The sequence below is a fragment of the Podarcis erhardii genome, assembly GCF_964252035.2.
Source record: "Podarcis erhardii genome assembly, chromosome: 4".
Classification (NCBI taxonomy): Eukaryota; Metazoa; Chordata; class Lepidosauria; order Squamata; family Lacertidae; genus Podarcis; species Podarcis erhardii.
This window is the reverse complement of record NC_138508.1, coordinates 71,568,359-71,856,716: the sequence shown is the minus strand read 5'-3', so window position 1 is coordinate 71,856,716 and position 288,358 is coordinate 71,568,359. Positions and strand designations below refer to the sequence as shown.

General features: G+C 40.9%; 1 protein-coding gene across 6 annotated transcripts; it reads right to left on the bottom strand.

Annotated features, from left to right (window-relative positions):
• Positions 1–115,383: 115,383 nt before the first annotated feature.
• Positions 115,384–275,399, bottom strand: NLGN4X (neuroligin 4 X-linked). Of its 6 annotated transcripts, none has more exons than XM_081858679.1 (8): positions 274,640–275,399; positions 252,569–252,653; positions 237,826–238,702; positions 202,410–202,469; positions 198,802–198,954; positions 137,667–137,852; positions 133,457–134,246; positions 115,384–119,063 (listed from the first exon to the last, which is right to left on the bottom strand). In XM_081858679.1, exons 3-8 carry the CDS (start codon positions 238,295–238,297, stop codon positions 118,217–118,219), a joined length of 2,508 nt encoding a protein of 835 aa, XP_081714805.1. In that variant the 5' UTR covers positions 238,298–238,702; positions 252,569–252,653; positions 274,640–275,399; the 3' UTR covers positions 115,384–118,216. The 6 variants fall into 6 exon arrangements, with proteins under 6 accessions (XP_081714805.1, XP_081714806.1, XP_081714804.1 ...); XM_081858680.1 differs by lacking the exon at positions 274,640–275,399 and adding an exon at positions 274,419–274,436; XM_081858678.1 differs by lacking the exon at positions 252,569–252,653.
• Positions 275,400–288,358: the final 12,959 nt, after the last annotated feature.

Below are 288,358 nucleotides of genomic sequence, written 5' to 3'. Positions count from 1 at the left end.
CTTTTTAAGGTTTAATATTTTACTATATTTTTATATATGGGGGAGGCCGCCCAGAGTGGCTGGGGCAACCCAGTCAGATGAGCGGGGTATAAATAATAAATTATTATAAGAGGCAGTCCAATGTTAAAAAAGTTCAGTTAGGCCAGAACTGACAAATTCTATGTATAAATCTGTTTAAAACAGAGTCCTCATCCAACCTTAGTCTTGATGGATAAGATGTGGCCAGCAACAACAACAACAACAAAGACACCTCCATGAAAATAGAAGAATCTGAAGCCTCAGAAGCGAAGAGGAGCAAAGAGCATTTTACGTGCTCTTCAAAACCTACATTATCTAGCTGAGAATATAATGATAATAATTAATATTGTGCAATTGCAGCCCTGTAGTGCTTTTCTTTCAAGTAATCCAAATTCCTCCCCAGTCCTTAATGGTTTTTCATTATAGCACCATATGAATAGATCAGTGAGAGAGAGAGCTTTTAATATTAACCTGCCCACCCCTGGAAGCTGGATCTGTAGAAGAAAAAAACATGCCATTACTTTGTTAGACCAGTAAGAGAATAGCTCTGTGGCAGTGCCACAGAAGAACCTTCCAGTTCGGTCACGAGACTCCTTTGTCTCTGGCATTTACAAGAAGGTCTGGTGATGAGGCCACCCAGAAGCTGCATCACAAACTCAGAAGTAAAGAAATGAGGTGGAATGGCAATGAGGTCAGAACAGCTCAGGAGCACCAATGGAGCCAAACCAGTGCTCCCACCTGTGACTTCACCACCACGTTGACAGGATGGTGCTGCCAGGAGGTCAAATGCGCAGTATTGGCCCTCCCTGTCAGCTGTGCCTTTTGCAATGGTGAAGCATTTGGAAGGGGGGCTAAGATGTTCCATTTCTGAGGCTCCATGTGGTGCTCTTCAGGTCCTAGGTCTTTTATTTAAACATCTATCCCCCCTGTTGTGCGAGCATCTCAAGTTTGTGTATAATGAAGATGCATAAAATGAAATACGGGGTACTTTGAAAAGAATTGGATGAAGAATAGTAGGTATTGAGCTATGCTGTATTCAAGGAAATTACAATATCTGTGTCCATGTGTATGCAAAATTTGGGGCCTTGAGTGGGGGGAAAGGAAGATAAGGTTCCATTTTGTGAATGGAAGTCAATTCCACACATGTATGGCCCGTAGTAGATGTCACCTATGATAAATTTATGTGGGAACAGGTGGTGTTTTAATCTAGATAGAGTTCTCTTCAACCCCATCAAAACAGGATGCAAGCAGCGCAGCCTCAACCAAAGACTGAATAGCGTAACTATCATGATTTCACTTATTTTCCATTTGTGATGGGAATTTTGTTACCCTTTCCTTGAAGGTAGCATGATGCTTAAGTAACTTTGACAATGAGGAGGTCCAAGTTGAAATGAGGGCAAGAGTCAATGATAGGGAATCCCATGTGAATTTTGAGAAAAATACAATTTATTAGATGGTTGAAGGTTACTCTTTGACTTGTTGTATCTGGTTGTGAAATGAAAATTTGACTACTTTCCCTTCCCTTTCTCCTTGCCATTCTTTTTAATCTCTCCATCCAAAATATCTCCCTCTTCCAGCTCTAATGGGGATCTTGAGAGAAGGTTTATCAAAATACTTCCAGGTATTTGACAAATTAACAAATTAAGAATGAGCATGGCAAGCATCCTGGCAAATATTTTCATGTTTGATCCATCCTCTAAATATATAGGACTTATTACTAGTCATTCCTATTAATTTTTTGTTAGGTGTTCTATTCTGAGACAGAAAAAAATATGATTCCTCTTTATTAATTGAATGTCAATCTGTGACAAGCAATGAATTATTCTGGTTATCAAAATGCATTAATATTCATGTTATATAAAGTAGCAGAAACAGCTGGGTTGAAGTTTAGTGTATTCTCACCCACAGTGCAGAAATTACTGTATCTTGATTTACTCAAATTAGTAATTAAGAAAGCGTATAATTGCTCCAAATTACCAGACTTGCAATTTGCACACTTTCTTAGAAATGAGGATTGACACTTCTAGATCATAAGTTAAGTACTTGGAAACCAGAGAAACTGCCTTTAAGTGTTTCAATAAGAAAAAAGAAATCCATATCAGCATTAGGGGAAAAAAGAACAGACTAAAACTTTTCCATATATATGAATACTATGATCGTTTAAACTCCTGGTGCAATATTGCAATCCTTTAAAGAAGGAAGGTATCATATTGCACTATCGCGATATCGTTACACACCCAAGAAACTTTCTGATCAGAAGTGGCTCAGGAGGAAAGGGAACAGAGACAGTGGAATCTCCCTGGCAGTGGTGCTATTCTTGTTGGGGTGAGGTGTGGCATGGTAGCAGCAGCAAGGTCAGGGAATCCCAGGACAACAGCCCTGAAGATGCAGGTTCACCTGCAAGGCCACAAACAACCTGGAACTCTCCTGATCTCATCACTACCACCAGTGATGGCTTCTACTAGGGGAGCAAACTGGGCAATCGCCCAAGGCCCCACATTTTAAAGGACACCAAAATCTAGTAAAGAAATCCTGCTTACCTTTATAGTCAGTCTGTCTCAGTCTGCCTTATCTGCCTTATGCATTTCAGGCAAACAAGTGCATCCCTACAAAACAGCAGACCTGGAGCTTTCCCCATTAAGCCAGGTCCATCCAGTCTAGTAGTGGATATCAGTAGAGAGAACATTCCCAGAGCAGTGTGTGATAAAGAAACATTGGCTTTCCCTAGATGAAACATCAGATGGCCCCATTCTTGATCCAAAAGACAAATTTCACAAATAATTCTTTAATGTTATGGCAGATAGAACAATTGCTCGCCTAAGATGTCAGATTTAACGAAATGGTGCAGTTTAGGAATGAGCATGGATTCATATCTGATGTTAAGTCTTTGATTAACATGGGAGGTGATCATCTTGAAAAGGGCTGCAAAGATGAATCTTTGCACTTTGAAGGGGATATTGATTTAACTGACTTTCTGACTGAAATCTACAGTTGGTTGTTGGTTGATTTGTTTTTAGGTTTCATACTCAAAGTCAATAACAATACATAGCATTGGCTGCCCTTCTATTCATTCATAAACATAATATTCAAGATATTAACCACAATTTATGTGTTGTGCTTCACTTTATTCTCACTCTGCCTGTAGCTTTTGTGTCTGATGAGAGGTGATTTTCAAAGTTGAAAGTGATGAAAAATGTTATCTGCTCTCATCTATTTCACAAGAAGGCTTGGTAGTATTGGCACTGATTTTGAATGAACATAAAATTGGGAGAGGTTGAAAGGTTCCTTTCATTAAATAGGGTACCACGTAATTTACTCTTAATGTACCACTGCACCATCATTCATCAGTGATCTGGCTATCACCAGTTCACCATAGGTTTCTCCTAGAAGGTTATCATACAACATGCTTTTTAGGGAGTTTTTTTATTCCTTTTCTGTTTCTGTTAGATCATCACATTTGGAGGTCATGGCTTGTTTCTGATTTGTATTAACTACGTAGTGTTGATATAATGTATTAAGTCATATTCTTCACTCCAGCTGTTGTAAGAATTGACCACCGTGAATGTGTTATGATACATTTATTCGTACTTCCATTATGGCTTTATTATTATTATTATTATTATTATTATTATTATTATTATTATTATTAATATATTTTTATTTATATCCTGCCCTCCCCAGCCGAAGCCGGGCTCAGGGCGGCTAACAACACGGCTAAACAGAAATAAGTGAAATTGTATGCTTTAAGAGGGCCTCAAATGGGTATCTTAAACAGCCCCTCAAAATACTGGGGCAACCCAACCTCAGCCCACCCAACCACTGTCCGGACAAGTGCAGCACCACTGCTGGAATGATGTCACTGCCTCTTCCCCTCCCCCACACAAGCCACTGCTGAATCCAAGCAAACTTTTTGCAGTGTTATAGTTATGCACTTGATTAACTCTTTGCCGCCAAGATCTTTACAAGTCCTTAACTTCAGCCAATTCACACTCAGATCCACATGGATAATAACCAGAGTTAGTCAAGACCTATTGAAATTAATGGATATGGCCAATTTAGGTACATATAATTTCAATGGGTGTGTGCTGAGTAACACTTGGTTGGATACAATCCCATGATTCAGTCATATTGATTTCAATATGAGAGTTAAGCAAATGCTTGAATATATCCCATTAATTCTGGATGAACCCTGCCAATTTTAAATAAAGCTCTTGCCCACTTCTAGTAGTGCCTACAATCTGCAATTGTAGCTGGAAAAAAAGGTCTAGCAAAGGTAATGGAACTTCTTTATAGTCCATTGTGCCTTCCAACAGACATCATGTTCTTGACTGGACCATTAGTGCTCTAATTTCTTACAATATAAACAGTGATCCAAATGCTTTTGTTAAGTGAGAGGAAAGTGTTTCTGCTCACAGGGAAAGTGGAGAGGCACTGTCAATTTTCCTTTCCTTTTCAACTACAGCCTTGCCCTTTCCACTGCATGGAATCTACACTGGTCATTTATAACATTAAAATGTATTATAGAAATGTGACACCAGAGGGCGCTGTAGAGCAACAACCTGTCATCTATGGAAAATTGCATTGAGAGCTATATTGCATGGGTTTTTTTGGCGTTTTTACACATCAGTGTAGATCCAGCCCCGTTCTGGATAGTCTCCTGATCTTGAGGAGCAGCTATTTAGGAGGTGGAGTGTAAGGAAGGCAGAAGTAAATGACTTTGTACATGCAGAACTTGTCACATGAATGTTTCAATCCACGGAGATAGGGAAAGTGTTCATACATCCTACCTTACAGAGGGAAGTTTTCTATCTGACAATCTTTTATTTGAAGAAATCCTCTATTTGAAGGGTTGGCCAGTCTAAGTCCAGCTAAAGAAAAAGTAAGTGTGCTTTATCAAAGTTATTTCCTTACAACAACTACAGTCAGAATTCAAGAGACCCTCTGGTAAAGCCACAACAACTATCAATCCATCTCTATTAAAATAAAAGAAGGGCTTATTCATCAATTTCCCCCCATGCCACTAATGTTTCATGGGAGGATAAATAAAGTGAATGCTTAATGCCTGATCTGAAGTAGCCTGGTAATTTTTACCTGCCACATTGTTTCATGATAAGCAGCTGCATAACTTTATCATGTTTTGTAAAGAGGCCAATCTATAATGCCAAATATATCATATTTCCAGCAAAAACCTTCAAAGGAATCCGTTTGTGTAACGGACTGATTCATAATGCAAACTGGAGCAGGGACTCTTCCATGGCAAATGGTGGTGGTTCTGAAAAAATAAGATCAGTATAGAAAAGAAAGGAAGCCAGACCAACTCTTAGACTTCAGAGCATCTTCAACATACTATGTCTATGACATAGTGTTGCTTAGGGACATTGTGGGGAATTAAGATGGTGACTGTACTTACCTGAACAGAGTGGGGCTTCTGAATAAAAAATGCATAGGATTTTTTGCTAAAAAATTCTCAAGCCAAGGAAGCTGTCTCAGTTGTAGTGTCTGTCACCACTAATGGAGTGGATGAGGCTGAACAAATTGAAACTTAATCCATAAAAGTTAGAGGTGCTCTCGGTCAGTCGGAAGGCAAAACAAAGAATTGGAATTCAGCTTAAAGGGCTCTAACACTCCCCCTGAAGACTGAGGTTTGCAGTTCGACCTAGACTCAGTCCTGAGAATGGATGCCCAGGTCTCTGTGGAAGCCAGGAGTGCCTTTGCGTGGTTAAAGCTAGTGCACCAGTTGCACCCATTCCTTGAGGTGTCAAATTTCACCACAGTGAAATTTAAAGAAAACATCATTAGATCCCTTAGATCTATCCAATTACCGCCCGGTCTCGAATCTTCCATTCCTGGGTAAGGTGATTGAGAGAGCGGTTGCTGAACATCTTGGTAGGTTTCTGGATGGAACATCTGCTCTGGATCCATTCCAGTCTGGCTTCCGCGCTGGTCATGGGACTGAGACGGCTCTGGTCGCCCTAACAGATGATCTCCGCAGGCAGCTGGATCGAGGTGGGTCGGGGCTGCTGATTCTTCTAGATCTGTCAGCAGCCTTCGACATGGTCGATCACGAACTCCTGGACCACCGCCTTGCCGACGTAGGGATCCAGGGAACAGTCCTTCAATGGCTGCGTTCGTTTCTCTCTGGTCGGGGACAGAGGGTGGTGCTTGGGGGGGAATTGTCATCGCGCCACTCCTTGGTGTGTGGAGTGCCTCAGGGTGCGATTCTCTCCCCGAAGCTTTTTAACATCTTTATGCACCCCCTCGCCCAGCTTGTCCGGATTTTTGGGCTGGGTTGCCATCAGTATGCTGATGACACCCAACTCTATCTGTTGATGGATGGCCACCCTGACTCGGCCCCAGACACACTGGCGAGATGTCTGGAGGCTGTGGCTGGATGGTTACGTGGGAGCCGGTTGAAGTTAAATCCTTCGAAGACAGAGGTCCTCTGGCTGGGGCAGGACGATATGGGATTGAGGGGGCAACTCCCATCTCTTGCGGGGGTGCAATTAGTGCCAGCACCGTCCGTTAAGAGTTTGGGTGTAATCTTCGATACCTCCCTCTCTATGGAGGCGCAGATTACAGCTATAACAAAGGCGGCATTTTTTCATCTCCGCCAAGCTAAGCAGTTGGCCCCTTATCTCTCTCGCCTTGACCTAGCCACTGTGATCCATGCGATGGTCACCTCCAGACTGGATTATTGTAACTCGCTCTACGTGGGGCTGCCCTTGAGACTGACCCAGAAACTCCAGCGGGTGCAGAATGCCGCGGCGAGACTCCTTATGGGGTCTTTGCTGCGAGATCACATTCATCCGGTACTATACCAGCTGCACTGGCTCCCGGTGGAGTAGAGGATCAGGTTTAAGGTGCTGGTTTTAACCTTTAAAGCCCTATACGGCCTAGGACTCTCGTACCTACGGGACCGCCTCTCCTGGTATGCCCCACAGAGAAATCTACGGTCTGCAAATAATAACATCCTCAAGGTCCCAGGCCTCAGAGAGGTTAGGCTGGCCTTAACTAGAGCCAGGGCCTTCTCGGCTGCGGCTCCAATCTGGTGGAACGCTCTGTCACAAGAGACTAGGGCCCTGCGGGACCTGACATCTTTTGCCTTTTCTTTGTCTGCTCCCCGACTTTTGGACTCCTTCCCTAGTAAAGCTAGACTAGGTCCCTCTTTGCTGTCCTTCCACTGGCAGGTGAATGTTGTTGTTGGTTTTTTGAATAGGATTTTGGGAATTGACTGCTTTAATTAAAGGGCTAGTGCTGCGCTGATTTTATTGAAATTGGTGGTATGTTTAAAATACATTTTATATATGTATTTAGTTCTATTAATTGTAATCGTATTTTGATATATGGTTTTTCTATGTTTTTAGAGGTTATTATTTTCATCTGTAAGCTGCCTTGAGTCCTGCCAGGCAACAAAGCAGGCAATAAATAAATTAATAAGAATAATAATCAGTGCTATTTTTCTAGAAAAAGAGGTGCTGCAAATCACCATGAACACCTCCCTTGTTCTCTCAGAATGGCAATGGTGCTCATCAAAGAGGTGCTGGAACTGAGTTCTGGTCAGTTCCGGCTGAAAAAGCTATAATAATAATAATAATAATAATAATAATAATAGGATTGCATTGTTAAAGAGCAAAACAATTAAAGTTTTGCTACCTACTGTTCTCTTTAATTGCCACTGACCCTAATTTAAATTCTTCACTCTGTAGCAAAGAAGGAACTTACATTTTATTAAAGATTATGTTACACCTTTAATAAGCTCCTGCTTTTATTCTTCTAAAGTAAAGAGGTTTGTTTTGTCTCACTTTCTTTCAGAATGCTTTCCAAAGTGGGTAGAAAGTCAAGGAAAGGATAATTATGCAGAACGATGTTGAAGGAGACAGCACTGAATAGATTGCTTTAAGGATAACACAAAGGACAAAAGCAACACTGAGCAAATATTCCAGCATTTTCTCCTCTGCTCTGTCACTTCCTCCAGAAGGTGGTATGTGATTTTTATTCATTTATTTATTTTAGGTTCTGCGAGGTGAAGAATAAAAAGCTAGAATTGTATTATAGCAGGTGTTCAAAGCATACAATAGAAACAGAACTCTTTAAAATCATGTAAGAAGTATAATCTGCTACCTTATATCGGGAACACCACACTTAGTGAGATGTGAATCAATGATTGGAGGTGGGAAATTGTTGTGCTGCAACCAGAAAAAATAACAGTATTAAAACCCTCAGCAGGTTTTAATAATTTAAAAAAGGGAATTCAAGGCAATAGAAAACTGGGTAAATTCTACCACCATGCACATTCTAGTTTTTCCATGAAATGACAAATGGAGTGGTAGTCAAACGACACATTTTCTTTGGAGATCGTGATTGAAAAGGGAATTCATTCATGCCTGCCTCTCATTTTTATTTTGCTATATACATCTCAAATATGATTTCGCCATAGGCACTCTGTCATCACCGCAAGAACAAAAGAACAATAGTTTAAGCGGTGGCAATAGCAGCTTTTGCTAACCTGGTACCCTTCCAATAGTTTGGACTACAACTATTGGACTACAATTCCCATTAGCTCAAACCAGCATAGCCATGTTGGTTGGGGCTGATGAGAGTTGTTTAAATTGTATTTTAACCTGTATTTTAAAATGGTTTTTTTCTTTTCTTCTATTATGTTTTTATTGTAATTTTACTGGTGTTAGCCGCCCTAAGCCCGACTCTGGCTGGGGAGGGCGGGGTATAAATGCATCATCATCATCATCATCATCATCATCATCATCATTATTAAAAACATCCGGAAGGCACCAGGTTGGCAAAGACTAGGCTAGAGTCTCGTGAAGGTTGATAGTGCAATTATGAAGACAGGTCAGTTCCACAGTACCAGCTAAACTTTTTAATAAAAGAAATTAGTTTAACACCAGGAAAAAAGAAAAATGGGGAATGCTCAGTGTTTAGATTTCCCCCTATTCCTAGGAATGTTTCCAGTTCTGCTTGTTTAACCCTGTGATCACCTTTTTAAAACAAAACAATAATAAAAACTAAATCAAATCATTTCCATAGGATTTTCAGTATAATAGGGTGTCATCCTCATCAAAATTTCATCTCATATTCTCCCACCGATATTTGGCAAAGTTGTTTCCCGGATATGTCCAGAAAATACAGACCGTATGGCAACCTTAGTTTCCTTAGGTGTTTGTTTGTTTGTTTGTTTGTTTGCTTCTTCTTTTATTTATAGGATTTTCTGTGGAAATGGTAAATCCAGATTAAATGGGGAAATAATATGAGGCAGCATTTTGATGAGGACATCATTGTTTGGATGCGGAACAAAACTTGCGTGCATGAGCAGCATTCAACTCGCTGTCAACTGCTGTGCAGAAATGTCCAAGGTTTGATTTCCATAAGCAGAGCAGAAACCAAAGTTCACCATGTCGGCAATACAAGGAGTACATCTCAAGTGATACAAAAAGCAGTGATCCTGCATGCTAAAGGAGTGACACCTCCAGCAGCCAACCTAATCTACAGGAAAATTAGTTTCCAATCATAGCAATTTAATTTTATTCGCAAAAGGTGGGCTGTCAGGTCTTGCAATCTAGAAGGTTTGGAGACTATTACTCACACAAACCCATGAGTCTACGGCAGGGTACTTGAATACAACCTAATCCAGATCAGATACAGAATGAAAAGGACAGGGAGACATAGTCAAAACCCAGAGGCACACGTACACTTGTGTGTGTTTCTGAGTACGTTTCCAAGCACAAATCAAAGTGTTCTTACATAAGTGTTCTTACATAAGCTAGATGAGTGGGGTGTAAATAATGTATTATTATTATTGTTATTGTTGTTGTTATTGTTGTTATTTGCATCCATGCAGAAGCACACATGCACACTCTTTCTCTCACACAGTCCATACACATGTCGAGGCATGCTTAGTTTATTGAAGTACGTTCCCCACTTTCTTTTTGGAAGCAAACAAGCTTACTATAGTGCTACTTGCATTGAAAGAGACAGCAGTTCAAAGAGACTCTTTACTTCTTGTCCATGAAAGCCTCACAAAATTGCTGGCTGGTATATTCTGAGCTACAGCTATGCACTGCTGCAGTTTTGGAATTATGCCAGTGTTTTATGACTTCGCTTATCGTTTTGTATCCTTATTACAGATAGATTTTAGTGGGGACCAAAATTGGCTTTTCCCCATCTGAGAGTTATTCCTTCTTTGGCAGCTGGCCCAGATACCTGAAAACCAGGCAGGGTTAGTTTAGGGGAGGTAAACTGCTAGTTGGCAAACATTCCCCATGCAGTTGGCAGCTTTTGCAAGACCCAGACTCATGCCCAAAGTGTCCTAGGTCAAGTGGCACTATGGGAAATGTAGTTCCAATATCAAGCCCAACCCAGAATGCACCTCTGTAAATGCTGTACAGAAGGCTACTGACCTTAGGTCACTGGCTGACATTAGAAGGTGCAGGGGAGATGTCTAGATTGCACTTAGTGGTGGCATCAGCAGGTGACAGTTGCTAGAAAGCTCTGTCAGGGTTTAGTGAGTTCTCCAGGGGGCAGTAAGATCCCCTGAAAATTTGTTTTGGTTATTCTGCCAGGCCAAATATCTATCCTGAGCCCTGTTCCCAGATTATGCTGGAACTAGGTTTTAGACCATCAATAATTAAGACGAAGTCTAGCAAAAGAAATACAGCGATGGGATTGCAACATGACAAGGGCATCCGCATAGGTTTATTGCTCTAAAATAAAAATGCTTTCAGGTGCACAAAAAAGATGAGTAGTGCCCTTTTGCAGCTAATTAGATACCAACACCATAGACTTTCTCTATAATCAGCAGATATGCAGAGTGCAGGTGTTCCTTTTTAGCAATAAGGGTATTTTGCAATCTTTATGTCTTTTTCTTGGGTACCCATTGTGCATAGTGGTTGCACAAGGCTCTGAAACAGAGGAGGATTTCAGAGTTTTTTCTTCTAAAAAAAGCTTTAACCAAGGCAGTTTCATGAAACATGATGCAGAATTTTTCAGTTGCATCACTTGTGCTCCCACAGTTGACATAACAAATGACAAAAAGTGGAGGAAAAGAAAAACCTGTGTGTGTGTGTGTGTGTGTGTGTGTGTGTGACTGTTAGTCTCAGAGCCAGATTTAGGTTTGATGAGGCCCTAAGCTACTCAAGGTAATGGGGCCCTTTATATGTCCAGCTGTCCTTTGTCAACAACAATTTGTCGCTGTTTATTGTTGTTGAATATATGATATATGGTAATTTATGGACCTAATAGTTTTCTAAAGCCATTTGCACATTACAAAATACGTATTTTATCAAAGTAATTGTTGAACTGAAAAACAATTAAGAAGAAGTATATTAATAGTGATAGTGATATTTTAGGGAGCAGGCTAGCAGGCGGGACCCATTACTTACATCATAGGAGCCTACACAACACAAACCACTGTTGCTGTATGTAGGTTTTATTTTATTTTATTTTTATCTTATATTTTGGAAATGTACATCCAGTGGTTTTTTCCCCCTTCAAATTTATTGGGGGCACCAAGAGAGTGGGGCCCTAAGCTATAGCTTGTTTAGCTTATATGTAAACCCGGCACTGGTTGGTCTCTGTGTTTATTCAAACCGATGCCGATTTTCAAAGGTTTGTTAAACTACGTTAAACGAGGACCACAGTGAGGTGCCCAAGAGTCACACACTCGCCAGGAAAGCAGCAAGTGAGCACAAAAGTTAATTATGCCTGAAAAGAAAAGACTGCTTTACTATTTAGTTCCTGAAATAATGATGCAGCACACAGGCACCAATGTGATGAAGACCAGTGGAACGCGATTGCTGGCTGTAATCGCAGTAAGCTCTAATTGAGGGAGAATTTACAGTGCAGTCCTATACATAGGTACAATACAGGTCCAATCCTGTTTAAAGGTTCAGTGGGACCTTCTCACAGGTGATTGTGTGTATAGGATAGCAACCTCGGTTAGCAGACATCAGTGGGAGAGTCTGCGACAGAGGAGCTGCAGATATCAAACTAGCCAGAGCAGAAGTCTCTTCCACAAAACTTCTTTCTTTCTTTCTTTCTTTCTTTCTTTCTTTCTTTCTTTCTTTTCCCTCCCTCTAGTTCCTAATGGAGGAAAAATACCTCTCCCCAGCACAGTTTGTCTCCCTTGTCAAGGTATATAGAGTGAACTGGATGTATGTGGGTCTTGCAGATCCAGGGCCTACCCAGATCTGCACTAATAATTAGGGATGGGAGGAGAAAATTGACTCAGTTCACATTTAAAGACAAACTTACCTAATTCATACTTTCTGAAAAAAATACACATACCAACACATAGTAGTTTTTTCAACATTTGCAGGTCTCCGAATATTGCAGTACAGGTCTTCAGCCAAGTTAAGTGTGCAAAAATGCATATAATAGGGCAAAAAATCAATTTAATGTTTTTAATGTTAGTGAAAATAGCATACATCATTCTAAGTCTTAAGGCAGGCACAGTCACTACTCATTATGGTGCCTGCTTGAAACATTTTTGTTTAGGCAAGCCTATCCGGACACATAGATGTGTTTTAATCTCTTTGTAGTTTTTGTAATTGCTGTAATTGCTTTTAATTACTTGTTTTTAACTATTTTGATTGATAATTTCTTGTAAACAATGAGAGGTTTGTTACAATCATGTTACAATCATATACATTTTGTTAAATAAATGTATTAAATTATATTATATGGGGAAACGGCTTTGGGGAAATATGTGTATATTAGACAGAAATGTGTACATTAGGAAAAATTGCCCTAAAACATAGATTATGTCTTGTGAGGACGTTGAAAGAAAATTCACAAATTGCTGTGGAAATGTGGAAAACTGAACTTGAGTGGAATAATAATAATAATAATAATAATAATAATAATAATAATGTATTTATACCCACCCATCTGGCTGGGTTTCCCCAGCCACTCTGGGTGGCTCCCAATAGAACATTAAAAACATGATAAAAGATCAAACATTTAAAACTTCCCTAAACAGGGCTGTTGAGTATCTGGGAAAAACTAAAATTGACTATCCCTAGCCTGTCCCTAGCCCCAGCACATTTTCATTTCCTACCAACATCAACGCACCACTGAAGTAAGGGAGGAGTGGACCTCCCTGTTCAAGAGTTAACTTCCTTCCCTGTCTATAGAGAGGAAAATCCACAATATTCTGGATCCCTCCTAGGGATCATAACATTGCATCCTCAGTCTGTAAAGAAGAGTGACAGGCTCCTGGAACTTGTACAGATCAGCATATAGCATCCTTAAAGGAACTTTTCCAGCTTGAATTTGACAGGTGTCGGTAGGGAGGTTTCCTGAAAGAGCATAACTCTCATTCAACATTTTTGCTGCTTCTACTGCCTATTCCTGCTTCTGCTAGGCACCAAAACTTTCAAAGACAGACTGAAAACATGACTGCATGGCTTTGTTGCAAAGCCAAATCGGAGGGAGGGCAGGAGTGGAAAGCATAGTTTACATTCACCATACCTTAAGTGCTTGATAAGTGACCGTCAATGGGTTACACACAGAGGAGTTTCCTTCATTTGAGGAACCTCTTCCAGATGTAACCCAGTGTTCCTGTTTGTTCTGCTGTGCTGGCGGTTCCTTGGAACTGGGGCGGCCCCTCTGTGTCACACTACAGCAGTTAGCTTGCGAAATGCTTTCTCTGAACAGTGCACTCCATTTGAGAAGTGTTGAATCAAGCTTCTTGTATTAGAGTACTTCAATATACTCTTTGACATTTAATTGTGGTTTGAGGATACCGAGTTTAAAATGTGAGCATTAACAAGATTAAATTAAAAAGGGAAATATGAAAGCACAGTGAAGTAGAAAATGTGTGCCAGTCACAGACAGAGTGAATGTACCTATACTGCAGTTTGACTGCAGGCTTATTATCTACTGTTAAGGCTACTAAAGAATCGGAGTTTTTCTACTGGTTCTTTCTAGTACCAGTAGAGTGACTGATAATGTAGGATGTACTTCTCATGCGGAACTGAAAGGGAAACCCAGCATAATTAAGACATCCTTTTAGGTATCTTCTAAAGTGTGCTGTTAAGGATGCGGGTGGCGCTGTGGTCTAAACCACTGAGCTTCTTGGGCTTGCCAATCAGAAGGCTGGCAGTTGAAATCCCCATGATGGGTGAGCTCCCATTGCTCGGTCCCTGCTCCTGCCAACCAAGAAGTTCAAAAGCACGCCAAAAATGCAAGTAGATAAATAGGTACCACTCCGGCGGGAAGGTAAACGGTGTTTCTGTGCACTGCTCTAATTTTGCCAGAAGTGGCTTAGTCATGCTGGCCACATGACCCGGAAAAACTGTCTGTGGACAAACACTGGTTCCCTCAGCCTGTAAAGCGAGATGAGCGCTGCAACCCCAGAGTCGTCTGCGACTGGACTTAACTGTCAGGGGTCCTTTACCTTTACCTAAAGTGTGCTCTTACCAATATATTTAATGATATTGTCCAATTTTTCCAGAGCCCATGGGGGGCACTGATCATACAAGTAGAATGTGGCACCACATACAACTCTAGAGCTTATTGATAACTGACCCCCAATTCAGGGGCCTAATCTGCCCCTCTCACTCTGGTCATCAGAATGAACATTTGATCCATTGATCCACTGAAGAGCTCTTACTGTGTGTTCGATTCATGTGAGAGTGTGGGGTTTGTGTTGTTGTTTAGTCATTTAGTCGTGTCCAACTCTTCATGACCCCATGGACCAGAGCACGCCAGGCACTTCTGTCTTCCACTGCCTCCCGCAGTTTGGTCAAACTCATGCTGGTAGCTTCGAGAACACTATCCAACCATATCGTCCTCTGTCGTCCCCTTCTCCTTGTGCCCTCCATCTTTCCCAACATCAGGGTCTTTTCCAGGGAGTCTTCTCTTCTCATGAGGTGGCCAAAGTACTGGAGCCTCAGCTTCAGGATCTGTCCTTCCAGTGAGCACTCAGGGCTGATTTCCTTAAGAATGGATATGTTTGATCTTCTTGCAGTCCATGGGACTCTCAAGAGTCTCCTCTAGCACCCTAATTCAAAAGCATCAGTTCTTCGGCGATCAGCCTTCTTTATGGTCCAGCTCTCACTTCCATACATCACTACTGGGAAAACCATGGCTTTAACTATACTTTAAAGCACATAGCACCCTGCAAAGAATTATAATTTGTTATCAGTACTGGGAACTGTAACTTTGTTGGGAGTGATCTATAATTCCCATGATTCTTTGAAGTAAGCTTTTAATATGTTTTAAATGCATGGTGTGGATGTGACCTGTGTTGTGCATTGCAGGAGGAAAGAGCATGCTTGCAATGTGTTTATGCAAAACTGAAGGAATCCCATACCTGGTCTAAGGAAGGACAGCCAGGGTCTTTACAGGCCTGCATTGTGCAGACTTTTTTTTTTAGCATTCTATTTTTAATTGTCATTAGGAATACCTTGGAGATGCCTGCTCTCAAAGAAATAACTCTCAAATGTAGTGACTAAGCCCTGGAGCACAGTTCAGTTGACCTTGACTCTGTCTCTCTCTGTGTGTGTGCAATCTCAACAGTAATGCCCCACAATTTCAATTCTGCATTAAAAAACCCAAAAAGCCTTGTTTACATTGTATATTGCCAGAGTAATGTGTTTCAGCCCAGGTGGAATTCCACTGTAAAATGGAACACAGAGAACAATCCCAGTAACTAAGCAATTAAAACCAGCTATTCAGATTCAGAGGCTCCAGAGATTCTTTAACGCAGTAGCAAACTACATTTGAATTCAAGTGTGTGTGTGTGAGAGAGAGAGACAGAGACAGATACAAAGAGAGAGACATGGAGAAAGAGAGAGAGAGATCTGTGACATAAAAATAATTAAATCCCTGGGTGTGTGTCATTTACTTGCAGAATATACAAAATCTTCTCCCCCCCCTTTTTTTTTTAAGAAAGGACATTTTGGCAGGTCCAGTGGATAAGAGGGTGGTGGTGAGGAAGTATTTGGATAATGACGAGCACTCCCTTCCCCCAAAAGAGGAAGAATCATTTGATCTATTAATAATGAGAAGCCCCCTTTTGATCTTTCCTGCTACTGTTCTATCAGTCAAAATCCTCTTGAGACACAATATCTTGTTATGAAGCGTGCAAGGAAGCTTGAAGTGCAACACACAGAGTGTGATCAAAAACAGAGCAAGAAAATCATGGAGGAGTAATCATTCGGATTTTAAAATAGAGAGCCAGTCTCTGCCCTTATTTGGAATTGTTTGGGTTTTTTACCAATCCATAGTCTCTCTGTGTGTATGTTAAATTAATTTCAAGTATAAGGAATATTGACCTGGGGCAGTATTCAACTAAAGTATTGGGCTAGGACAAGGATTAGCACTAACATAATGGGATTGTGCTTTGGGCCATTGGGAGAAAACTCAGAACAGATTTAGGGGGAAGGGGACAGAGAAAATGTTTTGCTGTACAAGAATAAATCATTGCACTGATGGAACATTTGCTTTAACACTGTGATGAATATAACCCATACTTTATTCTATATTCATTCTGACGATTCTGGGGAGTTAGTGTACTGTTTTAGTAAAAGTGGGGTGGAGGGCAGCTTAGTCTCAGGGGCCCAGTGTGGCTCTTCAAGCTTTTCTGTCTTACCCTTGGAGACATAGGAGCCAACTCCTAGTGGCTGAGGTCCCAATAAAATATTTCAGGGCAGTCACCCACCACCCACCCCAGTTGATGAGCATTGTCATTCAGAATGTGTGTGTTTACCATGTAATGTGATCGATTAACTGGCCCCCTCCAATATTTTATTCAAGTGCCTGGTTCCTGGCTAGAATGTATCCTTGAAGTCTGTCTTACATGAGAAAAGAGCCAGAAAGTGCAAAATTCAAATCTCATTTCAAGCATAATCTTACTGGGAAGCTGCTCTCTATCAGTCTAAATTTCTTAGATGATAATAATAATCCTGGCCTTCTTGGCTCTTAGATGGATAGATTCACAGAATTGTAGAGCTGGAAGGGGCCATCTAGTCCAAACCCCCTGCAATGCAGGAATCTTTTGCTCAACGTGGGGGCTCAAACCCATGACCCTTAGTTTAAGAGTCTCATGCGCTACCAACTGAGCTATCTGTGCCTGTACCATGGTACCTCGGGTTACATACACTTCAGGTTGCAGATGCTTCAGGTAACAGACTCCGCTAACCCAGAAATAGTGCTTTGGGTTAATAACTTTGCTTCAGGATGAGAACAGAAATTGTGCTCTGGCAGCACGGCAGCAGCAGGAGGCCCCATTAGCTAAAGTGGTGCTTCAGGTTAAGAACAGTTTCAGGTTAAGAACGGACCTCTGGAATGAATTAAGTACTTAACCCGAGGTACCACTGTATTGATATTCTGGTTTGACGCTGATTATTATTAGTGTAAGCTAAATTGCAATTCAGTCACCAAATATAATCGTGCTACGTGGGCCATTTTTTGTATTTTCCTTCTTCATACAATGTGGGAATATTGGACCACTTATTGGAGCTCAACACAGCTAAAATAAACCATTCCCAAGGCCCTCCTCCAAATGAAATTTCATGAGAAATTTGCCCGCCTCTTCTTGCCTTTGGAGATGTGAAGTCCCTCTGATGCATTGCATTCGTGTTTATTGCTAAATTCTCCACATGTGTATTCTTGCTTTGGAGAAGTGCACTAATAGAATCAGTTACTCCATGAGAAGCAGCAAACAGAAACATGTTACAATCTATGATTACTTTCTGCTGCCACCTTTTGAAGTCCCTGAGATTGCTCTCAGCCCCCCCCCAAAAAACCCTACTCTTTTGACCAACATAACAGAAGTTGTTGTTTTAGCACAACCTACAACTCAGAAAAACTGCATCAAGACTATCTTATTCCCTTCTCTCTTTCTGCCACTTCACATTTACACACTGCAAGCTCTTCTAAGCTCCACTACTTGGGCTTTTTGAAGGCACAAAATGTTGGAGGTGGAAAGAGAACAGCTGACTGTAAATACGTCTGTGACGATAAAAATGGAGGGAATGTTTTACATTATGGAGTGGGATCCTTCTCTAGTTTGGAATGGAGTATCAAATGCGGTCAAATATTTCAGCCTCTGTGGTGGGCCACTGGGGAAATGGATCATTTATTTATAAACCACTTGATCAAGGAGGTCTCTGAGTGGCGTACAAATAACACTGAATATAAACAAAATAAAAAAAAATCCTTCCAGTAGTACCTTAGAGACCAACTAAGTTTGTTATTGGTATGAGCTTTGCACATTTCTTCAGATACCTTCAGATTCTTCAGATGCACACGAAAGCTCATACCAATAACAAACTTAGTTAGTCTCTAAGGTGCTACTGGAAGGATTTTTTTTTTATTTTGTTTCGACTAAGGCAGACCAACATGGCTACCTACCTGTAACTGAATATAAAATACAGCTAAAAAAACAAATATACACAAAACCACCATCATAAAAACAATTAAAAACAAGAACACTCTAAAAACAGATATAGGTAACAAAATGTTTGGACTGTTGTTTTGACTGGGGGGGGGCGCATATCTCTAAGGTTACTGTTGTTCAGATTGTGGGGAATATATCAAAAGCCAGCCCTACCATTGTCATCTTTAAACCTGGGGGATATGGATTCTGGTGACAGCCCACATTGCTAGCCAGAAATTGCTGTTGTAGTATAGCATGAATACCCCCCCCCATACACACAACAATAATGCACAACACTGCACATATAAGTACTTGAAGTTTTTAATGTACAAATGTGGTTGATTCTAGCGCCTGGCTCACACCTTTGATGCAGACCCTAAGAACCCATTTTATGCAGTTTCCGTCACCATTCACCTTCCTGAGTGTGTTCCATCAAAGAGAAACCGATTTACTGCATGCAGATGGCATGCAGCTGCTGAGAGCTGTCCATGACCTGCCCTCTTATTTCTCCCTGACAGATGTATTTCTTCATGAAGATTATTATCTTTTCTCATTTTCCTTCACGATTACCCTCTCTATGTGATGCTCTGTAGAGCAAAATCATATTTCTTCTGGCAATCACTTTGCTTTCTTTCATGTAATAGTTTTCTAACCAGGAGGAGGTATATCAAAAGGTTCGGGCTTTTTTTGCATATTCAAAGGAAGAATACATCAGGGCTTTTCAGAGTTGTCACCATCAGCCACTCATCAGCAGATGGGAAGAACTGCTCAGGAATTCCCAGTTATACTAAGGACCTATTCATGTCTGATCATGTTCCTACCTAGACAGAAATGCATGTACACCACCACAGAGGACTGTTGATCTATTAAAAATATGTAACTTGTTCCTAAGATCAGTCCCAGTGCCTGGAGACTAGAAAGTGACTGATTTTACACCATTTTTAAGGGATCCAGAGTGGACTCAGGAAATTACAGGTCCTTTGGCTTTACGTCTGCTCTAGGAAAACCTGTGGAAAGCCATTAGGACATCAGTTGATTGATAGACTTCCTACCTTTTAAAAATTGGCACATGGAGTGTGGGGAGATAATTATCTGGTTCACCAGGCCAAAAATTTTCCACACTCCGGCCATAAGTATTTGGTTAAAGATAAAGGTAAAGGGAGCCCTGACCATTAGGTCCAGTCGTGACCGACTCTGGGGTTGCAGTGCTCATCTCGCTTTATTGGCCAAGGGAGCCAGCGTACAGCTTCCGGGTCATGTGGCCAGCATGACTAAGCCGCTTCTGGTGAACCAAAGCAGCGCACGGAAATACCATTTACCTTCCCACCACAGTGGTCCCTATTTATCTACTTGCACTTTGATGTGCTTTTGAACTGCTAGGTTGGCAGGAGCAGGGACTGAGCAATGGGAGCTCACCTTGTCACGGGGATTTGAACCTCCGACCTTCTGATTGGCAAGTCCTAGGCTCTGTGGTTTAACCCACAGTGCCACCCGCAGCTGTGAAAACATGATTCTTATCTAGATGTGCCTTTTGTCTGATTCAACAGGGTTTTTAAGGATATATTGTTAAGTACAATCCCAATCGCTGAGCAGTGAGAGACTTCAGGGATTCTTGTGTTTATCCCAGGGTTGAGTTTCATTGGAATAAAGGTGCATGGAGACTGTGTTGTCTTTTGGACATATGGTTTTATTTACAGATATATGCAAGTTGTGCATAGGATGGAGGGGCTCACAGCATTAACACCGCAACATATCTTGCTTCCTCTTTAAGATTTCAATGAAGTCTAGCTTTGAAGCCAGCACAGAGCAGACATTCCTGTGTCTTCAGCTTCCAGCATCAGTACCACTGGGGGGGGGGGGGAACTCTCATGCACAGCCTATTGTTCTCTATCCAAGAATGATGTGCCACCCAACCAGGTGAAGTTGGAAAAGGCCCACCCATTTGTCTCTATGGCAATAGAGCTTGTTATTTGAGATGCAGATTATGGGTACGCATCTAGTCAGCCAAAGACATTACCTTAACAAAGAAACTGATTGGGCTGGTTCCACAGCCTCTTTTACTAGATTCTGACCAGGCCTGGGAGGGACCCAGGGTGCTGTTTAGGCTGCCCCCCCAACTCATAACACTATGAACATAGGAATAGCCTGCTGAATTAGGCCAATGACCCCATTAGTCCATCATCCTATTCTCACAGTGGCCAACCAAATACCTGTGAGATGCCCACAAGTAAGATGTGAGTACAACAGTATTCTGCACCGCTGTGATTCTCAGAAACCAGTATTCAGAGGTATATTGGCTCTGACAGTGGAAGTGGAACATGGCTAGTATCCATTGAAGGCCTTTTTCTCTGTAATAAAGCTTACTTCTGAGTAGGCATGTATAAGATTGCATTGTTAAAAAAAATATACTTTTAACTGTTAATTTGCATGGAGATTAAAAAGAATAAGACACAGATTAATGCAGAAGTAGGATGCACCATATTTATGAGAAAGCATGAGTGAACGTGTCATGCCTCTCAATTAGATAGATATCTGCATCCCTCTTTGTGTCTTGTAATTGCCGTATCAGAGGGCTAGCCAATGTCTTACCCTCCAAATGGTGGACTCTATCTCCCATCACATGTGACCATTCTGTGTGCTGTCTTTCAGTGTCTGGTGGGCTCCACGTTGACTACCCCCACTACTACATTTGTCTCTATTTCTTACTGGAATTCTTCAGGGTGATGTTAACTCCCAGAATTTGCTAGATTAATGGTTCTCAATTGTTAAGGGGCAGGGATGAAGTTATGGAATTCCACTGTCAATATACCTGAGCCCATTTACTGCTTCTGAAGATGACTGGAATTATAGCAAGTATCTAAATTGCCTTGTTGGGTTAAACTGGCTTTGATTTTCTTTAGATAAAACAAGTCCTTATCAAGGCAGTACTTGAGAAGTACAGATTAACATCTTTGTTTCTGCCTTTACCCAACAAAATGAGGAACCGTTCTGATTGGGGTGTCTAGATAAATTAAGAAGAATCTTATTTGTTGCCACTCCAAATTCTCCTGCATCTTCTTTGCTTCACTAGTAATACCAATCTCACCCCCCTTTTTTGTCAGCTTCTAACAGCTTTCTCTGAATCGTCTTCCACCTGAAAACAGCATTTCGAATTCTAATGAAGGAAAAATTAATTGAATGAAGGCAGAGTGTGACTGACAGAAAGGTAAAATAACAACAGAGAATTGCAAGATACAGAGGACTGGGGGGGGGATGTGTACAGCATGGCAACTCTGGTGACTTTGTAAAGCGGAGAAATGAAAATAAAATAACAAAAATCTAGTTTTTTCCCTAACGTCTGAATTTTTTTTTCAGAGCTGAAGAGTCTACTACCCTGTGGAAAACCACCCTAGCTTGGCTCCATCACATTCAAGTGAGTTATGAGAACATAGGATTTCCAGCTCCCAATATTAGGGGGCATTGGGTATGTGGGATCTGATGTGCATGCCCCACCCCTCCTAGCCCTGGCCTCAATAGCACCAGATTAAGCAGAAGTTAAACAGAGCCCTCTTTGAACATTTACACATCTCTGAATTTTGAAATGCAGCTTTCCAATCAAATAATATGTACAAAATTGCATATAAATGGCTAAAGTTTGTATAACAATGCAATTGTTGGTGAAAATAATATGCAAAAATGAATTAAATAAAGGAATGTTGATTTCCAAAAATGTGCGTATTAGGGGAAATTGCACACAAAATTGTGTAAGCAGAAATTTGCACTAAAATGCCGATGTGTAAATGTGGAGTGCTGTGCTTAAGATTGGAAAAAAGTGAGAAATTTAGAGGAACCAAAACAGATAGATTCTTTCATACCGAATATTGCATTGCCAAGGATGCTGTAATTGTGTCCTGTACTGCAGATCCTGTACTGAGCAGAGGACTGATGACTTCCCTGTTAACACTATGGTTTTCTGATTCTATGTCACTTGTTGTATAAAACAAACTTTCATGCAGGATTACACATGGCTAATAGCACTTCTGCATTGACTTACTGATGCCCAAACATATATCATTAGCATATCAGAAATCTGGATGCACAGTGTTGTTGTTTTTTGCAGTTTGACTATCCAGGTAAAATATGACTCTATTTACATGCCCAGCAACATATCCGTTGTCCAATACAGTGGTACCTCAGGTTACATACGCTTCAGGTTACAGACTCCGCTAACCCAGAAATAGTGCTTCAGGTTAAGAACTTTGCTTCAGGATGAGAACAGAAATCGTGCTCCAGCGGCATGGCAGCAGCAGGAGGCCCCATTAGCTAAAGTGGTGCTTCAGGTTAAGAACAGTTTCAGGTTAAGTATGGACCTCCGAAATGAATTAAGTACTTAACCTGAGGTACCACTGTAATTGTTCAATTACTGCCCAGCTTGAAAGTGGAACATTCCCACCTGCCAAATGTTATTGGCACTACCAAAGTCCATTGACTCCACCAATTTACCGGGTTTCTATTAAAGAAAAAGAATTCAAAAATAGCCTCTCTTTCTCTGCTTATTGTGAAGTTTTAAATGCACTTCCATGCTCTGTGCAACCCTTGAACCAGCCGTTTGTTGAAATAATGTTGAATAGTTGACATTATTCAAAAGCCAGGGTTACATTATGGTATCTAATGCCATAGGTGTAATACTTCAAAAGGTCATCCTGCACAATATTGCCCTGATTAAGAACAATTAATATTGGATTACCCAGCATTCAATGCTATTAAATCAAAGGCTGGCACTTTTACCACAAATATTTCAGCGTATCTTATTCCACAGTAATATAATTAATGGGGCTGAAGTGAATGTTATCTAGTGAATTCAATGTGAAAAAGAAGATTTAGGGGAAGTGGATTTCCCCCTTTCTTAGAAAAGACCCTATAACCTTGCATATCAATAGGAGAAAAGCCTTGCTGGGTCACAGATCAAAGACCTATCTAGTCCAACATGCTGTCTCTCTCAGTGCCTGACCTGATGCATCTGTACAGCCCATAAGTAGTGACTGTCACTATTTCTCCTGCAAGCAGATTTTGTAAGTAAACTCTGTGATTGCAAACCCATTGACTGTAGCTTCTGCATGTTATTTTCAAAAATCTGCATAGTAACACTAATATCATGAAGCGAAATAGATTTTTTCATGGGATAGACAGTAAAATGGAGCCTGTTCAGAGTGAGCGCCATCCTTCCTGAGTAGGCAATACCCTGACTCTGAACTGGCTTTGTTTGTCCTCAATGACATCATCATCTAACCAACAAGAGTAACTGTGTGATAATGTTACTGCTACCCAGTAAAAAACACATTTCCCCGCAAAACAAAAATGATGCCAGAGCCACAACCAATATGGGCTGCTGCCTGAATGCTAAGGATTTCTCATATTAAAGTGTGTCAGAGGATGCCAACATATGCTTCACAGAACCCCCTTCTTCTTGGGGGGTTGGGGTGATACTCCCCCTTGAAATTTCAGCAAGTGAGGTGCATTTTATAGGGGGAGAAATGTTCATAAACTGCCCCCAGCATTTCAACATTGCACTAACTCTGAGCAAATATCACCACACACACACACACCCCTGCAAAAAAAAAACCTTGAGAATCACTAATTCATACACTTTTGAATGGCAAACTACATAGGACATTTCAAGATTGAGATGAAGCACCTCTATAATGAACTACATTTATAATGTTTGTGGGGTGAGGTCTTAAAAATGAAGCTTTATGTTAGAGATTCACCACCCATCATTGCCTTGATTGATGGATTGGCTACCCCTATGGAAATCATTGCATCGAGAGCTCCCTGCCCATTCAGCAAGAACCTGCTCCAAAGCTCCATCCATCATTATTTAGCTGTTATTAGACTTCTCCACCTACACACCTGCAACTAAGATGGAGGCAGCACAAGGAACATGTAGTAGCTGCAGTTTCTCTCACATTAATCCCCCTGCCCCCTGCCCACATCCTGCAATGCTTCACTCTCCAGCATTAGGATATCTTCTTTGGAGAAATGGCTCAGCAGCCGTTGCACAGGATGTAGTAACACTTGAAGCAGATTGTGACACTACGTAACAGAGGCTCACAAAGGCTCCACAGCAGATTTGGATCATCACACAGAGCAAAAAACTAAATATTGCAAAAAATCTGCTTGCTTCACTTAGGTAAGCAGCTTAGTTTGTAACCCAGCAGTAAATTCTGTAAAGAGGTCAGTAGTAATCAGCATGGAATCTCAGCAAAATATCACCTTCAATTCACGTCACCAGCACTACTTCCATGCAACAAATCCCAACAGTCAGTGTTTTTATGTTGGATTATGCTATATTCCTGTGACTGTATCATTGTTTTTCAGATTGGGGCAAGCTGTTATTTCCAAACATACAATAGCAACAAAATTAACAGTGCTAAATGCAAGCAAAAATATGGATATACACTTCTGTAGTCCGCAGTAAGGAAATAAGGATTAGATATTGGCTTTTGCTCACTTTCCTAAAGAGATCATCTATCTTTGATCATTACTTTGTTGTTGTTGTCAGAGTCTAAGAAACCAGTTCAATTAATCGCATTAGCAAGTGAACAAATTATACATCGTTTTGGCTAACCAGTGGCATTAAAAACAGCATTTATCATTTCCTTCAACTATTTATTTAAATTCCAATTTGTGTTGTATGTGCATGAATTAAACAGATTGAATTTTCAAGTGGCAGCCCCTCCACAGTCAATTTTCATTGCGCCTTCTCCACATATATCGAGTCACATCAAAGGTAGAAGATAGCAGAAGGGAAACCCTGATCTGATTCAAAAGAAGCCAATTAACAAATCTCATCTGGTGGTAATTGCAACTGCAGTCCTCATCTTAGTTTAATCAACACCTCAGTCAAGTAATCTAAAAAGTCTGAGAGATAGACATCGATTTCATTCACAGCAAGAGCTGCACTGGCAAGTTTCATCCTATAAGCATCTTCCATTTCCAACAGGCTAACTTGTTTCCATTCCATTCAAAGCAATACCATAACATTTGGAGTGCTGTAGCAACTGGGAAGGGAAAACAAGGCCCAGACTCACACTTCTTACCAGGTCTTCATGTGGTGACATGCTTCCCTCCCCTCCATCTTACAGATGGCATAATGGATGCAACAGATGCCCCATGTCAATGTTCAATTGGCAGGTGGGACAAAGCAGCCATGCTAGCTTCTAGCAGGTGGGTTGCTATTGCTTACTGGGAGGGAGATGGGGAGGAAGCAGGGAGTTTGGTATGGTGAAGATGCAGCTGCCTGTCAAGAAGCCACTGTTGTCCAGCCTCACCTGGTGAGTTTGCTTCTTCAATCATGTAGATGCTCACATTCTCTGATTCCCTTACTTTCAGGTATTGGCAAGGTGTGTGTGTATTTAGAAATCACCTGAAGAGCATCTTAATATAATGGAATGTCCAGCTTATGCACAGTTCATTTACATCAGTGTTGGCCAAACTTGGGTCTCTAGCTGTTTTTGGACTACAACTCCCATAATCTCTTGCTTGTAGGACCAAGGGTCAGTGATGAAGGGAGCTGTAGTCCAAAAATAGCTGGCGACCCAAGTTTGGCCAACACTGCTTTACACAGATGTGGTGATGGTCCCATTCCATGTAAGAGAATTTTAATGCATGAATTTGTCCAGTTATGCATCCTAAATAAGTGCAGTGAAGTCATCAGAACCTGAAATAGGCTTTTAGAAGTCTTCTTTGCTTAAGTTCTCACTCCTTCACATGCTTACAAGCACATTCCAGGTGTCTCTATCCTATGTTCCTAAGCATCTCAGCTAGAACCATCACATGTAAATTGGGTCTTAGATACATATGTCTGCCTTTTCAGTTTCAAATAGAGGAGTGAGGAATTAGGGGAATTCTGCCAATGTGCTGGTTAGATAGATGATGGTCAGCACCATGGAGAGTTCTCTGTGGGAGATTCAGGATGGGACTGGATCATAGATTAATAGAGTTCTTAGGTAGTAGGGAGCTAACTGTGTTGTTCCAGCACTGACTGATACTTTCTAGGGTCTTACAAAGAGGGGTGTGGGTGAAGCTGCCCTGGAGGAAGCTTGCTTGGAAATTATGGAGAAACATTCTATTATGTAAAATGTAATGGGTCTCCTGTACTTGGTGAGTAGAGAAGAAGTTTCCATTGGGGCTGGAGGACTCTGAGGGGAGGAGTCTGAGTCAAAGGAGCAGGGTGCAATCTACCTCCTCTGAAACCAGTGGCAGAGGCTTCACTGTCTTCTGGGACCCCTCTGGGATGAAATCCTCTAGTGATGTCACACTTCAAAAACATCACTGAGGGTTTGCATTGTGACATGATGCGAGTGCAACCCCAAAGATTGCCTCACACCATGGGCAGGCAGACCATTTAATATCAGACCCTGGGATCGCAATGTGCTGACTTCTGAGCCTTTCTTCAAACACCCCCTTATGCAGTCAGGTGATCACAGCCCTTGATGTTAAAAAGCCCTCTAGCTTTCATTCATTCATTTTATGCTCAAAGCAGCTTACAACAAAGAGACAGAGATGCATTTCAAACACCACAAAAACCATTACATAACATGGCAAAACAATAAAATAGCAACAATTTCATAACACAGCAAAGCAATAGCAAATTCGTAAGAACATAGCAAATCAATAGCAATTTTCACAGAATACATAAAACACACGCCAGTACCATAAATATAACAACATGCAGCATTCAAAAGCAAAATAACAAGAGAGTTGGTCCTAGATATCCCCTCCCATGATGTCACTCAGCATCATCCCCACGGCCATCCATTCTGCAGAAGTGTGAAAGACGGCCTATACATATTCAAATGTATGTGTGCCCATTTCCTCCATTTGATCATTTGAACCCCCATTGGCCCTCTTTTTTTCTTCTCATGTGAAGGGGCTCTATGTATGTACACATGTACACCCCTTTTCAATTACCACTAGGTCAGTGGGCTAATGGATCTCAGAAGAAGGCATAGCTGATGCAATTCTTTTCTTCCCTCATATTTTCATTAAATGTGGGACTGGGTAGAGTGTAAAGAAGACTTAGAGCAGTAGTCTTCAACTTTTTCCAGACCCAGGACCCTCCTTTAACCCAAACATCCCTATGGAGACCCATTTTGTAGTATGATGGTAGTGCTGCTGTTGTGACCCACTTTAGAGCAGGTCAAAACCTGGTTGTGGGTCCCAAACCCCTAGTTGAAAACCAGTAGGCTAGAGTACCAGGCTTTTGGACAAATTAAAATCCCAAGAATACTGAGGGAGAAAGAAATGATAATTTTACAAGGTTTCAAAGACTGAGAAGGAGGAGGCTTCAGAAAGAAAGCACAAGTGTTCATTAAAGGAGAAAAATTAAACCTGTGCATCATAATAGGGACCGAAAGTAAAGGTCAGATTGCATTTGTTGTGACATAGTCTTACAGGCTAGATCTTTGCCCATGGGAGATGTTCTGCTCAGCCTCATAACAGCAAGAGCTGGCACTCAGGAGAAGACACAACTTCTTTTGGCACATAACGAAAATCTAGAGAGAAATAACCATGGGTGGTGGGGAGTTTTAAATAATAAATAAGTCTCTGCATGTTAAATAATTAAGAAGTGCTAAATAATAATAAAGACAAATAAACTTAAAATCACGATGAAGGATGAAAATAATTATCCGGCGAGTCGAGGCCTTTTGTGCATCTTTCACACTGCAGAGAGGAGAGGAAATATGTACACTTACAAGGCTTTAATCTTTCATTAGAGTGGAAGGTCAGGGTCCAGCGCCAGAGAATGAATATCACAATAAGGCTATCAAAAAGGAAAATGCATAATAGGAGGCGAGAGAAAAATAGCACAACACAACCGCTTCCACAGCAGTTAAAGTTTTCTTCAATTTTTAAACAGGCAGAACAAACAGCATAAGATGCTGAGCAATGAACCTACAGCGCTCACAACAACCTTCACTATTAAAATAATCATAAGGCAAATTCAAAATGATTAAAACAGCAATTTGTATTGTCAATCCCATTGCCCACTGTGCTGGCAAATAATGGTGCAGTCTTGTGACTAATGGCTGATGCAGAAGGCCTGCAGAAGTGAATAGGATTTAGGACTGAACAGCCTATGGTGCTCATCACCAGTCTGAGTTCTTCTGCTTAATGTGGAGGATTTTTCATGCTCTGCTATCATCACATTGTACATTTCCTCATTTACACTCCACATCTTTGGCTGATCCTGGAGGCAGCGAACTGTACAAGATGCTATGGTCATGGTTTGTTATGTGACCCTACACAATACAACAGAGAACTAGAGGATTTGACATAGGGTATAGTGTTTTGTGTAGTCTCAGGTTACACATTACATATAAGGAATTAGTGGAGAAGAGCCTAACTCACACTGAGCAGGTTGTGGTCTATAATTCAGTGGTGTAGTGGACCTAATATGAGGGAGAGACAGCACCATTCTGGAACACTTTCCAGAGCAAGAGTGACATCATTATTGCCAGAATGAACAATGGACAAGTCTTCCTTGCTTTGGCAGGTGAATGAAGTGGTTGTGAGCATTTCAAGCTTTCTTATTGTTTGAGGCATGTGGGATCATCTTAATAGATGTTCCTGGTTGCGGGCAGGCCCTCAACCCGGTTCCCCACCCTGGCATGGGTGGAGCCATTACCCTCAAGCCAGGGTGGCACCACGATTACCCAGGACTATTGCCCAATCAATTTGAGTGGGGTGATTGTGGGGGGGGGTATTAAAACAGCAGTGTGACGTGTGCCAAGCACCTGCTTTGCGCTGCCGAACACCCACCCACCCTCCCTTTAATTTAGGTGTCCTCTGGCCTTGCTTGGACTTTGGTTGGTCGCCTGTCTTGGGAATTTTTCCATTCGGCAGATTGGCACTAGCCTTTTGGTTTTCGCCTACTTCTTAACAATCATCACAACTTTGTAAGGTTTGGTGATTAGGCATTGGCTTATTGATGAGTGGGGGAGGGGAGGTCGGCCATCGCCTGCCTCTCCATTGTCCAAGGGTATTCTGTTAAAGGAATCCAGGGCCTGGATCTTGTCCAAAGTCCGCTTGAGGGGCTAAGGCCATGCCAGGCCTCTGGGAACACCGGGGGAGATGCAGGTGGGTTTCCCCAAAGCAGCTCCCTCTTTTAGTGGTTTACTCTTACTGACTTCCTGCAAAGGGGGCAGGAGTCCGGTATAGTCTTTTGCCAATGCCTACGCCAATACCACTTACATTTCCTGTAATCAATAAAGTTGTGGCCCAAATTTGCCCAATAACCTTAAACAAAAAATCTCTGTGTGAATTTCTTTATTCTAATGGGGTATTGGCTTGAGGGTCTTGACATGCAATAAGAAATATTTCAAGCTTTCTTATTGTTTGAGTCAGAGAATGAGGACAATAAGTAGAGGCAAGATACTCTCCCCCCTTTGATGAGTACTCACTTCATGGTAACACTTCTTTGCAAGTTTGATAGTTCTTTTTTTATTGAAAGCTGAAGGCTACATTACATGTATGTAGCACTGAGTTAAAGAGAGCTTACTTCCAGATAACTATATATAACAGGGATGGGGGAATCTGAGGCTCTGCAGTTGTGGATTCCAACTCCCATCGGTCCCTACCAGCCTGGCTTTGATTCTATGCAGTCCAAGAACATCTGGAAGGTTCTTCCTCTCTGGATTGTAGTGACTGATCAAAACTGAAGACTCGAGTCTCTTCTGACAAATCCCAGCATGTTAACCGCCAGAGCACCCTCCACCAGTTCACTGCTTCTCATTGGGAAGGTATGAATTAGATCAAGACTCCTGGATGTATTCTGCAAGGTCCTTCAGGGTGTTGCTATGGTCTCAGCAGAGGATAAAGAGACTAAATCAGCCACTTGGAAATACTTGATAGTGAAAGGGGCTAACTAACTGCACACTTTTCTGATTTGAGAACACTGGATGCAGTTAGAAGTTCAATGTAAGGGTCAATTTATATCATTTCAGAAGAATGGCACTGTATTTCAACCCAAACTATGCAATAAAAGGTAATTATTGATAGGATTTTCTTTGGAGGTTAGTAGAGTGTCTCACAAGGGGGAAAATAATAAGATTGTGCAGTACACTCCTCAGTTCAAGTGTTGATGTCAAGTTCCATATTTGTTACTTTGATGGGTAGAAGTCTGATCTGTTGCTGTGAACACTTGCTTCAGTTCAGTTTGTAACAAACACTTGAAATTGTGATCTTTCCATAACATGACACTGGAGAAAGGCTATTGTCAGGTGAAGATTTCCTCCAGGTGAATTTCTGCTTTCGTGTTTGTTTGAGAGCTGCAGGCGTCAGACACGGAACAAGTACAGCTCTGGCAGGACTAGTCACTCTGGAAGAAAAAAAGTCACAAATCATTAGTGATTTGTGTGTGTGTGTGTGTATTATATATAATCCCTTTTGACCTGCAGTATTGTATTGAAGTAACTGCATCTCTTTCGTTCTATCTATACAGTATCTAAAATGTGGGTAGTATATCAGAGCATTTATTTTCCTGCTTTCTTCTTCCTTTGTCAGTGCTGAACTTTTGAAAAAGTAGATATTAAATGTTTATTAAAATGGCACACTGGTTCTTTGGCTATTCAGAGTGTAAGCCTTGATTCTGTGAAGGAAATAATAAAAAAATGAACCTAAAGTTTGCAGTTGACGCATCATGAGAAAAATAAATAGAAACAATTCTAAACTGAAAATGGATGGTTGTGTGAAAAATCCTGTATAATTTTTTAAAATCTGTTTCTAAGGACATTTCAATGAATTAAAGGAACTAAGACGAGGTGGCTGCCATGTCACATGATCAAACCATTCACATCCTCATGCAGGTAATAATAATAATAATAATAATAATAATAATAATAATAATAATGACAAACCACTTTGAGATTGAAGGGTCTCCCCCAAGCAGCTCATGATGGACATGAGAATTTTCTGCTAAATGAGAAAAAAGGTCACATATTTCATAAGTCATGCCCACAACACTGAGTGTACCTCCAGATCCCAGTCCTTATTGTTGCCTTTGCAGAAATGTAAAAATAGGTTTCATTGTAAACTAGTACCTTCAGTCTACAAATCCACTGGCCTGAGAATAAGCCCCATTAAACTTAATGGGACTTTTTCCTGAGTGAGATGCCTGTAGGAGCGCACGATATCACGTTTTGTTTTGTAAGAAGCTACAGACCTTTTTTTTGCCTTTTAAAAGAGGGAATGGGATAAATAAATAAATGTTTGTCTCCATTTTTAAAAAGCAACACAGTCATGCTATGACTTCCTTTGCACAAGCCCCCTTGAAATGAATGAGAAGGGAACAAGAGCAGCTGCAGGAAAGGTCCTTTCCCGCTGGGCTGTGGCTTTAAAAAGAATCATAATTCCAATGGCAGCTCCAGCATCAAGAGCAGATGAAAATGATTTTCCGATCAATATACCAGTAGTTTAATTTGAGGTTTGGTGTAATCTTTATTATAAGCCAGCCTTTGTCGGCAGGTTAGCTGGTGATCAATACATTTCCCCAAAAAGAGATGAACATTTTTAAAGGGCACTGAAATCCACTTGCTGTGTGTGCTACTGGACTGAGATTTATATATAGTTTGATGAAGAAAAGGCAGTCACATGTTTAATGGGTTCCCCAAGATAGAGCTTATGGATATATGGGACTAAATGTCACTTTAATTATTATATTATATTACACACGCACACATGAAATCAGATGTTGTTATTTCCATTCAATGCCTCATGAAAGGTCACAGACACGAAGTTTCCCAGGCTATCACTTCTCAAGTCCCTGAGAGGGTGAGGAGTTTGAAAAGCAAAACAGAGACCACTGCAGTCTAACAGCTACTATAGGCCACTGGCTACGAGCATGAACTATGAATCTAGATGTGCTTGGTTCAGATATCACTATGAACTCATTCAAAAGCTTGAGAAGCTGCTACTGTATGTCTCAGGTCGAAGCTAGATGCCACATTGATTGTTTGAATGCAGCTCAATTGCATGCATAACCAGGAGGATTGCCCTGCTCAGCGCCTGAGGGCCCCAGTCCTGCCACTCTCCACCTGGCCTAGGGTGGGGGCTGATGGGCTCTACAAAGGACTGCTGCTGCTGCTGCTGAACAGAGAGGGATCCGTTTTGTTTTGTTTTGTTTTTGCTTTTTGTTTAAATTTCTGTTATTTTTTACCTATGTCATTTTAAACTGTGATATTAATGCTGTATTCTCAGTTTTAGATTTTGATTTATGTGGAAATTGTTTCCCATTTGGTTGTGTATTTTTTTGATGTGGTTTATTTATTGTTTATGACTTTTGTAATTATGTAAAGCTTGTTATGCTGTAAGCCACCTTGAGTATTGTTTTTTTAACTGTGGAAAGGCGGCATACAAATAAAAAATGATGATGATGATGCTTTTGTTACACATAAAATAAAACAAATAGCCAGGAGGGGGGGGGGACAGTAGCATCACTAGGGTCATACTATGGGGCTGAGGTATGGATCTCCCACCATCGCTCATTGCTTATAGTGCCCTGATAGTCCCAAAGTTGCATCTCACTGGTCTTGCTCAGTACCACTAGAGACTTTCATTTTCTGGGGGGGAAAAGCCTTCTTCTCAACAGCTTCATTGATTCTGCTCATTCACCCCACTCACATAATCTTCACCTTGATAGTATCATTCGTGATCTGAGGTATATATTCTAGCACAGCTTCTATTACTGTGGTTTTTAATAACCTCCAAACTTTCTGGGAATATTAGACTTTCTTGATTTTCCCTTTCAACTTCATTTTCATCCATCCCTCTTTTTGTGTGTGTGTGTGTGTGTGTGTGTGTGTGTGTGTGTGTGTGTGGAGAAAGTCAACTTTGCTTGTGCTGGATTTTCTTACAACTATATTGAATTTGGTAGCATTGTAAGCAATTGTGACAACAATAATTGCATCTCCCTCCAAGTTGTGGGCATCACTTAAGTCCTGGGTTGCTGCCCCTCTGATTAGTTTGATAACCAAGTGTTCCATGGAAAAGTCAATTAGGACATCTAGAAATGTTACCTCTTTGTTATGATTGGAATACAGAGGTACCTCAGGTTAAGTACTTAATTCGTTCTGGAGGTCCGTTCTTAACCTGAAACTGTTCTTAACCTGAAGAACCACTTTAGCTAATGGGGCCTCCTGCTGCCGCCATGCCGCCGGGGCCCGATTTCTGTTGTTATCCTGAAGCAAAGTTCTTAACCTGAAGCACTATTTCTGGGTTAGCGGAGTGTGTAACCTGAAGCGTATGTAACCTGAAGCGTATGTAACCCGATGTACCACTGTACACATCTGCCTAGAGATAACTGAAGTCACTCATTACTACATATTTCCTCCTTGGATGTCTACAACCTATGCTTAAAAGAGGTTGGACAACTGTGTCCCACTGGTTCTCTCCATTCCACCAGGTTTCTGTTGTGTCCTCTGTATCTAATCCCACTATGCACTTCTTGAAAATTCTAGCTCACCCATCATGGCTCAGAAACTTCTAGCATTAGCATTATAAACACATATATATGGTGTCTTTCTCCAAAGGTGCTTTTCTTGTCAAAAAGTAGTTTAGCCCTCCTGCTCACTTGCTCTTTATTCCAGTCAGCCATATAACCCAGAAATGGGTATAAGAATGATTAAGCTCATTGCTGTGCAATATTATTATAATTTACTATTGTTAGTTACCTTATACGGTACACATAGCAACCATCAACAATTAAACATCATAACAATATAAAAACAGTGCCATTCTTCAACAAACAAACAAACAAAAATGTCACGAGGAACTCAACAACAGCATGTGAGCCAACTAGATGTAACAACCAGGTCATCATATTAGATCAAAAAGTCTTCGTCTGCAACTGAAAAGATAACAATGTCGGCACCAGGCAAGCTTTATTGGGAAGAGTATTTCCCAGGACTACTGCACATTAAAAAGCCTTTCAGTCCTTGATGCTTTGCACTAGTGTACATAGAAACTAGGAATTTTAATTTTTCATCAAGAAAATCCATAAATCCAATACAAACATCCATAAGCAGAGGTCAAAACAAAATAAAAAAATTCCTTCCAGTAGCACCTTAAAGACCAACTGAGTTAGTTCTAGGTATGAGCTTTCGTGTGCATGCACACTTCTTCAGATACCCTGCCATGGTCACACTTCTATCTGAAGAAGTGTGCATGCACACGAAAGCTCATACCTAGAACTAACTCAGTTGGTCTTTAAGGTGCTACTGGAAGGAATTTTTTTATTTTGTTTTGACCATGGCAGACCAACACGGCTACCTATCTGTAATAAGCAGAGGTGATTGTGAACTCCAAACGAGTCCCAGTATCTCCAAAGATCCATCACTAGAAATTTAGCTTAAAAACGAAGCATTATTATTATTTTATTAATTTATAATACCACTTACATGCCCAAATGGCTTTTAGGCAGTTGGGTGAAGTTACTTTCCTAGAAGATCTATTTGCAACAACATCCTGCTTTGATGAGTCACTGGGTCCCCCTCCACACACACTCTTTATGTCAGTGAGTAATGAATTTTTATAATGTAGGAAATTCTCAGTGTTGCATAGAATTTATGGGTTTCCTGTTTTGCGAAGAATTCAAATGTCTTCTTAAAATCTGATGGCAGCCTGGTGTGTGTGTGTGTGTGTGTGTGTGTGTGTGTGTGTTAAGATGACTATAGTGATTCATTAAAATCCCCATTATGTAACCTTGCAACAAGTAAATGGTGAACTAAGGCGACAGATTGAGGTCAAGAATTTGCCCTTCTCTTTTAGTGTCATCATATCCTATAATCACCCTTGATAATAATAACTGTCTCATTTCTAGAAAACAGACATCGTTGCCTCGGTGAGATATTTTTGGGGAGGTGACATCTTTATGCTGCGGTGAGTTGACATAATCTCAGGTGATGCTGACAGAGCAGTGCAATGCATTCTATCTTTGCAGCACTTTTATCGTTCTCACTTTGAATTAATGAGCAAAAAATATATATGATAAGCAAACAAATGATCCTATGCTGGTTTCAACTGAAATCAATGCAAGTTTAAAACTTTAAGAGAAGGATGTAATGTGCTATGTGTATTTCCAGCAGAATGAAGCTTTACACAGAGAGAGACATACCATGAGAATATCATCAAATTCTCCCTTCCCTTTAATAATTTTTTTGGATATAATTTTCTTTCTTCCTTTTGGGAGACTTCAGTTAGGTACCAGAGTTTGAGCTGGAAGCATTTGCAAAATTTTTCTATCACTTTTTGCTGGTGCTTGGAGCTTGGTCACTTCTGATTCATCAGAACAAAGGAGGTAATAGTTGAAACAACCTTTATTGTACAGTGGTACCTCTGGTTACTAACTTAATTCATTCCGGAGGTCCATTCATAGCCCAAAAACGTTCTTAACATGAGGCGCGCTTTCACTAATGGGGTCTCCCGCTGCTGCCGTGCCGCTGGCATGCGACTTCCGTTTGCATCCGCTCACAACAAGGAGCATCTACTTCTGGATTAGCAGAGCTCGTAACCCGAAGCATTCATAAGGAGGACGGTACGTAACCCGAGGTTCCACTGTAATCACAAGACACATTCACACAACTTCAAGCAAACATTTAAAAGAATAAAGCCACACAAGAAAGAAGAGGCTTTTCTTACATAGGGATGATTAAACATCACCCAAGATTCCAAAATCTCTGGATCATAGCTTAAGGGTTTGGTAGTCCAGCTCCAAAAGAATCATATGCACCCTCAAGATCCTTTTTCTTACACAGTTCATCAGATTTGGATTCTATATAAGATGTGTACACCAAATGAAGTACTTCAATTGACCCTTCATCCCAGAATTCAGGCACATGTACTGTCTATGAGTTGAAAGTTCCTAGATATTTACATCACCTTCCTGTTATTTTCTAAGTCTGTTTAGATACGAAGCATGCACCAAGTGCCTCTGGTCTTTGCCCCGTATTCCCCATCCTTGAATAAGCTTAACTGCAAATGTGACCACACTGGATGTTTGAGATACAAATAGGACAGAAGTCCCAGTGTCATGGAAGAGAAACGAAAAGGAATACATTTGTAGATCTTATTTTCTCCTTCACTTATTGACACAGAATGATAACGAGAGATATATACAATGTGTCACAGTATCTTACTAAACTGCACATTTAAGGGGAGGCATAATGATTGCAGATTGTTTATCAGATATCAGATATTGTGAAAATGTTGTGCTGGTTTGGGTAGATTTCCCAATGATGCTGTTTTGGAGAAGGACTGCTTTGAAACCCCTGGAGAAAACTTGATGCCATTGTATCAGGGAAAGGATGTCCCTTTCTAAACAAAGGCACTCCTTACTAGGAGAAGAGGAGTTGCTGCTCTCCTCAGTCAAAACCCCATCTAAGTGTAGCCACAGTTAATTACATCCTGTTGACAAGAGAAGTCTAAAACACCTTACATTTTGTCATCATGTGGTGGCAGAGAAATGACAAGTGTTGACAAGCATCTATTTGTTGTTTCCAGAATTTGCATTGAATATGACAAGTGTACTTGAAGCTATTATGCCTTGATGCCGTTTAATCAATCATCCCTTAGTTTCCAAGTTAATTCTAGTTCAGCTCTTTTAAAAAAAGAATCCTCAGAGATCTGCCATTAATGGGGGTTTCAGATAGAACATTAATGCACAGTGGCCATGCCCACAACCATCATACCCTTGATTAATGCTTTTAATGCCACAATGAAGATTTGGGCTTATGTTGCTGTTATAGTTACAATTGCCCTTGATCATATCTGCCTAGGACATGAATAAGATGCAATAAAGATGATTAACCAAAAGCAACAGGTCCCCTGTTGACATAATGTATAATTAGCAACCACCAATCCCATTTTAGGGCAAGTTTATACTTTCAATTTAGGCAGCAGCTGACATTGGATATTTGACAACAGATTCATATACTTTAATTAATCCCATCATATTCCATCATGGCTGCCATTTCTGGGTAATTGCTTCATGTGATGAGAAGCAATGATCCATAATACTTTTTCACATGAGAATTGATGTTGCCAGGCTAACATGTTAAACTTATCAGAAGATGACAGTAAATACTGGGTGACAGTAAATACAAAGTCAGCTCTGACTTTAGGAGGAGATCTATACTTCTGCAATGGCAGTTAGATAATACTTTGTTTTAAAATTAAATAACACATTGCTCCCACTTTTGAGCTGCCAATATAATATAAAAAACTGTGCCACTTTTTAAAAGCAAATTATTTCAATATTGATTTTTAGATCCATTATTTTAGACCATTGATGGGGTTGGGGACCTGTGACCCTTCAGATGTTATACTCCAGCTCCCATCACATCACACTTGATAGTTCACCAGTTGGCTGGGGTGATGGGAGTTGGGAGCCCAACAATTTCTGGAGGTCCATATATTCAGCTTCCACATTTTAGACCCTTGGAGGAAACCTAACCAGTCTATTATTATTCTTTTTTGCAAACACCAGTTTTATAAATGCTGGAGATCTCCCAGTTTTGCATGGCTTTGCTTTGGAAACTTTCTGTGCAGATTATAATCTAATTCTAAATGCTTACTTGGAAGTTACTTGAAATAGGTGCAAACAGGTTTGCCAACATGCAGCCAGAATCATATGCATACTAACTTGGAATAAGTCTCACTATGTTTAATGAGGCTTGTTTGCAAATAAGTACACATACTAGGATTATAGCCTAACTTCATGTCACACCCAATGTATAATGTGCAACTATGGTTCTGGATTTTAATTAATTAATTACAGTTATTAGGGCAGAAATCCAGACCAGTACATGAGAAGAAACTTTCCAAATTGCAGACAGATAGGTCCAGAGGCTTTCCTCCTGGGCACCTTTAAGGTTATTTTTAGGCTGGATCACACCTCTTTACCCTGGCCATTGAAACTCTGATGTATCTTTCTAGAACACACCTTCTTTTTGTACTTTGTTCTAAATTGGCTTTAAGGTTGAATTCTAAATTGTTGTGATCTTACCTGGACCATTAGCATGATTGGCAGGTAATATATCAAAGTACTATTATTAATAATAATTTAATAAATTGAAAGGAGATGTCCTTCCCATCTCCTGATCCTTGACCTTCCTTATGCTCATAGAAATCATGTGTTACATGGCTGACACAGGCCTTCTGACTCAGACTCCAGGAAATGCAACTGTATGCTGCTGTAGGTCTATGGGAAGAGACTGGGGCTCCCATCTTTGATTATGGCCCATGCTAAATTTGCAAAGTAAAAGTAGCTTTAGTAAATCTTGAGATCATAATTACACTGGATATGCATATGTTACAAATGAAGATTCAGCTCAATGCAAATCAAAGTTGATCTGGCTGCATGGTAGCTAGCCATGATGGCTAAACTCTGCCTCCATGGTCAGAGGTAGTACCCTTCTGAATACAAGTTGGTGGGAGCCACAGGAAGAGAGAGTGCTCTTTGCAGGTTTTCTGCAGGCATCTGGTTGGCCACTGTGAGAATAGTATGCTGGACTATCTAGACAGCTTAAAACACACAGAGAAGAACAAGTACAAAATGGGCCTGATCTAGGAGACTTTTCTTATGTTCATCATGAGCACATAACTTATTAAGACACCCATTATACTGGCTGCATGGCAAAGTAATCATTTGTGTGTTGTGCCATGCAGCCAGATCTGTTGTAAGCATCCAATTATTAAAATATGCAAATAACTGATAAAAATGGCATTTGCCTAACACATGCAACCAACAGCTGGAAATAACTTCTGGGTATTTTCAGTCTTATCATTGGTTTTCAATTATCTTTGGTTTTAATTTATCTATTCCCACCCCTAATTCATTGGTCTGCTATTGTAATTGTTGTTAATTTCATGGAAACCATCTCTGACACATTTATTGCGAAAGTTACATATGGTAATATTGGGCTATTCAGTGTGTGGACCCTTAAGAATAAGTTTCTATGCCCATTTCAAAAGCACTCTGAATAGGAGGAATCTCAAGCACAATTTTAAATCATATTAGCAAGATTTTACAAGATGAGCTCTGTTTTCTGCTTACTCACAATGTGGTTTCCAAGGAAACGAAAAAGAAAAGTGCAGTGTGCATCTAGCAGATCAAGGAAGCCTTGCCTCTCATTTGCTGACTTTCCAGACTTGTCCCCACTTTTACAGCTAAGATGTGTGCTGTATCTAAAAAGTATGTAACACCACACACACACACACACACAGAGAGAGAGAGAGAGAGAGAGAGAGAGAGAGAGAGAGAGAGAGAGATTAAGACAATCACATAGCTTAGGCAAGATACCTTGGCAGGATTTTAGACTTGTCGGATATAGAGCAGGATCTGTACAAGGCAGCACAGGCTGAGGCAGGAACCCATAAAATTATTCCTGGTGCCTTGGTGATCTAGGCATAAACAAGAAAAGAAAAAGTCTGGGCAAGCATGTAGCAAAAGTGATGGGTGACAAAGAGAAGGTGGAACTGTTCAACATCTACTTTGCCTTCTACCCAAAAGGAAAGCTGTGCCCAACCTGGTGATAACACAATAAACAGTGCAAGGAGGGAGATGCAGCCCAAGATAGGAAAGGAGATGGCAATGGAACACCTAGCTCCTTTAATGAATTCAAATCTCTAGGGTCTGATGAGCTGTATCCAATGGTACTAAAGGAGCTTGGAGAAGTAATCTCAGAGTCTCTGTCTGTAATCTTTGACAATTTTTGTAGATTAGGTGAGGTCTCTGTAGACTGGAGACAGGCAAATGTTGTCCCAGTCTTCAAAAGGGGAAAAAGAAGAAGATCTAGGTAACTACTGACCAGTAAGCTTGGTATTGATACCAGGAAATGTCCTGAACAGATAATTAAACAGTCTGTGAGCACTCAGAAAAGGATGCTGTGATTACTAAGACCCAGCATGAGTTTCTCAAAAACAAGTCATGTCAAACATATCTCATTTCTTTTTTTAGAAAGAGTCACAAGCTTGGTGGATCATAGGAATGTTGTGGACACTGAGATGCAGCACTGAGGATGTTCTGGTGTCCCTCACTGTGAGAAGTGAAGCGACAGGCAACCAGGCAGAGAGCCTTCTTGGTAGTAGTGCCCACCCTATGGAACACCCTCCCATCAGATGTCAAGGAGATGAGTAACTATATTGCCTTTAGAAGACATCCCTGAAGGCAGCCCTGTATAGGGAAGCTTTCTAATGTGTAATGTTTTATTATGTTTTTATATATGTTGGAAGCTGACCAGAGTGGCTGAGGCAACCCGGTCAGATGGACAGGGTACAAATACTAAAGTTATAATTATTATTAGCAGTAGTACTTTCCTGACAACTTGCAAAAACAGTATCATGTGGTTAGATGCACAGTACAGCAAGTTACCAGTTAGGCAAATTGTAGCTCTTCCCACCCCTGCCCCCATACTGGATGCAGAAGATGGCAGTCAAAGGGACTGTCAATCAGGCTGTATCAAGCCATTTCTGTTTTCATCAATGTTGCCAAGTCCTACAGCAAATATTGTCTATATTTGGTGGCAAAATGTTTCCTTTTCAAGCACTTCATGCTTCCATTGATTTCAACAAGCATTTGACTGATTAAATACTGTGTCAGGAGCGTGTTGAGATATTTTGCTACAAATCAGTGTTGCCATGCATAATCAAGCAGTATTCCCGTGGAGACCAATGGCAGTTTTTGCTCAAATAAAAACCCTTGAATTTGCCTCTTGGTAATTAAAAATGATCCATTAATTATATTTCATTTCTCACAGTTGTGTGTTATGTCCTCTCATACAAAATGTCTCATAAGGAAGAAGATTACACACATACACAAAATACAAATGGCAAAATTATATGATCTGAGCTGCTGTCTGCTATTACAATAATGTGTCAGAATGAATGTTTAGATAATTAAACAGCAATGGCTTTAAAAAATGGGCTCCTGTGCAGCACAATTGCATAGCTCTTTGTGTGTGTTTTGTAAAATACATCACATAAGTACTACAACAAGTCACTCCAACATACTTTCTAGGAACATAGGAAGCTGCCTTATATCAAATTAGGCAATTGGCCCATCTAACTTAGTATTGTTCACAGTGACTGGCAATGGCTGTCCAGGGTTCCAGAGAAGGGGACATTCCCAGTCCTACTTGGAGATACTAGGGTTTGACCCTGTGGGCAAAGCATTTGCTCTGCCACCAAACCACAACCCTTCCCAACATTTTTAAAGCTCATGTTCCTGTATCTGTACCAATAAATACTTTAATTCAAAAAACTTAGAGACAACACAGCCTTTAAAAAATATAATATCCCTCTGTCAAGTTACAAATGAATTCATTAAACATGAAATACAACTCTCTTTGCCTCCAAAGCTTTGACATAATTCATTTTGGTTTTGAATTATCTACAAGATTTTACTCACCCTGTATTTCCTATTAAATGGAGTGGTTCCACAGAGGAACTCTTTTCTTGTGTGTAATATTTCCTGAGCTCACACATAAGAGACTATGTTACAACCAGACCTGTTCTGCTGCTGTTTTATGTTAAACATGAATCATGAGAGAACAGTACAAGGAGGACTTGAATCTAGATCTCAAAGGTGACAAGAAAAAGTAAAGGTAAAGTAAAGGCAAAGGGTCCCTGGATGGTTAAGTCCAGTCAAAGGTGACTATGGGACGTGGCACTCATCTCGCTTTTCAGGCCAAGGGAGACAGCGTTTGTCCACAGACAGCTTTCCAAGTCATGTGGCCAGCATGACTAAACTACTTCTGGCACAATGGGACACCGTGATGGAAACCAGAGTGCACGGAAAAGCTGTTTACCTCCTGGCCACAGGGGTACCTATTTATCTACTTGCACAGGTATGCTTTCAAACTGCTAGGTTGGCAGAAGCTGGGATTCAAACCACCAACTTTCCAATAGGTAAATCAAAGAGGCTTAGTGGTTTATACCACAGTGCCACCTGCACCCCACAGTAAAAAGTACTCTGATTTTGTCTCTCAGCCACACTATAATTTTGTTTTACAAATACTGTACCCATTTATCTTCAGTGGTCATTAAATATTGTCTAGTCATGTGAGAGCTCTCTCATAGCTAGAATATGTTTTAAGTTACCTAATCCATGAGTGTCCCTGTGGAATCAGTGCCAATCCCTCCTGGTGGAGTGTTTGGTGGGAATGACCCATGTGATTAGCTATTGTTGTTGTGGTTGGTCACTTAAACTTTTTTCCTAATTTTCTCCTAACTATGTAGGCACATCTCACAGATAAATGGGAAATATCTCACAGATACATTTTTTTAGCTGTGTGCCAGTATCCATAGAGGCACATGGGCATTTTACAAATATTAGGGACCTAGCAGTATGTAGCTATTTCTGTGCAGAGCTAGGACACACTATGGGTAATAACCAACGTTGCCCATAACCTGAAGAAGCCTCAAAGAGTAGATTTCTGAGACAAGGAAGGCTGTAAGGTAAGGGGAAGGAAGTCCTACTGTGAAAAGGATGTCTGATTGCATAATTTTAGATTCCATCCTATTATCTTCCAGACAGTTTAAAACACATACAGATGAATGAGTATAAAATGTTGTACGAGGTTCCCTTGAGAATACACTGACTTATATGGGTTATGGCATGTGGGTGATCTCTGTACCATTGTTGTGATTCAAAGGACAGACAATTTCTAAAGCCATCCTACTGGAGTCCTATAGTCTTCATACCATAAGTCATCAAACTTGGATATACAAAATCCAAAAGAATGTGAACAGCTCATCCTTAGTTCAGTCACATTAAATTTTCATACCAGTTTTGTAAGACTATGCTTTGTGTGAAATGCACACATCCCCCCTGCTATTTTACACTTACTTTATAAATATTCATATACCTCCAGCAATATAGTATATGAAAAACCTGTGACATGTGTAAAATGGAACAAACGTTACTTAGCTTTATTTGCCACCATGCTATTTTTGTATTAGGATTACTGTTGAAAGTTTGGGTAAAACTTGGTTTTTTTTTAAAAAAAAAAAAACCCTACATTTCTACCAGTTCAAAATAGTATTCTGAAAGTTTGGGAAGCCTTATATGAAATTTCCACCTATAAATCCACTCCACATAAGTAATGGACACTTTATATTCTATTCTCCAAGCTACCGCAAAAAAATATTTTGCTCTACTGTGACATTCGAATTCTTGATGCATTTCATTTTTTCCATTGAACATTATATATATATATATATATATATATATATATATATATGTATATGTCCAATGTTTGTTTGTTTGCTACTAGTTTGTTCAATTCTGTTGCCACCCACAAAATCTTATGAGGGAGTAAACCCATGAAAATCAATGAGTTTCCTCTTGAGTATGGCTGGCATTGAATATTGCTTATTACCACTCCTACTACAAAAACTTGAAAGAAATGAGAGAGATGATAACTGGCAGCAACCAGAGTTGATCTTCTCTTCAATTGAGTGGGACAAAAATCCTGAGTCACTTCAATATCCAATTTGCCAAGTCCATTGCAGAAATTCCTGGTGGCTGTTACAACTACAAGGCTTTTGGGGATAGGTGAGCTTAAGATTTGGCCAGTCTGCAGCAGGATGGTGGCTTGTATCCAATGTAGTGCTAAGTAACCATCCTGTCAGTGCAATGATTTCTGCTCTCCTCCCCCTGTACACCCCACAAATCTGTTCTGGGTTCCCTCCCTACTTTGGAGTAGAGGGCACAGGGTGCATGCAGAGAGGTGGGGAGAAAGGCCCATGGTGTTAGGTCTTTCGTGCTACTTTAGAAACAAGCCAATATATTTGCTGGACAGTTTTTAGTGATGGCTATTGGTTTGTAATTTTAACATCAATGTTGTCTTTTACTGGAATATTTGTTCACTACCAACTTTTTTATTGCTGTCTATTGCTGTTTAATTTTTTATTTTACCAATTGTCAGAAGCCACTAGAAAGCTTCAACAGAAAAGTGTGTGTATGGACCAGAAGCAGATTCATCCACAAATACAAGCAGCCAAGTGATAATGTTGACCTACATTAATGTTATTGTTTATCTGATGGCGCCAAAAGGTATTCCTACTGTGAAAACATTAAATTTGATAGAGGTAATGTTTTTGTTTCATGAAATATGGGTGTGCCATGTCCTCAACTAAAGGGAAAAAAACCCCAAACAGGGTCAGGTCCCTCAGAACATGCATGCTTGAAGCAAACGAGTTGTGACATAATTTCCTCCCTTTTTTTCCACTTCAGTTAATTCATTGCCTTTCCATGGATGAATCCAGCTACATTGACTACAAGAGATAAGAAACCTACAGTCATCCTTAGAGCAAGACATCTAGAGTCCTTTGTGAGATAGGCAGTTCTGGAAATGGGCAGTGGTTTATTTGAGACTAGGAGCACTGTCAGTTTGGTCAAAGACCAAAATAAAGAGGGTTAGGGTTGGGGTGTATGTGTGAGTGTATATTTTAAAAATTTGCATTACATCATACATAATAGAACTCAGTCTCTTTCCTCAGTCAGTCCCTCTAGGGCAGGGATGGAGAATATTTTTCAGCTCAATGGGCAACCTTCTGGGCAACCTTCCATGGGCTGCATGGTAGTGGTGGGTGTAGCAAGAGGCAAAATTTCTCAAGTGCTGAGAGTGGTTAGGGGGGTAAAGGGGACCCCTGACCATTATGTCCAGTCGTGACTGATTCAGGGGTTGTGGCGCTCATCTTGCTTTATTGGCCGAGGGAGCCGGCGTACAGCTTCCGGGTCATGTGGCCAGCATGACTAAGCTGCTTCTGGTGAACCAGAGCAGCGTATGGAAATGCCGTTTACCTTCCCGTTGGAGCGGTTCCTATTTATCTACTTGCACTTTGATGTGCTTTTGAACTGCTAGGTTGGCAGGAGCAGGGACCGAGCAACGGGAGCTCACCCCATCGCAGGGATTTGAATCACTGACCTTCTGATCGGCAAGTCCTAGGCTCTGTGGTTTAAACCACAGCACCACCCGTGTCCCTGCTGAGAGTGGTTAGGAGGCCCCTATTTCACCCACAGAGTGAAAGTTGATTGTTAAACCACTCTGGGGATTATAGCCCTGTAAAGGGAATAGGGGCCTCCTAACACAGCTACCTTAACAAACTACAGTTTCCAGATTCTTCTGAGGAAGATGTGACCATTTAAAATAGCATAATACTCCTTTAAACCTATAGTGTAAATGGGGCCTATGTCTGGAGCCAGCCCCCTTGCTTTTTTGAGGGCCTTGGAGAAGTGTTTTTTTCATCAGAATGGCACTTAATTACTAGCTATGCCTCTTTTAGGAAGTTCACCTCAAGCTTTAATTTTATCATTTGTCATTGGAGGAGCCAAAGGTCTCAGGCAAACAGAAAAGAAGAAGAGGGTATGCAATTGGTAATCAATGAAATCCCCATTTTGTTCTGGTTAGAATTTTCCCAGTGAAAGGGATGCTAGCCAGAAGTTTGACGAAGGAAGTTTACCCCCACCCCACCCACAGAAATGTGCTCCAGGATAGGAAGCTATAAATTCCATGGATTTTTTATCATTACCTTTCCCGTTCTTAGGTGTTTTTTAAATGTCACCCTGACTCATGGGCAGCATGTGCAAATGTGCCATTTTTCATCATTAGATGTTTGTGCCTTCTATTGATTTAAATGGGAATTCATGGTGCAGCCTGAGAAGAGCTGTCTGGCTTGGCAGGAACAAAGTACAGTAAAGCCAATTGGACTGAAAGAGCTATTTCAAAGAGGGAAAGGTTGCAAAGAGCTGTGCTGATGCATAGATAATAGGCAACGGTAGGCAAGTTGTCAGAGCAAACTGACCTCTCACCAATACTTTGAAAGACACCTGAATGGGACAGAAATAAACGCAGGCTTAACTGATTATTAAAAAGTATAAGCCTTGCATGTAGGCAATGATTATCAGTAATTTTGGGAATAGAGTTATACTTTGGGAAAAACAAGTGCATATAATTGCTATATTTATTACAACTGTCAACAAAGTGATGAATACATGCAATTTGGAAATGCTATTTAACCACAGCCAGTATTTTGTTTTTACTCATTAGTGAGCCATGGTTTCATGTTTAGAAAAATATGTTGACTTGCTGTTGCAGATTTTGTAGAAGACTTCAATTTTGGGAATGTTAATATTTGATTACTGTATTAAAAGACGGCTGGTGGTATTTTAATATACAGCATTATATCTCAAGTCATTATATACCTACTTTCTGATTCTCTCTCACTCTGCTTTGTGTGGGTGAAGTGTGGAGGGAAAATGTGCTGTGTAGCAGTAGGGAGCTGAACTAGATGTAATTTTTAGTCTCTTCTCCTGCTATGACAAGTTTTTAAAAAAGGTGCTGAACTCACTATGAATGCCTCCCTTGTTTTCTTACAGTGACAATGGTGCCCACCTGAGATGTGCCAGAACTGAGTTACTACTGGAAAAAAGGCCCTGGCTATGTCCATTTGCCATACAGGACAATTTCCTGTAGCTCAGGAGTGGGTAACCTTTGGCCCACCAGATGTTGCTGAACTCCAGTGACAAAGGATTATTAAAGTTGTAGTTGAGAAACATCTGGAGGGGCATAGGTTCCTGAAATCTGCTGTAGTCTCAATGACCACACCACGAAACTGAATTTAAAACAAAAGAAAAGGAACATGATTTGTTACAAATGAAACCAACACTGACAACAATGTTACCTTTCATTCATTCAAGACTCACACCCTAATTCAGCAAGGAAGATATACATACAGAAGATATGATCCACAGGAACAGCTAGTATGAACACAATTTTCTATATGGCAGTATTGCAAAGTTTCTCTAGGCCCTCTTAGATTAGTTCAGTGTGATACAGATACAGATGGGGATATGAATCCTCAGCATGGGCCAATGGATGCTGAACAAGATTAGTTATACAAAACAGCAGTTGGGGTGGAACAATACATTTGGGTACACACCTTTGAAACTACAACTAATCCAGAATGCCCCAGCTAGACTGGTGACTGGGAGCGGCTGCCAAGACCACATAACACCTGTCTTGAAAAACCTACACTGGCTCCCAGTACGTTTCTGAGCACAATTCAAAGTGTTGGTGCTCACCTTTAAAGCCCTAAACAGCCTCGGCCCAGTATACCTGAAGGAGAGAAGTTACAGGGAACCAGGCAGAGGGCCTTCTTGGTAGTGGCGCCCGCCCTGTGGAATGTTCTCCAATCAGATGTCAAGGAAATAAACAACTACGTGACTTTTAGAAGGCACTTGAAGTGCCCCCACCCCATGTATGTGCATTTTGATTTTTTCAAAAGGAAAATGTTCTTGCATATGTTCCCATGTACTCAGGAACCTTGTGTGATCAAGGTTCCAAATTATACGGAAGTCTCTACACATATAATTTTGTGTGTGGAAGCTTCCCATTTGCAGGCATCCTAACTGAATGTGTGGATGCCCTTGTCTCGAGCCATAGCAATATCAGCTGCTGAGAAGAGTTTAGTGCTCAAATAAGGTGGTTCATGACAAACCAGTAGGATTGAGGTCAGGACCCTGGACAGCAGCAAGAGTGAGGACCACAGCTAGCAATCCTGCAGCCATAAGCAGAAGGAAGTGGAAAGAGGAACCAGGAAGAAAAAACAACAGTGAAAGGACAAAGGAAAATCCCTTCCAAAGTGGCATTCCCAACTTTTCTCTTTTGCTGTACCTGGAGCAGCTAGCTACCTGCAGTAGATCTGGCAGGAAGCTGAACTGAAAGGTGGTTGTTCCAGCCACCAGGTGTTCTCTCATGAAAGTTTTTTTTTTTACTTCCTGTCAGTGGTGAGGTGGGCGGAGGCAACCTAAGCAGGATCCCCTTCCTCCCTACAGAGAAGGAACCTATTGTGGTAAGTACCAACTTTTGCTTTTGTATGTCACACCATAACATAAATTAAATGAGTATGCAGACAATTTTGCACAAAAACTTAAATGAAATCAACATTATTGCAACAAAACCAGAACTCACTGAGCACCAGCCTCAAGGTGAAACACAGCTCTATAGGCTTTGCTGGAGGATCAACACTAAAGCCCCAGTTCCTGCGTGCTGCGAACTGCCAGGTAAATGACCAGTGTCCTTGGCTGCAACTATTGACTGCAGGGTTTAGTGTTGTGGGGATTTGGTTAGTGGAAGTTCTGCAGGGCTTTTTTGATTCCCAGTGTTCATTTCTGTGTCCTTAGGGCACATCCTTAAGGTTGGGAGACTGACTGGCTGCTGAAATCTCATGCTGGTAGCTCTACTCACAATGAGCTGTGGAGTGTGCCTGTTTTGTCCTCAGATCTAGTACTGCTCAGAAGTTCTGAGCCTGAGGACTGAGTGTATGGAGCCATGGCAGCAGAGAAGACCAAAACAGTAAGCAGGGAAGTGGAAGGGTTTGGTTTTGCTGTTTTCCAAAGAAGAACACTGTTGTATTTCTCTTTAACCTTTTTAGATATGAATCAGTAACTTTTCCAACCACCTTCTTGCATTATTTAAAAATTATAGCTTGCTCAAAAGTCAAGCTTTGCAATGGACAATTTGTGCTTCACAACTGTTTTTAGAACATCTGGAAAGGGGAGAATTCTAAACATGTTTATGCATGCTTCGACACAGCAACTATTTTAGAATACTTTGCCTCATTTTCACTTTCAAATCATGCACCCTATCAGCAGTAGTCAGTTTTAATTGCTTACCCTATTCATATGCTTATGTGCAGTGTTTTTAAAGTACATTTAAGGGGGTCATTTCAATTAGTGGGGAACAGTCAAAGTGTTGAATAGAAGCAGAGCAGGCTCCAACATAAGAAGATAATGATGCTTTTGAGTTGTGCTGCGGGCGATACCTTTAGTGCAAAGTAATTCATATGTACAAAGTAATGCAAAATACTTTGATGGTTACTACTGGCAAGACTAAAGGAAATTTCACATCTTTTATTGTAGGAAACATGTAGAGTTTTCAATCATTCAAGTTAAAGTACTGTCTCATTTCTGGAGGACATTATAGGAACTATAATCATTGCTCTGATTAAAAGCAACACCAAGGTGGAATCTGCACACATATAAAAATGCTGTGAAAAATACATTGGAATTGCCATTGCTCAAAATTTTGAAATTTTGCTTTGGATGTCCAGAAACACTCTGACAAATTTCTTTAGTATTATCTGAATGATTTTGGTTTCCTTCAAAATTTATTAGACATTTTATCCAAACAGGAAACCTCTGCTTTATCTCAAAATATTGCTTTAGGTCAAAGATGGAGTGCCTGTGACCTTCTAGCTGTGGTTGGACTCCAACATCCATAAACCCCAGCCAGCATGACCAATGGTCAAGTATGATGAGAGCTGAAATTTAAGACTTTCTTGAGGATCACAGGCTTCCCATCCTTGCTTTAGATGTTGGTTGAAATTCTAATTTCTAGCATAAAATAGCCATTACTTCTTGAAGGGGGGTTGGCCAACACCAGCAAGAGCAATCCTATTCTATCCCTGAAGACAGTCATTCACTAGTAATGTAGAAATGTTGCTGCGTGTCAAAATGAAGAACAGGAACGCCAAAAGGGCTGACTTGCCCAACTATGCAGCAACAATAATGGTTGACCTCAAGCATTCACAACCCATAGGTTGCTTCAAGCATTTTCTTTCCTAAGTCTAAGTAATCTCTGACAATAAACTGATGACAAGCATAAAGGCAGAGTAAATTGCCTGCCCTATATTGTATGTCCCTCCACCCTTTTTTCTGCTTAGATCTAAGAGGTTTTATAAATTATATACCAAGAAATTCACCCCATGCAGAGGCTCAGCACCAAGTGAGAAGTGATTAAGACCTTAATATAATGCACAAGAGGTACTTAAGTGCTGCAAAGGTCTTATGCACAGAGGGGAAGAATTTCACCCATAATGAGCTCAGTAATAAGAGGTTTATCCTGCTAATTAATGATTTGAAGATTAGCAGACTGACTGCTGGCCACTGATCACCCAGCTGTGAAGTGTATGGAGCTAGAATAGTTCAATCCAGATAAACTTGCTGGGTGAAATCTATCATGCGCTGCCACCGCACACGCTTAATTCATTTCAGTGAATGAGCATTTGATATATGTGCCAAGAGCCCGTGATGAATGGAACTTCAGGGCTACTTCACATATTGCACAATGACAAAAGTGCATTTTGTACCAAGTGTACACCCAGCAGGGAGCCACGGCCAATCCCAGCCCCCCTGCCTCGTGTACTTTTGAGGTACACATATGAAAGAAACACACACATTTCCTCGGTGTGCAATTTACAGTTGTATAGAGGATACATGTGGAATGCTTGGCACCTACCCATTTAATGTGAAATGGCTCTTGGGCATCGTGCTTTGTGTTTCAAGAGAGCCATCATTTGCATCGATTGGGTTCAGGCAAACAGAAACCATTCCCAGCATCATTTGCTGACAAACGATCCAGCTGACATCACACATCAACAGGGCAGAGGCCAAGGCACAGTTAAAGGTAGACTCGTGCATTTTCTGATAAAAAGCATGAAACTCAGAATATGCAAAGCTCAAATTAAGAATACACACATACACACACACACACACACACACACACACGGTTGCACCCAATGTTTTTCTGTTCAGAGCAGACTCATTAAATTAATCGACATGACAAACTTAGGTCCATTAATTTTAACTAGGGAAACCTTTGAGGGGGCAGAGGGGAGGAGGAAAGTAATTTTCTGTTTACCTTCTTCCAAAACTGGATCTCTAGATCTAACCCAATAAATCCAAAATACTTTTCTGTACATTAAGGTGTCCATTGCTGAGATAAAATACTTTCCCTACACCTGTGGATTATGGCTGGTCACCAACAGATAACCATTAAATATTAAATATTAAATAATCTGCTAAAACCATCCTTGCTGATATATTTGATACAGGTAAAGGTGTGTGTGACTTCCAAACAATTTAGAATGAGAGCAGATAAAAAACATACAGTTAAATAAATCATAGAGTTGCAACGCACCCAAGGGTCATCTAGTCCAACACTCTGCAATGCAGGAATCTCAAATAAAGCATCCATGACAGATGGCCATCCAACCTCTGCTTAAAAATCTCCAAGGAAGGAGAGTTCACAACCTCTCTAAGGAGACCATTCCACTGTTGAACAGCTCTTACTGTCAGAAAGTTTTTCTGGATGTTAAATCAATAAACTTGTTTTTTTTTTAATTTTGCAATCCTATTAAGCTAATCTGTCACATTGGACATGCAATGGCACTCTGTATTTTTCAGCAGACATGCAGTGGTATTATCCATTTGATAATGGTGGGTTTGGGGAGTGACTGCACAAATGACAAAAATGACAAGCATAAAGCCATAGAAGTTCAAATTCTGATCTCAAATTCTGGATAATAATAATTAAAAGAAATCCCTTTCAGCTTGATTTCTACCCTTCTGAGAAATTCCTCTGTCATATTCTGAGCTTTGGATAAACGACTGTCAGTTGCTCCACTTTCTGCAACTGCTCACCTCCTACTGTGCTCCAAGAGTACAAGACCAATTCCCAGAGAAAAAAATATTGACAAGTACCTCACCTGGCAGATTCTTGCAGATTAGGGATCACTCGCTTTATGGCTTCATTCTGAGTTTTCTGACAGGGTGCCACGCAGGGCTGCATAGATGTTACAATTTAGATTTAAACTGCTTTCTTTCTGCTGTCCATAGTTATAAGGAACCCCACCAAGAGACTCTGAAGTCAGAAATAAAGCACAGTTTCTTCCACTTCATAACATCTGGATTGAAGTTTCCAGATAAGCCCTATGATTAAGGGAAGAAGTCAGCCATTCTACCATTACTGCCGTTTTAGTTCATCACCTCTGAATCACAGCATACCCCCTGTTGGATCTCCTTTGTGACACATCACTCTCATGCCTAAAGACTGCCTAATAAGCTACCCACCACTAGACACTTTAATTGGCTGGGCTTCAAATGGGAAGACGGGAGTAGGGAAGTACTGCTGAACTGTCACTCATCTCTGAGATTTAGGGTGCAATCCTATACACACTTAGGAGTAAGCCCCACTGAATGTTCATTTTACCTTTCTAGTTGTTGTTATTTAGTTGTTTAGTCATGTCCGATGCTTCGTGACCCTATGGACCAGAGCACGCCAGGCCCTCCTGTCTTCCACTGCCTCCCGCAGTTTGGTCAAGCTCATGTTAGTAGCTTCAAGAACACTGTCCAACCATCTTGTCCTTGTGCTCTCAATCTTTCCCAAAATTTTACCTTTCTACTGCAGGGTAATCTCCACAGCAGTCTTACAAAGCAGTCTATCCTCCATTCCAGAAGCAAGAGGCCTTATCAGAATTCAAGGACAAATTTGAGCCAAGCCAAAACATTCAAGGAGGGCATAAATATTTGGAGATGGGATGTAGACAGATAGAGAGGCCTGGAGGCCCACATGCATGTGTGTGAATATGTGTATATGTTATGAGCTACATATATGTATATAAACATGTTATATATATATGTAAAATGTAATGGTTAAGGACCCCGGACGGTTAAGTCCAGTCAAAGGCGACTATGGAGTGTGGTGCTCATCTTGCTTCAGGCTGAGGTTTTGTCCACATACAGCTTTCCAAGTCATGTGGCCAGCATGACTATACCGCTTCTGGCACAACAGAACACCGTGACAGAAGCCAGAGTGCACAGAAATGCTGTTTACCTTCCTGTCACAGCGGTACCTATTTATCTACTTGCAATGTTGTGCTTTCGAACTGCTGGGTTGGCAGAAGCTAGGACAGAGCAACGGGAGCTAACCACCGCCATGTGGATTTGAACCACTGACCTTCCAATTGGCAAGCCCAAGAGGCTCAGTGGTTTAGTCCACAGTGCTGCCCGCATCCTGCTAAACATATGTGAGTGGGTAGGTGGTCATTTATACTTTAGGGAGGGGATGAAGTGTGTCTGGTGCCTTCAATATTTGTAGAATTCTATGTGTGCCCAAACACACACACCCACAACCCGAATTGGCAACCTCTGATCTAGTGGAGCATATTTTCATCATACTGATGTAAGATGGCAGCTTTCAGCAAAATATCCACCCCATGTATTAAAGGAGGGGTCATAACCCTACACTCATTTATTTGGGATGAAGTCCCATTGATGTCAATGAGGCTTCCTTCAGAGTAAACACTATTAGATACTGATTGCCTTATTTAGTATATATAAGTAAGTAGAAGAAGCATCTTCTATTTCAATATTAGGACAAACTACCACCTCTCATTTAAAAATGGCTAGTAAAAGTTTGGGAAAACTAGAAACACATAGGCTCAAAGAATTGGTTCAATCGTGTGATGGAAGACAAAGAAAAGAGGGGAAATCAGATGTGGATAGCTCCTGTTGATTTACTATGTGAAAAGACAGGTATGATATGGGTATTGACAAACATAATAGGTTCTCCATATGCTAAGTGTATATTACCAAAATAATATTGATTCGCTAATATGGAAGGATATTTATTAATTGCAGAAAATTTACATAGCACTTGATTGTAAAAAAAAACCTCTACACTTAGAAAACGATAAAAATTATCTGTGAAAACAGTTAGAAACAATGATTTAAAGCATTAAAAATAATTAAAATGAAAAATAAGCAAAAACCAGCTTAAAACACATGTCAACATTCTGCATAGCTGGATGGGTAAGCCTAAACAAAAATATTTTTTTACCAGGCACCAAAAAGTGTACAGTGAAGACACATGAGGGAGTTCTGAAGTGTGTGGATGCTGACTACACACACACACACACACACACACACACACACACACACAGTGGTACCTTGGGTTATGAACTTAATTCATTCCAGAGGTCTGTTCTTAACCCGAAACCATTCTTAAACTGAGGCGTGCTTTCAGTAATGGGGTCTTGCGCCGCTGGCGCACGATTTCTGTTCTCATCCTGGGGCAAAGTTCTTAACCCAAGGTACTACTTCCAGGTTAGTGGAGTTTGTAACCCGAAGTGTTTGTAACCTGAGGTACCTCTCTCTCTCTCTCTCTCTCTCTCTCTCTCTCTGTGTGTGTGTGTGTGTGTGAGAGAGAGAGAGAGAGAGAGAGAGAGAGAATGAATTTTGGTTTTAAAATTTATTTAATTGTTTACTCAGTGTTATCTAATATTACATTATTTAAAGAAAGCTAAGCAAAAATCCCACCAGTAATCCCACCCAACCACCACTAATTCTAACTGCTGTGAAAAGCTTGCCCTGTTGAATCTCCAACTACCAGGCAGTTGCTAAAGACATAGGAGATCTCCCAACAGATAAAAGGCATAAACCACAGCTTGGCCAGTATGCAAGTGCAGAAACAGTGAACAACGAGACTGAAGCAAAATGGAAATCTTGCTATTGTAGCACATGCCCTCTGAGTCATAAACTATGACAAAAGGACACTGCAGTCTGTGTGCCGTCCCCTCCTCTCCCCCTGGCCAATAACTTTGCCTGCTTCATGCTCTCCTTTCCTAATTAGTGGAGTGTGTGGACATGAGTGAACGTCTTCCCCCAGCTTCAAAAATAGCAGGAGCTCACCGAGAAAGAACAAGCCTGTGCCATTTTCACAGATAGTGTTTAAGATGTAATCAAGCGGGAATCGCTACAGGGACACCTGCAAAGAATCTTGCCCCACTTCCCCTCCCCTTTCCTTGTTCTTTCCTGGCAAGGAGCCTTTGCCTTGTTTGCCAGCTCTTTTCACCAAGGAGGGCAGCTGCAAATGAGAGTCATCTTCATCAGAACACACTTCGAAGCTCTAATGTAGAAGAGGTTTTCTCCCCCTCCCATTTCCTCCTTCCTAAATCAACTGTTTAACGCTTTAATAGAAGAACACTTTGTTAAATGGCCTGGTTTTTTTCCTCCTCCCCAGAACAGCTCACAAAGACATTTGCAAGAAGCTCCTAAAAATGTTCTGGCAGCATGGGATGGTTGGAAATACTATGGGAAGAATAAACACAATAATGGAAAACATATTTTCACAGCAACGCCTACAATGAGAAGCCCCATTGAACTCCTAGGATTGTTGGCATAATTTCCTATCTTAACTACAGATGAATCGCACTGCAACATCACTGCCTTCATATCTTCAGCAGGAAGGGGGGAGGGGGGAGTTCATGTCATAATACTAGAATCTATGTACACAATTTGCATACCATCCAACTTTTGGAGACCCCAAATCAGTATGTGTGTCTCCTGGGACATGCTCCTAGGCAAGTCACATTACCCGTGGCTTGCTCTCACCCTGAAAAAAGTGGGGGTTTTTTGGGGGGGGGGTTGATAGTGCAGACCAAGAGCAAGCAAGATCATGGCACCCAAAATGGCCACTGCAATCTCATAAGAAGAAACGTGATATCTCATTTTTTTCTGGGGCACTTGGCAGGAATGACTGTGTGCTTGATGAAAGATGGCTTAGGTGTCACAAGAGCTTTCCCCCCAGGTTTGAGCACAGGGGAAGCCACAGAAATGCAAACTACAGACCCCTAAATACTATGGTTCCAGTCCAGCTCTACTTATGTGTGTAATATGTTATGTACCTGGATAGGAATGCACACTTCAGAATCAGCACCAGGTTTAAGGAGATGCCTTGCAAAATCTTGTGTTCAGATGAATAGCTAAGCCTGGCCAAGACCCTTGGAACTCTCCCCAGGCCAAACCCCTCACCAGCCCTGCCTTGTAGCACGTCAATGGGTGCTTTTGCCTGGCTAGAACATATCCTTGAACTCTGCTAATGTCTCTTGCTTGCCTGGATGGAGACAAGCAACATGTGTCACTCAACCTACTTCTGCTTCTCACTTCACCCACTCCTGGCATATGCTCTATTCCCAGATGGATGCCCAAAAGGAACTGAATAAAGGTCACCAGCCCAAATGTACTTCATGGATGGCTGTAGGAAGGGGACCCAGAATACTTCCTCAGGATCTGGAACCCTGAATAGCTGAGATTCCAGGGAAATCTTCATGTTCCTTCTGCCCTTAAGGACATCTTTCTATTTGCTATTTCAAAACCAGGGTATGCATAAAGGAACTTGCAAAAAAAAACCTCTCCGTAGATTTTGCTCTTAGCCTTTTTACCTAGTTCATCCAAAAAACACCTGTAAAAAATATTTTTTAAGCTGGCACAGGATCCTTAAAATAAACCCACCAGCCCCTCCACCCAAAGATCAGTGCACATTTTCAGGCTTCCATGTCACTGAAACAAATGTTAACTCCATCGACAGGCATTCTGCTGACAAATAGCAAATTTCTGAGTCACAGAGAGAAATACCACAGCCCACACAAGCCTAAATAGAATGCCAAGTGTCAAGGATGACTTATCTTATTTATAGCTGCAGCCCACTTTTGATAATAAAAAAAGCAAAAGGAAGTCCTGATACTCTGTGAATTACAAGGCTCAGAGAAATAGCTTGTTTGCTTGATGCGTAGGTCTTTTAAAATGTATTTCAAAACAGGTATACATCAGATTCCACTTTGCGTTCCCGAAGTGCCAGATAAATTATATTCCAGCAAGAAGATTCCATTTATATAATTGCAGATTCAAAAATAACTGGTGGCTCAGTATTATACAGCCCTAATCTAATATCCATCACCATCATTACATGTATCAGGAGAACCTTTCTCAAGCTGAGGACCACATTCTCTCATGGACAATCTTCTGAGGACCACACCCAAGTGGTGGATGGAGACAAAAGGGAGTGCAGCACAGTAACTTTTGAAAAGTAACCACACAACAGAGGTTTACACACACACACACACACACACACACACACACACACACCAGGAAAGCAATAGATATTATCACAGTTCAGTAGCATATGGCAGCCAAACAAACAAACCCAAGGAGGATGTGGAGCACGGCAGGTAACGATTGTGGCTAGGAGGAAACCCAAGGCCCAGATGCAGAGGGCTGTAGAGTTACATTCACCAGCTGGCCTGGCTGCCTTCACACTATACCTGTAAAGCACATTCAAAGCATGGTGTTAAAGATTTAAGTGGGGGACACCCCCCCTAAACTCTAGAGATTAATAAATGCTAGGATTTTGGTTATTTGTGATATGAAGGGAGAATGCAACCTGCAAAGTAGTCCCTGGGCTAGTTTACACAGAACAAGCTGAGCTACGGCTATCAAAAGAATGATTGAGGAGCCCAATACTAAGAACTTGTCTAGAATGTATAATTTGCTGCTAAAATGGAATACACAGGATGAAACGGTTAAATCAGCAATGATTAAGTGGGCACAAGACATTGGACATGATATTATGTTTGCTGATTGGGAGCAGTTATGGACCACAGGCATTAAGTTTACGGCATGTACTGCCCTAAAAGAGAATATAATGAAAATGATCTATAGGTGGTACATGACCCCAGTCAAGCTTGCAAAGATATATCATTTGCCCAACAACAAGTGCTGGAAATGTAATGAATGTGAAGGAACTTTTTATCATCTTTGGTGGACCTGCCCTAAGATTAAGGCTTACTGGGAAATGATCTATAATGAAATTAAGAAAATCCTTAAATGGACTTTTGTAAAGAAACCGGAGGCCTTTCTCTTGGGCATGGTTGGCCAAACAATTCCAAAGAAAGATAGAACCTTTTTTATGTATGCAACTACAGCAGCAAGAATCCTCCTGGCAAAGTATTGGAAAACGCAAGAACTACCTACTCTGGAAGAATGGCAGACCAAGGTGACTGAATTTATGGGGTTGGCGGAGATGACCGGCAGAATTCGAGACCAGAGGAGAAAGTCGGTGGAAGAGGACTGGGAAAAATTTAAAATTTATCTTAAGGACGTTTGTAATATTATGGAATGCTAAGATGTCAAGGGATTAGACACAAGGAATTACAGTTGTAAAATTGGAGTTTGATAAACTTTAATAAGAATTATATTTAAGAATTGGATGAAAGAATGCTTAAAAAACTGATAAAATAAGGATGCAGCGAAGGGGAGGTTTGGGGAAGTCAGGTTATATTTTTTGTTTGTATTTTTGTTTGTTGAAAATTAATAAAAATTATTTTTTTTAAAAAAAAAAGAATGATTGAGGGACGTTAACAATACAAGAGAACTCCTTCCCCCTTGTCCCAGGTGTGACCAGAGATTGGGGATTTGGAAAGTTGCCAGGGTAACTGCTCTCGGTTGGGTGGGCAAGGGTTGCTGGCAGGGAGAAGCAGGAAGAAGAGCTGAGATCCACCTTGGGTGTGCAGGCAGGCAGAAGGTTGCCTGCACTGCTGTGGGGTACCAGCACCTCTGAAAAGGGCTATGCTGCAAGATCTGGACTCCCTCTGGGAGTAAATAGGTGAATAAACCATATTTCTTAAAGTCATGACAGTCTCCACTGTGTCTTCAATTCTCCAAAGGAGCACAGACGCTGTTTGAGTGCCTGGGACCCCACGGATTATTGCCACCGCTCAGCAGAGAGAGGGGCAGGCACCCAGCTTTTGTAATATTTTCTCCCTTAAAGAATTCTGGTCACTGTTGTTTGCTAAGGGTTTCTGGGAATTGTAACTCTGTGAGGGGTAAATTACAGTGTCCAGGATTCCAAGACTGTGAGGGAGTTGACTTGAGGGGGCCCCACATTTGTGTCTCACACAAAACCCCTTTCCTTTCTTTTCCTTAATGGCCTACTACCTCAATACAGGAAGCTAGCTTGGCTCATATTTTAACACTTGTCGGATTCTGTGTTTAGAAGGATCTTGCATACAACCTTCTTCCTTCCCCACAAATTTGTAACATTACTATTTGATCCAAATGAATTCAGCAGGAAGGGCTCATTTGTGTTTAATGATAATATCATTAGAAGGGACAATAAAAAAAAGAAGCCAATGGGAATGAATAACCCACATTATCAGAGTCTCTTTTCTGTAGAAATATGCTTTGCTGGAGCACGATAAATTACCTGCAAAGCCTTATGCAATGATGTTTTATTGCATTTGAAGGTAAAAATGGCATTGCGATCATTTCCCCCCTATAGAGTTCTGACAAATGATGAATATAAAAAGAATAAAATATGCAATGTGATAATGTCACCACATTTGACTTATCTTGCATGAAAAGGTCAGAACCAGAGCACCTTAAAAGATTCAAATGAAGTCCCAATGTATATAATTCATTGGTGACTTGGTCATACTAAAAGGTTACTGGTTCATGGAGACGAAGTGGGGTGGGGTGGAGGTGAAAACAGTCTTTGCCTCTTTGACAGAAAAGGGCATATTTATCACAAAGGATACTCCTCTAGCAGCATTCTCAGAATACTCCATTCCCAGAAAATGTGAATAAGAAATAATTTCACAGCCACAAGAAAAGCTCAGTAAAACCTCCACGTGCCCCTTCTGCACGGTGATGATTCCAAGTTCAGCATATCTAAGAAAGGTCTGGAACTGTTAAGAGTCATCTAAATGGCAACCCTGGTGGTGATGCTGAGAGGGTTTTCTTCTTTTTTTAAGGAGGGGGATAATAGTTAAAACATGCATAGTATAAATCCAGACATCATGGTTCCCCTGTTATAAGCAAGGTGCCCCCTTTGTGCCTCCCATATGACAGTTCAGAGAGGGAGCCAATCTCTCAGCATAGGGAAGCCCAGCAAACTGACTTCAGCTAGTTATGTCCTGGCCTTAGCTGGTTTCACCCCAGGATCCCATCAGCTCTTAGAGTTGAGGGAGGACCTGAGAGAGAACATACCCCCTTTGGTTCACTCCCGGATTACAATGGGCAACAATTTTTTACTTTTTGAATGTTGTCTAGATTTCTACAACTGATTTAGGGTATTTTTGCACTGCTGAATCAGGAAATGGCATCCATTTCTCTCCATTAGGTCTGTAAACTGAATGGTGGGCATTGATAAAGGTAAGTACACGTAAATTGCATGTTGCTTCACCATTTTTCAAACTTCAGGGCTTGAACTTCCCTTTCTTGGAACTCCTAGAATGCTCCGTGGCAGGGAGGTCTCTCTTCAGAGTCCAACAGTAGTCAGCCATCATGACTGCGTCCCAGCGACCCTGATACCTGGTCTCCATCTCTTTCATGTCCTGATGGAATCTCTCCCCCTGCTCGTCACTCATTGAACCCAGGTTCTCAGGAAACCGGTCTATATGTGAAAATAGGTAGTGCATCTTGACGCTCCTGTTGCAGCCCAGGTTTCTGAAAGCAGTCAGCATGTTGTTGACAAGTTCTGCGTAGTTTCTGGCCTTATTGTTGCCAAGGAAGTTCTTCACTACCAGAACAAATGCCTTCCACGCTTCCAGTTCCACTTTGTTCATTGAGTTTCCGAACTCTGGATCTCTGATGAGCTGACGGATCTGAGGACCGTCAAAGATTCCAGCTTTCAACTTCTCCACGGTCAATCCTGGAAAAGCCTGGCACAAGTAAGTGAAGCAGTCACCATCCTTGTCCAGAGCCTTGGTGAACTGCTTGATTAAGCCAAGCTTGATGTGCAGCGGTGGGAAGAGTATTCTGTCTCTGTCCACCAGAGGGTCGTTGATGACGTTCCTTTCTTTGCAAGGAACCAATTCCTCCCACACAGGCCAGTCCTTCTTCGTGTAATGCTGAGCACGGTCCCTACTATCCCACATGCACAGAAAACATGGGTACTTGGTGAAGCCAGACTGTTGTCCCAACAAAAAGTTCACCATCTTCAGGTCAACACAAATAAACCACTTATGCTGATCATAACCAATTTTCTCCAGCATATACTTCACCGCTTCATAGTTCTCCTTCAGTGTACTCGAGTGAGCCAGGGGTATAGAGGCAAACTGGTTGCCGTTGTGTAGCAGAACACATTTCAGTGATCGCTTGCTGCTGTCAATGAACAGTCTCCAATCTTTGGGTTCCTACTGCGGCACTCCAAGCTTGAGCAGAAGCTGCGCAATATCTGCAGAGTACACCAAATCCTTCTCTTCCGAGAAACAACGGAGGTACTCTTGATGCCTGTTGCGGAAGAAGCTGATGCGAGCACTGTCAGAGAGGAGGGTTTTTCCCTTCAATCTGGATGCCAACAGTTCGGCAGAGTCCTTTGACAAGTTGAGGTCATGAACTAGATCATTCAACTCCTTGCGTGTCGAGGTCCCCAAGCCACCCCCCCAAATAACTCACAACGCACACTTAATTTTTGTTTAAGGTTTTCAGCATAATTTTGGCCACAACTTTATTTAAATAGAAAACCGTGAGTGGTTGTTTAGGCATTGGTTAAGACTATCTGTCCCCCCGCCTGGGGACAGAACTGACTTCTGGGCACCACCGAAAGACAGTGCAGGGGAAAGCAACTCGGGGAGAAATGGAGCTGAGTCACAGACCCTCAATTCTCATCCGCATGCTCCCCGAAGGCTTGCCGGCCCTAGTCCCATTCCAGGGATTGGACGAAAAGATGGCAAGCCCCAGGATTCCTTTAACGGAATTCCCTTTCCGCAGCAACCATGGAGGGGCAGGCCCAGCCTATCCTAATCCCTCCTCCACCAATTTATAACCAATGCCTAACTGCAACCTTACAAGTTGTGACGATTTGCTATGCAGTAGGCAAAAACCAAATGGCCCAGCCAATCAGCCAGATGGACAAAATTCCTACCAGGCCCCTGCCCCAACGGCAGATGACCCCATGACAGGCATAGCAAGGTAAATGCAACAACCCCTTACTCAAGGGCGGGTGGGCGGGTGATCCATTGCACACAGCAAAGAGAAAGCTCGAGGCTGCGTGCAGAGTATTTAAACATTTTACCCCTCCCACCAAAATTGCAACATAACTTTGACCCCAGCAACCCAGTGACCCAATCACTGTCCCAGGCCATCTTTAGAGACCCTGCCTGGTAACAGAGGGGTGGCTCAGCAGACCCCACCGCAACACGTGCTCTCCATGAAGGAGAACATGCTTTTTGGGGAAATGGATGTGGAGCATCATCTTCAAGAACCACTTCTTCTTCTTCATATCCTTCAACACTGGAGGCATCTTCGTCACTAATGTCAGGAAGTTCTCCAAAGTTAGGCACTGGAATTTCATCACAATGAGCTACAGGATGAAGTGCTGACTGAAGATCAGGATACTTCGTGGGGCGGCTGCCCCATTAACTTAGTTTTGATCACCCAACTTTATGCTTTGCTGCACCAATTTAGGGAAGATTTCGAGATTTTATGACTTCAAACTGATCCGTTTTCGACATAATCACCCAGAACTATCGGACCTGAATACTTCTTGTCATTAAAATAATCATTTCCAATCAAAACAATTATTCGACATGGCATTTTACCCCCACCAACTTCTTCTAAAATGCTCCACACAAGCGTACATGTGAACAAAAACGTAAAAAAATGACATGTGGCCATAGCTCAAAAACTTGACCTGACTGAGCAAAACCAATGTGATTTTTGGATTCAGCACATCAGATTCGTCCTAAATCAACTGAAAAAACACAGACAACAAATTTGTTGTTGACCAGTGTTATAAATCCAGGTGTAGACTATGGCTTTGGCATTGCCATCACCAACATCCCCACCCTGGATGGAGTATGACTGGCATTCTGCTGTGAGGTTTTCAATACACCAGTAGCAGTGGTTGTATGTGAACAGTAATAGAGCTTCAGTTTATCACAATTTTGGCTGTGGCTCGAGAAAAGAACAGGGCAGGATCCATAGACCACTGTTGAATTCCCATAAAGGAATGGCACTATAGCCTTAGCCCCATATGCTTTGGGGGGCTAGAACTGGCTCACACACACACATTTTGCTGGGGTGGGGAGCAAAGGAACAATTCCTAGAATGATGGCTCTAAAAATCAGGCCAAATCTTTAAGGTTGTCCCAGTATGCAGGCTCAAAGGAGACATCGATCAGCAGGCTGGCTGCTAGAAGATTGTATCCTTGCACTATGTCACATCCAACTCTAATAAACTCTAGTCCAGAAACGTTGTGGCCATTTTTAACCCACACCAGTCTCTTTGTGTTGTTTAGTTCTGCCAATTATCTTGAGCTGTATTCATTTTAAGCAGAGCCTGTCAAAGTGTGTATCTAGAACACAATGCATTCCGTCTTGTTTTCCTGAAGTTGCATTGTTTATCACATCCTTCCCCCAAAAAGGAAGGATTTATATTTTGTAACTGTCAAATTATTACCAGCTATCCTAACAATACCCAAACAAAATGTCTCAAGGCTCTCTGATGGAGAAGCAACTAAATGCTTAGATCTAAACATTTTTCTTTTATGAAAATTGGGGGGGGGGGAGGATGTTTGTTGCTGCTGGCAATTGAAATCTGCAGACTGGTAATCACATTGCTTCCTGGTGAGGAATATATACATAACGCACACACATGCACATTGTCAATAAAATCCAACATGTCAAATTAGGGTGACAAAATACACAAGCACATTAATGAGCATCAGCTTGTCGGCATGGCTTGAGATTTGGGATGAGTAAATCACTACAACTGGTGAGGACAGCTTTTAAAAATATTTTATGGTAGTGGTAACCCATGACTGCCATTAAATCTGGTGAGAGCAGGAAAGGAATTTATGAATACCAAAATGTAGTACAGTTTCACACCACCAATAATAATGCAAAGGTTAATGTGGTTTAAAAGGTTAAAACAGACATTAAAAACAGGGATATAAAGGTATTCTGTAACATTCACTAACATTCAAATCCATGCAGGTATAACTGGAAATTCTGTGTCAAAAGGTTAGAGCTAACACTTCTTCATTAAATTAAGCAGAAGATTGAAACACTGGGGGGGGGGAGGTGTGTTATCTATGTTCGCCTTAAAGAGAAAACAGGCATTGATGAAGTGGCTAAGGCAATGGATATTGCTATGTCACTATCAAAGGACTGGATTTGCCTCTTCTCCTTAATATGGTTGCCCACCACCCCAATCTCCAAGTGGTGTGAGATTGCAGGAGTTCCAGTCACTCACTTTAGGGTCTGTGTTTCCTTTTGGAAATGAGGCACAATGGAGACTATTGTGTCTTTATGATATATGGTTTATTTAAACATATATACAACCTCAGCCTGTGTTGGCGGGGTTCACCACATTAACACCCCTATAAGGTCCTTGATTCAAAGCAGACATCAGCTATGGCCTTTTCTCTACCTTTCCAACCTACAGGTTCTTCCTTTCAGTCACATCACAGCCAACTCTAACCTCAATACAGTGGTGCCCCACAAGACGAAATTAATTCGTTCCGCAATTTTTGTCGTCTAGCGAATTTTTCGTCTTGCGAAGCACGAAATCCCATAGGAATGCATTGAAAATCAATTAATGCGTTCCTATGGTCAAAAAAAGTCCAAACAAAGCCAAATTTGGTACAACAACAGTTTATTAACTGCTCTTTAAAGTCACACATACTGTAAAGAGCAGTTCAAAAATTGAAGGGAAAATAAATTAACTTTATAAACATGACAGAAAAACATTTAAAAATCAACAAAGTGTACAGTACATTTTCTAAGACTCTGGGGGACCACTCGAAGAAGGCTCCTCTTCCACTCTTTGCTTCTTGGTCAAGAACCTGTCCATAGTCTGCTGCTTTATCCGCCTTTTCAGCAGCTCCCTGAAAGACGACATGACCCTCGTATCATAAAAGTTCCCAGCGTCATGTGCCACGTGCTTCTCATGGTGGTGTAGATCTGCAAAAGTCTGCACCTCCTTCCACTTCTGGCAAATGTCCCTCAGTCTTTCGGAGGACAGCCGTTCCTCAGTTGCTTCCTCCTCTTCCAGTGAGGCCTGCTCCTGCGCAGCCTCTGCCTGCAGAACGTAGCCCTCCGTCGTCACAACCTCCAGGAACTCCGCTGCAAAGTCTTCAGCCGCAGGAACATCAGAACTGGCAGCCTCTCCATGCCTGACCACACTGTGGATGCCAGATCTTGTCTTGAACCGGTCAAACCAACCTCTGCTAGCCTTGAAGACTTCTGGCTCGGCTGAGGTTCCTGGCTGTTCCCGGATGAGGTCAGCGTGCAAGGCCTTGGCCTTCTCACAAATGACGGCCTCAGACACTGTGTCCCCTGCACGCTGCTTCTCTTCTATCCAGATGAGCAGCAACTTCTCGACCTCCTCCAGGACAGCTGGGCGGTTCTTCACGATCCTGGTGACTCCCTTGGCTGCATCAGTCGCCAGGATCTTCTCCCTCATCTTCAGGATGGTCCCGATGGTTGATGGGTTCCTGCCGTACTCCCTGGCGATGTCCGTCACACGCATTCCGCCGTCGTGCTTCCAGATGATCTCCTTCTTCATTTCCAGCGTCACCTTCTCCTTCTTCCTCTCGCCGGCCACCGCAGCAGCAGTCTTCTTGGGTCCCATGGCAGCACAGCTCCTACCTTCGTAAACTCAGAAACAGAAAAAAAAATCAGTGATGTGCTTCAAACCCAAAAAATACAAAAGCAGCCAGCCACCCACCACACAGAAATTAAAACCCAGAACCAAGGCCTTGAATCCCAAGCACCCCAACCCCAAATCCAAAATCCAAAAACCCCCAAAAAAGTTTTAAAAGTTTAGCTTACCAAATGGATGAAAGAGAAGTTCTGGAAAAGCTTCAACAATCAACCACCGACGTCCTCAGAAACCTCAAATGGCTGAAAAATAAGTTTAGGAAAAGCTTCAAAAATCACCAATGTCTTCAAAAACCTCAACTGCTCCCACAGACACGCACCAACCCACCCACAACACAGAAATTGCAAACCCCTCCCCAACTGCTCCCCCAGCCCCTCCCCAACTGCTGCAAACCCCTCCCCAACTGCTTCCCCACCCAGACAAAAAAAAATTTCAAAAAATAACAACATGGCCAGCACTCAGAAATTCAAACTCAGAAAATTTTTCAAAAAAAATCAACCTGGCCCAGTGGTCACAGAAAATCATAAAAATTCCCAAAAAAGGCCCACAAGCCCCCAGATTATCGCAAACCCCTTCCCAACACCAAGTCCTTGAATCCCAAACACCCCAACCCAAAATCCAAAACCCCCCAAAAAAGTTTTAAAAGTTTAACTTACCAAATGGATGAAAGAGAAGTTCTGGAAAAGTTCTGGAAAAGTTTTGGAAAATCTTCAAAAGTGAGCAAAGTCTGAGAAAAGGCTACCAAACCACGTGCTAACAGTTGCTCCTCGAAGTCAAGTCGCAACTGCAGCTGCTCAAGCTAAGCACCCTTGGTTTTAACGGTTTTTACACAAAGGAAACAAAGTCGCGAGACGTTTTCGTTTTGCGAAGCAAGCCCATAGGGGAATTCGTCTTGCGAGGCAAATCGCGGGCGAAAAAACCTTTCGTCTAGCGAGTTTTTTGTCTTGCGAGGCATTCGTCTTGCGGGGCACTACTGTATTCCTGTTTTGTCCTACTAGCAATCTAAGAGAGAGAAGAGGAGCCCCACCTATTTGCCCTATGGCACAGAGCCTCTTCTCCACTGCTTTCATAATGGCTCCTTGCCTTCCCTTTGTTATCTTAATGGTCCATTACCCAGGCAATTACCTCAAGAGGAAGCTAGCCTGCCTTATATTTTAACCCTTGCTGAAATTCAGGAGGCTTGATTAAATTTTAACACTTACTGGGTCCAGGAATTTAGGCACCCTCAAACTCATAACAATATTAAGTTTTGCATGATCTGTGGTTCATGATCTATGGATCTATGAATCATACAGATAGCTCAACTGGTAGAGCATAAGGCCCCTTAATCTCAGGGTCGTAGGTTCAAGATCCATGTTGGGTGAAAGATTCCTGCCTTCTAGGACCTTTCCTGCAAGATGGCTCTTGTGGCCTTTTCCAACTCTGCAGTTTTATGATTCTACAGACCATCTTAGATGTGAGTCCTGGAAGAACTGCTCCCTGAAACAGGGTGTTTTGATGCTAGAAGAGGATGGGACTGAGCTGGACCAAAATCTACAGGAACCTAAGCCAGTCTGTTAGCTATCATATACCAGCATTGGACCCAAACTGGAGCTGATTCTGCCTGAAATGGCCTTTGGTGGCAAGCAAGCAATAGCAAGAATACAAAATTCTGTCCTACAGAATCCAGAAACTCCAACATTCTTAGAAGATGAAATATGTGTGTTATAAGCTGCTACTCCTGCAGTTCAAACTGTGCAGCAGATTCTTTTCTGACTTTGAATTCAGGTGAGCGTATCTCTGAATAACATAATGGATTATATGGGGAACATTTGAAGGCTGCTAGGAATGCTTTATCTGGAAAAGCCTTTAAACTATTGTTGAAGAACATGGATCTACACAAGCACTTTTTCTTCACTATATTTAACCTCTATAAAGCCAGCACATAATGGAAATCGCAAAGCATTTATCTCTGTTTTTAAGCACTTTTAGACTGTGGGCTAGAAGACTGTAGGGCTTGTTCTGACATGCCAATGGATTTCTCTTAACTGCAAAGGATCTTGCAGATTTTTCGCTGTTGGAATTTCTCTGTAATTCAGAAGGGCCAAATTGCCAGACTCAGCATTTAACTTGTCCACCAAAAGATAATGCTAATCAGGTCCTAGCCTCTGGCAGGCAATGCTGCAAGGAAAGTGCTGCTCACAAAATGGAGTAATTTGTGTCTGTATATCTCGACTAGTTCAAATGCACCATTCTACAGTATCCCAGCACTCAGCACAGAAGGTCACATTGAACTAACAGGCTTGTCTCTCTTCTTTTCATCCAATATAGCTTCAAGAACTAAATAAAGTATTTGTACTCTTCACCCCATATATATATATATATATATATATATATATATATATATATATAAAACACCACTATCTCATTGTAAGGCTAATATGACTGTGATTGCTGTTGTTATGTAGGCTGGGGAAGAGGTAAATTTGGGCTATAGTTCTAGAAATAGCCAAATGAAATAATTTGCATGTTACAAATATACTACTGAATCTTAACAATAATTTAATTACTTCTATCATATTTTTTACAGTGCTTTCAATAAAGTGTGTTTAATTCTTCTGTGGTAGATGAGATTTTTATCAAATTCAGCAAAAGTCCCCACTTAAATGTCTGGGAATCTTGAAGATATTTCACGGGAAGGACTTCATGCCATTTACAATGTACCAGAATGTGAAGGATTAATACTAAAAGGGCATCACAGAATGAGCCAAGCAGACCTAAACCCTAATATATCCACAGATATATATATCCAACTATAACTACTCTTACTTTGTTGCCAAAAATATCATTCAGAAACCAAAATATTTCATTTATCCATATAAAATGAGAAATGTAAGCATCATGTCATAAACTCCAATACAAATAGTCAATTAAGGTCTCAAGAACATTATGAAATGTACTTATTAGGTATTGTTGGTTATTTTATTTATAAGAAGTTTGTGTAAGCAAGAGAGAAAAATATAAGCTTGAACTTTGTTAACTATTGGAATTTAAAATCTCAAGCAGGCTCATTTTTAATAGAATTTGGTGCACAGCCTTCAAAATCTCTTTTGTAATAAGTGAGTTTTGTTGACATGTATCCCACACTATTTTATACCATTGCAAAATGTTAACTGGTTGGTCTGATTTCCAAATCATTCTTATATTGAATCAGGCTGCAATGATCATAGCTGTTTCAGGTTGTAAATCATGGGTAGGAAAACTAAGGCCCAAGGGCCGGATCTGGCCCAATTGCCTTCTAAATCCGGCCCGTGGACAGTCGAGGAACCAGCATGTTTTTACATGAATAGAATGCGTGCTTGTATTTAAAATGCATCTCTGGGTTATTTGTGGGGCATAAGAATTTGTTCATTCCCTCCCCCCAAAAAATATAGTCCGCCCCCCCCCCCCCAGGTCTGAGGGACAGTGGACCGGCCCCCTGCTGAAAAAGTTTGCTGACGCCTGTTAAATTCTCATTTACTCTGCCTGTACCTTGTTTCTAACCACTGCCATAGTTTCAGTGATGCAAAAGCTGAAGAGCCTGCAACATTGGCTTGGCCCGCTGACTCACTCCCATGCAAGGGATTGCTTAAATCCTCTTTCCCAGTACAAACAGCAACAGAAGCTTTGGCAGAGCCCTTGAATTTATGCACCTCAGCTGTTCCCTACTCTGTGTGTTTCTTTGCTTGTGCATGAGTGCCGCTGAGGTGCATAATAAGACGAGAGCTCTGCTGAAACAACTCTTGCTGCTCAGACTGAAGGGAAAGGGTGTTTTAAGAGTAGCTGGACTGTGTCACAGAGCTTTGGAATAAGTGGCTAAGATGCATGATAGTTGGGCCAAGTGGGAGCCATCTTAGCTCTTGACAGGCATCTGTCAAAGGTGTTACATCGATGACAACAAAATGTCACTCTGTGTTAGCATTTGTACTTCATTTGCTAGAAAACATATTTTACAAAGAATAAATTGTATTGGGGGAAAAGAAAACATATACAGCAGCTGCAAAGCAGGTGACTCCAATCAAGGTCACAGAAACGCTGAATCATTGCCTTGCTAATTTGTTTTTTAAAAGTGTGTCTCTCTTAGAGAGTGGGGGGGGGGATTGGAAATTGGCTGGTTGTTTTGCCATTGTTTTGTTGACAGAGAATATGGGAGCGTGAAGACTTCAAGCAGACACTGTCCAGATGAGTTTGTGAGGGCAGGCAAGCGATTAAACTTATGCACTGCTATGAAAAAGTTTTGAAAGAAAAAGGAATAAACCCTCTCTTGGGCTCAAGGGAGAGACACACATTGCATTGGACTTAATACCGCACTGGCCCGAATAGAAGGTGCAGCTTATATTCATGTGTAGCTTATATTCGGGCCAACACGGTATATATGAATAATACAAATTGCTCAATTGTTGCCATCCTGACAAGTAAAGGTTCGTCTTCAAGTCTTGTGTGTGCAAGACTTCATCACTGAAGTTTGAGGGTGCTTCATCACTGAAGTTTGAGGGTGAAACCACTGCCATCACTCTAAATAACTAAAAAAAAAAATACCTAACACACTGGACATAAAGGTAAAGGGACCCCTGAGGGGACGACTCTGGGGATGTGGCGCTCATCTCACTTTAATGGCCAAGGGAGCCGGCATATAGCTTCCGGGTCATGTGGCCAGCAAGACTAAGCCGCTTCTGGTGAACCAGAGCAGCACACAGAAACGCTGTTTACCTTCCTGCCAGAACGGTTCCTATTTATCTACTTGCACTGACGTGCTTTCGAACTGCTAGGTTGGCAGGAGCAGGGACTGAGCAATGGGAGCTCACCCTATCGCGGAGATTCAAAACACCGACCTTCTGATTGGCAAGCCCTCAGCTCTGTGGTTTAGACCACAGCGCCACCCATGTCCCACTCTGGACAGAGGTTGCTATTTACCAGTTAGTAAATACTTAGACCATTAGTATTGTCTATTCTGACTGGCAGCAGCTCTCTGGGATTGCAGGCAGAAGCCTCTTCCGACCCTACCTAGAGAAGCCAGGAAATGAACCTGAGACCTTTTGCATACTTTACCACAGAGCCATGGCCCTCTGCAGCTTGTGAGGTAGAAGGTGGCAGCTGCTGAGAACCAAGAGAAGCCCACAAAAAGTCACCCAGCTTCTAATAACAGCAGACTAATGTTGTTCATTTATTTTAATACACACCTCTATAATCAAGCAGCCATTTATCCAGAACAGAAATAACAGCCAGGATCCCCGACTCCCCGCTTCTGCTTCTGGGTGGCCCTTCCTACAGCTATTAACTCTTTGCATTCTCCCTACTGTTGCATGCAGTTCACCACAAAGCACTGTTTGCTGTCAGTACCAAGAGCATTGCTGCTACTGGTATCTGTTGCACTACAAGAAGAATATTATATCCAAAAAAAAAAAAAAAATTGGGGGGGGGGGGAATCAACACTGCCCACAATGGGGGGGAGGGGCCGAGCACAAATTTTTGGGAACAAATGTTGCTCACCTCCCACAATCATTGAATTGCCCCTCCCCAAATACACCATCTATACATCATGCATCAGGTTTGGGAGAGCCACATTTGCTCAGCTCTAAATGTGTGCATGGTGGTGGCATCCTTGGGGTACAGAGTTATAAAAGGGAAAGATGGAAAGCTTTTGGGTGCTGTGTTTGGCTCTCAGATCCCCTGTCCTTTGTCCTTATTATACAGTCAATATTGCTTGTGGAGCAGTACATTAAAATGTACTTCTACTTATTTCATCTTGATTCCAAGTGCAGTATTTTGCTCTTGTGCATCTGCTGTGAATTCCAGAAGCAACGTAGCTGCTGGCTGCCTTCAGTGTTCTAACATCACATTACATAATGTACTTTATTTAGCTGACAGTTGGCTGAGCTGATAAAAATATCTGCACTGATTTGGAAGCATTTGCCTAACAGAAATCAGAAAGAATTGTATTGGCACTTCTGCATAGCAAGCACCATAGAAAAGCCTTATTTTATAATACCAGACAAGAGGATTCACCACCATTCTCACCTTGACTTAATGGATTCATGATCACTATCCTACTCAACCATTATTGTCTTATCTGCACATCTCACAATAATTTGTAAGGTCATCCTGCTTCTCCCAAACCATAACTACACGGAAGAAGAAAGAAGACAGCCATGCTGAGAATAGGCTACATGGCAAGTAGTCAATGTGGTGCTGTCTAAATGTTGATGGACTCCTTCTCCCATCTGCCTCCCAAAACATGGCAAATAGCCAGGGATGTCCAGCAACATCTGATGGGGACTATACTCCTTGCTTCTGGATTACACATTATAAGAGACACGGGTTTCTACCAGAAACAGCAGTCTGAATCATGTTCTCCCCTTTCCTCCACTAACAACTAATGAAGTAGAATCTGTGATGTGATGCCTTTATGCCCCAAGATCCTTTGCACTTACTCTGGGCAATGAATTAGAGCATGAACGGGAAAAACTAAAGTTTGCTGGTACTTCAAATGTATAGTGTATATGCAGCAAAAGTTCACCATTCATCCACAGCTTTATCTTTTTGTTTAAAATAGGAACTTATAGATCTCTCTCCACATACATTTCTTAGAAGCACACAGCAAACACAAATATTTGTATATGCATATGCAAATATGTGTATATGTAGCTGTTGTGTTTTTTAAAAATTTCAAATAGTCATCAACTGCCTTGAAAAAAACTAGCTTTTGGCTCATCTGTAGTGCTGTCCTAGGATGCCCTTGAAAAAAGATTAAGGGATTTTCTGTACAAGATATGAATATAAACACACACACACATACACACAGAGGGAAGAGTTTCTGAAAAGCAAGGGGGAATTTGTTCTGAATGAAATATGGATAGAGCGTATCTATTTGGATCTTTAAAAGTACAACATAAATAGCTCAGGAAGAGATGAAAAGCTTAACCTTTATTGTGATGTGATAAGGATCAGAAGGGAAAATCAGCCTGAATAGTGTTCATAACATTTGTGTCTTGCCCCTTGCCTTGCTTTGTTTCATTGAGAGGTGGGGGGGGGAGTAGCTTTCTGCCTTGGGAACATGCTTTTCTTGTCTGTGCATGAAGTCAAGGTATCAAATTTAAAAGCAGAAACAACAAAAGCTCTGTTCATTCAGATAACTGAGATTTTCTTCTTCTGAGGCTTTAGAACGAAGCGGTAGCAGACATTATTGCCAGGGACTGAATTTTATCTGATGTACATACTCTGAAAGAAATGAAACTTTCCCCAGTCGAAGCTTCACCAGGAGGACAGCTCAGAGGGGGTGGAAGACAGAAAGGGAAACTTCTCTGTGTTATTTCCCTCTTTTTTAACACTCATTTTTGCCTCTGAGGCAGTTCCCAATATGATTAACAAACAGGAGCCACAGGCAGCTGGACGTGATATTATCAGGGAATGAAAAGAAAGCAGAAAAGCAACTGTAGGAGTGAAATAAGGCCTTTTGGAATCGTTTTTTCCTACCTGCCGTAATCTTTGTGATCTCTATTGACACTTTGTGGTCTAATATGTGGCATGTCCATTGTTTCCTTCCTGCAGTCTTCCTGCATATGTTTATCCCTTGTATTATCTTAAAATTTTACATGCAACGTAACAATTTGTTGCTAGAAGGATTCATCAAAGAATGGAAATCAGAAGCCTGCTGAGAGCCAGTGTGGTGTAGTGGTTAAGAGCGGTAGTCTCGTAATCTGGGGAACCGGGTTCGCGTCTTCGCTCCTCCACATGCAGCTGCTGGGTGACCTTGGGTCAGTCACACTTCTCTGAAGTCTCTCAGCCCCACTCACCTCACAGAGTGTTTGTTGTGGGGGAGGAAGGGAAAGGAGAATGTTAGCCGCTTTGAGACTCCTGAAGGGGAGTGAAAGGCGGGATATCAAATCCAAACTCTTCTTCTTCTTCTGCTTCTGCTTCTGCTTCTGCTTCTGCTTCTGCTTCTTCTGCTTCAGTCTGCTTGAACTGGGGATGGACAAATTTGTCAATTCCCCAGTTTCCATCCCCCCCCCCCAATCTTAAGTTCAGCTCACCACATTTCTACATCATAGCATATGGCTATGCTGGTTGCAAGAGAATCCAACATCTGAAAGGCCATCACATCCCTGATCCTGCAGTATTCCTACTTAATACTAGGACTTGTTTACTGGTCCCCATTTTCTCAGGTTCATAGATTGGTTCCCATTGCATACTTGTGAGTCTCTGCTGTTCTCTGACTCACATTACCGTCCTTTCCACTTGAGAATCCTAATACAGATGACCCTTCCCCACTTTCATAACTTCCCTTAATAGTCTCCCATCACAGTGGAGCCTCCTGAATCCCAAACCCAGGGATGGTCAACTTCTTTGTCAACTTAGACTGCTGGCCAAAGAAAGAAAATGCAGGAAGACCAGAATGGCAGGCTATAATAAATAAACAACAACAATAACCACCACCAAAAAAGGAATCAGGTGCTACTCCCCGGCCCCTATGTAGGCGATTAGGTTAGGTTTTCTTGCTAGATTGAACACCTTCAGGCATCCTCTACTGATGGTTATTGAAACACCTTTTCTGCTTTTCCTTTTTTGTTTGTTCATGTTTGAGGAAACAAGCACAGAAGTGGAATGTTTTAATGCAGCATTAACACAGATCAGAGGATCAGGGTAAAATATATTATGCTAATTTGCATTAGTGGGTTCCTGGAGAAAAGGACATTTTAGTGAAGATGTGTAAAGGTTTTCATGCTGAAAGAATCTAGAAGTAAGCCTATTAGTGTCCCCAGAAACTCTTGGCACCCATTCATATGCATGTTTAGTGCTGTGATGTTTGGTTTGAGGTTATCCTGGAAACAAATTTCATTGTGCTTTATGAGGTACACTTGCGAGAAAGACTGCAGAGATTGCACCTGGAATATAACAGAAACCAGCTCTGAGTTGGAAGATCTAGGAACAGCACTTCCCTTCCCTGCTCTTCACAGTGAAAATGCCAGGCTTGTGTCTCACTGAAGCAAGACCTAAGCAGTGCACAGACTTTCTGCTGACCCATTGAAGAAGGCTGAACATTACTGTTTTAGGGTTGCAGTCAAAGCCAAAGCCCTTGAGGATCAAGCCAAGTGCAGGAAACCAGAAGGGTTAGCTGTTGTCAGACAACCTTGGGAATAGTTCCAAACTATTTCCAGCCTTCTCCCTTGACCTATATTTCTCTGCTCATGCTGCCTCGTTGAAAGAAACTGAGTCATTTTTAAATTTCCTTCGGGGAAATTCTTGCCCTTATCAGCTTCAAAGACAAATCTTGACTATGCGGCATAGTAAATACCCTTGGCATAATGACTCTCCGGTTAAACTGTATGCTTTGAAATACACAGAGTATTTTTAAAATTAAAATTAATTTATTATTTATACCCCACCCATCTGGCTGGGTTTCCCCAGCCTCTCGGGGCGGCTTCCAACAAAATATTAAAATACAATGATCAATCAAATATTAAAAGCTTCCCTAAACAGGGCTGCCTTCAGAAGTCTTCTAAAAGTCAGATAGTTGTTTATTTCTTTGACATCTGATGGGAGGGCATTCCACAGGGCGGGTACCACTACCGAATAAAGAGAGAGATTTTCCAAACATATTAAAGCAAACAAACCATACCTTCTTCCCCTTGCCAGTTGATCTACCAGGCATCTGAAAATATCTGTCCATCACTCCTTGCCCCAGTGCCACACAATTTGACTATAGGTCAAGTAAGCTGGAGTGATGATGGGAGTTACATATTTTAAACTGTGGGACTCTTGAATGATCTATGGAGCCTTCTTCCTCTAGAAGATCTGGTTAATATTTTCCTTAAGTATGTTTAGATTACAGGTAAAAACAGTTTTATTCCATCATCCTTAAACTACAATAATATAATATTATTATTAATAATAATTATAATCCATCTAGCCTTTTGTAAATCCATCTTACTTGCTTTAGCACTGGTGTTTCCCCCCCCCCAAATATGGATTATTGTTTTACATTGTAGAATGTATGCAACACTAGTGCTATTCAGTTCATTAATCTCAATGGCTCTACTCTGAGTAAGACTAACATCAGCTACATCTTTTCTCTTTTATCTTCCAAAAGCCAGAGTATGATAAAGAAAACTATGTTTTATAGATTTTATCTTATGTAACACATATTGATTCAAGATAAATTATCTCAAGGACAGCCGCTCCCCATGCTATCTCATTTCACTTGTTTTCTTGTTTTGGATTCCCTGAAATGTCTGAGAAACACATGATTGAAAGAGTTCCAGATATAATCTAGTCTGATATCCTTCCCAAAGGCAAGATCTTGCATGCATTGACTGAACTACGTCCATGTTTTATATCAATCCCCTACAAAGTACCGGTAATCCAGCTCATCCATATTCTAATGTGCCAAGGAGAGATCAGGAATGAGCAAGCTGCCCCCATGCCAGCGATGCCTGTTTGATTTGCTACCACCAATTCAGAATATCAGATGATGCTTTCCCATGTCTGAAATGCATCCAATGCAGGGCTACTGCCAAGCCAATTTCATTAGCCACCTAACTAACAAGTGCCAAAATAGCAGTCAGGCTATGGTAAGATACAGGCTAGGTTTCCAGATTGTTGCTTATCTGGAACCCATTTTGGCAAGGAAAAGTGTAAGGAATCTACCCAAAGGTTTTTATGTGGAATACTAGGGAATATTGGTGAGATAGATACATGGCATTTCCTTGTGTCTTTGACTGCTTTCGCTGCCCCTTTTCCTGGCATCCTGTTCATTACCCGCATCTCACAATAATGCAGCAAAGCTGCCCAGCAAGAAAACGCAGAAGTAGTCTTGAATGCAGCAATACAAATACCCAGTTGAAGATTTCGCTCACATTTGGTGTTTTGCAAGTTACTTGAACTGCATATAAGAAAGACCTGTGGCATTTGAAAGCTCAGCATTCCTGCTCCACAGTTCGGGTAAAGAAGTGTTTGGATTCCACCCAGTTCTAGATTTTATTTAATTGAGCATCTATGAAGCTGCTTTATAATAAACCAGTTCGTTGGTCAATCAATGCACTTCAGTAGTGCAGATAGGCAATTTTAGGCTCTGTGCTTAAAGGGGGGAGAGAAGTCCCTTATATTGTAATGTGTGGTAAGTGGGATCCTCCATAACGAGGGTCCTGGTTGCGCTTGGGCCCCTGGGACACCCCTGCAGGGTGGGTAGTAGCTAGGTGTGGCCCAAGCCAATCCGTTAGGCCCTGTGATCATGCCAGGCTGTTTTGGCCAATCAGAGCGAGCAGCGTGATTCCCAGGGACTATAAAAGCGGCAGCGTGATGTGATTGGGGGCACTTGCTTTGCGCTGCTGAACAGGACATTGCTGGACTGTCTCGTGGTGCCGCAAGTTGCTTGCCTTCTGAGTAGTGTCTATTGCCTTGTTGCCTTGGAACTTCCTTCCCTCCCTGCCTTCCTCTTATTCCGCTCTTATTTCTAGCCTTACGTTCTGCCATCTGACCCACGTTCCTGAACTTTCCTTCAGTCAACTACCCCTCCCACTCACCTTGATCATTCCTCCCCATCCCCCCTCTTCTGCTTGGAGAGTTCATTTATTCTTCTAGAGACTTTCTTTATTATATTTCAGCTCTGTTACGTTGGTTTGTTGTTTTTATTTGGTTATTTTGGCTTTAGGTGTGGGAGGAGGGTGGTTGCTCTAGGAACAGCTCTCTGTGGGGCCAGGCATCTTTCTCAGACCATCAACCCAAGGGGCTTTAATGAAAGATGCCAAGAATCAAAGCTGAAACTTTCTGCAGGTAAATCAGGCCATCTACTACTGATCTACAGCTTCACCCCATTTGCTGCCTCACCTCCACCACTTTCACCTTACGTCAGATCATGAAACATGCCCAGCATTACTGAAATATTGGCATGTGAAATATCTATTTATCTACTGCTCAGTATTTTGTCTGCATTAGGTACACACACGGTTTGTATCCAGCTACATAATAAAGAAGCAGAGTCTCACAGCAATAGAAATTGTTCTGGAGCAGATCTCAATGGATGGTTAAACTGCTGTGATGGTATGTATAAAAAAACCCCTGATGTAATATAACCTTAAAAAGTTATTTCATAGTTCACTTGATCCAGTGCAAACACAGCTACAAACTCCACTGTAAATTAACTTGATACAATTGGTTCCAGTAGCATAAATATTATCTTTTTAATTAAAGAACATGAATACACACTGGTTGCATTAACAGTGCTCCTGTATGTTTTAACAATATCAGGACAAAAGTATCAGTGACAGATATGGATGGCTGAGGAAATCAAATTCACTTCACATTGAAAGTTGGAACTATCTTTCTTGCACTTTCCAAAACAATGCACAAACCAGTGGTGTGTGGTGAGTAGACCAGGGGGACTAAGCTAGTCCCTTAAATGTTCCCCTGGTGTCTCCTTCCCAAAGCCCATGAAGCTTGTGGAGGACGAAAGGTTCCCCACACCTGTCCTAATGCTTTCCACTTCTGGGAGTCTTAAACTCAGTGCTTAAACTCAAGATGAAATAAAAACTGAAAAGCTTCTGAGTGCTTCAAGTTTACGAATGGATATTGTGCCATCATTCACATATCTAATGACAGATCTACTAACAGTCTTCCTCTTTTGTGATGATTGGATTTTCTTCCCTGTGATTTTTACAGTGCCGCATGAACTATAGTTGAACTCAACTAAAGTACTACTGTGTGGGCATCAAGTAAGCAGACATAATGAAAATGTAGCCCCTGCTGCCTTACTATATGTCTCTAATGTCATATTTCACCACCAAATCAAATAATGTTTCCTTTGATCTCATGTCATCCCCCTTTAGGAAATCCACCCCCTCCCCGCATGAAGCTGGTGATTTGTAGTATTTTTTGCTGAATTTACTTTGCTGGCTCTACGTAGTCGCTAGATTACCCCGATTACTAATCTTGGTTCTGTTTCACCAGCCTAGTACGCTGTGCTGCTCTTTCTTCCTACAAGTGTTTGATATGCTATTTTTTTTTAATGCGCACACCCAAATACATTTTACTAACTGCTAATCAACTTAACCATATCTCATATTTACCATGATGTTTCCCTGGGGATGGGGTCATAGCTCACTGATTGAGCATCTCCTTTGCATGCAGAAGTATCCCAGGTATGGCTGGGAGAGAACTTGGTCTGAAATCCTGCCAAGCCACTGCCAGTTAGCAGAGATAACACTGAACTTGATGGACCAGTATATAAGGACTTGGTATAAGACAGATTTCAATAGCTCAGGTTCAGTTAAGTTTTGCTCAGAGTAGATTCAGTGGAATAAATTAACCTAAGTTGGGTCCATCAATTTAAGTGGGTCTACTCTGAATAACTACCTGCCAACCTAGCAGTTCAAAAGCTTAGAATGGTGTCCAGGGCGGCTGTCTACCAGCTCCATCTAGTATGCAGGCTGAGACCCTATCTGCCCACAGACAGTCTTGCTAGAGTGGTGCTCTGGATATCTCCCACTTGGACTACTGCAACGTGCTCTATGTGGGGCCACCTTTGAAGCTGCAATTTATCCAGAATGCGGTAGCTAGACTGGTGACTGGGAGTGGCTGCTGGGACCATATAACACCAGTCCTGAGAGATCTGCATTGGCTCCCAGTACATTTCCGAGCACAATTCAAAGTGTTGGTAGTGACCTTTAAAGCCCTAAATGGCCTCGGTCCTGTATACCTGAATGTGATGGCTTGTGAATGCTCTTTGCAGTAAGTACCTCTGCTCATTCAGATATATATATATATATATATATATACAGTCTTTATTTTACATATGTACAGACAGTGCATTACAATCATGCATCTGAATCCTCCGGTTCAGATTCTGGGAGTGGCCTACACCGGCTTCTCCTCCAACAGAAAAGGCGGGGAAGTTTCATGTGATGCCTCTCCCCCCTCCTCTTTAACTCTCTCCTTTCCCTGGCAGACAGAATAGGCATTGTCTCACTATCTGTGCCAGAACTTCCTGTGTGGTGCTGAGGCTCTGGTTCAACATCTGAGAGTGTTCCCGCCACCTGGCTTTCCCCTCTTTCCTCAATCGCCACTTCCTGCCCACTTCCCTCTGCCTGTTCCTACTCTTCCCCTGCATTCTCTGGCAGTACCATGACACTGAAGGAGTGTCTCCACCCCCATCATTCAGCCCAGACACTGAGGTCCAGCGCCGAGGTCCTTCTGGCAGTTCCCTCATTGCGAGAAGTGAGGTTACAGGGAACCAGACAGAGGGCCTTCTCGGTAATGGCGCCCACTCTGTGGAATGCCTTCCCATCAGATGTCAAGGAAATAAGCATCTATCCTATTCTTAAAAGACATCTGAAGGCAGCCCTGTTTGGGTAAGTTTTTAATATTTAATAATGTATTGTTTTTAATGCTCGATTGGGAGCCGCCCAGAGTGGCTGGGGAAACTCAGTCAGATGGGCGGGGTATAAATAATAAATTATTATTATTATTATTATTAAAGTAGTATTCAACTATGCTACAATGAGGACAAAGTCAAACAGTTCTGATAGAACATTACCCTGTTCTTTAAGTAGGCAAAAATGATACTGTAGATAGGCTTTTAAAAAACCCCAAACAAAACACCCTAATACACCAATCCATTTTAATCTTCATTTTAACTGCAGCAAAATTACTTAATTTGCTTTTTGCTATGCATCAAAAGAAAATGTTAGCATTAGGAGAGCTAGGAAGATCCATGTTTTGTTATATGGGATCAATTATTATTAATGCAAAAAGGTTCCATTTATTGATCAATGCTTTCTTTCTTTGATTAAAATAATAAATCTACCCAATAATGCAACATTCAAATGTCAGAGCTCAGCAAACATGGAAGGGGTTGCTGGTAGAAATAGCTTTTAAAATACACGTCCCTTAAATACACTTGACTATAGGATGTTTTGACCTGTTGGGCATACATACGGTAGTTTTTCCTTAAATTGTTCAGTAATGCTAATATGAAATCTGCATCTGTAGAAATGATTGCAGATATTATTTCTCTTCCAAACTCTAAATTGTCTTTTTTGTTAGCCCTGTTCAAGTCATTTGGCGCCTATTCATCACTAATGACTGACTCCAATTTTGTGCCTAATACTCAAACCATTGAATGGAAGAACTAATGTAATGGCCTTCAATAATCAAAGCATTGACTGTGGTTATTTGCATCAGATAGTGCTGTCTAATATTTCTTCTGCATTTCCCCCCCTTTCCATTACCCATCAGTTAACACAAAAAGAAATCACATTTAAAATATCTGAGAAGAGACAATGTCTGTGAAGTTCTTATGAGTGGGTGTAAAGGGGATTTTTGTGGGGGGGGGGTGCTTACCTTTCTTAAGAGGTGGCTAAGAGTCTGGAGGTACATCTTATTTTTACAAACCACCCCTTCAATTGTCTTCATTTTACAGCCCTCCCTCATGACCATGTTTCCTTCTGAACTTCTCTTCAAGCTTGGGAAGTACAGGCTCATTTGCTACATTCCTAGCAGCTGGAAATTAGCATTTAAGAAATGGTGAAGTCTTCTTTTACTTTTAAAGAAATAAATGCAGAGAAATATACTTTTCCAAGAAGTTAAAAGGGAGAAATTTCCTTAAAAAAAAAAAAAAACCAGTGAGCACACAGATCTCAGGTAGCTTCTTTAAATTAAGAGAAGATATCAGGAGGCAAGTCCTCTGGTGGAGCTTTTTATTAGTTCAGGAAGTGCAAGCACCTGAGGAGGCTGCAGCATTTTGTAAAAATGCTGAACCGAAAGAAAAGTGTTGTAAAAAAATCTTTCTTCTTCTTCTTTATTTTTTTAAAACAATATTTAGGCCACCTTAGACCATGGATAGGCAAACTAAGGCCCGGGGGCTAGATCTGGCCAAATCTCCTTCTAAATCCGGCCCACAGACAGTCCAGGAATCAGCATGTTTTTACATGAGTGGAAGATGTGCTTTTATTAAAAATGCATCTCTGGGTTATTTGTGGGGCACAGGAATTTGTTCATTATTTTTTTTTTCAAAATATAGTCCGGCCCCCCACAAGGTCTGAGGGACAGTGGACCGGACCCCTGCTGAAAAATTTTACGGACCCCTGCCTTAGACTATTTAGGTCCAGGACATAGTGCTCTCAATGCAGCTTACAACAAATATGAAACACAACACAACAATTTCAATAATGCAACATGACTTAAAATCATTTTTTAAACAGTCAAACAACTGACTACAGCTATTTATTTTTTAAAGAAAACAGTTCAAGCCAAGAGAATTAAAAGTCTAAAAGCCAATAATCCAGTAGCCTAATGCTTAAGGTGATTCATTTGAATGGTATTCAGAAGAGACTTGTCTTCAACACTCTTTTGAAGTCCAAAATGGATGGGATCAACTGTGCACCCCTTGGAAGGGATTTCCACAGATTAAGAGCAACCAGTGAGAAGAGCCCCTCTGTGGTGTCTGCTAATCTTGGAGAACTTCATTGCCAATGAGTGAGAAAGGTCCTTGATGCTGACCTCAGTGCTTGGGAAGATTCATATGGATGTAGGCAAGCAGAGGGGAAATCTTTTCAGTTAAGAGCCACATTGCCTTGGAACTAATCTCTAAGGAGCTACATGTTGCTGGTGGGTGGAGCCAAAAGTGATGAGAGCCACCCTTCTGTCTCTCGCTCTGTCTCTCTGCCACCCCTTTTCCTTTCCCCTTCCAGAATGCTGGTAAAAGGGCAGATTTCTCTTGTCAGAGGTCTTATCATTAGCGAAGTGTCAGGCATTACTGTGCCAGCTTCCATAAGCCATGCTTAGCAATAAGCCAAACTACATCCAACCCCCCCAGAAAGAATCACTTATTTTCCAGCCCATCCAAGTTCATCCCCTTGAGTCCCCACTGCCTCCTACCCACTTAACAACTACACTTCCCTTACATCTCACTTACTAGGCTAAGTGGTAAGCAAGCAAGCCAGCCAGAGGGTGAACAAAGAAAGGAATGTTTTTTCCCCCTAATGTACGACATGCTGGAGTTTTCCTAAGGGCTTCAGAGAAGGGGATGGGGGGGGGCTTATATTTGTCTGCTCAGTTGCTCCAATCAATTATGTAATAATATATTATTTATTTGTAGCAATCCTTGAGCCTGTCTTCTATTTTGTAAATCGTTTTGCATAGATTGAAGTGGTTTGCTTTTAGGTTTTATGATTTTCTTCAACATTGATTTTTTTTCTTTTAAAAAATCCTTTTAGATTTGTACTGCTAAATGTGTGTAGTCCTGATTAGACCACTAGTTACAATGCTATAGATGATACCTCTTAAGGAAGCATCACTGAATTCATCTAGTTAATGCAGTCCCAAGCTGGAACCACTTCAGTTAACTGAGAATGCACAGAATGTTGTCAGTGCTGTATTAAAACCCTATCGATCCTTATGTAAAATTAAACTGATATTATGGTGCTTTTTTGTATAGGGACTGTATTGGCTCAATGAATATAAAAAGGAGGTGAATCATATCTGGCTTTCAGCACAGATCATCTATAAAAGAAAACGGCTTTTAGACTATTGAATTATGCAAATATAAATCATTTTCCACACAGCTGATTTTCAAGTTTATCACTAGAAGAGCAATTTATTTATCAGCATTAGTATCCAGGATGGGACAAAAGTGACACCTTCCTATCTATAACTCAGCATTAGCACCTTCTGAAACTGCTTCCTGTTTTGCAGTGAAACTACTGATTCGAGCAACATAGCACAATGGCCCACTCACTTAAAGCAAAGAGCACTTCTAATTTCAGAAGTGATGATCATGTGTAGCAGAGTGCCATTATCTTATCTAAATCTGAAGAGTTTGAGACAAGGCGTGAAGTTTGAATTATTCATATATTTCATGGGCTGCTGCAAATTTCAAGACATTGATTATTCAAATTATTTTGGGATGCTTTGCACTTCACTAATTATGATTATTCTAATCATTTGCTATAAAAGAAAGGATTGTAGAAAGGTTAATAAATTATATCTTTTGGAGTTGTATTTGTACAGTCCTTGGGGTGGGAGCGGGAAAGGCATTGATGCAAACTGTAGCATTTTAAAGTCTATCGACTAGAATGAGTATAGTCAGTGCAGTACTCTCCGGATCTTGCTGGACTCCAGCTCCCATCAGCCCCAGACAGGAAGGCCATTGGTCTGTGGTGATGGGAACTGTATTCCAGCAATAACTGGTGAACTCATATTCAGACAATCCTCTAGGACAACTGTTGGCACCAGTCAAACCTACATGAACTATGGCAAAATTAACATATCTTTGATTAGAAACCCTGAACAGAGAGGATCAGTTTTTAGGTAGGGGAGAGGAAAGTTAATAATGAACCAAGACTTCTCTCTGTATTAGCTGAACGGCACTGATCAGAGACTCTCACTGCGGCTGCATGAGAAACGCCTTGGCTGGTAGATTCCATTACGGAATAGTACCGTTAGCATCACACCCCCTAGCTGGATTGAGATAAATGTGTCAATTATGATGAATAGTCTTTAGAATATGAAAGATTAAAACACAGAATGAGAATGTCAACTCTAAGAAATCGTCCAAAATATAGCTAAACAGGTGCGCTGAAAAATGACTGTAAATCGCTGTAATTTTCAGGTGTTGGCAAAGTAGAAAGGAACAGTAGGAGGAGGTAGTTCTTGAGAGGTTATCCTTGCTTTATGGAAGATCTAGTACAATAGTTATAAAAGCTTCCCTTTCTAGGCAATTCTTTCACAGTTTTACCTGGGATAAAGTCAGCGAAGTTCTATAGACTGTGAACAGGAATTGCTTACATAATTTAACAGAGAAGGATGACTATTCTATAGAAAGAAGCTTAGAGCCATCCTGAGGACTTTAACAATAAAGAGATTACACAGGAAGTTCACCATTACATTTGGTAAGAATTTCCTGACATAGTTTCCTCAGAAGAAATACTATCTTCCATGCAAGCCAGCATTGCATAAAGGGTTGTTGATACTCTTCTTTTTTAAAAAAGCAACACACAAATCAGTCCCCTGACCATAAATCCAAAAATGACAGAAAATGAATACATGGAGCACACTTACAGCACTATCCATGCCTAAGGTAAAGTAAAGGTAAAGGTACCCCTGCCCGTACGGGCCAGTCGTGTCCGACTCTAGGGTTGTGCGCTCATCTCACTTAAGAGGACAAGAGCCAGCACTGTCCGAAGACACTTCCGGGTCACGTGGCCAGTGTGACGAAGCTGCTCTGGCGAGCCAGCACCAGCGCAGCACACGGAAACGCCGTTTACCTTCCCGCTATAAAGCAGTACCTATTTATCTACTTGCACTTAGGGGTGCTTTCGAACTGCTAGGTGGGCAGGAGCTGGGATCGAAAGACGGGAGCTCACCCCGCCGCAGGGATTCGAACCGCCGACCATACGATCGGCAAGTCCTAGGCACTAAGGTTTTTACCCACAGCGCCTACTAATAAGTAAATCCCAGTAGGGTTTATTCCATAGTAGGTAGGAGTAGTATTGCAGATTTAGGCTGCTATCGTAAACACACTTATCAGAGAATTAAACCCTATTTAAATCAGTATGACTAGGACTTCTGAGTAGACATGGATTGCACTGTTGATGTCCCTGTTTCTGGACCACAGATTCTTATTTTTAAAAAACAAACAAACAAACCTAGGATTGATTTGTCACAATTTCAGTACAAATCCATAATCTGAGGCATTAAGGACTATAGTGGTACTCCTATAGTTGGTTTTCGAACGTAATCTGTTCTGGAAATTTTGAAACATTTTGAAAAGTTCGAGTTTTGAAACGTTTGAAAACCAAGGTGCAAAGGGTGGTATGCAAATTTAATTGAGAAAATTGAGAAAAATAACATATACTCTCAGCGGAAGTCAATTGACTTTTGAGGCGTGTTTGAAAACAGCAGCATTTACTTCTGGGTTTACAGCGTTCAAGTTCCAAAATGTTCATCAACGGAGATGTTTGAAAACCAAGGTAGCACTGTATTTAACCCTGTTCCCTGCATTCATTGCCTGCCCTGTGAGAAAGGGCATAAATTTGTGATTGGATCTTCTACCTCTTCACTTTTTAAGAAGTAACTGCCATGGGGGCCCCCTGATTCAGATCAAGATAATGGCATTGCCCCCAATAAAAATTGTGTCCCTCCTGAAAGCTGGTATTTGCCTCTTTACGGGAAAATTGCACAGGAGGCATGCAATTATCTATCTTTTCGTTTGCAGAGAAAATAGAAGGGCAGCCACTCTTCAGTGGGGAAAAAATTGTGCTGGGGAAAGGGGTCAACCCTTTCACTCCTAGCAATCCGAATCTGTCTGCCTTAGAACTGAACCGAAACAGCCTCCCCATTTTGCTTTAGGCAAAGCTCTGGAGGAAGGGCTGTCCTATCATTAGAGCTAGGTGGACATATCAGGGAGTATGTATACACTGGGGGAGGTGAGAACAGCTGCACCAGCCCCTCCTTCTACCCACCCCCCCAACCCACAGCCATTCTTATTATCCTAAATCAGTGCACATCTGTAGTGCTGCTTCTTGATGACCTGTGCTGGTGAAATGGATGGCCAGCTGTCTTATCTAGTTGCCTGCTCTCCCAATGCGTCATCATAGCATCACTGGGAAAGGACCTTCACCAAGCAAAGCATTCCAGCAGACATAGTCACAGTAGACATAGGCTGGATCTATACAGATTTTAAAAACACTATAGCAGGGGTTGTCAACCTGGTTCCTACCACCCACTAGTGGGCATTTCAGGATTCTTGGTGGGTGGTAGGGGGTACTATGGTACAAGCTGAATCCTTCTTCCATTGAGTACTGCTGGGCGGTAAGGAAATTTTGCCATCAAGAAAGATGCATTAGTGGGCGGTAGGTATAAAAAGGTTGACTACCCCTGGACTATAGAAAAAATATGCTCTTAATGGGAAAACCCCATTGGCGACGGATCACTGCTCTACATGTTTATAACACAGTTATAACAATATAATTGACGAGTGTAGCGGAGTCCATAGTTTATGTATATGCCCCATCTTTCTACAAATACATTTCTGTACAAAGCTTGGTGTCTGTGTTGCTCTGCTCCTGTAAGCAGCTACAGTTTCAGCAAACTTGCTACTTATTGGTGGTGTGAAGAAGACAGCCTTCCATTGGCTTCTGTACATAGAAGGGGGCGGGAGGCTACCTCATCCTCTGCCTCAGGCAGCAAAATGTCTTGGGCCAGCCTCGATAGCAACAATGTGCCCCACTTTATTCTTGCACACAGTTACACAGCCTGAATTGGGATGAAAATATCCATAAAGAATACTGTAGCATTTAGGTGGACTTTCACAGCTGTATTGGGACAGAGTCATCATGTGTACAGCACCTCAGAAAATCCAAACATTGACATTTCCCATGTGCCATACTTCCAGGGTAAACAAAATGTGCCAAGTAGCTCTTCAAGCATAGTAATGGTTTTGCTTGCTGACAGAGAGACACCCTCCTCTAAACTGGGGTGGAGGACTCATAGTCCCATTAGCCCCAATCAGTATGACAAGTGAGCAGGGATGGTGAGAATTGTAGTCTAAGAAATTCTGGAGGGCTACAGGTCCCCACCTTACTGCCCTAAATACTCACAGATGGTATAATCGTGGCTCATGATATCAACATTTATGAGAGAGAGCTATTCTTACTTTAATTTGGGGGTGGAGGGCAGAGAAGGAATTCCATAGACCACCCTACCTTTTTGAAAGGCACGTGTCTGCTTTTTTGGCAGCATATTGTTATCCAGTTCTGCATCAAGAAAATCTACTTCAGTATTTGCCATTAGGTTTCAGACCTCCTTATTTCCACAGCCGTAACACTGTCAAAGCTTGTCTGTGTGGAAATGTTGATTGACACCTGGGATCTGATGTTTTCACATCCAGAACTACCCACTCACCCATGTCCTTTGATATTACACAAGAAGCACCAGTATTCTATTTTTGAAAGGCTGCTCTTTGCTTATCTCAAGGAAGACTGCTCTGCTTAGGAATTAATGACAGTCGTGGGGAATAATTGCAAGTCTCCCCACCACCACCTTCCATAATGACCTTGTTGCATGTGCTTTTGATGCTTCCAGATAAATAAGAACACAAATGCACACATACACTGGGGCTCAATCTCTTGACTAAAAATGACTGACGGGGAGCAGGGAGGCAGGGAAATATTATTCATCTTTCCAATGATTTGGGTTTTCTTTAATCTTTAAAGTAGATAAAAATACTTTTTGCAATAAACCATACATTATATATATAACCTTTCCCTTTATTAGTTACTGCTATTTAAGAATGTGCTATTGGTTTTGTGTGTTTATTTGGAAAATAAATTAATCACTACGACTTTAACTCTATGTTACATTGGTAAGCATTATTACACAACAAATGAAACATGTACAAACAGTTTTTCAAAACTGGACTAGGTGGTGGACTAGGCCCCGGGATTAAAAACCCATGGGGTGGACCAGAATGAAGTCTGATCTGCCCTGGGGGAGGGGAGCAGTGCCATAGTCCACCTGCCATTGGTCAAATAAGCAGGCAAGCTGTGATCTACTTCCTGGCTCTGGGGAAAGTCAAAAAGTGTTAACTCCAGACACTGAGGTCCAGCCTCAAGGGAACCAGGCAGAGGGCCTTCTTGGTAGTCGTGCCTGCCCTGTGGAACTCCCTCCCACCAGATGTCAAGGAAATCAACAACCATCTGACTTTTAGAAGATATCTGAAGGCAGCCCTGTTTAGGGAAGTTTTTAATGTTTGGTGTTTTATTGTGTTTTTAATATCCTGTTGGAAGCTGCCCAGAGTGGCTGGGGAGGCCCGGCCAGACAGGTGGGGTATAAATAAATTATTATTATTATTATTATTATTATTATTATTATTATTATTATTATCCCAAGCCCAGGAAAACCCCTCACCTCCAGCACAACTGCCAGAGCTATGGGAGGCATTGTCGTTGTTGGAGCATCTGAAATTAGACTGACATCTAAGGTTGTCCACATCATTTATAAGCTAAGGATTCCTTCCCAAGCTGAAAAGTACGAAGCCCATGGGGCATGTGTATCATACCAGCATTGCTTCAGTTTCTAGGCAGGATAAAGCTGGTGTAGGAATGAGCCACAGTGTGGGCTCTTCCAACGTGCTCCAGGTCTTCTGAAATTACCTTCAGCACAAAGGAAAGAACTGGTCTCCCAGGCTGCAAGCCCACAAGGGCAAGCCAGAAGGCTGAGATTATAAGATATTGTTGCATGCCACCCCAATATTTGAGCAGTGTGAGATTTCAGGAGATCCAGCCTTGCCAGGAGTTCAACTTTCCTTCAGAATGAGGCATAGTGGTATCTTTATGATATATGGTTTGTTTACAGATATATATGTAACCTTAGCCTATGATGGAGGGGTTCACAGTATTAACTCCCCAAGAGGGCCTTGCTTCCTCCATAGACACAGCCTTGGATTCAAACAGAAATTAATCATTGCTCTGTCTCTCTCAGTTCCCAGTTTCCTGCTTTGCTTGCCACTCACATCACTTCAAACTCCCTGGTCTCAATTCTGGCTTTGCCCTTCTACATAACTATCCACAAGTTGGGGGAGGGGACCCTACACATTTGCAGTCTCACACAGATCTACACGCTTTGTTCTCTTTAATGGCCCATCACCCAGGTGATCTCCTCATTAGGAAGTCAGCCTGGCTTAGCACCTGTTGGATCCAGGGGTTGGAAGGGTTCTGGCATACAGCTTTCCCCCACCCCAAATTCATAAGAATATGTTAACTTCAAATGACACGTATTGTAAATACTGAACTATGGAAGATCCACTTTTGTTTGACATGGAGATCAAAGGGATGCTTAGGGCGTATATAATGAAAACAACTATAGTTGTGAGTTGTGATCATCCTTGGAGATCAATAGAAAAAAAGAGAAGAAAGAGTGGATCATGTTGCTTTGCTTGTTTACACAGTGTGAAATGTAAAACTATGAGCTGGGAATTGGTCTGAAAGCGTGGAGTCATGCTTATTAAATATGGTAAATCCAAAATCACTGTGACCAAGATTTTGAAAGAGAGATGCTGGGCAGAACACTCTGAAAATCATCTTGAAACAGCTAGATATGCTTCATACAATCATTTTTTGGAATTGCTAAATATCCCCACTGGTCCACCTAGAAATGTTGGACTTGTCTTATTTAAATTGTGTAGCTATTCAAGAGAGATAAAGGGAGCCAAGAGCAGATGGAAATCCCCTCTGAAACAGATTTCACTTCACAATGTTTCAAGTGTATGTCTGCAATGGCCGCCAAAGCAGTGAAGTTTCCTCTCCTCCAGCATTTCAAGCAGCTTTTTCAGCCAAAAGAGGAAGAAGCACTACATCTGCTTCTGTGTCTCGAATGTAGTCTGATCCTTGCTTATAAGAAAGACCACATCATGTGCTATCCATGTGAAGGGGTCTCCATGCACAGAAAAGGCAACAGGCCCTGACCCTTAAATCACTTAACCCTACAGATTCACCCATTCCCGTGTCCCTGAGCTAGGTGTGGACATCTGAATTGGGAGAGTCTCTTAGTTTTTTGGCTGGAATCTCTGTTTTCCCTGAAATCCTAATATCCTCCTGTTTTCACAGAACCACATCTTGACACTCACTCCCGTCACTGTAGGTGTACACAACAGGTTATTCCCCTTCCCCCCAGCAACAAATAGATTTGTAATCTAGTACCTGTGCTTTCTTTCCAACTAGGTGCCAGATCATCATCTATGGCCAAACATATTTGTCTTCTTCTTCTTCTTCTTCTTCTTCTTCTTCTTCTTCTTCTTCTTCTTCTTCTTCTCTCTCTCTCTCCCTCTCTCTCTCTCTCTCATCTATTTGCATTCTTGGCCGGGATTATTTGTTACCAATTCCTGCCAAATAATGATAGCAGGATCAGATATAAAAAGTTGGAAAAAAGGAGGACACCAATTAGAGAAAATGAAGATGAAATGGGGACTTCCGGTGCAGTCACCATGGCGAACTGCTGATCCCATGGTAGTGGATGCCATCCGTGCAGTTAATTTGGGAGTAATTATCCTTGCAAGCCCCCCACCCCTGGGTTGGGGGGAGCTTTCTCTCACGGATCATAACTGCTTCTCGCTCTGATGGAATGCGGGGGCAGAGACGCAGAGGGCATAGCACTGCATGTATTGGAAACTCCCAGTGTGGTCGCCATGAACAGAGGTATCTCTGTTTCTTTTAAGATGTATCTGAATATGGACATCAGAAACAGACATGTTTTGGAAGAAGAAGAAAGATAACCTGTGAAATGAATCAGCCACTGAGTGCCAAGGTTTTGATCTGGAGAGGACCCTCGTCATCGTAATCGAAATGCTACGTAAGTGAGGGAGCCTTTGTTCTCTTTATACATTATTTTTGCTATGAATCTCGGCAAGCCTTCACTGAAAAAGAATCAATTATTAATGGAAGGAAATTACTAATGGATTACAACTATATAAGGAATGCAAGAAGGACTTATAATTTTCTTTACGGAGTGCTTGAAAGAATAGACTGTGTGAAATACTGTGATTATTTGTAGAGAGCTCTGGTTCTGATTTATGATGGTTTTGGTGAGACGTCAGCTCATTAGAAGAAACAAGGAGATGAACACTGAAAGTAAGCCAGAAGTTGCAGCTGGACTTCTTTCTGCTTTCAGTTTCAGATAGGCAAAATGGACTTGTGACACACCTAGTAAAGAGCTTTCGAAGGAGGGGCAATGCTGAAGAAAAATTGACTGGTTACAACATGAAGGAAGTGAAGAAGGTAAACAAATATTCCACACAGCTACAGGATATAAATCCCCTATGCAAGTTAATGGATTTGGATTTATTAAACACAGCGGCTGCTAGAACAAAGGATTAAGATCGGAATTGTGGAACTTGGATTAATTAAGAAAATTGGCGCAGGATCAAGCAATAACATCAACTCCTGGTAGCCAGAACCAGGGAAGTCATCCAAAAATGTTTAATTCGGAACTGTTTAATTGGCTCTTTTGATTGTATTGTGATTTGGCATTGTATTAATGTGGCCTCCATTGGATTGTTATTAATGAAAAATTAATAAAAAATGAATTTAAAAAAAGAAAATGAAGATGAAATGGGCATGAAAAAGGCAATGAAATAACAGTAGAGTAAAGGCAATATGAAAATTGTTAACTGGCAATATTGAGATGATATAATATGCAATTTATAGCAGCATCTAGTGCATCGTGATAAATTGCCAGTAAATAAATGCAACGGAATGAAAGCAGATTAACTTAAAGAAATTAAAGAATTAAAGAAATGGAAACAAGCAAATAAAGCAACTGGAGGGTATATAGTTATTAGTGCTATTTTCTTGTAAACACAGAGCTCATTATCCAACCACAATGCAAATGTTGGAAATCATTTGTTATGCAAGCGTCCATATAACGAGTCAGTGATTTCCATTGACTCCGGGGAAATTTCTAATGTGTTTCTAATGTGACCTCCCCTCCCCCCCCCAAAAAAAATGACCAAAAGCCCTGGGAAACCCCAGGAAACCCCTCTGGTACCTTGCAAAAGGGCAGACAAGGAAGGGAAAAAAATGCTCTCTTATTTGTCCAATCTCTCTTGCTTCCTCCCACCATAGTTTCTGATAAAATGGCTGCCGTGGACCAGCAAAAAAGTAAGGCTTTTTAAAGGCTGCTTATCTGTTTACAGTACCTCATGCAGGTCCATCCAGCTGTTTGGATGTCTATTATTATTATTATTATTATTATTATTATTATTATTATTAATTAAATTTTTATATCGTCCAAGGATCAAGGGGCAGTTTACAGTATAAAAACACAAAAATACATACCAAACTAACAAACAACAACAATACCCCATCCCAATTTAAAAGGCTGTTTATTGTTAAATTAGCTAAAGGCCTAGGAGAAGAGTAATGTTTTGCCTGGTGCACAAAAATATGTAATGAAGGCACCAGGCAGGCCTCCCTGGGAAGAGCATTTCTCAAATGAGGAGCCTCCACAGAAAAGGCCTGTTCTTGTGTTGCTGCCCTCCAGACATCTCACAGTGCAGGCATATTAAGAAGGACCTCAGATGATGATTGCAGGGTCTATGGAGAGAGGTGGTCCTTGAGGTATTATGGTCCTGGGCTGTTTAATGCTTTATAGCACTTTGAATTTGGCCTAGAAACTAATTGGTAGCCAGTACAGTCAACATGAATGTAATGTGCATATAGTAATGTTCAGTTACTAATTCTTCATGATTGGATAGTGGGACCTGAGTGCATTGTTATTTGTAGTATGAGATGACAGGGGTGAAACCTGGCTGGATGTGATGGCCTGGGATTCAGACTCAGAAGCTGAACCTGAGGAATCCCAGCCTGCACAGGATTCCCATCCTCCAGAACCAGCTGAGCTGGGGCTGGGGCTTGAGCCTGAAGGGTCCTCAGCACTGGATCCTCAGGTGCAGGCACCAGCTGAGTCTGCTCTGGCTCCTGAGGTGATGAAGGACCCATTGCCTGCAGGTGCTCCACTCTCAGCCCTGTCAGGGGAGGCTGAGGTTGCCTCAGGGTCCGGTAACCCTCCAGCCTCTCCTGAGCTGCAGAGGCTCAGGGCAGAGAGGCGGAGGGAACTAAGTTCCCGCAGGAGGAGTGCTCGCCTCCAGGCCAGGAAAGGAGAGTCACCTGTGGACTGCCCTATGCTGCCCTATGCCTCGGGGCAGATAAAAGCCAGCCAGCCCCAGTCCCAAGTTGCGGGAGCAACGTTGTTAGTAGCCAGTTCCTGCCTGCATCCTTTCCTGCCGGATCTCTTGACCTCACCCAACTCCCTGCCTTGGACCCAGCTTCAGCTTTGACGGACAGCCTCTATATTGCACCCTCGACCTCGGACTGGACTCGGACCTTGCCTCATGGAAACCCACGGGACTAGCACACTGGAATTTAGCACCTTGGTCCTGGAAGGAGGCCCATATCCCTTATTACAGATAAAGAGAGAGGAGCTGTGGGTGCTTTGTCAGAGATAAAAGGCACTCTGCACAATCTCCAAAGTACTTCATTATTTCTTGCCATGTTCCAGAAACGAGCAATACATCCCAAGGCCAATCCCTTCTGCTCTTCGGCTCAAATTAGTCTCTGGAGCTCCAGCACAATAAACCTTAGGGATGATCTAGCCTATTTCTTTATTCCTTTTAAGCCATGGAAGTTATTAGAAAACATGAGTCATGTTGAAATGGGAAGCAGTCCAAGCAATTCATTCATTGGAAGAGAGAGAGAGGGCGAGGGAGGGAGGGAGAAAGATGCTGTGAAATTTTTATGACAACATTTTGAAAAAAGGCAGTTTTGTTGCACTAAGAAGTGGGCCTTGCTTTTGTGTGATGCTGCCGAAAGGTCATAAAAGTAATTACTGAAAAAGCCATACACAGGAAGGGGGAAATATATTTACATTTAGCCAAGTGCTGCTTAATTTTCTAGTCTCCCCCTCCTCAAACCCCTAGGATTTCAAAGGCCTGTCCTTTGGAACCCGTCAGCTAATATTTACATAAGCCTCTCTCTCTTTTGCATAAAGTCTGCTCACAGGCTGGTTTGAATGTATGTTTGCATCTTTCCACGTGATCTTTAAAGTGGGTAAAATTGGAAAAGATTGAGAGATCAAACATTTACATAAAATTAATAAATTCCAGAAGTAAATTAAATGGGAGAATGGCAATAATGAAAGGAAAATATAACTTTGGCCAAAGCACTACCAGATTTGGCTGGAAAACCCCCTCTTTAATATAATCCACCAATTACTGCTATACAGCTGAGCCATGCCCTTTGCAAGGTGGAGAAACCATGTGTTGAACTACACACCTATAATGGCCCATACCTTAAAAATTAAGAGAACAACCTAGCTAAAATAATAGAGGAGGAAGAAGAAACTTTATTGAACCTGATGCATTTAAGAAATTCAGCTTTGATTTTTTGGCCTGGTAAAGACCTAAGGTTTCTAGCATTCTAAACACAGTTAGAGTTGATACTGGTGCAGATAGGATGTTGTATGATGGTTTCACCAAAAAGAGAAGCAGGAGAACATTTGTACTTGAGAGGAGAAGGGAAAGAAATATATAGCCAGAAATTGACTTATTCTTCCAGAGACGCTTGTCGGCACCCTTTGTACAATCTTTTCAGCATCAGGCAAATATATTTCTCCAAGCTTTTTAATACATTTTAGCAGTTTCATTACTTTTAACAATGGTACCATTGGTGTTAGAGTCAACATCTTCTTCCTGCTGAGGATTTCTAATGTTGCTTGTTGTGGTTACCATTTCACTTATTTTGGACAGGGACACTTTTTATATATAGTTTTGTATAATAGAAAGGTGGGTTGCTGGTGTTCTTCTGTGATAGTATTTATTGAATTTCAACTGGATTCTTTTATTTTGTATGTTGGAAATTGACTAGAAGCATTGATATAGGTCACCCACATGAAGAAGAAGAAGAAATTTCTCCAGATTCGCACACAATAAACTTGGAAAAATCTATATGTGAAGTGACTATTAGATAGAATGAAGCAACCACGTCAGGTGGCAGATTCTGGATGAGGTGGCAACAGCCCTATGGCCATTACCTGCTATTGTACAATGTGCCATGCTGCTAGTCTTGTACCCCCTACACTAGCCTGCTGCCTTCAGATATGGTGGAGTATACCATGAGAACATTACAAGAACCCTACTGGATCAACCCAAAAGCCCATCCAGCCTAGCATCCCATTTCCACAATTACCAAACACTGTGATAAGTCTAGCAGATTCTCACCCAGGAGTCACCCATAGTTCATGAGCTACAACCCAGCCACTCTTCCCGTACAACTACAAACTCAAAGTGAATCCAAGCATCTTATAAAATAAGAACAATAAAAGGCTAATTGATTCAGTATTCTGAACAACACAGTATGAAAAGCATACCCTGTTTATCTCAAGAGCACTATAGAGTCTTGTGCTAACCCAGGTGGTTAGGAAGGCCCAACAGAGGCTCCATTTCCTCAGGGTCTTGCGAAAGAACAATGTCAAACAAAAATTGATGATCTCCTTCTACCAGTCCACAATAGAAAGTGTCCTCTCGTACTGTATTACAGTGTGGTATGCTAGTTTGACAGCCACGGACAGGAAGTCCCTACAGAGGGTGGCGAATACAGCACATGACATCATGGGCTGTCCCCAGAGTTTACTAGATGACATTGTGGGAGACTGCTGCCTGAGGAGAGCAAGGAAAATTCTTAGGGACGACTCACACCCTGGCCAGCACTTCTTTAATCTCCTACCTTCGGGCAGGAAATACAGAAGTATAGTCAGCCACATCAACAAGTTAAAGAACAGTTTTTATCCATGGGCTGTTGGGCTTCTGAATGGAAAAAAATAGTGGTGTAATTGACTTCTGACAAGCACACAGAGAGTGAACAAGGCTGAGTGAATGGGGGGAGCTCGTTTAATTTCACTGCACACAGTTGGTATAGTGACAATATAGTGACAATAAAGGTTTATTATTATTATTATTATATTGTAAAGTTTATTTCATAAAAAAGGCCAACTGAACACCTGGTAAATGAATGCCTCTTGGGAAATTGGCATTTTGAAGCAATTTGGGGGATCCTGATGCATCAGGAGAATTGTGTGTTTTTCACATAGCTTCAGTAGTAGACAACATTCTATTTATTTGTGTTTATTGCTCTAGTAAGGAACCAATTGGCCCATTTATGTTGACATCAATCTTGGCATGCATCTTCACGCCATTGGCTGCATTTTGCACCATCGTATCTATTAATTAAAAGTATATGACATGGCAGAAATTACCTACAAAATCGGAATGAAACACAGGTATAACGTAAAGAACCAAGTCTTGTAGCATCTTAAAGTTTTGACAGATTTATTGTGGCATACATTTTCATGGACTAAAGCCACTTCATGGAATCATAGTATTGTTGAGTTGGCAGGGACCACAAGGACCAGCTAGTTCAATTCCTTGCAATTCAGAAATCTTTCACCCAACATGGGGTTCAAACCCAGGAACCTGAGTCTTATGCTGTACCACCTGGGCAATCCCTTGGGGGTTCCTTGGTCTGATACATGAAGATTTATCCTCATTTGGCAGATAAACACACACACACAGTAGGGGTGAACTCACCTTAGTCATTAGAGCATTGGGCTCTAAGAACCTAAACTGCCTCCCTCAAGTCTGCAAAATATTGCTGTTCTTGCAAACCCAATTGTGAGAAGTTGCTGTTTGATTAGCAACTGTTAACTGAAACAATATTAGCAAACCAACAATGATTTGAAGCTGACTTGTCTTGAGTTTTTGTACAGACATCCCCCCCCCCTTTACATGAGGGTTACATTCCAAGGCACTGCACATGTCAGTGAAATCATGTATAACTGAAACCCACTTAAAAGTCTGCTGTCAGGCTTGGGAAATGCTATCCCTCCCCCGGTGGCAGCGCAAAGCAGGAAAAAACAAAGAGAGTTCTTATTAATGAGTTTATTCAAACATCATGGTAAGAGACAAAGAAATCCGGTCACTCTCCCATAACTGTGTTGCTCCAGCTGAGCTCCTCACTCCTCGCTCCTCCCTTTTTAGCAACAGCACTTCCCCTTACGGTGGCTGCCAGGGCCTAATAGTCTCTGAATCCTTTGCTCTTGCACCCTCAATGAACGATGAGTTCTAGGAGAAGGGGTGTCAGAAATACTCTCCAGTGATAACGTGTCAGCTGGCTCTCCTCTCTTCTCCCAACATCTCCCAACTTTTCTGTTCATCTGTCTCTGCGCTTTGACCTTCCTCAAACCACTGCTGATCTCCACCCTTCCTCCTCCCCTTCAACCCTGCAAACACCCAATTCCGCCCTTTTAGTGACATTTCAGTGACGTCTTTATGACATTTCTGGATCACTTCTGGGTTCTGAGTGATGCATGTAAACACACATTGAACGTGCATAAATGGGGGTGGGTGGGTTTGCTTGTATTTTGCTCGCTGTGATAATTTGTTGTGATAACTGCTGCAGTGGTGAGCGGAACTAGGAAGGGAAAGACTGGGGTTAAAATCCCAGCTCAAGCCATGAAGCTCACTGGATGACCTCAGCCCAATCTAGTTAGGTTGTTGTCAGGATAAAAGAGAAAATTTGGTCTGAGGCTTCTTGTCATCCAGCGATGAGAATCTTCCTCTTCTATTAAAGGACCCATTGGAGGTGCCCAAGGTTGGGCAGATACAAAGGAAAACAGACTGTCTTTCCTTTGGTTGTGTAGGAAGTGGGAATTTTTCAGAAGACTTTTATCCCAATGCCTCTGTGAAGTTATGAAGAGAAAAGGCTTGAAAGAAAGCAAGAAAAACAAAGAAAATGCAACCTGTAATTTGTTATACAGATTAGATTAAACATCTGACAAGGTTCTTCCCCCAAGGTATGAAATGGGTGCTGCTATGCTTATGAATTGCCTCCAAAGAGCCATGCAGAGTAGTTCTTCTTTTGTCAAACTAAGATGCTGATAGATAGCTATGATTTCAGAGTGTATTAGATGAAAAGACACTGCCTTTAGGGAGCTGTCGCACATTAGCAGTACACAAAGCTGGAACTAAAGTACATAAATACATGAGTTACCTCTTTCTTTTAATGCATCTCATAACAGCCCAACAAACAATTGGGTATTAAAAGATTTTCAATACTTCTGAGCTCTAATCTTCAGATATCTTCAGATGGAATTTTAAAAGGTTAAAGACCGCTCACTATGTATGAGCTTCTGTGTAATAGCAAATTAACTACTTAAGCAATTAAGCAATCTGCTCAAAATGTGCACTGGTTTTTTTCTTCTTCTCCTCCCCCCCTTTGAAGTCTTCATGGGACTAAATTACTGAAATCCAGGAAATAAATTAAGAGATGTGAAATGTTAATTAGAAGCAGAAGGGGGAAAAAATGTGTGTGTGTGTTGGAGGGGGGAACTTGAGAGATTAAACAATAGAAAATAAATATTGCCACTGAGAACAAATTAATATATATATAAATTGATCTTCCAGGAACAATGTGGTGAAAATAGTAACTGATTCTTCTTACTAGAATTTACAAAGATGACTCTGTGGATAAGTTAACACTGCCATTTAGCTGCTGCTCCACCAACCATTGCCCTGATTAGTAGAATTTTAATTTAATTTCAAAAAGTTTTAGACTCATGAAGTCCTATCCATCTGGCTTGGTGGTCTACTTTTCAGGAGAGGGTATACAAGGAATCAAAACACATTGCCCATTCAACAGTTGCAGTCACTGCTGTATGTACATGTCAAGAGAAGGCATGTCCAAAGTCTAGCCTGGGGGCCTAATCCGGTCCACCAGTTAGTTTAATCCGGCCCTTGTGGCAGTTTACTTCCTTTAAAAAGTTCAACAACCTCAGTGCTAAAGAAAGCTCAACTTTGGTCAGCCCTCATGCATGTTCACTTCATCAAATCTAGCCCACTTTAAAAAAAATGTGGACACCTCTGATCAAGAGCGTGATGGCTGTCCATCAGTGCTGAAAACTTTATGAAAAGTAAAGTAATGTGAGAGAAGGAGGGAGCGGGAGGGAGGGAGGGACTGAGAGACTTTGAAGGGAACTGCATTATTATTATTATTATTATTATTATTATTATTATTATTATTATTATTTACTGCCCTGTACTCACTGGTAGGTTTACAAAATACATTCTACTTCTCTTATAATATGAAATGAGGCTCTATATAGAGAAGTGAAGTCTGACTTTCTGGAAATCAGCATTCAAGCATTCACAAATTCTGCACCTGAAGGTGATGTTCAGGGGAACATGACTCCCTCACCATAACCTTCCTGCTTTGAACAGGATTACTATCCTCTCATGAGCAGGAACCCGGAGCATGGGGAAGACTGTGATTTCAGCCAAACACACAGGCCTTCAGACCTTTCCCAGTGCCATATATCACTTATGGCTACTGAGATGGGAAGACGTGACAGTGAGGAGCTCGGCATGGTGCGGGTACAGGATCAGCAGCATTTGACTGACTCTGCCACTGCGCATGCACCATGCTGAGCTCCCTGACGCTCCTCTGCCTCTCATAACCAGCAGTGTTGCATGGTGCTCTGAAGTCAGGCTGGCAATGCAGCCCCACCTGCTCTGCCTGTCAATCCCTACTGATTATAGCACAGCCAGAGTCTTTTATATGGTATGGCCAGTGCTCTTTTCCTGGGAGGCTGCACATACCCCTTAACATTTTGTGAATCTTTGTACTTTTGTCCATTTATTGTATTTATTTTTCCCAATTTGAACTATAAAAATTGTGATTTTCTTGAGTCAAAATGAGAGTACCCCTAAACAATTTTTTTAGAAACAAGCATGGGTATGGCCTAGCCTTCTGCCTAATCCCCACACAAGGCCTGGCCTTGCATCATAACAAACACACCACTTGGGATCATAGGCATAGGCATAATCATGTATATGATTATGTCCAATGATTTTTGGTTGCCACCCACACCCAGATGGCAGCATCCACAAGCACCTCTCCAAATGGTTCTCACAAACCACAGCTTTTGATTCTGAGCCTGGAAATAAACCTCATTTTTACAGAGGTCATCAACCATCATTTACAACATTTACACACCAAAGAAACTTTTGTGGGTACCACACACACACACACACACACACAACGCACACCGCAAGTAACCACAGATTGTAAACTATGGTACTGGCTACAACAGACTGCTTCTTTCAGGCCTAATTTCAGGAGGAAGAGAGCAGCCAGTAGTTACATGTGTCTGCAGGAAGACACATGTTGGCACCTCTTGAATTATTATACAAACTGAGGCTGCAGCTATAAATTCACACTTATCTGGGAGCAGGCTCCATTGAACACAGCTGGACTTACTCCTGAGCAAACATGCTGAGGACTGCTGAAAATATTGGCATTCCTCCTCCTCCTCCTCCTGTTGTTGTTGCTGTTTTGTTTCAGTTCTTAACAGCTGCATTCCACAGGGCAAGAAAGACAGGGCTGTTTAAACCAATGTATGTGTGTGTGTGCGTATTCAGTGACTGACATTGCACTAATACCTCAAATGACTAGGATAGGTCCTTAATGATTTCTAGCATATTATATAGCTTCATCCATTATTCAAAGGTGTTTAAAAAAAAAAAAGATTGGCCAATTATAAAAGAAACCTTGCTGTATTTCTTTAAAATCATACACTGTCTATAATATTTTGTGTGTGTGTGTGTGTGTGTGTGTGTGTTCATCATCCAAGCTGCCAGAATAAACAACCTTCTTTGGAATGATAGTCCTTAATACCAAGTAAAATTCATAAGGTATTTTACATAAATGGGCAATATAGGTAAAAAGAGAAATGAGGTCCTACTGAGCCTCTCCAATGATCATTAATTCAGGGAAGCTTCTCTCTCCCTCCCTTTCTCCAATGCACTTTAATTCTAATTCTGCATGGCCAGTTACAGACGGTTATAGGATCTTGTCATGCCGTATATCTCTCTTTAGCTGGAGATGCATAAGTATGAGATAAATCTTCCTATATTTCACTTTTCAAATCACAGCTTCTTTTTTTAGCCAGCTGTCACTGGAGCAATCAATCTCCTGCTTAGGGCTCAATTTAGATGTATAGTACTTGTCTGCAGATCCGTAATATCATTGCACTCTTTTGAGAGCACAGTGGCTCCCAATATAGCCTCTTACAATTCTGCTTTGACCTTTCAGCGGTACTGGAAGTATGATCTCTCTCTCTCTCTCTCTCTCTCTCGGATTGATCAGCTACTTTGTTCTCAGGAAAAAATGAAATTATCATAACAATGAGACGTGTGAACGCCTAATGAAATAAAATATTGCTGATGGCTTTGCTTGCTAAAAAAGAAGAGAAGTGAAAATATATTAAACATTTATTTACACCCACCCACTCATCCCCTAGCTCCATAGAATGCCAAGTGTGCTTTCCTCTGCAGATCTGTAGCCTTTCACAGTCTGCGTCTTCCTTCAGCTGTGAGAACATCAGCCATTTCGCCTCATCACCTACTTGGCATTATTCCTGATCCAAAGCCCTCTCAGGCCTAGCCTCCCAAACAACAGCAAAGGAATAATATAGCAAAGGAACACTCAACCCCAAGCTTAGAAAGACTCCAGAACGGCACTGGCAAAATGAAGAAGAAGAAGAAGAAGAAGAAGAAGAAGAAGAGGAGGAGGAGGAGTTTGGATTTGATATCCCGCCTTTCACTCCCTTTAAGGAGTCTCAAAGCGGCTAACATTCTCCTTTCCCTTCCTCCCCCACAACAAACACTCTGTGAGGTGAGTGGGGCTGAGAAAATTCAAAGAAGTGTGACTGGCCCAAGGTCACCCAGCAGCTGCATGTGGAGGAGCGGAGACGCGAACCCGGTTACCCAGATTATGAGACTACCGCTCTTAACCACTACACCACACTGGCTCTAACAACCCTTTATCACAGGGGTGTGGACTTGAAGGTTTGGAAGCCAAACACAATTCTCCAGACCTCATCATTTGGCCTTCAGGACTCTACTTAGCCACTCTTTCTCTCCAGACCACACACTCCTGCAAGTCTATGGGAAATAACATAAAGTGTCAGGAAACTTTCCATGGGCAGCATTAAATTACGCATAACATTAATCACACTTTTTGCCCTTGAGGGCAAAATTTTTCATTCACAAATTTATGTATTTATTTCATTCCTTTATATTCTACCCTTCAACCAGTTAGGATGGCAGGGCCATTTGGAATTCGATAGCTGAATAATTAAAATGCTCGCTATAAAACAATTTGCAAATGAATATTAGATAAAATCAAGAGATGGCCAAAGCAGTAGAGATGCTTCCACCAAAATATAAATATTGATATCACCCAGGAGCCTTGGTGATGAAACTTAGGTAATGAGACTGACTGACCTGCGGCACCTCTGAGAAGAGGGAATTGCATAAATGAGACACCACAACAGAAAAGGCTCTGTTTCGAGTCATAGCCACCAGTGGGACCACAAGAAGGCCCTGGTGCTGGAAACAGCAAGGTCTGGGCCAGTATATATAGGGAGTGGTGCTCCTACAAGTAAAAGGGAGGGCCATTCAGATTGGAAACTTGATATGTGGGTAGAGAGACTGTAGTCTAGAAGCTTCACAACTTCTTTTTCAATTATAAATTAGCTCAGTAATCTCAAAAGGTATTAAAGTGATTTTTCTACACTGTTCATGCCAACTTGATAACGTGGTATGAAATATGATAATTACTGTGGGCTCTATTCAAACTAAGTTTTACTCAGAGTAGGTCCACTGAAATTGAGTAAGCCATAGCTAAATACCACCCTGTGTTTTTATGTTGTAATGAATAATGGGTTGGTTTAGGAATATATGGCAATGATCGCTTTCACCAAAGAAATTATGCAGACTTTACCACCAGAATTGTTTTCGCTTCCCTTCGCCTGAATAATAATTTCAAAATCCATTTGGATTTTCACATTAAGTGAAATTAGCTTCATTCTATGGATAAGAGGACCACAACTCTTGAGTAATTTTACTATCTTTTAAAGCTCCCACCACAATTCCTAATTTTGACAGACCAGAAACCTACAAGTCTGCTTTGCATTTTGCTGTAGATGGAAACGGCAACTGTTCATCTTTTCAAAGTCTCAAAACTATTTTTTTCCCTATTATGCAATTTGTTTGCATAAACTGGCCTAGATATTACTTTGATTCTGTGATAAACCAATGTTTCAAGGGTAAACAATATTTCTCCTGGCAAATCCTAAACATTTGACAACAACAGAAACTTCCAAATGCAGCATGGTAGGGTACAGCTTTCTACCTTCCAGATTTGTGTGTGTACAAATGCATTTTAGCAAACAGATGTTTTGTTGAGTGTTTATCTTCTTGCTCTCCTCCTCTACCATGGAGGGCTAAATCCAGAATAAAAGCATGAGCAGAATTCTACTTGTGCCATAGGTTCCAACTCCCTGGGGCCCTGGGTGCCTGAGCCCCCACAAAATTCTCCACGAATGGGCTGGGCACCCACAATTTTTGGTGCCAGGGCCATGCATGCTGCTTGGCACGCAGGACCCTGGGCACCCACAGTCACAGAACCAAGTTGGCATTCCTGGCTTGTACAACAAGCTTTCTTGCCTCCCATTGAAAAGCCAGTCCTGATGCTTGGGGAGGTGGAATCCTCCAGACTAGTATAGGATGTTGCACAAGGGGAAGAGAATCAGTGGAAATTGGGAGGGAAAACTTTGAGGAAGTGGAAGCTCCTTCTCCTCATACAAGAGAACCTTCTGGATTCCAGCCACAATCCTAGGAGACTGACCTTCATTGGTTTGTTTGTTTTTTCAAAAAATAATAATCTGGGGATGACACAACCGTCATATAGCTAATGGAGGCTCTGTCCTCCTACTAAAGATTCACCCTTTAGAGAATTTCAAAACCCACCAGTCTCCTTGTTCTGACTGGCTGCCCTTTAAATGAAAGTTCTCCTGATGCAGAGGCACTAAAGATTTCATGCTATACCTTTCCTTAGAGAGGACACCATAATTTGAACTTTACAGCTCTTTCTATGGCTAGAGCTTAGAGGAGGTGAAACAAAAATGCCAGCTCCTTTGCCTAATTACTAACAAAAGATGGAGAGGAAGGGGGATGAAGAAGAAGCAGGGAATAGGTTTTCTAGGTCATTTAGGGGGGAATCAATCTGTGTCAGAACCTGAGTGCCATTTCTTGCCTTTGAACAACTCTCTCTATGGCACTGTGCTGGAGCTCTGACATTTGTCGGCACACTTTAATACGTCTGATCAAAGAGTGTAACTACTGGTATTTCCAAGGAAGAGCAAGATAGCACTACTTTATTATGCTCTCTTGATTTGTGGTACTTCTGGTTATACTATACAGTACTACAACTGTGTGACTGATGTCAACTATCCACTATGTACACACCTTACCTTTTTGAAATTGAATACGAGTTTGGAAGCAACTCACCTGTTTTAGTGGGGGGAAAGACGACAGCCAATGTGTCTTGTCAGGTTTTGTACCGTGTCCTGGTAGTTCTCTTGGGAGAAAGTTTGTTCTGTCTATTTTTCTTCTTTGGCAAAGGGAAGAGAAGCTGTGTACAAAGGGGCTTCCTTGGACTTGCTAAGGTTCTCCCCCCTTTCTCTGAAGAACATCAGTTCACCTAAACTCTTCCTTGTTATGAAAGACAGGAAGTGAACTCTCCTAATGGTTAGGGCTTTTTCCTGTAGAGAAGGGAATGTAATAGCTGATAATATTGTTGCACATCACCTCAATCTCCATGCGGTATGAGATTCCAGAAGTTCCAGATATTTACCCAGGGTTTGGTTTCCTTGGAATGAAGGACAGTGGAGACTATGGTGGCTTTCTAATATATGATTTATCTATGCATATATACAACCTGAGCCTATGATGTGGGAGCTCTCAGCATTAACACCCCAGAAGGCTTTGCTTCTACCATAGTCATAGCCTTGAATTCAAGCAGAAATCTATCCTGGCTATCACTCTCAGGCTTCTGCTTGCTTCCAAGCCCAGCTCTATCACACACTATTGTCTGTCTCACTACCAGCCAAGTGAGGGAGGGGGACCAACAATTTCCCTTCTGGCACACAGCAGCTTCCTTTCTTATACTAACAACCCATACTTGGGCCCTTGTGGCCCTGGCCCAGCTACTTGAACAATGGGATCTTCCATTAGATTCCAACACACACACGCCCCTCCAATCCAACTAACAACAAAATAATTTGTCCCCCTCCAGAAAACAGAACATAATAAAATAAAGTAGAGTCTGCTGGGTCAGGCCAATGGTCCAGAATCCTGTTCCCATAATAAACAGATATCTATGGCAAGCATGACCGGAGCACAAAACCAGTATGACTTCACCTGTTGCTCCAGAGCAAAGAGCTGAAAGCACTCAAGTCTTCCTTTTGCCATCTTTTTTCTCACCTAAACACTGCCTTATATTGAGTCAGGTCTGGCCCAGTACTGCTGCCTACTCCAATCAGCTGTAGCATTGCAAAGGGAGCTGCATCTTGGAGAGCCATTTTAATATATTAAGCATCAAACCAAGTGATTTGGCATCTAACTATGTTCCCTCCCCATAGTAATAAATGCAGACTGAAGGCCAGGAAGGTGGTGATTCTACTCCATTGCTCTTGGAAGTCAAACCATCAACAATGCAAGCAAAAACATCCATCTCAAATGCAACTGAGGTTTGAATGATGGATTTAAAAATCAAACAGTCAAAAACTCCATTGGTCACATTCTATAATTTCACATACACCAGATATGCCTCTGCACAGTCCTCAAACTTCTAATTTAATTGGGATGGAGGAAAATACAGGTGCATCTTCACGTTTGATTGAGTTACATTCTGTTTTTTCCTGTCCTTGCTGGATCACAACCATGATACGGAAATGAATTTTCTGTCTCTATAGAAATCACTTTGATTTACTACAGTATCCTTGTTGCTGCCCCCACCCCTCATCCCCACCCCCTTTCAGGATTATCCAGCTTCAGGAGATACTTCAGCATCTATATTCTGTCTGGTTTATGTAACAATTAGCTGTTAAAACATTTAAAACATTTGCATCACTTGTTTCCAAAAGTAGCACAAGGTGCTATGTATATGAAAGCAAAACCACCAAAACAACAGCAGAAAGTATAAGAAAAGAACACAGCAGAGCAAATCAACAACAGCAGCGCAATGTAGGTTCTTCCCTCCACCTATCAAAAAACCAGATGAGGCCACATTTGACAGAACTGGTGCATGCAGTTGGAATGTGTTCATAGCATTGGGGATAAGACTGAAAGAATAACACCCTTTAGGCAAGTGTCATATGGAGGTGCATCATGTGTAGAAAAAAGCTTACTCCTTAATTACATCCCTTTGCTCCTTGTAAATTCAGAACCACATTAATAAGTTCTAAGCAATTCAGATATAAAGCTTCTCTGTACCCTTTGATCCTATCCCCTTGACAGGTTTTCATCATATTTTCAGTGTCTGTTTCATGCAGTGTCAAACAAAGTTCTCCGTGATGCATCACTTCATATTTTAAGAGGAGGACCCTGAGGTTGCACAGGTCTTCAACCCTGGCCCCAGTGTTCATGGGCTTTCCATACCTTCTGGAACACTAACACAAATGGATTCCAAGAACACAAAAGCCTATCCATATAGTTACCCTGTGAAGTACTACAATGGGAAATTCTTTCCTAGGTTCCATTGCCACAATGTGTTTGTCAATTTTTGTGGTGTCAATTTTTGTCTGTTCTTGTTGTTGTTTTAATACTATTTTTTTACTTGCAAATTTGCATGTGGTAGTCCAAATGGGTGGCTTAACCTTTCTTGTCCTAACCTGAATAGGTGTTTGTTTGTTTGTTTGTTTGTTTGTTTGTTTGTTTGTTAGGACTTGTTTACTGAGATTTCTTTCAGCTTCTGCAAAACGACTGCATAGGGCTATGCATTCTGCATATAAGATTGCTTCTTTCTTTCTTTCTTTCTTTCTTTCTTTCTTTCTTTCTTTCTTTTTCTTTTTCTCTCCTATTGTATAAGTAATTCCAAAGTAGGCTGAGATTATTTTTTTCAGATTCAACATTTCACAACATTATATATAGCTAGATGTGACAGTACAGTGGGGTATGTGTGTGAACCAAACATTTGGTGTCATATATTTTGGGCTCGTAATCTAATTAGCAGCAGTGGTTCTTATTGTACCTGAAATCAATGCCCCTAATTATTGTGTTTCTTTGTATCTTCTATCAGCTGTCCCTTCCTTCTGTCTCTGAACATGGATCTATGGGACAGGTAGTTCTCACTACTACTACTACTAAAATTCCATGCATCTGACCAGCAAGCCATATAAAAAAGCACAAATATCTGCTTCTGAAACTTAAAAGTTAAAGCTGAATGCATGAACATCCTCTTTCTGCTCTAGAGACAGGCCTGGGCCAGGAATTCAATGTTCATAATGCTTGTTTTGATCTAACACTGCTTCTGAATGGCCCCATTCGCAAGATCTGGACAATAGCTACATAAATACAAATATATTTCTATAAATTTCATCACACATGGTTTATAATTTAGACTCAACGCCTCACCCCCGAAATGGGATTGTAACTTGGTCTCCCTCCCACCTCAGATATCCGGATATATGTCTTTTCTCCCATGCTTGGGCCCTGCTTTTTGATATTGATAAGATTATCTCCCTTTTTAAAGGTAAGAGGGATTTTGCTTTGAAAGTGGAGAAACTCATAAGCAGGGGTGCCAACTTGAGTAAAATATGGGGGGGGTAAGTCCCACACTGCATAATCAATCACATGACATGGCACACACACACCATTTGAATGGCAATGCCCATCAACTTTGGGGGGCCCAGCACTCTCAAATATTTTAGGCGGGGTGAAGGGACCTCGACCCCCAGGAGTTGGCTCCTATGCTCACAAGTTGTGAGAAAAGGCCTGCAAAATATGCATATGGGTTTTTAGAAATCTTCTGTCAAACATTTATAATTCTCCTCTCTGAGGTTTTCCAAGTATTCGGCAGGAATGAAAAAGAATGTCAAGGACAATGAAGGCTTGATCACACAACAACACTCAGTACTACTTTTAAACTTAAGACTTAATGACAACAGAAGGTCACAGCTTGAGACACCAGACTGCCACAGAAGTTATTCTACAGGATCCTTAACTCTTAAGTGTTTATGCAGCAGTTTGCAGTAGTACACCACACACACTTTACTTCCTTATGTAGATGTTTGATTTATTTCTTTGATCTAGGATTGCCATGGACATGAGTCTTAAAGCAAAATTTGTAGTGAATGTAGAGATTGCTCTTCAGGTGGAAAGATCAGAGAAATATCAAAGGAGCCCATTAAAATGTTGATAATGTGTGGACTTTATCAGAAGTCAGGGTGGGAAAGGCATTCTGTACACTCCTACGTTTCACTTCCATGGATGCAAAGACGGTTGCATCTGCTCAGGCAAATCATGAAGAGAAGTTCAAGGTAGGATGAATGAATTTTGATAAGACATGCAAAATTATCTCAGGCGTTCCTCATACCTACCTTTTTGAAACCTTCAACTTCTTATCCTTCCACGATCATTTATATCAGAAGTCCCATGTAAATCTGTTGGGAGTGTCACTGGTTGCCCCCAAAGTAGTTGAGGCTCATTTGATGTTGACACAAAACTGGGGCCAACCCATTTTGACACCCGAGACGAACCAAAAAATAATGGCCTTCGCATATTTTTCAAATGTCCACAACATTTAGCAGGGATATTTGAATTTGACCACATGACTACTACATATCACCATAATGAGGATGGTGGCAATACCAACCAAAATCAGCCTACACATAGCCTACACCCTAAACACAGATATTTCTGATATTGAAACTTAAGGTTTAGAAGCTGAACAATATTACCTTCTCCAGGAGTTGCACTGACACTATCATGACTACCAGTATGAAGCAATTGATTTCCACTAATACTGTCTAGGACAAATAGATGTCCAGTTCACCTTGTGTTGATGAGCAGCGTCAGTAGCACCAGCTCTTGTTTTATCCAGGACTGAATCCACTAAATATTGGAGACATTCAGCAAGAAGTAACACAGATCAGATGGTCAAAAGCATAAGATAAGGAGATAAGGTTGAGTAGGCTAGATACTAGGGAGTGTGTAGGGGCATCTGGGGGTTAAATACACCTGCACTCACCAAACACAGCAAACACTGAACGGGGCAGAGATTATAGCTAATAAGTTTTGGTAGTTGGCAGGATAAAAGGAGAAAAGTCAGGTAGATCAATGCCTGTCACTGCTGCCCTTGGGGAGAAAAAGATAAAGGGCAAAAATAGAGGAACTAGACATGAAGGACATGAAACCTCCACAGATGAATATCCACTGTATGGCAGACCTCAGTCACTCAAAACCTGTCATGCTGAGAGACTAGACAGAGCCAAGAAATGCAGCAGAAGATGAAAAATGTACTCAGTGACTAGGAGTGATTACTTCGACTTTCCAGATTGCAGCTCTGGAGAAGAGGAATGCATTTCAGCATCTTCTGTGCCATTGGTCTGGGCCCTAATTTCTGCTGGTCTGGCTGTTGTAAGAACAGAGGAAGAGAGTAGCAGGAGAAAAGAAAGACCAAATAACTCTTGGAACACTCATCTGTGGACATAAAACCTTCTGAACATCTTCCTTAAAAGCATAGATCCCACCTCTAGGAGATGGTAGCATTACTATGACCACCCAGGCTTCTGCATAGTTTGTCTGAGGCCTGGGTTGGGAGTCTTGTTAGGATAAAGTTCTTGTCATAACCACTTAAGTCCAACAGGCCCCTGGAAGGGCACCCCAGCCAACCTAGCCCTCTGAAGCCCAGGGCAAGTGTGTCTGGCTGTCCTCCACTCTGCATGGGGCTGCTTGGAGCTATACCCTTTGCATTAAACCCTTCCATCTTGTGTCCCTCCCCTCTCCCTCCCTAATTCAAATTTCTGAAACTCTCTGCTTGAGGTCAGTGTGACTGAATTAGGCCAAATTCTTCTACCACACACTATAAACCAGTGGAGTCTTGTGGATGTGCCATAATCATTGTCAGTGGTAGGTGACAAGCAAATAATCCCAGATCAAGTGAGAAAAGCAAAATGTAGAACCTTTGCAGGGGCAAACAGGATTACATTAGAGATACCAGAGAACTCCAGCTAATAAAATAGTGTGAGTCAACTAACCTAGTCACATCCCACACAGCAATCAGAATGTCTTTGCACATGGTCAGTGAACATCACTGAGTATGTCATGCTCAAGAGAATTGGTCCTCTATAATGTTATCCAGTTCATATGCACTCTTTCTGTAAATTTGTCAAAAATAATTTGCTATGTACAATACTCGATGGCATAAAACAAAAAAACACAAGTGGCACTTAGCCCTTTAGATACATTTTGTATGACTTAAGGGCTCTTGTTAGAACACTGTTAGCAGCAAAAGTTTCAACTCAGTCTGATAATTTCTGAAAAGAACAGAATGGTTTAAAATGTTTGTAGCATGTGGTCCATGTGCGCTTTATTCTAACAGACCAAAAGAGCTACCTATTTAGAGCTATAATGGTCAGTTAAAAATATAAAAGAAAGGGGACACATATCTCTATACTACAAAGCAGCATAATTCAGACCTTGAATTATTACTTGAAGCTTGCATAAGGAGTTAAAAATATTTTGTTTATGGTTGACTTTTTAGAAAGGATCCATGTCTGGCAGGTGGACTTCTGGGTGATATCCAAAAAACCGTTGCTGCTGTGTTCCCATGTACTTGCCTCTACTGTCTTATTTAATCTGCATGAACAGCGAGATATTCACTTTGTATACAGAAAAATATATATGGATGACTACACATTAACTAGCTGACTACAAATATAATCAGCTGCAGTTCCCTTGATGTTACAGGCTAAGCAAAATGCTGTCACACAATTAGACACACTGTGGCTGACTGTATCCATGATGTACCAGTTAACAGTAGTCTTTCACACATTAGTGCATAATTAGAGAAGTATAAGGTGACTGGGGAAATCTTGATATAGAACCAGGCCCCAGAACTTTAGCATCCCTACTCCCATAACTGATTTCTGCAAAAACTCTTGCAGATAGAGCTGTGTTCCCCAAAGGTACCACTCGGGCTACAATATGAACTGTGCCACCTAACTGAACATTCAGGCAGCTGATTCCAAAGACTTAAGTTCCCATCACAGACCAGATTCTTCAGTTTGGATGTGGACATTTTCTGAAGTCGTGTGAGAGACTTGACTAAAACTGAATCTGAGAACTGTGTGCAAGATTTTAATTGGAGTCGAAGGGATGGACACATATTATTAGAGTGGAAGTAGAGATGTTTCTGTTTCATGACCACTTTGCATGCACTTAATGATAGGTCGTTTCTCTTCTATACCCTTCTGTAGATTTTTTTAAAAAGTGAAAAATTCACATTTCAACTTTTCCCTCTAATGAAGGGGGCAGGTCCACTGTCTCTCAGACCTTGTGGGGGGGCCAGACTATATTTTGAAGATGGGGAAGAATGAATTCCTATGCCCCACAAATAACACAGAGATGCATTTTAAATAAAAGAGCACATTCTACTCATGTAAAAACACGCTGATTCCCAGACCGTCCACAGGCCAGATTTAGAAGGCGATTGGGCCGGATCTGGCCCCCGGGCCTTAGTTTGCCTACCCATGCTCTAATGCATACTTGATACACATTATTCCTTTAAAATGCACATTTTGTATACTTTTCAATGCATACCTCAAATGCATTTCCCTCATAAAATACACATCCTTGTGTGCATTTCCCCCCCTAATTGAAATGGTGTCACAAAATTCAAAGAAGTGCATTCCTACCTGCATGCACATCCAGGACTGGAAAATTAGGTCAGTTTGCATCAAAATGCAAACCGAATAATTTCCCCCCCATCCCTTAGTAGATTTTGTGAACAAAATTATGGCTATACAGTATAACCTCTTTTCACAGAAATGATCTGGGGAGCATAACGGGCCAATGGCCATAATAAAGATCAATCCAATCCAATCTGGGGAGCATCCCAAATGTTCAGATATGCAAATGTGTGATTAAATATTCAGCACATACAGTTGTATCAATGGTTAAATGGCTAACATTTAAATAGCTGAAGTTTAGACAAGCTGGACTCTTTTATAATTCTAGGGATGAGTAGATTATAATTATAGGGGTGAGTAGATTCCTTCAGTTCCACTCATAATTACTCCGCAGTTCTCTTATGCCTTCGATTCTGCTCAAGTAGCCTGTTGGCAAGATACAAGAAATTTGGAATGTTAATAATGGATTTTGTGCAGGAAAAAGTATTTATTTCTTTGAGATTTATAGTTTTTAAAAAGGGGGATCTGTATCCCAAAAGAAAATTTAAAAAGTAGCCTTCTCACATGAATGTACTAGTTCCTGCTCAGGATGAAGCAAAGCCCCCAATAATTCAAAGAGCAACCTCCAAAACAACTTCACAGTATCTGCTTTTATGTATATATCTATTTTCTTCCCACAGGAGTGCATAAGTGTACCTGTTCTATATGCAAACACGGAAGCAGATCCTCCAAGAAAATCTACTTTTGTTCCAAAGAGCACTTATTTGGGGATGGATCAAAGCTTCCCCTTTGGCAAACGGAAGTGCACCTTCTGATCACAGATATATCATGGATTATGCAGCAGGGAGGAAGTTGGGAGAGCAAGGAATCAGCAAAAGCAATTGTGTCCTCATCTACCAAAGGAATCTTTCTGTTGAATCGAAAGCCTTCTGTGGATAGAAGTTGCCATCTGACCACAATGGCTGTGTTCTACCTCCATTCTCAGAGGGAGCATACCTCTGTATGTCAGTTGCTAGGAATCACAATTGGGGGGAACAGCATTGTTGTTTTAAGGTCCTATTGGTGGGTTTCATGTAAGCATCTGGTTGGCCACTGTGAGAACAAAATGCTGGAGTAGGTGGACCATTGGCCTGATCCAGTTGGACTTTTCTTACATTCTTCTGTTCGCAAAAGTTGAAGTACGGACTGGAATCCGGTATGTAAATTGCACTGAAACCAAATTTGATGAAGGTATTTTAAGAAAATGCATAAATCTTTAAAATAATTTCAAATATTAAGTGCTTTAAATAAAAAGCCATACAGTGGTACCTTGGGTTACAGACGCTTCAGGTTACAGACTCCGCTAACCCAGAAATAGCACCTCGGGTTAAGAACTTTGCTTCAGGATGAGAACAGAAATCGTGTGGCGGCGGTGTGGCGGCAGTGGGAGGCCCCATTAGCTAAAGTAGTACCTCAGGTTAAAAACAATTTCAGGTTAAGAACAGACCTCCAGAACGAATTAAGTTTTTAACCCGAAGTACCACTGTATCTGTAAAATGAAAATCACACACAAACACACATTGTTTTTACCATCTTGAGCCTTGAGGGAGAAGGGGACAATACATTAAAATAAATCAACTGGAACTTACTTACCCGGAGAGACAAGCTTCTCCCATTTTATCTTTTCTCTCAACCTGAACCACTATCTTTTGAGTGTTTGTCGTAGTGAATAGATTCCCAGGTCTTGCATTTGGCTTGCATGAATGCTTCCCTGCACTTGAAATCTATGCTTGACGGTGCTAACTGTAGGCCAAAAGAAGTGATCTAAGTATTTGTTCTCAACATGTTTGTTGGGACTGGACAAACTTCCTGGTCACACCAGGAAGGCTGCAATTCTTAGGGATGCATTCAAGGTTTCCATATGCTGTAGTTATCAATAATAGCTGTTTCAATATTTTAGAGAAATAGTGAGCTTTAATTGAAAGTCTAGCCTTTTAGCCTAATAGTACAGGCGACAGACAGCTAATTCCTGATCTGCAAGAAGACGTGGTCTAATATAACATTTCCTCTTTATCTCTGTTTCTCATCTTTCCAGTATTAAATTCAGTTATCCATATTTTCATAACATTTTGTGATCCCCTTTGGTTTAAAGTTTTCATGAAAATGTCTCCTAATGCATACATTTTTGTATGCATTTTTGCCTAATATGCACATATCCCCTGATATAATGCATTTTGTAAGCGATTTTCACTGATATATGTCATTAGATGCACTTTGTGCTAGAATATGACTTTAAAAACAAACACACGATGCTTGCTTAGAAAGCTGCATTGCAAAAACCAGAGAAATGTGGATTTTGAAGGAAGGCTGTGTTTCAGTTTCTGTATGGTTTTGAAAAGATCTAATTAGCTAAGATTGCCTTAACATCTGAACTGAATTGAATTTATCCCACATCCCTATCTGCAGGACACCCAGTTTGAGTCTCACCAAAGCCCATGCAGATGTTCCCAGGTTAAATCTGTGGCATTTCCAGATAGGGCCAGGACTGTAGCAGGCTGTGTGGTGGCGTAGGTGGGGCATCACTGCTCTCCTAGCTTCTGAACACAACATTTCACTGGTGCTTACCAGTAGGATATGGGGCAGGGCAAGGTGCAGGGAGCTCAGTGCTGTGTGGGACAGCACCCAACTCCCCACCTCTTGCCCCCCCTCAGGTAAGCACCAATGCCATGGTCTGTTTGGAACGTCCCAATGACACTGTCATATGGGCTGCTAATGGGCTAGGAAAAGACCCCAGCCTGAAACTCTGGAGATACTATTGAGATGTAGTTTAAATGATATTGAGCTAGATACCAACAGTCTAATACAATATAAGGCACCTTCATATGTTCTTAAATTTGAGTTGCAGACTGTACAGGTCAACTTCAGAAACAAAACTAGACAAGACATCACTCCAACCTCATTGGACTGATTGCTAATTATGAAAATTTGGGCACATGTTGCTGTTCAAGCATTTCATTTCCATTTGGCACCGACAACAGCTTCAGAAAAGTGATGGAATTCATATGCAGTAGTACTTGCTGTTTGGTACTTCATCATCAGGCATGGATTTCCCTTGGCAATAGGCTTACAGCAATGCTAATTATAATATGAACCCAAATCCAACCTACCAGTTGAACCCGCTGCCATACATGACAAGCCTCTATGGAGATCGGAGAGCTTAAGTACAGGTGTCAGGTTTTTAAAATGATTGTTTTCTTTACAAAAAGGATAAACACATAATTCTTTGCACAAAGCATTAGAAAATACTGTGATATTTTATTATTAAAAATGCTGCTGAAAAGTTTATACATATGTGTCCAGCCATATATATCTTCTATCCTTACTTAAGGCAGAACCAAAAAAGAAAAGAAAAATGCAGAAACAATAATAAAAAGAAACCCTGCGTGCCTCTTAAGGTCAAGAAGAAAAGCCTGGGAAAGTTCTTTTTTCTTTCCTTTTATAGTTTTTTTTTAAAGTATACTTTGTTGTTATTATTATAGAATCCTATGAAGAGCCTAAAAATTTCCATTTATAAATCATACATCTGTCCAGACGTATTAGATTATTAAAGTGACGTCATTGTCATTGTTTTTAAAAGCTAAAATCATTCACTTACAGAAACGGTTTTACCCAAATGTCACAAGCCTGACACAGTACTGTACATGTTGCTAGCAGAAGACAACTGGATATACTAAACAAATACCATAATTCACATAACAAACATACCCAACTAAGATGCCATCACATCCCTTTCTCTTTAATCCCACAAGTCGTGAAGAACTGTTGTGTCTTAGTGGAGGCAATGCATCAATTGTGAGAATGGCATAGAATAGGCCCAGCTTTAATTAAGATTACAGTAAAGATCATGGAAGGCAATTGTTTTTTTCCTGCATCCCCATTTAATACTGGGTGACAAACCGAGCTCTAAGCTCATGTAAACCCTCACCAAGAAGCAGAAAGCATATACAAGTTTTCAATTTCCAACAAGACTTCAGTATGGGCCACAGTAGTCAATTTGCTGGATTGCCAATCCACTTTTTGCGATTCTCAATGTCAGGACCTGCTTTCTTTGCCAGAAACAGTATGGAGCTGCGCCTATAACACAGCTAGATGAGAAGATGTCAAAGTAGCTGTAAGTTAGTATGTTGCAAGCTGTCTAGTCTAAAGGCAGAAGGCATCTTGTGTCAGATATGATTATCTGGGGATGATAATACAGCGTTGTGCCCTTTTTAACACAGGGAAATAAAAAATACAATATACATCCTGGGAAAGATATGATCATGTGCAGAGCAACTCTGTTCAAATATCTTTGGTTACCAACTTTAACTTCAGTTTTCTAAAGACAAAATATAAACCATTCTTCACTTATTAATAACTCAATTCTACCTTTATAACAGTTGATATTTTTTAAAAACTTTATACAGAGGTGCCAAGTATCTTGTTGGAACAGCTGCCTTTCATACCAAACTCCCCTGTTAACGGAAATAGAGCGAGGAATTAAGAAAAAGGTTTGATGCTTTTCCACAGTAAAATGATCCAGCTTCTTCAAGGCGACTCACCTACTGTACATTTGATATGGTTTTCTTCTAGCTCTCCAGGCCATCCATCCTTTCTGTGGTGCAACAAAAGACTGTGGGCTTGGTTACAAATTACTACTGGGCCAAAAGCTCTTTATAGACTGTTCCGTCCAGATCTTCCCTCATACTTTATTAAACGAACAGTAAATAGAAACTATTTCTTCCCCATCTTCCACTTCATGTGTTTCCCTTGTTCAAAATAGCAGAGCAGTTGCTTCTCAGATCAACCTCTTCTGCAGACTGCTGGTGCAGGCAGAACTAATCTTCCTCAGAAAAAGACTGGCCAGAGAGGCAGGCCTTCTTAATACGCATCAGGGCACTCACAATTTGGAAAGCAACGATTCGTGGCATAGCGGATACCCAAAAGAAATAAAAACAAAACAAAAAATATGGACTCATAGCTCAATTTTAACAAGCTTTTTTGTAATTCTTCAAACCTGTTTCTCTGTGTTGTGGTATATGAAGGCTAACACAAAAATAGGAAAGGAAAGGAAAAAAAGGATTTATATATTTATATATTTATATATTTTTAGGAAAACAAACCCAACTGTTTCCTATCTATGAACGCCTTAACATGCATGTGTGTAACCTGTAAAAGAAAATCTGGCAGGCCACACAGTCGTCTGTATCCTTGGCATGACATCATGTTCTCCTAGAAATGAAACATTAGGGAGAAAAAAAGAAACCCTTATGTGTTGGTTTACCACTAGTAATTAAGAAGAAAACCCTCCTTTTGGTCTGGGAGGAAACAGAGGTGGTATGATTAATGTTTATACACATAGATCACAACTGAAAGCACAATCTTTCTAAAAGCTCTTTTCAAACTGAAAACACCAATAAAAGCTTCTTCTTTTTAAAACTCACAGCTATGTACATTTTTTTTTTTTTACAAAGTTTCTTAAATATAGTTCAGGCTGGCAAGTCATCTCTTTGCACAGAACTATACGTATTTACTGCATAGTCAGTCCTATTTTTTTTTTAATAATAAAATCTTATTTCCCCATTCTGGATTACAGCTTCTTATGATGGGTAAAAGCCCATGGTGATGTCTTTTGTATAACAAGGGCCATTCATGGTATGGCACATATAGAACATTTTTTTAAAATTTTATTTATTAAAAAACTGTACAGTCACTGGCTCTGTGTTTCCAGAAGTTTCTGCTTCTGTTTGTTACACTCAATACATATCCTTTCTAAGTCATTCTCTTCAGGCCTCAACTCTTAACTTTCAATCAGAGTGGTTGAGATATTAAAGCAGTATCCTAATAGCAATGTACACATTTCACATTTCACAGGGTTTGAGAAGGTGATCTTTTTTTTTTAATAGAATATCAGAGTTCCTATGAAAAGGATCTGTAAGAAAATTGTGTCTGCCTTTCTCTCTTTCTCTATATCTTTTTGTTTTGTTTAGACAAGTTGCTTGATGGAGAGTATGATTTATTTTCTTTGCTTTCCCCCTTTTTTTCCTTATTTTTAATCTTCCGGGTGGCATGGGGTGGGGTGAATAACAGAGCTATACCCTAGTGGTGGAATGTCCATGGGGCAAATTAGTACTGTTTTGTCCTCCGCTGAAAGTGTTGAAAGTATGCAAAGGCTGCATTCCTGTTAATGTGTTTGGAATCATGGTTATGGTGTTGGGCGTCATGAGTGGAATGTCATCTGGAGATCTTCTAAGAGTGAGGGTATAATCAGGTGGACAGGTGAGTCTCAGGGTGTCGTGTGCCTGTAGTGACTCACACTCGTGATCGTGCTCCAGCTGCTTCATCTGCAATGACATTATCTCTTCATTCTGTATGTGGGCAATATCGTTGGTGGTGTTCCGCTGTGGACTGGGGCGTCTGTGCGTCTCATGACGTCGCTTATCTTTTTTATAGTACAACGCGGCAAATGCTAATATGTTGAGGAATAACAGAGATGCCCCTACGGCAATGGTAACACTCAGCTCTGTGGAATAATCTCTCTTGTTTTCTATCAGAACACTTGCATCATCTGGAGACGTTTTCTGTGTGTCTTTCGAATGCTTCGGATTGTTGCTCGGTGTCATCAGTGGGCGCTTGGTGGTGAACTTCCCGCCAGGAGAACGCCTAGTGACGTAAGGGAATGATGTCATATCAGGAGGCGGCACCTTTGTTGTTGTGGAGACATACTGGAATATTTCATTCAGGTTGTGTAAATGTGGAACAAGTTCTAGCCAGAAAGCAACTTTTGTTGCTCGGTAGTGATCCCGGACTCTGGGTTTCAAGCCAATGTGTAAATAAAGTTGGTCCTTTGGATTATATTTAGACCAGGCTACTTCTTCAAAACGATTGGGTTTCGTATGGATAAACTTTGTATCCTGGGGAACAGGTTGGTTCGGATCCCTGTAAATATACAAACAAAACAATATTACTGTTATGTACTGAAGTTCTCACCCTGGGCCAGCAGGGGGATACTGTAGATAATTATGCAAATAAGAGATCAAAAGTGACGTTCAGTGATTGGATAGTTTTAGAAAATTGTTACAGCTACATTGTACTGGAGCTCTATATAAGCCGGCTTACTGAACCCTTCAGTTCTGTTCTGTTCTGGCCTGTGAATAAACAAGAGCTGTTTGAAGAATCGCTGTGTCGTCTGATATGTTCACCCACAACTTAACAATTACAAAGCAGTCCCAAACCTGGAAAATAATTACATGCTCGGATATACTACTACAAGCTTTAACAATGTTTATTTCAGGATATTGATGCCAGGTTTTGGTTCTTCAAGTTCATATATATAATCAGAGCTAGTTTTCTGTATTATGTTTAGATCAGACTGTTTCTTCAAAAGGGGTGATTTGGACAAACACTATAAACTGGCAAATTGGCTTATATAGGTGCTCTTCTGATTTCACTTCTCACAAACGGGATAGCAAAATTGTGATCTGATTTGTTTTACTCCTAAGCCTTTGTACTGAATTCCCTTCCCAATGCACTTCTAACTAGAACTATGCAGAAAGTACTGCCCCCACCAGCCTGAACAGGTTCCTCCTTTTCAAATCAGATCCAACCCCATGCTTCTGTTTCTCCCTTATCCTCCTAAAACACTACCACCTCCCACAAGTAATAGGTGTTACCATGGAGAAAATGTGGAGAGGGTAAAACAGCAGAGATCACTCCCTTCAAATGCATTATCAGCTGAAAATTACATGCAGAACATCATTCCTTGCTAGGAATTATGAAACTTGACTAAGAATTTCAGAAGGAAAACTACCTTCTGTGAGGCATGTGCAACCAAGGGGAGACCCCATGAAGATTTTTCTTTCCACAATATAAGAGGCTGCCTTATTGTGGGCCAGACCACTGGTCCCTGTGGCTCATATTGCAAATACTGGATACCACTGGTTCTCCAGCAGGAGTCTTTCTCAGCCCTACCTGGAGATACCAGGGATTAAACCTAGGGCCTGAGCTACATCCTTTCCTCCAAAGGAGACTTCTGCCATTTTTTACTCCCCACATACCTACATAGTAAGAGGAGAAAGTGGCATGGAGGGCAAGTGAGTGGCAGGAAATTGTGGTTTTTGAGTGTTCAAGTTACAGTATATGCTTAAAAAGTCCCTACAGCTTTTTTCCCTGTTGTTAAATATTAAGTGTGGACACTAGAAAAGTCTGAATAATGTTCTGGATGAGTTGGAAGGGACTCATCCATAACCATGAACAAACAACATTACAGAAATGTGGGTAATTGAAATAGTGAAGAAAATCTAAGGGAGCATTTATTTATTTATTTATGCATTCATATTGTACTTTTTTTTCTCTAAGAAGCTCAAGGTGGTATACATTTAATTCCCACAACATCCCTGTGAGGTAGGTTAGGCTGAGATGCTGTGACTGGCCTAAGGTCACCCATTGAGCTTCGTGACAGAGTGGGGATTTGAACCCTGGTCTGCCAGGTCTTAGTCCAGTACCTTAACCACTACACCACATGGGCTCTTGAAAGTTCTGCTAACAGCCTAATCAGTGGCAAAGACAGCTGGGAGAATGCAGCAGGTTCCCAGTGTTTTGCTGCACATGCCCAGTGCATATCAAGGAACTGCAAACACAGGAAGGCATGCTGCAGTGAGCAATCTCTATTTCACCCAGATAGCCATTGCTGTCAGCTTTGATCATCAGTTGCACCAGGGGGATGGGAAAGCACTGCCTGCTCACCCATGGGCAATCAATGCCCATTTCTTGCCAGTAGCCTTTTTATGCATACAGAAGGAAAGGTCCATGGGTGGAAATCTGTTTCCACACTGAGAGATCGTCTTGTTGCATCAGAGTGATTATCATTACTCTGATTATTAGGCATCCTTATTAGACACTGCAACAAAGGACTCACATTGCTTTCAAAACAGAAATGGTGGGGGGATAATATTTATGAGATACGGAGCCTTGCTTCATGCTTCAACAGCAGTTATGTATTCTTTCCCCAAAATAAGACAAATATGTGAATATCTTTGTTGCACTGCAATGGCTAAGCTCAGCATTCTGTCTTTTGTTACAAGCTACATTTTTTCCTCAGGTTCTGTTTGACGAATTAGTGCTTTTTCAATATTGCTCCAGAGTGCAGAATGCATTACACCAAGGTTTCTCATTTTTATTTCCAAACATGTTACATTCATTTATTTTAGAAACGAGCATTACAGTATTGCTTTTCGCAGAATGCTACAACTTTTCAAAATATATTCAAAATATCCATAAGCACAATTAAATGCTCCAAAGGTTCCTTCATTGTTCAAACAGAGCTGCTGGTTATTACAGCAGGCAAAAGTATTATTTAAGCTTAATAATATCCTTCTGTTCCTTTGACAGAATTAGCCTTTCATTATTACTATTTTTAACGAAAGGGAAATTCTCTTGCCATTCAATGCAGCATTAAAACTTCTGAATAGCCCAATGTGGGGAGAACATTAGCTTATATAATTTATGAATTTTGCATATTGTGTGCTTAGTTCTAAGGAAATAATTTGATACTGCATTATTATTTTTAATATTATTAGCAAACCTTATGTTGCAATAGCCATGTTTAAAACACTATTGTTTCCATTCTGCAGGACTTCAACATCTTCGGCAAAACCTATTAATTTTGTTTGTAAAGAATGCCACAGTATTAGTTGTTTTACAAATAAGGAAAGGGAAGGGAAGGGAAGGGAAGGGAAGATCTGGTAAATCCTGAAGAGTAAGCAGTGGGATAATATGATCCCAATTCAGCTAAGGTAGACTTCACTTCACTTCAAAGTAGACTTGCTAGATCAGGAGCTGCACAGAACCAGCTGTAGACCTAAATAACTATGATTTTGACAATATGGTACTTGACCAGGAACTCATGTCAAAACATGAGATGCCAATATTCACTAGTCCAAAAATGATGACGACAACGCATTTTGCATCTTGAAAGGTATGCTGGTTGTTTAAACCATTAATCTATGTACTACAATACCAATCCCACCTCTCAAATGATGATGATGATGATAATAATAATAATAATAATAATAATAATAATAATAATAATAATAATAATAAATTTTATTTATATCCCTCCCTCCCCAGCCGAAGCCGGGCTCAGGGCGGCTAACAACACTAAAACAGTACAACATTATAAAAACATTATAAAAATTAATTAAAATCAAAATTGATGGCAACCATAAACTAAAGTTTTGTAAAGATTGCCAAAGGAGGGAGTCAGGCTGCGCCCTGACCAAAGGCCAGGTGGAACAGCTCTGTCTTGCAGGCCCTGCGGAAAGATGTCAAGTCCTGCAGGGCCCTTGTCTCTTGTGACAGAGCATTCCACCAGGTTGGAGCCGCAGCCGAAAAAGCCCTGGCTCTAGTTGAGGCCAGCCTAACCTCTCTGTGGCCTGGGACCTTCAAGGTGTTTTTATTTGAAGACCATAAGTTCCTCTGTGGGGCATACCAGGAGAGGCGGTCCCGTAGGTACGAGGGTCCTAGGCCGTATAGGGCTTTGAAGGTTAAAACCAGCACCTTAAACCTGATCCTGTACTCCACCGGGAGCCAGTGCAGCTGGTATAGTACCGGATGAATGTGATCTCTAAGAGAAGACCCCGTAAGGAGTCTCGCTGCGGCACTCTGCACCCGCTGGAGTTTCTGGGTCAGTCTCAAGGGCAGCCCCACGTGGAGCGAGTTACAATAATCCAGTCTGGAGGTGACCGTCGTGTGGATCACAGTGGCTAGGTCAGGGCGAGAGAGGTAAGGAGCCAACTGCTTAGCTTGGCGGAGATGAAAAAATGCCGCCTTTGTTATAGCTGCAATCTGCGCCTCCATGGAGAGGGAGGTATATAATACTGTCAAAACCTGTTTTAATTCATTTTGATGCTCATATTCTGCAGAAGCTAAGACCTAAGAAGCTGGAGTTTGTTGATTCTTATTCCACCTGAAATTTGAAATGAAATGGAGAGATAAAATGTGCTCCTAAGGTACAGGATGGGGCGAAGTGCCATCCTCAAGTACCATCCTCAATTTTTACTTTTTCTGACAAGTATACCCCCACATAAGGGATGCCGTCTTAAGAAATGCATCAAATTAAATAGCTTGCAGTGTATTTCTGGTGGTTATAGTTCAGTATCATCCATGTGGGAAAATATTCAAGCAATCTTTGGAGAATAACAGGAAAATGTAGCCTTCTGGTAAGGGGGGGGGATATGTTTCTATAATATAGAAACATTACAAAAGTTTGATATCACTTAGCTCGGAATGTGAGCTTTTGCAGCTAGTAATCCTTGGCTGCATTAGAAGTCAAATGCTATCCCCCCCCCCCAATTCTTCTCTGGTTCAAAATGTCAGCAAGATTCAGTACATGTACAACATTTCTTTAAAATTAACTGCCTGCTCTCACTACAGCTTTTGTTGATTGCCATGGAACTGTGCATTAGTATGCAAAGGCTTCCTTTAATGTTTAATCCCTGTTTTTGCAGAATGCTGTGAAGTTTGTACTACATGACCTGCTGCATACTAGAAGCTGCCCTTTACTAAGTCAGACTAAGTTTGTTAAGCTAGCACAGTACTGTCTACACTAAACTTGAAGCAACTTTCCAGCACCATGGACAGACGTCTTTTCCAACTCTAACTAGAGTACTCAGGGATTGTACCTGGGGCCACCTCCATACAAAGCAAGTACAGTCATACCTTGGGTTATGAACACTGTGGGTTGCGAGTTTTCAGGTTGCAGACCGGGCCAAACCCAGAAGTACCAAAACGGGTTATTTCCAGGTTTCGGTGCTCGCACATGCGCAGAAGCACCAGATTGCATCACGCGTGTGCGCAGACACAGCGCTGTGGGTTGCGAACGTGCCTTCCACACTGATCACGTTCGCAACCCGAAGGTATGACTGTACTCTATCACTGGGCAACAGCCCCTCTCGGACCATCCAAACAAATAGGCTCAAATGTGGGGTATATCTTCTGTGTTTGAGCTGATTCTTTTATCATTTCCTATGCTTGTTTCCTCTGCATCCAGGTCTAAAGTGAATGCCTTTGTACTTTTGGCTGTGTATGTCGGTGGGAGACTTCTCAAGCAGTTCTCCACTACAGACACATGGGAAGCTGTCAAGTTATACTGAGTCAGATGACTGGAGCATCTAGCTCAGTATTATATTCACTGACTGTTAATAGCTGCCCAGTTTCACACCTGGGATATTTTCCAGCTCTGAGACCTTTTGCATGCTATGCAGATGCTCTACCAATGAGGTATATGATAATAATGTGTGTGCATGCACTTGCCAATGGTACAAGTGGGAATAAAACTCTTGGAAAGAAGAGTAGTGGTACGCCCTCCTATGAGAAAGCTTGCAATTACCAATTTGCTTCCAAACAGAAGCAAAAGGAGTTAACCCATCATGTACAAAGCCATCTGAGATTTAGTGATGAGGGTAGCACATCAAAGTGTATGCTGCAAACATTTATACAGTGCCTTTTCTGCTCACTTAATGGCATTTTAAACAGTACTGTTTGGAGGGGATTGCACGCAAGCATTTCAGTCTCATTTCTGTGAGCACACTGAGGAATAAAGCTGGCGGAACTGGAAATACCGCATCAGTAAATAGCTGCTTTTGATTCCTAATGTTCTCCCGCTTTCAACAGCCACTACCCTTTGTCACATTTCATATGCTAGCTCCAGTTACAGGCTGGAACACAAAATGCCTTTTGCTGTCATATCTTTTGACATTTAGTGGTTTTGCAGCACTGCCCTCTCCTCAAAACCTAGTTCTTGTAGTGGGCCCATCAAACAGTGTGCAGTTTGTAAGCATAGGAGGTCTGAGGTCTGTGCCAATTAGAGGAATAGTGCAGAACCTCCAAATGATGCACTAAGTATTAATTGTACAGTAAGATTCTGGATGTTGCTGTTAGGATATTTCCGTTCCACCTTAAAAGGGAGCAGGCTTTGTGAGTCACAGAGTCTGCGTATTTCCTGTTCACAGGAAGTTTATGTTGTGTCTATGCTTTCGTTTTCTCTCTGTGCCTGAGACATCAATGCAGGCAGTCTTGTTTTCTTTGTTCTGACCAACGCTGAATAAAATTGTAAATAATGCTCTCCTGCATGCATCTTTCGCTGTGCATTATCTGCTGATAGAGTGTGCATCAGCTCTGGAATGTGGCAAGCTATTTCTGGAGTTCGTGTCGCTAATTGAATGATACTGTGTGTCTATGGGAGATCGATGGATTGTCCGGAATCGACGTGGGGTCATGATGGCCTTTGTCTCCCTGGCAGTATCCCAACAGTTGCTTCCTTATTTAGGAATTGAAAACATGTCAGATTGTGTGTGTGTGTGTGTGTGTGTGTGTGTACAACATGAGGGGCTAGGTATTCCTGATTTTACTGGAAGGCTAGTCAGCCACACCAGTTATTTCTTACAAACATAAACAGTACAAATATATATTGAGACCCCGTGGAATACTTGCTTAAACATTCCAGGTTGCAAGCTCATTAAGTTTTCAAGACTCTGCGTGAAAGAAAGTGACCATATTTCAGTCTCATAGCAGACAATGACCACTATGTTAGAGACAGCACACCAGAGAAAGCTAAATATACTATGGGGGGGGGGGGGACAACAGGAACTATGATGAGGAAGGGATCCTTTCAATACCAGGAGCACAACTTCCAGTACAGCTAAAGAGACACATATACAGGAACAGACTTCTGCACACATATTCTGTATATGGAAATATGCACTCGATTAAACCGGTATGCTGTTCTTATCTGACACCCCTAAAAGGGCTGTACTAGCAGTAGTGATGGTCAAAAGCTGATTGGTGCTATCACTCATTATCTGACCCTGAGAAATGCAAGCACATAGCCCTCCACTTGGTGTGCAGTCAGATCAATGCTTGCTATGAACTTCCTCCTTCAGGGAGAGTGTGATCCCATCCCGGGCACACAACATACTGACTTCTGAGATCCAGGAAGCACTCACCCACTAGGATTCAGACAGTTGATTAGCCCTCACCTAGCCCATTAGTGCATTCAGACCCATTCCCAATTCAGATGTTACAGAGAAATTGAGTTGGATATCATCAGCTGGCAGGACTTGCTGGTGTGTGTGGCTGAGGCTGTGGGGCTGGAAGCTGATCCAGGGGAAAGGGAGAGTGATATATGGAGTTTTGTGCCTACTGTGAAGCTGGAGCCAGGGCTGCAGGAAGGAGAAGGGTCTGTGCAGTTGGATATGAGGGAGGAGGTGCAGGATGTGGGGCTGGAGCTGGGACCAGAGGAAGGGCAGAATGAACTAAGAGCAGAGGAAGAAGCAGAGGAAGAGACAGTGTCTGAGAGTGGGGCAGTAGAATCTGCTCCATTACCTTCCTCGTTGTACTCCAGGACCAGGATGGGCTTGGAGAGACAGGCACAGCGATAAAAGAAATTTCAGGTTGTTTGTGTGCCTGCATCAAATGAGGGTGGAAGCATGGCCATGCCATTGCTCCAGCAGTCCAGCCGAGAGCACAAGCCTGGGGAAGGGATGCCATCTACTTAGTCATGTTCATGTTCTGAGCTACCGTAATGTGTGTGGTTTCTCAGTAAAGAATATAAACTATCAACCATTTGTCCTTTTTGGGCTGGGCATGCTCAGGATATCGGCATACTTATGACATCTGGCTCCAAAACTCCCAATAATGACTCCCAACAACATAATCTAGATATTAAAATAGGTCTGAAAACAATATAGTGCCCTGCAGCAACCAATAGCTGAAGTGTTCCAGGGGGCCAAGGAGCACTTATCCAATGCTACCTTTTGGAACCATTCCTGGAGAGAAGATTGGAACCACTGCAAAACAGTACCCCAAATACTTATCTCCTGTAGAGGGGTCTAAGAGGATGGTATTAAAAGCTGTATAGTAAGACTAACAGGTTTGCATTCACACACCCCTCTCCTGACAGAGGTGACTATGGCAGTTTCAGTCCCCAAACTAGTTATGAACCCAGATTGGAATGGGTCTAGATAAGCGTTAGCTAGGGGTCAGGGATGATGGGAATTGTAGTCCAAAAACAGCTGGAGACCCAAGTTTGGGAAACACTGGTCTAGATATTCAGTCTCCTTTAGGAGGAACCTGCAGTGGTGTTGCCACTTGTATCTGCCTCTCATGTACCTTGCCCCCAAAGAGAGTATTTGTGACAAGGCAGCAGTTGTTAATTACCATGGGGTATAGGTTGGGCTTTTTCAGAAGTGGCACACTATCCCCTCCTTCAATTCTACATTTAGTGTTATCAGTGCGGGGTGCTGCATTACTCTTTATAAGAATCTAGTTTAACCTCTACCCAGAGTGTTATTGCTTTGCCAGAAATGTTGCAACATGGCAAGCATTCACCAAGGCTCTTGCGTTCCTCACAGTCTGAAAAATCTGAAGGCCAAGTGGTTGGGAAAATCTCTTTTAAGGAACTGGACTGCAGTGTGTTCAGTAAGACAAGTTAAACTGGAGTTTTGCATTTCTTCATCTTTGCTTGTGAATGGTGTAGAACTGTGACCATCATTTTTGTAAGAAGATGTATTTTTTAAAAATACAGGTAGTTTGGTTTTTAGTAAAAAAAGAAAAGAACACAAAATATACAGTGCAATTGCAGAACACCCTCTTTAGATTCTATTCATTCTCTCTTATTGATTCCATATTTTGTGATTTTCTCCAATGACTATGATATTATTATGAGTACTAAAAGGTTAGCAAAACTGAAAATACTTCACTTTTCAACAAAGCAGGTGGGATTTCAAGGTCACAGAGTTCCAAAAGCTTATTGTCAATTTAGAGCAAATCCAAATAGGGAATATTTGTTATAGTCAGTCTCATTTCGACCTAGTAATCATATTAACAGTTGGGTGCATGGTAAAATGATTAATGGCCCTTCCTAAAGATTTTTGCTGTCTTTAGGAAGTATGGTATAAATCCAGACCCAGGAGAGTTTACAATTTTATGTACACCCTGCTGAAATTAGCTCTTGAGCAGGCGGCCTGTGCAAAACTGCTTGAAATTATGAGTAATACTGACAGATGGGATCATGAGGGAGCTTTTGTAATCCTTAGATAAATGCTGAAGCCTAACTTGTTAACACCCTGCAGGAATAATAATAACAGTAATATAAATAATAAGCAGATACAGAAGGTTGTGACATCCTGGGAATTGTTCTCTATATATTTCAAACACCTACACGTTTGATTCTACAAGCACTGTTTATTAACAATAATATATCATTATTGTTGGGAAGAGAGGAACCCAGTTTAAGCAATATCTGTTAAAAAACTAAATATGAGAGGTGATTGGGCAACCTATAAAGAGCTGCTAACAGAAGTGGAAGATCAATTAAAATTGAAAAGGTCGAAGACACCAGAGAGCTATTAAAATACTGGTTACAGTATAATCAATTAAATGATATCTTCAAATTGGATAAATAGAAGGGTTTTGGTAAAGAGATATCAAGGTTTGAAAAAGATCTGTTGCAAAATAATGTGAAATTACTTTTGAAAATGTATCAATTAGTTTTAGAATGGTTTACTAAAGATGGAGAAGTTAAATCTGTAATAATACACTGGGCAAGAGATTTTGGTTATAATACACAGTTTAGGAAAAGCTATGGAAAGAGGATTTGAAATTTACAGCTTGCTGTTCGCTGAAAGAAAATTATATGAAAATGATGTACCGTTGGTATTTGACACCTAGTAAAATAGCAAAAATGTGTGCTGGAAATGTAAAAGGAAAGAAGGTACCTTTTATCATATGTGGTGGCCATGTGGGGTTTTAACAACATTCTGGGAAATGATATATAATGAATTGAAAAAAAAAATGTTTAAGATAACCTTTGTTTAAAAAACAGAGGCTTTTATGTTAGGAATTATAGGTGTGGAACTACCAAAAGAAAGTAAAGGACTGTTTATGTATGCAACGGCAGCAGCAGCAAAGATGCTCTTAGCCCAGACATGGAAAAAAGAAAAAGTACTGACCAGAGAAGAGTGGCAGATCAAGCTGATGGAATATGCCAAAATGGCAAGACTGAGGGGAAGGATCAGAAAGCAGGAAGACCAAATATTTGTGAAAGACTGGAATATCTGAGAGACCACTGTAAACAGTTGAAATCATTGGCAGGAATACAATGACACTTGTAAAATAACATAAACATTGGATGCAGGAATAAAATTTAGAAACGGAATGCATGAAAGGAAGGAGGGAGTTCAGAAGGATTGAGAGAACCTTTTTTATATAAAAATAATTACTGGTAAATTGTTATGTTTGTTGTGTACAATCTCTATTTAAAATTAATTTAATTTTATTAAAAAAAACAAGAACACTCAAGTCTCTTGTCTCCTGACCTGTTTAGCCTTTCCAGTGCAGAGCCATTTCCCACTTTCGAAGAAACCTTTAAGTTTAATTCCTCCATGCAATTCCATGGGAATGGCCCCATTGGACTGAACAGATATGGGTAAAAATTGGGTGAGATCCAATTGTAGCATGAACAGGCATTGGCTCACACAAGGCTCCCCCCTCCCCTCTGAAGCAGGTGTGTGTGTGTGTGTGTGTGTGTGTGTGTGTGTGTGGCTAGAAGGAGAAGAAGAGAAACTGGAAGTCCAGATGCACAAATGTTCATCATTGGTTGAACAGTTCACTCATTCCCTACTTGATCTCACCGCCATAGTGTACACGGATGACATACAGCAATGCTTATCTGCAGTCAAAGTTATGAGCAGCAATTTAATTACATTCTAATCTTCAGAAAGGATAATGTCATTGCACCAAGCATCGACCATGGCAAATATCAATTGGAAAGGAAATCTGAAAGAGCATTGTTTGCCCCATTCAGACTTTGACACCACACTCCCTTTATGCGGGGCTCCATCATGATGCAAATTCCATTCAAGAGCCTTGATTGAGAAGACCTCTTCTGGGTTGGACAGTTTTGGTCCCTCCTGTGTGGCCTGCAGAGGGGTTGTTCTTATCATGGTGACAATTTAGAGGTGACAATTTAGTTTAGGATTTGGGGCTCCCCTATGCAATTCCAGAGAAAGCAGTGGCACAATTCAGAGAAGGATGTATTTGCTCCCAGTTTCTTTGATTTATACAATTAATTGCTTGGGTTTGGGGGGGCTAGTGACTGCAGAAAATACATCACACAATGTGATCCTGGCTTTCTTAAGTACTAAAAGATCTGCTTACTCCTGAAATGTGTCAGGAGGATGCTACACATTTCTTTGAATTCTCCGATATTGCTGCATACTGTTCTCTGCACTGCAGTCAAGCTGCAGTTCTAAAAGCCCAGTTCTGCCATTAAATGTTCATTGGAAAGATTTATGGGCCTTTAGTGTGCCACAAGGACATTTATTTTAATTCAATACCGAGGCAAGAAAAAAGAGGGGGGGGGAGCAAATTTCAAAAGCAAAAATCAGAACAACAAACTCTGCTTGCTTTTTGGAGGGGAAAACGTTGCAACGTTCCTTAAGAAATAGTACTTCCTCAGCTTTATTAATGAGCATTTTATGTCTACCTTCACTGTTATGTTTCCTTATTTGCCTTTGCAAAACATATACAAGAAGTTTCTTCTTTGTCTTAAGGGGCTACACATTAATATAATTCATTGGATGAGGAAAGGAAACACTGTTCTTTCGAGAGATCTCTTTTCCCCATGTTCCCTTGATATCTTTTGAAAGGCAGCTAGGTAATTCTGTGGAGGAGGCACAATGAGCTTGTTTGATCTATACCATACTTTCCTTTTCCTTCAGTGTATTTTATAATCTTAACCTGAGGACTATGGCTTTCAAGAACATTCATGCCTTAATAACAGCATTGTTTTTATGTGAAACTGCAATGCATCATTTTTCACACCAGGTAGTGAGAGAAGGCAATGGAGAGAAAGAACTGTTTCCAACAGCCAAAAAAAGGGGTTGTTTTTTTAGGAAACTAAACAATCATTACTTATGAAGCAAAGGTGGATTATCTAGGAGGCTTTGCACAGCACAGAGTTTGTACTGGGGGCATTAGTGCAGTGCCTGAGGGAAGCAATGTGCCCAGCATTCCTATGGTGCCTGTGAAATGTCTCAGCAAGTATCCTGCAAAAAGCCACAATGTATGAGAACTTGTTTGCCCTTTCTGCTCTGTTCATGGCTTGGCCTCTCCTCTGTCACAAGAGACTAGGGCCCTGTGGGACTTGATGTCTTTCTGCAGGGCCTGAAAGACAGAGCTGTTCCACCAGGCCTTTGGCCAAGGCACAGTGTGACCCCCTCCTTTGGTAATCCTCATAGAACTCTAGCAAAATGGTTGCCATTAATTTGATTCTGAATTGATTTTAGAATGAATTGATTTTAGAATGTATTTCTATTAATTGACTGTGATTTTATGTAAACTGTGTTACTTTTACTGTTGTTAGCCGCTCTGAGCCCGGCTTCGGCTCGGGAGGGCAGGATATAAATAAAATATTGTTGTTGTTGTTGTTGTTGTTGTTGTTGTTGTTGTTGTTGTTGTTGTTATTATTACACTGAACACACTCTCTTAAACATGCCCACATTTCATTGCATGCCAGGACTGGACACCCACCCTCCTTTCTGAATAGAGAAGAGGTGCAAAGAGGTTTTCTTCATGAGTGATGTGGTGTTGGCTAATGTGGGTGACTTTTCTCTCTTGGTTGAGGGGAGAGGCATTCCCACACCATTTTGGTTTCCTGTCTTTTTCTGTTCTTTTAGATGTAACAGCTACTTTGTGCTATGACACACATCCCCACAAAAAGCTGTTTTGTGCTATGCCATGCTCCACAGCAGATACTTTGTGTTATGCCACATCCTCACAACGCTTTCTGAAAATTCCAAATATGCCCATTGGCTCAAAAGAGAAGGGCATATCTACACTACAAACACACACACACACACACACACACACACACACACACTTGTGCTTTGTTTACTCACAACAGAATTACTGAGAATCCACTTTAAAACTTTACCATTTCCCCACCAAAGAGCTATGGTTTACCTACAGCTTCCTTAAAAGGAATGACGATTAAAGCTGTTTTAGAGTACTTTATATCAGCAAGTGCCTCTGTATGGTGAGTGACTCTGTCTTTCTGAATCTCATTTATAATTCTGCACAGTGAATAAAGAAGACTTTTTTTCTCTCTCGCAAGACAGGGAGACAGTGGCAGGCCTGGAGTTGAAACATGTCATGGCCAGGAATTTGCCAGGGCACTTAAAGGCCAGCCATGGAATTCCTTTGTTTTTTAAAAAACTAGAACCTGACGCTAAGAAGAAAAGTGCTGAGTCAAGTGACTAAAAACACTGTCATCTTCATTACCTTAGTGCCCTTGGGACTAGTTTACAGAGTGTACTGCACTGGGTCACAGAGTCATTTTGGGGGAATTGATTGTGGTGGCTGCACTTGCATGGTCTGGTCTTTCTCTCTCAGCACTTGAAAGAAGGACTACCAGGCTACCAAAACTGGGCTACTGATCCTTTCCATGCTGCAGCTGATCCCTGGTAAGGTTGCTTTGGGAGTGCACATGGAGTGCATAGCTTGCTCAGGGTCCCTTCAAACCTGGCACTGGGCAAGTTCACACTACTGCCAAAAACCATCTGCACAGCACAATAAAAATGTACAAGAATGCTATACCAGAGAGAGTTTTCAGGATCAGAGAAGGATGTCTGTGTGGCTAGGGTGGCTGTTTGTCCTACTTTGCAGAGGGCTGTCCTCTATTTGCAGGTGTCCTCTATGTGAGGGGCTGTCCAAATCCAAATCCACTTCGATTATAATGGGAGAGTAGGGGCCTAGAAGTTGCATATCAACAGATAGCACCCGGATAGTATATAGACTGAACAAACACACAGGTCAGCCACATTTTGGTGAGATGTACTATATTTCTATTTAAATTATAGTAACTAGTTGTTGTTATTATTATTATTTATTAAATTTATATACCACCATCATTTGAAGATCACATGACATTTTACAGTATAATAGTTCTAAATTCGCACGTTCCCATATAAAATCAGAATACCCTAATTACTGTATACGCAAATGTTTGTTTTTTGGACTCTTCTTTTCTGCACTGCCTAAAAGATCATCCCACTGCCTCCCTGTGCTTTTGGGTGTACAGGCAACACCTCCAAAGCCCTTTAATTTAGCCTTGCCTGCCAGCATTCTGAAAATATTGCTTTAATTCTCTTGCAAAGAAGCACTCTGTGAAACAGCAGCTGTCAAAAGCTGCAGCACTTAATTAGACCCAATACTCATGGCTAGAATTTAGGAAAGATAGCACAGGGGAAAAGCCAGGAAGTGGCAAAACCTACCCAGTTTTGGCGAAGTTTGTCCAGTACGTCATAACTACCGCACTGAGCATGACATCGTTCTTTGAAAAGTTGCAGTTGAACAGTTCCGTAGGGCCAATCATAGGAATACCGAAGACATAAGGGACTTCATCGCCGTGTGCTGAGTCAGCCCAGCTGGGTTTCATTTCACTCTGGCAGTGGTGATAAAATGCATAGAAGTACGTTGGGGAGCCATATTGGGCATGCAGGTCAGCTGTGGCGACAGCTGGAGCAACCCACTGGTGGTCAGTAAACAAAGCCACCAGGGTCTTTCTTCGCGTTTCGGGATTCTCCTTATCTGCCCAGTCTGTGTACATGAACTTAATGGTCTCTCGTAGTGTGTCTTTCCCTTCTGGATAGCCATACAAATTGTCCACAAAATTGGATACGGAGAAATCAAAATCATTTGGAGAAACGCCCTCTTCATTATCTACAATTCCATCTACAAATTTTAAGCCTTCCCCTTGGTTTACGCCTAGCATTATGTCATAGTTGAGAAATTCTCCCTGCTCCATCAGGATCTGAGGATCATCTGGAATTACATCCCCATCAATCACAGGCCCAAAGGCAATGTGGTATGTAGCTGGTGTGATAGTTTGCTGAATGAGTTCTTTGTAGTTCTTATTCCGAAAGCATTCAACTAAGTCTGTAGTGTCCAGCGTGTTGCAGCCTACTTTTTCTGCCAAAATTGCAGTGTACTTGGCAGGCTGGTAGTTCACTGCCCAGCTGGACAGGGCTGTTCCACTTTGTATGATTGCCTTTTGGAACAGACCTGCAGGTGCAGAAGTTAAAAATTAAAATACATGAACAAGCAGCATTGACCACCAAGCAAAAGAACCTTTTGTGCATCACTTACAGGAAGTACATTCTAGTGAAGAGCAAGTTTCATTCCATTTCCATTCCATGAAGAAGAAAAAACCACAAGAAATTATTGCTCTTAATTTAGCTCTTCCCCCTCTGTCACTAATCTATGGCTAGCTAAATTATTCCTAGTACTTAATATTCATACATATGAATACAATGAATCCAGTGCAAATGTCTAGGGATGAAATGCTCCACAAATATCCATAAATATTCAGTACAATGTAGTAAACATACACGTATTTTCATATGGATGAGAGCCACAATCTGGAGAATAGCCTGCGTCATATCCATGTAGCCAAACGTTGCGTCCTTACAGTTTGCCCCTTTCACTGTACACGTCTCTCAATGCATACAGAAGCACAAAGAACATACCAAAATGCAAATTAAAATTTAAACTAGTTTGGTGGCTGTGTGTGATTTTTGGGTTTTTTTTTTGTTTTTTTAAAAACCATCTCTCTTACAGGAACGTCAAAAAATAGTTCTGTAATTAGGAGGAGGAGGAGGAGAACAGCATCAGCTGGGGGTATTTCTAATATAGTGACATACTACTATAATATCAAATGTAGTAAGCCTAAATTAATAATTTAAAATAGTGGGGAATGAATACTAATTCTTCTGTTTATTGTCTAAAATGATATCAATAGGTATAACATCAGAGCTGTCTTTAAGATGATTCCTAGCTGATTGCCATTGACAATTTCAACTTGTTCCTAAGTGACTGGGTCACAGCCGCAATCTGTTGCATATTTTCCAGCAAAAGCCCATGCCTTGGGCGGGGGGCGGGCAACACATCCACTGGCCATGCTCAGTTCGGCCATCTTCAATGATGCTGAATGAATTCCTTTTCCAATCCTACTTGAAGAGCAGTTGTTCCGGCTTCGCCTTTTTCAGTCCTGATCTTGCATTTTACATTCTCCCAACTCTGGCTGTCAAATGACTTATTTGGGGCTGCTAAGAAAATCTCTTCCAGCCCTGCAAAGCATCTGAGGTAAAACCTGCTAGAACTGCTAGGGTGTGGGTGTCTACCCTCTGCAGAGTGTCCTTCTGCAGGGGCAGGATTTCACCCCACCCCTAATTGCAGGTACAGTCTGTTTGCAATCCTGATTTCAATTTAACAGGGACACATCCATCCATTGGATGAAACAGAGGCATAAGGAGCATAGCTGTCAACCTTTCCCTTTTCTTGCGAGGAATCCTATTCGGAATAAGGGAATTTCCCTTTAAAAAAGGGAAACGTTGAACCACATCCATGAAAACCTCTGTTGAAGTTGAATCCTCCCCATAGACAACCTTCTTCTCCCAAGAATCTTTTGGCAAGAGGTGGACTTTCCCCATCTAATGGTTCTATGTGGGTTCAAGTCTCCCTGCTCTCTTGGTGTCATGACCCTGGATTCCAGCAATTTCAGAGACTGGGGGACTTGTGGTGTCAGCAAAGGAAGGACCCTCTCTGCGCATCACCCCTGAAGCTTGGGGGCACCCAAGGCTCAGATGTCAGAGACATCTGAGAATGAAATGGCTGAAACCCCTGAGTCAGGTCTAGAGACTGCAGCCCATGAGCACAGTTCCAGTAAGGTGCCAATGGTATGGACTTGCCTCCACAGAGGCGATGCACTGACACAGGCAGCATGCTTGCTACAAATTCCTGGAGAAATGATAGACTGCTGGGTTCCAGTCAAGAGGCCTGATCCTTTAAGGCATTCCACTTCTCAATGAAGAAGCAGGGTTGTGGATGTCAAGGCATGCAAGATTTCAACCTGGTCCCAGTAGTTGTTAACTATGATCACTCATGCCTACTCTGTTGGCTCCTTCTTGGGACTAGAACAGGTCATTTTGTTGGGTTTGTGTAGATTGGAGAGGGCCCAGTGGCTATGTGAGGTTCTCATTCTGTATGTGGCACATGGTGCCAATAGGAGTAAGCCAGGAGTCCTGCTGCTGCCTCTCTTTGAGAGCTCATATCTGTCTGGGTCTGAACCTGTGCCTATGTGAGCTTTGCTGGCCTCTCTATGTATCAGTTACTTCCCTGAACTGAATGGTGCCCAAGGACTTTACAGGAATGACAGCCGCCAGCAATCATTTCCATTTTTTGTGAATGACTTGCACAAATAAGTGCTTCACCAGCAGAAAGGTCAGAGGAAAATCATACGTTTTCTTCCGTCTCACAGAAGCTATACATCATGTAATTTGAAGAAGAAGAAATGTGAGGCTAAAATCAATGAAATAGGTATGAATTCCAAGAGTTTAATTCTGAAAACATAATCCTCGGTTTTTTGAATGGACATCTCTTCATTTAAACACTAGCCACATCAATAACTTAAAATGTATCTGCATTCCCCTCCCCTAAAAGATTGGGAATTTGGGGTCAGATTCAATGGCCCAGTATGACTTTTTTTTTTTGCTATGCTCCAGTGATGTGAAGCAACTCGAAGCTGACCTAAAGCTGCTCTGCTTCGCTTGAGCATAGCCTAGCAGCTGGATAAAAAATGTCTTTCCCAGGTGAATTTCAGGTGAGAAAACTATATCCTCTAAAAAACAACAACCAACACAATACAGGCATGACGCCTTGTTTTGGGAATGCTCCAGAAATAATTGCTCCAGAAAAAAAATCAGAATGTGATCAATCTTTTTTAAAACAACAACTACCCATCAAATTGTAACATAATTAGCAATGAATTCTGTTTGACTATGATCTGCAAAGTATGTATTAACTTCTCAAATAAGGGGGAAAGCTAGCTAGTTACACAGCAAGCTAGGTCTTTATCAGCGAGGGGATGTGGATACATTTGGCATTAATAATAATAATAATAATAATAATAATAATAATAATAATAATAAACCTTTATTGTCACTACAACACCTGTGTGCTGTGAAATTAAATGAGCCCCCCCCATACGCCCAGTCTTGTTCGTGCTCTGTGTGTTTCTGTGGAAATCAATTACACCACTATTTTTTCCCATTTAGCAACCCACCCCCCATTTTATCCAAACGTAACAAAAATAATACATGCTTTAACAGTGCCACCCCCTAAAAAAAACACCCCTGTTATATTTTTACATAAAAACTGATTTAGCAGGGTAACTTTTTACATGACAAAATACTATTTATGCTTCTGGAAGAATGCTTGTATTTTCTGCAAAATGTTTGCTCTCCCTGATCGGCTCCTTGGGTTGCATGCCACATGAAAATAATCTAGTTATCTCCCCCCCCCAAAAAAAAAAAGGAAAAAAAGAATGGAATACTGGGATATTATCTGAGGCTCCAAATGACCTTTGCAACTCACATTAAATTATCCCGTTTAAAATTTCTGGTATTTAGCTAGGTGAATTGTTACCTTCTGAATAGTGAGACAATGTCAACAGACTGACACAGGAGGCTCCTGCCCCAGATCCAAAAATAGTAACTCTTTTTGGGTCTCCTCCAAACGATCCAATATTTTCTTCAATCCATCGTAAAGCTTGGATTTGGTCAAGCAATCCATAATTGCCTTTTGCAGCTTGGTCTCCAGTGCTTAGAAAACCTATAAGGCAAAAAAAGAAAAAGAAAGGGGGGGGGGATAATTTTAGCTCACCAGTCACAGAATTTGCTATAGGCCATGCACATATTCACAACACATATTTCCTTCTTTCTTCCAGTTTTTGAAAGGCCACAGATGTAGTTAAATATATTTAACACAAACTTTGAGAACACAGTGATCCCCTCCCAGGTGCAGAGGATTGCATAGATATCATCTCTTCTTTTTTCATAACCTCCAATAGTAATAATAAAAAGTACCGGTAATACAGATTTTTCCCCCCCTTTTAGTCTTAGAAATCTGCTAAATCTGATTAAAGGTCAGTAACATTTTAAAATGCCCCATAGAAGCCTGGAAGTCAAGATAATAATGGGATTTTCTGCTGCCCCTAGATTGTATAGGGTGGGGGGGGTGAGGTAATCCAAATTCCTTTTATCTCAATATAAAAAAATGTCTTTCTGCTAGTTTGTGTGTCAGGTGCTGGTGTGGTTGCTCGAGAGCAAACAGGCAAGACTCCGACCTGTCTTTCCCAGGCTTTATTATTAGTGCAAACTATTTACAGTGAAGAGCGTCGCAAGTTCATGTCTGGCTCACTCGCTAGCAGAATCTGGGAGTGGGTGGTCCTTATACCTCCTCCAGCATAACAGTAGTGTGACCCCCAACCTTCTCCTCCCTTCCCTGCGCCTAAACCTACTGCGCAGCATGGGTGCTGGAAAAGGGGTACTTCCCTCCCCTCTGGTTTGCTCAGGCTCGGTGTTGAGGCTCTCCCTAGCACCCCCTGCTCCCACCACTTCCTCTCCACTGAGGTGGGGCTTCCCTCCTCGCCAGACGAGGAACTCCTTCGCAAGATTTTCAGAGGTTCCCTATAACACAACTGCCCTTCCACCTCTCAGCTCTGAGCTGATGGCAGTTCCCTGACATTGTACACTACATTTTCTTAGGTGTACTCATGGTTTTCAGTGCATACTTAACATGTAGTGTGTGGAGGAGGTGAGGCTAGCAAATGTTTGTGAATAGTGAGTGTATCATACTTGTACGCTAATCCATATGCCAAGACTGGCTGCAGATCACTGTAGAATATTAAGTAAATGTGGCTGCAAATCCAAGTTTGTTGCCACATAGGTACAGAACTAAATTGAGAACAAATAAATTGTCAATTGACAAAGCAAGCATAATGGCAGTAATGCATGAAAACAATAAGAATTCATATACATAATTATGAAATAATGCACAAAATGCAATATAGTACAACAGATTTTATGAGAAAAGTGAATATTAGCTATTTTGCTGTTGGCATCAAGATAAGTACAAAATGTTATACTGCTTCCCCCCTCTCCTCCATGGCCTCTTTTATCTGGTTATCAGATTTTAGAAACGAAATGTGCCATGTTTGCAGGTGGTCTTGCAACTCAGAATGCCATCAATTACCTGAGTGTGTATGATTTGCTTTGTTCCGCTGAAATCAGCACACCTGAAACATTACATTAGTTCACATTGACTGGAGCAATTCTGCACAGCTCACAATGTCCAAATTTGCCGTTTTGAGCCTCCAATCTTCAAGCTTGATTTTAACTGCACAGACCTTGCCTCAGCAAATTATTTAAGAATGTGGCACTTGTACAAAGATCCATAATATATCAAACTCCCACTTGAGAGATTTATAAACACAGCATAGTTCTACATTGAAAGGGGTTTGCCATTAGCATTTGCAAATGATCAGCAAGGCAAGTGCAGAACACATTGTCTGCCAATAGCTACTTATAGGGTTTTGGGGGCTAGTGAGGAGGTATTCTTGTTTCTCAGGATACTGGAGAGCAAAGCTGCTTGCATTTGGAATCATGATCAAGGACCCCAAAACTATGGGATTTAGTTAAAATCTTAATTTATTTATTTTGTAAGAATCTATGTATGCCAATTATTTTGAAGATTATCTCTTAGCAATCTCATTCTAGTCGTTAACAGCAATATTAATAAAAGAGGCAGACCTCTGTAATGAGATTCAAAGCTTTATTTTATTTTATTTTATAAAATGTAGCAGAGAAATCCAATCTCCAGATTCCTACAAGCAGTGCCATTAATCTAATGTCATATGGTATTAACCTAGCAACAATTGTCATCCCTGCTAATCCTGCTGTCACTGTTGGCTGACATTTTGTTTGAGCTGGTCCGTTGCAAAGATTTCCTCCTCTTTACATCAAGCCACCTGAAGCAGGGTGCTTCAGTCTGGGGAACGGCTTGGACCAGCCTTGTCTGCTGTCATTATTCTATAATGCACCATCTACATACTGCCTCCAATGTGTCCTTTGCCCATAGGATGGCCAATTGCACAGTGCCAAAAAAAGAGAGAAATGCATCGCAAAACAAGAGGACAAAAGAGGAATGCAGATTTGCAAGAAAAAATGCATATGCAAACGGTCATATATAGATGTAAATTAGGGGAGGGCGTCTCACTTCGGTGGCAAAGAGTATGGTCAGGTGAGCTGTGTGCCTGCTTATTGTGCTGTCCATGCAGTTACTGTGAGTGGGTAAATTCAAGGTCCCTGCTTTCCCTTCTTATGACGCATTATCTTTAAACTGGATTTGGACCAGGCAGCCTTTCAAATAGAAGACAGCTTCAAACAGAAGATTGTCCTCTGTAAGACCACCCTACTTGCCCAACATTCCCACTTCTCAAGTGCAACCAGAAAAAAATAGAAGAAAAGAGCTCTCCCCATTTTTTCAGCATTAAATATATTAAAACTGAGGTATACCAGCTGTAAAACAAAAACAACAACAACAACAATATATCAAGACTTCATCAGTTGCTTTTCTTAAGTAAGTGTCTGCATGTAACACATGCAATACTTTCACACACTGAAACACAAAGAAATAGCTGAATTATGGACATTGTCCTGGTAATTAAAACAGACTTAATAAGATTTATCCAGTAGCACAATTTAAATGATGAAAGTGTAAAATATCTAATGAGAACCTTCTGCACATGTATAGTGGGGTTGTCAGGTAGCTTGCAACTTTTGTAGGTGAGTTATAAAGCAGGCAAGTGAACACTATTTCCCCTCAAAAGCAGCCATTTCTCCTTCTCCCCCCCCCCCATTAAATATGTCAAAAATGAGCTGTACCAACAAAAGCTGTTTTTACAAACTTTCTTGGTAGTAACCTTAAGTGGCTGCACTCAGTACTCAAATGTTTTAATAAACAGAAATACAAATAAGTTGTAGATATTGTCTTGAGAATTAAAATGTGGTAGCGAGAAGACTGGCACTGGCGACAAACTTAAATGCACTTAAGCCTATTTTTTAATTTGCTGGACTTTGACCATGATATTTTCCTTAGATATATATATATCTAAACACATGCAAAGGCCTTGAGATTTCCAGTACAGTGGTGCCTCAGGTTAAGAACTTAATTCATTCTGGAGGTCCATTCTTAACCTGAAACTGTTCTTAACCTGAGGTACTACTTTAGCTAATGGGGCCTCCTGCTGCCGCTGCACTGCCGCTGCATGATTTCTGTTCTCACCCTGAAGCAAAGTTCTTAACCCGAGGTACTATTTCTGGGTTAATGGAGTCTGTAACCTGAAGCATCTGTAACCCGAGGTACAACTGTATGTGTGCTATGATGGATAGTCTTTTCTCATCAGAGAATGGATTCACTCTGTTCCATTTCATATGAGCACTTCTCCCTCCCATTGTTGCATACTGCCTTCACATGCTGCAGGTGTGTGCATGCAGAGAAAACAGACAGAAAACAACTGCAAGGATGATATTGAAACCAGGGTTTTGTGAATACATATTGAGAGTCAACCTTCGTGTGATAAAGTTTTGCATTTTATTTTTAAATTTATTTTTACAACCCAAACCTATCATTAACAGATCAGATGAATCCGACCTTTATTAATTCAAAAAATGAAAGGTTCTTTGTATAAAGGAACTTCTCTTTGTTACATGAATCCATTTCAAGTAAGGGAGGAGCTGATCCAATCTGGCTGCCAAATCTGTTACAACAATGTATTCTGAGAACCCAGAAACCATGTGAGAAATGGGAACAATGTCTGCACTGGAAGAGATTGACCCAAGATAACTTTAGCATAGTGTTATAATTAGCGCTGGGAGCAGGAAGACGTTTCGATCCCTGAATTTTTAATCTTGTGATTTTCAATTCCTATCAAATACACTGAAAGGTGACAGAGATCACCATCAATGACTATCTCATGTTTAAGAAATAAAGGTTTCTCTTTTTCGTCTTCCATAGTTCTCTGCTGATCCTCATTAACTGCAAGAGCAAGTTTTCTTAATTTAAAAACTAATCATCAAGGCAAAAGCAGTCAGTCTCACCTGACATCAAATGAATGAACAAATATTTCTCCTCTTGATTAGAATATGTATCCTTTCATGCTTTGAATACTAGATCATAATATTGGCCAAAAACCATTTTAGAGTCACGACAAGGATTCTCTTTTCAAACTTAAACATACAGAACTGGAAGGCCTCCTACTTGTATTAAGAAATGTGAAGATTTATAAATACTTAGAGACTGCAACATACTATGGATGATTTCCTTTTTTTAAAAGAAAGTCGTTCTGTTGGACGATGTTTTATTTCCTATTTCATATCTTTTAAACATTCATTAAGAAATAAGTGGGACCTACAACAAAATATCACAGTGCATGCTCACTTCCTAACAGAAATGCTTTCGTTCAGGGTTCATGTCAAACCCTGAATACAGCCCCTTCTTTTCTAACAGACACTCAATTTTCTGTAGCAACAGAATGTGTTTAATCTTCATTGGTCTGATTTGAGTGTGCCTTTCCCCTTTATGTTTCTGTTTTAAAACATTTGTATTTAAATAATAATAATTTCTGCAACCTCAGGGTTTTCCCCAGCACTCACCATCTCAGTTTGCTTTTAGAGGGTTGAGTTGTACTTCTGGCCTTGATCAGCAAACTAAGCTATCAAGTTAATATTTACTGTGGTCTCGAAATAACACAGGGGTTCCATAACTGTATTGCGGGGCTCACCAACTTACTGTGTGCAAGTCCACATGCGCCTGCAGAGCAGAAGCTTTCCCTGGCGCTCACAGAGTTCCTTTTCCCTACTGGAGGAGAAATTTAGTTGCAGCTATAGTAGTATGATAGGTTGTGGGGTGCATTTCTCCGGGTCACAAATGACCCCATGGGCCCCAAGGCGTTAACTAGTCCTGCCTACTGTACAGGGCCAGATTTAGGTTTGATGAGGCCCTAAGCTACTGAAGGTAATAGGGCCCTTTATATGTCCAGCTGCCCTTTGTCAACAACAAATTGTTGCTGTTTTTTGTGTTGAATATATGCTATATGGTAATTTATGGACCTAAAGCCATTTGCACATGCAGAATGTAGGCACCCGATATATAGAAATGAGCAAACCAGTGATATTTTAGGGAGCAGGATAGCAGGCGAGGCCCATTACTTACATCATAGGAGCCTACACAATACAAAACACTTGCTGTATGTAGGTTTTATTTTATTTGCTTTTTATCTTATATTTTGGAAATGTACATCCAGTTTTTTCCTTTAAATTCTTTTGGGGGGCCCAAGAGAGTGGGACCCTAAGCTATAGCTTGTTTAACTTATATGTAAATCCAGCGCTGCTACCGTACCCTGGAAGACCATATAACAGCCCCCTGCCACAGTCTGACTTGATGAAAGTGACCTCAGGTTCAAAGGGATTACCATTTTCTGTTGGTACATTGCTTTCCCCCCCCCTGCCTGTGGCAATAGTGGCAGCAGTCCTCTCAGTAGCCACCAGAACAACATGGGTGCTGGAAGAACTAGCGGGTTCTGGCAGGTGTGCCACTGTCAGTACAATAGGTGGCAGAGTTAAAGGATTTTTTTTAAAAAAGAGAGAGCGAGAGGAAGAAAAAGAATAACACATGCTGCAACAATAAAGACTAGGCACCCTTGAACCTCTGGGATACCCCTCCTTCTTTGCTCAAAAATATATAAATGGCCCTTCCCAATTTTACTTTATGCTAACATTATAGTGAATTTGAGGCTCGTACCATTTTTGTTCAGCCCTGTTTTCAACTATGTGTTCTGCACCAGGCAGGAAGATGAGCTATGGATGAGGGAATTTGATGGAATTCTCTTGCTATGGATTGTTCATTACCTGGTTAAAGTTTGACTCAGAATTCTGCAGGGACCTTTTAAATTGGTATATGCAATCTGATGGCTCCAGATAGCTTTCTAATGAGTTTTCTTTACTGTGACTAGTGGTTCTGATGATGTTTGCAGTCAGGTGATGAATCCAAACACAAGTTCACAGCTGTTCTTTCTTTATTAGTGCAGCCCAGTTGGCACCACAGTTTACTGCTGAAATATTTGTGATGAAATGGCTAGAGTGATTGTCTGTGCAGAAAATCTCATGGCACATCCAGTCAAAGATGGGCTAGAGCCCATCTTAGAACATATTCTGAGGCACTGTTAATGGCAAATAAGTCTTATGCCTTGCCACCATCAAATCTCTGCAGTGTCATCCAGATAAGCTTTTCCAAAAGGTGAGGGGACTTCTATAGTTTAGCCCTTGAGGGAAGTTAGAAGAAGGCCAGTGTGATCAGTCTGCACAAGGTTTTGTGGATAAAATCAATTATATTTATTCTGATTTGAACTACTTGTATACAGAGTCAGTGCTGGATGTATCTACAGCTCCCTCTTAGCAGGTTTCCATGGATACCTTTCAGTTTGTGAAGCCTGAGGATACGGAGAAATCTTGGAAATGTGAGACCTATCATTTGCATATTCAACCTTTGCTCCTTCTGGCTCATTTGAGCAGTCAGATGGAAGCTAGTCTGTTGGGCAGTCAAAGTAATTAATGCTTCACTGAGGGAGGATATTTTTATAACTGTGTTGAAGTAGGCTGGAGTATGTCTCTTAGTAAAGCAATTTTTGTTTGAACCCTCAAATTAAACAACTCCAGCCCATTTTGAATATTCTAATCATGGGTAAGAAGTTTGAGCATGCAATAAAACCTCAAGCCCAGCATTTCCTGATTAAATTAGTTCAATTTTTGTCTGGTGTCCAGCCTGGTTTTGAGACTGAAGCCACTTTTGCTTGCTCGAGTCACTGGCTGATGTGCTTCAAAAGATATATGGGTGTATACAACAATCTTGGTTCTCCTGGACTTCACATGGCGATATGGCATCATTGACCATGGTACCCTTCTATGTCACATTGGTAGTATCAGGCTGGGAGGTACCAAGCTCAATTGGTTTTAACATTTCCTGACGTTTAGCTTTCAGAAGGTGGTTGGGGCTTAAAGAGTGCATCAGGGTTCCATCTGCTTTCAATGCTTTTTAAAATATACATGAAGCCACCAAATCAAGTCATTCAAATGTTTGGGCTGAGGTACCATTAGTATGCCGGTGGCACCCAGCTCTAGCTTTCTTGTTCTTCATATCCTATAAAGGCAGTGGAGATTCTAGAACAGTGTCTGGTGTCAGCAATGGATTGAATTGGATGGAAATACAACCTTCTGATCCATTCAGCCTGGGCTGGGGTTGAAGTATCCTTTAACAATCAGACAGAGTATATATCCTAGGCCCAATGTTACTCTCTAGCACCCATCTAAACAACCATGTGGCAACTGTGCCCAGAACAGCTGCTTCTACTTCTTCTTCTTCTTCTTCCTGTGTCCACTTCCTGGATAGGGCAGATCTTACCACAGTGAGTTAGGTCTTTGTAACAGCCAGATTAAACTACTGTCGTGCACTTTACCAACTTGGGACTCCCTTTGAAGAGTGTTGAGAAACTTTTGTTAGCCCTAAATATGGCTGCCAGAACTTTGACTTGAGTCAGATGGAGCAAACATATAGCTCTATTTTTGCACTGGCTACCTATTAATTGTAATGATCATACACACAATGTATACAATCACAATATTGAATGCAGAACTGCCTTGTGGTTATCTGCAGAGCAGCAGAGAGGGAGGCCTGCAGTGGTGTTGGTAGCTGTGAACCCTCAACAGCTGCCTGTGGGTGCCACTTGGTGTCAATAGGCCTGCTTTTTCACTGTGCAAGCAATAAATTATCAAATCTATAGTTTCATTTTATCTCACTTAGTAATGCAAACTCCAGTTCATGGTATAATCTGTGAAAATTCCTGGGGAAAGGGTAACTAAAGGCTGTTGGCAGTGTAGCCTTTGTCTAAGAAGAAAACATATTTTTTTGAAAGTTGAAACCTATAATTCTGGAACATTTTTTGCATGTATTTTAATCCTCATTCTTTCAAAATGATTTATTTCAGGAACAAAGAACTGCAACAATCCCTACTATCCATTTCCAAAACAAAATTATCTAGAATTACATCACGGCGGAAGAACCTATTGTTTTTCTTCACACTATAGCTCAAGGGCTGACTCCATATCAAATCCATTTTCAGTCTGGCAGAAATTCCGTTGCAGATATCACTCTTGTGCTTCTGCTTTTTGAGTATGAAAAATTCACATTGTGTGTGTGTTTTCTCCTTCATTTCCGCCAAACAAATCATGTACCCCAAACTACATAGTAGCTGAAGGCTACTTGGTGTTCCAAATTCACTCTTTTTATTACTAATACCAAATAGTTCAAATTGGAACAGCAATAAATATATTAAATAGAAGTTTCTGAAAAATCTTAAACTAGTGTTGCTGTTTAAGTTTCAGAACCATTGCAAAGGAAACAAACAGTGTACCATTACAACAGCCCTCTTAAGGCACCAGTCACTCCACATGCACACAAGCACATGGATAGCATCATGTAGGGAACAGCTGGGATGAGTGAGCTAAGCTCCTCTCCATCACTTGGAGCTTCTGAGGTTGGGAACTTTGTGTACTGGAGTTCTATATTACTCAGGAACTTTCCTAAGTACAGGTGACTCCCCATTTTGGATGGGATGGAGCTTAGCACATTCACCCTTGCAATTTCCCATGTTCTAAGGATTCCCCAACTCCCTGCCCTCACCCACTTGAAAACTGCTGAGGGTCTTGCAGAGCACTTAATGGTGTTGTCCCCCCACCCCCGCCTGCTGTAGCAATGGTAACATGCTATGCTAGGTGCTGTATGATATTTAATTATATTTTGATTGCTTCTTTGATTTCTCATATTGTATCTTATTGTATTTGCATTTGGAATTCCACAGAATTCTGTAAAATTCAAACTGCATGTGCCCTATTTGTGGAACAACCATACGATGCTCACCAACCATCGGAGGTCCATGGACCACAGTTTGGGAAGCCTTGATCTAGGGCTAAATGAGCTACAAGGATGAGAGGGCAGGGCAGCTCCCAGCAATCAGTACCCAACTGATGCTGGTGTGAATATCCCCTGGCAAAGGGTGCTTTGCCCCTGAAGTGGGATGGAATCACTACTGAGACTGTGGATGCAGCTATTTACCTACACTTTCCTCTCTTTGCATCCAAGGGCAGGAATGTGTCCTTTATCAGTCATCCTCTCTCTGTGATAAATGGCTCAGTTCACTTTCTTGGGCTATCTGTCGCAATCTTCTCTACGGCACAGAACACCTTGTTTGGTTTATTTCTCTACTTGTAATTACTACAATGTGTTTTGAATGGTGTGTGTGAGAGTCAGGAAACTGATCCTTCTGTGTAGCACAGGCCTAAGCATGATGACTTCTGATTTGGCTTCTGAAGAGATTCTATGCTCCAATTCAACTGAAAAAACACCTCTGATCCACCAACATGAACAGCAGGAAGTGAACAGAATGAAAGTTATAGGTTCTAATAAGATGGCCTCAGATGGCTCAAGGAAACAAGCTGAAATGCTGACTAAAGTCAAATAAGGAAGGGAAAAAAACCACCATCATTTGGTCCAAATGATGATGTGGCCTCAATTTCTTTCTTTTTTTAATGTTAACTATATTAACTTTATTAAAACAAAACAAATTCCTTCCAGTAGCACTTCTGAAGAAGTGTGCATGCACACGAAAGCTCATACCAAGAACTGACTTAGTTGGTCTTTAAGGTGCTACTGGAAGGAATTTGTTTTGTTTTGACTATGGCAGACCAACACGGCTACCTATCTGTAATTTTAACTTTATTAAACATGCATGTCAAGAAAGTGAGTAATTCAAGGGAAAACAAAAACCAATTGACCGAAAGCAAACGACAACTCAGAGAATACCTGGTTATCACCCAGGTATAGGCATGCATCCACAAGAAAAATAATGGTGAACATTACAAGAGAAATGTCTCCTCAATTCCTTCCTCATTCTGTTATTACATTTCTTACTTCTGAGGCCAAATGGCCATTGAAATTATGGAAGTGTTCCAATAAATAATCAGTGTAGCTTCAAACATACTTTCTGGATAAGAAGTAGCTAAATATATTGTTGGACTGCAATTCCCATCATCCCTGATTATTGGTCACGCCACCTGGGAGTGATGGGAGCCAAAGTCCAACAATGTATTAGGGATGGGTGGTACCTTTGGCTAGAACTTGGGGGTATGTTGTCCATTTTGTTCCCATGTTACAACCTATTGAGAAACCTGTATTAAAATCCTATGTTTTCAGTGCAATATCCTTGCTCTCACAAGCAATAATGGCAAGGTATATATTCTGATACCTTCACTTCAGTTCCTGAGGCAGAATAAAATTCAAAACCGAAAAGTTAATATTGAAAAGTAGGGCGTGGCAGGAAGTGGGGTAGAACAAGCATCTTTGTATGCAGCTGTGCCTAGCAATTTTCCATATTTACAATTCCCCCCCATATATAATGCATTTTTTATGTTATCTTCTCCAATGTATGTGTTTTTATGCACACTCTTTCCTAATATATCCATTTTGTACACATCATTTGTTTGGAGAACTGCATCTGCAAATACAGAGAAGTATGAATTTAGAGGAAGAGATGTGTTTCAGTTAGGAAGCGCAAATCAGTTAGCTTCTAAAATGTTAATCAAACCTAATATCTCTCCCTCTCTCCTCCATCCCTTCCTGGTCCAACTGTGCTGGATTCACTTCAGCTCCCCTGACAACATGGCCAATATTCAGGGATGATGGGAGTTTCACATCCACAAGACAACTGGTTGGGAAAGACTGCCCTAAAAATTATATCTTGCCAGAAAGAGGACTACAGTATTACTTTTCCCTCATTAAAGTAGCCCCAAGGAAATAAATATAGCATAAAATAAGAACGATACTGACAAAAAATTGTGAGGTTGCTGATCTAATCAAGAGTAAACAGATCAACCATACTTAAGGTATTTCTTTAATTACTGAAAACAAAACAAAAGTCTTATGGTTTTCTAATAATACAAGTATTTTATGAGGGTGAAGTCTGGGACATGCATCTTACAAAAGGGTGATACTCAATAGTGCACATCAAAGACCTAAGACATCCTGGTGTGAAATCTATCAGCAGCAAACACCAGGAGGAAGGAAAGAGGTTAATGTTCTTTAGTCTATATCTGTCTTGCTTTCAAGTCACTGCTATATTTGTTTCAGTTTTGTATTAGTTCTATGTCTCTTCACACCTGCTGCCCAGACCTGCCTAAATCTGTTGCAATCTGTTAAACATTTTTTTTCCTTCTCAATGAACAAAAGTCTCACAAAAAAAGACACTATATTTAAGACCTGAGGAGAAAAATGACAGAGAAACATGAAGAAAGTGAGGATTCTAATGCACCAGAGGCCTGAATCAGCTCTTTTTATACCCTAAATTACAAGGCAAATAAGGGTCATTTGAGGAAGGTTCTCATGAGTTGGTTTGTGCTGCTAGGAAGGCATCCTGAGGTAGATAAGGGAGTCCCTAAGCTACTGAGACGTTCTGTAGTCTTAACTGTCCAAACAATGCACAACTGTGTCTCTCCCTCGATAAACAAAACCAAGCTGACTAGGGAAACAGCAAGTGTTTGAGAGAAGCAAAACATTTAGGGGAGAGCAGGGGGGAGTCAAATCTCAACCCACCAATGATCCTTTCCCTCATCAGTGTCCCACAAAGGGTCCTTGTTGGACAGGTGACATTTTCCCAACTCTAGTCTTTCCTGGGGATCATGCTCTTTCCCCCTACTAATACCACTTGCCCTCTTACAAGTCCTATTGGGCACACCCCAAAATGATAAATTCTGACCTTGTGGGAACTACAAAATAAAAAATCATCACATATCCTCACAGACATTTCCTTGTGAGTTGGAATGGGGGAAACAATTCAGTTTATACATTCTGGAGCAATATACAAACCGAAACACAGCTATCCTTTGAATTTTATACTTGTTCAATTTTAGCAATGTTGGTCTCCTTTCAAAAAGTGCAAATAAAAACACACGATACATTAGTACAAAGTGTGTACCAAAAAAATCCTTAGAGTGAAATTAATGTACAAAATGTGGTATATTGGATAAAATTGAATATGAAATGTGCATATTAGGTACATACAAATTTTCATGTTAACTATTTTGAAAATTGTGAAAAGAGGGAGAACGGAACATAATAATGGGGGGAAATGGAAGGAACCCAAAAATGATTGTTTTGTTTATCTGTACATTGGGATTTTTTGATTTTTTTGGTAAATAACTTTCACAGTCTCCTTTCAGAAGATACTTAGTTGATTCCACTATTTTACTTAGCAAATATTATACCCTACAAAAAGGGACTGGGAGGGGTATGTGTTTGCAGGAGATCATAAAGAATGGGAATGGGTCTATAAACGTTCTGCAAAAGGCCATGGTAGCTCAGAGCCCCCACCTCAAATCGTCTGACTGCATCTGGCCTGCAAGGAAAATGACATTTATTTTTCGCAATTCCTTGCATTCACAGCTTGCAGTCAGATACCAGTTTTAGTTCTCAGTGGAGAAGTTAGCGAAAATTGTTGGTATTGAAAATCAGGCAAATTAGACATAGCAGGTGTTGGTTTTTAACTTTCCTACAGAGCCAGACCCACACTGTGACAAACTGACAAAATATTTCGCCTTCCCGTGCTGAAAGACAACCAGAGTTGTCTTCTTACTTGCGTTATGCTTATTAAAATAGTCATAGAAAAGGAAAAGTGTAGAAAAGGAAAATTATATTGCTGTACTTATCGAAACGTCTTATGTAAAGTGGACACAGTATGCCAAAACCCAGGCTTGGGTACCTCTTGATCTTTTATTTACATTATTTATGGGCTGTCCTCTTATAAAAAGAAGTTTGCAGGGTGGCTCAGTTATTGTGCTGGTGTAATTGAAAAGGGTTTCAACAAAGCTTAATGGTGTTTTAACACTTTGGTTATGCTACAAATACCACTTATATAGCTTATGCCATCTTTCCACTTGGCATCACTCATTTAAAAAATCTCGTCCTGTATGTCCATTTCCTGTCTTTGCTTCTCTGTCTTCAATTCTCATCTTCACCCCTTCTTTCCATTTTCTCCACCCGTCCCCTTGCCCTCTTCCATGGTATCTTTCTGACACACAGATTACATTTGCTTTACTGCAGGAATGGGAACTGTTTTCAGTCAGAAGTCCATATTCCCTTCTGGGTATATTCATGCCAGTGGTGAGTGAAGTCGGGAGCAAGTCACCTTTAAACCTTCCCAGCGACAGGAGGGCAGAGTGGGGAGTTAATGCAGTAACAGGGAACCTGTGGCTCTCCAGAGCTTGCTGGACTTCAATTCCCATAAGCCCCAGTCAGCATGGCCAATAGATAGACTTTCCTATGGGGAACCTGTGGCTCTCCAGAGCTTGCTGGACTTCAATTCCCATAAGCCTCAGTCAGCATGGCCAATAGATAGACTTTTCATGCCTGGAGAACAGATCTGTTTTTGAAAGAATATTATTATCCTGGGGACTACTGGAGTTGCATTGGGACGCTTTTTACAAATACCAGTCTGCACCATTTTGAATTTTCCCATTTTTGTTCTTTGGATAATGGCCACCCAGTTTCATTAGCTCCAGTCTAGCACTCTAGCAGGAAGAAAAAGGAATTAAAAGGTGTCCCTGGAAGGAGCATCTTAGGTGATTAATTAGATTTCTCAAGTGTATTATAATGAACTGTTTGTACATACTCAATTTACTTTTTAAAAACCCAAAATGAATATTCAGGAAGATAGCGTATTAGCCACAATGAGCAAGTCCTGCAAATGCTAGGAGAGACTGGATAGTTTAACTTTTATTATGATAGTGTTGCCAAATTTCAAAAAGTAAAAACCAGGACACCCCGAAAGCCTTTTTTTAAACAAACCCCAAAGTTGCTGAAAATATGGCATAGGGGTAACACTCTCTCTCTCTCTCTCTCTCTCTCTCTCTCTCATGAGTTAGCATGCCCAGGTAAGGAAAGGGATACTTATGTATTCTTTGCACAATCCCTAGAACTACCTTAAGCCACCCAAGCCTTGATCTGGGCCCCTTCTATGCAAAAACCTTTGCTCGTGGACTAGGATCACCTTCCCTGCCACCTTCTCAAAGTCTGTCTGATTTTGAGAAGGTGCCATGAGGGGTTTTGGATGTTCCCGCAGTCTTGACATGGCGTTCCCAAAGCGAGACTTGCCTGACACCAGCAGGTTATTGGTTATTGGTACCAGATGGATGTATTTATTTGACAAAGCCTTTTAGATCTAGTTTCATGTGCAATTCAGTTCATCCATATGTTTTTACTTCTGCATCTTTAAATGTTAGCTTTATTGGGGTTGTTCAGATTTAAATTTGTTTGTTTAGACTTTGCTAGCTGTTTTGGGAAGTAATCATCTAAAGAAGTGGCGTAAATCCTTTGAATAAAGAAAGGACTGCATCCACTCCTGACCAAACAACAACAAAACCAACAGGATGGTGTTCTGCTCTGACTTCTTAATGCTGTAGTAAGGAATTTTCTGGGATATCCTCAGCACTGAATACTGAGATAGCAGAGGAAAATCAGAGAAGCTGCCTGAAGGGCTCTCTCTGTGTTTGTGGGGAACGTGAGGCAGGTCCCTTCGCTGTGCCTGGTGGGCTGAGGTGAGGAGCGGCTCCTGCCCCTCACCACCCTTCCCTTACTCACCAGAGCAGGCTGGGCAGTAAAGGTGCAAGCTGCCACCTGAGGGGCTTTAGTCTGGTGGAGGAGGAATAGCAATTGTCCTCAGGTGAAATGACTGGTGGTCAGCCAGTCAACCCTGCATGAAGAAGAGTTTGGATTTGATATCTCACTTTGTCACTACCCTAAGGAGTCTCAAAGCGGCTAACAACCTCCTTTCCCTTCCTCCCCCAAACAAACACTCTGTGAGGTGAGTGACGCTGAGAGACTTCAGAGAAGTGTGACTAGCCCAAGGCCACCCAGCAGCTGCATGTGGAGGAGCGGAGATGCGAACCCAGTTCACCAGATTACAAGTCCACTGCTCTTAACCACTACACCACACTGGTAGTGATGAAGCTTTGAGTCCTCCTTCCATGCCCTTCCTAACTACGCTACTGCAGGGAAGCCCCTCACCCCCTCTGTGGCAGCCCTCACAGCACTGGCAGTGGCAGAGATCCAGCCTGCACTTACCTCACCATGAAGCAGGCATCAGGGTTCAAGGAGCTTCCTAGCACAGGGGAGCTCAGCATTATGCACCTGGAGAGGCAAGTGTGGGGCAAGGGACCAAGGAGACAGGGGCGGGCACACATCCTACCTCTCTGTAAGTGCTCCACTGCACACACACACCACAACCCCACCCCTGCCACCCCCCATCCTGTATGTGCTTGGCTAGCAACGGCCTTGCTCTCCAGCAGCAAAGGAATCAACACTTCGGCTTCCAGAGCACAGTTTTCTGTGATCCCAGAATGGTAGTTCTTGTGCACACATAATAATAATAATAATAATTTATTATTTGTACCCCGCCCATCTGGCTGGGTTTCCCCAGCCACTCTGGGCGGCTTCCATAAAAACCAGAAAGACATGCTGTCTTCACCCCAAACAAAAAGGCTTCTGGACATGTTGAAATTTTTTAAAAAATTTCCCCCCAGGATGCTATTTTTGTCCTTTGAATCCCATACATGTCCAGGAAAATCCAGATTATGGCAACCCTACTTATGAGATGGGACATTTTGAATGAAAGAATTATGTAAATTTAATCATATTGCCAAATCACAAGTTTCTTTTGAGAAAAGCACCTTAATTGGCCAAGCAAGGCAATGCTATCACTTTAATAACTGCCAACTGACAGCACTGATGCTTAAAATGAAAAATAAAACGAGGGCTATCAGGACCTTCTATCAGCTATTTTTATTGCAGTGACGTTATCAGAAATCAACTACTATTATTCAGTTTCACTTTTAAAAACAACAACCAACCAACACTCTCTAAATAATTCTTTAACACCTAAAGGTAGCATCAATCTCTAGCTATTGAATAATAGTCCTGAATGGTTATCAATAACAAAATCTTTCTGCAAAGCTGCAAGAAGAGACTTCGTTCAGTGGCAGAAAACACATTCTTTTTAGTTTAAAGGCCCTGGGCTCAGTCACTGGTATCCCTAACTTGAGGGATGTGGGTGGCACTGTGGTCTAAACCACTGAGCCTCTTGGGCTTGCCAATCAGAAGGTCAGTGGTTTGAATCCTCATGACAGGGTGAGCTCCCATTGCTGTGTCCCAGCTGCTGCCAACCTAGCAGTTTGAAAGCATGCCAGTGCAAGTAGATAAACAGGTACCACTGCGGCAGGAAGATAAACGGTGTTTCCATGCACTCTGGTTTCTGTCACAGTTGCCCGTTGTGCCAGAAGTGGTTTAGTCCTGCTGGCCAACATGACCCGGAAGGCTGTCTGTGGACAAACGCCGGCTCCCTCGGCTTTAAAGCAAGATGAGCGCTGCAACCCCATAGTCACCTTTGACTGGACTTAACCGTCCAGGGGTCCTTTACCTTTTACCTTTACCTTTTATCCCCAACTTGGGAAAGACTCTGTCTGAAACTCTGGACAGATACTATGGCAGAGCTAGGCTGACTAATGATGTGACTAGGAATTGACCAGCTTTCTATTTTCCTAAGAATTATGGTTCTTGGTCCTCTGAAATTCAAGACCTGCAGATCTTTGAGATTCTGCTCAAGGAGCCCAAGAATAAAACAGACATATCATTTTTTGAAATTCTGATTTTCCATACTTTGTTTCCATGAATAAACACAATCCTGCTTTTGCTGAAAGTTCAATGACAGAATTTGAAGTAACTCTGTTTGCAGCTACAAAGAAGAATTTCCAATGAAGTGAGGCTGAATGCTCTTTTGCTGTACTCCATGGATTCTGCCCGGTAACTAACAGTTACAACAGCGTGAATATAACATCCTCTCTGTAGATGGAACATAACTTTCAGTTATTGTTTATTATTTATTTGATTTTTGTATACTGCTATCCATAAAATTTCATAGAGGTATACAAGATAAAACAATAAAAAACAATGCCCAATAAAACAGACATATGAACTCAATAAACTGTCTCGACAAACAGCAGCAGAACTTGCACAATAAAAAGAGCAAGGCAAGGCTATCTAAAAAAAGAGTAGTTTTCTGCTATTCCTGAAAAGATAACAGGGAGGAGGTTAAAGGAACATTAGGATAGAGTTCTGAGGCAATGAGGCTACCACAGAGAAGGCCCTCTTTTTTTAGTATAGTATAATCTAGAAAGATAAAGACTAGAGGATTTTCTCAGAAGATCTTAATGTTGCTTCTAAATGGAAAGTGAAATGAAATATCTGATTTTTTTTGGGGGGGGGGATAGCAGGATACAATTGCATGCATCAACTTGTTGTAGGTTTAAGACCAAGTTTATATTTGTAGTACTTAGGCATATGAATGTAGCTCAAGGCTATGCATAAAACATACATTTAAAGCACACACACCTTCAGAAGAATGCTGGAAACTGTTAAGGGTGCCAGAAACTGTAGGTTCTGTGAGTAGTAAGCTACAGTTCCCAGAATTATTTGGGGGAGGTGTGCTTTGAATGTTTAGTGTGTATTCATCAATAGAATATTCAGGTTTAAAGGAGCAGTCCATACTAATGCATTTGTATTTTTCATTGCATTGTACATTTGAAAGTTTTGTGTTCCACACTGGGTTTAATTGATAAGTTCTCAATATTCTATTATGGCCTCCCAAGAAGGAAAGTATGGTGTAAAGATTACTACCTCTAGTGCTCACACACTTATTATTTCACCTAAAGAAAAGGAGTCAAACTAATAGAGAACAATCTCACAAGGAACATGACAAGAAAACAATCTCACAAGCTTATTTCCCCCTGTAAACTGGCTGTTTTGTTTATCCCTGTGGTTTATCTGCAAGGCTGCTATGGATGCTCTTCCAGTCAGCAAAAAAGATAAAGCAGTATATGGAGGGATATGGCTGCTCACATCACTTCAGCAAGATGTTCCTTTGCACCTATGTCTGAAGCCCCACAGCCACAACCCTGACTTTGCTGCAGTAGCAGAACAGTGAACGACTGGGCTGTAAACTTGTAACCACATAAAATTGAGCATCTAATTTGACACTATTGCTTTCAAAATCATATAGAACATGGGCTAACCAATGCTAGAGTTCCCTGAGACACACTATTTCTCTTGAAGTATTAACAGGACACAGATTTTAATGACAAAATATGTGAGAAAACAATATCCTACCTGGTTCTACATCTTGAACAAATCTCTACTGTCCATTGCACCTGTTCCCTCATTGCCACCACCATAACCACAGAATAAGATATATGGTGGATTGTTAACTGTGTTCAGTAAACCACATCCTGAGATTTCTGCCTCTTGACTTTAGGCATTAAACTAGCTGTTGTATTGCCTTCAGCTCCTCTGCATACCAAGGTGCTGAAGAGGCTTTGTGGTTAGTCCGTGGTTGTTTGGGAGAAATTGTATCTATGACCTGAGTAATGCTCTCATTCCAAATGTACCAGGCCCTTGACAAGGCTGCTGGCCTGAACTGCAGGAAGTCACTCCAGAGACTTCAAAAATCCATCTGGATTCATCTGTTCTCTGCAGTATATGGACCACAACAATCAGTTCACCATCAGAGCAGAGACTTTGAAACTCTACACAAATATCACAGCAGAGATAAAATAGGTAAACACATCATATAAATTAGTTAAATTCATTGTTGTTTAGTCGTTTAGTCATATCTGATTCTTCGTGACCCCATGGACCAGAGCACGCCAGGCACTCCTATCTTCCACTGCCTCCTGCAGTTTGGTCAAACTCATGTTAGTAGTTAAATATTAAAACTTTTTTTCTAAAAAGTGCAACTTTAGGAATACGAAACTCTTTTTATCAGAGTTCCATCTATGGAAATGTGTGTGACAGTGCATCAAAGTTCAGCCTTTTCTGTCTGTCTCTTGGCATTATGGTCATTTCCATGAGCTGTACATGAAGTTTATCAGGTCTATTGTGAGTACCTGACTGAATTGCTTAATTCAAAAGGTACCATCCTAAACATTTGCCTCCTTGACAAGGAGCTATCTGAGCCTAGTCATCGGCACCATCTCAGCCTGACGTTGACTGATCGCTAGCCTTAACAATGACTTTGATGAAAATCCCAGCAGCCAAAAATAAACCTTAAAAGAGACCCTGTTACTAGCTCTCTTTTTCTCCCATTGCATACTCCGGGGACTTCTTGTGATGATGATTAATAGGAATTGCATGCAAGCCCCTCTGAGAAGTTGCTACATAAATGGCTTCCAATTAAAGTAAATGGTTCACAGACTTTCTCTTTAACACCTCCCCTTCTTTTCTAATTCTGGGTGCTCTGTTAAAAATATTTTTGACAGATGTAGCATATAAAATATATAACCATTTAAGATCCTTCCTCAGCTTTTATGAACGTGGCACTTCATTAAAGAATACCTTAGAAGTATACCATTCTTTATGCGAGCATGAAGACAAGGTAAATGATTCATAGCCCACAGGTTTATATGTTATATATTGAAATATTCCTTGTTTAACACTGCATATATTTAAAGCACCATTGTAGCATGATCAGTCCTTAATTTACACCCCATCCTTTGCTGTCAGAAACAGAAGATGGCCACCTTGTAGGAACATAGGAAATTCCTCTGTATCTAATAATAGCACTGGTTGATCCAGCATTAGTCAATGAGAGCACTGGTCATTCTAGTTATTATCAACTTTATTACTCATAAATCTACTACCCACAAACTGCAGGGAAGGCCTGTACCTCAGTGATAGACCATCTGCTTTGCATGCAACCCTGGAGACCTGCTTCCAGTAAGTGTAGAAAATGCTGAGCAACCTAGGCCAATGGTCTCAACTCTTGTTATAAGCTTCCTATCTTCCTACCCTTCACCAGCAGTTCCCATGGCATGTTACGACAATCTAATATTCAACATTTAGAATAGTTAAAACCAATTCAACTCACAGGAATAGTTGCCCTATACCTAACAAGAGCATTGGTCACTAGTGATTGCTATCCAGGCTTTCAGACGGCAGTTTCTTGCTACTCTACATGCAGCTGACAGGTATCATATCAAAATCTATTTACAGTGATGTACATTAGCCTGACTGAAAGAGGAATCATTTTGAGCTTAATGCTTTCCGTGGAAAAGCAAAATAATATCCTGCCTTTAAATCTCCACCCAATCTTATGTTGCTTTGTGTGAGCTGTTTTATACTTTTGAAACCTGTGTTACAAGCTACAGAAGGATTTGAATTATTCTAAATATTGCTCAATAGAGAAGGAACTGATTTGAAAACTGGTGAGTACTTCAAAATAGAATTAAAAAAGCAAAATGCAGTTTTCCCAGGGTACTTAATCATGCAAGGAGCAACCAAATATACAAAAGAACATGCATTCATGCTTTATGCAGCCATGTTAAGACAGTTGTAAGAAACCAACCTCTGTTCAAAAACTTCTAACAAAGTTTTTCACCACAATCCAAGGTAGTCTGTTCCATCATCAAGCAACTCTTACCATCAGAAAGTTCTTCCTAAAGTTTAGTCAGAATCTCCTTTCTTGTCTTACCTCCTCAAGCAGCAGAAGACAAGCTTGCCCCATCATCCATCTGGCTGCCCTTCAGACATGTGAAGATAGCTATCACCCATTATTTTCCAAGTGATCATAATAATGTAGAAGAAGTAAACAGGGCGATGCCTGCTGCCCCCAGCCCTACACATGAAGAAGTCTGAAGAGAGACAACTGCTATACACACTTAGATTCCCCCTGGACTACAAGCTGCAGAAGCAGTGGGTGGGTTTTTTAAAGGGGGTACTCAAGGGTACGCAGTACTAGCACCTCTTTTTTGTTGTTGTTATAAAGTGTGGCAGCTACTGTACTGTAACAACTTCATGGTGAGTACCGGCACCTATTTTTCTAGGGGGGAAAGCACTGTGCAGAGGTATTTAAATTATTCTGAATATTGCTCAATAGAGAAGTGAGGAGAATGGCTGATGACCAGGGCTGTATTTTAAATCATGGGGTGGAGTGGGGAGTGACATGCATAGAGTAGGCTTGCTTCCAAATGCAGGAATGCTGAAAGGGGGGGGATTGGGCATTGCCCCACTCTCTTCATCTAACTGATTATAACACCTGAAGGGTGTGTATTCCTATCTGATTTCTACACATATCAGAATCCAACTTAATCCAGGTTACAGATCATGAAAAGATCTATCCATGGATAACTGCACATATAGCAGTAGTAACCGATAAACCCATTGCAATTTTATGTAACCTCACGGGGTGAATTCTCCCAAAAAGATGCCTTGACATTCTGAGGAGGATGCTTGTTGTTCTTGTGCGTGAGTGACATTCTGATGAAGAGCGGAAGATTTGAGGAAGGGAAAAGGCTGCAGACACCACAGGGTGAGTGAATAAAAAGCACCATCCAGGGAAGACAGTGGAGTCTTTTGTCCTCACTCAGCATTCACCCAGAGGCAGCTCCACAAAGTCACAGAGCCTGCGATGCCTAAAGCTGCCTCACGGCCTAGGACCACAGTCAGCTCAGCACCAATTTAATTGCTCACTGTTGGAAAATTGGTTAATTGGATTCCATTCCCTCTTGTTTTTAGTTTTTATCTGATTAGAGATTTAATTACATTGTATACAGTGGTTTTCTGAATTATTCCTATTGCTTCTTCCCTCTTTCTCCACCCTTGTTTAATAAAACCTTGTCAACGATTCCCTCCCCCAAACCCTAACATGGTTTAATCACATGGACAAGGGCTTGAGTGATTTGGGGTACACAAATATTCTAGAAGTCATTGTTTTTTGTATATATTTATTACAAGAATTTATATCCCACCCTTCAGTATGATCCCAGGTTGGGTTAAAAAGTTAAAACATCACATACATCCACAAAATGGTTTAAGAATACAATTCAATAAAATTGAACTGTCAGCCCACATAAAACATCTAGCAGGCTCAGAAAGCCTGCAGGAAGAGGAATTTTATTTTATTTTATGAAGCTGATGATGAATGCTAGATACTGACTGTGCTAGTCAAGCCTCCGTCGAGAGAGTGTTCCACAAATCGAACTCCCACCAGTTGAAAAGGGTATGCTTGAAATTCAAGATTAGCTTGGGAAATGTAGGGCACTGGAATAAGTGAACCTCTGTGTTCTGTTCCAGATTGCTGCAGTAGATTTTGAAAGCAATGTACTCTAACCTTCCAAATAACCTAGGATGCATGCCTGTCTCCGTGCATGTGCGAAAAAGCCTAGCATAGCCTATGGACTTTTGGGAATGTGCTGACTCTTGTCTTTCAAATTATTTCCATGCTGAATATTAAAATCCACTAAAAATCAGCCAGTGTCTAGTCTAGAAATTAAGCTGCTCCAATGGCAACCTGGAAATTCAGCTCAAGTTCCATTTGGAGTAGAATTCAATATCATTCACAGCTGCAACAATTAGACTTGCAGATTTTATATGCTTTTAAAAGTAGCTAATTTTCTCTCTTTTGCCCTTTAATGGGGAGAAACCTTTCCTTACCCTAATTTTTTTTTGGGGGGGACCACTATCATTTTGCATTCCTTCCTGCACATTGCCTGTAGAAGATATTAGGATGGGTTTCCTGACATCACAAATCCCCTGTGAATAATAATAGGGTATAAATATTGTGCTTCGGTTTTCATTTCTGCAAGACTCTTCACTTAATCAGTTTGTCTTCCTGGAATATTTTGAATGAGTATTTCTAATTATTTTTAAAGGGCTGTCGAATTACCCTTTCCCATCACTATCATTTGTTCTAAAAGTATAATAAACTTCATACAAATAAGTATTGGGGATAAGTTCAGATGATAATTACACAAGGCAGTACTGTAGCATCAGGTTAGATTGGGCACTATCTACTAACTGATTTGTCTCATCAATTGCTACTGAAGTGAGTGAGTTGTGCAGATAATTTTTGTGTTGAAGCCACTTGAGATCAGACGTACAGACAGATGTTTAGATTTGGATTCCAGATTTGAAGTGGAATACTCAAGCAGCTTACAATAAAATGAAGAGTTCCATTGATAAGCACATACAGTGGTACCTCAGGTTAAGTACTTAATTCGTTCCGGAGGTCCCTTCTTAACCTGAAACTGTTCTTAACCTGAAGCACCACTTTAGCTAATGGGGCCTCCTGCTGCTGCCGCGCCGCTGGAGCCCTATTTCTGTTCTTATCCTGAAGCAAAGTTCTTAACCTGAAGCACTATTTCTAGGTTAGCGGAGTGTGTAACCTGAAGCGTATGTAACCTGAAGCGTATGTAACCCGAGGTACCACTGTACATCTTAAAAAAATAATTTTAAAAGCTTGCTCATGGGGAGAACATTTAGTTCTTCTGAACATGTAGGAGGACAGAATTGGAAAGGGCCACTGTGATCATTCCCTGAACACAGAGGCGTAGTGTAGGATTGTGTAGAGAGAGACATTTCCTGAGCAAGGGTGGCAAAAAAACTCTAAAGGTATGGAGTGCTGTTTGGATTCATAATTCCTTGTAAAGCAGGATTATTTGAGCTATGTAGGTAATGGTACATTTGGTTTTTTTCCAATAAAAAGAGAAATTTCATGTGTTTATTGAAGAGCTTCCTGTACTTTTCCACAGAAAGCAGTTCTGATGCAGAACCTTTCTGTTGCAAGAGTATAATGTATTTATGTTAAGTACATCCAGATGGTGAAACTCTTTATCTGATTATTCCAGTACACAAAGTTTGTGAGTTAGAATGGGTACTAATCACTAGGTATTAATTGCCTTAATTATGGTTTTCCCTGAGAGTTTTAAGAATTCTCATCAAGTAATCACTGCACATTTTCCAACACTATTTTCAGCATAGTGTGTGATTAAGTGAATACAGTCCTCAGTATATTGTGATTAATAAACTTAATCAGTGGCAATCCAAGGTGCTTGTAAAGCCACTTCTCGACACTGGCTTTCTGCAGCAGCTACAGTGTATCTGCTGGTAGCTGGCATGAAGAAACATTGGTATGCTAAACACCTGCAAGCTAGGTATCAAGTCTGAATAAATCAAAATGGGTTCAGATTCACACAAAACAAGGCATTGAAATAACCATCCTAGCATATTGTGATAAAGTCTTATGTCCTGTTGTTGACTATATCCCACGATTGTTATTACTTATGGAAAAACTAGGTACAGTGGTACCTCACGTTAAATACTTAATTCGTTCTGGAGGTCCGTTCTTAACCTGAAACTGTTCTTAACCTGAAGCACCACTTTAGCTAATGGGGCCTCCTGCTGCCACTGCGCCACCGCTGCATGATTTCTGTTCTCATCCTGAAGCAAAGTTCTTAACCCAAGGTAATATTTCTGGGTTAGTGGAGTCTGTAACCTGAAGCATCTGTAACCTGAAGCGTATTAACCCAAGGTACCACTGTATTAAAGTAATATCCCCATTTGTTCCATTGTTCCAAAAATGAGCAAAGTTGAGATTCCCTTCTTCAATCTTAAGAGTTCACTGATAGGCTTTTGTTTTTAAACGTATGTGAGAACATAACATTTTATTTATATGCCACCTTTCCATAGTTAAATCCATGCTCAAGGATTGGCTTACAATAGGAAACAAAAAAAAAAATCAAATATAGTGATTTAAAATAAATAAGACATCAAAAAGTACACACAAAAACTGAACAATTTCCACATAAATCACAAAATAATGATAAAAAATAATATCAACATAGTGCTATCTCTGGTTGTGAATGGGATCCATTCTGGAGGCCCATTTGCAACCTGAAAAGAATGCAACCCGCGTGTCACGATTCGCCACTTCTGCACATGCGCGTGGCATCATTTTGTGTGTCTGCGCATGCGCAAGCAGCGAAACCCAGAAGTAACCCTTTCTGGTACTTCCGGGTCACCATGGGACGCAACCTAAAAACGCGCAACTTGAAGCAAATGTAACATGAAGTATGGCTGTAATAGCAACAACACCCCCACAACAACTGCCCACTAAAGAACACCCCAGGCCAAGAGTCTGTTCAGCAGCCTCAGCTTTTATAGATGGGGTCAGTCAGTACCCCACCCTCCCAGGTCAGGTGGGAAAAGGCCAGCAGAAGCAGGTCTTCCAGAACCCACAACCAAGATGGTCTCTGGCCTCTTCAGCAGCCTCAGCTTTTGTAGCTGGAGTCAGATTTCTATGCTCAATATATGAGCATGTGCGTGCAGTGAGGATTATGACCTCTGAAAGTAAAGCAGATGCTTTATCACTGAGCAAAGGCCCAGTCTATTATATCTTGAAACCAAGTAGCTGGTTTCAGATGCCAGTAGCTGGCATCAAAAGCTACAGTCATAAGGATTTTGGGATAATTGTTACTACATTTCCTGATTCAAACAAAAAAAGTTTCAATTTGCTACTAGACTACCTCTCCCATAAAGGAGACTACATTTCTCTCCTTCCACCCGCAACTTGAGTTTAGTTATTCAAGCAAGACATGTCTGTTTAAGCAATTCTTTATAGCTGAAATGACCGCTCCCCACTTAAAACGGGGGGCGCCTTTTGCGTGGACGCGTGCAGCCCTGGATCTGGAGTGGCCCCATCAGCATAGGCTTTGCCTTCCCTCAGGTGGGATACCTGGAGGTCCCCGCCTACCCCAGCGAGTTGTCCAATCCCACCTGGGGGAAGTGTTGCCAGGGAAACCAGGCCAGGTAAGGGGAGGGATTACCTGCCGACACAATAGAGGGTGGATCTTAATTGTTAATCCTCACTTGGCTCCAGAGCTTCTCCCACCCTACCCACCCTCAGTTAATGTCTTCTTTTGCAGGTTAACTTTTCTTCATAGGTTTTGCAGGTTAACCTGTCTCCACAGGTATGCGGGCGCTGCTACGATAAGGTCGCTGTTAAAGGGCCGGAAAGGAATTTCCCTGCATTGGCAGGTTTCGCCTTTCCCGTAGCAAAACGTCACAACTTTGGCGGTATCAGGCCTTGGGCGGAATCCTTTAGTCCATCTTCCTCTTTGCGGCGGCGATACCAGGGTTCCCCGTTAAAGGGGTTTTTGAAGGGAGGCTTTGGCCGTACGCCGAAAGGTCGTCATTGCTCTCCCCTGCGGCGGCGTAACGGGGGCGGCTATCTCTGCTTGAACATATGTTCTCCAGAGCCGGCCCATCCCCCCCCCACACACTGGATAACCCTGATGCTCCCTAGGTCCCCGGCTGGGGACTAGGGAGGGAGAACACCCAATGCCTGAGCCAAGGTCTACCCACATTTGAAATTTAATAAAGTTGTGGCCAATTTAATCCCATAGCACGTTGTCTAGAGTCGTTATTCCACATGACGGGGGGACCACTCGGGATCTGGGGACTCCGCCTGTCCACGCAAATGTCTTTGCAAAATTTGCTTCTTTCAGCAGAGATCAAACTGCATCACAATAACAAAGCAGGCATTTTTGAGATTTTTCCTGCCTCTGGGCTTCTCAAATCATTGAAATATATATTTTTTTATTTTTTTTTAAAGATAACATTAGGAAAATGAGCCTGAGGATTTGGATTTGCAAAGCTAGCTATGCTAGTAAAATCATGCAGATTCCCCTTTCTGCCATTTAGCAATGATGTAGTTTTTGCAAAAACAACATATATGAGCAAAACAGATGCTGGTGTGTTTCTTATCAGCTGTGTTTCAGGGTGAAATAGCATATTGTACTAAAACTGAAAAGAGCAGTGGCTCCAGCTGACAGTGTTGATTATGTTCTGAAGTCATTATGGGATCTCAGAGATCTATGATGTTTCAGAAAGACCATTAGCAGGAAGTTCAGAATTCTTGACAAAGATAAAATTATTACTACTATAGAATTCACCAGCATATTCCATCACATCAGGAGATAAGGAATAGTCTGGACTCATTAAGGCTGGCATTTGCTGTAATGCCATTGTTACCGGAGGAAGCATTTCAGTAGAGGCATAGGCAGAATTAGAAAACAACACACATCCAGTCTCATGATATGTATTTAAAGGAACTGAAAATATGAAGTGGCAACTGTCTAGATAGCTAAAAACCCATCTGCTATACATAATTTTAGATAATTTGTGAAGATAAAGTAGATTCAGCATATTCCTTCCATCTCCACCCTTGCATCCTTTGAAATCTGGGAACTTTGATTCTTCACAATGGAGAGACTTTTAAATGGTTCTCAGGAGAAAGAGAGGAGACCACATCTGTTGCTGTAGATAGTATGAGACATGTACTGGAGAGAGCCATGTTTCACCCCTGCTCAGGGGTAAATCCCACTGGGTGACCTCTTGCCAGTTTAACCTACTTTCCAGAGTTGTCATGAACACATTACATGGTTCCACCAATCCCTGACAGGAGTACTACTGATTGAGGCACAATAGAACCTGGAAATGGATCAACCACATACTGTTGGGGACTCTCAGACTGGGAAAAGGTTTCAACAAACTGGAAGAAAGAAAGCCCCCTGCCCCCCTTTTTTTACTTTCCCACCCCTTCTGGAAGCTTCCACTGCTGTTCTATACAGTTTTAAAGGCTAGCTCTGAACCTGAGTGTTTATTTTTAGAGAGCAAGAGAGGCTTCTAGAGAGTTGGCAAATGAAAAAATGTCCTTTTCATTTCATCCCACATGAATTCCTTCCATATAGGATGAGGATGGGAGGCTGTTAACCTAATGATGCAACCTATCCAACCTTAATCCTCTCCTCCAAGGATACTACTCAAGCAGCCCAATTCCTTTCCCCTTCCCTTTATTTCCAACTGACACCCTGAACTTTCAATGTTTTAATGGCTGTCAGTAACCAATAGCTCCTGGAAGCTCACAAACCACAAGTCCCTATCAGTCTATGTCATTTCAAAGAATCATAGAGTTGTAGAGTTGGAAAGTACCCTGAGAATCATCTAGTCCAGGCATGGCCAAGCTTGGCCCTCCAGATGTTTTGGGACTACAACTACCATCATCCCTAGCTAACAGGACCAGTGGTCAGGGATTATGGGAATTGTAGTCCCAAAACATCTGGAGGGCCAAGTTTGGCCATGCCTGATCTAGTCCAACCTCCTGCAATGCAGGAATATGCAGTTGTCCCATACAGGGATTGAACCTGTAACCTTAGCATTATCAGCACCGTGCTCTAACCATCTGAGCTATCCAGGATAACAGAGCTACCCAGGATTTTTATTTTTACAAAAGTCTTGCAAACATATATATTTCTGTATGAAGAAACAACTACCTTTTTTTGAGGAGGGGAAGCCTCAATTCATTGCCAAACTGATCTCCATTAGAACACCCCATTTTTGTATTAGAGGGAATTATGACAGCCCTGGGTATGATGTTCTTAGCTCATTGCAGAGAGAGAAGGATGGAAATGTAATAAATAATATGCTGCATTTTATCAGAATAAAGGCGTGTTCTGCACTAGCTTATGTTTCTGAGTGTTTAAGATTAACTCTAAATAAAAGATATTACAAAAAATGTAGCCCATCAGTTATACAATATGAATAACTACAATGAGAGCTGCTTCTGAAATGCAAGAATAAAAAAAATCCATCTTCAGAAACTGCCTTTTTTTTCTTTGAGATAAGCACGTTTCTTATTTTTATTTCATTTGTAAAACAGTAAAAAATGCAGAAGCAATATGAAACCAACATTAAGAGATAATGCACCTTACATTGTCAATAGTCTAGATAATTTCTGAAAATAATAATTTAGTTAATTAGTTTGCCTGAAAATATGTGTGTCACATACAGAGACATGTTCTCTGTGCATACTACTATCACATCATAGATATGAATCACAGCAAGTTATTTTTTGTCTATGACAATTACTCTTTTTGTACCAATATGCATATTGAGAATTTCTGGGGTCTCAACGGATGCAGGATTTTATGGGATTTTCTTTACTCTCATACCATTTCATGACTAGTTACCAAATATTTTTGTAATTGGGTTACTGAGTCCATTCAATGATTATTTTTATTTTTGCAAGAGGAGTTAAGTAAAGAGATTCTGTTGCCATTTTGAATAAATTTACCCAATTTGGTTTTGATCAAAATGTTGAAAGCTCCTTGAACCTACAAGTTGGCTCCTATGTTCAAGGTACCCAAAGCATGTCTGGCGTGTCCTTTCTTTCATTCTTCAAATAATCCTTCTCATAATCTGCACTCTGTACCCTTCTTGAGTGTCAGCATTTCCTGAAAAACTCATGACATTCTCATCTGGGCTTTTGGGTAATTGTAGTTGTCTTTTTTATTTTTAACATACTAAAAACTTAGGTCTGACAGGGTCTTCACTAGATGTTGGCATGCTGTGTCACTGGTCCCAAGCCGTGGAACACTCTTTTAGAAGAGATTTGACAGGCATCCTCCCTTTTGACTACAGGCATCTCTTGAAGATCTTTTTATGTAGATAGGCCTTAGTTTACGGATGTTTAATTGATTAACCAGTCACTGTAATGGCTATCTGTATTGATACTAATGGTGTTTTGTGTTTTTACAGATGCACGCCATCCTGATATTTTATGCAGAAACACTTTTATAAAAGAAGACCGAAAGTAATTAGTGCATTAAAAAAGGCTAAAGTGGGGCTGACTTTGAAAACAAAATAGTATATCATAATCTCAAGTATTTGGCCGGCTGCCCCTCCCCTGGTTTCCCATGCTTCAGTTAAAAGCTATCAACATGAGGTAACTTCCCACATGGGTCTCTTCCAGATCAGGAAGCACAGGCAGTTGGGAGGACTGCAGAACACTAGAAGATTTGACAAAGAAATATTTTTTAAAAAACCCAGTGATAAGGTAAGCTCAACCCCACCAAAATTCTAAAGTGCCCTGAGAAATAGCATATATTTTGGATGAGGAATCAAAGGACAGGTTTTGGCACAGCACTCATTTTTTGTTCTTCCTGGTGACAAACTTGAGCAGGCCAATCTACATTCCACTCTTCCCTGTAACCCCTTCCCCTTTCCTCAAAAATCTCTTCCTTATAGGGAGGAGATGACAGTAGGCAGCAGAGGGCTACCATCATTTTCTGCTGAAGTTTCACTTGATGAAGTCCCACAAGTCCTGGCTGCAAATGTTGCTTCATGGGAACTCTGTGACTTCATGTTGTGTCATTCCCATTTTAGCCCAGAGATCAAAACGCTTCTTTCCCTTGTGGCAGCAGTAAGCAAAAGTAAATACATGAAACACAAATAGCACAAATTTGGATGTTTGGATTGCGCAGTGTCCATCTGGAGCAAATGCTCCACAGTCCCTGGCTGCAAATCTTCCTGACAAGCCCCCATTCAACCACATCCTTGCTCCAGCTGGGCACTTAGCACAATACAAACATCTGGATATGTCTACCCTCATGTCATTTGTGTCTCATGTATTTACTTTAGCAACTCATCACAAGGGAAAGGAGCATGTTTGAAATAATGAACCATTAGCCTTTGCAATATTACTGATAATTACTGACCACCAGAATCGAATGCTCCAATTCTGTACAAACCTACTTCTGAGTTGAACTCAATAAAATTAATAGAATTCACACTTGTAAAGAACTGAAGACAGCAATCTTGTTATGCTGCAAAAGCCCATGCCCGTTCAAATTATGAATGAAATGCTGAATAAGAACAAACATTCCAAACCAGAACCTCAATGAGAATTTGAAGCTAAGCCAACAACAGAAGAAGCAGTTATCATTTACAGGAGGAACAGCAACAAGAGTGCAAGCTAGGACCAGACTACATGCAACATTAATGGTGCTTTAAAAAAGAAAGAAAGAAAATGAAAATGTGCTCAATGCAGCTACTTTTTAAGGAATGGCTTTAAGGAATGGCTTCCAGGAGACCTTGAGTTGATGTGGCTCTGCACTTCCAATACAGATCAGGGCCCAATGACTGTTTCCCACTGACCAAAATCACCCCTCCCCAGCTGCTATTTGCCTCATAGGTGCTTTTTACTACAACCTTGTCGGGAAAATACCAGCCATATTTTCAGCACATGTCCCTAATATGGACCAGGATCAAAATGTAGGATCTTTCAAAATGAATGTGGCTTGTAGTTTTACCCACACTTTAAGGGCAAAGGCATCTAATCCTTTCAGAGCCTACCATAAATAATCTCAGTACTGTATTCTTCGGTCCCCTGCCCATCTCCACTGCAGACAGAGGTAATTGTGAAGCCAGCAAGTGATACTTCATTCCTCTCCCTAGCACTTAAAGTTGTTTTGAATCTATACAACCTCTGTGTAAATGTAATATTACCTTCCTCTCTAAACTGCACAGAAGAACATAGATTTATATCTCTCCACACTGCAAACACTGTAGGTTGCATGTTTTTGGGTTGTGGACCGCACCGAACCTGGAAGTACCGGAACGGGTTACTTCCGGGTTTCGGCACTTGCGCATGTGCAGAAGTGCAAAATGATGTCACACGCATGCGCAGAAGTACCAAATCGCGTCATACGCATGTGCAGATGCAGATGCAGTGCTGCGGGTTGCGAACGTGCCATTCACAACCCGAGGTATGACTGTACTGACATACCTGCCCAGATAGTAAGTTTTATAATAAACAGGTATTTATTTGCTCGTATGTACTATGTGCAGAAAGTCTGCACACTTAATTGAGAGTCAGTCCTGCTAAATCTAATAGCGATTACTCTGAAATTAAGATTCATAAGATTATAGACTTAAATGGACAACAACAAAAAGAGAAGACACATTTCAAAAAGTTCAATGTTCCATCCATCTCTGGACCTAAATCTGACCAGTATCCAATGAAAGACTGAGTGAGAATCCCACACTTTGCCCCCCCCCCAAAAAAAACCATTGCAATTTTGGCAAAACCCATGTAAATTCAACTAGCTACTTTTATGTGCTAAATTAGATTTCTGTGTTCTTACTTCTGTGGAGACGGTATTTTGAAAAAAAAGAAAAGAAAAGGTGTGTTTTTCCTTTTTTAAGAGTTAAAGTGCTGTGAATTTGAGGAGGGCAGGAGCCTTGTGCAGTCGTCTTCTTCTTCTTCTTCGGTGATCACTCGTAGCCAAGTAAGATTGTGTTCCATAAACACGGTTTTAACATTGAGTCCATAGGTGACTGTGGAGGCCAATTCTGGATCCACACGTCCTTCTACAGTGGGGACATGGGTTTCCAGGCAGGAGTTGATCACAGTGTGGATTTGCCAAGCGTGCCTTTCTCTTAGCACATTTCTCCCTTGTGTCCTGAGTTCGAGTGTCTTCAAAGCCCATCACACCTTTGGTAAAGGCTGTTCTCTAACTGGAGTGCTTGCAGGCCAGTGTTTCCCAGTTGTCGGTGTTTATATAGTGGTACCTCGGGTTACATACGCTTCAGGTTACAGACTCCACTAACCCAGAAATAATACCTTGTGTTAAGAACTTTGCTTCAGGAGGAGAACAGAAATCGTGCAGCGGCGGCATGGCAGCAGCGGGAGGCCCCATTAGCTAAAGTGGTGCTTCAGGTTAAGAACAGTTTCAGGTTAAGAACGGACCTCCGGAACGGATTAAGTATGTAACCAGAGGTATCACTGTACTACATTTTTTAAGATTTGCCTTGAAACAGTCTTTAAACCTCTTTTGTTGACCACCAGCATTACGCTTTCCATTTTTAAGTTTGGAATAGAGTAGTTGCTTTGGAAGACGATCATCAGGCATCCACACAACATGACCAGTCCATCAAAGTTGATGTTGAAGAATCATTACTTCGACACTGGTGATCTTTGCTTCTTCCAGTACACTGATATTAGTTCGCCTGTCTTTTCCAAGTAATGTGTAAAAATTTTCGGAGACACTGTTGATGGAATCTTTCGAGGAGTTGGAGATGGCGTTTATAAGTGGTCCATGTTTCACAAGCATATAGTAAACCTTTAGCCACCATTATCTTTTCTTTTTAAAAAAACTTAAACCATGCCCAAGAGTCTTCTGCACAATTTGTAGTAGTATAGTTGCTTTTTTCTGATTGTTTGTCATACTGTCACATAATGTCATTGGTATTTAGCTAGTGTTTTAGAGTATTATACATTTTTCTTCTAACTGCAAAAACACACACACACACACACACACACACACACACACACAAATAAAACCAACCCCAACTGTTGTGAAAGATCCAGAATGGATCCTCAATATTTTCATTTGTCTGGCATGTGTACAAACATCATTTTGGTTTCTGTGTGGAGGGGTGGGGCATGGTGGGAGCAATGTGGGAGACATTGTCTTGGGCCATTTCCCTCTGTCCAGTGCAAGCTGTGGTATGGCAGATGAGAACTGTGGTACTGAGTCAAAGTACTGCCAATGACAGCAATCATTAGCTCCTGACAAAATTTCACCACAATAAGTAGGTTTGCCATAGCTCAGGCAGAGACATTTTTCCTCTTATATGCTCCTGTATTCCCACAATACATGAACCACTTTTTTTTTGGGGGGGGGAGCTATCCCTATGTTCAAGTTTCCAGGGTTTACTGGCTAGAGGAACATGACAACATCTGTGACTGCACATACAGAACCTTTCTCAATTTGAGCACAACCTAAATTTTGTGGGGAAAGAAAAACCCTACACTCACTCTCTACATGTGACCAAACCTGCAGACAATGAGCTACAAGTTCATTCTTAAACACATTGGCTAAAACAGCAACTGTACTACTACAGATGTGTGGAAAGTGTTGGATTTAAGCTTTAGTTTCTATTTCAAAATCATTTAGCTTGGCCAAACATCACCATTGTTGTTGTTTTTTGTGCTAGGCATAGTTTTATGTAATGATATATTAAGAATACAATTTGGTTCTATTGATAAAACTAAGGGGGGGAATAGCAGCAAGGATGGCTGAGTCATAAGCAAAAGTAGGGGACATAAAATCATTTATAGGAACATGGATTAAAGGCAAGATCTTACTGCATGAAAATTAATGCCTTTGGGAGAAGATCTAATATTATGCAGTAACAATGCATTACAGAATGGATGCTAGTATGCAGTCTCAAGATAAACTGACAGTGAGATCATTTTAATCGCTTCTCCTCTATTAAAGTCACACATTGCCTTTGTTTCTCCTGTCTGGCTTTCTATATTACTTTATATATTTTTAACCAAATACAGCTGAAAAATGTCCTTTAATTTTTAGCAGGGTAGATCCCCCCCACCCCGCATAGGCTCATTGGAGAAAATTGTAACTCATTGTAATTGTATGAATTACCTCCTATGACAGTAAACTGAATTAAACTGAGACAAACCATTATTAAACTGTATAAAATGAAATTTAAGGTCTGGAATTAAATTTAGCCAATCCCCAGTGCAGCTTTTCTCCATTCTCATGGAATGTGCTGAAACTAGCTTTCAGCTACTTGCCCCATTGCCTGTCTTATTCAATCACATTGTGACTTAGAGTTAAGAATGTAGCAATGTTATTCCTAAATTCTCCTGTGAATGCCTCTTGTGAGTTCCATGTTTGCAATTTGCTAGCATAAATCAGTACATGGACTCACAGCTGTCCATGGAGGTGCAGGTCAATTCTGTGTCCAGGGCAGCTGTCTAACAGCTCCATCTGGTACGCAGGCTGAGACCCTACCTGCCCACAGACGGTCTCACCAGAGTGGTGCATGCTCTAGGTATCTCCTGCTTGGATTACTGCAATGCGCTCTACAGGGGGCTACTTTTGAAGGTGACCCAGAAACTACAACTAATCCAGAATGCAGCAGCCAGACTGGTGACTGGGTGTGGCTGCCGAGACCATATAACACGGGTCCTGAAAGACCTACATTGGTTTCCAATACATTTCTGAGCACAATTCAAAGTGTTGGTGCTGACCTTTAAAGCCCTAAACAGCCTCGGCCCAGTATACCTGAAGGAGCATCTCCACTCACATCTCCACTCACTCTGCAGCCCAGAGACTGAGGTCCAGCACCGAGAGCCTTCTGGTGGTTCCCTCCCTGCAGAGTTACAGGGAACCAGGCAGAGGGCCTTCTCAGTAGTGGCACCCGCCCTGTGGAACACCCTCCCATCAGATGTCAAGGAAATATACAACTATCTGACTTTTAGAAGACATCTGAAGGTGGTCCTGTTTAGGGAAGTTTTTAATGTTTGAAGTTTTATTCTGTTTTTTGTCCTCTGTTGGGAGCTGCCCAGAGTGGCTGGGAAACTCAGCCAGATGGGCTGGGTATAAATAATAAAATAAGAAGAACCCTGTTATATCAGATGCTTGGTTACCTGGTTCAGAATTGGGCTTCTATCTAAAGATAGGTGGAAATTTACTTCCCAGTTTCAGGGAAGTCCACTCATCCTCCCAAATTCATAGAAGGCATTTGACAAGGTGCCCCATGATATTCTTGTAAAGAAGCTGGTAAAATGCGGACTTGACTATGCTACCACTCAGTGGATTTGTAACTGGCTGACTGACCGAACCCAAAGGGTGCTCATCAATGGTTCCTCTTCATCCTGGAGAAGAGTGACTAGTGGGGTGCCACAGGGTTCTGTCTTGGGCCCGGTCTTATTCAACATCTTTATCAACGACTTGGATGATGGACTCAAGGGCATCCTGATCAAATTTGCAGATGACACCAAACTGGGAGGGGTGGCTAACACCCCAGAGGACAGGATCACACTTCAAAACGACCTTGACAGATTAGAGAACTGGGCCAAAACAAACAAGATGAATTTTAATAGGGAGAAATGTAAAGTATTGCACTTGGGCAAAAAAAATGAGAGGCACAAATACAAGATGGGTGACACCTGGCTTGAGAGCAGTACATGTGAAAAGGATCTAGGAGTCTTGGTTGACCACAAACTTGACATGAGCCAACAGTGTGACGCGGCAGCTAAAAAAGCCAATGCAATTCTGGGCTGCATCAATAGGAGTATTGCATCTAGATCAAGGGAAGTAATAGTGCCACTGTATTCTGCTCTGGTCAGACCTCACCTGGAGTACTGTGTCCAGTTCTGGGCACCACAGTTCAAGAAGGACACGGACAAACTGGAACGTGTCCAGAGGAGGGCAACCAAAATGGTCAAAGGCCTGGAAACGATGCCTTATGAAGAACGGCTAAGGGAGCTGGGCATGTTTAGCCTGGAGAAGAGGAGGTTAAGGGGTGATATGATAGCCATGTTCAAATATATAAAAGGATGTCACATAGAGGAGGGAGAAAGGTTGTTTTCTGCTGCTCCAGAGAAGCGGACACGGAGCAATGGTTCCAAACTACAAGAAAGAAGATTCCACCTAAACATTAGGAAGAACTTCCTGACAGTAAGAGCTGTTTGACAGTGGAATTTGCTGCCAAGGAGTGTGGTGGAGTCTCCTTCTTTGGAGGTCTTTAAGCAGAGGCTTGACAACCATATGTCAGGAGTGCTCTGATGGTGTTTCCTGCTTGGCAGGGGGTTGGACTCGATGGCCCTTGTGGTCTCTTCCAACTCTATGATTCTATGATTCTATGAAGGGCAGAAGGTACCCTCAGCAGTCCTGGAGGTGAAATTATATGATGGTAAAACAGTTCAATCTATATTGACTTTATTCACTTATTTATTTTATTGCATTTATAGCCGACCCTTCTTCCAAGTTGCTCAGGACGGCATACATATTTCTACTCCTCTCCCTTTTATCCTCACAACAACTCTGGAAGGTAGGTTGGAGTGAGAGTGAGTGACTAGCCCATTTTACAGTGTTATTTTTGGGGATGACTCATACTGAGACCTATTTAGAGCACTGGTAACTAGCCTATGACATGGATGCTTCGAGTGGCACAGGAGCAACAACAAAAAAGGAGGTAAAAATGTGGCATGCCTACAGAGAAGCTGTAGAGCTTTTAGAGGCCTACAACTGCAGCCAGGTCTAGCCCCACGTATTTTTGCAGCAGTGTGCTGGTATCTGCTGCCTACCCTGATAAAGTAGTAGGAAGACCACCCTAAGGCACCGAGAGCTACAATCAGACGGCAGTGGAAACAACAGTAGTGCTGCTAATACTTTGGACCTGATGTAGTTCATATATCAAAAAGGTTGCTCACCAGAACAATTGGTGGCAATTAATTTTGTGTTGGGCATGTGGGGAGAAACCAATCAAGATTAATCTCTCCCTTGCCGCCTTGCAGCGTACTTTTTGAGATAATGACTCTTTCTTCCCATCCTTGCATACAATGGCACTTGGAAACTGAGCAACAATACAGTGAGCTTCGTGCTCTAAGGCAAGAGATGCAACAATCTAACCCAAATCCTTCTGTGAAAGCCATAGGGGAAAAAAATCTGATAAGAAACTCAATTAAAGTACTTAGAGATATGTGTAGGTGCTATTACGTATTGTAGGGAGTAAAGTAGGTCAATTCAAATTAATTTGATGGTGTCGATAAAAGAAACTATTAACAAAAGCCTATTTTTTTAAAAAAAAATAAAGAGATATATTGCAAGTTAAATGCAGGGGGCTGTTTAAAAGTATGTCAGGAGAGCCAGGCATATAACAAGGTTTTTACTTATGACATTGCTGGCACCATTTGCTTCCTCTAACTTCAATAATTCATTAAACAAAAGCTGGGTGTGATGTTGCTGTCCTAGTCAACCGTTTAAAACATTTTAAAGATGGAGTATAGGAGATAAACAGACATAACTGGATTAGCCACACTACTTACAAAACAGATTGCAGAATGCACTCAGAGCTTCCAGGACAAATATATTCCTACACACTTTTAAATCTAGTAATTATTACTTGGGACTGTCTCCAACCCTGATTGTCCCCTGGGCAACTCAGAACAGATGTAAAGCGAAACATAGTAATCTACATATTAGCAAAACTGGAGTTTAATTTTAGATAAAACAAATAAAATATGTTTCTTGCTTCAGAAATGTTATTTGTCCATATTCAAATTCAACCAGTAGATTAATAGACTAATTGGGCTGCAGCTCTAGTTCAGAATATGTTATTATGTTTAAAACTGTGAAATTTCATGTCTAGGCAAGAGGTTCTGCAAGATGATATTTGAGTATTTGCTAGAATATTAAATGATATCACCATCATTAATTTAAACACATCCATGTGGTTAATGTAATCCCACAAATATAAATTTCTTGTAATCTGATCTTGCAGTCTGATGCACCATTAATTGGCATATAAGCATAATTGAATATAGACAGAATAGCTGCAAAGAAAATATGTATAGGATCAAATTGTAAAATATACAAAATAAAATAAAAAGTTCAGTGAAAGCACATCTCAAAAAAGGTAGAGTTGGACCCATTGTACAACAACACAGTGGAATACACACTGTCATCAAAAACTGCATTGGGCAGGCAATATTGTGTCAATCTAAATTTATAAATATATATTACAGTGCCTATGTACAAAACAGTTGGGATGAAGGAATGGAAACATACAGTATAGGAAAGCAAATTCAGAACCAGATCACAAGCTGAATAATTTCCACTTAAATTATTTTCCTATATGAGGTATAATTTCTGTGTTAAAAACTGGAAAACGTCAAACCCCAATGCAACATTTTTGAAACCATATGCAAGAGCCTTAAAAAAAACAACAACCTTTAATAGAATGTAGAGTGTGATCTGTCAGTGGGTGAGAAAAGCTGCAATTGACAGAATGAGGCCATTTCATTATGGAAAGAAGAGATGGGATACCAGTGATATGGGATAAATTCCATGCAACTTATTTGTCTCATTTACATTTCTTGTTACTACTATCTAACCCAACAAATCAGCATGCTACGGCATTATAAAGGATAAAGGGAAGGATAACAACTTGACTTCCTATGATGAGAGATTTTAGAAAATCCCCTCTTTTATAAAGTTCCATTATGCAAAACAAACCGAAACCGTTTTTGAAAAACAATTTCACTGTGCTGTTGTAACCCACTATAAAACGACTATAAAGCTCTTAAAATACATGACTTTTAAAATACATGAAATTAACTGATAAATGTGGAATGTAAGAAAGTTTTTTTATTAAAAACATTTTAAATTTGGAATTAATATTTTAAAAAGAAAACACCCTTAAAGCTTTCAAGTGAAATGGTGCAGAAAAGTCACATGTTGCATTCCCCCCCCCACCCAGTTGTGGCATCCTGCTTGTGTTATAAATGTCCACTTGTTTGAATGGTATTTACCTTTGCTCCCCTTTCCCTGAACCCCCCCATCTGCTATGGAAGGTTTGATGGGATTCTGTGGAATAGACAGGGGGGCGTAGGAAGGAGGGGAGGGTATTCCCCACTAGTATGATGCTGCAGCTCATTCATTGATATCCATGTATTTATGTTAGGTGTTATGTATTGAAGTTCTCACCCTGACCACCAGAAGTATTGTGTACATAGTTGTCACTCAGGTCCACATCATTTACTTTAGGCGGGAAACCCTGGGTTGTTGTTGCTACAATGTTGACACCTGGCTGCTGAGCTGTTTGCGGTTCAGTTCTGTTCTAGCTTACAAATAAATTAAATAGTGTTGGTAAATAGTGGGTAGACATAGCAGACGACGCAGCGATTTCTCCAAAGCAGCTCTTTATTTGTAAGCTGGAACAGCTTTTATAGGCAGCTGGCTGTCAACATTGTAGCAACAACAACCCAGGGTTTCCCGCCTAAAGTAACTGATGTGGACCTGAGTGAAAACTATATACACAATACTCCTGGTGGCCAGGGTGAGAACTTCAATACATAACATTAGTCATGACTAAGTCCACTGATTATAATGGATCTACTTCATGTATAACTTACTCAGGTATAGCCTATTTAAATTTATTCATTTCTCTTTTCCTAATAACAATGAGAAGTTTCATCTATTTATTTTTCTTTAAAATTCTTCATAATTACAGAAAATACCCTTTGGGAAGTGTGATCGAGCAAACACAGTGTCATATTGTGAAAGTCACCAGAGGAAGAAAGTGGACTAAATAAAGAGTTGCCCCCCCCCCCAACTTCCTACTGATTGGGGAATTTGGAGATGGAGGTTCATGAAATGATGTATATTTCAAAGGTCTGTGGCAGAATGTGTCCGATTGCTTGAAAGCCACAAATCCATCATGTTTCCTGTGCTGAAACAGCAGGCCTCATTCCAAATGCTGTTATCACTGATGGCTATTTTCAAGATAGTTCGGCTATAGCCTCCATACATTTCTTACACTCCCTCTACCCAGCCCCATGCTCTTGAGATTATGAACAATTAAATAGTAGAAATTCATTTAGCAAGAATGATTTCCTGTCAAAGTGGAACTTATTCCCTTATCTCCAAACATTTACAAGCAACATGATATTTCTTATTCGGCAGCTGAGAAATCTCTCATAGTACGGTTACCTTTCTCCATTAGTTTTGGAGACTCACTTTTGAGAGAAGGGTACCACTTACTCTTTTAGCAAAGGCTACTCATGCACTTGGGTTTGTTATAGTAGGCTTAGTGTCTTTCATAATCACAGAGATTGATTTTTGTTAAAGGTCAAAAGCCTGTCACTGAGGCAGTGTCTTCTGCTCTCAAGCCGATTAGTGTTGTCAGGTCTCCTCCTTGTGCTTGAGTTTGAGGTACAGCTCCTGTAATAGGCTGTATAAATTGTTCCCTCTGGGTTTGATGTCAACTTTTTCCTTGTCTTGCAAAGCTTGCACTGTAACACATGCTCTCTGGTATGCATATAAAACAAGTCTAATGTTGTGTTGGGGCATTTCACCTAAATGCTATTGTGAATAAATTTGACCTATAGAACTATTGAGTTCTAGAAGAATATGCAAGTAGCAAGTGAAATTATACTAGATTTACACATTGATCATCAAAATACTTTTTTTTTTTATATATAAATATTTATTAAAGTTTTTAAATATAAATGCACAAATAATAAACAGTCTTACTTCTATCACAGACATAATTTCATCACTTCTTTGGGCTCCCTCACGTCTCCCGCTCCCATTTACATCGTTAAAAGTTTTTTCCAAACAAATTATCAACTTGTTTACAATCTCATGTCCACTCATTCAAATATAATCTAGCACTTCTTCCAAAAAATTTTATATTTTCTTTAGTCTCACTTATCATCAAATTTCAAATCTAATTTAGTGGTGGCCAGTTTTTTATAATCTAGCATCCTTCTTAGCATTCAACCAAATTACAATGTTTTTGTAGATACTTCTTGAATTTCTCCCAGTCTTCCTCCATCTTCTCTTCTCCCAGGTCACGGATTCTGCCAGTCATCTCGGCCAGTTGCATATAGTCCATCAGTTGCATCTGCCACTCTTCCAGTGTGGGTAGATCTTGAGTTTTCCAGTTTTTTGCGATGAGTATCCTTGCTGCCGTTGTTGCATACATAAAAAATGTTCGGTCCTTCTTTAACACCTTCTGGCCGACAATACCCAGAAGGAAGGCCTCTGGTTTCTTAGTGAAGGTATACTTAAATACCTTTTTCAGCTCATTATATATCATTTCCCAGAAGACCTTCACCTTAAGGTGTTCTAAGGTGAACATCAAAATACTTTTATGGCTTGGGGAAACTTTTCATATCATTTGTAACCAGGTCTGAAGGAGATTAGTCGATTCTACACTGATGGAGAAAAATAGGTTTCTAGTTCTCCTATTAAGAAAGTTATGAAGCAAAATGTGCAGGTAACCTTCTAAGCAATTAGCCAGCCTGGTTGCTCCCACCTGTAAGTGTTTTTTTAGGGAAGTGAGAGTTGTAGTTGATAAATGAGTTGTTTGGACACCAAGCAATAGGAATCCTAAAGGCCTGCTGTTTCCTCTCCCCTTCAGTGCACTTTTTTCTGATTCTGTGGCATTTTCTAATAGTCCTTGAAGTTTCCATTGTTTGCCCTTCCTTTTCCCCCGCCCCCAGTAACCACGATGCATCTTTCCTGTGGTGGGTTTGTTTGAGATGATTTACTCCCAATAAGTTATTTTCTACAAATAGTACTATGCAGTAAGTGCAGATAGATATTAAAGAATCCCCACATCAAAAGGCAAATGGAAAAGTATCAAATCTCTTAAATATCTAAACAGTATTTTAATACGAAAATTTCCCATCAAGGAAATTTACTAATTTAATACAGATAAATCCTTGCTTGTAATAAGGAACTGTATGCGCCATAGAATAAGGGACTATAAATTATGCCCCATGTGCATAATTTTTATTTTACATTTTAACATATGGTATTTTACATTTGGTTTAATGAAAAACTCTTATGGAGATGGAAAATCCTGCATACTTATTCTGCAACTTATTCTGCACCAATTGTAATTAGAATTTCATTTGTTGGACTTTATTATCCAAAACTTAATTTACAAAATTATTTTGGTTTAACCACCCAGACTTTTCCAGAAGGTTTGAAATGGTTATTTGCTTCATTTTTTTGCAACCATTCTGTTATTACTCTTGCCTCTGTCTTCAAGATAATAGTGATGTCTAATTATTTAAAAACTTCTTAAAAGGTTTAATTTTTAAAAAACCCTTTATCATTAGCAATCAGGTAGAAATGGATTAATTTACTGGAAAACCCAGACTTAGGTTACTTGTGAGAAACTACAATGGCAAGTGTGTCTGTTTAGGGCAGATAGCAATGAGAGGCACCAAGTCCCTTCTATCCTCTCTTTTGCTCACTTGCTCCTACCAGTAGCTGGCTGAAAGTGAAAGCACATACCATACCAGTATACTGTTCTGGACATATTGCCAGCAATCTTTCCTCCTTCTTGAAGCCAATTATGGAGATATTCCCCAGAGTTAAAGGGCTTCTTCATCTGCTCTAAGGTAACAGACAAATGATAGTTTATTGGTAGCCCATGAGACTCCAGTTTCTGACCATAAATTTTACATGTAAGAACAACATGATATGCAGTCCTCTCCTGGTGTTTGCTTGTTTTTTGGTGCACACTGCCCCACTGGTAAATATTTGCAGAAGGCTACTGTGATTGGTAATAAGATTTGGTATTGAATTTTACAAAATTATTCCTACTGAGTGTGAGTGATTATAAAATGCACATTATACAAAGATTTAATGAGACAATTCTCTGCATCAATTAACTGTTTATTGATTGAAAAGAGCACATTTTGGGTTCAGTACATTCAAATCCAATTATTTTTCATTTGACCAAAACAAGATCACAAGCAAATGTTTTTAACTCTCAATGTCGGCTAAAGAACTGGAATGCCAACTTCAACCAAAGAGCAGACAGTGAAGATGCAGGAAGAAGAGCTAAAGATTCCAGCTGTTTTAGGATTTAGGCATGAAATTTACAGATATGCAATTTCTGCCCTCGATTATTTGGTGTGGTGATCCTTAACGTAGTGGATTGTTCTAAAACAGCAATACCAGGCTCTTTTGTTTGGTGGGCCACTTTGTCCATCACAACTCTAGCTTATTTTTAACTCCAGTTAAGAGGTCTTTTCTGTGCCACCTCAGTGTCAGGCCACATTTATTCACAAATGATCAACTCTTAAAATTGTAGTATTTAGCTACCCACAGGGCAGGTGAAATAAAAGGCAGACAGAAACAAAGCAGGCATGCTGTACTTAGCTACAGTGCTTACTCAAGCATTGCTAAATTGAAACAAGGTGCTGCTGCATGAAACATTGTGTTAACTTTAAATTAATCTGTCAGTAATTAAATAAGTAAATAGTTCTTGTGAAATAAAGCACTGTGGGCAATAGTTAATGTTTTGTCATACTGAACAGTAGATCCATTGAAAATTCATACAAAATTTAAGTTTCTTAAGTCTGTTGATTTCAATGACTTACTTGGATATCACCCTAAACAGAAATTCATACAAAATCAAGCCATTATTATCATCACCATCAGGAGAATACTACAACCCTGGGGTTTTTTTTTTCTGCCTGTCTTTCCTTTCACCTGTTCTTTGGATATTTTTTCCAGCAACAAAAGTCACATTTGCTTCCTTTTCTATGCTCACTCCCCTGCTGTCATAAGCAATTACACTGATACAATTTATTTGGGTATCATTCGCATCCAGCCATGACAGAGTGGTGCTCAAGGAATGGCTGGTGTCTGTGCATACAATGTTCATTACCAAATGCCCCAACATACAGTGATGCAAATACAATAAAGTACAGTGGTACCTCGGGTTACAAACACCTCAGGTTACAAACACTTCAAGTTACAGACTCTGCTAACCCGGAAGTAGTACCTCGGGTTAAGAACTTTGCCCCAGGATGAGAACAGAAATTGTGCAGCAGCGGCATGGTGGCAGCAGGAGGCCCCATCAGCTAAAGTGCTACCTCAGGTTAAGAATGGTTTCAGTTTAAGAACGGACCTCCAGAACAAATTAAGTTCATAACCAGAGTATTACGGCTGGGAGAAGAAGTTCAGGGGCTTGGAAAATATACTTTCAGACACCCCTGAGAGAACCACAGTTGCCATATTGTGCCCTGCCTCAACCCTCCCCTGGAGAACCCAGAAAAATCTGAAACTGAGGAGAGACTATTCTAAAACAAAGCAAAATTGAAGCAGCTGTCCTGGACTGGTTAGACACAGAGGAAGAGGAATGGTAGGAGGAACCAGCTGGGAACCTGCAAGGGAAGAAGGCTCAAAGCCAGGGGATTGGTGGTGGTGTGACATTGAGTGGTCAGAGGGAGAAGAATGGGAGAAGGTGCCAGAAGCTGAAGAGGTAAGAAGGCTTAGTGAGTGGGAGGAGCCTGTGGCAGAGAGCGGTCCAGAACGAGAGCGAGAAGCTGCAGCAGGAGAGTAGGATGAAGGAGGCCAAGAAGCAGAGATGAAGCAAGATGATGAAGAGGCATCCTACTCCTGTGACAAGCTCCCTTCCCTCCTGGTCTCCCAGAACCAAGAGAAGCACAAAAAGGATGGAGCATTGACAGGCATGCAGGCACATTCTCAGATTGTTTGGGGGGAAACCATGGAGAGGAGGGGGGCTTAGGCAGCTGTGAGAAGACAGGGACCTTCAGTCTCCACAACTGCTTCATGGGGCCAAGACCTACTGAAGAAGAGTTGCTATGCTCATTAGGCATGGCACTCCTGTGCAGATCCTGTCCCCCTCCCCTTTCTAATAAAGAGATAACTCCACGTACTTCATGTGATTTACTGCTGGCTTGTTCCTGGCAGCAGCCAATTAAAGAAAACAAATACTTCACAAACTGATGTGTCTAAAAATTATTTGACAGTGCTTCTATGTACTGACAAACCCTACTGGGAGAAAATGCACATCAGATTGATGCTTTGCAAAGATTCAAATCAGGTTTGAATATGTTTTTCTTTGCAGGGGAGATCAGGTACAACAAATAACAATGCTAATGTGAACACTGTCAACATTACAATTTGCGTTATGCATTTTTAGGGGTGGGAGGGACTGCCACTCTGCTAATGTCCTAAAATTACCTTCACTGAAGTATTCTTATTTGCTTGATGCTGTCCAGTAATAGAATGTTCAGTCGTACCTTGATTGGTGAAGAATATCAGATCATTAAACGTGTGCATGTCACTCCCATCTGGAGGCTCCTGTTCACACACTGATATCTAACACATACAAGGAGCTGTCCATGATGAGGGTATTCACTGCCTTCTTTAACACCAGGTTAGTGTTACAGATAGGTAGCCGTGTTGGTCTGCCATGGTCAAAACAAAATAAAAAAATTCCTTCCAGTAGCACCTTAAAGACCAACTGAGTTAGTTCTAGGTATGAGCTTTCGTGTGCATGCACACTTCTTCAGATACACTGAAACAGAAGTCACCGGACCTTTCTATATAGTGAGAAGGTGGGGAGGGGTATTACTCAGAAGGGTGGTGGGAATGGGTGATTGGCAGATAGCTGCGATGAGCCTGTTGACGACTCTTAACGACTGCGTCAACAGGCTCATCGCAGCTATCTGCCAATCACCCATTCCCACCACCCTTCTGAGTAATACCCCTCCCCACCTTCTCACTATATAGAAAGGTCCGGTGACTTCTGTTTCAGTGTATCTGAAGAAGTGTGCATGCACACGAAAGCTCATACCTAGAACTAACTCAGTTGGTCTTTAAGGTGCTACTGGAAGGAATTTTTTTATTTTGTTTTGACCAGGTTAGTGTTCTACATATGAAGCAAAGAAAAGCACTCACACTGAAGAGACAGAAGGCCTGGAAAACTAAATGCATAGTTACACCCTGTCAATTTCTGTGGCTACACCTTTTTTACTTCAAAGAGAATCACCTTATCTATCACATAAATTACATTTGGATGATGCTCTCCACAAAAAAGCAATAATGGCCCAATGTAATTTAGTGCTAATGCAGTAACAAGGCTTTTTCAGAATGTATTTGTTCCCTGATTTTAAACTTACATGCATCCAGAACTACTGTACACTTCTTCTCATTCTGCAGTAAAAGCCCTCGTGACCTTCTCCACCTATGTGGTTACAAAATTCACATACATGTTCCTATTCACAGTGTGGGAAAGCACTGTGCTGAAGCGGCTGTCATGATCCTGGGCACCCACAGGAAGCAAGCTGCCTATCCGGTTTTCTCCTTTTTCACATGGATTATACAACAAACATGAACTTGGATCCAGAGATTTCTTGCATGAACAGAAATATGCTGTTCATTCAAGGCAGCCTCATAGTTTCCCTCTCCTGTATCACCTATCATCTCCCAGTGCCCTATCACATGCTGTTCTAGAGAATCCGCCATCCCTTAAGAGTAGTTTTGTGGAGGCACAGGTGATGTAGTGGGGTGGTATAGGAATACAGGAAGTTGCCTTATGCTGAGCCAGACTGTTGGTCCATCGAGCTCATTGCTGTTTTCACTGAGTGACAGCAGCTCTCCAGGGTTAGAGGAAAGGTCTGCTGAAAACTGAACCTGGAACCTCCTGCATACACAGCAGATGCAGCTACAACTGAAGAACCCATAGCACAAGTGCTCATCTGCCTCTGGATCCAAATCAGGATTTATTTAACAAAGTGGTAGGGGACAGTAACACAGCAAGAGAATCACAACAACGAGCACCTTGAATAGGTCCACTCCACATTTTAAACCCATTTAAGGCGCTATACATTTCAAACGGTAGTGTACCACTTCAAACAGTCATAGCTTCCCCTCAAGAAACTTGGCAAACTTAGAATACCCCTTATTCCCCTTACAAGCTAAAACTCCCAGAGTTCCATGGGAAAAGAAAATTATTGTTAAACCACTGGCTTAACAACATACCACAGGTTCCTGCTACTCACATGGAGATATTAGGTATGGGGTTCCAGCCTGTGCAACCATATTTGAAACATTTATGGCATTACACGGTTTAAAAATAAAAAATAAAATCTGGAAATATCAACACATGCTAGCTAAGCTAATTTCCTTTTACCAGCAACATTTGCAAATGTGAGAAGATGAGAAGAGCTTTCACATGGTCTCACCTTTCATTTGTTTTGAACAGTTGTGGTAAATTGTCCTGATCTAATGCCGTCTAAGATCTAATGTTTCAATTGTCTCATTTGGCTTGTTTGGAAATATTGATTCCATTAATCCTGTTTGTTACATCTTTACTTTCAGGGGAACAAAGAAACTATATAATTGTCTCTTGGGAGAATATATTGAGGGGACATCATAGGTGGTAAGGATCAATAGCAGTTGGTTTTGAGAATCAGCAAGAGATAGTTAATCAGGTGTTTGGCTTGGACATAAAAGAAACAAGATGCCCATTTTTACATTCTGCTATGTTTTAAATAACTATGGATTATCAATAACAATGATTACAATCTCTTGCCTTTTCTGTTGTGGTCTTCTAAACAGCCAGCTTATACTTGAAAGAAAGTGTATCAAGCAAGAATCCCTGTATGAGGTATAGATGCAGACTCAGTCTAAGGCGAATTGGAATGTTTAGTCAATGTAAGATAGAGCAGACCCATTGAAACTAAAGGATATAACTAATTTAGGTATATTAATTTCAATGAGTCTACAGTGAGTAGAATTTACTTGATTGTGTTGTTGTTGTTGTTTAGTCGTTTAGTCGTGTCCGACTCTTCGTCACCCCATGGACCAGAGCACGCCAGGCACTCCTGTCTTCCACTGCCTCCCACAGTTTGGTCAGACTCATGTTTGTAGCTTCAAGAACACTGTCCAACCATCTTGTCCTCTGTCGTCCCCTTCTCCTTGTGCCCTCAATCTTTCCCAACATCAGGGTCTTTTCCAGGGAGTCTTCTCTTCTCATGAGGTGGACAAAGTATTGGAGCCTCAGCTTCATGATCTGTCCTTCCAGTGAGCACTCAGGGCTGATTTCCTTAAGAATGGATGTGTTTGATCTTCTTGCAGTCCATGGGACTCTCAAAAGTCTCCTCCAGCACCATAATTCAAAAGCATCAATTCTTCGGCGATCAGCCTTCTTTATGGTGCAGCTCTCACTTCCATACATTACTGGGAAAACCATGGCTTTAACTATACAAACCTTCGTTGGCAAGGTGATGTCTCTGCTTTTTAAGATACGGTCTAGGTTTGCCATCGCCTTTCTCCCAAGGAGCAGGTATCTTTTAATTCCGTGACTGCTGTCACCATCTGCAGTGATCATGGAGCCCAAGAAAGTAAAATCTCTCACTGCCTCCATTTCTTCCCCTTCTATTTGCCAGGAGGTGATGGGCGCAGATGGGCTTGATTGTAGATAAGTTTAACAATTCTGAAAAATTTGGAACTCCATATAACATTCGCTGATCTCATACGAAAGCTTTTGGGAGAATGCTTTTACAAAATAGGGAGTAGAAAAATCAAGACCGCCATGTATTTTTCTCCATGTGTTTCAAAATATGCTCAGGAGAAACAATTTATAGACTTGTACCAGGACATATACAAAGTCTTTACTGAAGATATGTTGAAATAAGTTTGGATTATTTACTCCAGGTCCTATGGGTGATATCCAACTAAATCATACTCAAAGAAGGCCCATTGAAAAAACTAGACTTATATAAATGGATTTCACTGGATCCATTCTGAATATTCAATATACAATAATTTGACTAAATATATATTTGGTAAAATTATGAAGAGCTATTTTGGTACAAAATAGCTTTCTGTATGATGCAAATCATTTTTTAAGTAATTTTACGGAGCAGAAGGAAAAGGCAGAAGAATAGAACATCCTGTAGTAGTAGATTAAATAGCGCAGAAGGGTGTGAATGACTCATGATGGCCAGTTGTGCCAGAATGTGAATCAGAATGCATAGTATATTGAAAGCAATGCAATGAAGATAGACAGCAGTCATATGCAGATGTGAATTCAAATGCACTTTTAAACATATATTCAATTTGCAGCTGTGGTTGCTGACCCAGCAAGTGATAAACACAACAGAAAAAAGCTTCTGATTGTGAATTTCCTTAGCCTTAGCAGATCTGGAAAAAATATAATTTACAAGGATTGCCCCCCCCCCCCCATTTTAATAGCAGAAAGGTCATCACTATATGTTCACTGAATCAAGGGGAAATTGCTTAATATACAGAATATCATACATTCATCAGTGCATCATTGCTTGAATATCTCTGTAGCAGAAGCTGACCTTGCAATTTCGTCTGGAGAGAAAACTCACTTGAGAAAACTACAACTTGCCAGCCAGAAGGCTGATTAGATCTTAAATTTGGCGATTATACCCAGGAGCATAGTAACTTCCTGCTGAGCCTGCCTGTTTAAATTACACTGTTTTATCAATGGCACATGCCACTAATAAATAGAATTAATCAAGGCTTCTCTCAGTAGAGTCGTTCTCCTTATGCCTTAATGTCTGTTGATGTTAGAACCACAGAACAGCTTTTACTTTACCCACTACAAGAGCATGATCAAGGGCAGAGGGGGAAACAAAACAAGTAGGGCTAAAGTGTTATAACTTTATCAGGTAAGATTCTAGAGGTGATTGCTTTGATTAAGCCACATACAACTTCTGTAAACTATGCTAGCTCTTTAGCCCTCTGGTGACACATTCGACTCACATACTAACACCATTTAACATTGAGTTTCATTTAGATGTTGCATGCACACTGATTGATTCCCGATTATATGATCAACCCACCGGACCTTAATGGCCAAACTACACACTTCATTAATCACATTTTCTAAAAGTGTGCTTAATGCTTGCCACATTTATTTTGAAAGGAAAGCAGCCAGAAGGGCTCCAATCCAGCCTTTTATTATTGCAAGTATCAGGTTCAGGGGACTGGAAACAACTGGAGGGAGGGACAGATGATCTTCAGTAGGAAACTGGAGCAAGTCAGGATTGGATCATGGCACTGGAATGGGGTCCATTCCGCGGATTTTCCCTCAAAAGGAAAATGGTAGCATTAAGCACAGCTTTTGGAAGCATGAAATATGGAGTTTGTGTTGTTGTTGCTGCTGCTATTCTTGTTGTAATCAGAACTTGTATTCTGCCCTCCATCCATAGATCTCCGGGCAGTTCACAGCATGAACATACCAGATTAAAAAACACAAAACACAAGCTTTGCTCCAGAACAGAACAATCTGATCCATGCTTTGGGTTCCATTCTTTGACCTTGTCACTGATAAGAGCATTTGCAGAAAAGATATTCAAAAGCTGAATTCTGGCACAAACATACTGTTATACAAACTAGTAGCTTTCAAGGAGGATTGATTGATTGATTGATTGATTGATTATGGCATTTATACCCTGTTTTCCTTATAATTACTTCCTCCCCCTTCTGTTTTTAACCCTATCACACCCCTGTAGACTGACAGATAATTGGTCACTCAGTAAGCTTCATGGCTGATTGCAGATTTGAACCCTGGTTTCTTCAGTATTAGACCAGCAATCTAACGATTACACTGGCAGCATCCTCAAACCATATTAAAACCTTATGGAGGCAGTCATACTATGAAGCCAGGGAAATCACTGGTGAGAGCCAGTGTGGTGTAATGGTTAAGAGCGGTAGTCTCGTAATCTGGGGAACCGGGTTCGCGTCTCCGCTCCTCCACATGCAGCTGCTGCGTGACCTTGGGCTAGTCACACTTCTCTGAAGTCTCTCAGCCCCACTCACCTCACAGAGTGTTTATTGTGGGGGAGGAAGGGAAAGGAGAATGTTAGCCGCTTTGAGACTCCTTAAAGGGAGTGAAAGGCGGGATATCAAATCCAAACTCTTCTTTTTCATCATCACTGAGGAAGCTTTGGTCCAGACTTTTGAGCATTTAGGCTTTTCTTCAAATAGGTAAAAGTAAAGGGACCTCTGACCATTAGGTCCAGTCGTGACTGACTCTGGGGTTGCGGCGCTCATCTCACTTTATTGGCCAAGGGAGCCGGCGTATGGCTTCCGGGTCATGTGGCCAGCATGACTAAGCCACTTCTGGCGAACCAGAGCAGCACACGGAAACACTTATACACAAAAATGATTTTAGAAATCATCCAACGAAACAGTGACAATGTCTAAAAGCAGCACATGGAAACTCAGAAGTATTGGGAGGAATGGTGGTATGGAGAAAGGTCTTTTGCTCAGTACCAATGTAACATCAGATGAGGTAACAGGGGAGTCTCCCTGGAGAAAGCAGGACACCTCTACGAAGATGGATCTTCCCTGGTTGCAGTGATGTCAATAAAAAGTGCACAGAAAATCTTGCTGGTTTGCATATTTCTCTGCCAGGCTTTTGTCATGGAAATGATTTTTTTTCTTTAAACCTTTCCACTTCCTTTGACAGTTGAATGAAATCAAGTGTGAATCCAACAGTTTCAATCAAATCTTATTATGCAAGCATTCAGGCTCTATTATGCTTTTGATGGTGTCACTGGGAGCATGATAGGGCTCAAACTTCATAATCGGCACCGAAATAATACCATTTATTTTCTGAGTATTACCTTTTTTTGGGGGGAGGGGGTAGTTTCCAGGAGTGAGGAATAAATCATTTTAGTTGATCCTATTCCAAACTGAGAATTGGGGAGGCTTTGCCCATTGACAGCTATAAGCCCCAGTTTATGAGCAGAATATGCGTAGTACATTGTGGTGAATTGGGCTTTTATGCCACAATGCAACTAAGTGAAAATTCCCAGCACCGCCCCCCAGCAACATCTGATTAAAATAAAAACTTTAATAAGAAACTGACAGCTGCCACATAAGCTTTAAAAACTGTAGCTGGAAATATGCTTACATGAAATTTGCTATGAGCTACTTGTCACTTCCAACAAGCAATCTACTTTATATGCCTCATGGCATGCACAGTATTTTTGTGCTCTGCCTTGCCTTTCAAAATCCTGCTGGAACAATTCCTCCCCCTCCCCCTCGAATTATAAATGTATACTTTTATCATATATTATATCTTCTACCAAAAAGAAAAGGACAGTAACAGAAAGCAAGAAGGAAAGACATACACAGAGAGCAATATGGTCAATACGTTCTAAGTGCCTGCCACACAGCTGCCTTCTGGTCATCTCAAGCTTAGATAACTGTGAAAGGAAAATTGACAACTGGATAATTTATAAAGTTGTTCTTTTCTGCAAGATTACATTTTTGAAAGATACTGAAAAGCAGACCAGAATATTCTCGGAAGCAGGAGCAAGTCCACTTTCACTTCCAACCCAGAAATGTCCTCCTGTGCTTTTAAAAACTGCATGCATTGCTCCAATTTTAAATCCATCTCCCAGAAGGAGATAGGAAATGTGAGAGCCAGTGTGGTGTACTGGTTCAGAGCAGTGGACTCGTAATCTGGTGAACCAGGTTTGATTCCCAGCTCCTCCACATGCAGCTGCTGGGTGACCTTGGGCTAGCCACACTTCTCTGAAGTCTCTCAGCCCCACTAACCTCACAGAGTGTTTGTTGTGGGGGAGGAAGGGAAAGGAGAATGTTAGCACTTTGAGACTCCTTAGGGTAGTGATAAAGCAGGATATCAAATCCTAACTCTTCTCTTCTCTTCTCTTCATATGAAATGCACATTTCCCCTGTTTTTTAAGGTTAGATACCCTACAGTTGAATATTGTATACTCTTGTTTGTTTTGTTGTTACTGTTTTATTATCATCAACTTGGGGAGAGCGTGTAGCAGCCAGCGAAGAGACTCCAACAAAGAGTTCTTGATGTTGCAGCATAATTGCTGACAGCGGTGAGGCCTTGTCAGCACATATCGCCTCTGCACCAGTCGTCAATCTGTTTCTGCACCAAGTTCAAGGTGTTACTCTTGTAGTGGAATTACGAAATAAAATCCTGGTGTACTGAGCATGCCCAAAGAATTTGGTAAAGGTGACCAATCTCATGACGCTCCCTTTGTGTGGTATAGACCAATCACACAGCGCTCTCTGTTAAAGATGATAGTATGCATGCTCACACTGTTGGTAATTTGGACCAATCATGGAAATGGGGCGAGGGAAACTCAATATTTGGATTTGATAGGAATTGGATAGGAAATTATAACTTAATGGAATGTGTGGAATTTGTGCCAAATGTATAAAACTGTTTGGAATGCTTTGTCCAGTGGCCACTTAATTTGGGAGAAAGAAAGCCCTGCTGGTCCTTTCAACACAGAAAAGAAATAAATGCTGGTTTTTCACTTGCTGTCTTGTGGTTTTTGGCTGTGCGTGAGACAGAGCAAGTACTTGCTTACAACACTATTAGTATATAAAACCCTAACAACTTGAGACCACTTTACAGTGGTACCTCGGGTTAGGTACTTAATTTGTTCCTGAGGTCTGTTCTTAACCTGCAACTGTTCTTAACCTGAAGTACCACTTTAGCTAATGGAGCCTCCTGCTGCCGCTGTGCCGCCGGAGCACGATTTCTGTTCTCATCCTGAAGCAAAGTTCTTAACCCGAGCAGAGTCTGTAACCTGAAGCATATGTAACCTGAAGTGTATGTAACCCGAGGTACCACTGTACTTACAAGAGCATCTTACTCCACATGTGCCCAACCAGCCACGATGATCAGTGGATTTGGCACTACTACAGGTGCTACATAATACATGTTCCGCATTTGTAATAACTCAGTTGTTTAATATGGCAGCGCCTTCACTTTGGAACTCCCTGCCCATTGAGATCAAGCAGGTGCATTCCCTGTACTCTTTTCAGCACCTGCTAAAAACATTTCTGTTTATTTTATTTATTTATTTTTTATAAATATTTATTAAGGTTTTTAAATATAAATGCACACATAATAAACGATCTTACTTCTATTACAACAATTTCATCACTTCTTTGGACTCCCTCACGTCTCCCGCTCCCATTTACATCATTAAAAATTTTTTTTCCAAACAAATTATCAACTTGTTTACAATCTCATGTCCACTCATTCAAATATAATCTAGCACTTCTTCCAAAAAATTTTATATTTTCTTTAGTCTCACTTATCATCAAATTTCAAATCTAGTTTAGTGGTGGGCAGTTTTTTATAATCTAGCATCCTTCTTAACATTCAACCAAATTACAATGTTTTTGTAGATACATCTTGAATTTCTCCCAGTCTTCCTCCATCTTCTCTTCTCCCAGATCACGGATTCTGCCGGTCATCTCGGCCAGTTGCATATAGTCCATCAGCTGCATCTGCCACTCTTCCAGTGTGGGTAGATCTTGAGTTTTCCAGTTTTTTGCAATGAGAATCCTTGCTGCCGTTGTTGCATACATAAAAAATGTTCAATCCTTCTTTAACACCTTCTGGCCTACAATACCCAGAAGGAAGGCCTCTGGTTTCTTTGTGAAGGTATACTTAAATACCTTTTTCAGCTCATTATATATCATTTCCCAGAAGGCCTTCACCTTAGGGCATGTCCACCAGAGGTGAAAGAATGTTCCTTCATTTTCTTTGCATTTCCAACATTTATTATCAGACGAATGGTATATTTTGGCAAGTTTAACTGGGGTCATGTACCATCTATATATCATTTTCATTACATTTTCCTTCAGAGCATTACATGCGGTGAAGTTCAGCCCAGTGGTCCACAACCTTTCCCAGTCCTCAAACATAATGTTATGCCCAATGTCCTGTGCCCATTTTATCATAGCCGATTTAACCATTTCGTCTTGTGTATTCCATTTTAGCAGCAAGTTATACATTCTAGATAGTACCTTGGTCTTTGGTTCTAACAATTCTGTTTCTAACTTCGATTTCTCCACCTGGAACCCTAACTTTTTGTCATTTTTAAAAACTTCTTTAATCTGAGCATAATGTAACCAGTCTCGCACCTTATCCTTCATTTAAAAACATTTCTGTTTAGACAAGTCTATCCAGATGCATAGAATATTGAGGTGACACTATTAACACTTATAATCAGATTAAAATATATGTCAGCTGTATATGTCTGGTTAAGTTTACCAAAGTAGAGACATTTTCATCAGACGCTGAAAAGAATACAATACAGTACACCTGCCTAATGTCAATGGGTGGGGCATTTCAGGTGCTGCCAGACTAAAAGAGCAATGCCTTAGAGGTGCAGAATGAACATTTGAATGAGCAAGTGCCTATTCCACAGATTGAAGTGGTACAAATGAACACTCGGCTTGAGGTAGCCAGATTGTAACCAGTTGGACCAGCCTGACTTCTGTGCATTTCAGCCTTGTCTGCATTGAGCCCATATCCAACAGACTGATCTGTACCCTCCCAAGAAAGAGATACAATTTGTGCCTAGAAAGTCTATGCCAGGTTTCCTCAACCTCGGCCCTCCAGATGTTTTGAGACTACAATTCCCAGCATCCCTGACCACTGGTCCTGCTAGCTAGGGAACATGGGAGTTGTAGGCCAAAAACATCTGGAGGGCCGAGGTTGAGGAAGCCTGGTCTATGCACATAGCACTCAGAAAACATGGATGCATGAAGCTCAGAAGGTGTGAGACAAATTTCTTCTCCAAGTGCCCACCTTTGGAGACTTTGATTATTTGAACATACCGGTATCTACACATGGCTATGGTCCCCACTTGAGCTGTCCATAATTAGCCACTGGAATATAATCCAAGCTGTTTGGGTGTACTTCTGTTTGGTTTTCAGGTCTGAATATATATAAGTTTTTCAACATTTAATCCATTGCCTTTTGGGAAGTGATAAGTACAGCTGCTTTGAGCAGCATTTCATACTAAATTGCTGATATTCTTTATCAGGCTTATTGGCACTTTAAAGAAGGTTTATCTGAGAAGACTTTAATAATCAGTTGTATATATAATCCTTTCACTTGCAGCTGCAATTTGGGGGCGGGGGAGGAGGAGGAAGAACCAATGTCTCCCAACCTTTCAAAGAAACCATTTGTATCAAAATACCTTTTTATCTCAGCTTTCTCTGCTAGTCTCTATTTAATCCATTCCTCTGCCCATGAAAGCGCTGCATTTTTTTCCTAAGGAGCAAATTTAACTAGCAAATTTTATTATCAAAATCCAAGAGAGTAATAAATTAAATGGGACTGTGTAGTACATGCCACAACAGGTAGTATAACTTGAATTGGGTATTAGCAGCTTGTGCCTAAGGTACATCCTGAAAATATGCTTATATTTTTCTTAAGTTTTGTATGTAATTCTGCCTAATATACATGTTTTTTTGCAAGCAGTTCCCTCTAATATAATGATTCTTTGTATGTCGCGTGCATATGGACTTTTTATCCCCAATATATGCATTTTTAGTTGGAGATACACCACAAACAGTGTGCATTTCTCAAGATAGCTGTGTTTCAGTTTAAGTGTTGTTTCAGGAAGTGCAAATTAAGCAGGTTTGCATTAAAATGTGAACCAAACCTCATTTCTCTTCCATCCCTCATTTCAAGTCCACCTCTATAACTACCCACAGCCTTATTCTGGCTTTGTTATTTGTGAAAGTACGGAACCTAGCTAGTGGTGATTGCTTTATTCATAGTATAGAAGGAAAGAAAGGCCATCAATTCAGTCTTTGCCTTCTTCAGTACTTCCCCTATATCTGAACAAAGCTTTACAAACAGCCTGGGTATCAGTTATATATGCATGTCACTCTAGTGTAGTTCAGTGTATGACTCAGCCGATATACTCAACAGATCCTTATACAGCCCTCTCGGTGCATTTAAGGCTCCATAGTTGTATCAGAATTTCAGATCTACAGAAAGGCTCAGTGTGCAAGTGAAATGTTGCAAAATCTTGAGACTGGCTTAGTTAGCTTTCTCTGGGAATAAATGCATATATGAGGTATCTTTTCTTGCTGAGTTTTATTAACCGCTTGAACATGGATCAGGTGAATAGATATAATTAAATAATCTCTAGACTAAGAGGAGGGTGGAGTCTTGCTAAGCAGAGATGGGTATGACATTTTAAACGTCACAAACGGGTGGGGATAGGGAAAATCATTCCTGAACACAAAAAACCGCAAACAGCCTAATGTGTTGCTTTTAACAACAATTTTGTTTTCAGTTAGCAGGTGGCTTATAACAGAAATTCAACATGTTTTAAGACTTTTAACTTAAATGAATCATAACTGCTGTATTTTAGTGAAGTGTTTGCATGTGACACCCCCCTTGCCCGTCTTTGCCTGATGGCTTTAGAGCAAAACTTAAATTGTTATAGTTCACATGCTTCATCATTGATATTAAATGTTCTAAGTGAAGAAGAAGAAATATTAAAATAAGCAACTGTTAAATTTGCAAATATTTGTGTATTGTACAATTAGATACTGAAATGTATTATTGGGACTAGTAATATACTATTAGATTGCATAATTACATTTTGTCTGTAAACCCTATTAAATATGTGCATTTAGGACTGCAGTCATAGAGTAGGGTTGCCATATGTCCCGGGAAATTTTGGGAAATCGGCACAAAGCTCAACAACTTTGAGTTTCTGCCCCATGCTTTAGAATAACTACAGAAATCTAGGAAGAGCAGGTATAAACTGGAAGACCATCTGAAGGAATATCCAAATATGGATGCTAGGCACTGCTTTTAACAGAATGCACATTTGGAAACAGGTGGTCTCCTATGAGTTCAATAAAAAAAATATATATGCATTCTCCACTATTCAACCCCTGGCTAGCACAGATGTCTGCACATCTATCTCCCCAACAATTCATCCTGCAAAGAAAATTATAAAATTAGACTGAAGGCAGAGTCTAGGATAATTGTTTGCACTACAATTGTGGAATGACTACCCACGCTAGAAACTGAACCTACAAGTTACTCTGACATCCGTGATTGATAGTATTAAAGGAAACACATTTTTTATTATTTGTTAAGAAATTAGCAGATTGCTTCCCACATCCGAAGAAGTGCTCAAGGCAGCTAGCATTAACTGGGACATTGTCAAACAAGAATAATCCAACCATAAGATATTTTTAATGTCCAACATGCACAGGAGATGCCAGTTTATTAATCAGGAACATGAACAGGAAACGGGCAAGGAGCCAACGTTTTCTCATGCCTCTGAGTGGGAGAAGGGATAGGGACAGAGGACAGACTTGGTAGCAGAAGGATATTTTGCATGGAGGTGGGTCGTGGCATTTAAAATTGCTGTTATGTGTCACCCATCACTTCCAAGAAGTGGAGGCAGGTTAAAGCAAGGGTGAGCTGCCTCTCTCCCTCAGTGATGCGCTTAACTGACTCATATGCTTGGATATGTCAGCAGTGCAGAGGAGGGGAATGGAGGAGGCACATACAGGTGCTGGGCAGCCAGAGAGCCAAAAGGTGGAGACTGACCAAGATGCATAATTGTGGTACAGCCAGATTGCAGACAAGTACTAATAACCCTGAACTGCCCAGGTGTTCTCAACTGGTCAGACTAAGCTGCAAGTGTGAAGAGAGATCATCGCCACTGCCAGCCTAGCCCAACAGACACTGCTTAAGAACTAACCGCATGCAACCAAACAAAGTACAGAAGTGGGAACTATGAGCGTGGTTCACAAATGCCAGTTTGTTTTTGCTCCTTACAGCCTTCAACATTAATGCATCAGCTGAACCATTTTTTCTTATTCTTTTCTATTTTTATCACAATGTCATATGAGAGAACCAGCACATCGAGACCATGATCCTAACCCCCTTACCTGGGAATAAACCCTTTGGATTCAATACTTACTTCTCAGTGGCTATAGTTAAAATTTCACTGTTATTCTTCTGAGAGGTAGGTACTGGATAGGGGATGAAATATATTTAATCTATTTAATATTATTTTTGAAAAAAACTTGTATCCCACTCAAAGCTGCTTTTTTAAAAAAAACCAATATTTCATAACATATGCAACACTCCTAAAACCACAACTGCAATCACAATGAACCAACATTAATGTAACAGACTAGAGAAATGATAAAATCATTTGTAAAAAGTAAGGATCAAAGTGGGAATTCAATGAAGTAAACCAAAAGGGCACTTAGCCAAACACTTTAATAAATAGCCATGTTTCAACTAACTATGTAAAACATTAAAGTATTGGAGTATGATGAATCTCAGGTGGATATTCTGTAAGGTGGGTGCCACAACAGAAAAGGCTCTAATCCTAGTATCTACCCACCATCCTTCATAGGATCAAGGGTTCTGGAGCAATGGCTCAGATGTGAGGAAAATACAGTGGTCCTTAAAATAACCAGGTCCCAAGCCATGTAGGGCTTAAAGGTTAAAACCAGCACCTTGAACTGAGCCTGAAAACAAACTATCAACTAGTGCATGCCAAACAAAAGAGGCCTACTGCTTTTGAATGCTTAGCTCTTGTCAGCAATTTGGCCACAGTCCCTTCCGCCAGTTGCATTCCCGACTGCTTTCATGGCCAACTCCATGTTGAGTGCCTTATTTACTGATAGACAAAATCACAGTGCTTTAGTAATGGTTCATTTAAGGAAATGAAGATGCGATACAGAATGCTAAAAAAGCACTCCTGCTTGATGGTTTTGTTGTTGTTGTTTTTGCAAAAGCAAGGGAATAAAAATATATTATTGAGACAACAATTACCGGTAGTTTTTTTAAATAAAAAACATAGCTATTTTATTAGCTAAGTAATATAAGGCAAACTAATTTTCTGGTCTATGTTTCACCACATTTAACAACCAGAAGCCTTTAACTTTCATGAGGAAGCTTAAAAGCAGGCATAATTCAGTCAAGTGCCAGTGAGAAAATAATGGCGACCTTCAGGTGACTCATTCTTTATATAGCATGAGATTTTGAAATGAATAGTAGCCACAGTTTGCATTCCTCACCACCCAGCAAATCATTACAAAACCAAATCCACATGTATCTGCTAATATGTTGACAAATTTAATATTTTATATTCAAATGTAGTTTCATTGTTTGTTGTTACCAGCTCATTATTGGCAAGGAAGGTTGTTATAAGAGTGTGTTTGTAAGAGCTTTCAGCCCAAGGCAAGGAAGTCACTGATTCACAAAGAAAACTTATCTTGGCTGCCTTTAATTCATACCATCATGACCCAGCCAGTGATTTAGGCAACAGAAGAAGTGGTTACATTCAAGAAAAAAACATCGCCTACCAATATAATTCAGTTTCTCCAATCTAATATATGTTATCTGAAAAACCTCACGCAGCAACACAAGCAATAACCAATGTGGCAAGAGTTAACTAAAAGGAAATCGAATTGATTATACAAAGCTTTGCCTCAGTGCTCTTTCCCAGAAGATGGAAGAGACTAATAGGCATAGTTCATTATAAAATGCATCCATCAAATTAGAAGCAGAGATTCTGAAAGCACTGCATGGAGGAGGGTATCTTCCCATTACACCCACTGGGATTTTCCAGCATGAACCAACATATAGAAAGTATCAACCATTAAATGCTTTAAGAGAAATAAATCAGAAGTGGCTCTGAATTACTGTTATTAGCTCATTGATTTAAGAAAGAAAAAAGGGGGGAACTTACCTAGAACCCCTAGCCTGTAGTTGATGGTTACAACAATGACATTTCCATAGCTGGCCAGTATGCTGCCGTCAACAATATTCCCTGTACCTTCCATATATGATCCACCATGGATGTAGACCATCACTGGCTTCTTGCTGTTCTGATCATGTATGTCTAAAAAGAACACAAGTAAGAAAAACACAAGAAAGTAATACAAGTATTAAAGGAAAACTGTTGCCTATCCCCGCCCCCGCAAAGTGTTAATAATTTTTGCATATTTTCTCACTTCATCTATTTTTCTTATCTACTAGTCTGCTTATCTTCAGTTAGGACCAGAATAAAAAAGGAGATAGGGCTCGGAAAGGGCCAAAAGTACCACAGGTGACAGCATCTCTCATTGCACAACTGGAATGGTGGTGGAGGCAGGGAGCTATACCTGCTGAGTCTCACCTGGATCACAACTTGAAACAGAGCTGTGTTGCTTTTGGAATATGTATCACACAATACTAGGCCTCAAGTTTATGTAGGAATCTCACATGTAAAATACATAAGTTGAAGTAAGTAATGTACAGAAAGTGTCATTATGAGGTGGTTTATAACATAAACATTATTTTAAAATAGCAAACTTTTAATAGGTTTATTAACATAAATAGCAGCACCGTCCCATGTCTTTCTGTCTTCCTCAATTTCCGAAACTGATAATGTTGCAGTTCTTGAAGCATATTCAACAAACTATCACCACCAAAAATTATCATTCACAGTAAGATGTGAAGTGGGTGGGGAAAATCTTCGGGCAAAATATCTTGACAGATATTAAGGAGGCAAAAAGAGTTTCATATCTGCATTCTGCTTTGTCTAAACTAATTAAATTGAATCAACGGAGGACCGCTAGGAATGACATTCGCAATTTGCCATCCCATTGCTTGCTTCAAAAATACTTAAAAAGACCAAAATGTTTCACAGAAAAAGGAGGAGGAGAAAGATGCAAAAATAAGTAACCTTTCCCTCCCGTTATTGTAAGAAGCCTCCCTGCCACTGAAACCACTTTTAGAGGCATCTGTGGGGCTGAACTGTGATTTCCAAAACAGAAGCAAAATGGTAGTATCTTGGGAGCAGCCAATTTTGCTCACCCATTAGAAGAGTCTCCCATTTAGCCAACCAAAGGTATGTATAAAAGTGGTGGATATAGCTATAAGTGACTTGATTTGGAGGTAGGGCGTAGGGCCACAGTACCTTTCAACCACCCTCTCCTAAACTAGTTGGTCTGATAGTTGCATATTCTATTTAATAAATTGCCAGGCAATTAATAGTTCTATGTTAATGGGAAATAGTATTTCCCTTTAGTCCACAATCTATCTCTCGTTATGAAACCAATATGTGGTGTTTTATACTCCCACATTTTCTTGATTTGAATCCAGAGGTTGATGGAGAAAAATACTGACTCGCCAATGTATCTATATTGGTTCTAGAACACATGGTAAGCAGAAGTGGATTTAGGGCAGTGTTTGTGGTGTGGTTGCACCAGGCATGCAGTGAAGGAGGGCTCTAGGAACCTGTCAGAGCCTCACACCTCCTTCTCAAGGCCCAGCTCAAGCCAGCGCTGTGAGGGCTGCGGGGAAGGCAACAAATGGCCTTGCACAGGGCAGCATATTACGAAGGTCTGCCCCTATGGTAGGTATGCGCTAGCTAACAACCAACAGACTTGCAACTAAGAAAGAAGTATATTTTCACGTATCCTTGGCAAGATAAATAAAACATATATTTTCTGCTAAGAATCACATTTGTAGTGCTGTTCAAGATACCAGTATGGAATATAATACCTTCCTTTACCTAGCATAAATGGAAGATATAGACTCTAGCATAGGGGGCAGCAACTGGCAGCCTCCTTCAGATCTGCCCCCATAAGAGGAACAGAAAATGTTACTTAATATATTAAGTGGTATAGAAATCAAATAATCAAACTTAGGGAGGGAGGGAGGGAGGGAGGGAGGGAGGGTAGACGTACTTTACAGAAAAACTAATTTCTGAGCTCAGCCCTTACATGACAGAATCTATTTGCTGTGTATGAACTAAATGTCTAATTACTTTATTTGGAAAGGCATTATTACAGCAGCAGAGCAATGGAAAAGAAGGTGAACAGTTGCAATAACAAGGAAGCAGAGATTTCAGCAGCTGTACTTGAAAGGTCAGAAAAGCCACCATAATTCTAAACTCTCGAGAAAGAAGGAGATTAAGAGGTGACCGCACCATAACTATAAAGATTTCTGAAGGGAACAGAAAGGGCAAATGTTACCATGCTAGTTGAAATAGTGTCAAATTTCAAAACACAGAAAAGAAGTGAAATAAGGCTAAGAAAAGACCAGACACCAAGGATGTGAGGTTGAAATCCAGAATGCATGAAAGTGGCAGACTCAGATAATTCATCTGTTTATGCAAACCTTTGTCAGGATGTGTAACACTAAGAAACAAGCTAAGTGTAATTTTTGTCTGAAAAGGGTTCAAAGCATAGTGGTCTGTTATTACAGCTGTTATTAAATGTGGAACAATAAAGAGGTTTAGGAGTGAATTAAGATTTTCTCTGAAATTCGTAAGAGTTTGTGATTAATCTGAATATAACCAAATGCTGATAGTGTATTCTTATAGTGTATGTGCTTATTATTAAACAGAGAAAGAGAAACATCGTCATGTCATATTATTAAGGTACTTGCCTCCATCCTTATGGGGAAAGTTTTAAAAATCTTGCATTGCATAACAAGCACCCAATAATCCACAGGGGTTTAAATGAATCCTGCAACCACCCCCCCCCCCCAAAATTAAAGTCCCCACCACAGTTAGGCTTCCTTTACACCTACCAGAATAACGCAGTTGCTACAACCTAAGTAGTTGTATCCATGACACTTCACAGACTTTATATATATATAAATATATAAAACATATATACCCACATGATTATGCTTCCGTGCATGTTTACAATAACATGGAAGTGATGGACATCCCAAAAGGATGGGCATCACTAGTGTGCTATATATAATATATAAACACACAAACCATATTCCTGGGAGCAATATGGGAGTAAATGGTAGTGTTAACGTTGTCCCGGATACATGCAAAGGAAGAAAGCTTTAAAGAATAAAAGAAATTAAACAGTTTCCTTTGAAATATCAGGGGAGTGGGGACTGAAACTGGAGACAAAGTAATTGCATCCACTATATGGGGAAGAGAAAGAGGGAGATAAGGTGAAAGTGAATTTACAAAATGTACTAAAAAGGATAAAGGAAAAGATACACATGCAAGGTTTCAATTCCATATTTTTTCCCCTTTTCCTAGGCAAAAATTCGGACTGGGAATAAGGAAGCATTTTTGGTTGTAAATAATATTTATGTTACTCACTTCACACATATTTACAGATAACCTGTACACTTATCTCAAAGGGGAATTGCAGTCATCTAAATGCTAATTTGTGTCTTATTTTTGGAAGAAGAAAAAAACAGGTGGAAAGGAAAGTTGATTCCAGATAAGAAGAAAATAAAGCAGCACACTGAAATGTGTGTGATTAAATAAAGGAGGGGGAAAGTTAATGTTCATGCATATCACGTTTCAGTTTTTGGGAAAACAAAAACAAAAAATACCTTCGTCTTCCCCACGATCATTACTGGTTATATCATCTGCGCTTTTCTTTGTGTTGGCTCCTGGGATCAGAGTGAGCAGGAGAATAAAGGGAAAAAAGAGAATTCAAAAACAGCAGGTTCCCAAAAATTTAAAGGAAAAAAAAAACTATCCAAAAAGTGGAAAAAAGAAAAAAAAGGAACACAAAAAGTCAAAATTTGAATCTGAAAAAAAGGATGCAAATTGCACACTAACATAAATGCTAAAGACAACAAATCAGAAAAAACTGGTAGGAAAAAATCAAATGTTGTGACAATGCAATTAATTTTATTTAAAATGATTGCTTATTTTGCATTTAAAATTGATAAGAAAAAAATACATTCTGTATACATGAATTCTTTGTAATTCAGTTGACAGTCCAATTTTCAGTGCACTATCATAGTACAATATTCATCAAATAAGACTTTTTAATTAGCAAAGATTTTAAAAGATTGGGGATAAGTGGTGAAAAATGGATATGAAATTCTGTTTCAGATGCCTGCCTAAGTTGTGCCATTGTCTCTGTTCCCAAGTCATTATGGTTTGGATCCAAAGAACTACACAACTATTCTGTACACCAAGGAGAGGTATACACTTTTGTGACATGACAAATAGAAATTTGGGTCTGTTGCTGTTCAGAGTGGAAAAGTCAAAAATCCTACTGGGCATACCCAACATCTTGGACATGCCAAACGTAGCTCGTCTTCTGACAAAAATCACTGTGGTATTTGAAATGAATTTAATGTAATTATTATTAATACAAACAAAATAATTAACACAGATAGCACACATGGAAAATATTACGCAACACAGAGAAGTCAGGATATTTGTTTCACTGAATACACATTTCCACCATCAGCAACAATGAACTTAAAACATCTAATTTCAAACTAAGAATCATCTGAGTGTGAAAGATTCAGGCCTATGTGTGGATTACACATTCAGTTCCAGGCACATAATACCTGTCATAGTTATACACAACATTTTACTTACCATGAGAGCAAAAACAGAAGTAAGAAACAGTATTACAGCTCTTATTTAGAATCAAGAATTCCCCATGGATCTGGATACACAGAGACATAACATGCAGGAACTCTCATAGGGCTAAGATCTTTGGGGAAAATCCATTTCCAGTCTTGACTGACTATGAGGGGAGCTGCAGGGGAAGAGAGTAGTACAGTATGTACAATCCCTCGCACAGATGGTGTTCTGTGCATGTGGGGGAAATTGATTCATATAAGCTTGGTGTGACATTTCTCTAAACTATGAGTGACATTATTCATTCTTTATAAGGCTCCCCCTTCTGTTGCTTATAATTTTGCCATGTTGAGTTTTCTCATTTAGTGGGATACGCACAGAGAGAGAGAGAGAGAGAGAGAGAGAGAGCAGCCAAAAAAGTTGTGTTGACATGGGTTGAACCAGATGGTATCGTGAAAGCTAATGAGGTAAAACATCAGGGCCACAAATCCAAAGGATGTTCAGTTTACAATACATTAGGAGCAGACAATATTTTTCAGAGGAAGGGGTCATCCTCCCAACTGGACAATTTTCCAGGAGCCATAAGCCAATGGCATATGGAGGCCAGAGACAAAAAATGGGCGATAAATGCAATTTTTACCTTTATACACTAGGCTAGTTTCTATACATGCTCTCATATACCTCTCTACATCCAAGCAACGAAGAGACATTATCCGAGCTCAAGGAAACATTTCAGCCAGGCAGAAACACTTGAGGCACAAAGCAGAGCTGAGAAGGCGTGTCACCTCGGGCAAGTCCCAAGGGCCACATAGAGAGTCCTGGAAGGCTGCATTTGACCCCGGGACCTGTCTGCTTTTCTGACTGTGGAAGGATGTTCCCTGGTAAATCACACCAACAAAGGCAATAAATACGGTAAATGTAGATGAAGAGAGTAGATGTCACTTCACCTGACTTTTAACACAACATGGTTCTCCCTGTGCAGCTTATATACACACCACAAGAAACATTTCCAGTCTCTCTGTTGCATTTCTTTTACAGTATGATGACCTGTATTCATATGAAGACTTTTAACCATATCCAGGGATACTGCTCATGGTTAATACCAACTTGCAAGTAGGCAGCAAGGCCGCAACCAGCCCCTAGTGTCTATTCATAGAATGTGAATGGCTAAAACGGGGTGAAGCCTTCACATGTTCAACCTTGTATGTCATCTGGACACCTGAGTAATTGGGATTCCAGGTTGCATGGAAGGCTGCACATGCCCAAGCTGCTCTATGCTTTTCAGATGTTTCCATTCTATGCACAGATACCACAGGCAAGGGCTACTTTGTGCAGTTCTACTTCCCATTTGTGTTTTGGTGTTAACTCAGATTACTGGAGGAACCTGTATCCCTGTCTGGCAACTGTGCTGCTCAGATGGGGCTGTTGAGAATACCACATGCCTTAGAGGTATGCTCAGTTTGTACCAGAAACCAGACTTTTACTGCCGCAGCTCCAGCCCTTTGGGCTCTATTACCAGCTGACATTATGCAGGTGGCTAACATCATTATGGTTTGGAACCTACTGAATATATTTTTTGTTTTAAAATGCATTCCTGGCTGGTACATAGTAGTGTGGATTGGGTCCTACTGAAATGGCAAAGTGTGGGCAAAGTACTGGCCAGCCCTTGAAGCCCATCACAACCGAGCTTTTGTCATTTTTGTTTCCATACAGTATTGGTAGACAAAGTTTCTGTTTTTGTGTTCCCGCTTACTTAAGTGTACTTTGATACCCCACCCCAAGCTACGTACATTGACTTTTCTGTATGCAAAAACCTGTAATATGATCAAAATATAATTTGGCTTTCTTCTTCATAAACATCATCCCATTTTTAGTCCCTCAGAATTTGATTTGGCCTCTAATATGAACTGATCTGATGCATATTGTAATGGTTATAAGGGGTTACTTGTGCGTAAGTTGCCGTTACTTTCGGCTAGATTGCCTGGCTAACCATGCCTCGGCTGACAGCCCTCACTCCGTGGCCGTTCAGTCGCTTGCAGAATCCGTCAGTGGGCGTTTCTTGAACCTCTTCCAGCATAGAAGCTGTTTGATGCCAAGTCTCCGCCTACTCTCCCTGCGCGAGACTCTTCTGCGCAAGGAAGGAGTGGGCAGAGGCGTGCCCGTGCTCTCTCCACTAGTCTCGGGCGAAGAGTCTTGGAGACCCCTCTCCGAATCCTCCATCTCCCTCCCTTCTCTACTGGTGTTGCGCTGAATTCCTTCCCCCCTGCTGGTCCCCTCTCCTGCATCGCTCGGGAGACTTGCCTCCACCTCTCGCTCCGATGTCAGTTCCCTGACACATACCTTCTGGACAAATATGCTGAGCAGAATTCTAACTATAATCCTAACATTATTCCCATGTGTGTAAGCCCCATTGATTTCAGCAGGACTTGCTTCTAAGTAGACATGGTTCAGATAGCACTGTTGGCTTCCACGGATCCTGAACCTTGATGCAAGTCTCCTCCAGAAAGCTATCAAAATACATTTCAAAATGCACGTTTTGAGCGAAATATATGTTAGAAAATATGATTTGAATGTGAATTTTCATGTGGCTTTATTAAAACTACAGTTTAATAGAGAAAGAAGACAGAACAGACACATCCGAAAGAGTTCTATTGACCTGGAATAGGCAGACTTGTCTATCCCTAACTAACTGCTAGTTGTCAGCCACTATTCATTTCCCTATTCTCCCATAATTTAATACATATCTCACTCCTTTGGTTTTTATCTCCTTTTTCTCACTACACTTCAGCAAAGTTCAGAATGGTTCTTTGTTCTTATGTGTTCCCTTAACTTTCTTCCTGCCTTTGTTTCCAGGTTCTTTTGAGTGTCTTATTTTCATTACCTCAACCTCCTCCTCTTTAATATTTTCACTTACATCACCCCAGGGTTTTCCACCTTGTGTCAGGATCCCCTGTGGTCCACAGTAATCTGCTATTGATGAGTCTAGCAGTAACTACTTCAGCACTTTTTTCCAGTAGCTTTGCTCATGAAAATGACTGATGGATTTGGCAGGGTACATTGTATAAAACTGGGGCTGTGCCGGCTGGGACTAGTGAGGAGTTGTAGTTCAAAACATTTGGAGGGCACCAAACTAACAAAGGCTGCTGTAAAGACTAGTTCATAGTAATATTAATCTGTGCAATCCTTTGCAAAGCAAGGTCCAGAAATGGGAAGTATTAAATAATTGTACCCCAAAATTTCACAGTAATGTGTCTTTTTAGACCGCAAAGAAAGAAAATCTTCCATTTACTTATACCCGAGGGTAATTAATTTTCATCAGTTTGAAAATCTTAGGTATTCCCTCTTTGCTCAGGCTCCTAGGTTTACAATTTCACTGTTGTGCTCAGTTCATTATGCTCAACATCCAGTCTACAAGCCAATATTGCAGGTTTCTCCTTTACTATTTAAAACACACTCTTGTGTCCATAATCCTCTTGTCATGATCTGATTAGTTTTTATGTTAACTGCTGCAATTTCTCCCTGTGGATTCCACTTATCTTATTTTGAGTCTCTCTTCCATAAACACAATCTGCAGTGAAAAATCATTCTAGACACAGCATGGAGAATATTTAAACGGGCCATAGCAGGAAGACAGAAAAACTGTATAACCCAGAATAAAGAAGAAGGGCAAAAGTGGCGCAGCTAAAAGTCTAGACTCAAGAGGCTACTCCAAAGTTAATTAAGAAGTGAAATACCTTATCTAAGTGAGTTCAGGTCACTTTTAATATATCAGAATAGACATACCAAGGATCAAAACGATGAGATGTGTCACTTCCAGTCTGATCTCATACACAGTAGTCCTATTGGGTTCAATGTATGAAGGAAGCATAGAATAACATGCTTAGGGTACTTTTTCACCACCAAGTTGCAATCACTTATATTTAACTGCATGGTGAATAATTCAAACCACATTAAGATAAAAACCTGCCACAATCCAACACCCTACTGCAAGCCTGGGCCATTCCTAAAGAATAATTGCCACTATCCAGACCAGAGTATGCTACAAGCAGTTATCAGTTTAATACAGGATACCCCAATTTTTGCCCTTATAGTCAGCTAACCATTAGGATACATGTAGAAGTCAGGAACATTCAAACTTGTCACCATTTTGTACCATATTTTTCCTACGCTTCACTGTTTATTATTCCTTTAATAACACAATCAAATAATGCATATATTTTAAAAGATCATCATTAAGGTCAAAAAGACAGGCCAGAAGGAAATTCCCCAAGCTAAATTTTAAATATGAAACGTTGCTGTTTCTTTAAATCTCCAATGTATCACGACGCTTACATCATGCTGCGTTGGGTTACATCATGTCATGACCAGTGATGTAACCCGTCGCAATGCAATGCACACATCGCAGTTTGTCAGTGAGTTAAAGGAATAGCATACTTAGGTTGTTGTCAACAAGTCCAGTTGGTCATTCTGAGAACATAGTTTAATTACATTCTTAGTGAATCTCAAATTGCAAATTGTTGTGTTACTGAGAAGAATAGATGTATAAAAACACTCTTTTACCAAAATTTATGTTGTTAGTTGTAGAGTTCTAACAAGACTACAGCTGTGGTTCATTGGAAGATTGTCTGATTTACATGCAGAAGGGACTTGAAATCTCCAAGTTAGGCTGGGAGAGACTACCAACTGAAACCCTTAAGAGCCACTGCCAATCAGTGTAAGCAATAGTGAGATGAATGGGCCAATGTTCTGAATATTTGCTTGTATGTTTATTTAACTTGTACCCTGTTCTTCCTCCCAAAGGAGCTCATGGTGGCAAGCAACAGGTGATAATACAAAAATGACATATTGAAAACCACTCAAAAATCACTCCACTACAGATACAGACTGAGAAAGATCTCAACTTAAAAGGCTTATTGGATGACAAATCTTCAGTAGGCACAAAAAAGACCACAGGGACAACTCCTGTCTAATGTTCAAGAAGGGGGAACTCCAAAGGGTAGGTGCCACACTAAATGGCCAATTCCTACTTTGTGTGGCACAGACCTCCTGATAAGCTGGCCCTCGTCTACAGTGATCGGTTGGGTCCCCAAACCAGCACCTTAAACTTAGCAGTGGCGTAACATTTTTGCAATATTCCACTCCAATGGGTAGTTGAGTTGTTACATTTTATACCAGCTACAGCTTCTAGACCAATCTCAAGGGCAGCCCTATAGAGCACATAGAGCCTGAAGGTTACCAAACACATGGGCAACAGTGGTCATGCTATCCTGGTCCTGAGATGACTGTAGCTGTCTTAGCAGCCCAAGCTGGTAGAAGGAACTCCTAGCCATTGAGGTCACCTGGGCTTCTAATGATAATGATGGACCCAGGAGCCCAGAGACTACAAACCTCTTCTTTTGCCCCATCCAAATTAGGCAATTCACCAATTATCTGGATTTGGGAAATGTCCCCCACAGTGCTTTCATGTTGCCAAAATTCAGAGTTGGTTTATTGGCTCTCATCTAGCCCACCACAGAGTTCAACCACCAGGCAAGGGTTTGCATTGCCTCTCCTGATTCAGAGGTTACAGAAGTAGAACTGGATATCATCATTGCACAGATGACACCATGCCACAGATATGATAATGAATGCTCCCATTACTTCCTATAGATGTTGAACAGCACTGGGGTTAAGATAGTACACTGTGGCACTTCACAGCACAGCTTTTAGCCAGGTGACTAAAAGACAATCACCCAGTGCTATTATGTGAAAATGACCCTGGAGATAGGATCAGAGCCATTGTGATTCAGTGCCTCCAATCCTGATCCCACTGTCAGCTCAGAAGGATCTCACCACTTTCTCAGCAACACTGGGGTTACTCTCAGCCTAACCTACATCACAAGATTGATATGAGAATTTTTTTAAAAATGGAATCATATACACCAATTTCCTTGGAAGAAAGATGGAGGGAAATGAAATTAATAAAGGAATAGAAATGTTTTGGAACCACCACTTTAAGGGTATTTTAAGGGTATTTTTCTCAATTTGAATTGACTTTATCATTGAGCTGAACATTATGTATGATTCCAATGATGTAACTTGTTCAAGTATGAACAATAGCTTTCCCAGACCCACTTGAAGATGGCCTTTCCCACTGTGTAAGGCATACTTTTAATAAGATGAAAAGGTGTGTAGATGTGCCTTCTAAAAATATGGCTATGTACACAGTCTAGGCCAATATAACAATTAGGAATATAACAATTAGGAATAAACTAAAAGGGGGGGGGGATTCTATATTATAAAGGTCTAAATTGGAAAGAAGAATCAGATACATTGGTAGGATCAAAATTGGCCAGTCAGGCAGTAAGAGTGTGTTGTCCATATCAAAGAAGGAATCCCACAAATCCTATAGAAATTCACTTCCACAAAGCCCGTGTGTCTTGTAATCAGTTCGACACAACCCTTGCAAATAAGGTGTTACATTAGGCAAGGTTTCCATATGTAGTCTTTTAGCATATGCATCAGCTGATTATTACTAATGCCAAGAATGCACTCTGAGACACATATTTTTCCAAAGTACCCCAAATGGAGTCAAAAATAGACACAACTACCCAAGAATGAAAAAAAGCAAATTCAGCAAGGTCACAATAGCTGACAGTTTCCTACTAAAGATTCTCAGAAGTATGTGGAGCTACCAGGGGGATTGCAGGTTTGTGTGAACTGCCGCCATGCTGTGGAGACTCTCTGTAGAGACCATTGCTAATTGCTTGGGCATGGCACCTTGGAAAAGTTCTGCTACAATCTGTCATGATGTTTGGAACATTAAAATGAAGGAATTTATTCAGAAGTATTAAAGTGTACCTTAAAAATAGCAAGAGCACCAGAGGGATTCATTATTGCAAATGGCTACTTGTGTATTCATATACACCAGCACTCCAATATTGCATATTCATTTGTTATCCTCACAGAATGGCATAAAGCAATTTCACTGGAAAGATGGAATAATGAACGTTCCCTAGGGAATTCATTCTTGAATCAAGTCCCGCCCCCCCCCCCATTTTACAGTTCTATTTTTCTCAGTGGAACTACTGGTGGAAAAGAAGCAGAAAATGGCAGATTTTAAAGTTTTTGGGGTTTTTTAATGTCATTAGAATGAATTAAATAATCAATGCATAAGTCGTCAGTCAAAATAAATACACACTCATTAAGTACCAAAAGGATGTTGTGTCTTAATCAAACGTCTAGCAGTTCTGTAAGAACCCAATGCAGTTGCAGTGAATCATATTGAAAATATTGGAAGCAGGTACTCCATTACTTTCCGTCATCTGTCTAACATGAATATCCATTCCCTTCCCTTTTCATTTTTAACTATGGTCAGGATGCCCACTAATATTCTATTCATGATTCGCTTTAAATCATAAGATGGGACAAGCATTAGAAGATGGTTCACAAAATTTTGCTGCAGAAGGAAATGCATGAAGGAAGGGAATGCAAGCCTTTAGAGCAATTGCAGGGTCCTGACATTAAAATTACTTGCAGAAAGTCCAGTTTCATTCTTTAGCCCTCAAAATGTGCCCTGATTAATCTAGAAAAGCAGGAGCCTATTGTCTATGGCTGGCAAAATGCATGGTGCACCCTGACTTCATAATCATCTCCATCAGCCCGATAGATGGCTTAGAACCTTGTTGGGCTTAGAATTCCAGCACGCTTGGACTGTATACATCAGACGTGCTGCATAATTGTGCCTGAACCCTGCTATAAGCAATGCTGAGATGGGCATAGTATTTTATTCTAGCCACACCTTTCTTCAGCTGAACAGATATATAACTAAATGCTACTTCATAAGTGCCTCAGAATGAAGAACAATGTTTCTGTCTCCTTGACATCGCCTTCAACTTAAGCAGATTCTCAAAGGTGGCCATCATTGCTCAAGCAATTGAGAGTAATTCAACTGTATGTGACATAATAAGATGCTATCAATAATATTTTTAACAGAGAACATAGCCACTCTAGATGACCATGAAATGTTCTATGCACTGAGCTAGGTAACTTAAAGGACAAGTGAAATCAGGAATTCATGCTAGTGGCACAGTAGAGATGGGGTTTTGCAAGAAGGAATAATAGAGAGGGGAGTTATGAAGTTAAGTAGAAATGTGTGATCAAAAGAAAATGGGAAGTGCTGCAAACTGTTTGGAGGAAAATGGATATCTTTTTAAAGCCAATTCATTGATTTACTGCATTTATACCATCTTTCCTTCACCATGCAAATTAATACTATCAGCCTGCAATAAAAAATATTTGTACCACCATGGCTGTAAAACTAAACACATTCTTTTGGTTTTATGTTCCATCAATATTTGTATGATCAGTCTAAGCTGCAAGTGCTCTCCATTCCAATTTTTTTCTTCCACTGGTGTGACAATATTAATTTATATCCACTTGTTAAAATTCTGGAAGTGCTTGCCTGCTTGCTTGCACTGCATGTGGTATAAATGGGGCTTGCATTTAAAGGAAAGGCACAGCTAGGATCAGAAGAAAAGAAATATACCTAAGCTATCAATAATTCCTTGCTCTGTGCAAATGCCTTACATCAAAGTGCATTTTTCTTCGTCTTCTTCCTTCTTTCTCAGCTGTCATTTCTCCATCTCCCTATAGCAGTCTCACAGGGCTCAGTCTTTGGTCTTCTACTCTGTGGTCTCTACGCACTCCTTCCTATGTGATCACATTTGTTCTCACAGCTCCACTGCCATTTTTGTGCCGAGGCCTCTCCCAATATACATTTCCTAACCCTAATCTGAGATCTGCTGCCTTTCTGATACCTTCTCCGGGATATCTCATCAACATCTCAAGTTGGGCATAGCGAAACTTATTTATAGCATTTATGCTGTGCCTTTGGGCTCCATTAGGGGACCCCCGAAGAAAGCTTATAACATCAGCAAAGAATAGTATACAATCAAAACAAATCCAATAAAATATTTTATGTTATTTTAATCCAAATACTCTCCACATTTCTCATTAGGTGCCCAGCATACTCCAGCTCTGGCTTACCCTGTGCCAGAGGCACTATTTATACATTTTGTTACATTTATTACCCTGCCTTTCTTTCACCATAGAATATAGATGATATAGATGTAGATCCCAGGTGGTCTCTCAACCAGGCACTGACCAGACCTCATCTGCTTAGCTTCAGCAAGGTGGTGGCTTCCTGTGCCTTCAGACTATACATTGGGGCAACTATGGGACTCATTTTACTTGGTAGCCACAGCTGGGATAAAAGGATGACTAAATCATGGTTGTGTTTTTGTATGGTTAGTATGACACTGAAAAAAAGAAATTGCATGGGATGGGTATGCAAAACCCAGCTTGCCTATCTTTCCCACACAAGCTGCTTTGTGGAAATTAAATACGAAACATGATCCACTCATGTTTCTCCATCTGCACCCGAGTTGTCTCTGAAAACTTCCCAGTATCATCCATTGCTACTTCTTGATTTCTCCCTATCTGTTCCCCCCCCCCATGACTATTGCTTCTTCCATTTACATTTCCAAGACCTTCCTTTTCTTATCTGTACTATCTGCCAAAACCATTGCCAATGTGGCGGCCTCATATCAGATAACCTCTCCATTTGAAAATATATTCAAGTGTACTTTCAATGGAAAGGCAGTGCATCTTGGATATATGGGGGAGAGGGAGAGGGAGACAGAGCTATTTTTCTAGAAAAAGATGAGCTGGAGCTCACCATGAACTTCTCCCTTGTTTTCTTAGAATGTCAGCCTGAGCTCCAGTGAGCTCCTGCTGAAAATCTCTCTCTCTCTCTCTCTCTCTCTCTCTCTCTGTGTGTGTGTGTGTGTGTCTGTGTGTGTGTCTCATTGTGAGAGTAGAACTCTGTTCAAGCAGCCTTGAAGCTGCATCCATACTTCAATGTCTATTTAGAGGTCATGATTCTTGATCAAGGAAGCAATATGAAAGTAGTAGACTATCTGTGCATGGATGGTTTCTTCCTTTTCCTTTTTTTCTTTTCTTATTTCATGTAAAAATAAAAACATCCAGAAGGAAGCCATCTGTGTAGTAGCTGCACAAGGGATTGGAAGTCAAGAGATGCAGGATGTGTAGCTAACCCTGCTGTCCATTCAGCATGAGACTGTAAAATGTTTAGACTCACTTAACCTCCCTTTCTTGATTTATTTTCCCATGGGCAAAATAGGCACAGAGTTGATAATGCTTCCCATATAATGCTTTATATGGAATTCTGTGACTCCTAAATACAAGCTAACTTCTAGCATGCAGTAAATTAAGAGCCAACAGGTTTTTCGGTGAAAATGCACTGCAAACTATTGGTATGAAGACTGGTATGAAAACTATTGGTATGAAGATGTCTCGGGAAGTGTGCTGTCTCCCCAGGGCTAAGATCCAAGATGTAACAGAACGACTGCAAGGAATCATAAAACCCACTGACAAATACCCCTTCCTCTTGGTTCATGTGGGAACCAATGACACTGCAAGCAATAGCCTCCAGAAGATCAAAAGAGACTACGAGGCTCTGGGCAAGAAACTGAAGCAATTAAATGCACAAATTGTCATCTCATCTGTCCTCCCAGTTGAACGACGTGGCCCAGGGAGAGAGGGAAAAATAGTGGAAGTGAACAGCTGGCTTCGCAAATGGTGTAAACAGGAACGGTTTGGATTCTTAGATCACGGACTGCAGTTTCTTGAAGATGGACTTCTGGCAAGCGATGGGCTGCACCTCACAATGGTTGGGAGGAATGTTTTTGCCAAAAATCTCAGAAACCTCATCAGGAGGGCTTGACTAATGTGGGGGAGGGAGACAGTGCTCCTGAAGGTAGGAGTCTATCAATTGATGAAGATGATCATCCAAATGTCATAGACCAAATGGAGCAAACAGCATGCAGACCTAGTGGTGGGAGGGAAAAATCCTTAAATAAGAGACACGGGGGAATGATTAATGGACTTCAATGTCTGTACACTAATGCGCAAAGCATGGGAAATAAACAAGATGAGCTTGAGCTCTTGGTACAGCAAACTAAATATGACGTAATAGGCATCACTGAAACCTGGTGGGATAAGTCCCACGATTGGAATGTAATAATGGAGGGATACAATCTATTTCAGAGAAACAGACCAGACAAGAAAGGAGGAGGAGTGGCATTATATGTCAGGGATGTGTATACCTGTGAAGAGATCCAAGATTTAGAACCTCAAAGCCAAAGTGAGAGCATTTGGGTCAAAATTAAGGGAGAGAAGAATAACAGTGACCTCATTGTGGTAGTTTACTATAGATCCCCAAGCCAAACGGAGGACATAGATGATGCCTTCCTGGAACAGATGGCCAAGCATGCAAAAGGAAGGGAGATAGTAGTAATGCGGGACTTCAATTACCCGGATATTTATTGGATGTCAAACTCAGCCAAGAGCATAAGGTCAAACAGATTCCTCACTGGCCTTGCAGACAACTTCGTTGTCCAGAAAGTGGGAGAAGCAACAAGAGGAACAGCCATTTTAGATCTGGTCCTAACCAATGTTGATGACCTGGTTAGTGGGGTAGAAGTGGAAGGATCATTAGGCGGAAGTGATCATGCTCTTCTGAAGTTTACTATACAGTGGAAAGGAGCAGCCAAGCATACTAGGACTCAATTTCTTGACTTTAAGAAAGCCGACTTCATAAAACTTAGGGAAGTGCTGGGTGAGATCCCATAGACAGTAATACTAAAAGGAAAGGGAGTTCATGATGGCTGGGAGTTTGTTAAGAGGGAGATAGTAAAAGCACAACTTCAGGCAATACCAATGAGACGGAAACATGGAAGGTGCCTAAAGAAGCCAGGGTGGCTATCTAAAGAACTTTTAACTGAGTTAAGATTAAAAAAGGATGTGTACAAAAAATGGAAAAGGGGGGAAACCACCAAAGAGGAATTCAAACAAATAGCCAGCACGTGTAGACACAAAGTCAGAAAAGCTAAAGCACAGAATGAACTCAGGCTTGCTAGAGAGGTTAAAAGCAACAAAAAAAGGTTTTTATGGGTATGTTCGTAGCAAAAGGAAGAACAAGGAAACAGTGGGGTCACTCAGAGGAGAAGATGGTGAAATGCAAACAGGGGACACAGAAAGGGCTGAACTCCTCAATGCCTTCTTTGCCTCAGTCTTCTCCGATAAAGAAAACAATGCCCGACCTGAAGAATTTGGAGCAAATGATTCAGCAGAGGAAACACAGCCCAGAACAACTAAGGAGATAGTACACGAATACTTGGCTAGTTTAGATGTATTCAAGTCTCCAGGGCCAGATGAACTGCATCCAAGAGTATTAAAGGAGCTGGCAGATGTGATCTCAGAACCACTGGCAGTCATCTTTGAGAATTCCTGGAGAACAGGCGAAGTCCCGGCAGACTGGAGGAGGGCAAATGTTGTCCCTATTTTCAAAAAGGGGAAAAGAGAGGACCCAAATAATTACCGCCAAGTCAGTCTGACATCAATACCAGGGAAGATCCTGGAGCAGATCATTAAGCAAACAGTCTGTGAGCACCTAGAAAGGAATGCTGTGATCACCAATAGTCAGCATGGATTTCTGAAAAATAAGTCATGTCAGACTAACCTGCTCTCATTTTTTGACAGAATTACAAGCCTGGTGGATGAAGGGAACACAGTGGATGTAGCCTACCTTGATTTCAGCAAGGCATTTGACAAGGTGCCCCATGATATTCTTGTAAAGAAGCTGGTAAAATGCGGTCTTATCTATGCTACCACTCAGTGGATTTGTAACTGGCTGACTGACCGAACCCAAAGGGTGCTCATCAATGGTTCCTCTTCATCCTGGAGAAGAGTGACTAGTGGGGTGCCACAGGGTTCTGTCTTGGGCCCGGTCTTATTCAACATATTTATCAACGACTTGGATGATAGACTCAAGGACATCCTGATCAAATTTGCAGATGACACCAAACTGGGAGGGGTGGCTAACACCCCAGAGGACAGGATCACACTTCAAAACGACCTTGACAGATTAGAGAACTGGGCCAAAACAAACAAGATGAATTTTAACAGGGAGAAATGTAAAGTATTGCACTTGGGCAAAAAAAATGAGGGCACAAATACAAGATGGGTGACACCTGGCTTGAGAGCAGTACATGTGAAAAGGATCTAGGAGTCTTGGTTGACCACAAACTTGACATGAGCCAGCAGTGTGACACGGCAGCTAAAAAAAGCCAATGCAGTTCTGGGCTGCATCAATAGGAGTATAGCATCTAGATCAAGGGAAGTAATAGTGCCACTGTATTCTGCTCTGGTCAGACCTCACCTGGAGTACTGTGTCCAGTTCTGGGCACCACAGTTCAAGAAGGACACTGACAAACTGGAACGTGTCCAGAGGAGGGCAATCAAAATGGTCAAAGGCCTGGAAACGATGCCTTATGAGGAACGGCTAAGGGAACTGGGCATGTTTAGCCTGGAGAAGAGGAGGGGTGATATGATAGCCATGTTCAAATATATAAAAGGATGTCACATAGAGGAGGGAGAAAGGTTGTTTTCTGCTGCTCCAGAGAAGCGGACACGGAGCAATGGATCCAAACTACAAGAAAGAAGATTCCACCTAAACATTAGGAAGAACTTCCTGACAGCTGTTTGACAGTGGAATTTGCTGCCAAGGAGTGTGGTGGAGTCTCCTTCTTTGGAGGTCTTTAAGCAGAGGCTTGACTGTGAAGAGAATCAGAACTTACAGGGTTAAACAGTTCTGAGTGACGTCTCACATTCTGAGGTGTGGCCATGTTCGCAGAGGGGAGTGTTTTCTCTGTGTCTTTTTTCCTTTCGCTTTTGCGGCGAGGCAGCAAGATGTGCGCTCTCTCGCCGGGCTGATTTATGATGTTTTTCTACACGATTAAAGACTGTTAGAGATAAGCAAGAACGCTTGCGTGCAGTCTGATTTATTACACACACACTGCAACAGTTTTCTACCGCTGCGACGACTCTGCTACAGGAAGCTGACGGAGAGCTATCCACGGGAGTCCAGTGGGGCACAGGGAAGCGTGCCGGACTCCATCCAAATAGCCATATGTCAGGAGTGCTCTGATGGTGTTTCCTGCTTGGCAGGGGGTTGGACTCAATGGCCCTTGTGGTCTCTTCCAACTCTATGATTCCATGATTCTATGGTAAAAAAAAGGTGAATATGTGTGCATATCTATCACTAAAACCTCAGTTGCGTATCACCTGCCAATGTTCCTTTCCAGTCACTAGCAGAATTGCATTGCTGTGAAATGGAAATCAAGGCTCCAGCTATTGAGCAGAAAGTATTAATCCATACAGTGTTGACAAACAGTTTGTTATCTGTTAGGTAGATAAGAGATGAGTACTGTGCCGAATATTCACCAGTGAATATTTTCAGCATTAAATTAGTACTGGGGATGGGATGGGGGAAGCTGAAAGGTCCATAATATCTCTCTCTCTCTCTCTCTCTCTCTCTCTCTCTCTCTCTCTCTCTCTCTCTCTCTCTCTCTCTCTCTCTCACACACACACACACGTTTTGCTGAAATTCACAGCTTATTCAACTTCTTCAGTACCATTTAAACAACAGCACCCAGGCTTCTCCTACCTCTCCTTCCTAGCTATAGACATTCAGTAGCATTACAAAGCCAATCATATACCACAAAGCCAATTCAGTGTGCTGTAAGAGCAGTGGAGTCGTAATCTGGTGAACCGGGTTCAATTCCCTGCTCCTCCACATGCAGCTGCTGGGTGACCTTGGGCTAGTCACACTTCTATGAAGTCTCTCAGCTTCACTCACCTCACAGAGTGTTTGTTGTGGGGGAGGAAGGGGAAGGAGATTGTTAGCCACTTTGAGACTCCTTAAAGGTAAAGGGACCGCTGACCATTAGGTCCAGTTGTGGCCGACTCTGGGGTTGTGGCGCTCATCTCGCTTTATTGGCCGAGGTAGCAGGTGTACAACTTCCAGGTCATGTGGCCAGCATGACTAAGCCACTTCTGGCGAACCAGAGCAGCGCACGGAAACACTGTTTACCTTCCCGCTGGAGTGGTACCTATTTATCTACTTGCACTTTGACATGCTTTCGAACTGCTAGGTTGGCAGAAGCAGGGACTGAGCAACGGGAGCTCACCCCGTTGCGGGGATTCGAACCACTGACCTTCTGATCGGCAAGTCCTAGACTTTGTGGTTTAACTCACAGTGCCACCCGCATCCCTTGAGACTCCTTAGGGTAGTGATAAAGTGGGATATCAAATCCAACTCTTCTTCTTCAGAGTAAGGGGAGCATTGCCCTCACTCTTGATGGGGCAGCAATGATTTCAAAGCTTGAGTTCCCACTCCAACTTGCAATCAGGCACTTTTTCAAGCTGCTGAAACTATTTGAGCTAACACTTACTAGAGAAAAGGACTGTTTTGATGAAACTGAGGCAGTGACTATGTGAATGAGAACAGGGAAGAGGAGTGGGAAGAACAGATATTGGAAGAATATTAAGAGAGAGGGCAGCTTCAGGTTTAAAACTCGAAGCCCCTGTGGCAAGGATACACAGAAAGCGCAGACATATGAATGAAAGTGAGAGTGAGGAGTGAGTTTCAGAAATGAGTCAAAGAAAAACAGGAACCACAGAATAAAAAGCACTCGTAAGGTCAAGAGAAACAGAAAAGTATGTGATCTATTAAGGGGAGTGGAGTGGAAGGAAAACGTTAAAAAATAAATCTAATGAGCAAAGGGAAAGTAGAAATATATTTTATATCTTTTGGGCACGCTTTATAATTTTTTTATGCTAATTCCCCTGAGCCAGCTACAGAGGGAGGTTAAGAAATCCAAATAACTAATGGATTCATCAATTGTGGTTATATGTGAGGAATGCTAGGGAAGCTTTCCTCCCAGGCTACTCTTTTTTTGTTTTGTCTTTTTGTTCTTCTGGTGAAGCTAAATTTAGACAATCAATTTACACTGCTATATTTTTAAAAGCATTACACACAAATTGTTAATCAAACAGAACATAGTGTTGAAATAATGAAGCAAATATTCATACCCCAATATCTTACAAAGTGAAGAGACTGTGGAAATGACAAACCAAGAATATTGCCTTTTGTGTGTGTTAATGTTCCTCATCTCAAATTAGCAAAAGAAAGTCTTAACAGGTTTCTTAATTCTCATATGACACAGTGGCTGCTATGGTAACTGCTCCTCTGATTTAAAATGCTTTAAGTGCATTTAGAACTCATTAAAACATGTCACATTGACAGCTCTTTTGACGGAAGTATTTAGTTTAATCTACCATACAAGCTAAGGCAATGCAAGGAGTTCTCATTTATAGCTACACATTTCTGCCCAAACCTAGAGGCAAAGTCCTTGCTTTTTACTACCATGAACTCTGATATTAATGTAGGCCATGGATGGAACTCTTCTTGCAACCATCAAAACTATCAGTGTTCTTTTCAATTCCCTTATTTAAGTGTAAAAGTACAAGTGTTAACCAGTATTAAAAGCTTTTAAAAAGGGTTTAGTTCCAATAAACAGTTGACTATTTTATGACTGAAAAAATACAGCTGGAACTGATTACATGTCCAATTACAAATATATTCCTGCTGTAGGAGACTGGGAGAGATGGTGGCCAGTCTTTTTAAAGGGAGATTCTCCCCCACCCTAAGATCAAGCTAGATCACATAAAAGGGAGGGGCCCCTGAGATTTCATGGGAGGGTTGTCCATCCTTCTTGGCCAAGGTAGCTGCCACACCACACCACAAATCAGCCAAGGGCTTTGATGGGCTCACCAGGCTGTGAGTAAATGGAAGGCACTTCTAAGAACTGTTGACACTTGAGCCACTTGGAATACAAAATATTTATAACAGGTAAAGTAAAAGGTAAAGGACCCCTGGATGGTTAAGTACAGTCAACTTGACTATGAGGTACAGCGCTCATCTCTACTTTCAGGCCGCGAGAGCTGATGTTTGTCCACAGACAGCATGTGGCCAGCATGACTAAACCACTTCTGGTGCAACAGGACACTGTGACGGAAGCCAGGGGACACGGAAATGCCATTTACCTTCCTGCCGCAGCAGTACCTGTTTATCTACTCGAACTCATATGCTTTGGAACTGCTAGGTTGGCAGAAGCTGGTACAGGGTAATGGGAGCCGACTTTGCAATTGGCAAGCCCAGGAGGCTCAGTGGTTTAGATCAAGGTGATAAGTTATCAGATGAAGAGGAAACAAATAACAATGGTGCCAAAGTGAAAGAGGCAATATAGTTGCAGCAAAGATGTCTCAGTGGCTATTAAAGAATTGAAACAAAAGCAAGCAATCAGGCTCAGGTGGGATAAGAGGGGAACAGCAGGGAGAAATTACAGGAGTGGAGATCAAGAGTCACTGACTCAGAGTTTGCCTTTTGTTTGAGCAAGAGCTAGAATGTGATCTGGAAGTATTTATAGGTAGCCAGGATCAGCAGAAGCCAGCATGTGGTGATAGTGAAGCTTAACAGCAAGTAGATAGGAAATGAACAAAAGGTTCAAGGGCATAACATGATGCAGAATTCCCAGAACAGCATCACTGCAGAATGCAAGTCACAATTGACATGGTTGAATGTCAAGTATAGCATCTCCTGTCCCAGCATTATTGGCCTATGTGCTTTTAGACTATTTCTTAGTATTTGCAAAAAGACAATCAGACTAGGTCTATGTATAGGGTTGCACTGTCAGTAAACTAAAGATAAGCAAAAAGGATGTATGTCCTGAAAAGTACTAAGAATATGAGGAATAAATGAAGTTATTTTATTCATTTATTTATTAGATTTATAAAGGAATAGTAATAGTAATAAAAAATAATAAGAGAAAGCAAGCAAGGAGAACAGACACAAGCTGATCTGGAAATCGATGTTTTACAAATTTATATTCACTAGTCTATCAGGCAGTTCTCACACTTCTGGAGCAGGCAAAAAACCCACAAATAAATATATAATCATATAATAGACTGTTTTAACCAAGACAATACAGTTGCTTTCGCCTTTTAAATATGGAAGAAAAACAACAAAATTTTATGAATGTGCAATAAAGCTTAAGTGTTCATGCAATAAAGATGACAGGGCTGAAGTTTAATCTGCAATGCTGTCAAAAGTATTTGATTTGAGTAATTTCCCAGATGGTGATAATCAAGTAATATGAAAACATATCTGAGTTGACTGCTCCTTTTTTTCCTGAGGCCTATAAACTAGTAATATGCATGCAAATTTAAACCTTGGATCTTAAAGGATAGTTAGTAAATCCAAATATAGAAATTCAGTCAACAGAAGCAGAAGCGTATTCATCCAAAGAATTTGCTACATGGTAAAGATTAAATTGGGATATGATAATTTAAATGGGTGCACACATTTTGTTTATCATACAAACAAGCAGGATCAGGATCATAATACCTCCTGGCTTCAAATGCTATATCCTTATTTGTAGAATAGGATCTGTGGCAATAGATAGAAAAGCAGGAATCCAATGTTTCTAGCAACCAGGTGATGATTCCTAATGGGAGATGTCATCCCCCCCAAAATTCTGGAGGTCATGAGTTTGAAAAAGGCTGCTGAATCCCCAGAAAATAGCTACCACCTACCATGGAGATGCCATCTGTTTCTGACAGGAATGGAGAACCTAGCTCTGCTGTGAACAAATGAGAAGCCAGTAGCCACTTTCCAGTCTTCTGCCATCTCCTGACATTGCAGGTTCCTATATCAGAATAATTCATGAATTTTCTAATATTTCCCTGACAAACTTATTATGTATGTATTACTTGCGCTTAGAAGTCCACTGGGGTATATGGAGTATTAGGGGAGGGGGATACATCATGCTCCTTCTGGGGTGCTTTGTCCACCTTTGATCCACGCCCTACACTCAGCTCTCACCTGTGACTCCTAGAAGCTGTCAGCATATGACAGTGGCCACACCCCAAGAAACAGCTTCAACTGGCCAGCTAAATCAGGTGAGGGTATCTGATAGGTCTCAAATCCTCTGTGAGTTAGAGAGTTCCCCTACAAGTGAAGACACACTCCAGCAAATTGAGTGGATGACACCAATAGTGGGTCCAACAATCAGGAAGGTACTTTCTGCATGGGCTAGAAAGGGAAGTAAAGGGTAGATGGGGCTCGTCAACCTGGGAAGGTAGCCCTTCTAGGAAAATTCTGATGGCTTGCAGGACAGTTCTAGGAAAGGAAACGGCTAAGGAGTAAACCCTATGCAAATCCGGAGTGGAGTTCCTATGACGGTTGGATGGTGCATTGTATGCCTCCTTCCAGCAATTTCTGCAGCCAAGCTGGTGTCAAATGTATTGCTCTGCTTTTCTTTGGAACACATTAGCGAGGCCAAGGAGGAGGTCTTGTCATGTAGACCACCCAGAACCTCCATACACACTGTCAAGTCTTGCACCCCACTAATGCAGAGGTTTGGCTTCACCCCTGGAGGTGCACACCATTGTCTCTTGAGACATACAGATGCCAACAACAACAAAATAAAAATAAAATCACAAAACAGCAGCACAGAACAGCAGTGCACAACAATGCAGGCTTGGGGTGGTCAGGAAATGTTATGAATAATTGTAGATTTCATTTATGCCTCTGTGTTTTTTCGTTAGAGAAAAATATGCCTGTCATCTGTCTCCATTATACCAGTGTATATGGGGGAGGGGATCCAGGGGTGTGTGTGTGTGTGTGTGTGTGTGTGTGTGTGTGTGTGTGTGTTTAACAAGATGTGGACTGCCAGTCAGATCATCCTCAGCATTATTGCTGAAGGCTTTCATTTCTTCTGTGTGGAACTTTGACTTCTAAATCTTTTGACACAAAGGACCAAGGAATATTCACATAAAGGTCAAACTCACTGGTAGTTAGAAAGAAAAAGGCCAGAGTTGAAAGAGGAGAGAGTTGGGTTGAGTGGTGGGAGCTCGAAGCTAGAAAGAGGAAGAAAAACTGGAGACTAGGAAGCAACAGGCTGGGAAGTGAGAGGATCAGATTGATGCCTGATCTCTTTTTGGAATTCAAGGCTGCAGCTATGGAGAAAGCAAGGGCCTCTTGGGGTGGTAGTGCTGTGAACCTATCCATCATAGGCTCAGGTTGTATATGTGTAAATAAACCATATACCATAAAGACACCACATTCTCCGGTGTATGTCACTCCAAAGGAAACACAAATCTGGGTAAGCATCTGGAACATCTGGAATCTTGCACCACTCAGATATTGGGGTGGCATGCAATAATATCAAAGAAGCTGAGCGTGTTTGACCAAAGGAAATATGAAGAGGTATTAGAGGAGCTGGAAAAACACTGAAATGCAGTGGCTTAGTTTGACAGCTACATTTGTAATCTCCTTGGCACTGATGGCATAAAGATCAAATGTACCAACATTATATGTCCCCAAAGAGCATTTCTTGCTCTAACAATTGTGCAAATTATGTAAATCGAGATTAAAATGCAATTAATTAACAAAATAAAATGGTCAGACTTCACACTTAAGCCAACACCCTTGTACGTCAAAGGAATAGGGGACTTGTGTTCCTCTAGATGCTGTTGGGTTATAACTCTCATCATCCATAACAATGGACCATGCTGTTGTGTCCAATGGGTGCTGGAGTCCAACAACGTTGGCAGACCCAATCCCTGCCTTTCTATAAAATGATTTCAACAATTCCACACTTTTGGACCGGAAGCTTCGAGAAGTGCTGCTGTTATGTTAGAGGTGGAAAATGAAGCTGAGAAAGATTAAGAAAGAGTGTAGATATGAGATGTCACATTTTTTACATCAGCCTGCAGAAGGGAGAGCAGAGAGGCAGTGATGCCCTCCCAGTGGTGGTAGTGCTGCACTCAGCAGGGTAGGGCAGTGGCAAGGTCAGGAAAGGGTTGCCATATTTCAAAAAGTAGAAACCAGGACACCCCAAAATGGTTGAGCTTTTTTAAAGGCAATCCGGACATATGGCAGCCCTGGGAAAGCTCCAGGTTGCCGGTGGTCTAATTGAGCTAATCTGAACTGGCTCAATGTGAAGATGATGGTATCATTAAAAGTATGTGAGACAAAAGCAAATAATGTATGCACAGAAATGGGCAAGGAAGGAAATGTATTTAAATCCAAATGTGAAAGGCAGCTAAGAGGCTCTTAAAATATATCATTATAAAGACATCTCAGGAAGAGTAAAGGAAATGTCAAGAACATGAATGCATCAGTGCAGCTTTCTACTCAGGGGTAAAGCAGTAGAAGGGAAACAAACCTTGCTGAAAATCGAAAAAAGCTGACAGGGAAAAATATGTCAGCAAAAAACCCAGAAAGAAGAAAAGCCAAACTGCTGGTAGCTCACCAAATTAAGGAGAATAAGATATGCTTAAATCAACCATCATCTGTATAAAATGAGCACATGGCACATTTTAAATCGACTTCCTAATAAATAAGAGTTGATTTGCAATGCTTTTTGAGATACAGTATTAAATTAAAGTTTCTGGTACAGGAGGGAAAGAAAAATACAGAATGAAAAATAAAACACTAGTAAATCCATTCCCCAAAGCCAAGGTCATGCTGCAGATGAGCAAGACAATGGCATTTTCAGAATCCTGTTCACTTTTAAAATATTGAAATCATTTTGCAGCTAGGTACCACATCAAAATTTTATGTCAAGTTGAATTGGAATTGGCCACTCACTCTGAAATCCCAAGAGAGGTTTCAAGAGTCCTTTTCAGTCCAGTAACCACATAGTTCCCAAAGTACTGCTCTCACTGTACTGTCTGACAAAAGGTCCAGAAGTACAACTTTATGCATGTTGGGCTCTTTTTTTGCACACAGAAAGAATACTGGAAATGCACAGTTCCCAAACTTACAGAGAAGAGTTATGCATATACATGCAGGGGTCTTTTTGATACTGTATAATAAACATGTTATATCAGTGAGAGCAGGGTGCTAGTTCAATGTCACTGCCACTAGTCAATACAGGTTCATTGCATTCACATTAAATTTCTGAAACAGGTTAATGCACACCTACATTTTTTCCCACAATCAAGCTTATTGATCAATACATGGCGCAATTGTGCATGGTGAGCATTGTTTAGCAAATAAGCCACAAACACAAGAAAGGAACTATCTGAAGATGAGCATGGAACAAGGGAAATACTGAGAGATATCAAATTAGTCATACTAACTAAAATATATGGCTCTAATCTCTACGCATAACCCTAAACCAGGGGTGGACTTTGGTTTTTTAAATTTCAGCAGCGCCCTGTGAGGGGCCAAAGTTTGGAACTCCTTGCCACCTCCCGTTCTGCTCAGTTAACTACGTCATAATTGTGATGCCTTGCAGCACTCCCTAGGCTTGGCAGTGTGGTGCAACTGGTTGCACTGTCCTATATCTGCCTCTGCTAGAACTCTTGGTTATCTAGCAAAGTTGAACACTAGAAGATTCAGGACAAACAAAAGTACTTCTTCAAATGGGGCATATTCAAATTATGGTTGTTTTTAACCAACCTGGTGCCCTTGAGATTAGGGGTAGCCAATGTGGTGCCCTACAGAATTTGTTGGACTACAACTCCCATCATCCTTGGCCATTGTCTCTGATGTTTGGAGCTGATGGAAGTTGGAGTCCAACAACATCTGGAGGACACCACATTGGCTACTTGAGCACTAGGTGTTTGAGACTACACCTCATATCAGTCCTCAATGCTGGCAGAAGCTGATGGGCATTGTAATACAAAAAATATGGGAGACACCAGGTTGGTAAAGGTAACGTTAACTAAAATTATTGCAATATTTAACAGGAATCAGAAACTCAGTCTTTTCTTTTGTGTTGTACACACTATCTGCTATTTATATCCTTGGAATGTATGAGGAATTTATGGTCACTGCATAAGACCGAGAGCCAAACAGCAAGTTATATCAGTTGTGTATTTACACATTTCTTTGTATTCTAGATAGAAGCTGTATGTGTGAAGAGTGTCCCAACCCACAATGAAACTACAGAATGAGCAGAGTTCAATTCTTTCCCACCATGCTATAGTACAAATAGCTTCAGGGAAAGTGTGTTTTTTTCCTCCAGAATAACAAGCAGGGGGGAGGATTAAAAAATAACAATCAGCTCTATCGATATCACGGTCCCCATCTGGATCACAGCCCTATGGCTACCATTTTAACAACATATAAACACATGTGCAAAAAGCAAATACACAATCTAGCTTCACTCTTGACTAACAGGTTCTATTGATTTAAATTGGACTTGAGTCACAAATAACTTTTGCCGGATGGCTCCCTATGTGTTTTATTGATGCGTAATCTAAATCAAGAAGATACTGGGACCATCAGACTAGTCTTTTCTTCCCCTCTGAAGCAAATGAAGAATTGATTGGAAGCAGTTAAAAATAGACAGGTGCTAATGGAAGCTGTGACCTAGACTTAATTGTTTGGTTTCTTTTCGAAGTACATTTCTGTGATACCTTTATTGACAAGAGGATGTAAGAATGTGATTGTTCTTAAAATGAAAACGGGATAATAAGGCAAGACTGGATAATACAGTATTCGGTTCACAGAATTTGGTTGGAACAATCAGACTCTTACATTCTCATTAAGCCCTGCTGGAGAAGACTAATTGCTCATCTTGTCAAGCATCCTGCTTTCACAGTAGCCAACCAGATGCTTATGGGAAGCCTCAAAGCAGGACCTGAGCACAATGGCACACTCCTCACCTTTGGTACCCAGCACCTAGCATTCAGAGATACCCTTCCTCCAACAGTGGAGGTGAAAACTAGTCATAATGGCTAGCGATCATTGACAGTCTTCTCCCCCAAATCTACAATTCCACAGTGTAGCGTTTTTGATTTTAGGTGCAAATAAGGCACACAAATAATCGGTTATTCCAACAGGAAATGTAACATGCACAACTGAATATCTGAAGGAGAAATGGGCAAAACTATGCAATTCTGGGTGAACTGGCAGAAAGGTAGCAAGATGTACAGCCTCATATTCTCATTACGTTTCAGGTACTTTTATTAATGGGGGCTGATGGTTAGAATAATTTCACATGCACTGTGCTCCTTCACAGATTCTCTCCTATTTGCTTCCTACCTTCTTTGCTGAAGCTGGAATTGAGAGAGCTACTTAGGCACATTGAACAGTTTGGGTGCACCTCTTGGGATTTGATGCTTATTAAAAAAGAAGGAAAAACCACCAAGAACCCACATCATATTACAAGCTTCTGATAAAAGCTTTCAGAATTTGAGAACTGCCTAATAGTAGCTAGTGCCCATTGGAACACGTAAGGTGGAGGGCAAGGAGACCAACAGTAGGTGAACCAGCAACTAACAGGTAGAGCTAACTAATTCTACTTTTGTCTCCATTCTTTTGCCTCCTGGGTTTTAGAAGGGCAACTTCTAAAGAGGATAGACAGTGCCACCTCTGGGCAGTTTGTAAGAAAGAAGGCAGGGAGGTGGGCTGGCTGAGGGCAGATGGAGGTTTATGGGGCAGGTGGACCAGCCTCCACTGGAGAGAAACAGAGGCAGGTAGCAGGTGATCCCTGGAATCCACAGAGGAATTGTCAGGACAGGTCAGGGCAACTCCCCAGAAGCCATCCTGATCTACGGCTCCCAGAGCAGCTCACCTCACACCTATCGTGCCATCTTAACCTCAGCTTTTCCTCAGCTGTGGTGGCTCCAGAACTGGCTAAGAAAAAAAGAGTATTGACTAATGTAGCTAGTCGGGAAATGATCAGCAACAATCAATTAGCTGTTCCACAGTTTGTTTTTAAGGCAAAGCAAACAGCTGAAAGCTGATGCAGTATTCAAAATCAAAGGAGGGCTATATGATTTTGAAAAAGGAAACTATAATAACATTATTTGTATAGGTCTCCGAGCTTAACATTCATTTTATTGAGTGATGTTGTTCATTTCTTCAGCCAGGGAGCTCACAAAAGACCTGCATTTGAATAGGAATGGCCAATATTAATTTTTAGCTCACAGAGTCCCTCACTTTTAGACTTCTCCTTCAAACCTAATTTCATGGTCTGTCTCCATAACAACATTGCTTATTCCTGCCAGCCTGGAGTCATATGATATAGTGTAATGTATTTAATCTGATTCCACAGACTCAAATGCAAAGCAATTTACCTTTGGCATGATTTGGGCGCCACACTAGTTTAAAGATTTCAAAGTACTGGCCTTTCCATGTTAATCATATTTTTTAGCAGTCCATCCAGGATTTACTGACAAAAGAGAGAGGGTTAGAGTTACGAGTATTAGGATAGCTATGATAAGAGACCTTAATTCACTTTGGAAGTAACTGCCAATTCTGTAGCTCCATATGAAAGGGGTGGGGCTATTATTTTAATGTCTGTGCAATTGATTTTTTATAATTTCTAAATGGCATAAACCTATTTTGGCATTAAGCAGTACTTAAGAAAATAATAATAATAATAATAATAATAATAATAATAATAATAATAATAATAATAATTTGGCAGGAATGAACAAAAAAGCAAGAACTGTATCTTCCATAGTAGCCCCAGTATAAATACCAATATTTAAAAGAATATTAATGTATTATCAAAGTGGAAAATCCTTTGATGTTATATAAACTAAAAGAATGGAATGGCTGCTATCCAGATCGGTTTGCCATACCATCCAGACAGGAGAAGTAACCAGAGCTACTTTGCATATGAGATTTATAGGGGCATTAGAAGAAACCTGACAGAGAAGAAGCTATGTTGCTAGGTAGGACATTGAATCTCTCTCATTTGAAAATCACCAACATAGGATTAAATTGGCTAACTCTCATCCAATCAACATATACCTTGGTCCAGTGTCTTATATGCTCATATTATGAAGTCTCAAGCTCATGCTTGAAATGCACAGCTGGCACATGCCATTTAGTTTATAGTTCTATCTATATAAAATGGATTCTAAGAATAAGTTCATAAAATCAATATGGGTTATATAATCAGGTTGGTTACTTGAATAGACACTGCAAGTTCTATTTATCAATGTACTTTCTTTTCAGATGGGAACATATGGGATGTCCCCATTTTGGGCTGCCATTCTTATATTGATAAATGCCTGCATGGTGACACTAGATGCCACTACAGCGCAGCACCTAGTGGAATAATGCAGAATAAAAAGGTATTAATTAGGCATCCAGACCAAAACAGCTTCACCTTCCATCATTCTCTATGGTAGTGCGCAGCAAACAATTCCATTGTTTGGATGCGGAAAACAGACACAAACAACCATGGGGAAAACAGCTAAACAACAATCATGTGAGTGGATCTTCCCAGAAAGAGAACTCCAAACTGTTGTGGGGGGGAGATCCTCATCTAGATTTCTTCTAGACAATCGAAGCATACAATTAGATGCTCAAGAAAACTCACTGACTTCCTGGCTCATCAAGAGATTTCTACTATGTCAGAGAACAGTACCTGGCCAAAAGTTTTAGCATAAAATAATAATATTGAAAAACAAATAAATTTGGTGTAACAGACATGCCACCATATGGAAACTGGGTCACCTGTAAACATGCAGTGTATGTCAATTTGTTTCTAATGTTGTAAGTTGCCCATTAGCAAAACTTATCTGCATCCAACCAGAGTCACTTGAGGAAGAAATCTATCAAGAAATAGAACATTCAGTCATTCCAAAACTCTTCACATAATTATCACAGGTTGTGACAAAATGGAAAGTTGGTTAGTTTCAGTTGTGCTATGGTTCCTTAACCTGTTGCATATTTTTAATGAGGTTACAGAAGTTGGGTGCCACCCCCCACTCTCTGCTGAGTGGTAGCAAGATTACAGGCTTCTTTCCCAGCCAGTCTTCTGTCAGTCTGCTCAACATGAATCCCAGTCTTTCCCCCCCAATCCTTCTTCTCAGTACACCTTCTTTTTCTGCCACTACAAACCCACACCCCATCACCTCTGGCAACCTCAGTCTGCCCAGGCTCTCAGATGGGCCATCAACAGCTTCTTCATATTGATGCCTCTATCCCAGGTGAGGCCCTGGCTTGGAATGAAAGCTTAGCCTGTATTTTCCCACCAGCCTGCAATCTTCCCTTCAATACTCCAAATAATCAAATTTCTACTGTTTATTAATTTTTAGCATTAGGGGGGAATCCCCCTCCCCTATCTAAAGCAACATTATATTTAGGATTGGGAGTGGGGAAATCAGAATTCTGTATGTGATTATTATGAGCAGATATTTTGCTGGCTGGGAAGCAATTTTGAAATTTGTACCTGATGGGCAGAAGTAATTGAGAAATGTAATTATGTTGCGCTCTATCTACTCCTGATAGCACAAGTCCCACCTGATGAGAACAGTACAGAGCTTTTCATGGAGCTGCATGCACCTTCTTTAGCAAAAAAAAAAAAAAAAAGTTACCCAGTAGTTTGTATTATCTGAGCTGTTTTTTAAAAAAAATTAGTTGCATTATTATGGCGATTTCTTTTTCATTATTCAGATACAAGCAAGTGGGAAAATGCAATACCAAGTCTCACTCCGTCCTTTTCACTCTTTCCCTTACATGTTTCAATGAAACACTAGTCCTAGGTTTAATAACACTGCTTTTTGGATTTTGCTGAGTCCCTCAAAATTAGATGTTGCTGCAAAACTAGCCTCTGTTGTCATATCCAGAGTGATTTGTTTCTTACTGAGAGCCCTTTTAAAAAGAAGAAGCAAAACTGAGCATGGTTATAAACGAATCTCTTCAATTGCATTGAAAGCATTAATCCTAGAGAGTCTAGGAGCTAAAAAGGAATAAATGGCAAAAGCTCACCTAAGGCAGACTTATAACTCACATCTCTAAATTCCCCATACAGTGTTTTAACTCCTAAAACCTTGTAGTAAAGGAACTGAACTGAAGCTCATTTTAATTAATCTTACAGATAAGTTTTGCAATGACCAGGAGGGATAGAGCAGCAGTATTCTTAAGATTCTATTGGGTAGAGCATCCAGCTGATAGCTGTGGTATCCCACAATTGACTTAGTACTCTCATCTGCGTTGTCTGGAAGGGTAGAACAGTCTTCTACAAGTGTCAGATCATGGAGAATCAAGGCTATAGCCCTCCCCTCCATCAGCGTCTCATCAGTCACTGAGCAGATTGGAGACATGGAAAAAAGGGAGACATTCATCTTTTAAAATGCACTGTGCTGTGTTGTTCAGGGTTTCTGATAGTGCCAAAGTAAGGTAAAAGTCCACTGCTGCTGGCAGCCAGATTACATGTTATGTGTGGTTCCATGGAACTGTGGTCAGCTGCAATGAGCAGGTCAGTAGCTGCTTAACACCTTTCTCCTGAACTGTTTCTCACTCCAAATCAATTCTTAAATTAAGGAAAAGACAGTAGAACTTGCAGCTTTGCTCCCAAGGAAGACGTTAAAAATGGCAAGGAGGAGAAAGAGGCGGGGAAATGAGCAGCCCCTTCCCCAGCTGGTTCTGCACTCAAGTTTGCATCCTTGTGCAGCTTTTAGTTTTTTAAAAAATGTTGCACAAACTATATGTATGTATCATTGATCCCTAAAAGAAAGGGATGCATCATAAAATATCCATGTGGTAAGAATAAGTAAAACATTTCCTCTTTTTATTATAAATTCAGCAAGACAGCTGAATTCTACTCCATCCCTGAGAGAACCTATGGCTTTTCCCACATTGTAGTGACTGGGGTAAGATTATGAACCTGTGGCCAGGGAATTAGCTTCTAAAATGCTATTGCAGAGCACCTCGTAATATAGGAGCCCTCCAAATAAAATGAAGATGATTCTCTTGACAATGAAGCAACCATCCACGGTGGGTGACTAAAGGTTGAACTTGTGGCATTTGGGCATTGGGAGACCTATCAAGTTAAAACTATGGATAAATTCATTGACTAAATTAACAAAAATGAAAAAATAATAATAGCCATCCCTCAGATCTAACTTGGGTTTGTTTAAAAGTAGAATAAAAAGCACCTTATATTTTAAAAAGCATGAAAGCCAGAGCAATGCACATGGTTTCTAATCTGGCTCAAACTAGGTCACTATTTCTCCACTAGCCTTACCTTACATGAGGATTAAATGGGCAGAGGAGCACAACGATCACCTGTTTAAACTCCTTAGGGAAAGAGCAGGATGACAATAAAATAATAGCTACTTTTCTCCAGGCCCATGCCTCAAGCAGTTGTTTTCACTCATCCGAACACACTGTCGGGTGATCCTGGATGAGTTAATAATTCCTATTATTATTGACCCCCTTCATTCTATGCTTTGCAATTTAGGTTACAGAAATTTCACACTACAGATTGTTAAGTAAGGTTGAGGCTATTGTTAAATAATTCATCTGAAGGCCTGGGCCAGGGCTCAAATGACTAAGCGTTTTGTTGCCAGAGTGCAGTGTACAGAAACACTAAATCCAGAGTCAGCTGAGGTGAAAATGATAAAGCAGATTACATCTGGGAGGGTGAATCTACTCTGCTGTGACATATAGAGGACACCACACTATAAACAGAAGCTCAGGCAACTCTCCAAAGCAAGAAGGCTATTATGGGAAAGAGAGAACTGTCCACCCTGAGGGAAAAAAGGAGTCTCATAGGGTCAAAAATTCTGGCAGCCAAATCCAAAGAGCAGATGAAAAGGTGACAGCATCCTTCCATGTAGAATAACTGGACAGAAAATACAATAACTATCAATGCGTAGTTGTATTTTCTCAGTAGAAAGAAGCAGATTTCTCATTGGGTCAATATGCCAAACATCCAAACATGTGGTCTATAGACAGATGCATATTGTGGAGGCAAAAGGAGGTCATTGTCTTCTTCAATAGTGTCAATTTGTCCTTAGCTTCCAGAGTCACAAAAGTAGGATTGCAGGGTCTTTTTCTATTTTCAATTAACCGTAAAATGCAACAAAGTATTTTGCATAACAACAAGGAAAGAGATGAGGAAGAGAATAGAATAGATAAAGGAGAGGTGATCACACCAGTGCTTCTATATTCACTTAATAATAATAATAAAATTTTATTTATATCCCGCCCTCCCCAGCTGAAGCCGGGCTCAGAGCGGCTAACAACAGTAAAATAATACAGCATTCTAAAATCAATTCATTATAAAATCAGTTCAAATCAAATTAATGGCAACCATTGGGCTAGAGATCTGCGAGGAATTACTTACAATCTGTCCCAAAGCAGCAGTATTGCCTGATATCACCAGTAATCTACGAGAATGGTATATCGAGCTGCTGTTGGGAGTGGAAAAGTTGGACTTGTCCTCTTGTTTCCTCCCCCAGCAGTTCTCTCTCTTCTTCATTTTGTATAACAGTAGGCCAAAGTCCTGACCATAGTGTCATGGTATCTGACCAGAAAGTAAGTGAGACATCTTGGATCCTTCAACTTATTTTAGGTATCTCTCCTCCTATATGTAGTGTTCTCCTGACTCCGAATAATCCCTCTCAAGCCACTCCAGCTGAATTTTACAGTCAAAGCTTATTCAATGCACAATACCAATTTTGCCCGATATATTTTAAAAGAACAGATAGAGAGAGAAAGACCAAGAAGGATGTCATGCCACACAGAACGCTATTGCCCATAAATTAAGCACAGTTTACCGTCTCATTATTTTATAAATATAAAAAAGTAAAACAAACAAACAAAAACAAAGATACACAGCTCCAGACTGAGTATGGTGTAAGACTAGGAAACAGAGAAGCCTGCAGAGCAGAAAAGCTGTTTCATGTCATATCCCCCTCCTCTCCCACACCTTTATGGATGATGGGGCACATTAAAAAAAGGTAAAGGTACCCCTGCCCGTACAGGCCAGTCTTGCCAGACTCTAGGGTTGTGCGCTCATCTCACTCTAGAGGCCGGGAGCCAGTCCTGTCCGCAGACACTTCCGGGTCATGTGGCCAGCGTGACAAACTGCATCTGGTGAGCCAGCACAGCACACGGAACGCCGTTTACCTTCCCGCTGGTAAGCGGTCCCTATTTATCTACTTGCACCCAGAGGTGCTTTCGAACTGCTAGGTTGGCAGGCGATGGGGCACATTACCCATTTGTAAAAGGTAAAGGACCCCTGACCCTAGTGGTGAACAACTCTGGGGTTGCGGTGCTCATCTTGCTTTAATGGCCGAGGGAGCCAACGTTTGTCCACAGTGATTCCGGGTCATGTGGCCAGCATGACTAAGCCACTTCTGGCGAAACCAGAGCAGCACATGGAAACACCATTTTCCTTCCTGCCACCTATTTATCTACTTGCACTTTGATGTGCTTTCAAACTGCTAGCTTGGCGGGAGCTGGAACCGAACGGCAGGAGCTCACCCCGTTGCGGGGATTCAAACCGCCGACCTTCTGATCGGCAAACCACATGGGTAGGCAAACTAAGGCCTGGGGGCCGGATGCGGCCTAATCACCTTCTCAATCCGGCCCACGGATGGTCTGGCAATCAGTGTGCAAGCTCAAGGCTCAGTGGTTTACACCACAGTGCCACCCGCGCCCCTTTTACCCATTTGTAGTAAACACAATTACTTTTGTCATTGTACAATGACTTCTGTCATTTCCCCACAATTTCTGTCCTTAAAGCTGCTCCCCAAATTGTGCCCTTACTGCATGGTCCCTTCTGCATGCCAAAAAGAGAGAGAATGGGTGCTATCCAACTCGGAGTCAACCCGTTAAAAGCTATGAACTTGGTTTCAACAAGTCTACTCTGAGTACAATTAATGCTGGATATCACCTGATAAATTAAAGACGAGTCATTAGTTTAAAATATGCCTGAATCAAACATCCAGCTGCCCTACTCTTAATACTTTTGCACACCTCCAATTGCCTCCACCATACTTAACAAAACAAAAAGCTGTTGCCTGCTACAAAGAAGGAATTCCCAGAACTAGGAAACCAATGATTTGGAAAGCTCTCAAGCTCCTATCACGGATCACCTGTATCTCAAAGTCTTGAAGAGCCCTCTGTTGGTTTCTTGAGTAAGTACAACCTTTCAAAAATTTCAGTGATTGTTCATGGCAAGAGGAAGAAGAAGGTGGGAGAGACAATAATTTCTGTGGGGTCACCTCTTAATTAAAAGTGCATGAAGCAAGCTTTGGAAGGAATATTTTTCCCCTAGGCATACATGTTCAGGAAAAACAACAACAGCTGGTGTTAAAACACTTTTGTTACATGCCCAAGCTGTTGTTACTTGAATTAGTTTGCTGCTCTTTAGAACAAAACTGTCATGCTAATTACTTTACAAAGGGCTTAGCTCAGAGATTTCAAGTTACCAAGAAGGAACTGAATCAATCTGCCATCAGATTTCCTGCAAGGACAACATAGGAAAAATATATGTATCCCTTTTAAAATTTGCATTGAATCCCCTCCCCCACCCGCACACAATACTCACACTTTAAAATATTTCCTTCTAGTTACCTACAAACAGGAGCTTTCCAGATTAGTTGTGATTAAGCATTGTCCTAGATCATATTTTCCAAAATCATATGCCACTAATGATACGAAAGTTTCCCATTCCAAATAATAATAAGAAATCTGGTCTAAAGCTGTGCACAGAGTTCATAGGGGGGAAACTTCAGGATGAAGTATCAACCAGGAGTTGCTCTACAAAGAGTGCTTCTGATGAGCATTCAAATGCACACAGGGAGCTCCACAGGTCACCAGCAGAGAACCTTTGGCGCTCCAGATATTATTGGGCTACGATTTCCATCTTCTTTGAACATTGGCTGTGATGGCTGTGGTTGATGGGAGTAGGAGTCCAATGTCATCGGTAGAGGACCACAGTTTTCCCATCTCTGCTCCCTACAGTGTAGCACCCTGCATTGTGTACACCATGTCATGGAGCTTTTTTGCATAATGAAGTAAAAGGAGAAACCCTGGCATTTATTTGAATTCCTACGTGTTCAAGAACAGCTAGGTGAGATCTCCTTTGTTTTAACATGCAAAAGAAAAGAAAGGTGACAGAAAGTCTATGCTGCAGCCTTCTCTCTGAACCAGAGGAACAGAGAAACTGCACTGAACTCTTCCCTGCTGTTTTTCTTACCAAGCTAGCTGCAATTTGGCTAGGTCATTTAAACTAAGGCTGTCTCATACCTTACCTCAGAGCTCCCCATAACTAATGAAAACCCCAGGATCCTAGATTACTGCCAGCACAGGGGAAACATTGCCGAGCAAGATGACCTGTGGGAGATCAATGCACTGACTTTTTCCGAGGTAAAGTGAGAGGAGGATCTCAGTTTGATACAAATGTTTTTGCTGTGCTGCAGTGTGACTGAAGAAGCAGGTGGCAGCTTGAAGGACGTTATTCTGAAGTCCATTAGAGCTGTAGGATCTCCACCCTTGATGTGGGGGAGAATGATTTGTGGTGGCTTAAGTGTCCTATATTATATTCCATCTACTACACTTTCTACATTTCCATGTCTGAAGTGAAAAATGATTAAGCCAGCAACAATATGTACTCAGATCCAAGCAGCAGTCAGAGCAAGGGAATTACAACAGTTTGAATACTCAAATACATATATAAGTGTTTAGCTATTGAAAATGAAGCACTTAATGGCATTCAGTCTTCCATACCTACATTGGCACAGGTTACAAGACTGGGGACAAATCATACAGTTATTAAAATTAGACATTAACAGAAATGGTCTGCTTTGGAGTGTTTACCAACATCGTTACGTAGTACAATTCTCCATTATTCTGTGAAGTAGAACCAGCAAGTTATTTTTCGAATAAGGCATGGCCTGCAAGCCAGAAATCAATACCTCCGATGGTGTCTTTTTCAAAGTACATTGTTAGTATGTTACAGAAAAATGTTGTTTAAAAGATTGTCCCTGTTACAGGAAAAGTATGTCATTAAGATTTGCAATAAAAGGTATCAATAGAGAAATTATTAGAGAAGGATGTTCCAGAAGGTGGGGGTGGGGCAGAAATGATGGTGACTCCTCATTGCTGTGCCATAGCTGTTGACTAACCCATTTTTAATTGCCATAATGAAAGATATACATACAGCATTATTAAAATGGCGAATCATCTAAAAATGATGAGGTCTTTAGACTGCAAACACCTTCATCAAACAAATTCGAAGAAATGTGAAGTATAACTAGTTCCTACATAAACAATGACATTTCAGAAGTCTTCTACAGAATAAAATACACTATACCTATTTTCTCTTCAGAGGGCCTATATAGTACACTAATAATCAAAGCAACTCATTTCCTATTTGAATGGGTTTAATGTTCTTCTTCTTATTATTATTATTTATTGACTTTTCCTCCATGAACAACCATTGTGGTGGGGATTGATATACATCTGAAAATAGAATTGCATTCTGATAGCAAAATATGCACAGCCGACACACACATCAGCATTAATATAAACAAGCTACTGTGTTTTATAACATTTTTGTCTAACAAGAGTCAAGGAGAAAGCTGAAAGGTGACTATAGCATGTTCTACAGTCAAATACCCTAGTCTCACTTATTTGTAGTAGGCAGGCTAGTTGGCCAGCTTATGGCTGAATAATGTACTTACCATCCTCAGTGGGCACATAAATATTCAGATACAGGCAGTCTTCATTTTGATCTTGAACATACGTCATCACAGTATCCAAGTTGGCAGTAAACCAAACAGGCAGCATGTCGTTGAGCAGTGATCTCTCATCCAGATACTGTGGGCAGACAGCAGCAAATTGTGTGGCATTCCGTGTGCCGGTCCAGGAGGAAGGAGGCTCCGGGGGCTGGAATCGTCTTTCCCCAGTTGGAGGAGAAGCATAAGGGACTCCCAAGTATTGCTCCACAGGACCAAGTATTTCATTGGGCAAAGGTGTTCTTACACCACGTATTTTGCCATAATTCGTGGTTACGACTGGGTATTGTGCTTGTCCATCGATAAGCGTAAACCGTATCGCTAGAGCAGTTATCCAGAAGAGGAAATTAGAATTCAACATGACACAAACAGGAGTAAAGATCAAAGGCAGCCATAAGAGTCCCATTGGCCTTGACATGATTTACATCAACATTCGCAGGCCTCTGTCTTCCACACCCAGATGGAGAATCAAATTAGTCGGGAAAGGACAGAAAAGTGAGGAGGGAGGGGAGTGTGCAAGTGGGGGGAGGGGGAGGGAGGAGTTGGCCAAGGAAAATAAAATAAGGGGCAAAAATAATCTTGCCAAGGCAGAAAGAAGCCCCCAAAATGAGTGTTGTATGTGTCTCAGCAGAATGACCATAGACAGATCCCCGTGGCACAAAAAGCAAGGGAGTTCTTTTGCTTAAAGCCCATCCCTTGGGTCTGCTTCTCTTTCAGTGCTGATATCACAATCCAAGAATCAGAAGTGGCAAGATGTTCAACATTTACTCTGCTACGTTGGCACGGTGGCTCCTTCCAGTTAACTCCAGCATGATGAATCAACCTGTGCAATAAACAAAGAAGGGAGAGGGAGAATTAACATACACTCTGCTGCTGACAATATTTTAAAATAAATCTTTAATTTGTTTCCCTGCCATTTCATCACCTTCATCCATTTCTGCTAGATTAAGATCATGCTGCCATTTAAGGATATAGGAATTATCCAATGCCCATCAGTCCAGTGGGACATATAGCTAATGAGAAATGCTTGAGTAGCACACCATTAAACGGTAGCTGCTATCTCCACTGGGCAGTGACACTGCACATTTCATTTCTCAGCAGCTATATAACTAGCTGCAGAACCATCTGCTGTCTGTGTATGTGAAAAAATAAATTTTAACAGAGAAGATTTCAGTGGCATTGAACAGAGGGGACTAGCTTTGATTACCATTTTGTGCATTGACCATTTATTTACATCACTGCTTCAAAGGGGCTCAGAGCCGTATATATCGTGTCTCCTCCCCATTTTAACCCAGAAGCATTATGCTGAGTGTGACTAGCACAGATTTGACTGCAAGATGCTGTAGTCCAATATTTGAAGTCCAATGAGTACTTCAGCACACTGGGTTGTAATTTAGGGTCTTTTTATGCATTTCTCCCCCTTTCCCTGGCTTGTTTCAAGCAAATGAAGAACTGTAGCTCACTAAAATGTAGCTGTGGTGTTGAAAAAAAGTTCTTTTAACATCATTCACATGCATACAATAGTAGTGAAAGAGGTCAAAGGTGGTTTAGTCACATGTGTGAAAATCCCATGCAGAGTCACGCTCAAATCTGAGTATCTTTCAGAACAGTTTGAAATGACTTGTTTATACTTGTTAGGCTTAGCTATTTGCCTAACATTTTAATTGGGACTCTCAGTGGCTATGGTGGTTACTCGAGAGTAACCAGGCAGGACTCTGACCTGACATTTACAGGCTTTATTCTTGGTGCAAACTATTTACAGTGAAGAGAGTAGTAAGTTCATGTCTGTCTCAATCGCTAGCAGAATCTGGGAGTGGTCAGTTTGTGTACCTCCCCCAGCATAAAAGTCCTGTCACCCCCAGCCTTTTCCGACCCTCCCTGTGCCGAAAACTACTGCTCAGAATGGGCGCTGGCAAGGGCGTGCTTCCTGCCTCTCCGGCTTGCTCAGGCTCAGTGTTAAGGCTCTCCCTAGCATCCCCTTGCCCCTGCGCTTCTTCTCCACTGGAGGTGGGGCTTTCCTCCTCGCCGGAAGAGGAACTGCTTCGCAAGATTTTCGGAGGCTCTCTATAACACAACTGCCCTTCCATCTCTTGTCTCTGAGCTGATGGCAGTTCCCTGACAGGGACATAGGCAGAAGCAGCCTTATTCTGCTTCATCTTGCTCTGTATAGTCTCCATTGATCGGAATCAGCTCCCCAGTATTCCAAACAGGGGTCTTTTCCAAATCTAAGCATGTGCTCTATCACTGAGCCACAGACCTTCCCTGATTATTTCTATCCCTGCCTACTTCTCTGCACATTTTTATGTATAACCCTACCGTAAGACCTCGGAATGAGACAGCTGAAAGAAAATCTACAAAAAAAATAAATAACTAAAGCAAACGTGAAATGTGTTAATTTTTCCATTGTCAAGGAACATGTTGTCATAGCTACATTATTTTAGCTATAAAATGTACTCAACACAGAAGTGTCCTTTCAAGTTCCTAATCAAGATGCAATTTTCCACATAAGGTCCAAAATATTCAACAAATCCATGCCAAGGTTCTTTAAAGAAGTGAGCACTCAGCACTCTCTATCTAGATAACTCCCTCCCCCACATTTGCCCTGAGGAAGTGGCCTAATTTTAATGTAGGACTTTGCTTACACTGTTAAATGTCAGGACAGTGACAGGAAGTTTCCGTAGCATTTAGACTCGTATCAAGCTAACCTAAAGGAAAATGTCGGCTGAACTGTATGATTGTTGCATCATGGAATACACAAAAACATAATATGAGAAACATTTTCAGTCAAAGGAAAAGCAAACATGAGTGATTCCACTCCACTAGGGACAGCACCCCGACTCCAGCTAAAACTAAACTGTATTAACCACATTCTCATACAGAAATTCACTGAAACTAAACTCTAAGAGATCACTGAGCACATTGGAGCAAATTTTCCCATCTGCTGGGAGGTACTTGACTTCCTCTAACAGTAAACACGTATGCACACAAGCACACACACAAGATTATTGGCATTATTTGTTTATATATCTTAAGGCTTCCTTTTGTGTGGAAGATTGTGGAGTAGGGTTCTTAGGATTCACAGATACTGAATTATGTCACTGTCTCTCTTTCTCAGTATAGAATAGAATTCTATTATTACAGTCACAGACCAGTTCCAGGTCACTTACAATATCAGGAAAATCATAAAACACAACAGGAATACATTGAATTTCAATTGGGTATAACAGAGACAATTCAGATATATATTAAATCTTGATCACTAAAATATAACCTAAAATTATTATTTAAAACCTTAATCATTTTGGTAGCACAACTTGTTCCCTAAGTTTTATGGCAGTCACACAGAATTTGGCCAGAGTATCTCTAGCTTAGCATTGCCTAAACCAGCAGACAATGGCTCTGTCAGTATGCAAAGGCTTTTATGCTCTCTTTAGAACCATAACCTTTAATGGGGACATCTTGCCTCTCTTGGTGCTCTGCTTTCTAGAGTCAGCCAATAGGGGAGTTGCCACAAGGATGAGTGTGCACCTTTAGGACCAAAATTTGAGGCCCAGGTGAGAGAATGGTATTTACTGTAGTGGTGGGCTGCCTGAAGAACCTAGTGGTTATTTTGCTTTATCTTTTCGTCTTTTTCCTTGAGTTTCATATGAGTGAGATCTCTTAGGTCTCATAATGAACCACTGGAATGCATTGGATACTGTGGGTATTATAATACAGTGGTACCTCGGGTTACAGACACTTCAGGTTACAGACTTTGCTAACCCAGAAATAGTACCTCGGGTTAAGAAGTTTGCTTCAGGATGAGAACAGAAATCGTGTGCTGGTGGCGCAGCGGCAGTGGGAGGCCCCATTAGCTAAAGTGGTGCTTCAGGTTAAGAACAGTTTCAGGTTAAGAACAGACCTCCAGAACGAATTAATTTCTTAACCTGAGGTACCACTGTAATATTATTGGCTAATTGACCAACTGGTATGTTTTATGTTCATTTAAACATTTGCCACTGTTTTGAATTAAATGATGGATTTATGTTGCATTGTATTCAAATCACAGTTATGGCATTTCAGTTGTCTATCCTGTAAAATGCTTTGGGCACAGATGTATTTGTAGAAAATGTGGTACACAAATACACTGACCCTGAATATAGGGATTCAGACTGGAGTCTTTGAAAGTCCTACCTGGAGATACCAGTGGTTGAACCTGACATCTTTTGAATGCAAAGCAAGAGCTCTACTGCTCCAAGTCTTTCCTACTTAATGATGTGAGCTCTTTCTGCAGCCTGAAGTAGTGCATCCCAGGCAGAGTTTCATTACCATCTGTTGTTTTTTAGAACAGGGCCTTAGAGTCACCTGTGATAGGTCATGAAAATGTTGACCTTTTGCAATTATGCTAGCAGCTCTGTTGCTTGTATTTACTTAACAGTAGGGGAAAACATTTCTAAGCTACTCCAGAGCTTTTCACAGCCTTGTTTTAAATGATAGTTATACCTTCTGAGTTTGTTCAGGAGAACATGTTTTCCTAGATTACCATGCATAAATGGCAGAATGACAGCAACAACAATCTCCCTTCCCCAACCTCACCAAAGACTTTGCATGACACACAGATTAGCTTTGCTTTGTTTGCTTCCTCTAAGGCTGTGTTTGCCAATGGGAGGTCTTACAGAGAGCCAGTGGCTTCCTGTGTCTGCCTCTCCCTTTTCACAGGGCAACAGCTGTGGACAAGGAAAGGAATAGATGGTTGGGAGAAAGCAGGACACACAACATGTGGAATTTGTCCCAGAGTTACTTGTCCTGATATTGGGGGGATACAGTGCACAACTATAAGAATTGGAGCAGGGATGCTCAATGATGTGAACAGTTGTGCTTTAACTGCTATGGGCAGAATCAAGGTAGTAACGTCTACCATACAAGAAGGCCCCTGTATGGGTTCTGTCCATGCACACAGTCCTTTACACAGCTGTAACCTCTCAACTTTCAAAGTCCAAAACAACGTTCCCTTTGGAAATAAGGGTAGGGGACTTCCACTAAATGCTATTGGCAGACCCAGTACTCATGAGTCCTGATCAGACAAGGCATAGTCCTCTTCTCATTTAACACTTCTGCTACAATTTTTCATTTAAGAATGTCTGGTTGGTTGGTTTGTCTTTGCTATTTACTTTTATTTACACACACATGCGCACACACACACACGCACACACACACACACACACATCTCAATTCCCATTTGATCCTTGAGCTAATGTGTGTGTGTGTTGCATTCCAGTGTCAAGCCAAGTTAATACCACCCTTATCATACTTTTGGATGCTATACAAAACAGTTTGCCTCCATCCAAAACCCCGTGGGATAATGATGTTGACACTGGATTTTGTGTGAGCAAAACAGGCTGACTTATTCACTTTACCCTTCTCTCAGACTTTTCTGAGACTGCATTCAAGATCTGTAGATTCCAAGCACACATAATGATAACTTAGGAAAGTCTGAAGCTCATAGGGTCATTTGTGAATTAGGTGTAGATCTCCTTGATAGCAATGTACTTAAAGCTTAGACTACAGGAACTGGCTGGTAGGAATGAGTTATTATTACTCTTCTGTATACCCATATACTTTTCTACAATCAGTCTGAGTAAGAATAGGAAGTTAAATGGACTCATAGTTTTCCCAGTAAGGTAGCTCCCAGGTTACTATTCAAATAGCAAGCAGAAAGGAGATTAAGGCATTGTCATTTCAGTGACAGAAGATCCGGTTCTTTATCCTTTTCAATCTAGAATGGATGAAAGACTAAAAATGATCAATTACAGAATGAAATCCAGTATTTCAGAAGTGGTGCCAAAATGAGAATGGGTCTTTTCTGCATGATATATTTCACTACAAAATGGAAAATACAGTAGAAATGCAATTTAATTAGATGAGCAGAGGCTTAGAATCCTGTCTTATTCCCCCTACAGGAAAGGAAAACAGATAATAAGGGAAGTAAGACAGAATTTTATTATTCATGGCAAGTCCCTAGTAAGAAAACATGCTGTCTCAGTGCTTTTCTGTAATAACAGAGCTAAACCTGTTAAAATGATTTGCTTGACAGCCCCTATCATCCAGCCAAACACATAAAATTTAAAAATGTCTTCCAGTGCTTAATTACATCTTTGCACATCAATGAGCTTTCAGAATTTTAACTCAATTCAGCATCTTTGTTCCAGAAGAAGAAGGAGTCAGAAAACAAAAATAATATTCAGGAGGAAAATATTCTCTTTCCCCACAAAAAAACACAAGTGCATGTGCCTATGCACATGTACACACACACGTGCTCCCATTTGTTGAAACTTTCAACAAGTGCTATCCAGACAAAACATTCCTACAATAAGGATCATACAGACAGCTTTTGGTAGAAGTCCAGTTAACAGAACTTCTGCAGCCAACCACCCTCCTTAGTAATGAAAAGCTGAAGGTCCCAGGTTCAGTCCCAAGTGATTTGGTAAAAGACTTATTTTTCTTAACTGATAATAGATTTTGTGATTGTAAAGAGTTTTAAATGTTCATAAGTACTAATAAAAATATATTTGTTGTGATGGCACAAGGTTAGACCTGGATGAATATTCCCTGAGAGATCAACTGATTATATAAACAAAACACTGAGCATGTTTAGGCATCTTACTTTGTTTTCATGTGTCATTGTTTTCAAGTTTTATTATGTTCCAGGGACTAATTCAGAAGGAGTCGGCTGCACCAGATGCAGTAGACTGTGGCATTTTCTTTACTAGACAAATCTACTGAATTATCACTTTCTGAAATTGTTTTGAAATTCACACCTATCTGAATTTTGCAGTGCAGTTCTCCAACAAAGCAATGTTTACAAAAATGCATATATCATGGGGAAGTGTGCACAAAAAGAAATATATTAGTGAAAGATAACATACCGATAATGCATTATATCAGGGGATATTACTTGCAAAAATATGTACTTTAGTCAAAACTGCATAGAAATTTGTGTTTATTAGGAGAAATCTACACTAAAATGCTGATGAATTTTCATTACATTTTAAAAAATAATCATAATCATAATCCCAAATTGCTGTGGAAATCTGGAGAACTGAATTCACAATTGGAAAAAAAAGATAAACAGAGAACTGAAAGTGACAGGTCCATCCATCCCTAGCCACAATAGACGCCTGGCAGAATGCATTCACTAGGAAAATCAGAAGCTCTGCTGTCCTGAACTAGGACATTTTAAGTAGTGGGTTAAAAAAAAGAAAAAATGAAATGATCTGGCATCTTTTTCTATACTATTTAGTGCTTTAGGTTTCTGGCCCCTTCCCAGCATCCTTTAGGATTCTTTATAATCTAACAAAACCTTATAACTTTTTTTTTCTTGGCATGCCCTGTAACACAGTGCTCTAGGCAATAATATTTATTTTCTTCATTGCTCAGTGTCACTAAATCCAATAGCCCGTAGCAGTTGGCTGAAACTAGGCAGTGGACAAAAATAACACTTACATTAATCTCCAAAGCTGGTATGAACAAAGTACATGACTCATAGGAGCATGAGTGGCACAATATGGCTCCGATACAAAGAGGTCAAGCGTACACACAGAATTCTAATGGGTGCATATTTTCCTATTCTCTTTGTTGTTTAGGGCAGCTATGCTTATGCAATGGAATCTTTGCACATAGGTGCCTATGTAAATGGGTAGTTTAGCACAGGAGCTCTGTGTGCACATTTCTGAATTTTATTCACTTAGGGTGCCTCCAGACCATTCCTATTTTTCAGGAAGGATTCAATGGCATACTGTAGCTTTAGATTTTTTTCAATTGAAGTGGATTAAGTGGTTGTTAACCAGTGCAACTTTTTGTGGTTTGGAAAGTGATGGGGAAATGAATTTAAAAGTGTGGGATGAAGAAATAATTAATGGGATCCCAACCAGGATGGGTGCAGAATGAATATTCATTGTCATATAACTACCCTGTAAACGAATCAGAATGAATGTTTAATAAAGACCAAATTTATTGTGCAAGCAAGTCAGGATGAGTGCTGAACTAACAGTTTGTCTGGAGGAGCTCTTACTCTTTTTAATTCATCATATTTGCATATCATGTTTCCCCTAAGGGCAAATGATTTGTGTTTGTCCCATTTTAAACATACAACATTCTTATGAAATAGCTTCAACAGAGAGATAATAACTAGCTCAAAATAATTCAATACGCATCATGGCTGAGCAGGAACTTGAACCCAGGTTACCATAGTCCCAAGTATTTCTAGCATCTTTAAAGGCATTTATAAATTGCTTAATATTTCAAAAATCTAAGTGGAGTACATTTATGTTAAGAAGTATCAATAAGAAATGCAGTCCGAAACCAATACAGCAGCAACATAAAACCATGTAAAATATTAAAACAGGTATTAGGGGATTCACATAAAACAGGTCTGATAATACGGGTCAAGGAAAGCTTGGGCAGAGATAAGTCTTCACAACACATCTGCAGCAACTGATGATTTGTTATGGTTGGGTCTTTCCCACCGAAGCAAGACAATGCTGGCAGCAATTAACTCAGGTTTAATTGCTCAAAACACACAAATCACTCTGGAGCTCAGTCACTCAGCGTCAGCTTCCAAGTTTGCTGTTGCTGAGTCTGAGGTATGCCCCTTCCTCCTCCCACTTTTAAAGCTCCACTTACGCTTCCTTTCCTGTTCACACCTTTCATTAATCTTTGCAAGCCTACACACCTGGGGATGGGCAATTCCCGGTAGCGCTCCCTCTGAGTCTGAGCTACAGCTGTCAGTCTGCATCTTCTCCTTTGAACTCCCCCTTCCTTTCTCCTTGTTCTCGGCACTCTCCTTGTTCTCTGGCTTCTACTGCAAATTGGCTCCTCCTCCCCCTTCTGCATTCCTGCCTTATTACCTCCACCTGTCTCTCCACACTCTCCCTCTATGTCAGCAATGGAACGCAGCTGACATGATTGTTACTTTGTGTATGGCAGAGGGATGGGTATTCCACAGAAGAGGGGCAACTGCAGAAAATGCCTGTTTTCAGATCAATGCTCTGTGATATTATGAAGGGTCCAGTGCCATGAGTAGAATTTTCCCCAGATGATCTAAGTGATATTAAAGGTCTATGCAGGAATTATTTTAGGTAACCTGGTCCCGAGTTGTTCAGGGTTTTTATGTCAACAAGAGTACTGTAAACCTGACTAGGTAGCTGGTTGGCGACCAATTCAGTTACCTCAGCACAGGTAAAATATGTGGACATCTCAGCAACCTCGCTGAAGCATTCTTCATCAGTTGCAGCTTCCAGATCAACTTCAAGGGAAGTCCCATAGAGCACATTGCAATTGAAAGGTCCAGCAGTGGTTGCAAAAGTCACATAGGGTGCTGTGTGGACATAAGCGTTAACCACGTTCCAAGGGAAGGTGTTGTGCTAGATACCTCTAGCTAAGAACAATTTGTCTGATTCAGGACAGAAAACACGGTTGTTATGCATCGCTCAGCTAGAATGCTGATAAGTTATGCAAAGGCAATATAGTCACAGAGATAAGTGCTGGTTGTTCTGATTGGTTTTCCCTGAATTATCATACTCTAAATGCCAAGAGAATGCTCTTTTATGGCACAATCAAAACAAATTGGTGACAGAGAAAGTAATTATACTTGGCAATCATAAACAGACATCCCCAGTATATTAATCAGTTAGCAAAGGTACATTTGGAAAATAGTATGGTAGAAGACCCTGCAACATTTTGAAGCCTATTTTGGGCAGAGAAATTGGGGCACCATTTCAGCCAATTGTCCTGAGGTGTGTGGATAAATTCTTCAACAGTTTCTCACAGTAAATAAGGTCAAAATTAACACCGACAGTAGAACGGCTTAGTTGTCCCCCACCCTCCATTGTTTTTTGTTTTTGTTTTTGGTTTGCTTTGCTTTCTTGGCTGCTGCAAATGTTTTGACATGCTGGCAATCATTTTCCATAAGCCACAATGCCTGGTGTTCTTCTTGGGTATTGGGGGTGGGGATGAAATTGTGATCACCACAAAAAATGTTGCTGTATATTCAGCAAAGTGGCCTTTCGGGGAGAGTGAGAAAAAGCAAGATATCAGAAACATTCTCAGGAAAAATAACCGCAGAGAAATTTGGGCTTAGCTCCAGGTTGGTTGGCTGGTTGGTAGGTTTCTGGGCCTGCTAATCATGTGTTCTGTGTTCTTATCCTTTGAGTTTCATTTGGCCTCATCATCATACAGATCCTGCTTCATAACTAACAGACCAGCCAGGATGTGGCATTTGTACAGAAATGCCTGCAGTGGGGAGGTGGTGCCCATTTGGCTCTTGCCTCCCTACTTCTCAGTTGCTATGCTGTTGTGTGCTTTGCAGCATGGGGGGTGGGGGTGAGAATCGGTTGCACAATTTTTAATCAGGTTCCTCAAAGCTTGGAAAGTGTTCTTCTCATTAGCTGTTATTGCTCCAATAACTTCTGGAATCCCAGCATGTTACTGGTCACAAAATGGCTGAATCACCATTTGTTAGGGTCATTTCCCTCTATGCTTTCCCACAGTCAAGCTGGAGGACAATTACTTCTGCCATCAACACAGTATTCAGGAGAACTGACAAGTTTGCTACTAGGGCCCCTAGGAGTGCAACTAATTCCTACAGACATTTGGATCATGAAAGTGACCACATGTGTTTATAGGTTGCCAGCAGCAGGCTATCCAACTAACGGCGGTGTTCTTCGGACAGCATGAACTCAAGCCAGGCTCAGATATGCCTAAAGAGTTTGCCACAATGTGTTTCCAGTGTTAATTAATTCCCAAATGAAATGTTTTGATATCCAGCAAAATAGGTTTTGATATCCAGTAAAATAGGCTTTCCAGACTCTGCACTGCACTTGATGGCATGTGGAGTGGCTTTCCCTTGCTATCTTCAATTATACATCTCATTGCTAGCACTGTATTTCATGGCAGAAACAACCTATATGTGGTATTTGATTTGACTTACATGCATTAAATGAAAATTGAGTAATGTCTGTTAGCTGTAAGGAATTGTATTGCAACATTTGATAATAAAACCTACACATTCCCATTCCTGATGCTTCTTAGACAAGAGGGAGGGGAATGAAACCATATAATCTCAGGGATAGTACTGTTCTAGGATCCATCTAGAATTTAGCATTTCCCAGAGGGAATGGCATACTTCTGGCAATTCCTTCACTGATGGAAAGGCGGGCTGGGGACCAAAGGTTTTTAATCAATATTGCAAAACTGAATAGAGAGGGTGCTTTTCATATAAATAAATATTTTATTGGTGTGTTGCATTTACTTATTTAAAATTATTAAGAGGGTAGAGATATGTCTGAGCAGTCTGAAAGCCTGTGTTAGACATAAATTCCAAAAACAACAACATGAAGATCTTTATTAAGAGATATAGTACTGGTCACAATTCCTGTCTTCTTCTTACTACTGCAACCTGTCCATTTGTTTTGGACAAATGAGGCAAAACTAATGAAGCAGAATTCTTCAAACAGGCCAAATATAGACCTTCAGATTCACCAGGATCTGAAAATATGCACAACCTATGCAAACATAGGCAACTTTGATGATGAGAATGAGATGCCAATTTATATGATTTATTTTTTAAAAAATGTAAATACAAACAGTTTGACTGTTATATTGCAAGAACACTGTGGAATGTTTTCTGCTGAAAAAGAAACTCTCTACCTTCCTGATTTACCAAACAGCTGTAACATTTTCTTTTAGGGTACCAATTAGCATAATTGAGGTGGATTGCTTACATTTGGCATGGAAATAGACTGATGCAGTTATGTCTCATCAGTTAAAATCATTTTATTGCACTGCTTTGTTCCAGCAGCACTCAAAGTTTGGAGATCAAAAAACATTTTGTCATACATGATGTGACAAATCAATGTTTATGAACTTCTCTAAGTAAACTGAACAATTTTAAAATTACTCACATTATCCCCCCCCCCCACCAAACATCATCGCCCTCAGTGAAGATAAATGAGTTGTTATGAACATTTAACAATGTTGCGGGTGGGGAAGTCACAGCGTGCAAAGTTTTAATTCTTAAGTATTTGTCACAGTTTGATCGGTACCATTAAAACATGTCTATATTCCACATTTCCCCTACATCCCTAACATGAGTGATTTCCAACAACATTATTAAGGTCAACTTAGATAACCTGTTTGAGGATATACCTTAATTTAAGCCAACTTCACGCCAAAAGAACAGTGATCAGTACTTCCAAAGTTGCATAAACCATTTCTGCAGGACCCATCTGCTATGACTTATTGTGAACACTGGATGGTAGATATAGGTGTTTAGCCTTTCTTCTATTTTCCTTTCAATGCATAGAACCAAGTCTAGAAAGCCAATCCAGAGTAGAAAGTGAATCCACATATGAAAGGCTGCTTCCATGCATCAAGGCATTTGCCTTCATGCATTTGCCTTAGAATTCCTTTGGACACTGAAAGAGGCAGCCACATTTATCTAGCAAATGCAGGTCTCTTAATATTTGCCTATAATGGATTCATTGCAAGTCACCATCACCAACCAGTTTCATAACACTGTCTTTAGTGATTAGAATTTTCTGTCACTATTGCTATGTGCTCCAAATGAAATAGGGCTACTGTAAAGTCTCTGAGTAACAGAGATACACTAAACTATGGAGATATTAGAAGTCTGGATGCATAGACCACCAGAGAAATTTGAATTAAATTTCTAGAGTTTAGAGAGGATATTTGGATGTATCCATACTTGGATGGAGTGAGACCCTCCACTCACAAAAGGGATTTGCTGTTTATGAGAGTCTACTGTTGCTGATGGAAATAGCTGTTCCATGAGTGGAAGAACATGTTTGGATCCAACCTTCCCCAACCCATCATCTCCTAAAAAAACAACAAGCAAACAAAATATCATTATGTGTAATGTGGCTTTACCTTAGCAGACAATGCTTTCATTCATTCAAATCACACCACCATTTTCCCCAATTCCCATATTGACTTAAGCCTCCCATCACCTCATGGAAAGCGTTTTCTGAGAGTGGGGGGCAGGGTTCCTCTGGAACAGAGATCTGGAAGTGGGAGCCACAGGGGGGGTGTCCACCAAAAAACAGCTTGTGGAAGTGATTTCCACCAAGGCAATGTCACCGTAAAGGACAACCCAATAGTGTTAAAAGCACCGATAAATATTTCAAACTGCTTCATATACCAACTGGGGGAAACTCCAGATGTTGCCAAACTACAACTTTCATCACCCAGGTACCAGAGCCAATAGTCAAGCATGGTGAGAGCCATGAGAGTAATACTTATAATCACACCCCAAGATAGACCAATCTTATGATCATAGGGTGCAAATGAAAAAAAAGTATAATAATGCCTTGTCTTAAGACCACCTAGTGAGCTTGTGGGTAAGATGAGATTTGACTCACAGATTTCACCATTTATACATTATACCAGCACTCCATAATTCTAGTTTTTATAAGCCCACCCAGCCTCATCTTTGCATTGAAAAAGATTATTATCTTACATAGCTTACAAGTAATTCATGAGACTACACACTCTTGATAGGGCAGGTTCTCTTTGGCAGCCATTAATTTATAATTTAAGGAACCACAACCAAGTATATTCTATGTCTAAGCAACAGCATTCAATTAATAGTTGTAATTTGCCCTGATGCCCTCATTTATTATTGCTGCTGCTTCTTTCTTAAAAAAAGAAGTTCACAGTTGTATCCTGGTCTCACTGACCCACCGTAAATTTTTAAATGCACAATTCAGCTTGTTTTGCTCTCTTTTCTGCTTAGATCAGTTCACTTCACGCTCACAGCCTCTGAGCCACTGCATCTATTAATGGAAGCCCTGTCACTAGCAATAATAGCAGCTATGTCTCAGAACATATCACCCCCATCTGTGTCACCAATATATAGACCTATCAAAATCAAAAGCTTTACTCACAGCCACCATAATAATACACTAATACCAAATGTTCTCATGGGCATTATTTTTTGTTTGTTTGAGCTTAGCTAAACAAGGAATAGGACTATCTCAATTTTCTTTTATTGCACAGTATAATAAAAACAAGAAAATGATAACAACAACAAAACCATTGGAAAAGAGGAGGAGAAAATAAAGGGGAGGACACAAAATCTTGACCTTTTTCATCCTTTAGATAAAACAACCTAAAAACTTCAGAGAAGGAACTAGTCCACAATGAGATCAAGGCCCTGAATTATATAGTGGTTTAATCTACAACTCCTACACTACTTCCATGAAATGTCCAGTTCAATGGTGTTGCACTGCAGCATCTATGACCAGATACTATAGTCATGAAAATAGTGCCTTCCAAAAACCATATGAGAAAGAATCAAAGACATATAATCTCTGATATAAAAAGTTCAGAGCCGAGTAGAGGATTTTGAGTAAAGTTTCTTTTATTATATTACAGAGTAAGTGTAAATAACCAAAGGGAAATGTTGCCAGATATATAGTATGCATGATTATTTACACACACACCCAAAAAATCAGAAATCCCCTAACATCTCTGTACCATGATCCTGCCACTCTCAGCACCATCCGGAGGTGCTTTTTACCAAATCAAAGAGGTAGAATATTCAGTTGTGTCTCATCTGCTTTGACTCCTGAATAAGTGAAAATGATTAAAATATTAACTGGGTTTTAGGGAGGACTACTATAAAAATGCTTACCAACAGCGTTGCAGCTTTAGAAGCCTTCAAATTCTATCTGTGTGAGGTAGCATGATGCCATTTTAGATGTTAACACATTTTTCCCCTGTCAGAAACAGAAAGAGGTAGAGATTGCCTTTCAGTAAAAGAAATGACAACACGCCATCTTAAATTAATATGCCCACACTACTTTTTCTCCATTTTTAAAAACTTTCTATGAAGGTCAAGATGCCTCCAAATGTTATTTATCAAGGACTCAATCATGATCATGCTTTTAAATTTCATTTCACTCTTCCTTTCTCTCAGAATACCTGGACACTATTAAGGTTTAGGGAGAACCTGTAGTCCTCCCACCATTCCTGCCATTGCCCATGCTAGTTGATGCTGATGGAAGTTGAATTCAACAGGTTCCTTTCTCTACAGCATTTTGTGTAAGGCATGCATGCTATAAGCATGCAGGCATATGGTTTCTAAGCCAAAATGATTTCCTTGTAATCATACATAATATTCTGTTCCTAACTTCCAGGTTGTTTTTTAATCCTCGGAAGACAGTATGCCTGAAGCTCTTGGTTCTTATATCCTATGTGCTTTAAGGTTCCCAGTGTAGATTATTCAAGCCACATAGCCCAAAGCAGATCTATAGACAGTAACAAATTAAATTGTTATATGTAGTTTATAACTTATGTTTATTCAAGCAATGTTTGTCTGAAGAGAGTCATTAGGCATACATAACTTGAGACACTGTGAAAACTTACTTTGTCATTGTTTTATATTATTTCTGCTTTTTCTGAACTCTTCTTGATCATCAGCTTGTAATTTTTAAGCTTTCTGACTTTTATTTAATCTGCACATCCCTACTTAACCAAATTGACCTTTGCTGACCATTTGCAGTACTTATTTAGACTTAATCTGCATGAGCTTCAATTGCTCTCTTCTCAACAATCTCAACATGATAAGCATACATAAGAAGCATATGTATGCACAAAGAAAATTTCTATGTCAAGTGACAAAGTGGAGTTGAATTCTCATATTCTAAGAATTGTACAAAATGCTAAAAAGTAGAAGAGATTTCTTGTCCATTTTACATTTTTGAAGGAAACCAGTGAAGTTGAGTAGCACACTATGCTTAACCAAACCAATGGGCCAGTTCATACATCAATCATAGTTTAATCAATCATGGCTTATTAACATGAGAATCAGGCAAACATACTCTCTCTCACTTGTTCCCCCTTCCTTTTATGTGCCAGCTTCAACTTTGCTGCCTTGCTTTCTTGAAATTACAGTTATATTCAAACCAGGAAACTGTGCTGTAATCTTGGGTTGCCAACTAACAAAGGAAATCAGGGTCTGAGTTTACTGAGGCTATAAATATGAAGCATATAGTGGCTCACTTATGTGTTGAAGGCAACAGGCCCCAATCCAAAGCACACAGAGCTGTGTGCACAAGGGGAAACGGACTAGGTTTTCTCCTCAGTTATTATATTGGGATAAGATTTAAGTAATCTAAGTCAACGACAAGGTCAGTGTAATTTATTTTATGTATTTAGCTGTTAAATAAATAAAATAAATTGCAGGAGCCTTTGATTTAAGCTATCCAAACCTCCACTATTGAAAGCTAGTTTGCCACGATGTTATCTTCTTATTTGTATATAGTTATCCCAGTTATCTCTGAGGAATAAAAATCCTATACGATCCAAGTTAAAAAATTTCTAACCAGCTTCCCACGTCTAAAGATGTTGAGCTAGTTTCTGCAAGTGCCCTTGAGATCCACACAAACAGCCAAACACAACACAGATATATTAATATGGGGCTGTGGTTTTGTTTTGTTTTGTTTTGTTTTTAAGACACTAAATATTAGCCTGTCCTTTCAGAGGCCTATTTGAGGAGTCACATCAATGACAATAAAACAACCAGAAAAATCCCTTCCATGTAGCTAGACTTCACTACTTTGGACAGCTCCCTACCTCACACGATTGATTATATTGTTTTAGCAAGCAATATAAAAACATAACTAATATAACACAGCAGATCAATAGTAAAGACAAAATAAAAGGTTACTCAAAACAATAATTTAGCAAGAATAAATTAACAACCAAGACCCTATTACCTTGCAGATTAATCCAATAACAAGCCATTATCTTCAGTTTTTATAGTTGATGAATATTGAAAGAGATGCAATTAGCCTAATCACAGCAAATGCTAAAAATATTACCACTAACTAACACACAAACACACACCAGTATTTGTTGGCTTACAAATCTTCAGGCAATCTACATGAGTTACAAGTCGGAACCAAACAGTTGTAAGTCCTCCTGACTTAAACTTAACTAGAGCAACTAATCATTAGTGGGTCAATTTTGCCATAAAATAAACATATCCCAAACTTAACTAATTACCACATGTAGTTAGTATGTTACTATACTTTCCTACAGTTAACAAAACAAAAAAGAGGAAAGTTCGTACATCTACAAGCAAGTGTTGTAAGATTATTTAATAAAAGATCCTCTGGGTTTCTCCTATTCTGGGACAGATAATATAAAATTATTAAAGTAGCTTTCAAAACTGTTATGGATACCCTTCATTCTTTTAGAAGTTTCTTAGTGAAATTTCCAGCTCTGTAGGACAGATTTGTGGTGTTGATTGCTCAGTGCTTAACCTGAACCTGGTTTCTGCCACAGTTTCTTCCTTTTTTGATTAATTTGCAAAGATAGGCACTTAAGTGGCAGAGCCCAAAACTGCAGATGAATTAAGGAGTATCACCTGTAATAGCTAAACAAGTATCAGAAGCAAGTTGACAGGATTAGCTCATGACTCCTCTCAGCACACGCAATTGTTGTTTCAACAACCTGAAGATCAATCGATACCATAGCAATTCAAAGCAACGGTATACACAACAAAACTAATTTAAGGGAAAGCACCTTAGATTTTTCACATATTTTTCCTTCGGATCAATATAGCTTGACTGGCAGATCAAGGACCTTATAAGCCGGAAGTGTAATGTTGGTTCAGCATGGAGAAACGCACTGCAGATGAATCGTGACTTTGAGATTTAAGATTTGGTGCTAAGCTAGTGTTTAAGATAAAAGCATAGCTCTAAGTTGTTCCCCTGTTCAGGGGTGGGTTGAGGGATAATTTCTGCTAACTCCCCCTTCCACATGTAATCTTTTGGCAGTGTTTTATTTAATATAATTTGAATTCTATGGAATACAAATTGTAATACAGTAAGATGCAATATAAGAAATATAAGAAACATTAACAATACAATTAAAAACCATGGTATCTAGCACACTGTATTACAATTGCTACCACAGGGAGAAAAATAATATGACCCATTAATGACCCATCAAGACAATTGGCAATTTTCAAGCTGTTTGAGAACCAGTCATTACACAATTGTAAATGGGACATCCACCTTAGCTGGATTAAGAGGTTTGGATAAAAAATAAAGGACAAGGCTATAGGGAATGGGAAAGCAGTTCAAAGAGCATAAACCTTTTGCATATATGTAGTTCCTTAATAAATCATTTTATATCTACAGTGACCAGCTCCCAGACAAAATGAAAAAGAAATACAAGGGATGGGAAACTGTGGCAAAAAGATAGAATGTCTCAAGGCCCCAGCAAAGCTGAAACTCATTGGCAATGCAGCCGAATACTGGGGGGGGGGGGAGAGAAATTCATTATCTATATAAAAACCAGAGAAAGCAAGTTTCTCATAGGCATTTGGTTGGCCACTGTGATAACAGGATCCTGGGCTAGATTGGCCACTGGCCTAATCCAGCAGGGCTCTTCTTACGTTCTTAATGGGTGAAAAAGATGTTCCTGGAGAGAGAGGGGGGGGCTAATTTTCAGTAGTTCTAAACAAATTTAAGTGGCACCTCAGGGCCCAACAAGAAGGGAAACAAATAGAATTCTTTACGAACCTTAAACTGGTGGGCCAGCCATGAAACTTTGAGGCCCTAGGTCACTAATTAAGTATTTGATAGTGTTGGGACTTTCAGATTGTAAACTTTAAAAATATATAACTCCTGGGAGACCATGATCTGACTTCAGAAACGATAATCAACTTGAATGATATACTTTTATAGTAGAGAGCAGAATGCAAGATTTAAGAGGAAATGAATTCCAAATGTTTCAATTGAAGCAGTTAGTGCAGGTGGAAGCCCAAAGTCACCCAAGCATGGCAAGGTCAGGCTTTTGCAGAAGGAGCATTCCCAGAGGGAAGGAATTTAGAAGAACAAGAAATGGGTGCACACATCAGGATGTGACCACCACACATCTCTGGATCTAGAGTCCATAAAGATAAGTGAACACAGCGTGGAGGCAGTCACAGATATAGAAAGTGTCCAGCCATAGGTAAGTGTTGCAATGTATATAGAAAATGAAACTGTAGCAAAAGCAGGCTACCAACAGGAATAATTCTCCATCTGTACCTTCGTATCAACAGACCAGAGAAATAGACAATTCCCTTAGAAACAAATGGGACTGGAGTGCAAAACAAGTTGGATACTTGAGCCAAGGCAAATGTGATCTCGGATGTAGTTTCTCAAAATGTCCTTCAAGAGAGAGAGGAAAAAAATGAGAGAGAAACCTGTGGGGGTTATAACCAAAAATGTAAGACTGAGAACTTACAATGAGACAGTAATTCCACACAGAGATATCTGTGAGTTGGAGATGATATGCCAAGATCAGGGGTCATTCCATTTGTGGCAGTATATGGAAACACAGAACCAGTGCTGAGGCTATAAACATGCCTTGCTCTGGGACTAATTAGAAGACTGCCATGATAAGCCAAGTGAACACAAAACTGGATTTTTTTTAATAAAGATTTTGAGGGTATATGTAAGATAGACAGTGTATAAAATCCAAACAATAGAGCCAAAAAACCCCTTGCAAAGTTCTTTGACTTTTTAATATGTTACCTCAAAGAAACATTGCCAGACCAAGGGCTACAGATAGCTCCACAGAGGGCATCAACCATCAAAAGCATCCCTCCTCTCCAAGACAGAATATTAACATTATGGTTTCTAGGCATAGTTAATTTTGTAGGTAGATCAAAATCCAAACTGAAAAGACTTTAGTGAGAAACTGTTTAACAGAAACTTACAACCACTATGGACTCCTGTGTTACCATCAAGGTAACTCAGAGTTCTTGTTCACTCAGAGTTCTTGTTCAGAATGGGGAATAGGCAATAGAAGTATTAAGCAGAATAGAAAGGCTACTGTTCATGTACCTCTGCTTTACAACAGTGACTTGGACAACCTAAAGGAGGGAGTGTTCATGTCAAGGGCATCCTACAAGGTGAATTTTGGAAACCTGACCCCAACACTATATATCACTATTTTTTACTTGACACCTAAAAGCAAGCAGGAATGTAGCCAAACTTCCTTCCATCAGAATGCACTTCTATACATAGCTGTCAACTTTTCCCTTTTTTAAAGGGAAATTCCCTTATTCTGAATAGGATTCCTCGCAAGAAAAGGGAAAAGTTGACGGCTATGCTTCTATAACTGTGGTGATACCATTGAGAAAGCTGTTGTATAGCCTGCAGAATGGGATAGAGATTGCTACTGTGCCCATGGCAAGCTAGCTATAAACAGGGAACCAGAAAATCTACATCATCCAAGCCCTTTTCCTGTGGCTAACATGCAATATGTTTCTATGTATGTGAGTGAGTGAACACGTCCTTAAAATGACATAGATAAGGAAACAAATCAAACCATCTTTGGTGAAGAAGTGTAGATTTGTATCTTTGACTTCAAAAGGGTACAGGAATCCCCAAAGGGATTTCAGTTTGAGCCTAAGAATGGCTGCAAAAGCAGATAAATGTCTAAGAAAGGATGTTCCAACAGATGCACCGGAACTACTGCTGCAAAGTATAACACTGTACCAGTGCCTCAAGGATATCATGCCAGTACTGCAGAAAGATGTGCCAGCACAATAATTTTGAATCAGAATGCTACCAGAGTTATTTCAACAAATGGCATTCCAGTAACAAGGCTTGCTCATGCATGCCCATGTTCCTTTAACTGAAATTCTTAAGGACATCCAGAGGCTTGAACACAGCCAAGTTGGGTTTGAAAAGCTTTTCCCTGCTTTTAACAGCATCCCTTCTCAGAAACTATATTTTTTCAAACTTCCTTTAGTTTCACCAGTGGCTCTGCTGGAAGGTGAAGTTCCAAAGCAGGTTCATGTTGAAATCGGATCAAATCTTTATTGTTACAGTCAATGTGCAGCAGGCGGTCTTTGGTTAGGTGCATTAATGCTGTGTATGTATAGGGGTGGAAATGGCATTGGGCAGCAGCAGCTTAGTGAAGGGGGGATGTGGTGAGGAGCCTGTGGGAAGGATTGGTCCAAGCTTGGCTGGAACCCTCACCCTGGTTGCCTAGTGAGACCTTGCCAGATTGGCTTGCACCACAACAGGGTGCAACACTAGGCGACTCCCATGGAATGGGTTTGGCACAATCCAACCCCAGTGGATCCCATTCCACCAGCAAGGAGTGAGTAGAATGATGAACTGCTCCTGGCCCAACTGCCATGCCAACACTTAACCTGCCTGCTGCAGTCAATAAAGATTTGTCCTGATTTCTTCCCAACACCTGGGTTAAAAATGCACCTCCCAGGTCAAACACAAATCTGGACCCACACTTGCAGAATGAAAGGTTGTGATCAGCACAGCACAATGGCTTATTGGTGAATGACCACATTCCACTGGTAAGTATCTTTTTAGCTGATTCAGAAGATCTTACAAAACAAGAACCGTTAAGTGTTTCTCACTCTTGTTTTAATGTTTTGAGGCAAAATGCTGGTGTCCAAAGCAAAACTAGCCAGTATCTACTCCAGGAAATGTTTTGATTTTCTTGTGTTTAGATCACCTCCCCTCCTACCACCAGAAGAATATTTCCTGCAATCTACAAATAAATCTCACCTGAATAATCTTGAGACCAATAGTGGGTCCAACAGTCAAGAGGTTGGTTTCCGTATGTGGGAGAGACGAAAGTGAGGGGCAGATGGGGCTCATCAAACTGGGAAGGTAGTCCATATAGGAGAAGGAAAATGCTGATCCAAAATGTCCACTGCCTTGCAGGATATCTTTGGAAGAACCCTACACAAATCTGGAGTGGAGTCCCTAAGACAGTTGGATGGTGCCAAGCTGGTGCCAGATGTATGTTTTTCTTTGGACCATATTAGTGAGGCTAAGAGGGGGGCCTGGTCGTCTGGGCAAACCAGGACCTCCACACACATTGCCTAGGCTTGTGCTGCAAGGAGGTCACTTGGGTGCTGCTAACAGCGGTTTGACTTAACTACTGGAGGTGCACTCCATTGTCTCTTGAGACAGACAAATGTCAGCAACAACAAAATAAAAATTATAGTGACTATTTAACACCAACTTTGAACTGAGAATACCACTGCTTGTCATTTCAATATGAGAAATTAGAATTGATATTTAGTAGGTTTTTTGCAGAATATGTGTGACTAACTTTTTCCATTTCTATTTTAAGAACTCCACTAGAATATTAGAAAAGTGGTGTCTAAAGGCTAGATGAATTGCAGAATATCTGCACACACTAATATAGTTTAGATAAAAATAAAAAAGTTATGAATCTTCTTTACATAGATCCTTTAATCACTATAAAATGAATACAGCACTTGAGATTTTATAAATATGTATTCCATGATTAGAAAACCCTACTCCCATCTCATCAGTCCATTGTTCAGTTTTGCAACCCATTATTAAAAATGTAGCATTGACACACTTTTAATTAAAATGAAAAATGGAAGCAGTACAGAATTCCTATGATTCATATAAAAAATAAAAACAGGTGCTTGAGCCTTAAAGAATGTAATTCATTCTGTTCTCATAAAATATGTAAGTGAATATTTGTCTCAGGTAAATGCATACCACCACCCTCATCTGTTCAGCGGGGAAAGGACAGTTCTGAGCTGTATGTATTTGAGCCTTGTATCTCCCTGGCCACCCCTGAATAGGCCAGTTCACTGGTTACTGTCTCATACCATCATGGTGCCAGGTGTATATGAACCCAAGATGGCTATGAGCATCTGGAACAAAACCAGGAAAATGTTCCTGAAAAGCTGTGAACACCCAGGCACCTAACATTTATTTACTGCTGTGACAAAATGGTTCATCATACATTTAAATCATCACGGTGGCAATGACAATAAAGAGTATGATAAATTGTCACAAAAGTCAAACCTTCAGAAGATGGAGGCATTGTGGGATGGTAGTTCCTGTGTCAGGAAAACTGGCCAGCTGCTTGTTCTGAATGGTGTTGCACTCCATCTGAATGAACAGGTTCAGGGTATGGGGGTGCTTGTTCCCAGGGGAGGCAGTGGTGGCCACCAATCAAGATGGTTTTAAAAGTGGATTAGATGTATTCATGCAGGAGAGGACTACTGGTGGTTATTAGCCATGGTGGCTATTCTCTCCTTCCAGGACTAGAGGCAATAATGCCTCTGAATTCCAGTTGGTATAAACAATAGAAGGGGATGGTGTTCTTGTGCTGGAAACCTGCTTCTGGGTTTCCCATGGGAATCTGGTTGGCCAGTGTGAGAACAGGATTCTGGACTAGATGGGCTACCGGCCTGACCCAGAACCTCTTCTTATATTGAACTTCCAGCACTTACTGAATACTTTTTTCCAGTAGAATTTTTAAATGAATTCTGATTGTAACTTAGTCTTATTGTATTGGGTCTCCTGTACAATATTTAGAGATGACTGTCATTAAGCGATATGCAGATTGTTGAAATAAATAAAAATAGTGTTTCAATGCTGAAAGAAGATGCATTAAAAAGGATATATGAATACATTCAATAAGACACTTTGTTAGAATGGGAATGTTTTCATAATATCATCAGGGAGGTGTCTGTATTTAAAAATAAAGGTTTGACACACTTGCTCAGACAAAATTGAGATATCTCAGGACACATATCAGGTATTGAATCATAAGTGCCAAAATGATTGCATCAGTCTGTTTGCTTCTGGACGTCATGCAGCTCCAGCCCAGACAGCAGAATCCATTAGACATTTAAATCTAATCAAGTGTTTGCCTACTATTTGGCATACAAAATATCTTGTTAACAGATGGAGAAATTTGATCTCTCAACCCTCAGGCACTCCTGTCAACGTTGTAGCAGAACATATACATTATGGCAATTTCTAATAGACCCCATCCCGACTCTACCAAAGCATTTCCCAACCATTTCACATTAGGCATAACATTTAAACACAGCAAGCTCAGAATAACTGTTTGCAACACACTGCTGTGGCTCAGCCACTTCTGAGTAATCATGAATGTTTACACATGTCCACATATAGCTGTTTCTTATAAGAAGCACACATGCAGAACTTTGAACTGAACTGAGTAACCATTTAGCATGACTTCAGGTGTGAAATTATTTATTTATTAAGATGCCTCCATAACGCCTTTAAACAAAAATGCTCACAGCCTGGTTTATATCAGAATAAGGCAATACAAAACATAATAAGCGTTGAATAATTCTAATAGAGAGTATAAATACAGCAGGATCAAATGCAAAGTTGCCTTTCTGAAAGCCTGACAAAATGAGGTTTTTAACCTAGTGTCTAAATGAATATGAAGTGGGGGAAAGAATCATCTCAGTGATGTGATGGAGCCACTACTGTAAAAGCTACAGTACACACCTCATTGTGTCTATGGTTATTTTTGTAATTTGTGTGTTTTTTGTGTGTGTTTTTTCTTGTTGTATAAATAAATATTTAAAAAACAAAAAACAAAAAATACAGTACACACCTCATTTAATGTATGGACCAACATGAGAGGCTCATCTGTTGACCTTAATGAGAAGCAAATTGATACGAGAGAAGGCATTCCCTCATATATGTGGATTTTGAATGTCAACATTAGCACCTTGAATTGAACCTGGAAGATAAGTGGCAACCAACGTAACAGAGAACAGGAATTATATGCAACAAGCTCATTGCTCCATCAACACCCTGGTCACTGCATTTTGCACCTTTGGATCATCTTTAAGAGCATAAAGGCTATTAAAGTAGTCCATCCAGGAAGATACCAGACCATAGATAACTGTAGACAGGCTATTCCTGTTCAGAAAAGGCCATAGATGATGAACCAACCTGAAGCTCAGGATAGGCACTTCTAGTTGCTGGAGTCACTTGGGCCTCAAGTGGCTGCAATGGTTCTAGGAGCACTATTACAATATCTTTACTATTTTGTTTCTCTCTTACAGCAACACACAAGAGCCAGAATAATGGAAGAAATAATAATAATGGAAGAAAGGTGATGTACAAATGTAAAAATTAGGAATTGGGAAACAGCTTTGACAACTTCCTTTCTGATAATCCTGCCAGTGCTTTTGCACCATGCTGACCTACCCATCACCAGGTCCTTTCCTGTGAGGTGCAGTGACACCAGTTATAAGAGGTTGTTTAAGCATCAAGGCCTCACCAAACCAACCACTACTGCTCCAAAGTCAGACTAAAATAAACCATGTACACACATATTTGGATCTGAGTGGGGCTTATTTCTCAGGAAACATGCTTTGGGTTGCACTAGAAGTGTGCTTTCAAATGCAATCTCAGTCATTCTGTGTGTCTGTATTACATTGCAGCGGTAGAGAAATTCCAATTCCAGTCTGTTTCATGGCTATCTCCTTTCTAAACAAGCAGCAGAGTTCAGTGCAAAATGCTACACTGCATCAGGAGGAAAGGATATTAAAATAATGACAGCCAGTAATAGCTGACTGATACTTTTATGACAGGGGAGATGAGATCTGTATCATCCCCAGAAATGGAATATTAAAAATTCCTAAGCATCTCCCTCCTCCACTGCACTGCTGAGAACAAGAATGCAGTAGTCCTGGCAGAAACTAACAATACGCTAGACATATTTTCAAAAATCTATCAAATGAAACCCTACCAGTTCTGGTGAATATTACATATTTGGCAATCATTCTACTGTATATGAAACTTTCTAGAGTGCATAATACATTGTATATGATCATTTGTTTCCCTTGAGTATGCAATAAGATTACATGGAACACTGGTTAGGAAAGCCACAATGAATCATCAACTTTTAAATTTATCTCTTTCAGTAATGGGTCCGATTACAGATAAAAATATTTACACAGTAGGTGTTAATTTTATCCCCTGATTCTTTGGCCCAAGAGCAAGAAAATGATAACTGATACATTTCTGTAGCAAGCAGAAGTGGGAATCTGGAGTAAAAGATAATAGGTTGGATTCCTAGTTTTTGGGAGCCTCGGTTCATGAAAGCAGTGTTTTCCATATAGAAGGGGAACCCTAATCCAACCCTCAACCCTAATCCAACCCAACTCTGATCATCATGGATTCAGTAGGAAGCTCTGAAGTATGAATTTTCAGAATAAGAAGTGTTGAACCCTTCCAAAAGACTGGGATTCTAACTGTGTTCAGCTCATGGCCACTATTTTTCTTTTGCAGCAAGCCATTTTGACAAATAAGATTTCCTCCCTATGCCTGTTTTAAAACCTTTCAAAAACAGAAGGCTCAAAATTGGTCAACAAAAAGTGATACAAATGAGGAGGTTTCATGCTCAAAACTCAACATTCTGTCTATTGTATAATATTTACTTATGGTACCAGTGGGGTAGGAGAAAGAGATCAAGGCTGATATACATTCTAAAAGGAATAACAGAGCCCACTGTCTGGCCACCAAATGGCTTTATGTGTAACATCTTTAAAAACACTTCATGGGAGGTGAGCAAGATGCCACCAGAAAACCAGGGCTGCTTACCAACCACAATTTACTATTGGGTTCCAATGACTGCTGATATTGCTAATAAGAAACCCAATGGTGAAGGAATTGGTTTAGTATTATCAGAATACAGTTTTCCACATAAGGAAGGTGGACCGATTCCAAAACTGGTATGATACAGACTGGTTAATACCATACAAGCAACAATGCAAGGATAGAATACGTGCCAGTTTATTCAGAGATTACTGAACTTCAGAGCTGCATAATACCTTCCAATTTCATGCATGCCCTAAGAATGTCTACAAACACAGCACACACAAATTTGGGCTACATACCTTCTGCAGAGAGGTTGCATTATCTAATTTACAGCCTCCAGTGCTGCAGCTTGTCTCTCCAGCTGTGCATAATTTAAACCATGTTCTACTGATTCAGCACTCCAAGGGATAGTACAAGCTACTTATTTTCCTTTCATCTAAAGGAGACCAGCAGCAAATATTATACCCAAAACCTCATTAGCTGTACAATGTCTACTGAATTGCCCCATCTATACACAGGTACACTCCTCGTTCAAAAGCAGTCCGTCACCAAGCAAGCATGTGAGGCCCTGCAGATACAATGTCAGGCAAGCATTGGGAGGCTTCATTTGTGAAATCCCCACTCAGGCCTTGAAGCTCACTGGTTTGCCTTGGGCCAGTCACTGTCTCTCAATGTAACCTACATCACAAGGTTATTTGGGGGAGTAAATAAGGAAGGGGAGAACCATGTACACCATCCTGAGGTCCCTGGAGAAAAATGTGGGATATAAATACAATAAATTAATAATAATAAATAAATAAATTTTGCAAAGTGCCCATGAAAGTTAGTATCACATTAAAAGGTACAGCAGTGCCTTGATTATCAAACAGCTTAGTTGACGAACAAATCGGCTCCTGAATGCCACAAACCTGGAAGTAAGTGTTCCGGTTTATGAATGTTTTTTAGAAGCTGGATGTCCGACATGGCTTCCGCTTGAATGCAGGAAGCTTCTGCAGCCAATCGGAAGCCGCGCCTTGGTTTTTGAAGGGTTTCAGGAGTCAAACGGACTCCCGGAACGGATTAAGTTTGAGAACCAAGGTACCACTGTATTGTCTTAAAGATACCATTAAAACATGGGGCAATAGACAGAGGGTAGAACTCAACTGGTTCCTTGCACTCACAGCAGGGTTTTTGATCCAAAGGAGACAAATGATGACAGAAGAGATGGGGAGGGTGATTTGGGCAGGTGCCTCCTGTATCCCCTTAACACCACTTCCCAGGGGGCTGTGGGAATCCATGAGCACAAGGGCACCAATGGGAATACAATAAGGCTACTCTTCTGGAATGGATTTATTCACCTAAATAAGCTGAACCAAAACTATCCCATCACCATGGGTTTCACTTTAATCTTCATTGCCTTAAGGAGTGCATAGAACACTGAAAAGTTAACAACAAAATAATTTCTGAATGGTGGAACAAATAAAAGGCAGTGAAAAATCTTTGGTAAAGCAGATATTAGGTCTAATTGTTACATGTAATCATACACTAATGAAGTACAAGAAAACTTAACAAGGGATACAACTAGTTAGCTCCATAGCCTGTTATCAAAATCTGGCAGAATGTGACATATGAATCTACCTTGAGTCAAGCATTTGGGCCACCCATGTCCAGCTCAGTGCTGTTTTTGGGGGAAAGACCTGCAATCTGGGGTCTCAAAATGGGGATATTAATCCTGTTAACCAGAGATAGCAGGGATGGAACCTTCTGAATGCAATGATCTATGGCTCCTGCCTGAGCAGATGTGGAAGCTTTAACCAGGGGCAAACACAGTGCTGTAAGTGTGTAGTCCACATTGGACAAGATATAACAGAATCTGTAATGAACAATTATAAATTTATACTTCACTCAGGCTTTTAATTTAAATAATATATAGATTTATACTTTTCAGGACTTTAATAGTGTCATTACAAATTTCCAATTTTTCCATTTACTCTGTCAGTCACTCTCAGATATGGTCTTCTTACATGAATCCAACAAAATAGTCCCATTCTGCCCATGAATAAATTGGTGCCTTTAAAAAGCCAACTTATTTTAATAATGAGTGATAGTGCGTTTTTCTCTTCCCTGGACCAAGTCTTTTTATCAGCTCATTGTGATATTTTCTATCATGTGCTTCTAATAAGAGTTACATTAATTTTCAAAGCCTAGCTCTCTTAAAAGTTTTAACATCTCCATCAAGAAGAAGAGCATTCACAAAATACTGTGGGAGAGAGGAACCTTGGAAATCTCACCACATTACTCAAATGAATCACACTCCAAGTACATTAAAGACAGGGCTGGAATGTGAGCACATTACAGTTAAAGTGCACAGATGTGTTCAGTGTGATGAAGCCATCCTTTACAGAGAGTGCAAATATCTGATTCTGTCAGCGCTGTCATGGCCTACAATTATAGGAATAAATGAAAAGAATTTGGAGGTGTCTTTCAACTCAGTTTAGTCTTTGATACACATCCTGAATCTGTAAACAAATCAAGAGGTTGAAATGACTTCAGAGGTTGTTATCTCAACAATGAACAGTTAAGGGGAGAACAAAGCATTTAAAAATGAGTTCAATATTATTCAAAAATGTAGCAGGAAGGAAAATGATATAGTTCTGGATTTAGACCCCTTTCAAGGCTAACATTTTCAAGGATGTTATGGATCCTACCACAACTCTCCAGCTAGAGACTTCATCCATGAAAAAGGTCTGGTGCATTGGCATTATCTCTTGGCATAATTCCACCCAGAGCCTTCAAAACATTTTTTTTTCTTTTTGCCTGAGGTAAAGGACAAGATGGCACCCCCATTTCACATACAGATGCCAACAAACTGAAAATGTAATCTTGTTTTGAGATTGGTGATGAGGCACATTCCAGGGAGCAGCAGCCTAGCTTAGAGGGCACAGGGCAGGCTGTCTCCCAACACCTCATGGTCACTCAATGTCCCCAGCATCTGATGTCTGAGATGGTTGCTTCACTCAGACAGCAAGGTCTAACCTGATTCCACTTTTGAGGGTGTAATTTGCCAGGATATAAATATTTCTAGGGCAGCATATAGTCATTTGGCTGGCCAAAAAGGAATTAGAACTTCTTGTGCTCTGCTGACTCCTTGCTTGACTTCATGCTTCCTACCCATCCCTCCCACTCCTTCACACCTGCCGATAGCACCCTTGGTCCATCTACTGCCGATGCTGGCATTCTGCTCCTCCTTCCTACCCACCTCTTTTCAGTAGATCCTTTGGTTACAAATCTTGGCCTGACCTACCTATGCTTTCCTTCCATTATCAGTGATACAAACCAGCATTCCAAATATGGCTGAACCATCAATTTATATAAAGGCATTATACCAGCTGTTTTATTTTCAGGCCATTTCCTAATAATTCGAAACACTTGAGGCATACCAAGCTGACATTTGCAGTGAACAGTCCACCACATCCCATGATCTTTTTAGTCCTGGGTAATCACAGCCAATTCAAATTTCATCAGCAAATGCATTAACTTAGAATACTTCGCTGCAAGAGCAATGATATCACCTGCTCTTATTTGCAATGAATATCATTTGCCATTTTGTTGCCCTTTCAGTGTTTTGGAGAAATGCTTCTGAAATTCTTCTGCCTGCTTTGGATTTCACCCTCCTGAATAATTGCGTGGCATCCATAAACGTAATAACCTTATTACTCAGTCCTGACTCCAGATCATTTATTAGTAAGTTAAGCAGCATCAGTTCCTCCCAACAGAAATACTTGGAGAAGTCCATTGCTTATATCTTTCCATTTATTCTGGCCATCTCCTTCCTGTTCTTTAATCGTTTTCAGATCCATACAAAGACAAAAAAAATATCATGTGTATCCAAAGTTTGGTGAGGACTCATGGCTTTATCAGAAGCTTTCTGGAGCTTAAAGTATTTACTAAATAGCCCCTATCTCCATTTTCATTGACAATTTGTATCATTCTTAAAGACTGATTATCATGCAGATGTTTCTAAGTGTGTGCAACCAAAACATAAGGTCCAAAAAGGACATTGGATGCCAGTCTTACATGTGCAGTCCTTCCATGTCCTCACTTTGAGCCCACATGGGTTCAAAACAATGTTTCATTGAACCTGCGCACCTCCACCACCACTACGCCACTGCCAATATTATTAGACTCCAGTTCCTATTAGCCACAGCAAGCAAGGCCAATGGGCAAGGATGATGGTAGTGGTAGGTGTAGACTGGGGTGATGGAGGAGCTGAATGCAATGCTTCAGGCTTCTCTACCCCACCCCCCTCAAGGTAACACCTCTCCCCATGCAACACACCTCAATGACCCTGCTCCATTACCTCAAGTGCTTTTGCTTGGCTAGAATGTGTCCATGAACAATGATAATGCCTCTTATTTTCATGGATAGAGTAATGTGTTTGTAGAAACCTCTGGCTTTTGCATGGCTGGAATGTGGTTTTCTCCACAAAGGTAAACATCACAACTGTTAATCAATCCACTTCAGTGCTGGCCCCACCCACCACCAGCAGGTCATCCCCAAGGTTACTCATGTAGCAGTGCAGCCCTCAAGCTAAAACGTTTCTTACCACTACTGTAGTGCAACATTAACCGAGGGCCACAGGTTTGCCACCCCCAATATATGCTTTTTGTTATGGAACAGGTAGATCAGATAAGGTGAAATAAAGCTGATTATCAAGGGTCATAACCCACAACTCCAAACTTTATGTTTTCCAAATTGGGCCTTTTGGCAAAACCTTCGTTCTGAAGATAGCTCTTTTCTTTATGCTGCCCTGCTGTTCTTCCACTTCAGGGTCTTGGAATCACAAATTAAATTACTTTTTAATTTATGTAAATGTGATTTAGGAACAAGAAATTGTCAAACCTGATTGCAGAGGGGAAAATTTGCATCCCATTCTTACTTTTGAACATTTCTTTTTTTTAAAGTACCAATTTTCTTTTAGAAAAATTCTCAACCATTTCCCTCACAAATTCACATGGTCCCCTGAACAAAATTTTGAGGTTTAAGGAGAGAAGTGTAAGTCATGAAACTCACCATATGGCTTTGGGCAAGTCATATATTTTAGCCTAAGATGATGAGTTGTGAAGATAGGATGGAATAAGAACTGCTAAAAAAAAACCCCAACACTTAAAAACTGTGAACATCAAAAATTGTTGTTCCTAATATTCCTAAAGATAAATGGCAACTTGTTATATTTAGGAATTTTCCATTGTGCACACACAATTTTCATTTCCCACCCCCACCTCCTGCTTTTCTTCCTCACCTTCGGATCTACTGAGCGGGCTTTCACTACCCATTATTTCCAGGAATAGTGCCAATGAAATCTCATTTCTATCAGACAACAAGCATTTCCCCCTCCCTTGGAATTCATATCAGGAGACTACTAAAGCAAACAGAACGAGGCCCATTAAAAGGTGAGAGAGCTGAATACATAACCCTGTCAGATGTGGGGATCAAAATGGCTCATAACATAAATGCTTTACAAACATCGCTTCAGTACACCTGAGCTGCATGGTGACAAAGAACAGATGCAGGTTGGACGGAAAGCCCCACTGTGGCCCTGAATGGCTTAGTGCTAGTTTTGTGCATTTGGCCTGGTTTTATAACATTTCTTTTTTCTTTCTTCCTAGGTTTCCAGGTACTTAGGCATATGCATTGCTAATGAACCTTGGGCACACAAAAGCCTCCTGTCACTCTGTTGTTGTTGTTTTTTTTCCCCCTACACAGAAGGTCATAAAATGGCAGAATGACAGCACCTTCTATGAGGTTTAAACACAGCTGCTGTTCCACACAAGTGGATCTGTGCCACACAGTGGGTGATTCGAACTCCTCAGAGAACAGGCCCTCACCTTTAAAAGACAAGTAGCAGCTGTACTGAGGGCCCATCAAAAACAGCAGTGCACGCTTTCCTGCCCCCATGCAAGAAACAGACATTTTAAAGCCATTTCCATTTGGAGACTGCAAGCAAGTGCCTCTTCCTTGTGATTCACAGCTTCATCTCACTGACTACTGATGAACTTCAGCTTGGCATCCTCGTATTAAGACAGCCATTTTTGACAAACCTTTTATCATTGTTCTTTTGGAGACAAACTGGCTGTTAAAGAACATGAAGTTCAGTGAACAGATTCAAGAGAGCATTTGTGCAGTGAAGTGGGACACATGGAGTTGGTTTGGGGTTTTTTTACTTCATAATACAGTCAAAATTCAATAATAATAGTTAATTCTGCTGAGATGACAATAGACACAATGTACAAAAGGAATTACTTTCATTTTACCTATCATATATGGCAGTCAGTTTTTATTTGCACTAGTTTAGTTTAATTATTATTCTTATTTGCCAACACATTTCCTATTAACTCTGGAAATGAAATATTCTGACGCATGCAACACATAGATTTAAAGGTAACTATATTTGTAGGGTAATAAACCAGCCATTTTCCTCATATGTCTAGACTATATTAGGGCCTGGAAGTATTATAGAATTAATGAGAAACTACTAGAAAGAAACAGCATGAGAGACCCAATGCAATTATGATCCAAGGAACAAATGAAATTATATTTGCATTTATTCCCCATAGTTATGAAGAAAGGAAAGGCAATTTTTTACTGAATCATTTCAGAATAAATTTTAACATTAAATAACTTCTTTGGTTTTTAATTTCATTGGTATACCACCAAAATGCTTATGCTTGTGTAAATTATTGATAGGTAATTATAGACAGCACTTTTCTATATGAAGAGTTTTACATGATTAAAACCAGTAAGATACACTCCTATACCAGATCAAGGGCCACTCTGTCACTGGAAACAATCATCTATAAACCAATAAATTCAAATAGGAAGGAAAGGTTTCCATCCAGTGAATAAAACAGAATGATACCATCAACCATATCCTGTTCCCAAAATAGCAAGGAAACCATTTTTGTCTCAATATCTTTCTGTATTACGTAGGAAAAATACTTCTGGCCTTCCATAAATCTGAGTTTCAAATTTGCACTAAGCTCCATATTGCAGAGATTCCTAAAAACGATAAGAAAGTAGTAATCCAAGTTATGTCCACATGAAAATGCTGCCAAATTGCTACGCCCTTTTGCCCTTTCCTTTCAAGCCACACTATCTCTATATTGTCCTATATGCCCCACCTTAAACATACAGATTCAAAATATTTTTTTCAGCTTAGAGGAAGACCTTTCCCCTCTTCCCTCAGTGAAAGTTACAGCAAGGGTATATCTTCTCTCCTTGCTTCTTTTACTCCATTAAAAATAAAATAAAATAATGTATCTCAAGAAGAGAAATTGTTTACATCTCAGGGACCACAATGCTCTCCACAACACACACCAAAGCAAGAACTTGGCAGAAAAATCAAAGACAGCTAGTGTAATGGATTCAATAGCCACATCAAGTCTTTGCCTCTGGTTACTGAATCACCAGACCTGTTACTGTTTAATCCAGAACACTTGATTTATTGAACACAACCAAGAATTGAAGAGAGTTTATTCTATTGCATATCATTTAATACCATTGCTACATCTCATCACAAATACAACCAGTTCCTGCCCTTATTGAAATTCTCATATATATATAAATAGATATAACTTCGAGATCTCATTAAGCCCTTCTCTTTCCCAAGAAGACACTATCAACGGAAAGGAGAGTAGGCCCGGCTGAATATATCCCATGATTTGTACAACAATCCTGCTTTTGTCATTTGCAAAACAGACACACAATGAGTCTTTTTAAGATACAGAGAGAAGTGCATGGAAGCAAAGCCATTCAAGCAATTGACCAAACCTCCTTCAAAAAATAAATAAAATACACATCATTAAGAAGTGTCCACACCACCACCTTGTGGAATCTTCTCGCAAGAGCAACACCTGCTTCTTTCTACCAAAAAAAGAAAAAAGGCGCAAGAAGAAAAGAAATAAAGTTATATTCTTCTTCTTCTCTTTATCCTGTATGGATAGCAAAAGGACTGATAGAGATGGTTGTCTTGCTGGTTTTCAGAATGGAAAATGTTCTACTGAGACAATTAGCTTTGCTTTATTTCTACCACCACCATCTCCTTCCCTTGAAATAACTCACTGTCATAGCTCTGAACTGTAAGGATCATAATTAACCAGCCGCAGAATGCAGCCACTTTCCAATGCATCCCTCTCTGCACTCAAAATGGAAACCAGGAAACCACAACCTGTAAATCTCCACTAACCGGAAAGCCAGCTAGGGAGCATGATAGCCAGACTAGGAAATCCACTTTCCTTCTTCCATCTCTTACCGTAGCTACTTACAGGATACTCAAAGCAGAGAATATACCCCCTAGGTGGGTATTCTTAACCTCTAGGATTTCCTTTCTTGTACCTGGTTCTTGTCAACCCTGAGGCACAGATCCTATCAAACAGGATCACTAACTGTTGCTGCAAGATGGTGGGGGGGTTGCCTGCGTGGTTGGTGACTTCACTTCACTTTACCCTTGGGGGCTGGCTGCAGCAGTGGCAGCCGTGATCACCTGGCAAATGGCTGGGAAACTTGCGGAAGCAATGGGATAGGCAAGTTAACCTGAAAAAACAAACCCCACAAAAATGGGTCTGGCAAACCAAGAGACGGCAAAGTTGGTCACTGAGAGGAAAGCAAGAGGATGTCCAAAACTGTCTGGCATCCCTCATGGTTAGAGAAACTCGATGGGTTAGCCTGACAGGCTGAAAGTGGATGTGTGTGTGTGTGTGTGTAGCTGAACCCTTTTGGTGCCAAAGAGGGACAGCAGATGGAGGAGACCTGTCTGCATCAGGGACTTGGACGTGTCTGCAGTGCTTTGACAGGGGGTGGGTGCGGGGAAAGCTCTGCTTCTCGTCCCACAACTAGGGTCTTCCTTTCTTGCAATCTTAAACACGTCGCAGAGGTCCCACCACGCAGGCTGGGAAAGGGGGGGTTGTGTGGGGGTGAGGATAAGGAAACCGCTTAAGCAAAAGGTGTGGGGGAGAGGAGAGGGTAACAAGTTAGGCGGCCGCTCTTCTGACCCCCTTCATGGGTGGCTGCAGAAGGGACAGAGCATCATTCACAGCGCCCTGCAGAGTGAAAAGCACGCGCGGGGAGGGGGGGTGGTCGGAAAATGAAAGCAGCTGCAGTGCAGAGAAGGAGGGGGAGGCAGCAATGAGCAGAGGCAGCCCCTGGATTCTGGGCATTTAGGCAGAAGTGGGTGTGGGGGGAGAGGATCAGTCCTAGGCTTCTTAACTTTCCACTAGAAAGTCAAGAGTAGGCAGCTTTGATAAACCATTCAAGGCAAGAGATGAGGCAGCGTCCGCTTCTCCCTCCCCCCCCCCCAAGCCAGTTTCCAGGAAGGTGCAGAAATCTCTGGACAGACAAATCCCCTCCCGTCCCTGCAATCCTGCTCTCTTCATTCCCACCCCCCACCCCTCCCCGGGAGTCCTGCCCCGCTTCTTTGTAGAATAAGCAATTTATGTTACCCTCTTTATACCCCCACCTCCACCATACAAACAAATAATAAAGAGGGCCGATAGAGGCGGGGGGGGGAGAGAGAGAGAGAAGAACCCACCCAAATGCCACCCTGGAAATCAATCACGTGGGTTTAAAAAACAACAGGCAGTCTCCGGTAGATGAAGAAAAAGAAAAGGACTTGCTTAATGCCTCCAGAGAGCCTCCAAAATCGTTCCTTCTTAGGAAAAGACATGGGGGGGGGGGGAGGTTAAATCAAAGCTTAGCGTACCTCTCTCAACACCCACCCTCGCTGCAAAGAACAGGGCACCGGGGTGCTGTTTCCTTTCCCAAGCTCTGCCTTCCCCCGTTTGCTGAAACTGTAGCAATGCTCTCTCTATCTCTCTCTGTGTACTGCAGATATGAGCCGCCCCCCCCCCCCGTTCCCTCTCCCCTCTCCGCCACACTCTTCTGTTTATTTGCCTGTAAAGGCAGAGCTACTTTGTAAACATCTCACACAGAGCCCCGGAGCCTTCCTAAAGAGCTGACTGCAGCAAAGTGCCCCCCATCACTTAAGAGCGGTGGTCCAGGGACATAGGAGGGTGCCTGGGCAAAGAGATCTAGAGATGCATTACATACATGAGACATGAAAATCATCTCCAGTGCTGAGAAACGGGAAGTATTCTCTTTTTCCCAATAAGAGGGTGGCAATGCTTCCCCCCCCCCGAAAACAGCGCAGAGACGACTGCAGCAAACCAGTCCCCCCCTCTGGAGTACCAGCTGCAAACGAAGAGGTGTGTGGGGGGGGGGGAGTTTGGGAAGGAAAAGGCAAAAAGGACAGAGCTCTGGTTTGTACCTACCTCGGCGGAGGAAGCTGCCTCTGTGTTTTAGGGGTCCTTGGCAGCCTGTTTCTTCCCAGGCGACTTCCAGCAGAATCGCAGCACACAGCAGGCTTCGCCGGGGTCCAGCTTCTTTTCCTCCCCCCACCCCCTAGCTCGCGTGGTGTGCGTGTGAAATCCAACACGGTTTTGTTTTGGGTTGTTTTTCCCCCCTTTAGTCCAGAGGAATGCAACAGCCCCTCGCAAAAAAAGAGAGCAGAAAATCTTGGTGGTGGAGAGCGACCAAACAAACAAACAAACCAACAACCGCAAACCGGCAGCAACCACAACAGCACTAGGTTTGAAAGAACCCGGCGCTTTCTGTTGTAAATGACCTACATTCAAGCGGCAAATGCATTGCAATCGGCGGCGGCGGCGGCGGCAGCAGCAGCAGCAGCAGCGGAAGAAGAAGAAAGCGCGTTGGACCTGGGAGTGGGAGCTCCGCTTGCCTATTGCAGGGAGACAAGCGACAGCGAGAGGGAGAGCGAGACTGATCGGCGAGGCAGAGCGAGATTGAAGAGCGAGCGAGCGGTCCAGGCTGTGCCAGGCTGTCTCCTCCCGCGATTGGACCAAACTGAATGGAATTTACAAAGCCGGCAGCCAATAGATCTCCGCAGCCGGCCCCATCGCTACAGGAAGCATACTTACATCTACAACCGCATGCAAAGAGCATCGAAGCCTAGTGCAAACCAGCTGGAACAGAAGGATCAAGGGTGGCTGTAGTGGTTGAACAGGTGGGCATTTTACACATGTAGGAATAAAAAAAGAAAAGAAAAAAGCGGGGGTATCTAGAAAGAAAGACTCCTCCTCCTCTCTTGAGTCCCTGCCTTCTTTTTGGGCTAGCTTCTCTTTTACTCAGTGCACGCTCTTAACCCTTTCGTGCCACCATGCCTGCTGAAATGGTGTTTCCACTACCAGCAGTGAACGCCTGCAAACTTGTTCCAATAGTAACAAATCATAGGAAATTGCTGCACCTGATAGGATGACTGAGAAATGCTGTGATGGACATATGAGTATCACTCTCTCTCACACACCTCATACGAGTTGCAGATGCCTTTTCTAGTACAATATAATGGCTCCACGTTTGGTTTGAATTTGAATATCAAACCAACCTATCTCACAGGGTTGTTGTGGAGTTTAAAGGGGGGAGAACCATGTGTGCCACCTTGAGTTCTTTAGGTAAAAGGTGGGATATAAATGCTTTTGATAATAATGATGTATCAAAACTAAGACTTGGGTTATGATAGGTCGCAGTAAGGACTGGGATCAGGGTTATTTGAACCCGATTTACTTCAATAGACCATCAAACCACAGGTGGGAGGGTTATTCTGAGTACAGTGGTACCTCGGGTTACTTACGCTTCAGGTTACAGACTCCGCTAACCCAGAAATAGCGCTTCAGGTTCAGAACTTTGTTTCAGGATGAGAACAGAAATCGTGCTCCGGCAGCGCTGCTGCAGTGGGAGGCCCCATCAGCTAAAGTGGTGCTTCAGGTTAAGAACAGTTTCAGGTTAAGAATGGACCTCCGGAACGAATTAAGTACTTAACCCGAGGTACCACTGTAGATGGATTTAAGACCACTCATTTGTGCCAAATCCTGATATGTCTACTCATCAGGACAGCCATCTAGCTCCATCCCCAAGGAGAATCCAAAGGTTCAGGATGCTGTATGTACATACGCATACTAAGGGAGCCCTGCCACCTTCTTGCTACACACAGCAATCCCTTCTCCCCCATTGACCCTTTCACACACCATGCAACTACTAAACCCCCTTTCCATCTTCCCAACCCTATTTCTGAAACCACTTTTCTTTTCTGTTTTGCAACACCAAGTTTCACCTTCACCCTATATCTCCCCTTACTTTTCTGAAACCCTCTCATGCTCATACATCACCCCCACGATAGCATCCTCTTTGTCCTCCCACATATTGCAACTTCTAAACAACACTATCACCTTCTGCCCAATTACAAAGCCACCATCCCCTCATGTTTTGCAGCCCCTTTTGTACTCCCACTTTTATCTTCACTCTCATTTCCATGCCTCCCTCTTTTGTAGCCCCATTTGCATGTATGCACCAAGATGACATATGGTACTGTGTGTTCAAGAGTAAGTTCAATTAATGGATGTTGCTCATCAATGAAATAGCTGCTCTAAATAACTACAGTGGTACCTCGGGTTAAGTACTTAATTCGTTCCTGAGGTCCGTTCTTAACCTGAAACTGTTCTTAACCTGAAGCACCACTTTAGCTAATGGGGCCTCCTGCTGCTGCCGCGCCACCGGAGCAAGATTTCTGTTCTCATCCTGAAGGAAAGTTCTTAACCCGAGGTACTATTTCTGGGTTAGCAGAGTCTGTAACCTGAAGCGTATGTAACCTGAAGCGTATGTAACCCAAGCTATCACTGTACACTGAATCTGGAACTTCATGTTGAAGACCACATATGGTACCAGGAATGAAAGACATTGTGTGAAACTATTATGGAATATTTGATGGTTCCACATTCTTTATGTCTCTCATGTGAGGCAGCAGAAGAATGAAATATCAAGATGTTTGAGTACATCGAGAAGGGAAAGACCCTGACATAACCCCTTTCTTTTTAACAATGCCCCCTATTGCTCCTCCACAGCACTGCAAATGTCTCCTTTAAACTCACCCACTTCCATCTGTCCCTTCCATAATTTCTTCTTTCTGTTCCACTTGTTATCAGAGGACTAAAACTGCCACACAGAGAAAGACCCTTCTTCCCTCCACCAAGGCCTTCTTTTAAGAGTCCTTTCCTTTTTCTTCCTGCACCATCCTTCCTCATTGCCACCTTTACCTTTAAAAGCCAATGAAAATAGTGTGATGACAGACTAGTGCAAATATAGTATAGAGAGATACTTCCAAAGAACAGCTGCAATAGATGGTGTCAGCTGACAGGCATAGAATAGGGATCTGGCAAAGGAGGGTACAGCGGTAACATGTTAGAACTTGGCTGAGGAGACCTGGGTTCACATCGCTGATCAGCCATGTGGCATAACTGCAATCCTATGCTTGGAAATAAACAAATAAACTCTGTTGAACTTGGGGTGCTTACTTTTGATTGCATAGGTTCAACACATAGATGTTTAACACAAAATCATCAGCCAGCTGAGGTGCCCTTAATTAGAAATGCAAACAATCCAGGAAAAAGTGTTAACATTTAAACTGCTAATGAAGTAGGGACTCCATCCAAGGAAAGAATCTTCATTCCTATGCTTATATTCCTAATTCTTTGACTTTCTCTATGCTAATCTGTCACAAACAACAATAAATCTTGAAAGTCTCATTATCACCTCATTCACTGTCAACTACTCTGGTCTCTGGCATATGACATCCTCACTCCTCTCCCCAACTCTTGCACCACATCACCATTGCTTAGGTCTGCTCTTTGGCACTGGAAGCCCTGAAGCCTTTTCGCTTCTTCCTCCAACCAAACCTCCTCCTACATACTGTTAGCAGCATCGTAGCTCCCACAGAGGGAAGAAAATCACTAAAATCTTCCACATTTGTTGTTTGCTGTGACATCATGGTTAGCAACCAGGTTGCTTGAGAGGTTGCAGCCAGAACCTCAGAGCAAGCCACATGGGTGCAAGACTTCAGGCGTTCTCTTACCAGTGTTGCAGCAATGGCAGCATCAGCAGTCACATTCCACGCTGTAACCCAGTCACTTATGGAATATCTGTTTCATATCTGAGGACATTGTTTTGTGGTTTGGGGAGTCTGGAGGGATGGTTTTGTTATTTTTTAGACTTTGTGTTTCATTCTCTTTTTATCTTGTACACTTCAAAGGCCTTATGCCGTGAAGCAGTCTATAAAAGCGTTTGACAACAGCAACAACCCAATATGGCAAGTCAGTATTATTACAGTGGAATCTCAGGTTGCGGACATAATCCATGATGGAGGCACGTCTGCAACCGTCGCACCTGCGCAGGCACTAGCGCGATTTGGTGCTTCTGCTCATGTGCAAGCGGTGAAACCCGGAAGTAACCCATTCCGGTACTTCCAGGTTTTCCACAGTCAGCAACCCGGAAGCACATAACCTGAAGCGTCCGTAGCATGAGGTAAGACTGTATCTCCGTATTGCAGACTGGGGAACTGAGAATGGGGAAGGGTACCTTGCCTAAGGCCACATAATGAGGTCATGGCAGAGACAACGTTTGAACCCATGACTTTCTGATCCAGTCTTGTAGACACTGGTTTCTCTCTGATATGTAGCATCTACAACCTTCCAGAGTTAAATGTACAAATGGCATTGTGAAGAAAACCTGTTTATTTGAATTAAGGTTTAATGGGCATTGTGTAATGCATTCTGACATTTGTATTGCAACGTACATAGTAATGTGTTTGATGTGGGAAGTTTTCTGTCTGGTCTGGTGAAAGTTAGTTTGACTGTCACTTGGGGCCTTAACTGACAGGGTTGGTGTTAGAATTCTCAACATGCAAAGGAAAGGTAAAAAGATATGCATATTTCTACTGGTGGGTGCAGGTTTGGAATTTTCAGTTAGACAGTGTGATTGCCTGCAGCTGGACTACAGGGGCCAATAGAAGTGTAGGCATGATAGGTCCAGGCATCAGAGAGGGGTGCTGGAGTTAGAGTTCAGGTTGTTGGTGCTTGGTGCTCGCTGAGTTGAGAAGGAGAAGGACAGCCAATGACACAGGAATACAGGGAGCTGTCTTACACAGAGCCTGAACCATCAGTTCACCTAGTTCAGCACTGTCTACACTCATTGGGAGTGGCTCACCAACATTTACAGGGAACCAGGCAGAGGGCTTTCTCAGCAGTGGCACCCATCCTGTGGAACTCCCTCCCATCAGATGTCAAGGAGATAAATAACTATACAACTTTTAGAAGACATCTGAAGGTAGCCTTCTATAGGGAAGTTTTTAATGTTTGATGTTTTGTTTTATCAGGCTTCCTGACATTAGGAAGGACAGAGAGAAGCAAGTCTCTATCTCAATTACTCCACTTCCATTGAGCCTTGGTTGAAATCACTCATTTTGTTTGCTCTTTGACATCAGCACTGCTGTTTATTAATCCAACACCTGGCCTGAAACACAGTTGAAGCCATATTCTGGAAGAAAGGAAAAGCAAACCTTGAAGAAGCTGGTTTCTTTGGGAAGCAGGAAGACCTTTTCAAAAAACCTTCATGCTTTTTAGTTTGGGAGGAAACAATATCAGGCAGGCCTGCAAAAGCAAATCAAAGCATATGAAATAGCAAAGCAAAGGTGGAGTATGGATACATTTCACATCAAAATACTAAAATGTCAATACCCACTTCACTAACGATTCTTAAAATCAGAAGTCTTTGTTCCTCTTGCTAGCGTTGCTTAAAGGAGTCTTTCAGAAATCTGGGCTTTAAGAACTGAATGAGAAGGAGAATGTCATATACTGAAGCTTTTCCCAATAATTTTATTGATAGAAAAAGCTTCACTCCTCTCTACATTTAAGGCAGAGAAGGCTAGCCAGAAGTAGTTGTCAGCTTAGGCAGAGATAGATTCTGAATTTCTGGTTAAATAAAATAGATAATGACATTTCAATATCTGATGTCAAATGGATCTGGAAATTCACATGGGCCATATGATTTCCCACCACATTGCTACAAGTCACTCACATGGTCAAAATTTTAGCCACATTATCTCTTGAGTAATAGCAAACAATATGGAGGATATGGATGACTTGGCACATGCCTAGGTACAGTGCTAGTGACCTAGAGACAATTCTTCTGAACATGCCACCTTCAAAAGGTGCTATCATGGTTGCAGAAATCATTGCCAGATAACTACAGCTGTATCCACGGATGAGCCAGATCTCACCCTCCCTTCCATCCAAGTAATTGCAATTAGAGACAAAACAGCTTACAATGTGGAGGCAACCTTGGCAATGGTAAATAGGCTTCAAAATGATGTTTTGTCATCCTTTTAAAACATATAATTTTTGCATTTATATACCACCTTTCTCCTAAGGCAGAATAGAATATTAAAATATGAAAACAAATACATCATGTAAAATGTAAAGTTTTTTACCATTGGACCAGTTCTTGTAGGTCAAATTCCATCAATTCCTGTAGCCAAACTGGTGCCAAATGTATTGCTCTGCTTCCCTTTGGACCACATCAGTGTGGATGAGAGGGGGGTATTGTTATCTGGGCAGCCCAGGACCTCCATCCAGACTGCCCAGACTTGTTAATAAGGAAGCAAAAACGTGATGTGGGAGGCAGCAGTTACGAGTTACCGGTCCCTACAGCCACAACCGGCACTGTGATTCCCCAGCAGCTTAATTTCACCCTCAAAGGCACACTCCATTGTCTCTTGAGACAGATGGATGCCAACAACACACACTGCTGCTGAAGAGGCTAATTACACATTCCTGCATCATTTCTCTCTTATATTGGAGATAGATTATTTCCAAGGCAGACAGTACTGACTGTGCATAATGCCTTTATCTTTAAACAGGCACAAACGCTCAATATTTGCAAACATTTTAAATATATACATATATCCCATGATGTGAATGCTAAGGACAGCAGACACAAGGTATGAAGGTGTTAAAAATATATTGATGTAGAAAAATCCTCCAATATCACTTGGTTTGGGGCAAAGAAGAGTGACAGCACTGGAGAGCACTGGAAATCTACTATCTCTTCCCTAACAGCCAATGCCCAATTGAGAAGGGAAATATTAACATCAGCTTGAGAATAACCCACTACCACTTTTATCGAAACCTTCAGTCTGAGAGGGGATGTTTATTGGCAATTTTATAGAGAGTGCGGAATCCAGTGATAAAATGTGTTTCATTTATCTCCTCAGCTATTAAAGAGGATCTCACTTCGAATATGTTACAAGGCTGAGTGTAGCTTTTGCACCTTTTCCTACCAGGACAGATACCAATGAACTGTTTTGTCAACCCGGTCAGGTGGGCAGGGTACAAATATTATTATTATTATTATTATTATTATTATTATTATTATTATTATTATCATCATCATCATCATCTATATGCTCAGATGGACTTACATTATGACTGTTAAACTTTGGAAAACATTTCACTAATTGTAAATTTCTTACAGGGTTTTAACCTTCATTTAGGCTGAGGATATGTTTGTTTAAGTTGTTTAATTTTTATTGAAAGCCTTTCAACATGAAATCTGTGAGAGCTGTGGCAATAAGAACAAAGTAAAAGCCAAAATCATCTGCAGTTATTAGGATTATGATGCCTTAAAAACCACTTATGCTTGATAAATCCTCCTTCCAAATTAGTGGCCTTGTTTCCTCTTTGCATTGATACCATTGTACTGAACCAAACCATTGCAGAACCATTGCTTCATTCTTCTCTGTTTTCAGATGATATGCAGTTGGCTCTCCCACACTGGTATTGCAACTTGCGGCTTGTGGGTGCCAGTGGCGGAGCTTCATGCTCCGGCACCGGGGGGCAAAGAGCAGGCAGGGTCTGGTGTGTGTCCTAGGGGTGGGGCAGCCATGATGGCACCCTGCCAGTATCGTGCTGCCGGGGGTGGCACACTCCCCCCGCACTCCTCTTCCTCCGCCAGTGGTGGGTGCTTCTACAGGAGGGACTCAGGAATGCATCCCTAAGCTACCTCAGGACATACTGAACAGTTGCTCATTCCAACTTTGTCCTGTCCTTCGGCTAAGCAAAAATCAACATGACCGAGAGGCAATATCCTAACCTCCTAAACAGTTAACTTTTCTTCTGTGCAACCATTGTCTTTTCCACCTCATTCCCTCTCATTCTCTCAGCGACTGTCATTCTCAACACTCTCCACCTGCCACTCACTATAACTCTGTCCCACATTCCACCACATTTAATCTCCTTTCACTCTTTTGTTACTGTCGAACTGCAAGAAGTGGGGAACCATGAGCAAAGTGGAACAGTTAGATGGAGGAGAATTGTGGGTAGACATAGTTACTTGAGAAATCTCTCTGTGGAGCACTCCAGCTCTGCCCTATAGCCATTCACTCTGTAAAGGTAAAGGGACCCCTGACCGCTAGGTCCAGTTGCGGATGACTCTGGGGTTGCAGCACTTAACTCGCTTTATTGGCCAAGGGAGCCGGCGTACAGCTTCCGGGTCATGTGGCCAGCATGACTATGCCACTTCTGGCGAACCAGAGCAGCATACGGAAACGCCATTTACCTTCCCGCCAGAGCGGTACCTATTTATCTACTTGCACTTTGACATGCTTTCGAACTGCTAGGTTGGCAGGAGCAGGGACTGAGCAACGGGAGCTCACCCCGTCATGGGGATTCGAACCACCGACCTTCTGATTGGCAAGCCCTAGGCTCTGCGGTTTAACCCACAGCACCACCCGTGTCCCAATCTGTACTATGCAGTAATATTCACTATGCACATGTGGGAAAACAATACATACATTTAAAAATAAATTTAAAAACTACAACATCTCTCTCTGTGTGTTACAGTGTCCCAAATAAGCTCAGGCCTTGAGATGGGCTGTCTGTGCACTAGTCAACAAGGCAGCCCCACTAAATTAAATTCTTATTTAGCGTCAATCCCATAAAAAAACATCATTTGTCAATCGTCAAAAACCATAAAATTTGCTGCTTGTGATGACAGCACTAGAAATGAGAAAGTCTCTCTGCACCTGCTGCGTTTCTGAGATAACTTACCCAAATACAGTTGAAAAGCAGGAGGCACAATGTTTCAGGCAGGATTATTTATTGATACATTCCCATTTATAATCAACAAACTCATTCAATCCTAGGTGAAGCAGACTTTCCTCAGGGTTGCTAGCTGTTTTTATTTCTAGGACATTAAAAAAAGAAAAAGAGGGTGATTATGCTCTGTATCCAAAACAACACATTTCAGAACAAGGAAAGAGGCAGGTTTTAAAAGAAGTTTATTATTATTATTATTATTATTATTATTATTATTATTATTAATAGTATGTAGTGAGCCAGCAGCCAAGCCATTTAGATTTTCTAGAATCCTTGTTGCCCAAATTTAGGAGACAACAGAATGAATCCCTCTATTCTTTTCCTCTTTTTTGCAATATTTATTTATTAATAAACTTATATGTTGCTTTATATTTCAAGAATCACGTAAGAGGTTTACATCTCAACAAAACTCAATACAAATTACATAAAGATGCAATAGCTGTGCCCAGTGCTCTAAGGATCCTGGGCAGAGGGAGATGCAATTAGATGATCTGCTGGTGGCTTGCCATGCTTTTTGCCCACTTTGCCTGCCAAGTGCATCTCTCTCTCTGGACAAGAGTAACACAAGGAATTCATGCTTTTGAATTCCAGACAGAATTAGTGCACTGCTGTCAATATTGGACTGGTTTTGGAAACTGCTTTGGAACTTCATCTGGATCAGACTGCTGATGAGGGGTAAATATATTGGCCCAACCCTATACCACCTATACTGGTCATGAAATTGTGTCTGGGCCCTTTACAAGCAACTGAAACTGACTTTTAAAGCATGAAATGGTGTGGCATTGGAACATATGTGACTATCAGAGCACTTAAATCAACATCAAAGGTCATAGTGTATCCATCTTGATATCAAAAGTGCAGTGTGGGCAGAGGGCAGAGATTGACTCAGAAGCAATGCAGTGATCACTACTGCTTCTGCAGCTCCAAAGCTGGGGAGAAGGTACTTGTGTTATCTCAAAATTAGCACTCTCCCTCAGGCTTTTCTGTTCTGGAGAAGGAAATGTGGAAGGGGAAGTGCTGGACACTGCAATTATTATTATTAAATTTGTATACAGCCCTTCACCCGTAGATCTTAGGGCTGTGCATGGAATAAAAATACAAGATAAAAACACAAAATATATAATAAAAACCAGAACAACAAAAACAAAACCCTACAAACCCCCCACCTCTGCTACAAACACATATGGACACATTGTTAAAACCATGTTTATGGAAGACAATCTTACTCGGCTACGACTGATCACCAAAGAAGAAAGAAGACAAAAACTAATTGAAGATGCTTTGAGCATCATCATCATCATCATTAATCAATGGTGCAACTCTCTTCACTGGACCTTCCTTTGAGAAAGGCCACTGCGTATCTGTGGGCTGGAGACATTGACACTGCTGCTTGAAGATGCTTAGCTGCCTCCAGTCAAAAGTACCAAACCCACCACATTGCCCGTCGGACATTGACTCCAGAAAACAATAGTGATTGGTCATGCAGTGCATTGTTCCAATGCTGAGTGTTGCTGCCAGTTTCCAAGAGTGGGAGGGGTGAGGCCCAGGGAGATCAGCATGGCATGGGTGCAGTGGCGGAGCCAATCCAATGCTTCTGCCATTGAATCCATGCTGCATGGAGCTCTCCGCACTGCACCCCTCCTCCTTTCGGGTACCGGAAGTGATGTTCATCATTGAGAAGGCAGGTGAGGAACACCACCCTGCTTGAGACACCTAACTAACCACTACCATAGGAGAACAAGGGGAACAGGGCATCCATGGCATGGTTCTGAGTTTTTCCTGCTTAATTTGGCTTTGGCTCTTGCTGCTTTATGATCTGTGATGTTTCTTCTTTGCATATATATATGGTACTCAGGTTAGCATGAGCATGATTTCCGGAGTGTCTTTCTAGTGCCTTCTTTCCAGGGATGGTCAATATGATTCATCCTTCAATTCAATACGGTTACCTCATCAGGTGTCTTCAAGGCATGCCTTGGGTGTTCAGGGGTTTGTTTCCAATGTTATGTGATTAAGATGTTTTAGACAGACAAGCAGGGTAAATGCTTCAAACAATGCAAAGTGTGCTTGCTCACTCTAGGTTTGTTGCTCCCATTGGTGGCATGATTCATTTTATTTATTTTATAAAAGTACTAGCAGCCTTGTACCCAGCGTTGTTCAGGAATTTTTAGGGGGAAAGTCCATGCCATTTTGAAATCAGTGGATAAAACAAGTGCAGTTTTGAAAGAGTGTATCTTGAGTCAAAATGGCATCCAATTGTATCCAAACATAAGACAAAAATCTGCTCAGGAACCATCATGCAAAATTTGGTTATGATATCTTAAGAGCTATCCAAATGCAAAGAAAACAGGCAGCAAAAGCACTTTCAAAAATATATAGCAGATTTATTTACTTTTATTGAGTTGGCTTTTTATAAATAATAAATATCACGATAGTGTACAATAAAATAATTAAGGCATCGCAAAATTATAAATTTGTAAAATACAGAACAAATGATCCGCACTGAAACAAATTAATTTTCTGAAAACACTTGGCATAATAGGAATGTTTTCAAGTGGTAGAAAAATATCAAAATTGTAAGTGCCTGTCTGGTTTCAATAGGAACCACATTGAAAGGATTCGAATCTATTCTTTCCCATTTCATCTGAAGTTAAAGGCATTTCAATGGCTACAGACACAGAGAAACGTTTTAGAATGTTCAGATTTACAAACAATCCTTCGGCCTGTATTCAGGAAACTTCTCTTTTATTACATCCATCAAAGTGTCTGCATAATGGGATTTCTGTCATAAATACAGCAAATAAACGGGTGTCATTCATAATCATGTTTATCTGTGCTTTTACTTTCATTCCTTCATAAGGACAATTTAAGCTTGAAGGAGTTTTTGTTTATAAGCTTTGTAGCATCTACATTAAAAAGGACGTATTGTGTGAGCAGCTGAAAAGACCACAAATACCAATCTGATTTCAAACAGGCTATTTGGGGCTTTTGTCACTTGGGGAGGTACAATAACGAAAACTTCTACAATGTATGTTGGAATGTGTTTTGTCTTCCTGTCTGTTCTCTTTACATTTGGACACTTCTGAAGATACCACCACCTAATTTGGTATGATGATTCCGGAACCATTTTTTGTTTATGTTTGGGCATGGTTGGACACCAATTTGAATCAAGATGGCAGACCAAAATATTCTAAACTGCACTGATTTGGATGCCTTTAGATATATGGTTTTCCATGTAACAATGAGTGGGGGCAATGAGGACAGGGGAGATCGCTCTGTCTTACAAGCAAGAATGTTTGTGCTGCTGGAATAACTGTATTCGCATAAGAAAACTCTGCTAGATCAGGCCATGGCCCATCTCTTCCCATATCCTGTTCTCACAGTGGCCACTTAGATGCCTATGGGAAGACAGCAATCAAGCCATCACCTCAAATCCCTTCCAGTTGGTTTCTAGCAACTGCTATTCAGAAGCATTTACTTTCTCTGACCACCAAGGCAGAGCAAAACCATCATGGCTTATAGCCATATTATGGCTAGTACCCATATCAATTTTGAATTCCACCCTGTGTCTTACACTGCTAGCCCTTGACTTCTATCCTATAAGAGAAAAAGGAAATTATGGAAGGATGGTTGGTTCCAGCAGTAGCTGTGATATTAAGTGTTGTCTAAATTACAAAATAAACATAGGAATCAAATATAAAAGGATGGATATGATTTAGCTTTTTGATTTCAGTGGAAGAGCTTTATTGCCCAGTTCTATGCATATTTACTCTCTTTTACTTCAATGGGGCTTCCTCCCATACCATATAAGCGGTGAGGATTGCAACATTCCTTACTCAGTGAAAATTAGTGGGACTTAACTTTGTCTTGATCGTGTCTGGACTTCATAGCTCTTGTGAGATAAACTAGGCTTGGTGGAAAGAAATATAGCTACCCATATGGTTAGGATTTTGAAATGCATTATGTACTTTTGGGTTGAGCCTGATCCTGCTAAACTGATACACTGAAGTCTCCGACTGAAATTAGCGGGACTTCTAAGTGTGCACCTAATTCACACCCATTAAAATAAATAGGACTCAAAAGTGCTTCCTTCACCCATGCAGGCTCATGCCCTTGATTAACATTTGGTATTAGTTGACGGAAGTGTTTTTATTTGTGTTATTTCACTCTGCTTCACTTAAAACCCTTCCATTAACATATTATGCATTTTCTCTAAACTAAGCATGAGAATCTGCAGTAGTGTAATTATGTTCCCCTTCTCTACCCCAGAGATAGTTACTGTAAATATTTTCTATCAAGCAAACTGCAGGTGCTGCATTTTTTCATGTGATTTGAAAAGTGCTGTACATCAGTGCGTGCAAAGATACACAAATTGCAATTTGCACCTCCCCCCCCCAATTAAACCGGGGTTAATCTAGCATATGAAAAAGAGAGGGAGGGAGTGGGGAGAGAGAGAGAGGGAGAGGAGAGAAAGAATTATGTGGCATTCTGTTTAAAGACGAAAAGAGCAGTCACCTGACTTTTCTTACGTATTTTAAGTAATTCAGCAGGATTTACATATAAAGAAAATATCCATTTTACTATGTGGCCATGTTCTTTTTCAGGATGATAAACTATGAAAGTAATTGAATCTCCATTATCTTCCGCAAAGTAACGTCACAACTTTTGATACATAGGGAGGCTCAGAAATAACCATAATACCAAAGATTTAGAAGTATATAATCATTTCATGAAAGTAAGGAATTGTATTTTATTATAGGAAAGTGCTTAGCTCCTAGTAGAGTCACCTGTTAATCCAGTTTATGCTCCTTGCTGATCTCAGTGCAGTGATCTTTAAGGTGTCTATGGGCCCAGATAAAAGAAAAGCACAAGGAAGCTTAGGCACAGTGGTACCCTGAAGATATTTGGGAGTATGAAGTGAGGTGTGATTTGATAAGGTCACAGAAGAAAGAACCACCATTTCTAATCCAATGTTTAGATCACTTTGAATAAGGT

Bases quoted from the DNA above. Each gene is read 5' to 3' on its own strand.
- NLGN4X (XM_081858679.1), bottom strand. From the start codon at position 238,297: ATGTCAAGGCCAATGGGACTCTTATGGCTGCCTTTGATCTTTACTCCT. The intron at 198,955-202,409 runs GTATTTTTTGTT...TGTTCTTTTTAG, and splicing joins TGATCGTGGGGAAGACGAAG to ACATACATGATCAGAACAGC. The intron at 137,853-198,801 runs GTAAGTTCCCCC...TTTGCCTTATAG, and splicing joins CTACAGGCTAGGGGTTCTAG to GTTTTCTAAGCACTGGAGAC.